The sequence below is a fragment of the Arvicola amphibius genome, chromosome 3 (genome assembly GCF_903992535.2).
Source record: "Arvicola amphibius chromosome 3, mArvAmp1.2, whole genome shotgun sequence".
Classification (NCBI taxonomy): domain Eukaryota; kingdom Metazoa; phylum Chordata; class Mammalia; order Rodentia; family Cricetidae; genus Arvicola; species Arvicola amphibius.
In genome coordinates, this window is record NC_052049.1 from 21,287,626 (window position 1) to 21,575,983 (window position 288,358).

Sequence of the window (288,358 nt, forward strand, 5' to 3'; positions counted from 1 at the left end):
TGAAGAAAATATGGTGCATATGCACAGTATTTGATTTGATTCAACTGTAATGAATAATAAATTTATAACATTTGAAAGAAAATGGATGGAACCAGAGATCATCTTATTAAGCAAAATATGACAGACTCAGATAAACAGTCGGCCTTCTGTTATATATGTACAGTCTAGGCTCAAATAACATAAAATGTGTGCACACACGGGACAATAAAGAAGGGGCACTGCGAGAAAGAGGTCTAAAGGGAGGGCTACACTTGAGGTGAGCGAGTTTCCCAGGTAGAGTGGCAGAAAGAACAAGGGAGGACTGTAAGCTGGGAGGAGTAAGAACAAAGAGCAATGTCAACGCCTGTGTGGAAAAGGGGCCACAAGACCCTTTTCACTGTACGCTCGCCAAAGAGTGAATAGAAAGCTCTGCTTGCAGCATTTGAGGGCCTACAGCTCCAAACAAACCAGCTCCTATGATTTCCATGGTCATGTTTGCCACAGCAGTGTCTCCACCCCTTGCTATTCATCTTCAGCATCGATCTGTTTGCAAAGCACTGTGACAAAATCCCCAACAGACACAACTCAGACTCAACTTATTTTGGCTCATGGATTCGGAGACTTGGATCCTTGCAGTGAGGGGAAGGTGCTGCCCAGAGCAGCTCAATCTGCGGCAGTAGGAAGACACAGTGACATCTTCATCACACGAGTAGAGAAGGCAGGTTAGGATCCAAAATCAGCTGTAGCATTTCAAAACCTTCTCATGATCTATTGCCACAAGTTAGGTGTGACATCTCAAAGGTTGCATAATCTCCCAAAATAGTGCCACCAGCTGGGTGCCATGTTTAAACCCAGGGACCTGTAGGGGACATTTCAGCTTAAGTCCTAGCATGACTACACTCTTATTACTTTAGTGTGTGCATGTTGTGTGTACACACTTGTCTATATAGATGTGCACACACATGAAGGCCAGAGGTTGATGTCTGGCTTTATCTGTCCCCATGCTATTATTCCCTTGAGACACAGGTCTCTCTCTCTGAACCTGGAGCTGTGCTGGAGAAGAGTAAGCCCAGGGACCCTCTTGGCTCTGACCTCCACTCCACCCCACCCCCAGAGCTGGGGTTGCAGGCACACTCAAACAGCCACTCACAGCTTTTCACTCAGTTCCGGGGGTTTGAACTCAGGCTCTTACGCTTGCATGGGGAAGTCTCTTAACCAAGGATTCATCTCTGCAAACCCTTACTCTTTTTCTTCTGTTCCCATCATAATAACTTTTGTTTCTAGTGTGAGATCACCCGGATCAATTCCGAATTCCTTGCACTCTTCCCATGTCTTCCAAGGCACCATCATATCCAGACACTCTTTCCCCTAAAAGAGATGTGCGTATTTTCACTTAAATTCATCTTGAGTTCAGGATCACCATGAACCTCTAAATGGCTGGCTATTGCTAAGGAAAATAAAAGCCAATCACCATCCATTACATTACATCGTGTGTGCCCATTTTATCTGCTTGTCTCACAATTATTGTTTATTAACCATTTAATTTTGTTTTCATTATCCAATTGATATATTTTGCTCAGGGAATTGAGTGCCCCGGGTGAAAACAAAATCCATTACGATTAAACAGAAATTTTCTCTCCTGCCACAAGCTTTTGTGCTTTAGCATGAGGGTTTTCAGAAAAGAGCTCAAGTTGACAGTAGGCAGTTAGGTGTGCTTGCTTTGGGAACTAAGCAGTCCATTCGGGCGGTTCACCCAGAACAAAAGAACCATCATCTTCAGAAAGGAGTTCTGACACCTCCATTGAGCTAGATGACTGCTGGCCGTTATTAAATGACAGGTTTCCCAACTCTACCCATCAAGGCTTCAAAAATCCCAGGGTTGAATTTCAACCGAAGCACCCTGTTGTAGGCATAAAATAGGTATGTGGAGTTTGATTTTGATTAAGCCTCTGTCTACATTGTCACCTGTGAATAAGCCCTCTCCTAGGCGGCCAGATGAATGGCCAGAAAGCAAAGGCCAGTTTTCAGGGGCTGCATTCTAGCAAAAGCAATCTACCCCCAAAGCTTCCCGAAGGTTGTTATTGGAAAAGCAAAATTGCACTGTGAGAGGTCAGGGGCTCCTATTCACCTCCCTGTGGCCACATGAAGAGACTTTCTCTTTGGTGGGACCATAATATAGCATGGAGCAGCGGGATCACACTTTTGGTACCACCAGTTGAAATCAATTTTAGAAAATAAATCACCAGTTCACTCTGCCCATTTTTAAGAGTCCTGCAAATACTTTCAGGAAAATGTCAGACTGAAATATTTAACTAACCCCACTAATTGCCTCTACCATCCCTAAACCAACTAGAACTTATTTGTCACCCATAATGTATATCTAACCCTCACTCACCTCTCCGGACTTTCAGAGAATGAACTCGGTAAGATGTCGAAAATGTTACTTCACACAGACAGAATGAAGCGCTAATTGGGGCAGGCCATTTATGTCACTTCCCAGAGAAGACTGCTCTTCATTTTGGTCCCATCAACCTGGGAAGATAATGAAGGCTCTTGCCCAGATTTTTTTATACAAAGGTCACCTAGACCAAAAAAAGAAAGAAAAGAGGGAAAGAACGAAAGGGAGTGGATCTCAGTGCCCTATGTTTGACAAGACCGTGAGGATTTGCTGGGCTGTTTCTTTGACCTCTGCAAAGACAAGTTCTTTGTTCTGGAAATCTTACATTCAAACAGGAGACAAGTGACTTCCGATTTCTCTCACAACTGCCTGCCTACTGTCTGTCATCCCTCTGCCAAGGAGTAGACGGGGTGTATCTCAGATAGTTCACTTCCGATGTGGTCCAAGACCCAAGAGCTAAGTGAGGAAAAGATGATGGTAAATTAGAGTTCAGTTCAAGATGAGCCTGTGTGTGTGTGTGTGTGTGTGTGTGTGTGTGTGTGTGTGTGTGTGCATGTATTGATGTATCATGTGTGTGCATGCGTGTATGTGTATGTGCTTATGTGCACACTTTCACACATGTGAATTCATATGAGTTTTAAAAATGTTCTAATAGGGCTGGAGAGATGGCACAGTGGTTAAAAGCAATTGCTGCTTTTCCTGAGGACACAGTTTCAATGCCCAGAATCCCCTTGGTGGGTCAGTTCCAGCTGCTACTGTGATCTGAGGGTACTCAAGACTTTCTTCTGGCCTCCAACGGCGCAGCATGCACATGGAGCACAAATATACATTCAGGCAAAACACCCACATATATAAAAAAATCAACTGGTTTTCTTTTGAAAGAACCATTTCTGCTACTTATGAAAAATAAACCCTTAAAGGCTAGGAAAGTTGTTCAATAGTTTTTAATCACTTTCCATGCAAACATTAGGACCAGAGTTCAGATCCCCCAAACTCCCATGGACGTTGGAAGGATGTGGTAGTCCACCTGTAATTTCAGTACTGGGGAGACAGAGAGAGGAGATTCCTACAGTTTGCTTCCAGCTGAATTGAGGGTTCCTGCCTCAGTGAGTAAGGTAGAAACGAATGAGTAGATTGCTGCCTTTAACATCAGATCTACACATGCAAATGCACACACATGTGCACTCACCCACACACTCCACCCATGCACACCCACTCACACCAAACACACACACAAAGGCACACCCCTCACACATATACTTAAGGGGGGGAAATACTAAAATTCCACTTCATCAATCCAAGTCTCCAGCTGCCGTGGACAGCCTTGCGTAGCTTCTCTCTCTAAACAGCAGATCTAAAAATCCTCTGTGTGTTAGTGTTGCATGTTGCTGTCCTGGCTTTTTGCCCCATGGCGTCTTATTTCCTATTATTTGGATCTGGGAATTCGTCCAGGGGTCTGATTGGCCATATCCTAGTGCATAGTGTTTTCAGGGGCACTTTCATCGTCAACACCTGTATTCTATTAGCATACACCACGTCAGCCCAAGCCCCAGCAAACCCAGCCAGAATGGTGATTTCTTTCCTGGTCTTACTCTTGCAGAAGTAACACAGGAACACTGAAAGAGAAACAGCCAAGACCACGAAGACCACAGTGAAAAGAAGGCTTCTCCTTCCCATCAGCGCCCTGCCTAAGAAATGACTTAACTGCTTCAGGTTTTAATTCCTATGCTTGTTACCTTTAAAATACTAAATAATTATAGCATAGGAGATTTCTGAATGTATCAAATTGATATTTAGCCTATTGTCTCCCAGAAATGAAAGATGAGGATTTAATTAACTTATTCAGCCTTTCTCTCCTCTCCACCTCTTCTTCCTTTTATTTGATGTATTATCATTTTTATTTCTTTGCTTGTTTATCTTTAATTACTTTAAATAATATACTTATGCCTCACTGTCTTATTGTAGCTGGTTCAATTTTCTTGAGCCATGTTCTTGGGAGTAAAAAGGATTAACTTCCTTTATTTTCTGTAACTAAAAGACCACATTTCATTCGCTGGCAGAAACCTTAATCATTGTCAATTCCCAGCAAACTGGATCATTTTACACTTGAACTCTGCAAAGTCAGACTTAATTCCCGCTTTTCCTATCACTTTTCCAGGACGTGCAAGGGTATTGGGGATTCACGGGCGCTGAAGCCCTAGAGTGAATGGGCTCTTGGTACGTGCCTGACCTCTGTCCTAGTTGGCATCTTCCGGTGGTCATTAGCATTTCTGGTGATGCCCACAGGGCTATTATGTCACTGTCATGAAGGCTGCCTAGCCACCCATTTGTGTAGTGGCATTTATGCTGTGCCCTGGTAAGAGACCCATTTAGGAGCTGGAGGAATGACTTGGTGGGCAGAGTGCTTGCTGCACAGGCATCGGGTCCTGAGTTCAGATCCCCAGCGTCCAAGTAAAATGCCAGGTGTGGCAGCACACTCTTGTAACTCCATTACTGGGAGGTTCCCGGTGCTCACTGCCATGCCGGTCTAGCTAATTGTTTCAAGGACAGACACTGTCTCAATAAAATTAAGATGGAAAAATATAAAGGGAAACACGTGACCCAACGTCTGCCTCCACATGTTCCCATACAGGCAAATGTACTCTTGACCACATGTAACTAACACACACACATACACAAGATCTCCTTTAAATTTACTGGACCTCCTATGACCCTGCTCTAATGCATAAACAGTTTTTCAAGTCCTTCTCTGTGGCTACAGAGGCAAAAATCTGAGCAGAACTATTTGAAGCCCTCTGTGCCTTCAGGAGCCCACAATTCCCATTTGCCACCTACGGCACTATTTTGTTGGGAGGTGAGGACATATCTGTGGGACTTGCCGTCTTGTTTTCTGCCATCCACAAAGGAGCACACTGCCTCTTAGCATGCTTCCCTTTTTCAAACCTACCCCTTCCACTTCAGGATTGGGGTGGGACAGGGACAGAGTCCAGGAAGCCTCCCAGCCACTAACTTTGCCCCTCACACCCCAGCCTCTGACTTCTCTCCTCACTTCAGACATAGCTTACCTTTGTGCACAGATACTATTTAGCTCTATGACCCATTCTTTCTTTTGCAAAGCAAAAGCCTATATGAGTTTTAAGACAATAAGTTTCAGAAGCAACATTCAGAATTTCAAAAGCCAAGAGTGTTGTTGATGTGTGTGACTATATCAGCCCTCCTTTATATTGTAAGCCCAGAATGCCTTAGCCTCACATTCTGTGTTTAAGAGAGGGAACATACGCTTAGGATTGTAAACCGCATGTGCAGGTAGGTGGGGAATTCCAAGCTATTACCTTCGGCTGATTCTAATGACAAATGTTAGTACCTCCTATTCTACTCTATCAGATGAGGCTATTAAGAATCACTTGCAATCCTTCATCCTTTACATTATTAATCAGTGACCATTAAACCTTTAAATGATGCCCTAACCAAATATAAATGTAATTAACTTAAATATTAGTAAGTCTAGAAACAGGCCACCCTGAACTGATACAATGCATAACACTGTTGAAAAGCCTACATTCCATCTCCCGATGATATCATCCTCAGCATGTGGGCTTGTGATCCCATGTTTGTAAGATGACTGGAGTTCCAAGGGTGCATCCGTTGCAAAGAACAGGAAGGGCAGAAGCCAGCTATATTTGTTTCCTTCATCAACAATGCAGGTATTTCTGTAGAGTGTCTCTCGGTCACACCCTTCTGTCTGTCTCTCACTCAGACAGAGCTGTGACAGGTAACTGTCAGGTAATGGAAAACCAGGTTGACAGGTCACAGTGACAGAGGCTGGAAACAGGCATCGAGTAAGCAAGTTAAAAATGTCTGCCAAAGTCCTCACTGTCTGTGTATACTCCTGCAACTCACCGCACTCTGTCAGCGAGAGAGACAACACACTGTCTCATTCAACTGCTGTAGCAAGCTCAAAGTCCACAGTCTCAAAGATCCAGTCTCTCTCTCTTAGGTATGCATGGTTCCTCTTAGGCTTAGAGAAAATCATCTACAGCTAAAGAAAAAGCACCTGTCTTGGTTAGGGTCACTATTGCTGTGATGAAGCACCATGGCCAAAAGCAAACTGGAGAGAAAAGGGTTTGCATTGTAGTCTGTCACTGAAGGAAGTCAGGGCAGGAGTTCAAACAGGGCAGGAACCAGGAGACAGGAGCTGATACAGAGGCCATGGAGAGGTGCTGCTTACTGGCTTTCTCACCATGACTTGTTCAACCTACTTTTGTATGGAAGCCAGGACCACCACCCCAGGGATGGCACTACCCACAATAGGCTGGGCCCTCACCCGATTGATCACAAATTAAGAAAATGCCTTACTACTGGGTCTTAAGAAGACATTTTCTCAATTGAGGTTCTCTCCTTTCAGATAACTCTGAAAGGTCAAACTGACATAAAGCTAGCCAGAACAGCATCTGACGTATAGTGGAGAAAACACAGAATAACTGGAAAGCAAAACCAGCAAAATGCAAACTAAAGCAAGAACGATACCTATTTATTTGAGAGGAGGCAGAATGCAAAGATCAGAGAGATCGCTGTTCCATGTATGAATCAAATCACACAGTAGCAAACAAAGCTGCTGGCTCTTCTATCTACATCGAGCTCTTGAGTCCTTGTGCTTCTGATTCGTTTTGCTAGAAAACTTGCTTGTGACCATGGCCTCCCATGACCCATTTCACACTGGTCAAGAGTTACCCTTCCAGAATAAGGCTGCATCGCGGATCTGAGAATTACTGCTGAGAGGTGATTCTTGAAGAGGAGCTGTTTTTCCCTAGCCCATCCCCTGGAGGACATGTGGTGATGTCTAGAGACAGTTTTTGGTGGCTGCATCAAGGTGGCTTGCCACTGGTATCTAGTGATCAGAAGCCAGGTATGCTACTATAATCAAAAGCTAATTTCCTCACAACAGAAAAGTACCTGATCTAATATGTCAGTCACAAAAGGATGAGTGATCCTGCTCTATGTTAATCTTAGTCTCATTCCCCTATGTATGTATGTGTATACACATACATACATATATACATATATGTATACATGTATAAGACATATGCATGTTATATATGTATACAGCACTCTCCTCATATAATTCTGTTATTTGACATCTGAGAAAAGGTACCACTAACATAGGATGGCAAAACAAAAAGATGAAAGCCCAATTGATATGAGCTTCCCCTTTGTATGTTATGAACACGTTTTAATATCATTGGTTAAGAAAGAAGCTACTTTGGCCAGTGGCAGAGTAGAATAGAGCTATGTGGACAAGCTAAACTGAATGCAGGGAAAAAGAAGGCAGAGTCAGGGAGAAGCCATGTAACTGCTGAAGGAGAAAAATGCCGGACTCTTACTGATAAGCCACAGCCTCGTGGTGAATCACAGATTAATAGAAATGGGTTAATTTAAGATGTAAGACATCACTAGAAAAATGACTGAACCATTGGCCAAACTGTTATGATTAATATAGTTTATTTATGGTTATTCGGGTCTGGGCATCCAGGAAACAAAAGATCAGGCTTCATTTAAAAATGGCGCTCACCATCGGGTATGCCATTTGGGCAAAAAAAAAAACTGCTCTTGTCTGGACTGCTTGAAAGTATGCTGTATGAACTGAACCTGCAAGAGCCACAAAAAATGACTGCTGGATTTGCCTAAAGAAGGTGAGATAGTTCCTGCTTCATGAAAGAGTCTGCCAGACATTATGTAAGGCACAGAAGAAAGTGACTGACAAACTGCTAATATAGGAAAATCAGCCTTTCGAATTTCCTGCTTCATGAAAAAGTCTATCCAATACTATGGGTCTATAAGTTAAAGATGGATACCCCAATGTTACAAAAGAACTTTGGGTGTCTGTTCAGGCATTGAGATGTCTCTGTCAATTCTAGAGTTTTGGAAGTTGCTTACAATGCACTTCCTGTTTAATTAGGTAATATATCCTTTTGGGGTCTTTGATGGATTTGAAGACAGATGGTTATAGTTATAGTTTTCCTTAGTTATGATAAAAGATAAAGTAGATATAAATATTGTAACTGTAATTCTTGCTTGATATCTGTTTTGTTATATGTAATTTTACTATGTAAAAGCTAAAACCTTCCTTTTATTTAGACAGAAATGGAGAGATGGTGTGGGATTCCCCTCTTACTCTATGAATACATTTTATTACTATTGATTAATAAAGAAGCTACTTTGGCCTATAGCAGGGCAGGATAGAGTTAGGCAGGAAGACTAAACTGAATGCAGTGAGAAAGAAGACAGAATTAGAGAGATACCATATAGCTGCAGAGGGAGAAAGATGCTGGAACCTTCCTGCTAAGCCACAGCCTCATAGCAATATACAAATTAATAGAAATGGGTTAATTTAACATGTAAGAGCTAGCTAGAAATATGTCTGAGCCATTGGCAAATAGTGTTGAAATTAATATAGTTCCTGTGTGATTATTCAGGTCTGGGCAACCAGGAAATGAAAAGGCAGTCTCCGATTACACCCAAGTCTTGACTAAGCCGCTCCATGCAAGAACTCTCCTATATCCAGGTGTTTCTTTCTATGAGAAAATAAACGCCCTACTTGCTCAAATCCATTTTGTTGGTATTCTCTGCTCCTTGCAGCTGAGTGTATTGTAGTTGATTCCCCTGCTCCCATTTTCTCACATGACTGACTTCTGCCCTTTGATGGAGAATTCTTCCTATTTTGTCCCATGACTTATGATGTTCTTTCATATTTAAGAGCAAAACTCAGGCCAGTAAGTGAGGTTTCCCTCTGTTGTTGTGTAGGTACCCCCAAGAGACCCTCAACTTGAGAGAATTCTGGATGGGAATGTCAACACAGTTTTGCTTTATGTTGCCTTTAGAAAACTTTAGATCCATGGTTTTTAACCTTCCTAATCCTGCAACCTTTTAATACAGTTCCTCATGTTGTGGTGACCCCCAGCCATAACATTACTTTCATTACTATTCCATCAGTGTAATTTTGCTAGTGTTATGAATCATAATGCAAATATCTGATATACAGGATATCTGAAATGCAACCCCTATGAAAGGATCATCTAACCCCCAGAGGGGTCGAGACCCACAGGTTGAGAACCACTGCTTTAGGAGAAAGTACCTATCTATGCAGTGTAGCTCTAACATGGACACCAATTCACAGCTGGAAACTTGACTGTTTTCTTTTCAGGGTTTGTATTTGTTTTGGAAAAAAGCCCTCTGTTTCTGTGAAGTGACTAAGCAAATGTGGGTCCTTTGGTTTGGCTTATAGGTAAAGACCTAAACTTGTTCAGCATACAGAGCCGTGGGACCCACTTAAACGACTCCTCTGGTTTATCTTGAATTTGTGGCCCTCGTCATAAAACCCTTGTGTGATTGTGGGGGTCTGACCTTTTTGACTTCATGTAGTCCTAACAACTTTCCAGGGCCTCACCCTCAAATACCATTAATATGAACTTGAGAACTGGGTTTCTAACATTTGTATTTTGGGGGGGGGGGTGGCACTTCCTAAGAATAGCACCTTTTGATCCCCAGTGGGTTTGTAGGAAAAAAAAGCAAATGTATACTCTACCTACCATCTTCAAAACAAAACTGTTTGTTTCTTTGTTTGAGTCCAGATCTCACAATGCTGACCAGCTGTCCTCAAACTCATAAAGGTCCAGCTGCCTTGGCCTTGCTGATACTGGGATTAAAGTCTTGCAGCACCACACCCAGCTCAAAGTGTGTACTTTTGAGAATTTATTCTGTTATACCCTGTAGCTATTTCTCGGAAAAGGCTCCACATATTAACTATCAACATTTGACTTAGGGAGAGGGATGCAAAATCAAAGATTCAGTTTAACAATGTTCTAGATGCTTGACAGTATAAATTGGGGGGGGGTGCATTTGGTGACATTTGTCTTATTTTATGGCTTTGGAAAGAATATGGAAATGGTTTTGCCAAGAAAGTTCAGATAAACTCAAAAAAGAAAACCCAAGCCATGTATCAAGAATGACCATAATATTTTAAATTAATCTCAAAAGGCTAATCCCTTGATGTAGTATGTCTTTATCTTTTAATCCAGTAATAGACTTTCACGTTCGCCTATAAAATAATACTTGAGCCTGCAGAAGAGGGGATGGAATTAAAGATGTATATGGAATTTACAAGTTCAGCCCTTCTGATTGGAGCAGAGTTTGACAAGTGGGTCCTCTGAAAGCTTTTCCTTTCGTTAGCAATGTAATTAAAGCAGCATGAGCATCGGGGCTGAGTTTCCGAAAAACTAATCTCTAAATTTGAATTCTCATGATACTCAGGGAGAGACGGAAGAACTCTCTGAATAATGACATACATTCCCAGAACTGCAATCTGTGTAGTGTCCTAGCCGCTAATCTCCTCTTCACAAACATAGCTGGGAAGGAGGTCGAGGGTTGGGTGAACATCCTGAGCACAGTGGTCAGAGAATGTCACAGGCTCGGTGGCAATACTCCATAAGCCACTACAGCAGAGAGGCAGGGTGGTACCTGGAGCTGTGTGAGTGGCTTTACTGATTGATCTAGCGAGGTACTTGAGAAGCAAACAAGGACATGCAAGGTCCAGCAGATGCCTGCCCCAGCCTCATCCTCAGTGTACAGTGAGGTCTGAGTCATCCTCTCCTGATCCAGCCTCTGGGTGAAGACTTAGGGTCCCTACTTCTTGGGGTAAGAGCCTAAAGAAGTACCTTATTCCGAATACAATAGCTGCCGGTTGCCTTACTATCCAGGGTGGCTGCCTTCTCCTCCAGAAACTCAGTATTTCTGCTCAGGGCTACGCTTCAAACCTTGCATCAAACCTGCCCAACAAAGAGTCATTTCGTGTTCACTTTCTGACTTCTCTAAAGGCCTCCACGCATTCATGGCAAGTAGAGTTTTAACAAAACTCCTGTGAGGATTCTGAAAACGCAATGCTAAGTAAAGATTGTGTTTTTGTACATAACCCCCTTCTCGGAGCGTTTCCAGTGGGAACATATTTTAAAGCTCTCCAGGCAAGAGAGCAACTGCTCATTTGCAAGGTTGTGCCGGGCACTTATTTCCCCATAGTCACTTGATGGTACATATTTATCTTATTACTCTTTAATGGATAATAAGACATATCTAAAGAGAACAGACCACATAGCGGGAAATCCTGCACACGGTTGTCACAGAGCGACCTGGGAGGAAAATAAGTGGTTATTAGTGAATGCTAAACTGGAAAATAGGCACCTAAACACCACGCTTGTCCTGTAACAGAGAACAACACTAAACCATTTCAGCCTAATCCATCTGAAACCACAAAAGTATTCAGAACAAGGACGACAATTGCTAGAGTTTGCAAGACGTTTGCCCTTAGCGAGGCGAAGTGTTTTCCATAGAGTCTTACACTTCTTGAGTTGTTTAGTTTTGTTTGTTGGGTTTTTTGTTTTGTTTTTTGTTTTTCTGTTGGTTGATTGGTTGGAAGATAAACATTGTAAATTGTTTACAACCAATGACTTTTAAAAAAAAAATTACTATGTGTCTCCATGTGTAGGTATATCTGTGCATGTGTTTCTGTCTCCTTCTATACCTGAGTTTCTTTATCTGTCTCTCTGTCTTTCTCTGTAAGTGGTGTGTGTGTGTGTGTGTGTGTGTGTGTGTGTGTGTGTGTCTGTGTGTGTCTGTGTCTGTGTGTGTGTGTGCTCTCTACAAAGAAAAGAGCAGTCTGAAGTTCATGACCCTGCTTACGCTTTGTCAAGACGCAATAGCACATTCCTGGAAGGTCTTTGCTAACTATTGCTTTGGTTGCCTTTTCACACCCGTGATTCAAACTGTTCAGTCAGCTAAAATGGATAACAAGTGACCTGGTGCAAATTACAGGAATTTGCAGGACAAGCTCCAGAAAGCACTCAGCCAAATGCCCGTGTAGTTCTATTAGATGAGCTACGGAACTCTTCTGGGAATGGGCCAGAGGCCCCTCTGACAGTGAACATTTCTGATTCAGGGCATCTTTAAGGATCGTGAGGGAAAGCGAGAGCATTACTTGAGAAGTGAGTCACTTCCAGGGCTGAAGAGTAGTTGTTTTTAATTTATCTATCGACCTTCAGTCATGATGAGTAATAATCCTAAGGAAGAACCAGTTCTCCACTAGAATGTCAATAACCGAAGCAGACTGAGTGGTTTGTGGCTTTTCTCACAGGGCTCAAGAACACCAGATTGCAAATGGCAAACTAAAACTGCCCACAGCCCTTTCGCGGTCCTGATGGTACAGACTTTGCACTTGCTCCGTTTTTTCTCTGGCAAGCACACTAAAATACAGCTCGTAGACATGTTCTTGACTTGTAAGACAAAAAGACTGAATGTCTCTGGCTGCCCTTCATCTTCCATAATTGAATTTCTGCTTCTGTTGGATACAGCAAAGGGCAGGACAAAATTGAAGTTCCCTGAACACTCAGCTGTGCCCATCTGATGGCCAAGCCTTTGCACATTTTATCACATTTAATTCATATGCCACCCTGGGAGATAGTTAGCATTATTCAATTTTATGAACAAAAACCCCCACATTTTCCAAAGTCACAATACTAATAGGTTTTGTATAATCCACCCAGCTTCAAAGACTATCCTCCTCCCATGACCTCACTTTCTTGAACTAATTCATAGCATTATCTAAACACTGAGGCATGGTGACTTTTCTTCTACACCCACCTTCAAGACAAAGCCTCCCTTGATTGTGCATTTGCAGACTACCGTGTGCTGCATTAAGCCACAAACAACAAAAAAAGAAAGAAAGACAATTTATTGCTTTGTTTCTTTGGTATTGTAGATTGAATTTAAGATGAGTTCTCCCTCTACATCTGAGATAAGTTGAAGTAATTTACAAACTGAAGCACCATGTAAAAATACGACATTTACATCGGAAATAGAACTGTGCCCATCAAAAGGACCTAACCCATTCCCTCAGTCATCAACAAATAGGTATCAGCCAGGCCCTTCTCTAGGAGGCATCACAGGACCAAGATGAACTCACTATTACACATAAATAAATCCTAAGTCATTTACAGGCAATTAGGGAAAAGCAGAAGCATGTTCTATTATGAAATTTGAATTTTCTAATCAGTTAAAGCTATAAATTTATTCAACAAAAAATCAAGTAGATTAGTCATATGGATCTTTATAGAAAGGGCATTGGGTAAAGCCTGCAGAGAAAATCAAAACTGCCATTTTGAAAGGTACAAGGCACGCTGTTCAAATGGGCGATTCTCCTATCGATCTTCCATATACTTAAGCTTTATAGGAATTAAAGTCTTGGTCATCAAACATCATGGATCAATAACTGGCACACAGAAGCTTTCCAGAGACAGTGCTACAAGTTTCCAGGCGCTACACTGCACGGGAAAAATAACTTCACGCAGGAAATTTGCTTTTCAAAAAGGAACCCGACGGAAGATGGGCTCAGTCCTGTGTTTTCTTAAAACGCTACAGCGCCCTCTCAAAAGTTAGACAGGTTAGGTTTAAAATATTCAACATGAAACACATGTACCAGATATTGTGTGGTAATTACCTAATGCCTCAGATGAGCGAGGCCTTCATCCTTCCCCCCCTCCTCCCAGCACCGTGCACTGGTTGGAACTGAAAAGGGATGGGATCTAATGAGCCGCTCCTCACCCAAGTGTAAGGAAATACTGCACCTCTAAAAGCAGTGCGGTGGTAAGTTGAGGTCTGTGGCTCCACCTGGAAAGGCCCATTTCGTGATTCTTCTCTTCTTAAAATACAGTCATCATCCTCAGACCTCCTCCACTTGATATTCTGCTCGCATTTGACATTTTGACAGCCCCGCTATTTCTTAGACTTTGTCGTCACGGCTTTTAAGGTGCAAGTGCTCTGGTGATTACCCGCTTTCCTCCGGACTCCTCCTCTCTCCCTCTCCTCTCTTGCCCTGGTTTCTCTCAGCAAGATACCTGGGCTTTTAACACACCCGTGCCCTCACTGAAAACACACATCTGACCCTGTGCTCTGCTCCGTCTCCTCTCTTCCAGGAAACAATTATTTCCACTGTCTCCACCACCACCTAAATGTCCCATGGCTCAAACCTGTCACCTGAGCTTTCCAGTGGCTTGACAGAATTTTACCATCTCCCTCGCTAGCATCTCAAACACACCCCGGCAGGACCAGAACACCTTTTTCTTGCACTGCACCTCACCTTACACCCTGTGGCCCCCGAAACAGCACCACCATCTTCCTTCCTATGCAGATGAACAATTTGCTACATGCTGTTAACTTTAAGTCACAGCTTCTTGGGAGGTATTTTAATTCTACTGCGGCTGAGAACCATTTTTTTATGGTGCCTAATTCTGAAATTTAAGTTTTTCAGTTAAATGGAAAGTGAAGCAGATGCATTTGCTTCTTCTATTTATATTCCTGCTAGTCAAATAAAAAGGGATAAAAGTATGAAATGGTTGATTAGGGAAGAGACGCCATGTGTCCAAATGGGGGAAGCAAGGTGTCTCAGGGGTTCTATTGCTGTGAAGAGATACCATGACAACAGCAACTCTTATAAAGGAAAACATTTCATTGTGGTGGCTAGCTTATGGTTCAGAGGGTTAGTCTATTATTGTTATGGCAAAAAGCAAGGCAGCATGCAGGCAGACATGGCGCTGGGGAAGGAGTTGAGAGTTCTTACACATTGACTCCCAGGCAATAGGAAGCAGCCTGTCTCACTGGGCATGGCTTGAGCATATATAAGCTCTCAAAGCCCACCTCCACAGTGACACACTTCCTCCAACAAGACCACACCTCCTAATAGTACCACTCCCTTTGGGGGCCATTTTCTTTTAAACCACCACAGAAGGGAAAGAGGCAAAGATTTGGAATGAGACTAAGGAAGTATATGCATATTGGTTAAAAAATAAAGACGACTTTAAATACATGGTTTCTTCTGTTTATTAGCCGCCACGGTTCAGCAAATGTCAACAACAAGAAAGGCCCTTGTGTTGCAGAGGAGGGGGTCTTTATTTCCGAACATACTGGGGTTATTTCTATGAACAACCATGCTTCTCCTTTGGAAATATGCAATCAGTCAGATCTATACTCCTAGCCTTTCAGCCAGCCTGCAACACCATGCAGAATCCTGGCTTGCAGGGCAAAGCATCTGCCCACTGAAGGGGACCTTGAGAAAGAAACTACCAGAAGAACTCAGGAAGAGGGTAAGGAGGGCAGAGGCACACATAAGGAGGACCATGGTGTTGTCTTTAAATGGATATCTCCCATCCAAGTACTAACCAGGCCCAACCCTGCTTAGCTTCGGAGATCACACGAGATCAGACATGTTAAGAGTGGTATGGTTGTATGAATATCTAAGAACTAACTTCGTGGTTGTCTAACACACTGCTCTATCAGCACCACTAAGCCCTGAAGCCCCTTGTTTTAAACTCATGCCCCTCTCCCAGTTAGTGTTATAAGGAGAGAGAGAAACTGTTTCCACAAAGACACAAGCTACTGTCATAAGACTTTCATATCAAGTGTCTGTTTCTCTTGGCTTCAATTAGTTCATATAAAAAATTGCTTAAAGTTTATGATTGGAGGTTAGACTTTGAAGCATCACAAATGATGACTTTGACATCTAATGCCACTAAGTTGAGAAATTCTAGTGTAAATACCATATATCAAATTCCCATTGTTTCTCACCAGGATAAAAGTGAGTTGTTCGTGGTGGTGATGTTGGTGTAGGGAAGCGTCCTTCTAGAAAGTGAAAGAGTAGAACCAGTCTCAGGCAGCCAAGAGGGAAAGTTGAAGGTATGACCCCTTCAGTCAGTGAGCAGAACGGCCCTCTGCTGATGCATCCTGGCAATGAAATGGGAACTAAGCATTGTGACTGGCATGTGCGGCACTGCGCTCACAGTTACAGCAGATGAGGAAACGCTGGCTTCTGTTGTGTTTGGGGCTACACAAGTCCCAGTTCTCCAGAAGAAAAGATCCTATACACAGTGGAGATGTTGAGTCGCCAAGATAGTGGAGTGTTCTTCTCGCTAAGGGGCTGATGGACATGGTTTGCGCTCTCTTCCGTGTGGCCCCTCCTCTTCTGAAGTGGAGAGCATTTCTATTAATCACATTGCAGGTCATGGTTGTCCTTTCGACATTCTTAGCCCAACAGCTCAGTATCTCTCACCTTCCAAAGTAGAAATACCTCTCCCTTCCACATATGAATTTTTTTGAGAGAGGGCAGGGGAGGTCAGGGTCTCACTATGTGACCAGGCTGGCCTTGAACTCACAGAGATTCTCTTGCTTCTGCCTCCCAAGCACTGGAATTAAAAGTGTGTGCCACGACGCCCAGCCCCTCTCCATACTGTCTAAGGCAAGTTTTAATGTACCTGCTCATTTAGTTGTGCGACCTCAATTTCTGATTTCTGCATCATTGTCAGATCTTGATGTAGAGCCACTGGACGAAACAAATTTTATGACCATCTTATTTAACGGCCCCTGCTATGAGGATTCTATGTGATGTGTGGCTTAGGTAGGCTGAAAGTCTGTGTTGCCAGGTATGTTGGTTTGAATGAGAATTGCCACGCTAGGCTCATATGTTTGCATTCTTGGTCACTGGTGGAACTGTTTGGAATGAATTAGGAGGCATGGCCTTGTTGGAGAAAGTTGGGTCACTTGGGTAGAGCTTTGAGGTTTCAAAACTCTGTGCCATTCCCAGTTATCTCTCTCTGCCTGAGCTCCCAATAAACTTTTCTATCAGTTGCCTTGTATCTCTTCATAGCAATAGGAAGGTAAATAAGGCAGAAGTTGGTACCAGGGAATGGGATATTGCTGTGATCAGCCTGATCATGCTGGGGTTTTGTTGTTGTTTATTTATTTTCTTAAATAATATGGAAGACTTTAGAATTCTAGAGTGGAGCTTAATGAGCCCTTCTAGTAGCCTAGAAGATAATAGTGCTAAGAGCAATGGAGGCCTTCCTTAAGAGTTTCCAGCATGGCGGGAGGGATATTAGCAATAGGGTTAGAGACTATTCTTGTGATATTTTTGACAAAGAATGTGGCTGATTTCTCTGCCTTTGACTTGTTTCCCAGTTACTGAAATTGTTTGGGAAAGATTAAAAGGTATGATTTTTTCGGAAGAGGTATGTCACTTGGGGCAGGCTTTGAGGTCTCAAAAGCGAGGCTATTCCCAATTAGCTCTCTTTGCCTAAAGCTCACATATCAGAAGCAAATTCTCTGTTACTGCTTGGGCACCATGGCTGCCTGCTGCCATGCTCCCCACAATAGTTATGGACTCTAACCTTCAGGAGCCATGAGCCCCAGATTAAAGAATTCTTTTCTAAGTTGTCTTGCCGTGGTGTTTTGTCACAGCGATGGGACAGTAACTAAGACACCAGAGTGAGGGGTGGGACAAGGTTTCCCCCTTGTCATGCCTCAACAGGATTTCTCTCCTTTCCACAGTAGTTAGCAATGAAGACTTTCTTAAATCCCTGAATAAAATCCAGGTGGTTGAGGCTGGAGGGGTGGCTGGCTCAGTAGTTAAAAGCACTTGTTGCTCTTGTAAAGGACACGGGTTCCATTCCCAGCACCTACATGGTGTCCCACAATCACCCATAACTCCAGCTCCACGGGATCCAATGTTCTCTCTGGACCCCCGTGAGTAACAGGCACCAGGCACATGTAGTGCACATACATACAAACATACATACATACACACATACATGGTGGCAAAATATTCATGCATGTAAAATAAATAAACCTAAATTAAAAACAAAAAAAACTTAAAACTATCTTGGAAATATCTTTTACCAGCTTCTCCACTGGAATAACCTAGTGGACATTCTTTCACATGAACAATGATTGCCAACGTTTAAAACTACTTATTATCCTACTCGTGGTTGTTGAACTAAGAAGGGTACCCATAGGCTCATATAGTTGAATGCTTAGTCACCAGGGAGTAGAACTCTGACAGGATTAGGCCTTGTCGGAGGAAAAGTGTCACTTGGGATGAACTTTGACATTTCAAAAGTCCAAGCCAGGGCCAATGTCACTCTCTCTTTCTCTGCCTATAGATGAGGATGTAGTTCTCAGCTATTGTTCCAATGACAGACTACAAGTCACCATGCTCCCCGCCATGATGATAATGAAGTAAACCTCTGAGACTGTAACCAAGCCCCCAATAAAATGCTTTCTTTTGTAAGAGTTGACTTGGGCATGATGTATCTTCACAGCAATAGAATTCTGACTAAGACGAGACCCGTGCTCCAAGTTTGCTTGAAACTTTGCTGTCTTCAAATACAGACTAGAAAAGTGTGGCCATGATCTGGTAATAAGCCACTCCTGAACAAAACAGGTCTACTTTGTGCAGTTAAAGTGAGGGCATGCTTACCCACAGTCTCCTGGGTCACCCAGGTAGAGCACACACTGAATTCCCCAACTGCTGGGAGGCTCCCTGCTCACGGTGTGTTTCTGGAAAGAAATGATGATCCCATTATCCCAGATGATGGCAATGTTGTTCTTGACCTTTGGGAGCAGAATGTGGGTTTGCTCCGGCACTGGCACACTCCCAGAGAAGGAACAAATCACAGAGGACTGGCTGGGGTGAAGGCTGACTGTGTCTTTCCCCTTGCTGCCTCATCTTCTCACACTGACCCTGCCTGCGAACGCCTTTGAAAATCTAATAAAGGCATGTGTCCTTGTGGGCGGGCATGAACCTTTCAGATCTCCCAGCTGTGTGCTTGGAAATAGAGCTGTGTGTTTGCACAGAGTCTGTGCTTCTAGTCGCCTGCTCCCAATAACTGCTCCAGAGAGCAGGCATGAGCAAAGGCGTTCCTAAGAGACCAGGGATTTGATGATGGGTATTCTGGCTGAAGGCTGTAGTTTGGATGTCTCCTCCCAAACTCGTGATGAAATTTAATCACCCCTGTATTTATATTAAGAGAAAGAATCTTTAGAAGACGACAAAGTCAGGATTATTGATGCCTTCATTGCAATGTTCATAGAGATTGGGCCCTGATATAAAAGATGAGTTTGGCCCAAGTCTCCTCTGCATCTTGCAAATGCTTCTTGTCCTTCTAAAACACTGTCTCACAACACAAATGCCTTTGTCTGCTGGTGTCAATTTCTTGGACTTTGCACGTCTTTAGAACCTGACAAGATAAAATTTTATTGTTTGTAAATTATCCAGTGTGTGGCGTTCTGTTATTGTAACAGAAGATTATTAAGATACTAGGAGATTCTGCAGTGGCTTTACTGAAGATCTCTCATGGACAGCATTCTCAGGGGAACCCACTAGCACCGACCCCCTTCCACCCTGCCTCCATTTCTCCCCTTCCATTCTCCTTCCTTCCATTCCTTTCTTCTCTCCTTCTATCTCTTTGAGGACACTTCTAGTCGGCTTCTCATTATCTCCTCCAGGTGGTTCCTGTAAGAAGTTTCTTTCATTTTAATCCCGTCTTGGCACTTTCCTGTTGATGGAGTTGTTACGGTTTAAGTAGTAAAGGCTCCTCATAAATGTGGGGGTTTTTACGTTTGATTCCCAGTTGGTGTTGCTGTGTTTGTAGATCACAAACCTCAAGAATCAGGGCCTATCTAGAAGTAGGTCAGTGGGAGCAGGCCCTTGGGGACAATACCCTTAACTACTTCCTGTCTGACATGATGCGAACAGCTGTCTTCTGCCACAAGCTTTCACTGCTAAGCTTTTCTGCTAAAGTGCCCAGATCCAAGCAGCCGTGGACTGACTCCTTTGAGACTGTGAGCCTAAAATGTTTTCCTTCCTTGTTTCTGCCCAGCATTTTGTCGCTATGATGCAAAATTGCCTAATTCACCAGCCGAACCTGATCCTCAGTTAAACTTACACTAGTAGCTCCCAACATTGGACATACTGGCTTCTAGACTAATACAGCTCACAGGGCCTTGCAGTAATTGCTGGCAGCATGGTAAAAACACCGCCTACATCCTGCCCTTTATTGTCCACCACCACTATCATCTTTCTTCTCACTGGGCTTTTGCTCATCCTCCACTTGGGACTTAATGCTCTTCTTATTATCTTTCTCCTTCAAAGGTCCACTCTCCAATCGAGTCCTTTATGTAGCTTCCAGAAATGCGCATTTCTTTCCTGTTTGCACCTCCAACTATTTGCCATCGTGTAAAGGTCGGACTGCTGCTCAAGGATGCTTCAGTTATGCCCAGTCCTTTTCTTTCCTAAGCTCATTCTCTTCCTCAGCCACAGGGGCTATCTTGACACACTACATGTTGCTCCCCTGTATTAATAAAAACAATTCTGCTAGCTAACGGTCATCTCCCTCTAGTGGCAGAGTGTTTTCCTAGCATGTACAAGGTGGTTTGATCCCTAGCACTGTGTTTTTTTAATGGCTGTAGCCCAGAGTAGGTTATCACTGTTAGAAACCAAAGGTAAATCTTACCATTAGCTAAACTCATGAATATAATTGCAAAACAAACAAACAAACAAAATGATTGTTTGCTAATCTATGCAAGGGATTCTTGTAGCAAAGAGGAGACTATTTGGGACACCTATAATCAGTATTTTCTCTGTGAAAGAAAATCCAAAAGGAACGTTAATTTAAAACCAGAAGAATACTTGGTGAGCATAGAAAGAAAATAATTGGATTAATTGAATCTTTAATAAGGTCATTTATTAATTCACTTATTCATCTAATTGGGTGTCTTTCCAGGTTCTCTGATGCAGGCCTCTGCCCAAGCCATGCCTTTGGCCAGGGAAAGCAGATTAATAATCAATTGTCTAAAACCCCCTCTTCTCTGATTGAACCTGATAGGGACAGCACAATCCCATTTGCTAGGAACCTAAGATTAACTAGCCTTGCTTTTCCTGATTATTTTCTTTACATGTTACATGTTTATATATTCCATCTCATTAGAGTAGTGCATCCTGGGCCAGAGGTCCAGCTCATTAATTAAGATGATCTTGCATGTCTATTCTTGACCGGCAATGCATTGGCGTATACACAAGAACTGCCCTTCCTTTCAGCTCTTACCAGACTAGAAATAGCGTCTTCTTTGCTACCCTCCATCTGCCACTTGTCTCCCTCATAGGGAGAGGTTCCATCCTAACCATCCTGCTATACTTTAACCAAGAAGACGTCCTCCTCAACTATGCCACAGTATACCTAATGCCCGCACATCTGCTTCTCTGAACTTGCTCCGTACTTTAAGAATCAAATAAGAGTCGAGTTCCTCCATGTTGTCGCGCCCAGTCGCTCCATCCCACCAGAGAATCCTGACTGTGTAGAACCCCCATCCATCGTATCCTACATTTGTCTCTTTGCCTATGCTGTCTGAGCATCTATTTAACCTTGTATTCAATGAAGACTGAGCCTCATCAGCACTTTGAAAGCGAGGGTTTTGCATTAAACATTAACAGTTGAGATAAGCATTATATACTTGCTACCTTCTCCAGTAGTCCCTTGACAGGGCCATCTATCATCGTAATCTCGCTCGTGTTAGAAGTCTCCTCCTGTGGCTCTCACTCACTGTGGGCCTTTCTGCCATAGTCCAGCAGCAAATCCGACTTGTTCACAAGCCCCCTGCCTTCTGTCTGACCCTTGTCTCCCTCACATTCTCTGATGGTCCTTAACATCGAGACTGTTCTATGGATCTTTATAACTGTATCACCATGGAGCTCCCCAACATCCAACCTAGCAACATCGACCCCAGGCTTACCACCAACCATCCCTCTAGCAATGTCTCCCCTCAAAGCAAAACTTTTGGAGTACCCGTCCCTCACATTTTCTCCTCAATCCCAGCTGGAAAGGGGTTGTCATGGAGATCCCAGAAACAAACCGATCTCATCTATTGAATCTGAAGTTACTGGAACCGCCAATAAGACAAATTATCCTGATACCCTGTCCCACCTTCCCTTTTCTATCTCTGTCTCATGTATCTTTGACCTCATATTTGCAAGATAATTAGGAATGATGACCCTGAACTTTTTACTCTCTTGCCTGGATCTCCCGAGTGCTGGGATTACAGGCCAGTGACGCCTGTTTTTGTGCACTGTTAGGGATTAAACCCAAGGCTTCCTATATTGCAGGCAAACACTCTTGTCAACTGAGCTACATCTCCAGCCCTCAGTTCCGTTTTCTTGCAGAAGTGATAACTGTGGAGAGACTTTTGAATTCTGGCTCCCAGTATCCAAGGAGCATGACAATACTATGAGAGCAAGAATCTCCTGAGGTCAAGGCCATTGAGTTCAGGTCAAGAACTTCCAGGTCACAGGTACAGAATAAAGGACACAGACAGAATCATGGCAGTTTCAAGGAATGGGTGCTCTGCCACGCAGGATGAGGAGAGACTCCCGTGGCCCTGACTGTCACACATGCACCCTCTGACAGAGGTTGGAAACTGTATCATTGGCTTTAGAAGCCCCCTGTCACTTACGTCCTGCTTCTGTTGTCTCTGGCAGCCACATCTGAGGTCGTGGGTGCTGTGGTGTGGATATGGTCTGTCCCCTAGAGACTCGCATAGAGAAGCTTGAGGCTCATTGTGATATGATGATAAGACTTTAAGAGGCGGAGCTCCCAAATGGATTGGTATTGTCTCCATGGGGTGAATCATGGCTGGTAGGAGTGAATTAGTATTTGTGAGAGCAAATTCTATCAAAAGAGTAAGCCTGGCACCTCCCTGGTTCATGCTTCCTCAACCACATGAGTGAAATCCATGGTTTTGACAGTCTGCTACTTTACTTAAAACACGACAAAATGGTTTTTTTTAAAAAAAAAAAAACAATAACAGCAACAAAATTTTCCTGGTATCGCATAGCTAGTAAGAGACAAAGTTGATGCTTTGTCATAGGTCTATGACTCTTCTGCAATACCACCTCCATAAAGGCCAATAACCTTCTTTTCTTATTTTAAGTCAGTTTTAATAAAACCTTCCAGACAAAGCACCCATTTACACAGATCTTGAAATAAAGAACAGGGAAAGTTATTGACACACACCTTCGCTCCTGCTCTTTGGTTGCTGAACAAAAGCAGTGGTTTTCTCCCAGCCACGGCTGTCATGCTTTTATCCCAACTGAATGCACACAGCTTCACAACTGAACTCCTGTCCTCCAGGCCTCTGCAAGGAGTGAAGGCAAAGAGGAGACAGAAAAACCTTAGTCTGCCTGCATTGTTTCTTTTGTTGTTGCAGTTGGTATTTATTTGAGACAAGATTTCCCTACATAGCACAGGCAGGCCTTGAACTCATGATCCGTCTGCCTTAGCCTCCCGAGGGCTGGGGTCCTAGGCACACACTGCCACATTCACTGCACCGGCTTTTTTTTCCACTGACTTGTTTCCCCAGAAACATAGACAAATACACAAAGCTTGGCGTGCAGATAGCATCTCTGGTATCCAGCCATTATCAGTGGTGCTCTGACTTCTGGGTTTGCTGGCACAAGCATGTTCTTGCATGAAAACATGAATGTGGATCCTATATTCCTTGGTTCTTTCTAGCAATCTCTTGATGGAAATCCTAGTGCCAGTGGCTTCTAGTGCACGGTGCCTAGTGCCAGTCATGTGTGCAAGCTAGACTGAGCTTCTATACTCTGTAAGAAACCAGATCTCTCTCTCTCTCTCTCTCTCTCTCTCTCTCTCTCTCTCTCTCTCTCTCTCTCTCTCTCTCTCTCTCTCTCTCTCCAGTCTGCCTTAAGAACAAACCTGCTTTTCTTCAAATGACAACATCAACTACCTGCTAAAATATTATTTGATTTTGAGCTTATAAATATACTCTGTGATCAAATTTAAAATGTACCATGTGTGCCCTAGAAAACCGTAGTTAGCCAGTTCTTGATTCAGAATTGTTATCATGAAGGTACAAAATTTGTGTTTTATAAAACAATACAGTTCCAAGTCTAGAATTTGTATAATAACTCCAGACGCCTGGCTCCAAACAACACATCTCCAGCTATCTTGAGACATTTGCTTTATTTATTTGCTTTAGCCCGTGCTTGCCATCCAAAAAGCATGGGAAACTTGACTCCAGGGCTTGTAGAAAGGCCTGGTCAGGAAGAGTCAGGATGTCTGCTACAGGAGCTCAGGGCTTTTTCTGTGCAGCGTTTCTTGAGTGGAGGGAGTGTTTGTCACTTAACTTCTGTGTCAGGGCTACATTTTGCAGAATGGAAGATATAAATGGGGTAAGAGGGGAGTTACGCTCTTTAGTGAGACCCACAACATCTCCAGGGACAAAAAGGGCTTCTGTTTACTGACAATAGCCATGACCCCCAAAAGCTACCATCTCCTTGAGACCTTTCTTTTGAAGGACACTTAGATTTCCAGTGATCTAGCGATACCTTGGCAGAACGAAAATAACACAAACGAAAAGGACAAGAACACAATGTAGAGAGCCCTGATGGCTTCACTCTGAAGGGGATTTCTGCCAGCAGCCTGGTAATGGATTGGGAAGTCTGGAGTCGCTAGACTTCCTAACGCAGCACTGTATAGTCTGCATCTGTAATGCTGGTCTGGGAAATGTCCCTTACACTTCTTTTTGCGTTTATCTTTTCTGCTTTGTGTCCATCACTGTCTCTGTCCTCAAATGCTTTCCATTCCAATTAGAGGCCAGAATTCTACTCAGGGTTCCCCAGCGAACTCTGTGGCTTCATGTCTAAAATACCATGACTGAAGTTAACGATCCTCATAACCACCCATTTGAGGCCCAAGTTCCTCAAAATTATATTCCATCATGAGCAAGCATTTCCGAGGCACAGACCCTCAGTTAATTGATTATAAGACCACACTAAAATCATTTTTGGCAGATGTTGTCCAAAATGCAATTAATTAGTATCCAATTATCTCATGAAAACATTAAAATAAATTTATTTAGAAACTAGAGTATATCTTCCAATTAATGGACACAGTCAATATAAAATTGCTTTGATCAAAACTGTGTTGTTCATGAGAATATTATCCAGGCTTTATATGATCATTGAAAGGAACTCGTAGCAACTGCTCTCATAGCTGACAGGCCCGGAGCTTCTCATCCTCTATGGTGTAAACGTTTCAAGGCTCAATCAATCATTTCTTCAAGTACTAGACAAACCTCAGCATTATTCCCTAGGGATGAGCCCAGCTTTCTGCACCTTGGCCCCATGCAGGGGTCAAATGCCTATCATTCCAGTGGGCGCTACTCACATTTTATTAAATAGAATTCAACTGCCATCAATCTGAACCCCCCCCCCCCCAGAACAAAGCTTCATGTCAATTGACATAGTCTCTCTTAAATATAAGTGTCTGTCTGTCTGAAAACCGTTAACACCAAACTGTCAATTAGCCAGTACTTGTCAAAATCTCAGATAAAAAAAAGAAAAGGTGATGTTGATGGATAACTGCTTAAAATATATGTAATATTTTAACATGTGCTCCCGTGGTGCCTAAAGCCTTTTGTTTGCTCAAACTCAACATCAGACTCACGAAGCTGGACAAATTGATGTTTGCCTCTTACCCCTGCCCCTACATTACACTGCAGGGGGTAAGGCCTTGAATTTGATCAAGAGACACTAGAAGAAAAGCCCTAAACATCGGATGACATTTATTTTTGGAACGTGGCTTGAAGGCATTGCTCTCTTGGTCACTCAATGTCTCCCTGGTGACCCTACTGTACGATGCACTTTGGAACCGATGCAAACATAATCTATTGCCATCCAGAGAGACACAAGCTGTGTTAAAATCACGGTGTCACTTATGTGGGCTGCAATAATGGGCAAGTTCCTCCAGCCCAGGTAGCCATATGATGATACCTGGTGGGGCTCCTTAACTCAGGGCTTTATGGGTCTATTAAAAAAAAGACCAGGGGGAAGAACATACTTTATACTGTGCAGTAAACAAGAACCTCTCTTCGTTATGATGCCTTGTAACTCTGAACAACAGAGCTGCAGTGTCCCTTCCCAGACCCAAGTCACTGGCCGGTGGGACCCTGGGCACAGGTTGTTTTCTTCCCCTCCTGCTAAAAAGTATGTTTCACACTGTGCTAACCCCCACTCATATCTAACTTGGAATGTTTTGGTAAACAATACTACCTGTGAAGATTCTGCTGTGTGCCTGCTCAAGTTGACTTCACAGGCGGCCTTCAGCCATGCAGCACCCCTACATGCTGACATCATTCCTAGTTGGAAGGCAATAGGCTGCCTGTCTTCCCTCAGTGGCTCTGAGTCACACCTGCCACGAAGGCCGGTTCTGCTTATCCATCTCAGAGAAAATGGCAGACTTTAATTCTGCTCCTTTTGCATTGAAAAGCAACATACTGGTCAGCACTGAGGAAGTCCCTGGCTCACTCAAGCAGTGAACAGCTCTCCTCAGGGCTTTGGCTGGAACCCTGACCTTGGCTCAGACCTCAGTGGGAGCTCAGGCATGAGAGGTAACTTTGCTGTGTTGACATCCAGAAAGAACATTAACTGTGGGAAAACCGTAGGAAAGACTCCCAAATTCTGTTTCTAGGAAGGGGAAGGGGAGGACAGGGGAGTGGAGAAGATGGCAAGACAGACATGCAGTCTTTCAATAAGAATGAAAAGCTCCGCCTCTCATTTTCCCCTTTGTCGCTCAGCACACTTGGAGATATATTTGCTATTCAGTTTGAATGGGAATGTAGACTCAATCTTCTTCCCAATAATTTTGAATGTTTGTTTCTCCTGCATCTTTTGTGCCCACCTTCACTTATTTTTGGATCCTCATTTTTATATTGTATTTATAGTTCATGATTCTGTGCAGATTTTTTTAATGTGGGTTTTGAGCTTTGCCTGAGGTTTGAAGAATGTCTCCAATCTTTTATGGAATGAGATGTGGCATGTACAAATGTGTACATTTGGAGATGCTGTCCCGAGCATTTTTATGATACAACATAACCATATAATTGTATAAAAGTTATCTCGTCTTCCTTAATAGTCCCAGTGACCCTGCGAGACATTGTGAACTCCATTCCTAAGATAAGGCAACTCAGCTTCGTGACCAGCCTTCCCCCATGGCCAGAAATGGGTGTGCATCCCTCTCTAGAATCCCAGTCCAAAGTTTTTCCTTCTCTCACTGACTTGCCTCTACAGAGTTTGCTACTGGTCTGACACCAGTGACAAATGAATATCTGTACCATCCACCTGCTGCATGGCAGGCATTTTATATGCATTATCTTATTTAGTGCTTCCCGTAAGCCAGCGATGTGGTGACTACATTAGCCTTATAAGCCATCAGCTATGCAGGGGCAAATGCCCCACAGTCACACGCCAGTCAGGGAGGACTGGAGATTTGAACCCAGATTAGTGCAACTCCGAAGTCCTTGCTCTTAGCCAGCACCCAGCAAGGGCATTGGTTCTGTCACCAAGTGACACTTCCTGAGGGTAGTGTTCAAAAACCTTTGGGTTTGTGTGATGTCACTGTGTGGCCTCGATTGAAGCCGACAGTAGCAGCAGGCTGTCCCCACTTCCCTGACCTCTTCCCAGAAGGAAAGCTACACCAGGCAGGTATCAGGATCGCCTTCGCCACTAACCTGCTGTGGTTCATTAAAGCCCGAGGCCTTTATGATTCCCTTCGGATCTGTGCAAAAAGGTCACAATCCTAGGCTTTCTCTCCCAATTCACGTCTCCCTTTATGTTCAACCTGAGCTCTGTGATTTTCTTAACATTCTCTTTGCTTTAAGACTTTGACACAGGTGAGACTAACAAAACTCACATAGAGGCACTGGCCATTTAGAAGTATCCAAAGACTGTTTGGGGAAGTCTAATTATTACCTTGAAGTCTATTCTTTTTATCTTTGAGATTTATTCGGCTTTTAGACCCTTTTACCTTAAGATATGCTTTTAGGTTACAACAAACAAGGCTGACTATTTCTGAAAATATTCAAACAAGGACTTCCATTTCTTTTTCATCTTTGTAGGTGTACCGATTCTTTTCATGTTAACAGGACCACAGGATTGCTGCTCTCTGGCCGTCTACTTTCTTGGTCAAGGCTCAGAGTCTCTTTCCCATTCTCTCTAGCTCCTGAAAGTCCTGCAGTCCCTCCCGGTGACTGACCTCAGGCAACACCACCATGACTCCCCGAAGCCTGGGTTTTATTTAGGTTCTTTTTATTCATAAAAACAAAGAAGCACATTATTCTGTCTCTTGGGTTGTTCTAAAGAATAAACAAAGCAATTTGTGTTAAAGTGCTTTGAAAACCCTATGGTGTCATGAAAACACAGGATCACCCCTGTGGTCCCTGGTGCTAACTTCAGATAAAGGCCATGGGTTTAAGGAATGTGTCCTGTAAATTACAAAGGTGTGTGGGCCTGTAGCCTAATTATCTGGAAAAACAGCAGACAATGCTTTAACTCCTCCATGTTGTCTGCCCATCAGGGATCACGGACTGATCCTGCATCAGAGACTTTGATGACTGGCATTTTTATCCACTGTCATAGCAGAACTGCAGAGATGGGAAGGAACCACAGCACCTTGTGCTTTGAATGCAGCTTGCTTTCTGGTGGTGTTCTTCAATCTCAAAGCAGAGGCCAGGAAGTTATGGCCTATGGATCAAATCCAGCCTTGCCATCTGCTCATATCCCAAGTCAAGAATGTTTTCTACCTTTTAAAGGAGTCAAAAAGGAATCAAAATGATAACTTTTAATTTGTGAAAGGTATATGGGATTCTAATGCCCATGTCTATATACTTTTAACTTCATCACTAAAAGTTGTACCTATCTGTCATTTCTAACTAGTATAAATACCAGCATAAAGTTCTGAATGTTTGCTTGTTGGGTCACAAAAACTAAAGCATTTCCTATCTGGACTTTCAGAGTCAGCTGCGTCCCATCTTAAAGCATTTGTTTAGCACCTGCTTGTGAGGTAGTCTAAGCCCTCACTGTGAGGTTGCCATGCTGCCTAAGGGACAAACTGTGTTGAGACCTTAACAGAGAGGTGATGATCTAAACAAAGAAGACTTCGCTTGGGGACTGGATAGAGCAGTGCTGTCAGTCCATCAGGGTGGGAATGACCAAAAGGGGAAACGTTATAGGGATGGGAAATACAAAATGTTACGGGTGAAGAATATAATTTCTCTTGGCACCGTGACCCGTGTATCACTAGACCTATTCCGTCGCCGTTCTCTTCATGGTCGTTCTGCCCATGGATCTCCACACTTGTCTTTATCCTTGCTGCTTGTATGATTGAGTACTCAATATTTTTCTGACTTAATCTTGGAGAGTCAGGAGGGTTACAGTGCTGTGAGGTCTGCCATTTCTGATCCCTAACCTCCAGTTAGATTTTTACTCCACCCCATACCTGTCCTTCCCCCTTGCTCCTGCCCCAGTGCTCCCAGCTCTAAGAACCAGCAGGCTCTGACTGCCCCCAGCTCTCACACCTTTCCTTTCTGAGTTCTTGGCTTCCCTCTCCTTTCTATGATTTTGCTTTGCCTAGGCCAAACTCATACCCCCACACTTTCTACTTCACTCTGCCTTGCAATTTGCCTCCTAGGAGAGAGGCGTTATAAATAATATATGAGGTTTCCCGGACCCTGCAAACATTGGGGAGTGAATTGGTGCTTTGAAAGCCTTTGTTAGTGGTTAGGGAGTATTGGCAAGTACTTCTGTCTGTTGATGGATTTCTTACCTATAAGAATGAAAGCAAGCCTGAGAAAAATAGAGAGATTCCTATGAGACATCAAAGTCAAAGAATAATTTCCCGGGCAACTGCCAGGGACCCAGTTCAAGAAGTTGACCCAGAAGTAAATGACTGTACCAGCTCGGAAAACAAAACCAAAACCAAACCCGGAGTGCTGTGCTTGTGGGTGTTTGCCCATTGAGGTTGCCCGGGCATTGTCAGGGCTTCACCTAGCCTGTAGTTTATATTTGTTGTTGCTATGGAGCATTTAGACACCAATTCGCTTCTCAGTGTGGCCGAGTTCAGTGATAAACTACTAAAGAAGTAGAAGGGTGTAGATCACCAATCTCTCTGCAGCCAATGGCCAGGATGAATTCCATGGAGCAAGGTCTTGATTTGGGTAGACACATTCTCATGGAGCCTAGAAGCGAACCAACCAGTCAGAGGAAGTGGCCAACAGCCCCAGATCGAGAGAAGCAGAGGCAGAACACCACGACGGCTCTCTGACCAGAGCCCTTTCTGGTGAAGGTTCCATTGGCAGAAAACGAAAGCTTATTTCACCACCAAGTCCTTTTTAAGCAGGGCTGACGTCTCAGCAGGTAAAATAACACTGATTGGCGCAGCACTAGAGAGAGGCCTCTGGGGTCGGATTCCGCATCCCCTTTGGACTCTGTCTGCAGGCAGTTAAGCATTCAAGAGAAAATCCCTTCTCTTTATGTGGCTTTCTTAGCTGCATCATTTGTGAGACGATTCTTAAGAGACAAATACAGCAGACTGCCACACTTGTATGCCTCTTCTCTGAGACTCTTGACATTCCCAGCTGATCGTTTCATATGGCTAATTTTTCCACATCCCCATTAAATTAAAAAATAAATAAATAAATAAACAAAAGCGGGAGGGGGGGGGAAGGTCCCTTGTGTTACTCAGCAAGACTTAGGTGATTTGTAAGTTTCTAAAAACCCTTCCAGCCCTGCTTATTTTGACAAAACTACTTAACACTTCAAGCAATGAACTACAGGGCATAAAAGTATAATCTGCAGAGAAAACCTTAATCCTCTGTAGTAACCCATTTGAATCTCCTCAAACACATTTCCATGTGGAGGCCTGGAGAATTAAGTCAATTGTTTGATCTGAGAAGAAAGGCAATTAGGGCTCTCTCTTGATCTTTCCAGCTGAATTCTAGTCAGGGGCAGCCACTGTTCTCCGCAGCTGCGTGAGACCCCTATTATTGTAATCACAGAGGTGAGCATTAGACACGCCACCACTACGTCTCGCTGCATTTTCATTAGGAGCTGTTTTATCGGAGAGTTTCAAGTCATGATGGGCCAATATGCAGCATACAAATGATTAGCTAGATGGGATTTTTAAAAAAAAACCCACTTCGTTTAAAACTTTTTTCTAATATGAAGTGAAAGCGCTTTCATGGGCTCAAGTGACGGGACAGCTGGCTTCACTCACCATGGGATTATTGGCAGAAATGGGGCGGAGGTCACCTCAAAGGGATGTCTCTGGGCCCTGGCATCTATCTGGGGTGGCCTCTAGGGAAAAATGCTCTGGGGTCTGATTTAGAATTAAACTCAGAACAGCTCCCAAAGAACTAAATGGCAGCAGTTCGGTGACAATTTAGTTAGAAATGAAAACAAATGGTGTCATAAAAGATTACATAAGATTAAATAAAGGTCACTAGTCTGTAGTGAAGCTTATTAGAAAGGGAGTTGAGGCTGGAGATAACGAGTGGTAGTGGGGAAAGCCTGTCCCCAGCCTCCAGTTAGCGCTGTCACGAAACACTAAGCCTTCATTTACTGGTTTCTGAGGCTGTTACTGTCTTAAGGCTCCCAGAGCGGACATCTGATTTGTTCACTTCCTGGGAGCTTCTGTCTTGGAAAGGAAGACAAGCCAAAGCAGACCAAAGGCACTCTCCTTCCAGCTGTATCCCACTGGGGCTCCCAGGGCTCAGTATGAGAATCCAGTTCCTGCCGGATCCAAGTGAAGGAGATCCGGAGAGGGCAGGCATGTTCCAGGGGATCCCGATGGGCCATTCTCCTCACCTCAGTCTTAAGAGGTCCTTCATGAAGATGGTGTAAAGGAAGCTACATCACTGCTGGAGGTAGCTGGGGCTTGTGGATGAAGAGCAAAGAGGAGTCCAGCTATGTTTATGCACTGAACAGAGAGGGAGTCCACTAGGAGCAGAGTGCAGGGCTAGAAGCCAGTGCTTCGAAGGTAGATTGATGGTGGCTCTGCTCATCAGGAGCTGTGGACTAGTGGGGGGAGAGGGGCAGACAAAGAGATAGTGACAGTAAAGATTTGGGCCCATCCCTTTAATCCCAGCACTGGGGCAGTTGTAGCTCTTAAATTCCAGGACATCCAAGGCTATAGTGAGATTGGGGGCAGGGGAAGAGAGGGAGGAATGGAGACAGAGAATGAATACGGACGAGAATAGAATGGACCAGGAAGAGCCTAATAATGGACTCTTCATTTGAGGTCCAGGAAATGGCTGACTGGAGCTAGTACCCAAACTGAGGCCAAAGGTAAGAAATGATTAGCAAAGAGATGGCCTACTTAGGGCCCTGGAGGGAAGGAAAGAGAGAATGCTGTAGGTTGGACCGTATATAGGCAGGGCTGTGTAAGAAGCTGATGTTTCCTGCTCGCGTCCAATTTCCATGACTGTAAGAACTTAGGCTTTATTCTAGAGGCCACAAGGGAGCCCACGAGATATCAAATTACCACAAACTTTGAAACTTACATCTGTAGGTTTTCTATCTAACATAAAATTAACCATCCCAACCATCTAGTGCCAAAAAGAAATACAGGGCACTGTTGAAATAATGATGAGGTGGGTGCTTTTAAAATACACATTGGTTAGACATTCCTAACCTTGATCTAACATCAAGGCCTCAGACCCAGCCTAGAGTCTACAGGAAAGAAGCAACTGATGCCATGGGAAACCAATGTGTTATGACCCAAAAATGTAACACTGCATATTGACCTGGTTTCTCCAAATGGTCAGAATAAAGGGTGCATAAAGGACTCCCTTAAGTCAAAAGCCACTTAAGAGTCTATAAAAAACCAAATGTACATATGTCACAAACCTTATCTGAACCAGCCAACCATGTATGTGCATGCAGACTGGTTATTACAAGTCTTAAAAATGTGTTGGCAATTTTAGGGCATCCCAATACTATTTTAGTTAAGTAAACTACATGACTTGAAAAAGTCTTTTTGTCTAGCAGGTAGAGTGGGACAGGCTATCCCTCCTAACTAGACTCAACCCCAACCTTCTGGAAGGAACAGGTAGTTCTTGCCTGGTCCTGTGTGGCACCCAACATACACTGTTATATCCTCTCCTAAACAGTGAGCCCCCTCAGGACAGGGACTAGGCTTCTAATCTTTATGCTCAAGATGTGGTATATGCTACAAACTCTAGTAAACCTTTTAATGTAGCGTGCTCTGAAGACCCCTAATTTGTAAGTTGAACTGTTTCACGGCTGTCAATCTTAACATCTCTTAATCTGTACATAGGGGAAGTTCTGAGTCATAAATAAGCATCAGCGCCAAAAGCCTGTGAGCACTGGATCAGGGCAGCTTTTGGCAATAGACGAATGAACAAGTTCTTACAGCTGGGCTGACAAACAATTGCACCTAAGTGCAGATGCATTACTCAAGGTAACATCAGGTGCAGAAATGGGAAGTCCCATATTTCAGCTATGGTACAGGTACATGTTTCTCACATATTCCCAACATTCAGCAGCTCCTGTTCAATAGCCCAGACTGATAAACTCAGAGCTAGGCGGGGAAAACTAAACTGAATGCTGGGAGAAGGAGGCAGAGTCAGAGAGAAGCCATGGAGCTGCTGCTGGAGACAGGTGTGCTCAAACTTTGCTGGTAAGCCACGATCTTGTGGTGATGTACAGATGAATAGAGATGGGTTAAATTAAGATTTAAGAATTAGCAAATAAGGCCAGGCGGTGGTGGCGCACGCCTTTAATCCCAGCACTCGGGAGGCAGAGGCAGGCGGATCTCTGTGAGTTCGAGACCAGCCTGGTCTACAAGAGCTAGTTCCAGGACAGGCTCTAAAGCTGCAGAGAAACCCTGTCTCGAAAAAACAAACAAACAAACAAACAAACAAAAAAGAATTAGCAAATAAGAAGCTAGAGCTAATGGACCAAGCAATGATTTAAATAATATAGTTTCTGTGTGATTATTTTGGGGCTGAGCAGCCAGGAACCAAGTGGCCTCCATTTAACAACTGCAGACTTTAGGCTGGCCTGTACTCCCTTCATCCCCTCCTAGTCATTCGGACTTAAGAGTCCCTTCATCTCTATATCCAGCATCATTTTAACTGTCCTTTCAACCACACCCAAATAACTTTGGGACTTACATTTAGTTGAGTTACTGCATGAACTTACCCCTCAGCAGAACTGGAGGCACGAGACTGGGTTGGGGTGGAGAGGAGGCAGTATTGGAGTCTGTGGTCACAGGAGCCAATCTGCTCTGATGCATCCAAAAGATTCTTTTTTTTTTTTCCGAGACAGGGTTTCTCTGTAGCTTTGACTCCTGTCCTGGAACTCGCTCTGTAGACCAGGATGGCCTTGAACTCCAAGACCCACCTGTCTCTGCCTCCAGAGTGCTGGAATTAAAGGCATGAACCACCACCGCCCAGCACTAGTATTTTATAGATTTCATGTCTCCCACATTCAAGAACCTTTAACATTTGGAAGCAGAAAAGGGCCAGAGGACAAACCCCAATAAAGATTCTTGACTTGCACACTGAATTTGACATTATTTTTTGACACATAAGATTCATGAAAATGCTTATTTAAAAAACAACTAAAAAAAGAACCAGATGTAAGACGACCCGAGTTCCCTCCCTGGAGCCACATGGTGGAGAGTTGCCTGACCCAAATGTGTCACATAGGATGCTACCTACACACACACACACACACACACAGACAGACACACACACACACAGACACAAACACAGACACACACACACACAGACACACACACACACACTTTTAAAGTCCCAAGTACATTCCCTTGCATTTTCTTTTCATTTATAACAACTGTCAAGGCCTCCCAGGAACCCAGCATTCTCCACTTCCTGTCCTGCTATCTACCGAATATGGAACTTAAAAACAATGCTCAGGTGTACCTGACCAATGGCATGGGAGACATGACGGAAACAACTGCTTCAAGCTGAGCCCTTCTCCCTCCCCAGTGCTGCCCTGCCATCCTGTCCTCGGCTTCCCTGGTGAGGGAGACACCAGGACAACCTTTTTGTTACATGCACAAGCCTGAGGGAGGCCACCCCTCCTCCCTGAGGGTGCAAAGCAAGACCTTGTGATATATTTTCTGCAGCCTACACATCTCTCAGCATCTTAGCTAAAGATGGCATATCCATACGGTCATTGACAATGACAGGTGTTCAACACCCCATGCCAGATAATTTGAAAAAGGCAATGGGATCTGAATATACAGCATCCCACTGACATATGTACGTGGGTCCGACAGGATTTAAAAATTCTATGGGTGGTGGACTCATGAGGGGTTAACTTTCTTGCCTGTCCTTTCTAATATTTTCAAAGGAACAATTCTATCCCTAAACTACATTTTAGAACATTCAATAATTTATTGTTATATAGATAAGAAACACTTCCAGATCCCGCAATGATTCTTTCCTATCCTCCTCATCTTAGTTCAATGATACCCTTTCGGAGAGACTGCTCTACAACCCCACCTGAAACTGCACCGACCAACCTCCCCGCTGTCCTTGTCCCTTATATATGGGGTGTTCTTGTGCTAGCACACCTGCTCCGAGGTGGGGGTGTGGTCCGTTGTGTTCAGCTGTATCCCCAGAGCCTGGAATAGGACCTGATACATAGCAGGCATTTGACATATGATGTCTACTGAAATAATAAATAAAACACATTTGTTACAAGTTTTACTTTTATTAATAAGAAACCCTTGATGTTCAGTGTAAAATAACTTTTTAAAAACTGTCTCATCTTTTTACCAGGGGACCATTAGAGAAGATGATAAAAGCCATGAAAGCTTCCCTGACTCCACACACATAAAATTAAGTACAACTTCAGGAGACCCAGACTATAAACTTCTCAAGGACTACAAACCCCAGGGCGAGCACAGCTGCTTGAAGGATCTCTCACATGGCATAGCCATTTCTCCCACTCTGACGACTCCTGTGACTCATGCGAGTCCCCCGCAGCTCCGTTAACTGCCTAGACACTGAGGGGCGTCTTCCGCACCAGACTCACTGCCTGGAATGGGTTAGCTGCAGTATTTGCGTAGGAGTGCTGGGGAAACGGCAAGATGAAAGCTGAAAAATGTGATCGGCAATGCAGACTGCAAAACTGTGAATTTGTTACCATGGTCAGTAGTGACAAACACCAAAAAATCTGGTAAAGAGATGCTCCTTGTCAGCTGGTAGTCTGATGTCACAATCTGAAAGAGAAACATCTATTCCATAGAATATGCTTTCCTGCATTTTAATCTTTCAAAAGAGAAATAAAGGGACTAATGCAACTCACTAAATAGAAATCAAATACTCTGTAATAAGGACCACCCAGCAAGAAACAGAATATTTAATCAATAAAACAACAATTGCAGTTTGACTTTGAGTTTTATTTCAAGGGGCACACTTCATTGTCTGAAGGAAACTAGGCTATGTCTCGATGGGCAGCAGTCACAGTTATTAGGCAACTAAATGCAGCAGTACTTCCGTGCTCGCCTCTACTTCTTTACGTCTTCAGCCTCATCTGGCTCTCTCTCTTGATGCTCTCTTTCCCATCTCATTTCTTTTAACTCTTGTCTGTATTTCCGCTCGATGAACCGCTTCTGATGGGCCATCTGGGGAAAGTTATCTGCACGAGGAGATAGGGTTAGTACTTAATAAAGGATAACCACAGTGCAAAGACTGGAGACACACACAGACAAACTTACACTCACCACACATACATCACTGTGTTTTATAAAACAGAGACTAAGAATGATTTTGTCTGACTCTTCTGTTATTCACAGGCACAGTAGAAGTCTGGACCACCATCTCTGATTCTAATTTCAGTATCTGACATAGAACCGAGAAAAGGCACCACAGCCCACAGCGAGGTAAAGACCTAAGATTCTGGAGTGTCTCCAAACAGGCAGGTGCTTTAAGCGGCATTCCTTACGGTGAGTGACTTCCAGGGAGACAGGAGGAGTGAAGGAATGTGGGACATTACAGTTTGGAAAAGCTCACACTAAAAGCTTCCAATGAGCAATGCTATCACACCCTTATCTACCAAGAAGGAACGCTTCTCAGAAGAGCAAAGCCATGCTGGAGGGACATGGAAGCCATGCTCCTAGTCACTGCGCTCGGAGTAAGTCTATCTTTAGTGCACCATGAAAGGAGGAAGCTCTAGTGCAAAGGTAATGTGCGTGGAAAACTCGGCTTTGATGAAAGGAGACTGGTCACTCGGGACAGTTTAGCTATCTTTAGGTCGATATCTGACCTTGTATAACACTATGAAAATTTAGACGAAGATTTAGAAATTCTCTGTCACATGCTGCCCAATGTTAGCGTGACAATGGAGTGAGACACAGTCACTGTATGTGCCTAGCCAATGAATATACAGTCACTGTATGTGCCTAGCCAATGAATACACAGTCACTGTATGTGCCTAGCCAATGAATACACAGTCACTGTGTGTGCCTAGCCAATGAATACACACTCACTGTGTGTGCCTAGCCAATGAATACACACTCACTGTGTGTGCCTAGCCAATGAATACACACTCACTGTGTGTGCCCAGCCAATGAATACACACTCACTGTGTGTGCCTAGCCAATGAATACACACTCACTGTATGTGCCTAGCCAATGAATACACACTCACTGTATGTGCCTAGCCAATGAATACACTCAGACAGAGGTCACAAGGAACACAAGCTACCCAGCAACACCATGGAAAAAAAAAATACAGCTCTGCCTGGCCAGCTAAGGGAGAGTTCTTAGAAAAGGAGTATTCTGCATTTCACACATGAGGAGTTGGAGGTGAGGGGATGCGGCTTGCCCGGGAAAACAAGTCTGTTTCCTTGTCTGCTGTAGGGCGGAGCACAGTGAAGAAATGTCTCTGTCTAGATGCAGCATGCTCCTAAATTCTCTTAGCCCTTTCTATACCAGGTCTCATCTTCACCCCAGCCTGGAGGAGACAAGGGAGAAAAGCAGTGGATCACAGAGACCTCGTGAATCTGAGAGTCAGTGATTAACAACAAAACTACCAACTCGGCACGTTAGAAATAAAACAGAAACACGATCCCATTCTAGCAGAAATACTGAGCCCTTACATAATGGATACATTTAACTTCAAATACTGTAATTTAAAAAAAATGATCAAACAAAATCCCCCAAACTCAGCGGTAAAGGCAAGTTTCTGCTGAGTAAACCCCGTTTCTTCAATATTGTGTAAATGAGTTCGTACTGTTCATATCTAACCATGAACCAGCTTTCAGAATGTACCCACAGCGCTTTGTTCCGAAAAGCTTTACTACATGTATACTGTAACATATGGAAGTGTATACTGTGTGTGTGTGTGCACACACACTAACTCCATAAACAGTGAAAATCTTTCCGCTCTCCGCCCTGAGCTGTGTGTTTATGGACACATATTTTCCTTGTATCTCTGTACCAGTCTTCAACAGCATTATTTCAATAGCTACAAAAGCATCACATTTGGATATTCAAGAACTGGAAAACTATGGCCAGCAGGCCAACTACAGCTCTCAATCGGCTCCTGTAAATAAAACACAGACATTTGACACCACCCGTATCTGTGCGCTACAATGTCAGAATTTAGTAACTGAGACGGACTGGGACCCGTGAAGCCTGAATACACGCAGCTGGACCTTTACAGAAAATGTCTGCCAGCCCTTGAGACATCATTCTGAGAAGCACTTGCTTAATGTGAGTGTGCAGTTTCATTTTATTTAAATATTTTGCTATTATAAATCAAGTTGTCATGCTTGCCATGGTATGTGAGCTACAGTTCAGAATCTAAGTACTTCCTTAGGGTGGCTCCCTAGAAATGGAATCAGGACCAAAAGGTAAGAACAAATCGTTCTTAAGGACCTGATATGATGCCAAATTACCTTCCAGCATTTAAGTAATCTATTCCTGTCACTACTTTTGGGGATGTCTGTCTCAGAATTAGTAATTTTTCCAGTACCATTTCAGAGGTGATATAAGTATCAGAAGCTGGGGTGGGTGGACTCTATTGATATAACTGGAAAATAGAATCCCACTCTACTTCAATAAATGATGATGCATTTATACAAACGATCAATGAAAACATTCTCAAAAAAAGAGTCAATGTAAAACTGAGTGTGTTCCACAGATGCTAGACCCTGGCAGCACTGGCTTCTGACCCCACTAAATAGTAAGCCATTGTCTGTTGAACCTTTCCTGGAACCTGAGAACCAGACCTTTAGTTGGTTCCTGAAGCTTTGGTATATTGTGCCCACAGGCCCTTCTGTGTGGCCCATAGACCTCAGGGGACAATGCCCTGCATTTATGCCTTCAATTTACAAGACTAGGAGCTCTCTACATGGTCAGTTAGGCAACTGAAGTTTCTTCAAAACAGGTATCCCACTAGAGACGATTTATCCCCATAACTAAATACATAATACAGACATTTATTGTAGACACTGAACACACACACACACAACACACACACACACATACACACACACACATACACATTAGCCATCAATCATGATTAAAACAGCAATAAAATACAGCGCCCCCACAGTAGGCAACTAGTATGCAACTATAAAGAAAACCTGAATTGGAGCCATTCTTTATGTTCTATGACTTACAGGGCTGCTCATGACACACTGGACAAAAGTGAGGTGTCTTATTATATACATATATCATCATGTAAATGTATGTGGAAGTATGTAGTTACCATCCAATTTAAATAAGACAATGGTTAAAAACAGAAAATAAAAATCTCCCCTCATATATGTTTATGCGTACGTAAGACTTTTTTGGTGGTGGTAGTGGTGGAGGCTGGGGGGTTCCAGACAAGATTTCTCTGTATAGACCAGGCTGGCCTTGAAATCAGAGATCCAGACTTCTGCCTCCTGAATACTGGAATTAAAGTCATGCACCAATGTGTCCATTTATATAAGACTTTTATTTCATTTGTTTTGTTTTGCTTTGCTTTGCAGCAAGGTCTCGTGTGGCTTAGCCTCACCTTGATCTCACAATACAGCTTCAGCTGACCTCAAACTCACAATCTCCTGAGTCCACCTCCTGAGAGCTGGAACTACAGGCATATGGTACCGTGCCTGGCTTATATGACTACAGTATGGAGAAATATGGTCAGAAACTCGCAGAGGTGCCTATGCTCAGAGGAGAGCTCTCGGTAGAGAAGGAAGATGAAAACCAAACCCACTTGGGATGCTCTGAAGAACGAGAGCCTGCTTTATCCACTGAATACTTCTACTGCACTCCATACGGAGGACAATTATGGGCAAAGTAAGATCACATTTTATCAGAACTTAACCATCCCTCACTTCCTCATTTCCCTTCCATAAGATGCTCACTACATTCTGAAGGTACAAGCAGAGAAAAAGAAATGGGCTTACATTTCTCAAGTGCGTCCATTGCTGCTCCCATTTCTGCCTGCTGAATACTGCGGATAAAATGGTGAGGTAGACTTTAAAGGTTTGCTTCTCCAAAAACACTGATCTTCATATGCAGTGCCTAAAACTTCTCGTGATTACTTCCATCACAAATGAACTGCGTGGCTAGGAACATACACAGGGGCATGCAGAAAAGCCTTCTGTTTGCACAAAGCCTCTTTAAGGTATTTGCTCCACACTTCTAATACTGCAACAGAATATCTTCCATTTATATTAGGTCTGAGGTATTTAGGTCTGAAAGTTCTCCATGTAAAGGAAAAAATATGATCAGAGAGAAGCAGGCAAGCCATAGATTAAAGGGCTCAAAGAAAGGAGGTAATAAATATAATTCTTTTTCTTAAAAAATGGTAAGAATGCCCAGAGCTAAAGTAGTAGGAAAGAAATGTCTAATGGCTGTGTCATCCACACCATGACACACTGTACATATTCGAAAAGGGACAGAACTGACGTGTGCGGCCACAGATGCCAAGCCCCGCATAGTGGCACGCCCTGTCCAGGGCTGATTACCCAGTATCGCAGTGGGCTTGGAGGAGACATTAGTCCTTGGATTCATTTTGCTATAATTGCAGACACTCCACATTCTAATTGTGCAATACAGACTGCAGAGTTTTGAAATACCAGGTGGGGACTTCTCTGAACACGGACATACACTCAGTGAAACAAGTGTCTCCTTCTTATACCTTGGTCCTTTCCCACAGCCTATCCTTTCTCCTTTGAAGTAAACAGCCACAGTGTAGGTTCTAGCATGGGAAGGCCCCACTGTCTGCAGAGTCCTATAAGGAAAGAACATTCATTATGACAAAATGCTCATTATTTGGTATTAGAGAGCTGACAAAATAACAAAATAAACAAAAATCTTACTCTGCCTACAGAGAGGAACATAAAAATAACAAGAAATATGGAAAAAGGAAGTGGTTCAACTTTTTGATTTGTTAACCTAATACAATATAGAGCTTTGAAAGCAGGAAATTTGAGGGAAAAATTTGCATTACAATTTTATACTTTTCTCAACTAGAACTTGTTATCTGAAGGCTCACAGTATAGTATATGATACTTTCCCCCCAATATGTAATACTTCAAAACACCTTCTAAGTATAGATATTTGAGTATCACATAATTAACCAACTTTTTTATGAAGAATTGAGGGCTTTAGTTATTTTACAGTGCTTATCACTGCTAAACACAATAAATGGGTAATAACGCCTCAAGTCACACCTGAGTGGTTTTACACGCTTTATGGAGTCTTTCTAATGCCTAGCAGTTTACCGGTGAGATCAGAAAACATATTTAATTTCTGAAACATCTGCGATCATTTCAGAGATACGCTATAATGGCAAGTATATAACACAACCACTAAAACCAAAGCTCCAGGTACTCTGGCTTTAATGACAAGGCGCAGATTTCAAATGTAAAAAAACTGATAACTCATAGAAAAGGGAAATTAAAAGTAGCCAAGAATAATGGTGGAATAAACACAGTAATCACAAAAACTATGCAAAGCAACCCCATCATCTTGATAACAAACAACAAAGTCATCCTGTCCTCTTGTGGGAAGACAGATAGGTGAGCAGAGAGCACAGCAATTTCCTGTGTGTTTACACACACTCAAGGGGTGAGCACTGTGGCTTCTCAAAGGCAGTTCTTACTAAAGTCAACTTGTCTGTGCTATAAAACCCACCAAATATTGCTACAAACAATACAGAGTCCGGTACCCCTACAAGGCATCAGATAAATAAAAAACTGTAAAGAAGAACTATTTCACCTGGGGGCTTGAGAGGTTAGCTCAGGGGTTAAGAGTACCTGCTGCTCTTGCAGAAGGTTCAGGTTCAATTCCCAGCACCCACCTGCAGCTCACAACCACCTGTAACTCTAGTTCCAGAAGATGTGATGTCCCTTTCTGACCTCTACAGGCACCAAGCACTCATATGGTGCACATACATATATCCAGACAAAGCATCCATACAAATATAAATACATTTTCAAATTCAACAACTACTACATCTTGATCTTATAGCCTTAGTACACCTTCCTGCTACGCAGCAGGTCATAGAAATTTATATATGTGAGAGAGCAGAGACAATCAAGAGACATGCACTTAGAGCTACGACAGAGCACTTCGGGGCTTGCCTAGCACGTGACATCTCTTGCCTCCACTACCCTATGCGGTCTCCATCTAAGCACATGGATGATCAGCTAAGAACACTGTGGCCGACAGCTGACACGCAGCAAGCACTTACTTGTACAAGGGGATGTCCGGCTCTTTCCCTTCTGTCCTAAGGGTCAGGCAACACTGCTGCAGCTGCGACTTGGGGTCATTCCAATCCTGATTCAAAATGAACTCCTGGAGGAATCAGCCAAAGCACTGAGTAGCGTGTTTCAGAGCCACCAGAAACAAAGCACATGGTGATGACAACGCCAAAGCTTACCTTCAGCCGTGGGAAGAAGCAGACGTTCATGAAAGTATGGACATATTCCAAGTCCTTGTCAATGTACAAGGCTGCAATAAATGCTGAAAAACAAACCGTGAAATAAGCAATTCATTCATATTCACCAGAAACAGCAAGAGCTGAACTTGTTTAATTTTTTAAAATCTTTATATTTAATTACACACGTATGTGTGCCATCACGGAGGAATAGAACAGAACTTGGGTCCTCTGCAAGAACCATATATGCTCTTAACTGCTGGGCCATCTCTTGGCCCTAAGGGCTAAACAGTATTTTCATTTCTAGACACTTATTTTTAAAAGCATAATTATTTCTTTTTCTTCAAAGAAAACTGTACCCTTTATCATTAATACCAGAAGCACCAACATAGAGGTGTGGTTAAAACGCAAAATCACAGAACACAGAGACCAAATTGCACTTAGCTAGGGGCTAAGTGAACAGTCTAAACCAGTGGCTCTCAACCTTCCTAATGCTATGACTTTTTAATACAATTCTCCATATTGTGGTGACCACAAGCCATGACATTATTTTCGTTGCTACTTCATAACTATAATTTTACTACTGTTATGAACTGTAATATAAGTATCTTGTTTTCCAATGGTCTGAAGTGACTCTATGAAAGGGTCATTCAGCACTCTGGTCCCCTGCAAAGGGTTGTGACCCACAGGTTGAGAACCACTGCTCCAGAGGCTATACCAAATGCTATATTGTAAACCAGGAATGGTGTCTGGGAACATAACCAAGTTAACACCAAAGATATCAAAATGCAAGCTGTAGATCAGACGATTTGAATAAGCACGGCTTTGGCCCAAACCTGAGACCACTCCTATGCCAGTTCCATGTAAAAGTTCATAAACTGGAAAAGAGCTGAGAAATTTCAAGCTTCCATCTGCCAGCTTTCAGAAAAACTCAACGACAACACAATAATCTATGTAACTGGATTAATAAGTGACAATTCCAAAGATGAGTTCATTTAAAAGAATTTTAACTAAGTAGACAAATGGTGCATTTATTTAAGAGACTGAAAGTACCTTTCATCGAGCTAAAATAAAAACGCCAGTGACATTGATCACTCAATTGAATTTACTTCCCTTTAGGTGTCTTGATTAGATTGCCTTTATATTTTCTAACTCAGCTGCTTTGCACAGTAGACTTCAGTATCTGCATATAATTCCAATATAAAAAGCTCTAAGGCCCAGAAAATATTCTAGCTCTTTTGAAGTAATATTAGAAATAATAAAATTATGTGTATAATCCGTTAATTAGCTATACTGAAATTATAATGCTTCCAGACCATATGAGAAAATGCAAAAGATGGGGTCTGTTCGGAGAGTTTTGTGCTCACTCAAAATAATAGTTGGTAATTTTAGTATTTAGTGAATAAATTATCCTTTCTTCTGTGTCCCTTTATAAAGGGTGCTGGGCAGCAAAAACAAAGAAACAAAACAAAACCATGACTGTAATTCACAGTAACAAATCTTCACACTGTGCTACTGCTTTACACAAAGGGATTGATGACTGAGAGTCAGGACAGTGGGAGGGGCAACCACCCCTGAATACAGACCAAACAAAAAGATGTATTATTCACATGTCTTCACATTCACATGAAAAGCAAAAATAAATAAAAAGTAAAAACAAAAGAGGTTTCTTAGCTGTGGCCAGCCATGCCTATAATACCAGCATGTGGGAGGTAGAAGCAGGAGTACCCCAGGAGATCAAGGCTACCTTTGACTACATAGGAATTTCTAAGATAACCTGGGCTATATAAAACTTTGTTTAAAAGAACTAGAAAAAAGAGAGAAAAGGGGTTCTTTAGCCAGATCATCATCATCACCATCATCATCATGAGAAGAGTAAACTCTAATCAGTTTAACTTAAACCTTGAACCTGCAAATTAAAAAGCTTCCCACTGTAGGTAGGACTCACATTCCAAAAGGTCCGCCAGCGTCTTGGTTCTCAGGGCCACGGGCCTCTTGGTTTTGTCGTTGGTGATGGCATACTCCTGCATGCCCAGCTCCTCTGCTACCTTGGCTTGAGTTCTGTTGTTCACTAGAGAACTTCGCAACAACTGGTGAGAAGGAATTGGGGCACAGTTAGACACCACTGCAGTCCTGGTCTCTCCCAGTCACCGGGACAGCAGGCCATGGAGGGTTGGCAGATGAGTAAAGATCTAGGTGGTCTATCCTTGGGGGACCACTGCATACTCCAAATGCTTCTCCTGTCTCCTCAAGGGCTCAGTCACATGCTCAGACGCTTATTTAGCAGTGGTGAGCAGGACTTTGTGAGAGAGGTACACAGCAGTATGACTAAAATACGATACCTAACAAATTCAGAGCCACCAAACCAGAAAGCACTGAAACTTTTAAAAATCGTGTTACTTAATTATAATTTACATCCAATAAGATGTCCCCTTTGTGTACAGTTAGACTAATTTTAAAAACCTTACCCACTTTTACCACCCCAAATTTTCCATACCATGAAATAATCAGCCAATGATTATAAGGGCACATCCACCAAGCAAACCTTTTTTTAAAATCTAAAAATATTTCATGGCACGGGTTCTAATTTTGATACTACATGACTTAGGGAAGAGATGTTTCAGTATTATTGAATTACCTATTTATTTATATAATTACTATTTTAAAGATCTACATTATGTACTCTGTATCTCAGTCTTTTCATACTCAGACACTTTATCTTTAGCCAAACTTAAATACAATTTTAAGATTTATTTTTAGTTATGTGCGCATACACATGTACCAAGTGCACATTTGTCTGTGGAGACCATAGGACGTTGGAATTCCTGGAGTGGACAGCTGTATGCGTCCCCACATGCACATAGGTATTAGGAACAGAACTTAGATCCTCTAGAAGAGCAGCAGGCTCTTTAAACCACTGAACCATCACTCTAGCCCCAAATTTCAAAATTATTTATATATTTTAACCTCAGGAATTCAAAACAGAACTGTCTACTAGGAATTTGGACTACTAAAAGGCCTCTTAGGATTACTCAAACAGTAATGTTAGACACTGCCTGAAAATGATCCATTCCAAGTGTCCATAAAACACATCCAATTTAAGCATTTGACACATACTAGGAGAGAGATGGGAAGGAAGACTGGGGAAAGCAGACAGACAGCAAGATGGGAACTCACTGAACTTTAAAAACATGACATAATTACCCCCAATCCCTAAGACTCGAGGGGACAACGCACCTAAACCTATAGCTTTCCTTCCCAGAAGCACTAACAGACTGCTGGCTCCTGGACACAGGGTCGGGAGGAAGCAGCAATGAGTCATGCTAGCATCAATGGTCCACAGTGCACTGTTTAATGGATGCAGACTTTATGCTCCGCGGCTCTACAGTGTCAACAAAGCTTATAAAAATCAAGATTTATTCTCAATGGTTGGTATTGAGTCCTTGACATTAGATAAATAAGGAACAATAAGTTCTTAATTTGTCTGACAATGATTCATGAAGCAGAAATACAACTTGATCTTCATAAGCCATGCCTGCTATTGAATTTTGACTCTTCGCCTGTCTCTGCTCCATTTTCCTGCCTGTTTCCCCCTTAACGACATTTTTTCTTCAGTACGCTAGCTCTTTAAAATTAATATATACATGTTATTCTGTGCAATTAATGTATACTAATAAAAAGATAAAAATTAAAACTCATGAAGGAGTTTAAAATTTAAAAGGCTAAATGTGATAAGAACAGATGGCCCCAAACAGAACCCACCAAACCAACTTACAGAGTATACGAGCGGAAAGTGCGATCCCCTTCTGTGGTTTGGATTTCATGTAGCAATAGATGCCACAGGGATAGGAAGGATATTCTGGGAAGAGAGCTATGTTGAGCAAGTTGAAGCCATGCTTTGGGTAAGGAGGGAAACTCCACAGGCTGTGTAAATGCTGTGTCCATGCTCCAGGACCAATGGCCCCCACGTGAACAAGAGCACACACAAGTGATGGTATGTCACTGGATGCAGTGGTTTGAATAGGAATGGCCCATAGGAAGGGTTACTACTAGGAGGTGTGGTCTTGTTGGAGGAGATGTGTCACTATGGAGGCGGGGCGAACTTTGAGGTCTCATTTGCTCAAGGCGGTCTCCTGGCCTGCGGATCTGGGCGTAGTGCTCTGGGCTCCTTCTCCAGCACCACGTCAGCCTGCATGCTGCCATGCTCCTCATCGGTGATGACAATGAACTAAACCACTGAAACTGTAAGCCAGCTCTAATGAAATGTTTTCCTTTACAGGAGTTGCCATGATTGTGGTGCTCTTCACAGCCACAGAAACCCTAAGACACCAGCTCTCAGGCCCAGCTGCCACCGCGTCCAGTGTCACTGACCCGCCTTCAGTACTATGTAGTAATGCTGTCTGACAGAGAAAGAAAGCAACTGTGGATGAAAACAGGGAATGCTTTCAGTTTTGCTTTAAAACAAGCGCTGGCAGGTCTTAAAATAACGAGGTAGCAAGAAGTAAGTCAGCATACAGACCAGTAGCCAATGAGAAAGGGGGACCTTATTTCTGTAGTCCACTTACACTGGAACATGAAGTAAAATGGGGTAATAAGACTTTACTCCCTAAGCATGAACAAATGGAGGTTCACTAAAGTGACTTTCTATCTTTGTCCTCAGGTGAATTCAAACTTCAGAATAAATCTGCTCTTTGGGCAAAATCGTGGTTATAGTGAGGCTCAACACCAGAGGCAAAACCTGGGAGGTTCTGAGGTTAGCATGGCAGCGCGGAGGCTGACTGTTCACCGGGTCTGCAGTGAATGCTGGAGATCCAGCAGGATCAACAGCTGGACCCGCTCCTAAGAAAGCCACACAGATTAGCCACAACAATCACCATGGTTACAGAGATGTGAGCACACAGAGCATTCTACCCAACTTCAATACTGAGGTCTAAGATGCTTCTCCGGTATTGGTACCCACATTTCTCCTGAATACTGAGGAATCAGAATTCTGAACTCTGAGCTTGGCATGCTTGTCTTTTGGAAAGAAAGTTCACGTGGAGTCTGATGAACATACAAAGGGTGATGGAAAATGGCTGGCGAGGGATTTCTAGGAAAATGAACCACAGGGGCAAAAGTGGGACCATGACACAGCAAGGTGACCACCGACAAAACTAGCATAAAAATCAGAGCCACATGAGGGAGAACTGACACGGCAAGGCTAGCAGGAGATGGAGAAAGTCTAAATGTCCCTTCAGAGGATAAGGAAGCCCAACAGGGCTAGTGCAAGGCAAGATGCTGACACCATGATTACTATTTTAGTTTTAGTGGAAATCTAGGTGCTGTCTACAGCTGCAGCAGCATTAGGTAAGGTTTGCTTGCTCTTCAGTAATAAGGAAGATTCTAGAAAGTTCTAGAATGCCTGTAGACTTTATTTTAATACAAAACCTTCTGGATACCCACTTCCTTACTGCCTTCAAGATCCTTCCCTCTACCAAATACTATTCCTACCAACATTTTTTTTTAAATTAGCCTTCCTCAAAGTTTAAGTTGAAACCAGAAACAATAAAGAGTACAGATAAGGCCTCTGTAAACCTGACAAAGGGACTGCTTATCCCTCAATGTCAAGGGCCAGTAAATATTCTAAATCTCAGATTCTGGTTATGAGAATCCAGGATATTCCTACAATCTCGGCATAGAAGTCTCTCACACTTACTTTAAACTTCGATTTCCATAAGAACAAGATTTCCTGGCTTAAAACATGAAGACTGATATTCTCCCTTTAACCTCCCTAGTCAATCCTGGTTCTAGGAGGAAACCATAGCCTGGGACATAAGCTACCCAAGAGGGCCACCTAGTGTACAGCAAGCAGACTGGGACATAGTATTCTGAGGGCTTTGCTGGGAGACAGTGGAGTGAAAGCCAAGTGTACGATTACAATTGACAGTGATTGACAGTGATATGCCACACGGTCTTTCACACCCAGAGTGGTAGCTAGGTGGCCTCCATTTCCCATGGTAACTACAGCAAAGGTACACAAATGACAGCCGGCAGAACAACGTCAGACACGAGAGCCAAACTACATCAGAGGTAGAGATACCCTGTCGGGAGCTGGGGCTCCTCCCTTTCAGAGCTCTGTGGGACAGGGTACCTCTGCCTGGATGATTTATGCTCTGCTGTGAGGAGACAGCAGGACAGGAGAGATCGCACTTCTCACGCTGTAACCCCGCTCTCTCTATTGTCCTGCCTGGCACCTCTAAATCCAAGCCAGATGATTCCCCAACTTCATCTTGCTCGTACATTCACGCACTCCCCACAGGACACAGTGCCTGGCACACAGCAGGCATGAGCCCCTGTCAGCTCAGCAGCGGAAACAGAGGCAAAGTAGGAAGGGCATGTGTATGCAACATTTGCAAATGACGTGGGACAGACATTCCGGCCTGAGTAAGGGTTTCTTTGTGGTACTTATTCACGCTGACCTTACCAGGCAGGATTACCCTAAAGAACAAACACCTGAGTGTATAAACTGACCATCTTCCCCAGAGGTCCCAATTCAAACTCGATTTAGCTAAGGCTTCATGTATATTAACTGTATATGATCTCTGTTCCTTCCCAAGCAGGCCCTTTCAGTCCTCACTCGCAGGGCAACTTGTCCTCAACAACCTGCAAAACTTGGAAGACAACTATGTTTGCTCTGTTGTCTGTATTCTTTGTAAAACAAGTGTATACCCAACTGATTTTCCAATGTGATTTATTGCCACTCTGTGCCTTTAATCATAAGAAGGACTCAATTGCTACCCTTCCAATGCAATCCCAGTAACTTGCATACACATTTAAAAGTCAGTTTCCAGTTCATTATTCGACATGTGAAGTGACACGCCGTTTCTCTGTAGAGCCACCTCCTCTGCCACTGTGGCTTCCCCTTCTGCACACTGTCCCTCTTTCACTTCTTCTCCAAGCCTGTACTGAGAACCCAGCACAGCTAAGTACTGCGGGCTAGAGAGGAAATAAAGCAAGTTCTTATAGAACTTCTGGTCCAGTGGAGTAGGCAAGCTGAAATAAGCGCTTGAATAAAAAGGAACACAGAATTTAGACTGGGTGTGTGTGGGGGGGGGGTGTCAGGGAAGTTTCTCCTACTCCCAGAAGTCAGGTCAGAACTGCCAAGTGAGAGAATATCAGGCAGAATAATGAAGTGGTATCGAATGGTTTCCAAGCAGAGGAACAGCTTGCGCAAAGGTGATGGTAGAAGAGGCCTGGGCAAAGCAGGCCAGTGCAGAATGGACAGAGCACATAACAAAGGCTGAGGGGGTAGGCAAGGCCACTGACGGTCTTCCTGGCTCTCGAGCCACAGTCCACACAGGAATCAAAGAGCATTAATCTGGGCTGTGACCATCATTCATTCAAAGACTATTTTTTTGTGTACCTACATAACAGGAATTTCCCAATGAACCAAAACTCAGTATGACAAAGATAAAACGTTTTCAGTTTATACTCTGATGAGAGAGAACTACTGCAACATATACCTTGTCCTAGGGAGTGGAGGTGAGATTCCAGTCTAAGGAAGGGAAGTTGGTATAAGAGCAGGGGCTGCTGCTTAAGCAGAGTCAGCTAAAGAGGGCTTTATTCATGAGATAGCTGAACAGAGAGAGCTAAGATGACATGGATTACCTAGAGGGGACTATCATAGATAGCACAGGCAAAGCCCCACTCTTGTATGTAGGCCAATGTCAAGCACCTGGGAGGAAACTAAACAGCATCTTCCTTTACCTTCAAGGTGGAAAGAATGAAAAGTCTGGTGCAAAGGAGACTGGTCTTGTTGCCTGGCCATACTTTCAGAATAATCTGTCTAGGGGTGCAGCTCAGCGGTAAGAGCACCTGCCTAATAATGTGCAAACCTTGGGGTTCAGTTTCCAAAAACTGAAAAAAGAAACCTACGTACTGTACTGAAGACACAGTGGAGAGGAAAGGGCCAGGCAGAGAGTAGCAGGAATAGCAGAGAGAGGCTGGAGTAGCAGAGAGTGCTGGAGTAGCAGAGTGCTGGAGTAGCATCAACAGTGGGGCTAGTGACTGAGAAGTCGACAGGTATGCTCATGTGAGGGAGGTGGAAAATGAGACCAAGATAAGGCTGGCCCAAGGCTTTTGGTAAATGAAATAAAGGAATAATTCATATTGGCATGAGAGAGAAGCAGGACTGAGAGAAAAACTGTTTTCTTTAGACATATCAGCCTGAGGAACCTGTTAGAAATCCAATTAGAGGACAGCATGTTTATATATATCTAGATATTTGAGTATCACTATATTCCATAGCTACGAGTCTCTTTTGAGGAGGAGAGAAAGGCTTTGGACATAAATTAGGAAGTGGTATACAGATGTTTTCAAAACCACAAGACAGGATGAGGTCACCTACAGAGCAGAAATCGAAGGAAGCGGGGAGGTCTGACAACCGAGAATGGGGACAATTTTGTTGCTAGCAAACTGAGGATAAATGGCTGGTTGGTGTCCTCACAGGAGAGCTGTCGTGAAAGGACTCTTCTGGCTGAAACACATCAAATGGATTGCGTTGGGGTACAAACTGATAGAAGAAAAATGACTTCCAGCCATTCTGAGATATGGGCCCCCTTAAAGATTCAGCTTTAAATTGCTCATCCCTGAAGCTGAGTACAGAAGTGCCCAAAAATACCAAGGCAAGCTTCTCAAAGAGTAGCAGATAGTCCGGAGGAAATCTGGGGACTCGGGGAACCCACTCCTCTTATAGAAGGGTGTTTTACTACCTTGAGCTTCGTATGAGTAGAACCTTAAGTTTCCCATCCTTTATAATTTCATAAATGTTATTGTTCTAACTGGGTCTCCCTGACAATCCCATTCTTCCTGTAACGTTTTGATAGCTATGAGGAACTCACTTCAGTGACCCAGGTGATCAGGACTGGTAGGGAAGCCGTGGGGGGATGGAGATCAGGAGAAGGCCACATTCCAGAATATGGAGTAACAGGACTTGGGGGGAGGCAAAATAAAGAGAGGACAGCGATGACTTCCAGGTTTCTGACGCACAGTGCTGGATAGCTGATGCTGTCATTAACCCACTGCTCAGGAAACATCAAGAAGACTGAGGTGGAAGAATATTATATTCCATCTTAGCACTGACCAGGAACAGGAGCTCAGGACAGAAGTGAGCCTGAAGAGATGGGTTGCAAGTTTTCTGCCAGCAAGGTGAAACTGCTGACACACACAGAACAGGCCTGAGCGACAATATATTAGGAGACACGGTCTCATAGTGACCTCTTAGATGCTGACATATTTACTAGCTGTAAAGAAGAAGCTGAGCATGCAAAGGAGGCAAAGACACAGCAGCTACGAAAAGAGGTACAGAGAAATCCTGAATACAGCATGACAGAAGCCAATGGAGATGCTGTTTAAGGTGGGAGCAATCACGTCGATGTTTAAATGTGCTTATGACAGGTCATCTCTGCCTTCCCATCAGTTCTGCAGGTGCTATTCACTTCTCCCAAAGCTTTCTGAAACAATACCTTATTCAACCACCATAACATAGTTTTATCATTTACTAACACCAGTCTAATAAAAACTCTCTAATTTGAAGACAGCAAGGCTAACAATCCCATTTTGTACAAAGCTACTTGTGGAGCAGGATGTGCTTGCTGGACCACACCCATAATGCCAGCATTTGGGAGACTCGGCCAAGAAAATTGCCATGAGTTTGAAATCATGAGCCTGAACTATAGAATAAAACTCAACTTAATATAACAAAATGACAATCAATTATACACTGTGGTGGTGTGAAAGAAAATGGCCCCCAAAGAGAGTTGCACTAATGGGAGGTGTGGTCTTGTTGAAGTAGGTGTGGCCTTGGTAGAGGAAGTGTCACTGTAGGGGCGGGCTTTGAGGTCTCCTATGCTCAAGATACTGCCCAGTGTCTCAGTTCACTTCCTGTTGCCTGCACAAGATGTAGAACTCCAGCTAACTCTCCAGCACCATGTCTGCCTGCATGCTGCATGTCTCACCAGGATGATGATGGACTGAACCTCTGAATTGTAAGCCACCCCAGTTAAATGTTTTCCTTTATAAGAGTTGCTGTGGTCATGGCGTCTCTTCATAGCAATAGAGACCATAACTCAGACTCTCCTAGCATTGAAGTGACTGGAGGAAGGAGCCTGAATCTGCAGCACTGCCCTGGGTTTGCTAATTGGCTCAAAGCAGGACTCAGGTCTCCTTGCACTTCAGTTCACTGTGTACTCAGTGCTGCAGCTGGTGAGCAGCAGTGCATCTGAAGAAAGATCTGTCCCCAGAAGATCCTAGAATCCAATACCAGAGGGAGGAAGATGCACATTTCAACCACAGAATCCTTAAAACAGTCACTTCAACTTATTTGGTATGGTTTGGCTATTTCCCTGACAAACAAGATACTTTTGACATCTATGAAGTTTCTTTTCTAATGGAGAAGAATGAACACACAATTTATTATTTTCGTAAGCGAGATGTGAGACACTAGCTCTCAAAAAAGGTTAATATTTTCTAAAGAATTCAATTATCAACTAAAGAAAGAAACTCTTGTCTTTCTAAAAGCAGTTAATTTTAAATGGCAATCAAGCTATTCACTGAAGACTAAAGCGGTACTATTGATTCCCGAGCACTCACCACAGTGCACAGAGCATCCAGTGAGTGCTGACTGAGAAATGCCACGGGAAGTCACAGCCAAACTCGTACTCGCTACAGCCAGTACTCAGGTCTCACATAAACTATCGACAGGGCTCACAGTTGCAAAGCTAAGATTTAAGATTCTATCCAGAGAAAACCACACAAAGCAGTTTGAAACGTATGAAAGGATTGCTACTAGCTTCAGCATGGTAGAGACTGCACTGCAAAACAGATAGTGCGCAGCTGGTTCCCTCCTAACGAGCCCCAGCTTTCCCGATGCCCAGCTCTCAAGAGGCTCCCAGAGCTTACTCTAAGGCCCTCGAGATCAGTGACTGCCAGACACGCCTTTCCACCATTGTAGGCAAATAAATATTATTTCACAGCAAAAGCTGTATGAGGCAAACAAAAGCTAATAAAGTTTAATTAAATGAACCAAGTGAAAGGGACGGTGAGCATGTTGTTTTATCTACGAACCTAACCTTGTCTCTGTACTTTTCCTGCAATGCTGCCACACAGCCACAGGAGTCCCTCTGCCTCTCTGTCCACTTTTTCCATGCATGCCTTTGTTTCTCTGGACTCCGTGTGAAGGAAGCCACTGCAGGGACTCTCACCAAATTCACAATGGTGAAATCCTACCCATATTTGAAGGGCCAACACCACCATACCCACGAAGCCTTCCCTGCGCTCTGTAACTAGGAATCTTTTCCTGACCATGTAAAAATCCAATGACTGGCCTGTGCCTCTGTAATGCCTGACATTCTACTTTGTATCAAGTTATTCCCCCCCCCTCTCTCTCTGTCTATCCTTTATGCCACCCAGGATGAACAACAAGTTACAGGCTAAGCAAGCATGTATCTGGGCCTCCCATTTCTTGCCCTCTGTTCCTACACAGTCATGAGAGGGAGCGGCTGAGGACAAACTCACTGTTAGGTGTCCTTCATGATGATCGGGGAAATGAATGAACAAGTACTCCGTGGCTACCAGCTGCATTATGGAGTCCCCTAGAAATTCCATCCTCTGGTTGTGGCCTCTGGAAAATGAGACATCATTGTAAGTAAACCAATCAGCATTGGATTAAAAAAAAAAAGTAACTTTTAAGCTTAACAACTTAAAAATTAAAGTGGGTTCATTTGGTTTTAAAGCATAAAACTAAATATAATGCCCTGACTCCCTCAACTGAGGAAAAAGTTAGAAAATGGCTATTTTTTAAAAATGTAACTTTTCTTTTAATCACATGTGTGTATAAGTATGTGCATATAAGACAGGAAGAGGGTGTTAGATCATCTGGAGCCATAGTTACCAATGGCTGTGAGCACCTGACATCCTGACATGGGCGCCAGGAACCAAGCTCAGGCCCACCGAAAGAGCAGTAACACCTTAACTACTACGCCAATCTGTCCAGCCCGAAAGTGAATATTTTTAAGAATTAAATGACTACTTAATTAAGATTAGTAAACAGCATCTGGGCAAAAGCAGAGTGGAACCAACTGAAAAATATAGTGAAATATAGAAAATACTCTTATAGGAAACAGTCCCTCAATTTTTTTCTAAAGCTACTAAATATGTAAGTTACTTATTCAAATCTGGAATTTTACAAATGTTTACAGAATCTATTGAGTCTTTAATTTTACAGTTTAAAGAGAGTTGGGAATTTTCCACTCAAGAGAAGGGAAAATACTATATTATACAACCCTGCATATGCACTAACATGTCCAATCTTGGTATTTACTTTTTTCTTTTCATTTTTTTTTTCTGTGTTGAGTACTGAACCCAGGGCTTTAATCTCTAGCAAAATTAAAATTAAATTTATTGTTAATTTCAATCGTCACAACAAATCAATTATCTAAAGTAGGAGCTGGAAAGCCATACTCAGCCACAACTTGTTTGAAAGTTTTACTAGAAAGCAGCCACATCTACTTTTTCAACCTCTGGTTGCTTCACGGTGTTATGGCAAGTGATGACAACTAAGCCACGTGGTCTGCAAAGCTGGTGACGTGTAATGCGTGCTTCCGTACGGACAAAGCTGGTGACGTGTAATGCGTGCTTCCGTACGGACAAAGCTGGTGACGTGTAATGCGTGCTTCCGTACGGACAAAGCTGGTGACGTGTAATGCGTGCTTCCGTACGGACAATGGTTTCACTCCCTTCAGATCCCATAAACTTCATGAAAACATCAAGGTGTCTGTCGACAGGACCAGAGGCTTGGGATTAGAGCACAACCCTGGTCCACGCCACTGTCCAGCTGCAGTCTGTCTTGCCACATGACTCTCCTGCAGTGTATCTGCCTTCTCAGCTCCTCTGAAGGACAGGAGGCTTGGAAACCCCTCCTCCACATGGTCAAGAGGGGCTACAGGAGTGCTCTTAACTCACAGGGTCAGGTGGTTGAATCCCACAGTTCTCAGAGTGAACGCCCTTGCCAGAAGTCGAACGTGGGTAAAAATTACTCCAATTGCCTCTTCAAACTCTGTAAGTTTCTGCAGAACTGGAGAAGTTTCAATAAGTTGTCGATCTGTATTTGGCTCTTGTAGCTACAGAAAAATAGAAATAAATTAAAAATCACATGTAGGTTTTGTTACAAGAGTAATTATCAATTCCAAGACACTGTTCTGTAAAATTCCATCTCCCGTGGGCAGAAATTTCTGAAATGCCAAATAAAAAGTGAAAGCCTCTTCCTCATCTCTTAGAATAGCAAACAGACCTAATATTTAAAGAAGGCTCAAATAATATTTTCCAATCTTCATTCAAATTTCAAGGCCAAGTTCTGTACACAGATAGTTCAAAATCCCTGGTATTAGACTAACTCTCTAAGGAAGACGCAAGCTGAAGAACAGCTGCCATATGGGTTTGTGCGTGTGCGTGCGCCCGTCTGTGTGTCTGTGTGTGTGTGTTCACACGTGCGTGCGTGCGTGCACGTGCAGGGGAAGTATGTGCCAGGGAGCAATGATTCTCAAGCTCCACTTGACCTAGCCAGAGGACAAGAAGCAATAGTTCTCAAGCTTGACCCTCATGAAGCCACTTGCAGGACTTGTCAAAGGCAGATGGCTCGGCCCGACCCTAGAGCAGCTTATCTTCCACGCTTGGATGGTCCTGGGAAGCTGCCTTTCTGACATGTTTGCAGGTGAAGGGACGCTGCTGTATATGAACTGCCCCTTTTAGAGTAACTGGACGACTGTGCAGCCACTAGAGACCAAACTGCTTGGGCAAATGAGCATCATTAAACCTGAACTCAGGCTCCAGGATATTATTCCTCCATGTAACAATGAGCCTTCAACAACTGGCAAGGAGAAAATATAAGAAGTAAAATTGACATTTTTAGCAACGTAGGGCAACCTTGCTGTGGGACAGTGGTCTTTTATTCTGTTACTTGTATTATTTTTAATAATATGCTGATTGGCCAGTTGTCAGGCAAGAAAGAGGGAAGCGCAGTCTGGAGTTGTGACCCAGTCTCAGAGGAAGCAAGATGTGACTGCCCTGCCGAGAAAGGTACCAAGCAACATGGCTAACTCAGACAAGAATTATGGGCTAATGTAAATTGTAAGAATTAGTTAATAAGAAGCCTGCTACTGGGCCAATCAGTTTATGATTAATGTAGACCTCTATGTGATTCTTTGGGACTTAATGGCTGCAGGACTGGACAGGACAGAAAACCTCGGTCAACACAACCTTATATTTTTAATAGAATATTCTTAAAGCACTCTGAGTTGCCATTTACTATTATAAAACCTCCCATGACAAGTGACCACTAGTAAGTGTTATTTATGTTAAATACATATTCATACAGAAGATGTGACTAGGTGGTGAAATACGTATACACAGGTCCTAAACTGCAACAAGGAAAGCAGAGAATAGAAACTTTGAAAGCAAACTGAGGAAAAGCTTGTCGCTGTGTGCATCTTTCAAATTCCTCAATCCTGAGCAGAAAAGCTATCATGATACTACATTTTTAATGTGCAGTGATACCATCTGAATCGACTTTAAGACCCAAATATAACTTAGCAATATTAACTGAGTAGTTGTTCTGCTTTTTAACTGTGCCTAAAATCACCTCTAACATTATTTTCCCTACAATAGCAGGCACAGGTATGCAAGAGTTAACAGTACATGTGGCATCTGTGGGGCAGAGCTAACCCTCCCCTGTCCCCCAGCAGCACTTCCTGTCTTGTGAGGAACACAACTCCCATGCTTTCCGGACCATGTGAGCACACACAACACCTGGGTACATGTTACAATTTATTTCCTAAAATTTCCTATTCTGACACCCAACACTGAGTCCTAATTCCAGGGAAGGGAAAGAAGGAAGGGAAAGCCATGGAGGTCTCAGGCTCGCAGTAGACAAGAAGGCCATACTCACTTGGAGTGGGTGGAGAGGATAATGGAGCCAGACTTCTCGTAGGTCCTGGAAAATGGAAAGATGTCTTCAATGCTCAAGGGAGTCATTTAACACACTCTAGAGTACTAAATAAAATGTCATTATTTGAAATACGGAGCTATTTCAGATGCGGACTCACCGCAGATTCAGTGGTACTGGCAAACTAATTTTTTAAAAGTATACTCTCCACTCCAGCTGCCTGAGGTGACTCTAATTAGCCTATTCAGCTGGGGAGGAAAAGAGCCTTGGAAAACTCGGTTCCACACTTGCTGAACCTAACAGGCTGGATTAAACTGGTTTACTCATGCTTCTCCACCCGCACACCCCAGGGCTGGGTGTCTGCTGCAGCTTTCATGAGACTCGGCTCACACCTCTCTTACATGCTTTAATGGCCGTGAGCTTGATGCAGAGGGAACGGGACACCCCACAACCAGTTCATGAGCCCTCATGGCTCACACGAATGTTTACCTGAAATCCGATAATAAACTTTTTGGAAAATGCTGTTATACTAGCTCATTGGCCAAGCTAAATCCAGGAGCACTTACAATTACAGTTTCCTTGGGACTGAAGGGTTTTTCCTTCAGGATGAGGAGCCTCCACCTAGATCGCTCAGGCCTTGACTTTTGCCTTTTTAAAACAAATGAGAAAAACAGCCTGCAAAGAAGCATTTTTCTGAAGTCTATCTTTGGCAGGGTACGGGAAGTTTAGGGTCCGCTGTGACACACAGGGTGGTGGAGTGAGAGAAAAGCCTGTGTGTTGGGACCAATTGAGTCCTGGCCTTCAGCTGCTCTTCCCTGTCTAGAGCCTTCTAATTGAAGTGACTAAAAGCTGTGCTTTGCCTAGAGGATCGGAGGATGGGATTTTCACCTGTTGGCCATTGACTGCAATTTAAGCCTCCATGGTACTATTAAAGAAGGGCTTTTGGTACCAGTGATTGAAGGTCTGTGTGTTTCCTCAACCTCCAGCCCCTTGCCCGAAGCTGGCGAACTGGGTTCTAGCGCATAGAGCGCAGACGGGGGGCGGTGCACAGCACCTGTGTTTCTGAACAACTCCCTTCTTAACAAAACACGGGTTCAGACTGTTTCAAGATGGGGCTTAAAGAGCAAACTCTTCTCTAAAGGTACAGGACAGGACTGTTAACCAAATCCACCACCTCTCCTTTTATTGCCCAGAGTGAATCATACTGATGGTCACCCCCTCCTCACACTTGCTGGGGTTCCCGCAATGTCTCGTTCTCTCTCCTCAACAAAAGGAACGCTTCAACATCAGTCTGTGGCTTGCCTGTCTCCTCTGGAGCATGTCACTGTTCCTACAGATCTTCATTCCAGCTTCGGTTTGGATTCTTTTGTTCTGCTACAGTGACCTCTAGTCTAAGTCACAATTTCCAATGCCTAATGGGCGCCTTTGACCTCGCATGCGCTCCAGAAGCACAGGAGCTCCTCCTTTTCAACGCTAAGCTAGCGAGTGTGGTGTCAGGAAGAGCTGCTGTTCTGGTGGGCCCCTAGGTGTAGGTCTGAGCTGCCGTTCTGGTGGGCACCTAGGTTTAGTTAGTTCCACGTGGGTAACATTCTCTCCAAGCTTCTGTTTTCTCAGGTGTGAGCAAAGATAATCCTAGTACCAAGTTCCAAGAGTTCCCTGCTATCTCAATGAGTAATGCAGTGAGAACACTAAACCCAGTGCTGGTCACAGGAAACACTACCATCAATAACAATGTATCAACAGCATTGCTAAGTCAGCTTTCTCCTCCAACCACTCCCAATTTCTCCAGAATTTGAGATTACGTACATTCTGATTCATTTTCTCCTTGCTGCTTCGTGGTTTTCTCTTTAACACACACACACACATACACACACACACACACACACACACACACACGCATGCACACACGTGCGCGTGCACACACACACACTATTTGCGATTTCTCCTTAGATGTCCCATCTTGGTGTAAATCATGCCGTCTTACACCTACATAGTTCACTCACAACCATTTCCTTTTACTTATCCCAGTGCAGTGTCAGACCCAGCAATACTTTGAATTAGCTCTAGGTCTATTGCATGCTTCTAGAAAACGTTCAAGATTGACTGGGTCATTAACACAGCATATTGATATTAAATACCTATCATGTATTAGGTTACTGAGATAAACAGGGTACAACTCTGTCCTCAAAGGGGCCTAATGAGGAAGAACAAAGGTAAATAACAGAGCTTAGGTACCTGCAGTAGGTCCCTTAATAATGAAAAATCATTTTCAACTATGCCACAGCTGCCACTTTCTCTGAGTGAATCTCAGATGAAAAGAAATGGATGAAGTTGAGACAGGCTTCATGAAGAATATCAGGCTATTACACCACGATGGGAGGAAGTGGGCACCTGAGGGAAAGCCACATCACTCTGCCTGGGGCTGTTAGAAAAATCGTCAAAGAAGACTTGAAGAAGACAAAAAAATCTAGCAAGCTAGCAGAGGGAAGAACCGAGAGCCAGCCATATACAGGCACAAAAAGAAAATGTCTAAGGAATGACATAAAGCGTGGGCAAAAAGGAAACTAAAACAGGTGGAACCTGTTTTAAAACATCAGATCTGGGCATGTGGTGCCCATCTTTAATCCCAGGACTCAGGAGGGAGGGGCAAGTGGATCTTTGTGAGTCTGAGGCCACCAGGTTTACAGAGTGAGTTCCCAGGGCTACATAGTGAGGCCCATCTAAACAACAAAACCCTGCCCAAACCGTCTATGTTATGCTTGCACAGACGAGGAATCAAATATCTTAAACCAGATTATCACTCACACACAGCACCACTTGGCATGACAAAAGACCGAGGCAAGCAGGGCTGAGGGCCTCAGAAGAACGCAGGGCAATTCGAGTGAAGCAGTCCGAGACTCACTTGAGCCAACAGTGATGACATTTTAAAACTGAATGGAGACATGGAGAAAAGAGCTTAGGGGCAGGACAGACTCTAAGCTTCCTGACTTCAAGATAAAAATAAAATCAAAATATGTTTGAGAGTAAAGGTAACGGGGCCAATACTAAATATGGGAAAGTGGCGAGTCTGTGGAGGACCCCACCAGGCTGCTCGAAACCATCTGAAGAGATGCCTTTTCCCATTTCTAGAGTGCAGGGAGAGGCCAGGTCAGAGGGAAAAGGCAGGTGAAGGTGGGGATGGTGACGTAATACCTTTCCACTGCTGGAGGAGGGCCAGTGGGGGAATCAACCCCAAGCTCCCCGCACTGGCAAACTCACTGGGTAAGCCTGTGCGGCCTCACAAACTAAAAGCAAACATTGCTGCAGAAAATAAAAATCAGTTGAGGGAGGACACACAAGACAGCTCTGCTGCTGAAAGGGCTGCAAGGAGAGCACAGACACTGCCAACGAGGGAGCCAACAGCACACACGCTCCCTTCTCATCCAGCAGCAGGACATCTCTGGAGGGCCTTCCTCCTGACAACACTGCCCTCTCACCTGCCTCACTGTACCCAACACCCCGAAAACCAACTACTGGGGACCTTCTCACCAGAGCACACCATTTCAAACTAAACCTTCTCTTAATTTGGTCTCATGCATGGCAGCCAACCAAGAACCTCAGTATTCAGCACCAGCCCGGCCTTAATGGATGCCTCTCTCCTTGCTTACACGGACACCCCCTTAGCTACACAGAGTTCATTAAGCATTAGTTGTCTGCAGTTCTTTCCTGGCTGTGGATGGCTGATTACATTTTCACAACATTACACATGCACACACGCACAAGCACACACACACATGCCAATGTTTCACCCATTCAATAACTAGTAGATTCAAGCCAATTTGGAAATGTCAATCAAGTTAAAAGGTCCAAGCTTGTATACATGAAAACTCTGAAGCCCAAAGTTATGTATTACTGGGCTGTGTTCAGTTTTACAACAGACACCAAAAAGAGTTCTGAATCAGCCACTCCATTTGTAAGATAAGGTTCGGGCTCTGCTTTTCCATTTATATACTTCTTCATTCCACCCTTTTAACAAATATTAAATGCTGGGCAGGTCAGCATTGCACTAGGCACAGGAAACACAAGATAAGCTCACTAAGTAGACAAATGGGACAGAGCAGTTTAAAGGGGAAAAAAAGTCTAAAAACAAGCAGATCCAATTAAGAAGACAAGATACAAACATGCCGGGAAGGAGCGTGGGAGTGGGTGCAGGTTAAGCCAGGACAAAGGAGCAGGGATAAACAGAGGTGAGGGAAACACTGAGAAAGGTGCAAAAAGGTTGCTGAAATTGCCAACACAAAATAAAGATTGGAACTATATTTTAAAATTTGAGAAAAAGGTCTTAAAATTTATGCTATCAGCTATAAGACACAAATCAAGACACACAGTTACTTGTGTATGTAGGATAAAATGAGGACTACAGACCATCTGCACATAATTCTATCACAAGCAAATACACAAATATAAACATCATCACATTATCTAGGCAAACAAATTCTTGGACGTCACACAGAGATCACATTTTTAAACATATTGACTTGTAACTTCACCAAGTAGTGCAGTGATGACCCCCGACAGAATGTAAGGCGCGGTGGTCTCCTGAGGACTGACCACCCTGACATCCTGTGTTCTTCCTCCTCCACAATTATGACGACATTGCTATTGGGAATACAGAGCTGCCTGTCCTTTTCAATGTTAGTGTGACTGGTTTGGGCACAGAAACCATTGAGGATGCTGCAGCACAAGCAAGAGTAACAGGGCATCTCTGCAATATCTACAGCCTAAAACACCAGCAACAGACTATTTCAGAGTCTTCAAAAATTATAATTGTTTTAGAAAGTTCTCCTAGATGATAAATTCATAGATCCACCAGAAACTCCTGTCTAAAATAAATATTCGTTTTCTAGTCTACTAATTTACAAAAAAAAAAACCCATAAACAGACTAATACCTTTAACTAAGCCTGCACAGGGTAGGAACCCATTAGTTCAAAGGTGCAAAACTAAAGAGAAACAACAAAGCACAGCCCCTCTCGCTGTATTAGTAACGCATATTTCATCTAGAAAAAACCACAAAGAAAGGTGATCCGGTGAAAGAAGAAGCCCGGGAAAAAATGCCAGCGAGCTCTCTCTTCTGCAAGAGCTGAATGAGCTGAGGTTAACGTACCTAACATCTACAGCCTAAGAGGGCTGGCATTAGGTTTCTCCTACAGTCTTTTCAAGGAACAAAACTTTCGCCCTAATATACGGCCGAGGGAAGAAGATGATTGAGTATAAATACCGGGTCATTAAAGAGTAAGCGTCCAAATAACTGTCTGGCTTCCTCCAGGCTGCCCTCCAAGTAAACGGCTCCTAGACGGGAGGAAGCGAATGCAAAAAAAAAAAAAAAAAAAAAAAAAAAAAAAAAAAAAAAAAAAAAAGGCCGCGTTAATATAATATTCAGAGAAAATTACACAGCTCTACAAAAAGCAAACAGACACGCCAAGACCAGTCAGAGAGGAAAGCCCAGGGGTAAGAAGAGTTTAAAGGACACTTCCCTGCTCTCAGCTATGCTCTGTACTAGAATCCAGACGGAAACACAAAGTTAATTCACTAAAATGTGCAAGCAGAAGAGGCTAAATATGAATTCTCGTGAACATGTGGCATATACACTATGAAGGGGACAATATTTAACCATACTAAAGAAAATCTTCAGTTCAGTTTCTGTTCTTATAGGGCATGTTTTACAACAAACATATGTATGGCTCTAAGAAAGAAAAACAAACTAGATAAAGCCAGAGTCTAGACCAAAGAAGACTTCTGAAAATAAGAACCAGGATAAGTTACACTTTTAATTTGAAATAATTAAGCAGAGCTGGAGAGATGGCTCAGAGGTTAAGAGCATTGCCTGCCCTTCCAAAGATCCTGAGTTCAATTCCCAGCAACCACATGGTGGCTCACAACCATCTGTAATGGGGTCTGGTGCCCTCTCCTGGCCTGCAGGTATGCACACAGACAGAATATTGGATGCATAATAAATAAATAAAATAAAAATAATTAAGCCTAAAAAGTATTATTACAAATGCATTTAGCATTAATCATAAACTGTTAGCATTATAGCTACATTTTAACTTGTTAGCAAAATAAAGCTGGAGTAGAAAAGTATTCTTTTCTTGAAATTGAAATCTCCTCTCTGTCTCAAGAATGGCTACCTTTCCACTGCAATGTTAAAGTGTAAGAGGCTTTTGATCAATATTACTAAGTTTCAACAGCTGTAGCAAAATGGACAGCACAGCAGCTATGGTTTCGGGACTAGCAGGAGCCAGGCTAACTACCCCACATTCCTCTTTTCCCCTTCATGGGGCAGCTCAGCAAAGTGTCCGAAGGTTGACGGGGTTCAGGCTCTTAGCTGACTGGTGGAACTCTACTCTGAACAGGACACTGCATGACTGGAATGATTCCTTCAAGACCCCCTTGAGGAAGTGACACTATCTCCATCTCTGACAGGGAAAATAAGGATCAGAGATTGGATTATTTGCCAAAGACACATATCAGACAACTTATAGAATAAGGAGCCAAATCATGTCTGCCCGCACCTGATACCAAACCGCAGCACTCTAAGTAGCATGTGTAAAAGGCACAATAATAATGCCATGTGAGAAACTCCCTGGAAACAGATTCTTCATGGAAAGCAGACACTGCTGGGCAAGAGTGGACAGCTATTAACATTCTCGTGCCAATCTCGTCAATATGAAACTGTGATAGAGGGGACTTTTGTATCCAACAAAGAAGACGGCAAAAGGAAATGCAAAGGATTCTGAGAAACAAAATGTACTTAATTGTTTACTTAAAAATCAAGAAACTGTCAATCAACTATAACATTGTATTGTAAAGTATATCTCAATTACCAGCTAATTAATTTTCCGTTCATTTCCTGTACCATATGCTGTAGTTAGAAAGCCTGGGTGAGAAGTGCCTGTATCAGTCTTGTTTTGCAAAAACAAACAGGAGTTACCCAGATCCAAGACCTAAGAATTAAAAAGGTTTTGTGTTCTTTTCACGATATTGAAATCAGAAAATCTTGTAAACAAGTTAAAACATGTTCAGAAGCCCAAATGAGAACTTATTAGCAATTTAGCTCCTGTCTCCTTGTGTGTGTACGCATGTCAAAGCTAGAAAGCAAGCCATCTCCATGCTAATTCGCTCCAATCCAGGAAATAGTAAGCATGACATCAGATGAAGAACACAGTAAGTAGAAAGCATGATTGATTCTTGGAGACGCTAAATAACTACAGCACAAGGTGGTGGGCTTTAGAACAAGTAATTCTACTGTAAGCTTCTACACTGAATTCATTCTACAATCCTACAATTCATGCACTCTCCAACAAGCTCAACACACGCGAGAAATTACCTATCAATGCTTCAAAACAATTGGCCATTGCATGCCGGAGGTCTGATTCTCTACACAGGTCCGGCCCATGGGCATACAGCATAAATCGATCCAGTTCAAGTTTCTGCAAAATCCAAAATGACAGAGAATGAGACAGTTTTGCCAACATAACTCTGCATCTCATGGGGAAGGGAGCGGCGGTAAACACTGTGACCCCCTGCAAGTTTATCGGGTGCTCAGCACCGTGCATTAGAAACCCATACACTTCAGTCCTGACCAGCTGAAGGATCCTCCAAACTCCACAGGCAGATTGGGGTCAGAAATGACTGGGAGGGATCTGACTTTTCAAATCCAAGTACAAACCTAGTATGAGACTACACTAAAAAGAAATCCTGCTACAAGAACATGGGCATCTGGGTTCACCTAGAAGATACAAACCCAACCCAAAGGTCATCTTGCCTCTTTGATTCCAGAAATACGTGACACAGATGATATCTGTACCATACAGAACGGGTGAGGACTTCAAAAATACTTTCAGCTCTAAACAGCTGACTGGGTGAGAATTCCAGGAGCTCTGTGTTTTGCACAAGAGCCCTTTCGGAGGCTCCCACTCCCATCTCGCTCAGGCTCAGATGTGCCGTGTAATCACAGGATAGTTTTAAGGGTATTGAGAATATCATCTGCACTTAACAGTATTTTCTTTTTTGGGTGTAGCCTTAGATAAAGTGTGTCCTAGGATGAGGAATAGCAGTATTAATCCATTAGTGTTTACTTCCTTTACATTGGGCTACATTTTATGGCTTTTTCATTCCTCCCCCTTAATGTGGTTTCTTTCCTTTGGGGGGGGAAGGGGTCGATAACAATTTGGAGACAGGGTCTCATTGTGTGGCTAGGCTGGCTTAGCTCTCTTCATCTTCTAATTCAGACTTTGACTTCTCCCTTTACCTTGATTTCCACATTGACTCATTTCATATCCTGATACACAATATAAGAACTTTTAGATAAAGCTAGTCCCAAACAAATGAATACTTCCTTAAAAGTTCCTGAGACTCAAGTAGTATTTTTCACAGGAGAAAGATACAAACTGTGGTGGTTTGAGTAAAAAAAGGCCCCCACAGGCCCACAGGGAGTAGCACTATTACGAGCTATGGCCTTGTTGGAGGAAGCCTGTCACAGGGGATGGACTTTGAGGTCTCAAATGCTCAAGCCATGCTCGGTGTGGCATTCTCTTCCCGCTGCCTACAGAACCAGATACAGAACTCTTGGCTCCTTCTCCAGTACCATGTCTGCCTGTAACCCACTATGCTTCCCGCCATGACAAAAATGGACAAACCTTTGAAACTGTAAGCCAGTCACAATTAAATGTTTTTTTTTAAATAAGAGTCACCATGGTCATGGTGTCTCTTCACAGCAATAGACTCCCTAAGACATAAATATTACATAAATATGTAATAAATTAGTTTTAACTTCCATAAAAAATTTAAAAATATTCACCAAACAAAAGCATGAAACATAATATGGAATAAGACACAAGATACTGAACAACCTAACACAGTTGGAATCTCATCAGTTTCTGGATCACAGACATTCAGATTATACTCACTATGTTAAGCGCCCATTTATACTGGAAACCCTACTAAGAATATAGTATAAAATATATTCAAATCAGTTTTGACTACCACAAATATAACGACAGAAAGTTCCTTTAAAAAAACAAAGCAAAATAAAAAACCCCTTGATCCCAGAGTGCCAGAGTTTACACTAAAATCTGTACACTTCATCTGTTTCGCAGCCTCATGGGGAAATACAATTGTGTGCTATGTCTGGAGTCCTGCTTGAGAGCAGACTGCAGGCTGCATGTTTATGTTAGAAACAATTACTCTGGAGTACTGAGAATTTCCAGCTTCTCATCCTCCCCACTCTCGTACCCTTGTTTCTCTACGTAGGTTCTAGCAGAACTCTTAAATGAGAGCGGGCACTAGAACCGATGGGCCTGACTCATGGCGGTGCCAGCCACCAAGGGTTTCAGGGCCACTGCTTTAGGAAAAGGTGGGACTGCCATGGCCTTTTGCTGGAGACAAACACTACCGGGAAGCCGGGTGGTGAGGGACCAATCGCCCAATTCCAGCCTGAGGACCTTTGTAAGAAAATATTCCTTTAACTTGTGTCTGCTTCTACAAAGACTAAAGTTAACTGTATTAGCGTAAGAAATAAGCAACTTCAAAAATCAAAGCAAAGGCGCCAGGCTTAGTTGTAGACACCATATTCTCAGTACTTGGAATCCGAGTCAGAGAACCCAATGAGGGTGGGTTTGGTGAAATAAGAGCACACAGAAATCCCCAGTGGGAGAATTGGCCAGCCAGTCGTCCCTCATGGCTCTGTATAGGATTCCATGTGTTACATAATGACTTGCCTTGAGGCTACAGCAATTTCTACAGCTGGTAAATTCGTCCCACTGTCATACCTCTAAGTGTTTGGGGAATAGTTGAGCAATTCCACTCTGCCCCAAACTGAAGAGAAACAAGGATGGATGGGCTGACAGTTCTTGGTTACTATACACTCCCAATCACATGAATATCCACCACCAGGAAGCACTTGACAAACCAGGTAAGCGCCAAAACAGTTTACACAGCCCTTGGACATTCCTCACTGGAAGGTTGCTAAATTCATGTTTGCTTACCTTGCTGAGTACAGTCTTCCAGCAGACATTCTGCTTCACACTCTCAAATGCCACCAACGGCGGCTGGCAGCCTACCACTGTACATTGTCAGGATGGTACTACAGTAAAACAATGCTTTTGCCAACACAAAAACCAGAGGCTAATATTTGCTCCATTTTTAATATTAGCACCCTGACAAGATGAATCAACAAGTCAGTCACAAAACTAGTCTTTTCCACTTCATATCAAAACGAAAGGGGAGGGGACACAGACTACTTAAGGCACAAGCAAAGAAAAGCTTTTCCAGTAGACGCTGGTGTCTAGGACTTAAGAGCCTCCATTCTTTCTGTTGTTGCATAAAGCAAAGGCCTACAATGTGAGAATTTAACATAAGAACAATGATAAACAATGTTAAAAGTAACTAGATGCTACAAATTTATTGACGTTTGCGTGATTTCTATGAACAAGGATCACGAAACCCACTTTAAACAGACTCATGAAAACTCATAATCTCATTTAATTCTCACAACCAGCATGCATGGTGGAAACTATAAATGGGAGAGCTGAGGTCTGGAGAGAACAACTCCTCTACCGCCACCCAGTACGTAAGAAAAGAGATGGACAGAACCCTCACAGGACAGCCAAAGCATCCATGTTCCTATTGCCTACGAGTTACTATAAGACATCACATGGAAAGATAAAGGCCAGATCAAACCAAAAGTGCAAAATCTTAGCACAAGTCTGAATTAAGTAGAGGTTCTGGCAGTCACTCAGCTAAGTCAATGAAGCAAGCAGACAGCCTAAATCCTAAATCTTAACTAATGGGATTTATGATTTTGGAGATTCTTAAAGCTCTAAAAAGTATCCCTTATGGATGTGAACTGTCTGAAGAATTCTGTTCAGAGCTTTAATTCTGCCTATTAACAAAAATTAATAACAAATGTAATATAGAAATATTCTATAAAATATACAATTGCTTTTGCATTCCTCCCATGTTAATTTCCCCCAATTGTTGAGCCTGTTCACGTACATCTGTCAATTTCTTCCTCGTCTGTTTTCAAGTTACCTCACTGTGGAGTTCATTAGCTGCTGGTGAAATCCACAAAGGTAACAGACCAAAACAAACAAACAGGCAAACCCCCACCATGGTCTGGTCCATAAAGTATGATTCCCCAATATACTCCCAAGGTGGATTCAACCTGCTGCAGAATTCTGTTGTGAGAATGTCAGGCCCAGGCAAAGGCTTCAGTGGGTCACACTACCTTCGCAAGCATGGCCAGGTGCTGGTTCTGAACAATGGCCGTCCGATAGGTTGCCAAGCCGCCTTCTTCCAGACTAGGAAACAAATAGTACAGGTGGACACTGTTGGAAAAAAAAAAAAAAAAAGAACATAATCTAGCCTGCAAATGTGCATCACAAAACAGTCTGTGGTTCTGCAACAGAGGTGACGCCATCTGCAGCAGTTAGTAGTTGCCCTGAGGTAACCTTGAAACCTTGAATAAATTATTTACAAAGGCACTAAACCCCAAACAGCAGCATCTACTCATATGTCCATATACTTTTGTTAAGAGTTCCCTGGAGGCAGATGTAGCACACATATCTGTAACCCTGGCATTCTAGAGACGAGAGAATCACAAGTTCAAAGCCAGCCTGCTGTATATGGTGAATTGTAAGCCAGTCAGGGATAGAGAGTAAGACCACAGCTCCAAAACCAAAAAAAAAAAAGAATTTCCCTGAAATTTGATAAAGATACAATCTGTCACACTGTTTGTGACTAATGGAGCAAACATCTGAAAATCCCGTGGGATTATGGGTGGACCCTGAGTACAACGCGGGAGCCCCGCGTGGCAGTGCAGCAGACACTGACACTACAGCAGGGTCTAGGCAATGGCCGTGGCCAGGGGCGGGGTCACAAGGCGCAGCTCTCTGCCCCATGGCGCACCAGCTCATCAGACCTGCTGCCCACCAGGACAGCTACGCTCATTAGTCTTGGAGGAACAGGAACCGGCTCCTTCTCTTTGTGCCTTTCTTCAGAAAACCACTGACCTAGAGAATAAGACAGTTCCAGACAGTTGCAGGGGAAGCCTGTGTCACCTCCCTAAGGGAAAGATCAGGAGCAGGGAGAGACAAAATGCACTTTCTGGTCCCTACCACCAATCAAAAACCTTAGAAGAGCCTTGGAACACTCTTGTGCAGGTCACACACACAGGCACATTCACACCCTCGTTGGCACACACCCAGCCATTAAAATTACTTGTAAGCTTTACTTCCCTCAAGATTAGAAGACAGAACAGGATCAAAGGCAAATCCTGGAAGACGAAATGACATTTTAAAATATCATCCCTCCCTTTCCAGAGGAATAAAAGCTCTGTAGCACTAGTCGAGGAGCGGCTGAAATCCTGTGGCTGTAAGCAACATTAACACATGCTTGACAGGACAGGGACACCGGCCTTTCATCTTGTAATCCACTCATTACAGCAGCAGCAAGAGCAGGTGTCAGGGCAAGAGCCACAGACATGTGGCTGTTAAGCTCTTCAGAAGAGAAAATACACAGTGCCCCAGTGCCTTGCTTGCTAATTACAAAGGAGGTAACACAGTAAGCATGCAACTTAGCAAATGTAAGTCCTGGGGAAAGACTTACTTACCTGGTCAGAAACTCAACGACAGCATCTCCCAGGAACTCCAATCTTTCGTTGTGATTAATCCTACAATGAAAATTTAAAAGATGATTTTAAAAAAAGCGCATTTAGGGCCAGTGAAATGGCTCAAAGGGTAAAGAATAATGTTGCCAGGGTGCCTGGTCACCCAGTATGAATCCTGGGGCCTACATAATAGAAGGAGAGAATGACTCCCACAAATCGTCCGCTGATCTCCATATATGTGCCATGACACAAACACATGCGTGTGCACCATACATAAATGTAATTTTTAAAAGCTTCTATTTAAAAAAATAGCATTTACTTTCTCTCCCTATCTTTTCAAAAAAAAGAAACATTAGGGTTAGTTCACTAAACACCTTACAGACTTATCTCTCTTATTCAAGAGCTATGGCTATCCTAGCTTATCCTGAGGACATCCAGGTCCCATCTAGTAGGAAAGCGTGGTGGTTTGAATGAGAATGGCCTCCACAGCTCAGATATTTGAATCCTTAGTCGCCAGGGAGTGGCGCCATTTGAAAGGATTGTAAGGATTAGGAGGTGTGGCCCTGTTGGAGGAAGTGTGTCACTAGGGTGGACTCTGAGGTTTCAAAAGCCTATGCCAGGCCCAGTCTCCCTCTCCCTACAGGTGAGGATGCAATTCTTAGCTATTGTTTCAGTACCTGCCTGCAAGCCCTTATGCTCCCCGCCATGATGGTAATGAATTAAAACTCTGAAAACTGTAAGCAAGCACCCAATTAAACACTTTCTTCCATAAGTGTTGCACTGTCTTGGTCATGGCGTCTCTTCTCAGCGACAGACCAGTAAGTGACTAAGACAGAAGGCAAGAATGGGTTTCATCCCATCATACTACATGGCTCTAACTTTCTAACCCAAGGCTTCTTTCCCCTGAAAACAAGACTAAAAAGCTCCTAGAAGCCAGGTGCTATCAAGCTGACTATGGTGTCTCCACTCTGCTACCCGTACCCGCTGAGCCTAAGAAAGAGGAATGCATTCCAGAAGAGTTCCCGAAACAGCATCTCATCACCTCACCTCCACACTCAACCAGACCTAGTCCTTGCAGACAGGCCTAACCTGTCTGTCACCTTATAACTTGCTGCTGGCTTCTCCCAGCTGTGTGCTGGCCTCCTGTTCCAAACCACTAGAGAGTCTCCGAGAGGGGCCCTCCAAAGAACAGTCAATCACTGCCCCTCTTTAAGTCAGGCTTTCTCCCTCCCAAGAACTTTCTACTCTCTGTCCCTCTGCACTCAGATACACTGAAAATCCAGTTTATCCCTCAAGGTTCAGGAAAATCTCTATGACATCCTGCCTGATGATGCCCCTCCTCAATGTAGACACTCCCCTCCCCAGTATATAGATCATACTTTGTTTCTATGATAAAACGTCTATAAAGAAGTCCCTGAAACCTCATCTCAATTGATGCCTTATATTTGCATGAACAGGATATTCAGTTAGGGTTGTAGGTCCGTGACAGAGCACCTGTCTTGAACCTGAAACCCTACATTCAATTCTCAGTAGTGTCCCCCCCACAAAAGAAAACTCCTTCAGGAGTTAATAGCCAATAATGGAAAATAAAGAATGAGAGAAAACTAAACATATATATCAATTTATGCCTATGCTGAGGATATCTTGATCTCACTGATTCTTTAAAGAGTACACACATGCATCTATTACACATATAACAAAGAATACATGAATGCATCTATTACACATACACACATATAAAGAGAATACACATGCATCTATTACACATACACACACATATAAAGTACATTCATCTATTACACATACACAGACATAGAAAGAAAACATGCATGCATCTATTACACATACACACATATAAAGAATACATGCATGTATCTATTACACATACACACACATAGAAAGTACATGCATCTATTACACATACACACATACAAAGAATACATGCATGTATCTATTAAACATACACACAAATGTAAAGCAGTCAGTCCTATAAAAGATTTCTCCGATTCTTATACACCTTGAAGAACACTTTTTGGGTTTTGTTTACATTTTTACTACTGTATTACCCCAGAGTGACTAGGAAGACTATATGGTGTTTTGTAATTGAGCCAAGCATGTTGTTGCAAGTCTGTAATCCCAGCACTCAAAACGCCATCCTGTGCTACAGAATAACACTTCATCTGTTTCTTTGTCTGCTTCCACGTATGTCTCTCTTCTTACAAAAACACATGCAAATTAAGAAAGGAATAGGAAGATTTTCAAAAGGAAAAAAAATTACACTATTGTGTTTCATAAGCCATGAAAAAAAATCTATTTTCTCTGACAGAGATTTTTCCCCTTAACAATTCTATGTATTACACAGCCAACATAACCTAATGTGAAAAAAGGGAGCCCTGTCAGGAGTTTGGGGGTAAAAGATAAACCACATCCCAACTGCAGCTTTATAGCAAATAAGATGACTCCTAGTTAAAGAATGGGAACTGACAAGTCATGTGTGATTTTAAATGACATCTTACCAGCATAACTTTTACTATAATTTCTTTTAAACTTTCATAGAGACAGTGACTATGTCTAGTATTTTAATTGCCAGAAACTGGACTGTTCAGTTTGTTAAAACTCATGATCAACAGCTCTAAAAAGGTCTGTTCAATAGCGAGTTTACCATTCATTAAAAAAAGAAAAATTAATAATAAAAAAATAACCTGCCCATATCTGGCTTTTTTCTATTTCCACATTATGACTAAACTCTGGCAAAAAAACTAAACCAAACATGGGGACTGAATTTCACTCTGGTTACTATTATGCTGGTCAGTTCCTAACCCAACAGTTTATCTAGAATATGGACAGTGTGTTATTTTGAATGAGAATGACCCCCACACTCACAAATATGAACACTTGGGGGAACGATCTGGACAGTATTAGAAGGAGTGGCCTTGTTGGAGGACATGCGTCTATGAGGGTAGGCTTTGGGGTTTCAAAAGCCCATACCACTCCCAGTGAGTTCTCTCTGCTTCCTACCTGTGGCAACACTGCAAGCTCTCAACTATAGTTCTAGCACCACCCGACTGCCATGCTTCCACCAAAATGGTTGTGAACTCACCCTGTGGAACCATGAGCCTCAAATCAAACGCTTTGCTAAACTGCCTTGGTCATGGCTATTGACACAGCAGCAGGACAGTAACTAAGACACAGACTAAGTTACCAGAGCTTACAGCAATGGCAAGCCTTCTGTCCCCTCTACTGTTCACGCTTTAATCCTCTTCTTTACCAACAAAGCGAGATCCAGCGTAGGATGTCTGCTGAGTAGTACACTGTCTGATTTTGAGAACTGAATTAACAGAGCCATTATAAAACTGGAATTGTCTGTCACATGCATACCTCAAATTTCATCTAAAAAATTCAATGTACCTTAAAAAATAAGCAATCTCTCTATACTAGCAAACTGTCTAAGGTGCCATTTATTCCAAACAAAACTGTCTTTGTATGGACCAGATTCAAGGAGCGGACACACAACTTTTCCTTTCACATTTCATGTCTCAAGTGGTGACTAGTAGGCAGACCTATAGGGGCCTTGAAAGTCAGGGGAAACTTGTACCCGACTCAGGAACATCCCTCACTGTATGTAGCTGGACTTAAGGGAGGAGAGGTCCCAGCCTCATCAGATCTTAGGCCCACTGAACTTGTATGAATCATGTGTACAGGGCTGGGTAGAGAGTAACAGAAGACACTGACTTTTGGTCTAGACACACTCATACACACACAAACACACACATAGCTGGGTAGAGAGTAACAGAAGACACTGACTTTTGGTCTAGACACACTCACACACACATACACACACACAGCTGGGTAGAGAGTAACAGAAGTAACAGAAGACACTGACTTTTGGTCTCGACACATACACACACACACACACACACACATGAATGTGCATCTGCACACATGTGTACACACACCTATACCACACAGATAGTAATTACTGTGAACAGTAATTCTTTGTTTTAATATTTATCTATTGAAGTGTCTTCTCTGTGAAAGGTTACAAAATGAAAAGGAGAGAAAAAGTAGGATCACAGGCCTTCAAAACCCTCACTATCTAATAAAGGGAATTAGTGTTGCAGCATGAGCATAATATGCAAAAGGACATGCGTCGTGTAAAAACACCAGCAGGATTTCACAAGGCCATCTGGACATTCCAGAAGCAAATATAAAATGTCACCTGGCACGTGAGGAAGTAAGAAAGCCTACTGCTCACCACATGAAGAAGACATACGTGCCTGGAAACCTAGTCCAGGGCCAGGTCAGGGGGACTGCACTGCCAGGTGGTAGCTCAGCTTTTGCTTGGTTGGTGGAAGCTTTGGAGCAGACAACACCTAAGATCTCAAACTGAGATGTCATTGGTAGGGAGATGTCTGACGCGACAGCGGCTCCAGGGAAAACAGGCAGAATGTGGCTGGTCACTCCTAATGGTTCTGCAGGGTGGGCGCAGAGGGTTCAGAACACTACAAGGGAAGTTTGATCAAGAACCTGGTGGACCAAAGTTCTAGCTCAGGGGCCTCCATTCTTCTCCCCTCAATTAGTATTAGAAACATCTCTACTTAACCCCTTGCTTGAGACCCAACCACCAACTTGTACTCTTGGGAAGTGTGCTTCAAAGTGAGCAGCTGCTTCTGAGCTGTGACAACTCCATTCCATCTATACAGCAGCTGAGGGACAACAAGGGAGAGGGCAAATAGTTTAAAGTCAACTCAATTATTCAAGTGCACAGCACAACACTGCCCTAGAATCCCGGAACAACTGCCTCATCTATCCCGAGCCCCTTGGCAGTTGGCATGATTCACTTTTGATCTTCACAAGCACTTAGCGGTCTCTCCTACATAATTCAGGTTTCTGGCATTCTCATCCTACCCCAGGCAATCGTGCCTCCCGACGAGTGGTGGGTTGTGGGACTTGATTTTGGATCTCCTAAAACACCTATAAACTGCCTCTAACTAAAAGACTCTGGACAAACGTCTGCTGAATTAAATGTGTGTGAAGTTCCTTAAGCAGGGCTCCTGCGGCTGGGGCCAGGAGGCTCTTTCAGATCACACACACAAAGTCAACGCTACATCTACAAACACCACAGCGTCATGGCAAAAGTAAAAGACGATAGCCTTCTGCCAGCTTCCCAGGTTGCGGCTGCAGTCACTCATCCATGTTTGCTATCTCAGTTTTGGATCTTAGCTGCTGTCTGCGCTGAAGCTTCAAAAGAGTCAATTCAGAAACGACATAATTCTGAGGTCATGTCATATGTAATTCTGACATCATTCTCTGTGCCATGGTTACAATCTGCCCCCCCCCCGCCCCACACACAGACACATTCTTGTTCACAATCACACACACTCACCCTCCTACACTCTCTGGGAATGGAATCCAGTGTTAGGAATGCTAGGCATGCCCTAGAGACAGGTGTATCCCACAGAATCCATCTCCTTTAATAGAAGAGGAGGAAGAGGAGGAGGACAACAAAGTCCTCTTGAGATCTGACCAATGAGTGCCATCAAAAGATGTAATTACATACCAACCACTGTGGTGGAGGATATGCCATATTTTCACCTGTTATGTGCTTTGTTAGGGAATTGTGTAGGAGTCCTCTTATAAAGAAATGGTCATGAGGGGCTGGAGAGATGACTTAGTGCCTAAGAGCAGTAGATGCTCTTCCAGAGGAGCCTGTAACTCTGTCAGGAGACCTGACACACTCTTCTGGCCTCCACAGTGATCAGCCTCGCACATGGTGCAGAGACACACATTCAGGCAAAACACCCATAACAAATTAAAACAACAAACATCTGGTTATCTCAGGCCAGTGGGATGCTGAGTAAGGGCACCAAGCTTCATGGTCTGAGCTGGATTCCCATAGTGGAAGGAAAGCGCCCACTCCTTGTTAATTCTCCTCTAACCTATACACACACACACACACACACACACACACACACACACCACAGTATATGTGCCCTGCCCCATAAACAAAAATATAATAAAATGTATAAAAGAACTGTCATCTGGATTCCATGACATAATACGATGAAACAGAACCAAGCATTGTTCTGCCATGGTTCCTACTTCAAGTTTCTGCTAGATTCCTACCCCGATTCCCTTCAATGTAGGACTAAAACTTGTAGGCTGAAACAAATCCTTTCCTCCCCCAAACTGCTTTTGGTCAGACTGTTATTATTTTGATCACAAAACTAGAACACAAAGCTTTTCAACCAATCATATCAGTACTCTTAAAAATTTTGGATTTAAGAACATTTAGATTTTAGGATTAGAGCTACTCAAAATGATAAAATCAATGCAGTAATCCAAAAATGTTTAAACAATTCAAACTCTGAACCATTCTTAAATATTTCTGGTCCCAAGCACTTCAGGTAAAGAATCCATCAAGTTGCATAAAGACAGACAGAAAATACGGCTATGGAGGAAAGCAGCCTCTGAAGCAACCGCCTTAGCTCTCATCTCCCTCCTCCACATGAACCTAGACAGAATGGCAGCCAACACGATTAAACATTTCCACTTCCCACTATGAAAAGGAAGCTTCCCTCAGGCAGTCTCCTCAACTGGCTTTCAGAATACAGTCTGTTCTACTTCACACCAAAATAATCCTCCTGCTAAACCTGGGCGCTGTGTCAGCCAGCCAGACGCCATTCTATTCCGTTTTCAAGGGGTCTACACAACACACCTGGCAAGAGGCAACCTGAGCCAAGGAGGGCACAGGACATCATGGTGTAGACGGCACACCATCAGAGGCGTAGCGTAGTTGGTCACACTGTGTCTGCTACCAGGAAGCACTGAAGGACAGGAAGCAGGCTATGAAACCTCAAGGCCTACTCATAGCGCCCATTTGCTCCAGGTAAGTCCCACTTCTTAAAGGCTGCACAATGTTCTAAACAGCACCACTGGGGACCAAGTAAGTGTTCAAACACACGGACCTATTGGGGACATTTCACATTGAAGCCATAACATGATGTGGAGCTCATATAGATCCAGACCACTTCCTCCCCCAGATTCTTCAGGGACTCAAAGCCAAACAAAAATGAAGACGTTAATAAAGTACTTGTGAAATCAAGAAATAAGAAAAATCAACCAGTGGCCAATATTACCATAATAAACAAAATAAAAAATATCATAGGGAAGAAAAACTATAGACCAATAACTCAAAACTTCCTCTGACAGTGTGGTGCTGGCACAAGGGCTGACCCAGATCATCAAAGTGAGAAGCAAGTCCCAAAACAAGCCTGCATATTTTCATCAGGGTGTCAGAGTCTCTTCAGCAAATGGTGTTGAATAACTTGATATAAAACAAAACAAAACAAACCAGAAAAACAAAAACCAAAACAAACCAAGCAAAAAAACAATGGAATGGTCCCTACATCAAACCACATCTAAACTCAACTCAAAATGGATTTTAAAACCGACACAAATGAGATAAAACTACAAACACCATTAAAGACGTGAGCATATCTTTGTTATTTTACACCTGGGAATGGTTTTCTAGGCATAACCCCAAAATCACAATCAAAACAACAAAGAATAAACTGGACTTCATTAAAATTTCTTTGTCTCCAAGGACATCAGGAGAATAAAAGGCAATCTTTAGAAAGAGGAAAGACTTTGTAAATCATGTATCTGTAAGAGACTCATCTAGAATATAGATGAATACTAAATCATTAATAAAAAAATAACTACTAAAGATATGAGAGAGATATGAACAGATATCTTTGCAATATCTCTTTGCAATGGCCATAGCACATGCGTCGATACTGACCACCATGACACAGCAGGGAGATAAGATATTTCATAGCATCTAGGGTGGCCAACCACATAAAAACACAGGAGCGGGCTGGGGCAAGGGCTCAGTGGGAAGGTAACTTGCTGTGAAAGCTCTAGGACCTGGTTCAAACTCCCAGCGCCCATGAAAAAAGCTGGCCATAACTGTGCACGCCTGACTCCAGTACTGACAGCTTTGCAACAGCGGCGAGCGTTAGCTGGAGATGCTGTCTTGATGCACCAAGACAGAAAGCAGCAAAGAAAGACCCTCGTATCCTCAGCTGGCCTCTGGTGCACACAAGCATGTGCGTGCACTATACCACACATACAGCAAAAGTTTTAAATCAAAATGCTTTTTGAAGAAGAATAGGAACACTGCTGTAATGAATATAAAACTGTGCAATCACTTGGGGGAAGATAAAATAGTTACTACATGATTTCAAAATTCCATTCTTGGGTAAATACAAAAGTCAAAGCACATGTTCATAAGCCCACCAACTACTGAGTGACTCACACATGGGGGATTACTTAACAACGAGAGAAAATAAGGAGCATTTGCTACAGACAAATCGTATGTCAAGAGAAGTAAGCCACAAAAGACGAAGCTGAGCATGAAGGTGCTCACAGGAACTGTTCAGAAAGGCATTGACTACAGGTAGTAGATGAGGGTGGCGGTTGTTTAGGGCAGGGCGGGACTACTTGTGGGCACAGGGCATTTGTTCTGACAGGCACAGTTGAAGAATTTTATGAGTAAAATCTCCATACCATCTGAAGTGTACATGCAAAGTGAGAAAATTACAGAATATGTACATTAATTCTCATAAAGCTACTTTCTAAAAATTTACCTTGAAGGAGTTGGATCATCTTGGCCAAGACGTGACATAATATTTATTAGGGTGTTAATTCCTATTAAAAAAAAAACACAGATACAAATAAATAACATAAGAACTATTTTAGGACATCATATGAGATACAGAAAGGAATTTTTCTCACCCCAATTTGACTTTTAAAAGTTGACTTTTACATGCAAGTATTTAAAATATTTGATAGAAGAAAAATTTCTAAAATATTCATCCACCTATACTAGACAGTGTTACCCAGAGTGAATGTTACTTAGTATGTGTGAGAAGCACTAGAGAGTGAGGGATTAAGGAGCCACCAGGAAACTGTTGCAAGGATGGGGACTGGATTCACGTGTTAGGAAGCCGCGCAGACTAAACGCAGTGAGAGTGCTATCTTACGGTCATCCACACCAACCTTTCTTCCGCATGTGCATGTGATGGACTTTCCTGTCTCCGTATTTGGGCTGTCGAATTCCACAGTTGGATAAAGAGTTCCTGGCATGATCAGGATTCATCCCGAAGTTTAAATGGTGACTCGGATGAGTCATGGCCAGCTAGAGTTTGAACGAAATAAGCAGTTTAAACACCAGCACAGAGGCACCACCCTCACAATACTCCAAACAGCACGTTTAAGGAACCAAGCTCCTTCAGAATCAAATTTCAGAACTGCAAGCTCTTTTGAAAATAGCCCTAAAGTGCCACCCCTTTCCAGGGAGGAGTAGAATCTGGAATCTAGAAAAAGGAGCCATAAACAAGGGAATGCCAAAATAGGTAATGACTGTTGATGGGCAGATGGTACATTAGTTCACTTTTGGAGGGACAGCCTCAAAAATGTGAGAGAAAGGGCCAGAAAGCAACCGAGGCACGGAGGGGAGAACAAGCGAGGATTCGGTCTATCTCCAAAAATCCTGGTCTTCCAAAGAGAACCCAAGGCCCCATTTACAATCTGCGGGCAAGCTGACTGTGTGACTTGGCAGAGTCGCCTCACCTGTAGCAGACAGCGGTCTTGGAAAGTGTATCCTATCAGCTTGTCCAAGTGCATCAAGCATTGATGGTATCGGATGTGATGGGTCAGAACAGGCAGCATCATGGCATGCTGGGGAAGAAATATTTCAGTATGCTTAACTCTATAAAAGCATCTTGTCTATTAAACAAAAATTAAGAACCATTTTCTCCTCCCAAATGCCATCTCATAAAGTCTTGAAGTAGTTGACAGACTATGTGGCAGCCTGGAGAACTGTCTACAGGGAACTCAGTGCCTGAGTCTCTGGAACCGAAATGCCTCTATCACTCACACACTGTGTGACTTGGAGCTTTTTTATTCTGCCTGTTTATACAGATATAAATAATTTGCATTGGTATGGATCTTGGTTTATTGGTACAAATTTAGGGTCAATTTTGTTGTGTGTTGTATACACACACACACACACATATATATTTCTGCTCTTGATTAACGTTCTGTGTGTGCAGCTCATTTTAAAATGTAATGTATAATATAGAAATACAGGTTAATAGATAGTCATCTATAATAGTCAAGCTTATAGTCATGTTAGGTTTTCTAGATGTACAGAGATATATTTCAGATGAATAGGGATTCTTCAAATCTTTCAACAACCTTCAGAATATATCATTTAAAATGTTAAGATCTTAGGACTTTCCATGACAATGAGACTCATCTGCTCCTGGGAGCACCAATCTACTTCAAGAGGACAATGGGCACCAAAGAGGTTCTTTATGGAGTTTGTTAGCCATTTGGGCAAGACACTGCTCTTGTGTGAACTGTTTGACTGAACTTGCAGGACCCATAGAGAAATGACTGCTGAAGTTGCCTAAAGGTGAAACTGTCCTTTGTGGTTCCTGTTTCATGAAAGAGTCTGCCAGACACTCTGCAGGACACAGAAGAGACTGACAAACTGTAATATAGGTGAACTGTCTTTGAAATTTCTTGCTTTATGGAAAAGTCTGCTGGATATTATGGGTGTGTAGACTGAAGACGGATGCCCCAATGGTACAGAAGAACTCTGGGTGACTGTCTAAGCAGCAAGATGTCTCTGGCAATTCTAGAGTTTGGGAAGTTGCTACATTCACTTCCTGCTTACTTAGATATCCTTCTGGAATCTTTGATGGAGTTGAAGATTAGATATAGTTTTCCTTACTCATGATTACAGATAAAATAGATATAAATACTGTAACAATTATTCTTGTTTGATAACTTTTGTTGTATGTAATCTTGCTATGTTAGTTAAAACTTTCCTTTACATTTAGACAGAAAAGGGGAAATGGTGTGGGAAGTCTTTCTGTATATGTGTTGCTTTTATTGGTTAATGCATAAAGGAACTGCTTTGGTCTATAGCAGAGCAGAACAGAGCTAGGCAAGTAAACTGAATTCTGTGAGAAAGAAGGCAGAGTCTGAGAGAAGCCATGTAGCCTTGCCAAAGACAGACACCAGACAGAACTTTACCATGTAAGCCACAGAAATGTGGTGATACACAGATTAAGGGAAATGGGTTAAGCTAAGGTATAAGAGCACCAGCTATTGGCCAAGCAGTAGTGCAACTAATAGTTTCTAAGTGATTATTTTGTGGTCTGGATAGCCAGGAATGAACAAGTGGCCTCCTACTACATCTCACCTATAAAATGAGGATATTAAATGTAGCTAACCTCAAAGGATATTTAAATGGATAAAAAGTGTAAAATTCTTTTGCTTTTTCCCTCCTTTTACATGGGTTTGTGTCTGCGTACACGCGCGCGCGCACACACGCACACACACACACACACACACACACACACGTTTGAAGGCCCGAGGTCATTTTGGGTGCTGTCCTTCTCATGATCCTCATTTTCAGACAGGTCTCTCAGGTGGTAGAGTTCACCTGGCCCTCAAGTCCCAGGAATCTGCCTGTCTGCCACCATCGCCTGGGGTTTACACGGGTGCCAGGAAACTGAACACAGGTCCTCCTGCTTATACACTATTTTGTACACTGGGCCATCTCTCCAGCCTGTATTTATTTGTTTATTTATTTATTTACTTACTTACTTATTTTTTAAAACCAAGGCTTTACTATATAGCTTAGGCTAATTTGGAATTTGCTATGTAAAAGAATGGCCTTGAATTCACAATCCTCCTGTCTCAAGCTTCTAAATGCTAGGATTATGGACATCTTATAAGGAATAGCTCTGGGCCTATCCATATTCAGGACAGCCTCAAGTAAGCCTTTCTGTGTTTCCTTGTCTCTAATTTCAAGGGAATACATGAAGGCACATTTGTATATTTTAGGGTCAAGATCTTTTTGAGCCTCAAATTAAGAAAAAAAAAACCTTCTCTAGAAAAACTTCCATATATGCAAAATTTTGTAGGCAATTTTAATGTGTTCACAAAGCCCTAAACCTCACGATTATCCGTTAAGACTATCTCAGCCCATGACCTACCAAAGCCCCTCCAGGTCTCCTGATCATGCATTCAGAGACGGCCTTTCTGAAACCACTTATGCAGTCAAGGCGCCCAAGGACTTGGAACTTAAATCTTTGCTTCAATCCCTTTTCATCTGGCTAAAGATTCCTTATTGGGAGATGATTTCATGAAAGACATCTCTTTTTCTTTTCTTTAATAATGTTGCCCAAGAACTCAAGAGAATGAAGGAATCATTCTTATTCATCAGAAGCTAGAGGATGGGCACATCCCACAGAATGATTGACATATGCTTTTCATTTGTCTCTGAAGTATTTTAAGCTGGCACTATTAAAAATACACATGAAAATGGGGCTACACGAAGCTACAGAAATTAGTCTCATGTTATTCACTTAAAAAGAAATACTAGTTCTGCCGATAGGATCTAAACAACAGAACATCTCGCTTGCCAGCGCAACTGAGTAGAGCAGCTACCGAGCACCTACGTGTGCAAGGGCTCCTGTGCCTGTGGAAGATAAAAAAGATGAACACACAGTTTTTTAACAAGGGCACAAGAGACACACCATTATGATATACATCATTGGCACTCCGTAAATTTTGTTTTTATAAATGCAGAATTTAAAAATATGACAAATTGAACACAAAGCACGCAGTCAATATACCATTTCTAGCCACTTAAAACTGCAGGAAGCTCAAGAGAGCTGGTGCGGACAGTTCAGTATAAAATTATAATCACTAGGCATCTTCACTTTCCTCTTAATCCAAGGCAAATGCTGTGTGTGTGTGGGGGGGAGTATGTGTATACGTGTGTGAGACTATATGTGTACGTGTGTGTGTGTGTGTGTGTGTGTGTGTGCGAGAGAGAGAGAGAGAGAGAGAGAGAGAGAGAGAGAGAGAGAGAGAGAGAGAGTGACAGTGTGAGAGAGAATAAGGGAAGGGAAGAAGGAGAAGAGAGAGGGAGGAGAGGAGGAAGGAAAAGAGGAAGTGGGAAAGAAAAAAGGAAGAAGAGAAGGAGGAAGAGGAAGAAAAGGAAGGAGGAAGAGAAAGAAAAGGAAGGAGGAGGAGGAGGAGGAAGAAGAAAGCCCTTTTGTAATATTGTGAGAAAACATCAATATATAATTTACAAATTCTAACTGACCTGTGATGCCCCACACCTAGAAGAGGAGCTAATGGAATGAATGGATGCTGGAGGAAGGTCATGTTTCATTGGGGGAGGGGAGCTAAGTCACTGGTGAGAGCCTAATGCCCTAGTAGGTGGTCCCACACACATACACACTAATTGGACTTAATTCACTATTAAAAAAGTAAAAGAAGCTGGGTGGTGGTGGCGCACGCCTTTAATCCCAGCACTCGGGAGGCAGAGGCAGGCGGATCTCTGTGAGTTTGAGGCCAGCCTGGTCTACAAGAGCTAATAACAGGACAGGCACCAAAGCTACAGAGGACTTGCCTCAAAAAAACAAAAAAAGAAAAAAAGAGGCATAAAGTTGGGAAGGAGGATGGGAAAGAGACTGGTGGTGGGGATGGAGAGATGGGTGGGAGACGGATATGACCATGAAACATTGTACACATGCACGAAATTTAAAAAATAAAATATAAAGGATAAAAAAAGAGACTAACAAGATCAAAGATCTCTGAACAAAAACAGCATGCAAAGACTAAGAACTATGGTGGCATCGAATCTATGTGAAAGAAAAGGGAGAGTAGCTAGATTTGATAGCTCAAAGACTGAAGAAGTCACACATTAGCAGTGTGTGTGTGTGTGTTCACAGGTAAATATGAGCAAAACCAGAGCAGGCTATACAAAGTTAATTCCTAGGCAAGGACAAGGACAGTCCGATAGTGCTGGAGAAACCATGCCCTGTGATCTCTAACCTGGCCCAGAACTATAAATAAAAAGAAAAATATTTTTAGTAAAGATGTCAATAGAAAGGTATAAACACACCTACAAACACCTGATTTTTGTCAAAGCAGCAAAAAATATAAAATGGAAGAAAGAAAGCATATTCAAGAAATGGTGCTGGCATAACTGGATATTAACATGTAGAAGAATGAAAACAGATCCATATCTATCACCATGCACAAAACTCAAGTCCAAATGGGTCAAAGACCTCAATCAATGTAAAGCCAACCACACTGAACCTCATAGAAGAGAAAGTGGGAAGTACACTTGAATGCACTGACACAGGAGACCATATCCTAAATATAACCCCAGTAGCACAGACACTGAGAGAAACAATATATGGGACCTACAGAAACTGAAAAGCTTCTGTAAAGCAAAGGACACAGTCAACAAGACAAAATGGCAGCTTACAGAATCGGAAAGGATCTTCACCAACCCCACATCAGACAGAGGGCTGATCTCCAAAATATACAAAGAAATCAAGAAACGGGTCATCAAAAGAGCAAATAATCCAATAAAAATAAAATGGAGTACAGACCTAAACAGAGGAATCTAAAATGGCGACCCGATCCGTACGACTGGACTTTGCATAAGTGTCTACACGAGTGCCATGCGGGGGGGGGGGGGGGGGGGGGGGGGGGGGGGAACACATCTGAAGGCAGACTCACCTTCACCCAGAGGCATGTTCGTCCCTACTGCACCTCCACAACACACACAGCATCGATACAGAAAATAAAACCTGAACAGCTAGAAAGAAGCCTGTGCTTGGTGCTCTGTTTCACATCAGGGTATAATCCACAGGAATTTCTCAATTAGAAATAAAGCTCATTGCCAACGCCCGTGGGAAGAGATATGTGGGCAGAACTATTTCTGAGAAGTGTCATTACCTGACAGACATCGGAACGAATGCCCGTTTTCCAGAATCCTTGGCTGCTGAGCTCCACAGTCACTTCTCGTCGCATCGTGTTCTTCTGCCGTATTTTCTGGAGCGCTTCCTGGAAAAGAGCTCAGTGTAAGTGACCCAGCGGGCGTGAAGCGATACCAGAGCCACACATCAAGCACTGAAAAACAGTCATACAATATTTGTTTACATTCAGGAACTAAACCTTCCTTATGCAAAAGAAGAATATTTTATTTGAAGTGAAGACCAAGATGGGAGATGTTCTAGGCACACAACAATCCTTCCTATTAGTCACATGACAAAACCTCTAAACTAAACCTCACTAACCCAGCATGTCTGAACATAACATGCTTTTACAAATGAGAAGCGATATATGGTTTGGGATCTGAAACCATCATGTAAAAAGTATATTTATATCAAGCCTTACATTAAGCAATTCCATTAAGAAAGACAATCAACCTGATAGTTGCCTAGTCTGCAAAACCCTTACACTCCTGATGCAGGAGAAGGGGCGGGGCAAGTGAAGCCGGCTGGCACAATGGCTCACACCAGTAGCGCTAGAACTCACAAGGCCCTGAGCACGATGACTGCAAATCTGAGCACAGCCCAGCTATAAAATGAGGCTCCATTGGAAGAGAGGAGGGGAAAGTAAAGACAACAGTCTCAAACTTCACCCATGGGACACAATCAGGAATCGTCTTCCTTTTCACTAGCCTCATGTACAAAACATTGTATTTGGATGTATGCAGTTTAATAAAAATCCCAGGAAGTCATAAAGAAAACAGTAACTATCACCACCTCCACCATCAAGTTCCTACTCTGGGCCACATACCAGGAGACGGATTTTCAATGACACAGTTCAAAAGTCCACACAAGCACCTTTTGCCGTTGGAACACAGCAGGGCCTGCAGCCAGCCCTCAGCCTTAGTGCCATGGGTACACAGTAGGGCGTGCAGCCAGCCCCTCAGCCTTAGTGCCAGTGCCGTGGGTACACAGTAGGATGTACGGCCAGCCCCTCAGCCTTAATGCCGTGGGTACACAGTAGGGTATGCGGCCAGCCCCTCAGCCTTAGTGCCATGGGTACACAGTAGGGCGTGCAGCCAGCCCCTCAGCCTTAGTGCCAGCGCCATGGGTACACAGTAGGACATACGGCCAGCCCCTCGGCCTTAATGCCGTGGGTACACAGTAGGGCATGCAGCCAGCCCCTCAGCCTTAGTGCCAGTGCCGTGGGTACACAGTAGGACGTACGGCCAGCCCCCCGGCCTTAATGCCGTGGGTACACAGTAGGGTGTGCGGCCAGCCCCTCAGCCTTAGTGCCATGGGTACACAGTAGGGCGTGCGGCCAGCCCCTCAGCCTTAGTGCCAGTGCCGTGGGTACACAGTAGGACGTACGGCCAGCCCCTCAGCCTTAGTGCCATGGGTACACAGTAGGACGTACGACCAGCCCCTCAGCCTTAGTGCTGTGGGTACACAGTAGGGCGTGCGGCCAGCTCCTCAGCCTTAGTGCTGTGGGTACACAGTAGGACGTACGACCAGCTCCTCAGCCTTAGTGCTGTGGGTACACAGTAGGACGTACGACCAGCCCCTCAGCCTTAGTACTGTGGGTACACAGTAGGACGTACGACCAGCCCCTCAGCCTTAGTGCTGTGGGTACACAGTAGGGCACGCAGCCAGCCCCTCAGCCTTAGTGCCATGGGTACACAGTAGGGCACGCAGCCAGCCCCTCAGCCTTAGTGCTGTGGGTACACAGTAGGGCGTGCGGCCAGCCCCTCAGCCTTAGTGCTGTGGGTACACAGTAGGGCGTGCGGCCAGCCCCTCAGCCTTAGTGCTGTGGGTACACAGTAGGACGTGCGGCCAGCTCCTCAGCCTTAGTGCCTTCCTTTATGAAAGATTTTGACTGGCTCAAGTCACATTAAGTGACAAAGCCCTAATTCACATCTTTTCCTAGCTTCTAAGCCTTGTACTACCCACAGCAGAATAAAACTTAACCGGAAGTTTGTGTTAATGCTAAATGTATTTTTAACATGCAAACTAAAATAGAATCATGGACTATAGACGATAATAGTATTTATTAGTAAAAAACATGGGATGTGAGATATCCAACAAAGAACTATGGGAGAATGGTCTTTTATAACCATAATACCCAAAAAAATCTACGATCCAATGTTATACAATATAAAATAAGGGATTAAGGATGGTTCATAAATTTTAACCTTTTTCTATCTACAGAAGAAGGCATAGATAAAGGCTGGGGTGTCGCTCAATAGTAGAGTGCTCACTCTGCATGCAATGCATAAATCCTTGGTGCAGTCACCAATACCAAAGCAAGTGACAGATATGTGCTTCAAAAAACAGTGATTTACTAAGAAACTGGCCTTAACGGCAAAAATGTGCTCCAGTGGATGGCCCTACACCTGTGGAAACACCAGCAGTGCCAACCAGATCCACTGGCTTAAAAAAAGGGTAAGCAGAGTTACAAGGGAGACCTGGAGAGAAGGATCTGGGAGCAGCTGGAGAGGAGGGACAAAGGTAAGCTGGATCAAAACACTGCACACATGTATGAAATTGTCAACTTGTCAAGTTAAAAAAATGCCCCCTTGAATACTAAAGTGTTTTTAAGAAGCAACCGATACACCAGAACAGGGAGAGGAGTAACTCCATCTGTTTAAAATCTCTTTCTCGTCTATCTGGAACTCCAGAGTAATGCGCAATGAACATAAACCCAGCGTGCACCGTCAACCACCAGGGGTGGGTTCAATACCTACCTCCCTCTGCGCCAGCTTCTGTTTGTCCGTTTGTTTGACTTTGGGACTATTTGCCAGGAGGTGGCGAAGTTTCACATAACTTTTCCATAATTTTTGGTACCTAGGAAAAGGGCAGACCGTCATCTTAGACAAAGAGAAGGCAAATTACAGTGAAAATAAAACCAACTGCTCTAATAAGCCTGCTCACTCATACATACATTCCTTTAAATACTTTGGTGGCAAAAGTACATCCTAAAGAAGCACAAGGTTTGAGAGTTCAGGGACTGGGTGACCAGGCGTCAGCTGGAGCCTGTGGTTACGTGACTGACAGCTCATTTAGATAAAAAAGGAGGCGCAGACTAAATGGAAACAACTCCACAGAAGACACACAAAACCACTCAGACAACAGAATCATGTTCCACTTCTCAGTGTTACCTCTTTATAAGTGAAATGTTTATTTAAATTTAAAATATATCTTTATGAAAAAAGAATCCCTTTCTTAAAATACGGATGGTCAGTTCAAGAGCACTCGAATGGAGACCCATCAGCGCTGATGCCCAAGCCACACAGGTCTATCGACTGTTCGGCTGGAGGCAGGAAAGGGTATGTACCAATTTGAATTTACCATAATAAAAATTAGCCTATCTGTTGCAGCCAAGACATGCTAAGCTGGGATCATAACAGACACCGTTACAGTGATCAATGAATGGAGAGACTACGTAGTCCTTCATCAGTGCACAGTCCTGCCACCATGAGAGTTGACGAGAGCCTAATCACATTCTACTAACATTGTTCTGACAAGAAGGTGTTTGCCAAAGGCTTCCTGCCATGTCCAAACTGCTCCTTTCCTGGCCTCACGTCTTTCTCAAGCGTTCTCAGAGAATGGAGGAAAGAAAGAAGTACTTACACAGTGCCTGGTTCACTGCTTCATACTTTTATCCAAAGAGGGAAGAAAAAGAACAAAACCCTTTAGCCTCTTCTAATATATGTCAGCCAGAACTGCAGTTACGAACTGAAAATCTCCCATGCCCTTTTCTCCCAGTATGAATCATCTTTTTAAAATTAAGTCAGGAAATTGTTTATTTGTCTAAAAAGTAGGAAATCCAAACACACCTGAAAAATATAATGGTCCTATCTATCTCCATTCCCACATATCCTCATCTTCTCCCAGAAAAATATTAATGTGCCAGTTGGAAAAGCCCACATTTGCAAAGCAATATGAATTCTAAGAGTAGGAATATATAGGTCCTACATCCCACACAACCCTTGACTCTGTATGGGATCCTATGAATACCCCCACGATAGGAACCGATATAGCGCTACTTCCCATAAAGGCACTGAGCAAACTAAAAACAAAACAAAACAAACAAATGAAAACGAGGAAATGTCATAATGACAAATAAAGGAGAAGCTCCCTCGAGTTGAAATCCATGCAGGACTCCTGCTGACAAGACTGGCGGGGGCAATCGACTGAGTAATTTATTGCAGTCAAATATGTAAAGAAACTCATTCTTCACAAGCGACCAGAACCTAATTTGCAAATCTGGAAACATAGTTTGTTTCAAGTCTTAATTTTTAAAAGGAAGATGTCCACTAAAGGCTCTCCTCTGCTAATTCAGTTGTTAGTAGAAGGTGAAATTGGCCAAGACAAACACTGAGAAATATCTTACTGTGGGTCTCCTGCATAACTCAACTGTGCAGGGCGTATCCCAAAGTGGACGATAATTGGAAAAGTAATGACATCAGGGTTGAATTGCTCACGATCCAGTTGATCAATGCGGACAGAGCTTGGTTTCTGGGGAGAAAAGAATATCAAGATCAAGTATTCCCATAAGAAATCTTGAGGCCCTGACTTTAACCTAAGCAGGAAAGGGATTATTGGACTGCTTTTCTAGGGAAGCTTTATCTCCAATCAGAAAATGGCATAGCAGCCGTACCATACAAACACTACACTATTTGAACGCTGGAATGTCATCCCTGAAAGTTTCCACCATTTGGCATAATGAACAGTGAGTCTATCTTTTTCTTTCCAGTCTACACAGAAATCTGAAAGAATGAAACTTTAGAAAGGCTGTCTGGGCAGACGTACCTTTCCCCTAACCTCTCCTAGGCACAGGGAAAGCAGTGGCATCGCAGGAAAGACCGTGCAGGCTTAGCCTGTTGTACGCTCACAGTCAAATGACTAGCGCACCACTGTTTAAGACAGATGCCTCCGTCTGAGTGTCCCACTGGTTTTCAGTGTGGGTTTATACTCCTGAAGTCCACATTTCAATGGAAAGTTACGGTGATACAAGAGACAGCTGACTCGCTAAGATTTTCTTATTTATGTATATGAGTGCTTCATACATATGCAAGTACGTGTAGCATGTGCATGAACGTCAGAATGTTCTGGATCCCCGGGAAGTGGATGCAGGACAAGGAGCTTCCTACCTGTAGGTCCCCAGCCTGCCCAGCCAGGTGACGAATACAACCAGATGACAAAGGATAGATTTGTAGAAATTCCTTCACATTGTTAAAAAAATAATGTCAGGCCGGGCGGTGGTGGCGCACGCCTTTAATCCCAGCACTCGGGAGGCAGAGGCAGGCGGATCTCTGAGTTCGAGGCCAGCCTGGACTACAAGAGCTAGCTCCAGGACAGGCTCTAGAAACTACAGGGAAACCCTGTCTCGAAAACCAAAAAAAAAAAAAAAAAAAAAAAAAAAAAAAAAAAAATAATGTCAAAACTTTTAAAAAAATGTACATCACTTAAAATTAAAATCTCACTACTAAGCTTGAGAAAACAGTCCTTGTTCACAAATGTCAAAAAAATTAGATGATTCTGATCTTAGGTAACCTAAACATAAAATGACACGAATGCCCATTAACGGTAGAAAGGCGCTGTGCGTACAAGGAATGCTAATGATTCGTCCATGTGTCGTGCTACTTCGCTGCGCCACTACCATCTACAGGGGCAGTGTGCGCCTACACTTGCAGCTCCGCCAGTGGCTGAGGTAGCAAGATCACTTGCGCCTAGCCGTTCGAGACCCACCCGAGCAACATAACATGATACCATTAAAAAACCCTCGAGTAGCCCCAGAAGCCATTGTGATTCAGAGGAACATAACCCAGCACTGGGCAGTGGAGGCAGGAAGAATCAGGAGTTTAAGGCCAGTCTGGGCTCATAAAACCTTGACTCAAAACACCAAAAAGTAGTTTTTAAAAATTAAAAATCATTTCTAAGTTATGAGGATAGTGGGTCGGGGAGTGAAGTAAATTCGAGACTTTGGCCATAGCCTACAAATCTATCATCCCATCTCTCGGTAAGAATTTAAAGCATGTTCACTAATGACCAAAGTGTTCTCAGGCAGAGGCAGAACTGTCAGGGAGGAACATTAATTACTTTAAGTCTGAAGCAAGAAAGTATTTAATGTGACCGTAATGGCTTGAAAAACTTAATAAATTTCCCAATGTCCTAGCCACTGGGCAATCTTTCAAAACGAGTCCTGTACGGGATGAAATGAGTGCCGTGCCTACTGTGCCCTGTGAGTAACAGGCACCTCCTGAAGAGTGCGCAATGGGCGCAAACTACCTGTGCATAAGCGGAAAGAAACAAGTGACTTCCTCATCGTATCCACACACCAGACACCTCCTTTCCCAACGTGGTCCTGACTATCTTCCGATATAAGCCTTTTATCCTGACAACTCTGGCTTCTTCCACTAGCTACGAAAATGAGCCTTTCACCATCTCAAGGATATACATTAATCACACCAACAGTAATACAGTTTCTTCATCCTGTGAGTTTTTGACTGCAGCATTTATGGAACACTGATCTCAGCTAAAACTAAAGATGTCAGTGTGTGGGCTGCTAACTGAACATTCACTACAGGCTGCCGCCTCATGGACGAGCTTGGCCAGCTGTGGCTCACAGTGGCTCACCAGCAGACCAGCTGCAAGATGGCGGGGACAGGTAAGTGACCTACATCGATGAGTCAAGACAAACCAGGAGAAACCAGAAGCACCTGGGACGTTTCTAAACTGTGACTTCCTGGGCCCATTGTCTGGAACACAGGCAATTATCAGCCACAGCAGTCTTAATTTTTTTCAAGAGGCTCCCAATTGGTGAGTTTCAGGGAACGTGAACTATGCCACGAAGGAAGGCCAGGATGGCGTGTTCCAGAGACCGCTACAGAACACAACACATTATGTATCCTGCCATTGCCCACATTCCAATTTAGTTATAAAATGGTCAGAAGAAATGAAAATATATGCACCCATTTAAAGAAAAGAAAGATTCACTGTCATACATAGTGCTATTTTTTTTCTTTATAAAGATACTTTATTAATTTTGTGGTGTCAGCAAGCATTTATTTTACTTTCCAAGTTTGAAATACGTTTTCAGATATATACATTTTTACTGAACAGTTTTACTTGTAATTATATTATCTGAAATATTTGTTCAGGTGCCACTTACTACCTTGCTATATAAAAAGTAGAGCCAGAGTAGACAATTTATCAATCAAGACAAACAAAAACAACAAAGCTTTGTTTAAACAATTCACTGTCTTCTTTAAATGAATTTTTGTTGTTTTGTTTACTGAGACAAGGTCACAGTATGCAGCCTTGGGCAACCATAAACTTACTACGTAGCCCAGGCTAGTCTGAAACTCAGAATCCGCCTCCCCCAATCTCCCAGTTGAGACTACATACATCATCACACCTGGTAAAATGGATGCGCGCACACACATATACATACACATTCACATACTTTCTCTGACATTCTCTCTCTCTCTCTCTCTCTCTCTCTCTCTCTCTCTCTTTCACACACACACACATTCTCATTCTCTCTCTCACACACACACACATTCTCATTCTCTCTCACACACCACACACATTCTCACTCTCTCTCTCTCTCTCTCTCTCTCTCTCTCTCTCTCTCTCTCTCTCTCTCTCTCTCACACACACACACACACACACACACACTTTACTGACTGAGCCGTCTCCTACATGGATATATTTAATTCTCCATTTCTGTAAAAATTGATCCTGACAAAATGCCAATATGTAACTGTTTTAGGAAACAAAGAAAAAATTATTCAATTCAATACAAAACAATGCTGCTTTACATAAGAGCTATTTATTTTCTAATTTTTATTTATATTTTTTTCTTTTTTGTATCTATTCTTTAAAAATTAACATTAGAAGCCTTGTGTGGTAATTTAAACCTTTTGTCTGGCACTTAGGAGATTGAAGTAGGACTGAGCTCAACAATTAGGAAGCTGACACAGGACTAAGCTCAAGCACTTAGGAGGCTGAGCTTAACACTTAGGAGGCTAAAGCAGGACTGAGCCCAAGTACTTAGGAGGTTGAAGCAGGAGGACTGAGATCGGCATTAGGAAGCTGAAGGACTGAGTTCAAGTACTTAGGAAGCTGAAGCAGGATTAAGCTCAAGCACTTAGGAGGCTGAAGCAGGACTGAGCCCAAGCACTCAGGAGGCTGTAACAACTAACAGAGCTCAGAGTCTACAGGAGCTAGGCAGTGCACTGTTCTAGGCCAGCCTGAGCTACACAGTGAGGCATCGATTGAAAAGGTAAAATCTTTATGAAGAATGATCAATAACAAAAAGATGAGTAGCAAAAAATAAAAATCAAATAATAGGTATTAACAGGCAATTTATTTAAAAAAAGTAACTGAATTGGCAAAAACCATTTAAAATATAAATTTAATAAAATAAAATATAAAACTAGGCAAAATACTATTTTCCTCCACTACCAAACTGGCAAAGGCTTTTTGTTGTTGAGCTAGTATGGGCAGTTCAAAGGAATGGGTCTTCTCATACAATCCACAGGCTCCTGGGGGAAATTTTCAGTGTACATTGGAAGTCTTGAAGGTACACGTCTCGGGCAGAACAGACATACACTAGTCAGAGGCACTAACTAAATATGCCCGAATTCTGGTATTTTAAAGAGAAACTCCCAGGAGGACGGGAAGCTACAGTACTAACACACACCCGTGCTCTGACTGCTTGTGTGGAGCAGCGGGTGACTCACAGCCCAGGCTGTGCGAGCACAGAACTTACCGTCCCAGGGTTGGTAACAATCATGCCTTTGCATTCTTCGGCATATTTCTGCCACTCAAGCTCCTCCCACTGGAGCATATTGGCGATCTCCTCCTCAGGCACCAGCGCCTTGCTACACCGGAGCAAGTAGAGAAGGATCTGGTGCATGGATAACACTTCTTTGCCGCCGTCTGGGGTGAGCACACAGGGGGTGGAGAGGAATAAAGTTGCTCAATTAACAGCACATCATCAACTCATTAAGGTAAAACAAGACAGCGGCTGCACAAGAGCACATATAAAAAAGTAATTTAAAATTTACACTGTTCAGCCAGGTGCCAAATAATACGAACGCCATTTGTCTCACTGATGAACAGTGCTCATAAACCATCTCATTTACTAAAATGGGAACAACATCATAAATGATGAAGGCTTTATTTGTGAGGTATGAATACAAAAAAGGGTGCTTGCCTAAATAAATTTAAAGTAACCTAGCATAAGAAACCACAGCTTATAATAAACATAAACACGTTATGTCTAAATATTTTATCATTCTTCCTAGGGGAACAGATGAGAGCTTTTCAGAAGTGATGTGACTGTCTTAGGGAAATTCTAAGCTTTATGAGGTATTTATAGATGTTTCCAATAAGATATCACTGCATTGTGATCTAACTTGGGGGTGCTAATGTGCTGCACCTGCCATGATGAATGGAGCTGGAGAGCCTGTGCTAATATTGTAGAAGACCCTTACGGAGTTAGCACAGGGATAAAATACCAACTGTCTGAGGTTTACAAGTACAGGGGGCTGGAAGCAACAAAAGACATAACTAAAGTAGCTAAGAAAAGAGTAACCTGTACTTCATACACCAAATACATGCAGTTCATGTGGGCCCCAAGATGGGGGCTGCGGGTTTCTGCTTCCTCTGTAGATTGAGATGGGCAACACATCGTGTGTGTGTGTGAGTGTGTGTGTGTGTGTTGTCTACCTCCACCCAAAAGGACAAAAGTTCTCCTGGGGGCTCTGAAGAAGATCATTCCTGAGAGGAAAATTTCTGCCCTCCCCTTAACATGACCTATGCTATAAGCTAGGTTCAAGCCCAACACTGAGCGGCCAAAAGAAAGCAAGAAGACCCAACTTGGGTCAGAGGAATTACAGGCATCTAGGAATCTGGTGGGTAGAAAACACAAGAGGATAAATGATGTGGGAAGTCCTTCTGTATATGTGTTGCTTTTATTGGTTAATGAATAAAGAAGCTGCTTTTGGCCAACGGCTTTACAGAATATAGCCAGTTTGGAAAAGATATATAGAGAGAATAGGCAGAGTCAAGAAGAAAACATGTAGCCGCCATAGGAGACAGACGGGCATCTCCACTGGAGACCGCAGAAACTTTGCCAGTAGACCACGACCTCATGATGATTAACGGATCAATGGAGATGGGTTAGTTTGGGACATAAGAGCTAGCTAGAAATATACTTAAGCTATTGGCCAAATAGTATTGCAAATAATATAGTTTCTGTGTAATTACTTCGGGTCTGAGTGGCCGGGAACAAACGAACAGCCTCTGACTAGAGATAAAGACTGTACAAGCTGTCGTTGGCTAAAACCCTGACAGGCCAACATACTTGAAAAAAAGAACACAGATCAAATCTCTACCTCGGGTGCTGCTCTGGAACTGAACACATCTATATACAACACACCTGTGACTGTCCACGCCTCCTCACGACACTCAGTTAGCTTTACTGAACACCTGTCACCCGGCAGGCACTGTGCGAGAGGTCATGCGAACATCACCAGTGTTCTAAAGATGACTACCCAGTGAAAAGGTAGAGATATTTAAAAGCAACTATGCAATAAGTCAGGAAAAGATAACCTATGAAGGAGAATCTACCTGGGAGAGGAAATAGAGGATCGTCGAGGAGACAGGCATGACAGCACATGCCTGTAATCTCAGCACTCAGGAGGCTAAGGCAAGACGATTGTGAATTTAAGGCCAGCCTGTGCTACATAACAAATGGTAAATATATGTGTGTGTGTGTGTGTGTGTGTGTGTGTCTGTGTGTGTACATGTCAGCACAGTGTACTCAGAGACAGTGTCTTTGAAGAGATAGACAAAATAAAAGGACTGAAGACATGCGCAGTGGCAGAGGTCTTGCTAGCATGGGTAAGGTTCTAGGTTTACCCTTCAGCACTAAAAGAAATACAAAAATGAAACTTGAAATAAGAGCCCGCTTACTGTGCAGCTACCTCAGCACGTTAATTTCTTTTCCTGTTGCCATGGTAAAATAACACGACAACAGGGGAGAAAGTGTGTGTTTAGCCACAGCTCCATAGCCTACAGTTCATTTTGGGCTAGCCACAGCTACAGGGACTTAAAACAGGTAGTCCAGAGCCACGGTCAAAAGCTGAAGGAGAACAAATGGCACACACGTTCGCACTCAGCTAACTTTCTCCTTTTCTTTTTCTTTTATTAATTTACTTACTTATTTATTATATATACAACATCCTGCCTCCATGTATGCCTGCATGCCAGAGGAGGGCGCCAGATCTCATTACAAATGGTTGGGAGCCACCATGTGGTTGCGGGGAATTGAACTCAGGACCTCTGGAAGAGCTGCCAGTGCTCTTAACCTCTGAGCCATCTCTCCAGCCCACTTTCTCCTTCTCTATATGGTCGAGGGCTCAGGAATGGCACCAGTGACTCTTAGGTTAGGTTTTCTTCACACGAATTAACATAATCAAGACAATCATGTGAAGACATATCCACAGAACAACCTAATGTGTGTGATCCCTTGAGGAACACTTTGACCAGACTGTATAATTCCAGACTGTGTAAGCTGACAATGGAAACCAGCCACCACACTGGGTAGAGGGTCTCAGCAGAACCAGCCACAGTCCAAAGACAAGCAAGATGGGCATGTTCCAGGAACTGCTAGGCTGGTGTGGAGGACACATTAATTAAACAGGAGGGCAGCAGAGGGGCAGCAGGATGGCAATGATTAAAGAGCTGTACGGCATTCGCTATGTGCCCACTCCAAACAAGATCCACAAATCTTAAGCCCTTGAGAAGTATATAAATCACAGAAGCTCTAAAAGAGATAACATTCTGAAAGCAAATCATCTTCATCAAAGACCATGAGCCTCTTAAAGATGTATCTAAATACAAAGACACCACCCAAAGACATGCTCTGTCTGACTCAAGATCACTGTTCACAGTGGTGATAGCTCTATGCCTTATAATAAGACAGCTATATTAAAGCCAATATGCATATTTGATTAGCAAACTCTCACGGGTGTTACAGACAGAAAGCTGTGTCTCTCAAAATTAGCATGTTGACACCTGTCCTGGTTTCATGTCTGCTGTGCTAAAATACACTGTTAAAACAACAACCTAAGGGGGCCGGCGACATTGCTCAGTGGGGAAAGGTGCCTGCCACTAAGCCTGCTAACCAGATTTTGACTCCTGAGACCCACATGGGGATAGGAAGAAAGCAGATCCCATAAGGAGACCTCTGACCTCTACATGCATGTCATTACACACCTGTACATGTGCTTTTGTCCTCATGCATGCCTGTACGTACACACACACACACACACACACACACACACACACACACACATACACACACAAATAAGTAAATAATTTAGAAAGAAAAAAAAGCAACTTTTTCTTAAGGGGACAAAGGGTTTATTAAAATAAATAATAGCTTACAATTCTGGGGTACAGTACTTTGTTTTGGAGACATCAAAGCTGTAAGAACTTGAAACAGCTAGTCATGTCACATCAACAGCTAAGAGCATGCAGAAATAGGGGCTGGAGAGATGGCTCAGTGGTTAAGACCACTGGCTGCTCTTCAACCACATGGCAGCTCACAACCATCTATAATAGGATCTGATACCTTCTTCTGGAATTCAGATGTGCATGCATATTATAGCACTCATATACATAAAATAAATACATCTTAAAAAGTTATTTAAAAAAGAATTGTTTCACCAGGTGGTTGTGGCACACGCCTTTAATCCCAGCACTCAGGAGGCAGAGGCACAGAGGTCAGGCAGATCTCTGTGAGTTCAAGGCTAGCCTGGTCTACAAAAGCTAGTTTCAGGACAGGTTCCAAAGCTACAGAGAAACCCTGTCTCGAAAAACCACAAAAAAGAATAGTTTCCTCTCAATAAATAAATATATGCAATTTAAAAAAAGAGAATGGCAGAAATGAATGCAAGCATGCCTGTATGTGCTCAACTCACAGTCCAGGGCCCAAACCTAGCAAATGGCAGAGCCCATTTTTAGGCTGGGACTTAGCATGTCAACTAACATAGTCAAGATAACCCTCCTCAGATGTGTCCATAGGCAACCTAAACAATCCCTCATGAAAACTTCTTCCCCGGTGACTTCTAGACTGTGTCAACTTAACGATTAAAACAAACTCTTAATCCCCAATGGGAAGGTATTAAGAGATGGTCCAGAATGACGTGACCCAGTTAGACAGGTGAATAAGGACCTCAGATTTGTGGACTGTGTCTGGAGTAGGCACGAGCACAATCCCACACTCCTACAGAAGATAACTGCCCTCCCTACCACGTCTCTCATCCTCTGCCTCGAGTGCTCCAGGACGCTGTCTCAACTTTCAAGGGGTGATGAGAAAGCTGTCTGGTGCTACACTGCTATAATCCAGTTCTTCAGAGGCAGAGGCAGGGGGATCACTGCAAGTTTGAAGCCAGCCTGGGCTACTCTGCTAACTTCTACCCTGAGCTACAGAGCGAGACTCTGTCTGGGGTGTGTGGGGGGGGGGCGGCGCACGAGTACATCTGTCTTCCTTTTTATTTTTCAGTGCATGAGGAAATGTTAGTCTCCCATCTTCCAAGGAGTCTCAGGGAACCGCAGGCAAGGGACACTGTAAAGCGAATGTGACTCTGCTTTGCATATGCCTACATACAGAACAGCAGGCAGGAGACCCGGATAACTTACGCAGTAACTGCCACACTGATGAGATTCACCAAGACTAAGGAAAGCACACGCTAGTATTTGATTTACAAATGCAAGTGCGCTGCGTTAATCTAGGAAACTGCAGGTTACAGGGATAAGGAGTAGAACGCTGTCTGCCTTAGGATCTGGAAAAGTCTCCATATTTCTATGGGGAAAGGAGCATATTTGCAAAACAGCATAAACAGCTACAGCTAAAAGCAGCAACAGCAGCTCTCGGCATGCAGCTATGCCTGCCGGCTCTACGGCACTTCGCATACAGTAAAATGGATGAGAAGTATCTAATTTAAAGTGGAGAAGTTAAAAGAGCTACTGGCAGAAGAAAATACTTGTCTACAAACCAACTGTCTCTTACAGTCTCAAGTTCTACTCAGTAAGTGGCGTGGGTACAGCCCAATTTAGGACAGGAATATCTGCAAGATAAAAAAAAAAAAAAAAAAAAAAAAAAAAAAAAAAAAAAAAGGCAAGGCCAATAAATGCTTATAAAGACGCCAAGTACCCAGTCTCCAGTTTGGCTTGGGAGCAAACCTGCTGATGAGACGGTAGTGAGTTTCAGAGCAGCATAGAAACTGGACATAATTAAACACATCAGGTGCAAAGCTGCTGCGGCTGGGAGAGAAAGTAAATCCACACTAAAAAAATCTGCAGAATAACTCACATGGCAGCTACAAAAAGATAGGTATTTAAAGCTGTGAAAAAAAGGACAGAAACTCAGGGCAGACATGCTGAGGGGAAAAGTTTATCCAGGAAGGGGACTGGGGCTCTGCTCCGTGTTTGGTACCAGGATGCAATCGCCACAGATTTGAGAAAAGGTAGACAGACAAAACCTAAGTCCTGCGGCAGCCCACAGAATACAAGCTGTAGCCCTCACAGTCCGCCTAGCAAAGAGACGCCATAATAAATATTTGTGGGATGACTTTCCAGAGCGGATTAATCATATGGCCACTTGCTCTCACACTGCCACCAAGATACCAATGCTAATGAATTGGCTCTTTAGGTTTGTCTGTTTTGCTACATGTTTATGTTGGGGATTTATGGAATTATGTCACTGAAGGCAACAAAGTAATTTTTATCTCATTGGCTAGGATAAATAGGACATGATACAAATGAGAAATTAGAGCGGGTAAGCTAAGGTTAGCAGGAATTCTGCCAGCGCTGAGGCTGGAACCGTGACAAGGGCTCATTATTCGGGAAGAACCAGAGTTTGTGTTTCAGGGGATGAATCTGGACAGTCATTAATGAACTGACAGACTGTATAAACTGTTTCTTAGAGGCCCAACTCCTCCATTTATACTGCTCGGTTATTTGAAGAGGGGAACAATTTGTTAGGGAATCTGTGTTAAATACATGGCTGCTTAAACATGCATTTATCAGTGATATAACAAACAATTCAAAGAAATATAAAAATGTCTTCCCCTTTCTTTACACTCAAATTAACTATATTACTATCTCTTTCAGATTTTCCTACCAAGATGATTTGGAATTATTTTATTTTCTCAAGTAGGTATTCATAACAAACATTTTTAAATTTCAAAGTGTAAAGTCATATTAGGAGCTAGAGATGGCTTAAAAGTTAAGAGTGCTTGCTCCTAGGCTTAGATCCCAGCACCCACATACACATAACTCTAGGTCAGGATGATCCACATACTAGTGCACATACATACAGTGAAAACACACAGAAACATAAAATTTTTAAATGTTTAAAATAAAATAATAAAATTTAAAGATGCTTTATCAATTGAAGTTCCCCAATACACTTACTTTATCCTCCTGGTCTCCTGCCAGCCACACCTGACAACTACTGCTCCAGATGGGGCCATTCCCAAAAGTCAATTTGCTACCTAAGATCTGCAAAACAGACTCAGGATTTCCCAGCTCACTCGGTGAAGGCACAGGTGGTGCACAGACTCTTACTTCCTGTTCCCATCAGCTATGGTCAGAATAAAATCTTAAAATGCATCTAGTTCCTCCCAGTTACTTTACAACCAGAGAAAGAGCAGGATACGCGAGGAACAAATGGACGAGGGTCCCTAAAATCTAAGTACAGCAGCTGCTCCACATCTCGGTTTCTGGCACACTGGCGCACACTGAGAAGCGCTGAGCTCACAATGTCACGTGGGGGCTTGTACATGTGTGTACACACTGAGCAGCGCTGAGCTCACACTATCACGCAGAGGCTTGTACATATGTGTATACACTGAGCAGCACTGAGCTCACACTATCAAGCGGGGGCTTTTACATGTGTGTACACACTGAGCAGCGCTGAGCTCACACTGTCACGTGGTGGCTTGTACACGTGTGTACATTGAGCAGGGCTGAGCTCACACAATCACGCGGGGGCTTGTACATGTGTGTATGCACTGAGCAGCGCTGAGCTCACACTATAATGCGGGGGGGCCTTGTACATGTGTGTACATATGTGTATGCACTGAGCAGCGCTGAGCTCACACTATCATGCGGGGGGCCTGTACATGTGTGTACACACTGAGCAGCGCTGAGCTCGCACTATCACACGGGGGCTTGTACATGTGTGTACACACTGAGCAGCGCTGAGCTCACACTATCACGTGGGGGCTTGTACATATGTGTACAGCAGCCAAGATAGAAGGCTTCAAATTAGAGAAATGGAGGAAAATTATGATGACTGATAACACTTTAACATGCAATTTAGTTTTATAACACATTGATATTAATAGATAGCAAATCAGGCATCTTTAATCCATTTAATCCTTTAATCCCAACACTAGGGAAGCAAAGGCAGGTGGGGTATTGAGTTTGAGACCAGACTGGTCTACAAGAGTCCCAAGCCAGCCAGAGGAACACAATGAGACCCCATCTCAACTTTTCTTGTAAAGTAGTAAATAAAAAAAGTTTAACAAAAATATAAATAGAACGAAAAAAACATGAAACACTAGTGTCTCAGAAATTCAAGAAACATGCACACACACTAACAATGGCATTATTTTTTGTATATCAGATCGACAAGACTGTAGAGGATAGATAGTAATTCTCAGTCAGCAAGTAACTTTTTCAAAAGAATACTTTCACCAAAATTCTTGGTCAGAGGGATGAACTCGAATATACTTCCTCAATAGGCAACCTGGTCACTTTTTATTATTTAAAGTGTGTGAGCTCTATTAACAAAGCAATCTTATTTCTAGAATGCTGTCTTCAGAAACACAAAATGCCAAGTGGTCAAATGCACAGTATTGCTGAAGTAGTCTATGGAACAAGTTAAAAAAAACTATTCATCACCTGAACAAGTGTCGGAAAAGTCATACCCATTTGGAATACAGAATTCTCCCCTTTGCCAGTCTTAAAAATGACACAAAACATTTACATAGACAAATGTCTGAGGTATTTTGGAGTGAAAAGGGCAAGTTATGTAGCGTGCTCAACACAATCTCATTTGAGGAGCAAGGCATAATATGCCTCACGCAGATTAAAACGTGAAGAGTGTGCTCAGTCTGCAATTTCTATCCTCTTGTACTGTTTGTGCACACTCACCAAGGCATCCTGTCAAGGGAGGATGACAAGAACACTCCAATTCTGGGAGAAAATGTCCTTAACAAATGGTTTGCAGTAATTGATATTGAAAATAAAGAGTTCCGGCCTATTGTTTTATACCAATTATAAAAGAAATCAAGATAGTTTAAAATGAAGAAGGCATGGGAAAAAATCATAACATTAGAATAGGCAAAAGTTTAACTGACATGATACAAAAAACTATAGCAGGGAGAAAAATCACAAATGTAAGCTAGAGCACAGCCTTTAGATTAGTTGTTCCTGTTCATCACAGAGCACCATGCAGATTATAAAAACGTGAATGTGTCAGCAGACAACAACCCACACAGACAGGCAGGGTGGCTTGTGCCTGTAATCCCAGCACTCCAGAAACTGAGGCAGAAGAACTAACAAAAGTTTTATGCCAGCCTGGGCTGCACAGTGAGTTTCCTGCCAGCCTGTGCTATAGTGTGAAGAGGCTATTCCAAAAGAGAAGAAAAAGGCCTGGAGAGACGCTCAGTGGCCAGAGGCACTGGCACAAAGGCTTGAAGACCTAAGTCTGATCCCCAGATTCCACAAGGTATTTCAGGCCAGAACAGAGGTTTCTATCAAGGTTCTGAACAATGAATAGGCAGGTCCAGAGCGGTTTCTCAGATACAGGTAGTCTTGATTTGGGTACACACACTTCATTAAAATAGTCACACTTCATTAAAATTTATGGAGTGCTATGCTTAGGATATACATATTGTTAATATTTTGCTACAGTTTGATTAGTTTTACTTTAGAAAAATGAGATAAAGTCTAAAGCCTTATCTCCCTGACCCAATCTGATGTGGTTTTGGAAGCTAAGCATGGTTAGGCATAGTTAGAACATGGGTGGAGAAAAAGGAAAGCCAGAACCAGTCTAGGTGACATATGTCCATAATCCTAACACTTAAGAGACTGAGGCATAACAAAAAAAAGTGAGTTTGAGGCTAGCTTGGGCTATATAGTGAGTTATGAGGCAACCTGGGCTACATAGTAAGAATGTCTTTAAAAATTTAAAAAAAAAAGATGAAAATAGGGAAGAGGCAATAGCAAATGTTTGGAAAGCACCTTGGTGAGTACCGCATCAATATTTAAGAAAGTCCCGTCTGGCTAGAGAGATGGCTGAGTACTGAAGAGCACTTGCTGTTTTCGCAGAAGGCCTGGATTCATTTCCCAGCAACCACATAATGACTCCCAACTATCTATAACTCCATTTCCAAGAAATGTGATGTCCTCTCCTGTCCTTCGTGGACACCATGTGCACACACGGTGCACATACATACATGCAGGCACTCACATATACATATGAAATTAAAAGAATAACGTACTACTATGACCCACTAAATAAGATCAGCATGCAAGCAAGCATTTATAGCACCCGATGGGTGCTAAGAATCACATTATCACTGATAGAGCACAAAGCAGATGAATTAGACCTAGCTGCACACACCTGTCAGGCCAGCATTAGGAGAGGCAGCATCACGATGTCAAGTTTCAGCCTGTCAAAGAGAGGGACAGGCAGGAAGGGAGGGACAGGCAGGAAGGGAGGGGCAGGGCTTATTCTTGGCCTCAAAGGAGCGACTGGCTGAATGTGTTACAGAGACAGGAAATAATGTAGGAAAAGAGAAGAAGGGGGAAGGACCTGCCCAGGCTCAGTATTAAAGATTAACATCTTTTTCATGGCAACATGAGATAAGAAATCTGGCACTATAGAACAGAACCCTTAAAAAAGAGCCATCTGCTCAATGAATTATTTAAAAATAGGATGTAAGCCTAATATAACTATATAAGAAAACACCTCATGCCCAGAAACATATGGAAATATAATACATCAAATGTGGCTTTTAGTTCCCTTCTTAAAATGATCTTTAATGAAGTTATATTGTGAAAGCAAGTCAACCATGTGCCGCCCAGTACAAGAAAGTGGTAAGGTCGGTAGTGTTCTGTAGCCCTCAGGTTGTTAAAATCTGTGTATTTTCAGGGGCAAGTCTAATACAAGAGCAAATCCTGTTTTAAAATAAAGCAATAGACCTTTGTATTTATGACAGCTTAAATGTTATCCTATAGTTATGAGAAGCATTTTGTACACTCGGCATCCCAGAGTAAGATTTTTCTATATGACGGTTTTAAAACTGTCTCCTTTCTTACAGATTTGTTTGGTGATAAAATGCCAAAGCAGAGAGGTGCAGAAAGGACATGCTTTTCCCACACTGTCTCACTATTTTCTAAGACGCTTGCTGTTCAGGTTCCATTATGAAGTCAAAGATCCACTCACTAGAAATGAAACTAGAAGCAACAAGGAAAAGCAGCATCCGAATGCATTTCCTAAACAAAATCAACAAGGGAAAGCAGCATCCGAATGCATTTCCTAAACAAAATCAACAAGGGAAAGCAGCATCCGAATGCATTTCCTGAACAAAACCAACAATAACAATAATATTAAAGGCACAGGTGATGCTCGCTCTCCTCACAGAAAAATAAGTCAGTATGACGGCCTTGAAAAAAGAGTAATCCTTCCTCAAATTCTCCAGGGAGCCAGCAGACTAGGGAGGAATGACAGAGGCAGAATAAACAAAACCAAACAAACCAAAACAAAGGGACAGCACCGGGAGCCCAGGCCCCGCTCCAGGAAGGGTGGAACTGCACTGCTCTGCGGGAGGCTGGCCTTGACGTCGACACCGGAAGCCTCCGGGGAATGAACAGCGTGGGGGGCATCTGACACAGGCAAAACTTGTGTAGAAACAGACTAACAACACTTGAGGAAGCCAGCATCTGTCAGGTTCCAACGCACGAGGAAGGCCAGGCAAGCCACCTCAGAACAAGAGGCGGGGCAAAGCCTGACTGCAGGGCTGGATTCCCGAGGTGACACGGAGAACCATACGGAAAAGTTACATCAAGACAAAAGCTCCAGCTCAGGTGCAGACGAATGGAAAGCTGGCTCACACTAGAAAAGGGAGGTGGGCTGGAACGACACCTTAGAGAAAACAGCAATGTGGCTGTGCCCACGAGAAGGGGTGGAGTCAGCTGAAACAAGGGGTAAGGGGATGGGGAGAAGGTGGCACCACAGTCAAACAGTGGAGCTCTGCTCCAGGAACAAACGCATTTCAGGTGTTGACACGGTGCAAGGTTTTACTCAAGGACACAGCGGCTGAGTTTAGCGACCGTTAGAGTACAAAGGGGAAAACACGCAGTTCAGAGGAGAACAACGAAGACATGTTCGTTCACTCAGCTGGCAGCAAAGCCCTGCGAGACTGCCCAGCACCGAAAAGGGCAGGTAACTGACAAGACCACCTGGATGGCAGAGGACGCCAAGAGAAAGACTGTAAATAGGCTTCCAAAAGATTTCATTAATAACAATCATTCATGATACTGAATGATAAAGGCCGTATCTTACAAGTATATTCTTAGAAAAAATAAGACAAATATTACTTTACAAACTAAATATTCATTAGCTTATATTTTATAATTGAATGGAAGAACAAATTATCATATATTCTTCTTCATTAAAAAATAATTTAAACTAACCTATCAAATAGAAAATAATTACCTATATCCTACCACCTTAATATAACGATTATTGCAGTCATTTTAACACAGCTATAACTAAATTATAAATTAAATTTTTCACTAGTAGTTTTCCAATTGACCACATGCAGAATTAAGTAATATGTATTTTTCTATTATTTTAACACTTTGCATGGCATTTTACTAAGCACATTTTCAAAGTGTATAAATCAACTCACCTATTGCTCACCAAACCTAGGAGGCACAATAAATTATGAAAGGTATAAATCAGCATGTAAAGTTTTACATTTCCAAGTTCAACCTGAGAAGTGGATAATTAACGGCACCCAACACAGAAAAGCTGCCCCTACAGACTGAAAGGAGAGGGGCAGGCTTATTTTCAGACACACGGTCACTCCAGGTCACGGACAAGTCAAAAGATTTACCTGGAAGAAATCTTACAAAACGTGGCATGAAATGAAATCTTGGACAGCAGGGAGGACTGTCTTCAAACAAAGGACCTGAGGCAAACAAGGAAAAAGAAAAGAAGAAAGAAATCAAACAACCTTAGAGAGCCAACACTGCAACTTAATTCCCAAGATTTACGGGAACCACAAAAACACCACAGAAGCAGGGACATAAAAATTGCCATTCCCCCCACCCGGCCTCAATAACTCAATCCCTCATCAGCAACTGCCGCAGCTTCCAGTGAAGACCTCAAAGAGGGGCCTGCAGCAGCTCAAAGAGACAGAAAGCCAAGGAGCCAAAGCAAATAATTTACTTTTTAAATTAAAAAAATCAGCATCTTGGTTATACTCGAACTACATACAGCATTACATAATATGTGCTTATGTATTAATTCCTTCAGTTTTTAATCAATACACTAAAGCATGCTGTTAGTTTAGGAAACCATTTTTTAAACACTTGGTTTTAAAAGATATTCATTTATTTCATTTAAAAACTAGCTTCAGGGGCTGGAGAGATGGCTCAGAGGTTAAGAGCATTGCCTGCTCTTCCAAAGGTCCTGAGTTCAATTGCCAACAACCACATCGTGGCTCACAACCATCTGTAAATGAGGTCTGCTGCCCCCTTCTGGCCTACAGACATACACACAGACAGAATATTGTATGCATAATAAATATATAAATATTAAAAAATTCTTTAAAAAAACAAAATAAAAACTAGCTTCAAAGACTTCCTTCAATACATGACTTTAAAAATAAGCAAATTTAAAAAGCTATTGGAAAATTAAGTCTGTAATCCGCACACGCATGTATGTTTTAATGAATAATTGGCTCTCGAATAAACTGTTATCTTACAAGTTTATTACAGTAATGGTCATTATATTTAAAATATAAACCACTGAGATTTTTTTCCCTAATGCACATAAATAAGGCAGTTATATTAGTAATAACTGGTACAATCTTATTGCTAATAGGCACTGACAAACTACATGGAGCAGAACCCATAAGCACATACTCCTGCCAAATGATAGCAAGAACTCCTATAGACATCACACCTTTATTTTACACCTCTTTATTTTACAAAATAAAAACATCAACCATACCCCCACAATTTTGTGAGCTTTCATAAACACTGTGACATACATCTTAGAAGACTTACTCTTTTTTTTTTAAACCCTATAATTTACCTTTAAGATTCCAGTCATACAGTTCCAAAATATCTCTGAATAGGAAAAGTGAAAACAGTTCAAGTCCTTTTACACAAAAATTCTGAAAAAAAAAGTCAAAATCAAATTACTATAGATCTGCAAATACATATGAACTGAAGTTTTAATTTGTCCTAGCCAAGCATCTCAGAGGGTTTGTTGAACTTGTACTAAAAGCATTCCCTGCACAGCTTGGCCACTGTCCTAAAACGACTTGCTGATTTCAAATTGAAATGAAGTAGACAATAGCACCATTAGGATTTCTACAAAAATGTCAACTCAGCTCTTTTCAGTGTACAAATAGAATATCTTATAGTCTTCCTTCTACCATGTTCTTCTAATCTAATTGTAAAATGTTTAAGAATCTCCTGGGAGCTTCTTGTGAATGCAGATTCCACACATACACCTGCAAGCTGACTAGCTAGCCCAACCCCATTCCCATCCCACCCTACTCCCACAGTGCAGGATTACTGTTGCCAAGTTACCAAAAAGTAGAAGTCCTTTGTACCAAAAAATTTTAAACTATTAACAGAGGCAAATAAAAGGGTTGAGAAAACAGCAGAACTCAGCCGCAACTGCTCCTGCAGACAAGCTAACAGACAACATATCTGCAAGAGAGTCTAGTCTCGTGAGGCTTCCTCCTACTCATCTTGCTCGAGGTTCATAAATCACCCAGCATAAGATCACGTCAGGAATCATAAAGTTTTACAACGATAAGTGAAGGCTTATGACCTTAGACCCGAATAAAGCAAAGCAAAAGCTAAAAACTCCCTACACACGGAAGGAAGGGCCATTTCAATGCAGGTAGAACGAAGCCGACCAGCCCGGAATGAAAGAGGCGGTAATTTAGCATGCATATCAGGCCCATCAATCGCTCCTCATTGCTCCCTGCCATCCATGACAGCGCTTCCCAGTTAAACAAATTCCAAGAGCCAAGGGCTCCAGAAATCGACCCCAACTCCAACACATCAAGCACACACGCTTGTTTGCTGTCGAGCTATTATTTCTTAGTGTGATTTCTTGACAACACTAAATTCAAGATCAGGCAATGAATCATTCTGAGACTCACATTAATCTTAGTTTGGAATTTTAAATCTCTTGCATATATTTAGATAAATCTGCTGTTTAGCATCTGCAATGAAAAACAATTAGGAAAAAATGTAAATATACGGGAAGAAAAATGAGGCAAACGCTGATCTTATCACTGAAGATAATGAGCAAGATTATTCCAACAGCTTTCAGATTCTGTTCCGCTGTTCCAGCCCTCTTTGTGAGACTGGCCAGGACCCAAACTCTGTCCCTTAAGCAAAACTGAGAACAGATGTACGGTTGACTATCAGCAGATGCAGCAGGAGCAGACATGGGTTCAGAAATAGGTCAACGAGTTTAAATTCTTGAACCATGGTACCAGAGGTACATTACAGCAACCCTTTTGACAGTGAGCATGGTAGTCAGGGGTCTCGAGTGGCAAAACGCTGGAGCTGACCAACTTCAATTGTGTTGTGTTGCTGTGTGTATGTGTGTGTTTAGGAAAAACAGATTAAGAAAGCAGAGTAAAACACATTCAGCTGCTAAGCAATCCATCTCTTACCTCAGGCATCATCTCTTCAATAAAGTGGATCGTGTAGTCTATGTTGAACCTAATCACTTTACACAGTGGAATCTGCAAAGAAAAAGAGCTGTTGACTGCAGGCTCATAATGCAGACTTTGCTATTTGACTCAGAGGACCAAATGCAGTTTCATCTTCATGTAACCTGGTAACAACCTTGGGCACAACGTTCAACTACCTTTTTTTTTTTTTTTTTTTTTTTTTGAGACAGGGTCTCATTCTGTAGCCCTGGCTGGTCTAGAACTCCTGTGTAGACAAGACGAGGCTGGCCTCAAACTCAGAGAAATTTGCAGGCCTCTGCCTCCCGAGCGCTGGTATGAAAGGCAATGTGTTACCGCACCTGGTCCCAAAATACTGCATCCTAATGATGAGAAGTAGGAGCTCTCTGACCAAGCTTCTGAGAGAGATGGGAGTAAAACTGGTGCTTCACTCAATGTGATTAGCAGAGCAACCCAAACACAAGAACACTCAACCCAAACATGTCACCGCCAGAAAGAAATAATAAAACCAGTCATGTGCTAATTTTACCTTTAATTTTTCACCCAGGTCAAGAATGGCAGCACAATAATACAACAGTTATAAACACTTAGCTCATGGATCAGTGCACAATGCAGGCTGCCTGCCTGGTTCTGGGGCAAGAGCAGCTGCAGTTGAAAGTACACAAGAATTAATTATAAAAAAAAAAAAAAAGCTGGTATTTGCTGGGCCAGGTACTGTCTAATATTTCACCGTATTTACTGATAGAACTTTCACAGGTGCCCTAAAACATAAGTTTCATCATTATGGGAGAGAGGGAAAAACGAAGAGAACCATCAGGCAGGAACCGTGGCTGAAGGGGCAGGTAGCTGGTAAAGTGAATTCTTATTCTAGACCCATCTCCTCACTGCCCATACCAGTGCACAGAGCATGTGAGAAACTGAACTAATCCACATCTGTCTTATCTTCCCAGTGCATCATCACACCAGCCTAGTATCTAGCACCAGAGTTTTCCATAAATAGATTTCTGAATGAATAAAAGAATGAGGAAGGGAGGGAAGGGAGTTACTGAACTGGCTAGCTGGGCACAGTAATTGAAACCAGAGGCCCTGGAGATGTGTTACACGGTCTTTCTGGCTTAGCAATCTGTCCATGAAACAATGTAATCACTTTTACAAACCACAGCTGTCAGAAAGAAACAGATTTTAATTCTCCCAGAAAAGGGGAGGGGGATGTAAAAAAATAGAAAAACAGTCTTACAATGCCATCTACTGGAAATGAAGTTAAATTTAGATCTTAGGTATTCTTTTTCTATTTTTTTTCTTAAATATAGTGATTGTTAACTTTACTATGGGATTCATTTTCAACTTCTGGACATTATGTCCTCAGTCCTCAGCTAACCAAAGCAATGTTATTAGTACACTATTATTTTTACAACCTACTTTAACCCCACTGACACTTAAAATACTCAGGAGTTACAAACTGGCATATGATTTAGCCTGGTTTTAAAATACCCATTCTTGGGATGGCTGGGATACAGGAAGGGTGGATATGGGAGCAGGGAAGTATATATCTTAATTAAGGGAGCCATCTTAGGATTATTAAGAGACTTGGCTCTAGAGGGGTTCCCAGGTGCCCAGGAAGATGCCCCCAGCTAGTTCCTTGGGCAGCTGAGGAGAGGGAGCCGGAAAAGGCCAGATCCTATAGTCATACTGATGAATATCTTGCATATCACCATAGAATCTTCATCTGGCGATGCATGGAAATAGAGACAGAGCCACACATTGGTGCACCAGACAGAGCACCCAAGATCCAAATGAGAAGCAGAAGGAGGAAGAACATGAGCAAGGAAGTCAGGACTGCGAGGGGTGCTCCCACCCACCGAGATAGTGGGGCTGATCTAATCGGAGCTCACCAAGGCCAGCTGGACTAGGACTGAAAAAGCGCAGGATAAAACCGGACTCCCTGAACATGGCGGACAATGAGGGCTGCTGAGAAACCAAGGACAATGGCACTGGGTTTGGCTCCAACTACACATTCTGGCTTTGGGGGGGGGGGGGGGGGCTAGCCTGATTGGATGCTCACCTTCCTAGACCTGGATGGAAGTGGGGGGGGACTTGGACTTCCCTCAGGGCAGGAAACCCTTACTGCTCTTCAGACAGGAGAGGGAAGGGGAGTAGAGGGGGGAGAGGGAGGTAAATGGGAGGCGGGAAGGAGGCGGAAATTTTTAATTATATAAAAAAATAAAGCTATCAAACATAAAAAAATAAAAATAAAAATCAAATATAAAGAAATAAAACAAAATACCCATTCTTTACTATCATCTATATAAGGTTCATACTTTAGAATAAGCCATATGCCCTGTATTAAAATGCAAGGATCTAGAGTCCAGTAAAATGGCATAATTCCTCTCAGGCAGTGGTGGCGCATGCCTTTAATCCCAGCACTCGGGAAGCAGAGGCAAATAGATCTTTGTGAGTTCAAGGCCAGCCTGATCTACAAAGCTAGTTCCAGGACAGCTAGGACTATTACACAGAGAAACCCTGTCTCAAAAAACAAAACAAACAAAAAAGATAGTGTAACTCCTATAACCCTGAAGATCCTGAGGCAGAGAGGTAGTAGGATCATGAATCCCAAGCCAGCCTAGAAAGCAAAGTGAGACCCTTTCTCAAAAACAAAAAAGAAAAAGGAAGCCAAGGATTTGGAAAAGGAATGTAAACAAACACAAAGAGAATATATGATGCTGTAGATGCAACTAAAAAGGAGCACATGAAAAAGCATGGACAGTCCAGCTAACATGTGGGTTGCTTTGCTAGACCTCACCTCTATAATGCCAGGCACACCTCACCTCTATAATGCCAGGCACACCTCACCTCTATAATGCCAGATGACTGAGGACAGCCTAGTTTAGACAATAGGTTCTAGGTCAGCCAAAGAAATGCAGCAAGAATCTGCTCAACAATATTGGGGAAGAAAAAAGCAAAAACAAGAAACATCCAGGTGAGGAGGGCAGATACTGGAACACAGAGAAAAAAGACCCGTGAAGTCATCAAGTTCTTCAGAAAGCACAGCGCACACAGAGAAGAAAGAACTGAGACCAACTACTGGGTCCCCGGGCTTGTGTCACCAGAGAGACCACAATGGCACCACAGCAAATGCAGAAATCCATAACACTGCCCCTTGAGTAACTAGACCCAACATGAGAGACGGTGAAGAAGAGTTAGGGCTCACGAAGGCTGCGTGCCTGTCCTGGCTGGTTTTATGTCAACTACAAGTTGGAGTCATTGCAGAAGAAGGTCTCTGAATTGAGAAAGCACCTCCAGAATATTTGCCCCCAGGCAAGTCTAAAGTGTAATGATGGAGGAGTGTCTATGTGTTACTTTCATTATTAATAAAGATACTGCCTTGGCCCTTTAAGAGAACAGAAAATTAAGTAGGCGGAGTAGACAGAACAGAATGCTGGGTAGCAGGAATGGGGAGACGCTTCAGGCAGTCGCCATATGCAGTTGCCATGCTTCTCCTCTCTGAGATGGACGCAGGTTAAGATCTCTCCTGGTAAGCCACCCCTTGTGGTGCTATATAAATTTTTTTGTTTTTGTTTTTGTTTTTTGTTTTTTTTTTTTTTGTTTTTCGAGACAGGGTTTCTTTGTGGCTTTAGAGCCTGTCCTGGAACTAGCTCTTGTAGACCAGGCTGGTCTCGAACTCACAGAGATCCGCGCCTGCCTCTGCCTCCTGAGTGCTGGGATTAAAGGCGTGCGCCACCACCGCCCGGCTTTGCTATATAAATTATTAAATATGGGTTAAAGCAAGATATGAGAATCAACCAATAAGAAGCTACAGATAATGGGCCAGGGGCCAGGCAGTGTTTAAATGAATACAGTTTCCATGTAATTATTTTGGGTAAAGCTAGCCGGGTGGCTGGACACAGCCCGCCGTTCCTTCAACAGTGTAATTTCTTGACTGGTTGACAAGGGAGGGCGCAGATAACTGTGGGTGGTGCTGGGTTTGGGTGGTCCTCTGAAAGGCAGGCTCCACAAGCCAGGAAGAACAACTCAATAACCAGAGATCGTCCGTGGCCTCTGCATCAGTTCCTGCCCTAGTTTCTGCTCTCCCTGACTTCTCTGAATGATGGGCTACAAGCGGTAAAGTCAAACCAACCCTATCCTACTCAACTTGGTTTTGGTCATGGTGTTTTCCACCGCAACAGAAACCCTAATTGAGGCAATGCCCAAGGGGACATACCGGGGCAGGGCAAAGCCACTCATGTCAGCTGTGAAATCTCACGATAGGGGAGCAGAAAGAAAACGGGTGGTGGTGTTGAATCCGCCGGCAAGAGTGAATGCACAGAGGAGGAAAAAATAAGAGCTCTGGGCATATATAGAAGACAACAGAGAAAGAGCAGGAGAGAGACCTTCCCTCCTCCTAGCTGTGTGGAAGGACAGCAGAATGGTGCAAACAGAACTGTCTCCACCTCCTTGCGGCAGAACTCACTTACTGTCCCGAGACTCCTCAGGACACGCTTCGGGCTTCCATCCGCACCACCGGAGGCTACTGGCTCACAGCCGTATGTCTTTCTTAGACTCGAAGAGAACTTGTCCTCTCTCACTAAGAAACCAGCACTTCAGGTCACCAGAGTAGCTTCCATCAACCCACAAACTGACACAAATGCCCAGAACTTCCTAAATCCTAAGTACACAGTGCTGCCATGCTGATACTAATCCCTAACCCATAACAGCACAACTAATTCATTAATACCCCCAAATCTGTACATTCAATCAATACTTTTTCTAATGAGTGAATGACCGGATGGGTCATCAGTGATCAGCGAAAAGGAACCCAACCAAGTTCTCGCTCAGAATGATCACGGGGCTTTCCTGGGCATGAGATTATTGTGTGACGCTGTGCAATCAATGCACCTTTTACACTGTCAAAGCCCCAAATGTCAGGTATCATAAGGAACCACAAGCATACTACACGACAGGATAAAGCCCATCCAGGAGTGCTACACACTTAGCCAACAAAGCTTTCAATCCACTTCAATTCGAGACCTTAAGATCACCTTTCAGAGCTAGCTCTGGTCAAGAGTCCACGTGACTGTCACCTCTAGGCCCTTCTTGTTGATGGGCTCGTTCTAAGAAATGAATCAGGTCAGTAATGCAGTTTAAGAACCTTATAGGAGTCTACTTTAAATTCAAGAGATCTTTGATGGCTCTAGCTCTGTGAACTTTAGAATCTTCAACTCAAAATTCAATTTCTATTGTCAACATCACTCACAAAAATGACAGGGCTCGTCATTACGAACAAAAGTTCTCAAGTTTTTTAAGAAATTCAGTATTTATGTAAAATGCATGCTGAGATCAGGGATTTTCTTGTTTGTTTTCGGTTTCATCTCTTCTAACACAACAAAACCTGACTAATTTAGTAAAACTGCCTCTCAGTGCCAAACTTAATGCTGGGAAACTTTTTAAAAATTATCTTTAAAAAAAAAATCACATTTCCTACTCACTTGTGCCATGAAACCTGCTGTAGAGAAGCAAATGTGTATTTCAAGGCCAATCTGTACCATATAATAAGATGTTTCACAGAAAAAAAAAAACAAAATAAAAATTCTATTTTTAAATCTAAGTCTGAGGCTGAAGGATGACTCAGCAGTTAATAGCACTTGCTGCTCCCAATGAAGACCTGAGATCTATTCTCAGCACCCAAGCCAGGCAGGTCACAACCTCTTGTAGCTCCGTCTTCAGGTGATCTGATGTGTCTAGTTTCCATGGGCACCTGCATTCCCATGCACACAGATACACATATACACAAAATAAAATTAAAAATACATCTTTCTTTTGAAAAAAAAAAAAAAGGTCTGACTTAAACTAAAAAAGAATCTCCAGTCCAGTGTAAATGTAAAAAAAGAAAACAGTGAAATTATTCAAACTCATCTGTCTGACATCTTTCCCAAAATGAGAGGTGCCAATATTTATTATGCACCAATTACCATGGTAAACACTTGCCATGCGCCAGTGCATTCATCCTTCACAAAAACGGGTAACCTAATGCAACTAGTACCCCATCCACAGACGACAAGACCAGTGTACGGTGGTGTCAGGCCACAGTCAGCAAGGGGACTTCACTCCAGGTCCCAAACTGGTGTCTACGAAGCCACACTGTTTGTCTTCCCTGATGCAGGTGACCCTGAAGTCAAGGTGAGAACTAGATGACCACCAGGGAATTAAGAAGTGAGGTGACAGATAGGCTGAAGTAACTTCCTGCAGCAGGACTGACATTTGCAGGTGGACGTTAGAAACTACAGAACGTCTGAAGGCCATTATAACTTCAGACTGAAATGTGGGGAGCAAAGATGACAGACACAGAAACACAGCAAAGAAATGATGGAAATTCTAACAATTTCTGGAAATTCTAACAATTTATAGTATTTTACATATGAAAGTAAAAGAGGAGAAAAGAGGGGGAAGAGGTCTAAATGGGAGAGCATCAATAAGTAAGGGTGATGGGGAGACTAAATATTGCGTATTTCCTGCTGTTAAAAATCCGGTTCAGACAGAGAGATGGAGATGTGCGTGTGGCGTGAAGGCAGGAGGCTGAGGAAGGAGACGGGAACAAACAGTGGGAGCAGAGGAGAGGGTGGCGGGGACAAATGTGAGAGTACGACAACATACGTGTATGAAAATGCCTTCATATAACCATCTCCTGAAAGAACACTCTCCAATAAAACCAGGTAAGAATGTGTATGCCTGCACCCTGTGCAGACTGAGGCAGGAGGACTCTGAGTTCAAAATCCTTGATCTATACAAGTTCCAGGCCAGCATGGGCTACCTAGTGAGTTTTTCTCTCAAAAATCCAAAAAGTTGAAAACAATTCCCTTACGGTTAGGACATAGCATAGAATAAGGAAAAGCTGTTTTAAGTTAGCATCACTACCTAGAATCACATCTACTTAGTAAAATAAAAAGGAATGACAGATAGAAGCAAGGTAAGATCAAGATTTGAAGCTCAGCCTCCAATGGAAAAATCAGTGTTCCAAGTAAACAGTACAAAGATGACTTTCCAACTGCAGACAAGAAACACGCCGAAACTCTAGCTCGCTACATCCTTCAGGACCCATGGCCCAGGCAAAGCTGCATGCTCTTCCCAGCAATGCTATAGCAGCTCACTGTTCAACCCAGAGACAAGATGAGCAGCTGGGCAACTCCAAAACAGGACGACTGTGATGCCCAGCATCCATTTGGACTGATTCCCAGAAGAGCATTCCTGATACCCACAAGTATCACTAATCCTGTGTCAGACCAAGTCATTGAACACACAGAAAGCAAGTGAGGTCGCTCCAGATTTAGTGTCCTAAACAAGTCCTGCTTCTCTTACCTTTGCTCAGAGACATACATTAGCTTCTCCTTAAAACTTCCATTTTCCTTTGAAGAACAATCAACCCAAAAATAGCTCATCACATCACTCCACAGTTTATCCTCCTTTTTCCAAGTTTCACACTCTCAAAATGTTATTCTAACACGTTTACTCACACCATTTAGTGTAGCCCAAGCCTGTGACTCATTAGCAGACTGAGAGTCCCACCTGACACTGCTGTAGCCGCCTGCAATTCACACAGGTGGGATGAAGAGTGACGGCTATGGACACAAAAATTTGGGGGAAGAAAAGATAAAGGGAAGGCAGGAAGTGCAAGGAAGGAAAAAGGAGCCAACTGGCACATACTTACATTGGTCAGGGGGGCATGTGCAAACATAGAAAATCCTTCAAAGATATACTCGTGATCATCATATTCTATAACTGTTGGCCTGTCGGTCTGAAAGTAAAGAACACAAACAGGATTTAATCATAGCATTTGCATGCGCAGGAATGCTCCCAGGCACAAACTCTCTCAAGGCAGAAACAAACGCAACTTTGTATACTCAACATATTTTCCAATACCAGGAAACAAACACTAAAAATTAATTTTAAATGGAATCCTCTGGTTTCATGAAATTCTCTAACTTCAGATGTAGTATGTATGTGTATATACATACATATACACACATATATATACTTCAGATGTAGTAAAACTTTATTTCCTAAAAATTAATTTTCTTTAATCCCATAACACAACCAGTTCTACTTTACTGAACTGTATTTCTGAACAAATAGACTGACCCCACAATAGGGAGGATTCTGAGGGCCTTGAAGTGCTGGAAGCTCAACCCCACAACTGTATCCCTACCCTGCCCTAAGAGAAGACAACCCACCAAACACTGCAGTAGAGTAGGGACCAAGCAATGTCAAAGACTTCAATACCTAAAAACAGAATCTGTAATTACATGATATAAACGTCAATCTCACCATAAGAGACTCTCTTCCTTGTACATCATTCTTAATAGCCAGCCCTTTGGATATTAAATGCCAAATGTAGAGCAAATTATAAAGATTGGTAGCTTAAAAGATACTTCTTACCTAGGTACTAAACATCATAATTTCACAGATTACGTGTGTGTGTATGGGGGGGGGGCGGACAGGGAAGAGCTAAAGATTATCCACATACACATCATTCCTTTTGTCAATATCACTGTCACTTTCTATTTGAGTGACTCAAGAAGACTAAATTAAATATAATGAGAAGATTCTGATGAAACAAGCATTAATAATGAAGGGCACGACCACTCTGAAGAATATGTCACAGGCCTACCATATAAACCAGCAATCTCAGTCTTAAGTATATACTCAAAAGATATCAAAAATACATGCATACAAATACTGTTTTGATTAAAATGAAATAAAAATATCATTATATTACTTCCCCTTCCCTGTCATCTCCCCCAAGCCCTCACACATCCAATTCTATTTTATGCACATGCTTAGTGCTCACAGAAGCTAGAAAAGGAATCAAATCCTCGTGAACTGGAGTTATAGGTTATGAGCTGCCATGTGGGTGCTGCGAACCAAACGAGGGTCTTCTGGAAGAACAGCAAGTGCCCTAAACTGCTGAGCCGTGTCTTAGGCCACACAAATACTACTGTCAGCACCATTCACAATAGCAAGCGTGGAGACAACCCAAACTCTATCAACTTAATGAATGAACAAATGAAACATGCAATAGCTATACAACACACACACGCATGCACGCACGCACGCACTTCATAGGGGGATAGTATTTGGCCATAAAAAGACTATAAAGGATGTAAGCTGCATAGCTCTGTGGCAGAGTGCCCGCCTTGTATACAAGAGACCCTGGGTTGAATAAAAGGAAGAAAAAAAGAGAAAGGGGAGTGAATGTCACAACACAGGCAAATCTTTAAACTCCAACTCTACGTAAACGAGAAAAAGACAGAAAAAGCAGCTACCATATGACCTCTAATGAAAAGTCTAGGCCAGGCAAGTCCATAGACACACACCACCTAAAGGATATGTTTCTTTTAGGATAAGAAAAATGTTCTAAAGTTAGGTGGTTTTAAGCATTTGTACTTATGCTGAACATCATGAATTACACAACTTAAATGCATAAAGTTGATGACACAGAAGTATAGCTAATAAGTTATTAAAATATGTAACTATGAATACTTCTGCAATCAAGACGTCTCAACATATGTAACCAGAATTACCAAATTTCATAATGTAAGAAGCAATGCAGCCAAGCACAGCATATAGACATGGACATTGATTCCCTGGCTTCTAAAAACCACCATACTGCTTAGTACCTGAGAACTCACTTAGCCTCATTTATGAAACATGAATTAATGTCCCAAATGGGTAGTATGGATAATATATACACAGATGTTATTATGAAAATTAAATTAGCTATGCTAACCACTTAGAATGTAGCACATGAACAGAAGTATACCATATTATCACAGTGACATATTATACACTGAATGTTCTGATTCAGTCACAGGGCAATAAGCTGCCCACCGACTTTTAAAACTTGGAAATGTCCTACTTCACGCTTCCCACTCACTGGCTCTATAAATTTGGTTATTGCACGGTACCAATACAAACACAAGACATAATAAAACGGTGAGAGAGGAAAGCTGAAATAAACATCACGATAAAGCCAAATTTTATCTACATAGTGATTTTAAAATAAAAACGACATAAGAACTGAATCAGAGGCTAGTGTGACGGCTCATGCTGTAACCCCAGCACTTTGGAAATGAGGCAGGAGAAACTTCTAAAAGTGAGAGGCCAGCCTTGGCTACACAGGTAAGAAGCTCCAGGCCATCCTAGGCTGAAGTGTGACTTCATTAGCAACTTACTAAAAAGTTGGTAGGTGGGGAGACGGTAATCCGGTAGTGGAAAAGACGTCCAGCGTTGTTAGTCATGGGACGGCAGGGCTTGATTGCCTGGGGGAACAAAATGGAATCATTTTACAAATTAAACAGAAAATAGTTTTCTTTTAAAATAGACTACACCATCAGTTTCACATCTGACACCTGCTTCTATGTGTGCCCCTCACAGACTATTCGTATGAACTAAATGAACAAAAAGATGTGGCCAATCACCGGTTCTCAACCTTCCCAAAATGCACTAGTGGAGTGAGGACCAAACTGACCTGCGATTTGGTGCTCAGTGAGACCAGAAGTGTCTGTAGGCTCTATGTCCCCCAAATACATGACCTCAGTGAATGGGTATCTGTCATCAGTTGGGTACCTGGGAGACATGGCTAGATCCCCGGGACACATAGCTGGACCTGTTATTGGTAAAATACAGTTCTATTCAATACAAGTAGATATGTAAGTGCTGTCAGCATCCAGGAGGGTTTGGGAGGACTCATGAGGCTTGCCATCCAGAAGCCAATTTGGGAGCTGCATTTGGCATAACTACTGGTAGAGACTGGTCTACTCACTGTGTAAGTGGATGCACTTCAGAAGGGTCAGAGCCTACAAAGGCCCTGAACAGCAGTACAAAGTAGATGGACTGCTAGTGTTGCATTCCTTGCCCTTTCTAGGGCAGTCAGGCCCCGAGGAGCCTACCTATCTCTAGAAGCTATGCCATCAGCTCCACGGGATCTTTAGCCCATGGTGGGGTTCCCTTTACAGATGTAAAACATCTGATCCACGTGACCTGATGAGGGTTTCCCAAGCTGCTCTTGTCCCGTGAAAATAACACTTGCAAATATCCCTTGGGACACGCCTGAAGGTCTTACTAGTCCCCTCCTTCCTCACTGCTCAATGAGAGGAGGCTCGTGCCAGAGTGCAGTATGGACCAGGCCACAACTGCCATTACAGCAGAGTACAGGAGCGTGTGTGATGCCCCGCCAGGGTAAGCCTTGTTTGACAGTACCAGCTACCGCAGAGTGTACAGAAGTGTGTGTGACGCCACGCCAGGGTAAGCCTTGTTTGACAGTAACCACATTAGTCGTCAGCTACCAACTGTTGTGCTTCTTGGCCTGGGAATTACAGACATTTTCTGGGTACAAACATAATGCTCCCATGCCAGGAGCCTACCTCTATGTGAGCTCAGTGGTGTCTGGGTGAAAGCTGACATCTGAGTCAATTACATATGTGATAGCTGCCTCCTTAACCATATCCTAAGAGGTGAATAACAACATCTCACTCAGCATGAACACTCCGCAGACCACAGAGCTCCTGATCAGTCCGGAGGAGTAATCCAACGCTGAGAGGCGCCGGGGAGACCCGAGCATTCTCTCGGTTATATCTGTACCAAAAGGATGCAGTCGGCCACACATCCTGCAAGGACATACACACATTACACGTGTGCTCAGCCGCAACAGCTGCTTGTGGCACAGGCAGTACTGCGCACCAACAGCCCCTGGCAGGCATCACAGGGGGCGGCACTCTCCACTGAATGCCATGCTCTCAGCAGGAGAGATTATGGGTGAGGTGTAGTGATCCTGTGGGCTCTAGGGTCTATCAGCAGGTGCTCATCTAGATCCTCCTGACAAACAGTACATGTACTCTCTGCGGATAAGCTTTTCCTTAGCCCTCTCAGGCAGCGGCATCATGATGCCGAGATCTTTCAGAACCAGCCACGCTCGTACACCGCAGGGACTGGGGACAAACCATCTGGCCGTCAGTTCTGCAAACTGGGAGCACACTTCCTACCCATAGCAATCAGACCACCCTCCTGTCAATCACCTGCCAAAGAGCAGGCCCAGAGTGGTCTTAAGAATCATTTTGCCATATTGTGCCTGGTAGCAATTTCCACAGCAGAAACAGGAAGTACGTGTAACAAGCTGAAGCAGGTTAAAAGGCAGCACAAAGCGACCAAACCAAGTGTGGAGCATCTCATATTTCCTAATCATATCCAGTCACTACTCACTCTCCTGATTCTCCACAGAAATTAATGCAATGGCTCACTTGCTTATAAGAATCCCACCTTAGTCTCCAGCTACCATGCTCACGACTCTAGGGCAGTCCCAGGAAATGAGCCTGAGGACTCTCGCTTCCACACCAGTTCAGTTCTTATCAGTTCAGTTCAACACTATCACAAAACACACAGCCAATGTGGGTCAGATACAGCCACGAGACAAATAACTGACTGACCAGAAGAGTCCCTACGTAAAACTGCTCTTGGAATTTGGGACATCCATCCCGTTTTCTTGTACCCGTGTTTAGCCTGAGGCAGGTACTGGGTGTTCCTTCATTAAGGCACTAGCTCTTTGAAATGACTGAGCAAAGGTTAAGAAAGCTGCAGTGGTGCTGAGGGAAACCCAGACCTGAGCAGCATTACTCCAACCCTGCACCTGAGACACCTTAGCTCTGCTTCTAGGGAACCTAAGATGCAGCAGATGGTATCAGGAGCAAACCAGCTGAGGACATAAGAACAAAGACAGCACTTTAGAGCTGAAACACTCCCACACAGCAGAGTCCCTCACTGGTGCTAAGTGCAGTACAAATGACCCCTGGCATCGGGGGCCAGACATGGGGAGGCTACCACACTGGAAGAGCTGGTACAATTCTGTTTAGGATTATAGAAGAAATGATGTCTAAAAGAGGAAGGGCCACAAATTTTACGAACAAATGGCAAAGGTTAAATACCATGTGCTCACCATGGTCTCAGTTCCCGGTCTGCCATGAACTCATCTGGAGGGCTAATGAAATCTCAGCACGCTCTCCCCCTGGCAGCTTGTGGGGCTGACAGTGTACATTCCCAACAAGCTCCAGATGAAGCTGCTACTAATCTGAGACTTCGCTGAAAGAACTGCTCTAGAGAAACATGACGGCAGAGAAGGAGAACGTGAGTGCCACAGGGCTTCTTGAAGATCCAAAGGGAACTTCTCCTCACTTGCAGTTAGACCTTAGAAAAAGCAACAAGTCAGAGCTGACCTGTGAAACAGCCATAATTCAAGGACAATTGACAGCCAACCAAGATAGGCCTGTTAGGGCAAGGTCAGGGCCCTCTGAACCTGACTCTGCAGAGATGGCACATCCCTCCCTGCTTAGAATAACCACTCACCTATACTAGAAGACAGTGGAAGATTCTGTCAGACAGCAGTGCCCACATACAGTACCCAATCAATCAGCCTCCTTGCCAACAGACCTACAATAAGAGTGTTACTTCACAGCATGACCCAGTTGGACAGGTGTCTGGAAGAAAAACTTACTTCCTAAAGGAGCTACAAGAAATGGTCAGTGAGCTGGGCAGTGGTGGCGCACGCCTTTAATCCCAGCACTTGGGAGGCAGAGGCAGGCAGATCTCTGCGAGTTCAAGGCCAGCCTGGTCTACAAAAGCTAGTTCCAGGACAGGCTCTAAAACTACAGTGAAACCCTGTCTCGAAAACCAATAAATAAATAAATAAATAAATAAATAAATAAATAAATGAATGAATGAATAAATATAAATAAAAGAAACAGTCAGCAGTTCCAGCAGGGAATCTGCAAAGGGTCAGATGGGAAGTTGACTTGGGAGAACTCGGGTGGAAAACCACCAAGAGATACTGTGTAGAAGGAAGCGGCGGGGCTGCGTCCCGCCACCCGGCTAGCTTTACCCAAAATAATTATACGGAAACTGTATTCTTTTAAAACACTGCCTGGCCCATAGTTTCAGCCTCTTATTGGCTAATTCTCACATCTTCCTTTAACCCATATTTAGTAATCTGTGTAGCACCACGAGGTGTGGCTTACCAGGAGAGATCTTAACCTGCGTCCATCTCGGAGAGGAGAAGCATGGAGACTTCCTGAAGCGTCTCCCCCCTCCTGCTACCCAGCATTCTGTTCTGTCTACTCCGCCTACCTAATTTTCTGTTCTCTTAAGGGGCCAAGGCAGTTTTCTTTATTAATTAACCAATGAAAGTAACATAGACAGATAACTCTCCTCCATCAATACTGGAGTTTCTTTCCTCCGAGGGTAGGTCTAAGTTGCAATGGTGCATCTAAGTGATGCTGAAAATCCAGATGTGCCCAACCGAATGGCGAAGAAAAGAAGAGGGCATGCTGGGATGGAAGCAGTACTCACAACTAGGAATATGCAGCTAATCCCCAAGGGACACACAAAACAAATGTGCTAGGGTGGAGTGCTGCATCACCAAGGTCAATGGTGGCCTCCTCTGACAGGACAGACCACGGGACCAGTAGTCGGAGTCTGTCAAGAACAACAGGGATGACGGAATCTGGAAACTAAGCCAATAGAAGCCCCATCCCATAATCATCATCATGACTAGTAAAGTCAGAGCACCAGCCAAGGGGGTCTGCACCATGGAGACAATTAACAGAACGTGCTGTCGCTGGGTACAAAATAATGAGCAACCAGCAAGAGTACTGCACAGCTTGTACAAGCAGAAGAATTCAATGAGTGCCAAGAGGCTAAAGGCAAACACTCCACTGAACAGTCATACTACCTCCTGACCAGTTCCAAGATTTATCAAGATTTTTGAGATTAAAATCCACTGGCTGGAAAAGCAATCAGATTCCAGAAGAAAAGATCCTGCACACTGCAAGGACTGTAACTGGTGATGAGCATGCTCTCTATCCTTCCTTAACAGGTCTCATGGCTACTTCCTTGAGAGTCTGTACAAAGTGGCAACGGGACATCCAGACAGTTCAGTGAGTATTGGACAGAATAACCAAATAATCAATACCATAGAGATGGATGTATTATCCTCGCACCCTGTAAGAGTAGACAATATGATGGAGTGCTGGCCACATCTGCTTTAGTAACTCTATCTCAGATCTACCCAGCAGTCATTTCCCTGGCTGTTGACTGCTCATTGGAACTGACATAACTTGGCATATGAAACAGTTTCCCCATGTCTGTTCCTAAGGTGGAAGAAGAGCAGAACAGCATGATCAGGCAAATTACTCAAGTACCAAAAACGATCCTGCATTACAAGACAATGGAGATCCGTGCCATCCTTAAGGCTCACCGAGGTGCTATCACTGTTGAATACGCCAGTGTAGCCCGTAAAGGATCCTGGAGGGTGACACTAGGCTACCATGTCTCTCCCAAGCAGCAGCTCTGATGGCAGCTGCTGTGCCAAGTACTGTAGCTCAATGAGACATTAACCAGACTCCATGGCAACTCATTCAGTCACCATATCTGTCTCCATCACAGTCAGAAATGAGGGTTGGAATTTCTCACAATTTCTCTCTGTATTCATAATTTCCACCCCAATATTCATAAGGGTCCCAAATGTCTAGACGTACTACAGATCAACCTCCTCTGTTATCTCTGTGAAATTATGTTACTCAAGCTAGAAACTCTAATAGAGATATATGTGCTACAGAGGATCAGAAAAAACCCACAAAGGTCCAAGGACCTACCACAGTCTAAACTATTGTCAAGTCCAGTTATCTATGGACCCCCATGACATCATCTCCAAAGTAAAGGAGTATTACACCATCCACTTCCTACAGTGAAGAAAGAAGCAGAACATCTGGAAGTTCTCTACAGGTTCTTAGGACAGCCAAAACCACCCAACAAGAGAACTCTGGCCAATTACACCGTGACTCAAAAGGCTACAGTATCACGTGGGGACACAGACACCTTAGCAAGCCTAGGCAGACAGCACTCCTGCTGTTGTGACCAACAATTCAGCAGATCCTACAGCAAGGTCGGGAAACGGTGCCAAGAGGAATTCATGGGAGACTGCACTGGAGAATCACAAGGCTGGTCCCTGGACATAGGCCAGGTCATCTTAAGTAAAGAATGACATGCCTTGGGGGGATGCGGGCAGTGGTGGTGTAAGGTAGTTAGTGTACCTGATTAGTATGGAAGGCCTAGCTTTGGGACGACACCAAATCAATATGTGTCCAGACCTGCCTGTCATAAACTGGATTCTGTCAATCCCAACAAGCAATTAGGCTGAGTGGCACAGGCAACAATCCATCCCAAAGGAAGGTGGCAAATTCAGAATCAAACACACAATAGGATCAAGGGACAGACAAGCTATCTGGCAGATGGCCCAGATCCCCACTGGCTTCAACACTGAAGCATCAGCGATGACTGAGCATAGAATGATGAAGATGGGGGAGCTCAGGCCTGGCTTACAATCTGGTTAATTTAGAAGGTGGATGCACACAAAAGCAAAGTGTACTACAGTCGTGCTCTGGGATGACTCTGAGGGACACCAATGGGGGGAACTCTCTCCAGTGAACAGTTCTAGCAATGCCCCATCAGGTACCCTCAACTCCCGGGAAAGGAAGTACCCTGATGTTGTCCACAAGGAAAAAGACCAAAAGATCAAGAATGAAAAGGTCTTGGGAGAGACTTGGAACTGGGTTAACGGGAGGGACTTAATGACGTCTTCATTAGTATGGTGACCATCAGAGAGCAGCTATATGGCACCAAACACTCAAAATGACTAGGACAATCATGTCTGTCCCCACACCATCCCAGAGTTGACAGGGTGCATACATGAGTGAAGCGACCACGGTAATAAGAGAAGGAAGCTTTACATGAACCCAACAGCACAGGCCCCACTTGACAAGAGAGAAGCCAGCTATCCTTATACTAGTGAGCATCTATCCAAATGGCTAGTCACCACTAGTACCACTCCTGGAGAAGAGCCTACCATCAGTAGCAACTGACTAGCTAGGCCCCTTGTATCTTCACAAGAGCAAACAAGTAGGATATAGGCCACAGGCATCCATCCTGGAAAAGCCTACTGCCTAGCTCTAGGGAATGCAGCCAGCATGCAGGCTACAGCTATTGGTCCACAGGCCGGCTCTTGTGAGGTCTCCCAGATATGAAGCCCCCTCTCCCATGGTTATGTGCTTACTAAAAAGGGCTGCTCTGGACATCAGGGGATATGAAGGTATAAAGGCCATTCCAGCCAAACAAAAGGTAATTCTGTCAAGCTGGCTAAATCAGGCCACAGAGCAGCTGAACCACACCCCTCTACTCTTGGTCCAGATCCTTCTTCTCAGACACTGATCCCCAGCAACAGGTCACAACACCCCGCCTGAGGGACAGGAACAGATGCCCACAGATGAAACCCTGTCAAAACTCCTCACCACACTCGCTGACCTTCGACCCAAACAGAATAGCTGAAATTATTAGGCGGTCTCATAGCTTTACTAGAGCCTCAAGCAAGTTTTACATAGAAATTAAGAACTTATATATTCCATGTGTAGGTGTAATGTGTCGAATCATAAAATAGTCTTCCTGGGATTAATGAAAATAACTTACAAAACTGAAAGCTAGTGAGGAAAAAAAATCATAGGAAACTAATCATGTTTCGTGTTCCGGGTATGGGCTGTTACTGAGTTACAGAGGGTAGTTACAAATGACTCTACAGGAAAGATGGTCTGTCCCTTCAAGCTTAGAGTGCCCCTGAGAAGCCAAGCCTGGGCTGTGTGGTCGATGGGACCTCAACAGCTGGCAGAGACCATTCTGACAAGCACTGTAGTGAAGACGAAGTCCCTGCAGGTAGATACAGGGCAGGTCCCCAGGGGAAGAGGACATGGGCCTCATGGCTGGCATAAGAACATTTGCCTGGGGCAGTCCAGAACACTAATCAAACAGGACACTAATTCTATGGAGGATCCAGTCGAGAACACGTAACAACACAGGTAACATACATGAGCCTTCCAAACTCTTTAGTTTCCTTGACAACGTTCTGTAGTCTACTCAAAGCCCAAATACCTTCCCTGTGTAACTGTCAGTAACAGAGCCTATAACCGGGAACATGAAAAGATTATTTTGACATTATTTCATTTAATGGGAAAAGAATAACAATGACATCTGTCTGCTCATGGCTCCTTGGTGCTTACACAATCATCCCCCAGCCAGTTACCTCTTCTCCAGGATAGATGCTGTGCCGGATTCCTGTGCGTCTGGCTTTGGCGCTGCATTTGCAAAGTGGTCCATCGTTCATCTGTCAGAAACAGAACACAACTCAGTTTCACTGTGGGAAAAGTCACAGGAGGCACAGTGATGCCTCAGAAACTGTGAGGTTTAATGTCGAGCGCTGAGGCCTTGACGAGGCTGTCATGGTTAGAAAATTAGGGGGAGGAAACAGCTGTTCCAAAACCAATACAGCTGCAAACTGTCTATAAAATACGATAAAAGGAAACCGTATAACAACACTGGAATCCCAAGTTATTTGTGCAGCCAAGCAGGAAATATCAGTGTCAGCACACCGTTAGCCCTCGTTGTCTCCTGCCTCTCTGGAGTACTTCCCTTTTTCTTATTTCAGGGAAAATGACTTTACACACAGAGACAAATGTACTTCATATCCTGAAGGTATGCACAGACTGCTTTGAAGATGACCTGTAGATTAAGTGTTTTAAAGACTAAAGTATGTATGAAGCGCGGGAGCGGGTGTGTCTAGCAGAATAATATAAAAAGCTTCAAGTGCCAGACAGCTTAACATACAGCCTCTTCCACCCTGCTTCACTTGACTGCACGTGAACAAGGCAGAACACCTCTCAGAACAGTAAGTACCAAGCCGAAGAGGACAAATAGCAAAGTCCATGAACTCAAGTAACATTTATTCTAGAAAGGAGAACAAATAACACACTTAGATTTTTGAAGAAAAAGAAACTCCATCTAAATGGACGTAGCACTGGAGCTGTGGTTGGTTAGGCAAGGCCTAAAGAGAAGAAATTGAAGTACTGGGCAGCACAGGAAAACAAGATGGGTATTCCACCACACACCCCTAGCATACACAAGATAAGAAGGAGACCTGTCTTACACCCAGGGACATGAAACCCCATTAAACAGAATAGCTCATGTATGTATGTGATACATATGTGTGGAGACCAAATATGAGCCAAAATCAAAATCTCAACAGACCTAACAGCCAGTGTCCAGGCTGAGATGGCTCAGTTGTTAAGGCCCTTGCCTCACAGGTGTAAAGACCGGAGTCAGAGCCCCAAAACCCATATAAACACCCAGGCAAGGCGGCACACGCCTGGAACTCTGGCAATGGTAAGCTCAAACCAGCTAGCCAGGCCAGAGAGGCAAAGTTCCAGGCCTATGAGAACTCTGCTTCAAACAATAAGCGGAAGATCCCTGATGATTACATTACCTCCACCATGCACACACAGGAACACACTTATGTGCACGCATGCTGAGCACTACACCTGGGCTTGTGTTCTAACCTACATGCACACGCAGGAACACACTTATGTGCACGCATGCTGAGGACTACACCTGGGCTTGTATTCTAACCTCCATGCACATGCAGGTACACACTTATGTGCACACATGCTGAGGATTACACCTGGGCTTGTGTTCTAACCTCCGTGTACAATGCTAGTCCCAGGAGTTACCCAGTGTAACTATAGTGAAAATAGTTTTTTCCACTCCTTAAATATAGTGTAACAACTACTGACACAGTATTCACACTGTACTAGGTATTATAAGTAACCTAGAAATTTAAAACATAAAAGAGGCATGTCACTTATATGTAAATACTGCACCATATTCATAAAAGACTCTACATATGTGGATTTTGGTATCTGCAGACCATGGAACTAAAATCTCCTTAGATACCAATGGGTGACTATATATTGATAGCTTTGTTGTTGTTTTTCAAGTTCTAAGGATTTATAATTCATTATACTCAATTAAAATATAAATGAAAATACTTCAATAAGACTTTGGCAAGAAATAGTAAAGTTAAACTCCTTTTAGTCTTTGGGGAAATCTAAACTCCTGGAGGTACAGCAGAAAAATTGCATTACCATCTGAAAAACAGTGCTAGGATGTTATCTGAGGAAACAGCTGGCCAATAAGAGGCTTTCCAACTCTCCATCAACAACCACAACACACTCCTAGAACCAGTCCTAGCTCAGGGCACAAACAGCCTCCATCTGGCCTTCCACCAGGGTCTATGCTGCCACATGGACCACTGCACAAGGCCCAAGCACACTGAGGACAGAAACCCAAGTACAATAAGCAGAACAGTAAAACAACCATGGAGCTCTAGGAGGCTGAACAGAGCAGCAACACACAGAAAGCAAGGCTCACACTTCCTGACTAAGAACAGCCACCGGTGAAAAAGACCGGGTATGGACAGAAGCTTTTAGGGCAGAAAACAATGCTTTAAAATTAGATTGTAGTGATGGTGTACACTTCTGAAAAACAAGAATGGATGCTGACTTCTGTATAAATTCTATCATATGAAAACCAACCCCTTCATCTGAATAGAAAGGAAACTGCTAAACGTGGGAGCAACTGTTAAGAATGGCAGCACTCAAGAAGCTGAGGCACAAATAGTCACAAGTTCAAGGTCAACCTGGACAATTTATAAAAATATGGTGTAAAATGCAATGAAATTTCTGCAAAAGTTTCTACTCAATTCCAGGGCATCACAAAGTACATTTTTCTAATGTAATTTCAATTATATAGCCCTTTTCAAAAAATAAAACCTGAAAGATTAAGAGGTGGCTCCATGGATAAGAACCCCAACACCCATGTGGTCGCTTATAACCATATGTAACTGCAGTGGCAGGGGATCCAATGCCCATTTCTGTCCTCCATGAGCACAAGAAACGCACCTGGTGCACAGACAGACATGCAGGCAGAATACTCATGCATTTAACATAAAACAAAACAACAATAATAATAATTTTAAAATAGCTGTTATCTAATAAGAATCAGAAAAAAATTCTAATTAATACTGAATGGTATGAACCTATTCACAAACTGTAACTGGTAAATTATTGTACTAACAGACATGTCTTACTATGCGCTACAAATTCACATTCTTAAAAGACACATTTTTATATGGACTGTGTATTTGTAAGATACAAATCTGTTTTACTGGGCAGGGGTGGCATACGCCTTTAATCTCAGCACTCAGGAGGCAGAGGCAAGTGGATCTCTGTGAGTTCAAGGACAGCCTGGTCTACAAAAGCAAGTTCCAGGACCGACTCAAAAGCTACAGAGAAACCTGGTCTCAAAAAAACCAAAACCAAAACAAAACAAAACAAACAAACAAACAAAAAAAGAGATACAAATCTGTTAAAAAGACACCACTTTTAGAACCAAGCCCTGTGGCACAGGCCTGTAACCCAGCACTCAAGAGGCAAGCCAAAAGTACATAGTGAGATCCCATCTCAATAGCAGCAAATAAATATCTAAAGACATTGTGTTTTTTATCAAATATTACTTCAAAATAAAATAAAAATCAGAAATTTTTAAATGTTTCAGCTGCTAAGTCATTAGCTCACATGCTTAACTAAGAAGAGAATATACGAAAACTTCACGACTGTTACCAACTGAAAGAAACGATATTGAAGAGAATGATTCAGTTCACCAGTTAGCAGCAAGAACCCTTCCAGGTGAGAACTGCTTCACAAAGACTCACAAGCTTTTCCCTCATCCTGCCATCCCTCTTCTTCCTCCAACTGAAGGTTTAATAACAGCACCACTACCCTGCTCCCAACAAGGAACTTACAAACGTGATTCAAGGAACCGAAAGGAAATAGCTCTGACAAACGACACACAAAAGCCCAGCGAGTGAAGTTCCATTTCTACACCAGTCAACATGCATCTTCTCGGCCCTGAGTCATAAATGTGATGTGTGGGTTTGCAAACTTCGTAGCAAAAGCATAAAAAACACTCGCACCTGGCCCGGGTCGTTGTACCAGAGTTCATCATGAAGCCGGTCAGGGTGAGCCTTTTTGCGTTTAATCTCGGCAATGACATCAAACACCTCGGAGTCTGAGCTGCTGGAGCAGGTGCTCTCCTCGTCAGACTCGCATTCAGACTCACTGGAACTCTCTAGAAGGCAGGAGAAAACAGGAGAGGTTCATGAACTTAACCAAAGGTTCTGCAAAGACTTCCAAATGCCCAAAACCTCTGAAGGTAAGGGGCATCTGGGATCACTTTACTGCTCTAGTGAACTGGAGGGGTTAGTCGACACCAAACACTGCTAAGCCATACCATGAAAAACAGACGGTTTGTAACGTTAAATCATAATCTAGGTAAGGAAACAAAGAAAATACAGATTTGTATAAAGAAAATGAGAGATAATAATAATGATTATCAAATAAAAATAACACAGTACTAGTGATTTCACACTTTAAAAAGATATTAATTCAATAAAGAGCTACTCCACTATGAGCCAAAAAGGTCAGGCAATTTCACAAAAGGGAACTTGCGACCCAGGCCCTGGACAGGAGACTGACGGGAGAGAAAGAATGAAGAGGGGCCGTGTGGTCAGGGCATGGAGACTGGGCTAGCCCCTGAGTGCAGCAGAACAATGCTGGAGGGAAGGGGGCAGAAGCCCCCAAATGCGAGACTCGAGGCTACATATGAAAGCAACACTGAAGATTTTATACTTTTTCTCTTGATAGTAGCAATTAAAGATATTACTCCTTCCTAGTGTGGTGGTTCACATTTGTATCCCCAGTACTCAAGCAGGGGCGGGAGGGTCAAGAGTTGAAGGCCATCCTCAGTCAGGTAGTGAATTTGAAGTCAGGTTAAACTAAATGAGACGCCTCAAAGAAAAGAAAGACAAGATTGTAGTCCCCCTGAAAGTAACTCTCTGCATGGAAGCAGAGAGAGAGAGTCATGTGTGAAACAAGCCACAAAAGACAGTCAAATACTACAAGATTCAAATTCAGACAGAATGTGGTGGTAGTTTGGGATGGGAGATGGTGCACTGTTGCTCAATGTGAATGTTTCAGTCTTACAGGATCAAGAGTTGCTGGCAATACACGTGTACTTAAAACACGAAACTAGATAATTCTGATGGTTAAGAGGGTAAATTTCGTGTTGTATTTTATTACAACTTGAGTATTTCAAGTTGGGACTCTGAAGGACACTTCCCAAGAGGCCAGCAGTAAGCAGTAATAAGGGAGCAGTCTCAGGCTCCTCCACTCACTCACCTAAATCTTCATCTAACTTTGTCTTCGGAGGTTCCCACGGGGGCCGAGCAGCTTTGGCCTTCTCTTGCCTGTTCCCCAACTCTTCCTCAAATTTGTCGTATAAGTCACGGAGCCTACTTGTCCCGACGACAGTGGAATCTCCCTTTTCAAAGCAAAGGAGCAATACGAGAAGCCATATTAGCAGTCACCATACTAAGAACCTTCAACCACAAAATGCCATTTTTAAAGCCCCAACACAATATTTGAAAAGAAAAATGCCACCCACTGGCAGTGAGCATCTGAGCCAAACACGACTGCTTGCCTGGCAGTTCGGGTAAATGCACTTCACCAACACTGAGCAGCACGGGAACTGTTTGCCAGTGCCCATGAGGTGTGGCATTTAAAAATACCATGACCCCTGGAGCAAAAAGAAAGTTCCCTCGCCTCCTTTCTCTGTCGCGAGCACAGGGCTTCTACATCAGAGTCCAAGAGGAAGTCCTCTGCTGCTGCTCACTCTCCTTCCAGAAAGAAAATCCCTGTAAACGCCCAGACCATTGACCTAATAACCACAACATATAAGAAGCAGACCTTTCATATATAAAAAATAAAAGGAAGGCAAATCAATGAGCTGCCACTCAGAAGAGGAAGTGCTGCTTTCTGTCTGCCCCTTCTCATTCCCATGACTATTGCTGCCTTGACAGCTGACATTCTTACCACCGTGTACGTGTGTGTAGCAGTGCCTTGGAGGTCAGAAGAGGGTGACAGACATAGACAGTTGTGAACAGCTACGTGAGTGCTGGGAATTGGACCAGGATCCTAGTAAGAGCGCGCAGTGCTTTTAACCACTAAGTCATCTCTCCAGCTCCCTTTTCTTCTGCCGTTAAAGGTGAAGCTGAGAAGACAACTTCAGTCCGGCATCTGCCTTCGAATCGTATTGTCTCTGGCAGTGACAGAGTGGTAAGAATGGCAGAGATGTCGTGGCAGAGTCTTGGAAATGAGGAGAAATACAAATACTGCCAAGAAAGCCGGGCGGTGGTGGCGCACGCCTTTAATCCCAGCACTCGGGAGGCAGAGGCAGGCGGATCTCTGAGTTCGAGGCTAGCCTGGTCTACAAAAGCTAGTTCCAGGACAGACTCTAGAAACTACAGGGGGGAAACCCTGTCTCGAAAAACCAAAATAAAAAAACAAAAAAAAAAAAACAAAAAAAAACAAAAAAAACAAAAAAACAAATACTGCCAAGAGTGAGGAACCCACAAAAGACGTTAACCAACGAAACCAGAAACTTGTCTAATGGACACAAGGAACAAAACTCGGCCAGCAATTTAATGAATGAGAAAACATTTTCTCTAGCACTCTAGAAAGGGCCCTGTTACCCTTCGGACACCTTGATTTAGGCAATGAGACCCGAGCTGAATGTCTGCCCTGGAGCTATGAAATGATAAAGGCTTGTTTCTAAAGCCACACAGCTTATATTTGCTATGGCAACAGTGGGAAACAAGCTCCATGGAGATGAGCGGCACAGCTCTGAAAAGAGATGAAAGGGGGAAGGGCTGGAGGGACGGCTCAATGTTAAGAGCACCGACTGCTCTTCCAGAGACCCAGGTTCAGTTCCCAGCGCCACATGACAGCTTACAACTGTCTGTAAGACAGATGGCGGAGGAATCTGGGCAAGGCCCATGCCCTGTGTAGCCCACACAGTACAATTCTACAACTATGGAAGCCTCTCAAGACCGTCAGAATGCTGTCCCTGAAACCATGTCTTCCCTCTGCACACCTTCTTAGAAGAAAACTAAACCTGCCTCATTCAAGTAGCAGCATTTTCGTATGGCAGCAGGCTGTACACTAACAGAACACTGACTTCCTCCCACAGATATTGAGACAATTAATTAGGACAACATTAGAAACAAGGCATAAAATGTCAGCGCCATGAAAGTGCGCAGCACACATATTCCCTTTGCTACACAACATGAACCATCTGACGTAAAAGCCTGCTCCAGTTTGTCAAGTATCATACCACTATCATGGATTCCTCAAACCCTTTTCTTCCAAAGGCAAGGAAATCTTTCAAGTTCCCCACAGATACGGGCCTCAAAAGGAGCAACTGGCAGACCAAAAGCAATACATACTCAACAGAAGCTGTATTTCAGGGCCAGCAAGATGGCCTGGCAGGTAAGACACTTGCTGCTGAGTCTGACAACCCGAGTTCCACCCCATAACCTTTGTGGTGCATAGAGGGAACCAACTCCCACAACCTGTCCCGTGATCACAGACATGCACACACACGCACACACAGAATAAATAAGTGCTTAAGAAAAGGAAACTGTACTTCAGATGTGGGGTTTTAATCTTTTCCCAAATTAACACTCTGTATGGTGCTCTCTTGAGAAGCTGGGCAGTGACTATGAGATGCTGCTCCCAGGCAGCCACGCCATTATGAAAAGACACAACCCATATTCTATTTCATACTAGGCTGCCAGGATTCCTTGGATACATATTTCAAAACTTGACATGAGCTACTCAATACGTCACTGTAAGACAGACTTTGTAGAAGATAATTTTGTCCAACTACAGAGTAGAACCTAAGTGCTCTGAGCACACCTCAGGCAAATCAGGGTTAACTATGACATTTGGAAGGTTTATTAAATGTATCTCAGACTTAAGACACTTTCAACTTATAATGAATGGTGTGACTGACATGTAGCCCTGTCCGAAGTCAAGGACCGTCTCTATTTTCACAAAATCCCAAACAGCAAACCCCCATCTTACCTAACCGCACTAAAGCTCACAAGGCCAGCGTCTTGAGCCTAAATCTATAGTACAAACTCACTCATTTAATTAATGAAGCTTGTTGCAAGTATTTGATAAGAGCCTAATTTATAATTAACAGTGTTGGCATAATCCTTACAGGGAATAAACAGAGACAAGAGAGGATGGGAGAAAATAAAGTGAGGATGAAGAAAAACGAAGGGCAGTCAGTTGTGGAGAGCTGAGTGTGCCAGGGCAATGGCGGTGCCCACAGCTGAGCTACAGGAGCTCGTCCACGTGCTGTGTCCACGGAGTCCCGGCTATGGCATGGGTAAGGCAACTAGACGGCTTCCCTTCCCCAAATCAACCAAGATGTGCTGGAAACTTCCTATGGCTACTGATCTTTGGGTCAAGGATACAGCTCAAAATGAAACCTGAATCCTTTACCTGCCGTTTGGGGGAAACACACACATAGGCACACCGCCAAACACTAGTTAGCAATAGTGACGCTCAACTTGGGGTGATTTCCCCTCATGGAATGTTGGGGTTTGAGTGAGAAATGCCCCCACCCCTGCTAGGCTCAAGCACAAACACTTGGTGCATAAGCAGTGCTGCTGTCTGGGGAAGTTCTAGAACCTTCAAGAGGAAGTATGTCTCTGCGGAGTAGGCGCTGAGTGTTTATACCCTCACCCTGCCTATAGCTCTTGCCCTTTGCTTCCTACATGCCGCTGGGGTGTGATCTCTTTCCACACCACACCATGCTGAAGGCGCCCCGATCTTGTCAGGTCTCAGAAGACAAAGCCTGCTTAGGGCTCTGACTGTCATGCTCAGCTTCTTGCTCCAGCCAGCTGCTGCAATTCCCGGGTCCCTGCCATTCTGGACTCTAACCCTCTGGAACCACAAGTCAAACTATCTTCTTTAAGTTGTTTCTGGTCATGGCATTTACCACAGCCTCAGAGAGGTAGCTGATACAGATGGTCACATCTGAAGACAGCTCTAGTTGTCACCGTTGGGAATGATGATACTAGCACCAAACGGATAGGACCTAAAGATGGCGCTTATACACTGTGTGGGCAACAACACAATACACAGGCAACGCCACAAAAAAAAAAAAAAAAAAAAAAAAAAAAAAAAAAAAAAAAAAAACCACAACAGTGCTGCGCTGGAGAAACCCTGGTCGACGTGGTCTTTGCGTCAGACCTACCACCTGATCCATGGGGTCGCTGGAGTAATAGCTCTCTGAATGTGTGCATCGAATCCACACAGGTTTAAGCAGCTCCTCCTCCTCCTCCTCATTTCTGTCAGGAAGCGCCTCCTCGGGCTCTTTTTCTTTGATGGAAGTGTAGTTCTTCTCTTTGACAGAGCTCTGGCTGTCACTCCATCTGTCTTTTTCCTCCTCCCAGCGAGCTCTCTTCTTCTCCCTGCTTGGAGAACGACTTCAAAGCAGGGGAGGGGGAGGTAGTTATTAAAAATAATCAAAGCTACCTGGTGCATTTACCATCTGCATGCCAATACCCCACACCAGCTTTCATTAGACCAGTGAATGCCAAACCGTCAATTGCCTGGTTTATTTGTTTAATAATACAAATTCCCAGGTCCTGCCCCAGGTTTACTTACTGATTGGCAGCGGTCTCTGGAGCTGGGGCCCAGGAATCTGCATTTTTTGTAATCTCCCCAGGTGATTCTGGTGTGCACCCGGCAGCTTCAGGAGCAACTGGTAAACCGTAACTCCTAGAAGAAAAAGATACTGAGAAAATATCTGCAAATCTCTACTTATGGACAATTTCATTAATGAAGATACTAGTTTTGAATCTTTCACATGCTGCTTTGCCCAAAAGAAAAAAATTTAAGCTTCCTAAAGCATGGCCTCCACTTGGCTATGGATTTAGCCTGACAACCTATCTCAGTGAAGCAGTGCTAACACACCTACCCAGGGAAAAGCAGACTTGAGTATTACTACTGAATGAATCAAAACTGGCTGATTTTGACCCTCAAAATACTAAAATCAACTTAACTAATGAAGAAGGTAAGAAATCTACTACCCTTGAATTCCTGGAGCTTAAAAACAGGAATATTAATTCTACAGGTGTACTTGGAGGGGAAAATCTGGAGTAGACTCTTAAGCCTATTAAATTTAGACCCTAAAAACCCTTCAAAAAGGCAGCGAGGAAGAACAGCCACATTATTAAGTCAGTGGTCACCCCACTGTCCACTAACTAAAGTTACTATAATCCAAAATCACAGTCAAAAATTATTTTGGGACAGGCATGGTGGCTCCTGCCTGTAATCTCAGCACTCCGCAGGCAAAGCTAGGAAGCCTTTTTCAAGTTCTAACCTCCCTGATACGCAGTCAGCTCCATGACAGCCTGGGAACGGATCTGAGACCGCCTCCGAAATTTCTGTAACTTCTAAACATGCACCATTAGTTTTGCTAACAAAAACGAAAAAGCTCTGGTCAAAATAAAACATATGAAGCCATGAACTTGTTCTAGAATACTGTTTTAACTGTGTAAATGTGTTACATTTGTTTATGGTGCAGAATATTTAACTGTGTAAAGGTGTTTTACATTTGTTTACGTTGCAGAATATTACTTGAACTGTGTAAAGGTGTGTTACATTTGTTTACGTTGCAGAATAGTTAACTGTGTAAAGGTGTGTTACATTTGTTTACGTTGCAGAATATTTAACTGTGTAAAGGTGTGTTACATTTGTTTATGTTGCAGAATATTACTTGAACTGTGTAAAGGTGTGTTACATTTGTTTAGGTTGCAGAATATTTAACTGTGTAAAGGTGTGTTACATTTGTTTACGTTGCAGAATATTACTTGAACTGTGTAAAGGTGTGTTACATTTGTTTATGTTGCAGAATAGTACATGAACTGTGTAAAGGTGTGTTACATTTGTTTATGTTGCAGAATATTTAACTGTGTAAAGGTGTGTTACATTTGTTTATGTTGCAGAATATTTAACTGTGTAAAGGTGTGTTACATTTGTTTATGTTGCAGAATATTTAACTGTGTAAAGGTGTGTTACATTTGCTTCTGCTGCCTTTGTTAATGAAGTAAGGATGTGTTACATTTGTTTAATTATGAAAAGATATGTTGTTTCATCTTGCTGGCCTAAGGCACCTGATTAGTCTAATAAAAAGCTGACCAGCCAAAAGCTAGGCAGAAGGATAGGCAGGGCTGGAGGACAGAGAGAAATAAAGAGAGAAGATGCCCAGGGACAGACAGACAACCGCTAGTTAGCAAACACAGAGGACAGAAAAAAACGTGAAAAGTCCATAGGGCAAAACATAGATGAAGAAAAACAGATCAACCACCACCTCAATTAAATGTTTTCCTTTATAAGAGCTGCCATGGTCATGGTGTCTCTTCACAGCAATAGAAAGCCTAACACACTACCTATTTCTCACATAATTATATACAGTAACCATTCATTTGGTTACTACTACTTTAGGATTAGTTCTAACAGTTTAATGTTATTATTTCAGTGGCACTTCATCAGTCAATAAGGAAAACATAACTATTCTTATTTGATGTAAAAGAATTATGGCTTAGAAAGGTTGGATAACTTCACAAGTAACAAAGATGAGGGAACTAATAATCAACCTGCAATTTGTCAGACCAGGACCCACTCTTAGTCCCCATGATCTAAGAGCACAGATTGGCTTTTAAACATAGAGGTGATGTTTTAAACTGTACCTATCACAGTCACGGGTCCATCTGCTTAAAGGGGCAAAATTGAACACATTGCTGTTTTTTCTGAAACTGGTAAGAACATAATTATGAATAAATTTCAAGGCTTTTGTCTACAACTATTTTTTTAATCTAGACTTACTAGTTCATAGTTTTTTCAAACTGTGGATGATATATACATACAGACATATGTATATTCACACTTTCTAATCTGGGGATAAGTATGAAGATTTTCCTTAAACACCAACACTGTTAGTACTGGGCTTATTTTCCCAGCCCCTGGCTGGAGCTGAAAGACACACTTGGCAGAGAGCGGCACACACACAGAAGGTGAACTGTAAGAGAGGTGTACTAGCGCTTACCTCCCGGATCTCTTATACTCTTTCTTGTAGGTCCTCTCCAGAGATGGTGATCTGCGGTTGTCCCGGTGCCTGTGTCTCTCTCGTTCCCGCTCTCTTAGAGGAAACAATACACAGAGCTGTGTTTAGCAGAAAGACTCAAAGCACCATCGCTTTGCTGAGTGTTCCTCTAAAGAAATGGCCCATGCCTAAGGAAATTCTAGGCGCTATTCCTACTACGCCTTCTTGGTTTACTACACTGTCTACAGGGGCAGTTTTCAAAGTCATATCTAGCACAAAGCGCTCAACAGAAGTCTACCGACATCTCAAGACCTAATGAGCTAACCTAAACCTACAGCAGAAGCATCCAAGGATTCTCTTTACCTACTGACTTCTAGAAAATGCAGACTAAAGCACACAGTCAAGATTAGCACAAGTCCGGGATGCTTTTCAAAACCTTTCTTTTTTAGGGTTTTGAGAAAGGGTTTCTCTGTGTAGCCCTGGCTGTCCTAGAACTTGCTTAGTAGACCAGGCTGGTCTCAAACTCAGAGATCCAGGGGCCTCTGCCTTCTGATTGCTGGGATTAAAGGAGTGCACCACCACCTGACTCACAAGTTACAACAATGTATTTGCTTCTCAGTCTCTCTTCTAAAGAGTCTAAATCATGTCCATTCTTTTTACAAATCAAAGTACATGCTGGGCGGTAGTGGTAATAATGGTTCAAGCATTTAATCCCAGCACTATAGGTACATGTCAGTAGATCTCTGTGAGTTTGAGGCCAGCCTGGTCTAGTGAATAAGTACCAGGATAGCCAGGGCTACACAAAGAAACCCTGTCTCAAAAAACAAAACAAACAAAACAACAGTTCACAACAGTTGGTTTGGAAACTGACAGAAACTGGCCACGCCTGTGTCTCCATGGCTTTATTCACGTGCTCTGCAGGCGGGTTTACCTGCTCCTTTCGTAGCTGCGGTGGCGAGAAGGCGTTCTCCCCCGGTCATACTCTGACCGGTAGCGGCTATCGGGTCTTCTCCTTTCGGGGCTGCGGCCTCGCTCTCTGCGCTCCAGGGACCGATGCCTCTCACCTCGCCCATGACTGTGATCTCGGTGTCGGTGGTCATCATAGTGCTTAAGCCTTTCTGGGGACCTTCTCTCACTCTGAGCCTTTGGGAGTGAGTACGGGGGGAGGTGTCTAAAATGAGGGCTACTGCTATTGTTAGCACTGGGTGGAAAAGAACTGGAGTTGTTCTGGAAACTGTTGAAGTTGGGAGGTGGGAAACTGTGTGAGTGGCCAGGAGGGTACTGGTAATTAACCTGCTGGGGCATGACAGGAGGGGGTGGTGGGTGGGGCATGGAAGGTGGGGGCACCATAAAGGGGAAAGAGCCTTGTCCAGGAGGTGCTCCAGAGACCGGTGGGTTATTAGGGCAAGGCATTGGAGGGGGCATGGGTGGAAAACAGGGAGGAACAGGGAAAGGGTGTCTCATCTGGTGGTTGGGGAAAGGGGGCCTAACAGGGCAGGGAGGCACAGGGCCTTGGGTTGACGGCGGCATGGGTGGAGGAAAAGGTACAAAGTCTGGTCGAGGAGGCATAAAATTGGGGGCTTGAGAGTTCGAGTACGTGCCCGAAGGTGCACTTGGAGGTTCATATTGATATTGCACAGGAGGCTGCTGCGGATGAAGAAGTCTCAGATTTTGTGGCCTGAAAGCTGGCGCTGAGGGTCTGGCTCCATGTCCTCCTCGTCCTCGGGGACACCCTCGTCCTGGGTGGAATGACATTCTGTGACTTTTTAGAGAAAAGGAAAAGAGAAATCAAAACGGGGCCTCACCAAGAAGCACATCGTAGAGAGAACAGACTCCTGCAAACTGTGTCCTGTAACCTACACACAGACACACGCACAAGACAAAGGGACAAAGAAAAAAAGGTGGGTGATGGTGGCACACGCCTTCAATCTCAGCACTCAGGAGGGAGAGGCAGCAGGATCTCTTAGTTCAAGGCCAGACTGGTCTACAGAGTGAGCTTCAAGACAGGATTACACAGAGAAACCCAGAGAGAGAGACAGAGAGAGACAGAGAGAGACACAGAGAGAGACAGAGAGAGAGAGAGAGAGAGAGAGAGAGAGAGAGAGGAAAGAGAAAAAAAACCCAAAACCTCACAGGATAGGGAGAACACAAGGAACTGAGTTTGAGCCACAGAACACATAAAAAAAAAAAAAAAAAAAAAGCCAACATGGTGGATGTGCTTGTAATCCCACAACTGGGAAGGCAGAGACAGGTGGGATCCTGAGGCTCCCTGGCCAGTCATACAGTGAGAGAGCATGTCTCAGAAAGTAAAGTGGGTGGCACCTGCGGTCATCGTCTGTCCTCTGCATGGATCTATGTGGATGCACACACATGTCACAATGTAAACAGGGTTTCCCAAATACAAGACTATCCCAATGAGCTGTTGAGAGGGTCAAATTTGAGCTAAACTAAGACCACCCCTCTTATGCCCTCTCCAAGACCCCAAGTTGAACCCCACCTTGGGTATGACTGATGACAGCCACTAATCGCATGGCTAATGACAGCTACTAACCACATGCCTCAACCATGCCTGATGTGTTTTTAACTATTTTTCTCTTCAATTCTGTACTTCCCTTCGCCATCAGGTTAAATGCCAGCTACTCCAAGACCCTCTGACAGGGCTGTGACCCTTTGTTGTTCTCCCTTGTGGTTTCCCCTATATAAACCCTAACCTGGAAATGCTCGGGGCCGCTCTCCTCCACCTGCTGCACCGGAGTGTTGGACAGTGGACCAAGCTTGAGTCTATCTGTAATCAATAAACACCTTTGTGTTGGCATCCGATATCGGCTCTGTGGTGGTCTGAATGAAAATGGCCCCCACAGACTCCCAGGGAGTGGCACTACTGGAGGTGTGGCCTTGTCAGAGTAAGTGGGTCACAGGGGGTAGACCTTGAAGGTTCAGAACAGATGCTATATCAACTTAACAAACTTCCTGCATCCAACCCCATCCCCAATTTCCTGCTCCTAGCAAAGCTTATCTCACTCCAAGCCCTTGGGGCCCCATCTCCAAACACACATTTGGAACAAGGGGACCAGCACTCTCCATCCACCATTTCCCATCTTTCCCTACCACCAGACCCTTGACATCAGCACTTGGAATGTCCAATCTATTCAACATGAAACACTTGCCATGGCCTCCAGTCCTCCCTCAACTTTGCACTCTCTCCTCTTCTTCAGTAATGCTACTATAGACTAAACATTTCTGTTTCCTCAAAATTCTTTATTCCTGTGTCGTGATACATGGAGGAAGGGCCTCAGGGAAGTAACCAGGATCAAAGAAAGTCACAGATATTATTAAAGTAAGTCATAAAAGTGTGCTCCCCACCCCAACCCCGCATGTGTTCATATTTTTGAATGCTTGGTTCCCAGTTAGTGGAACTGATTGGGAAGGATTAGGAGGTGTGGCCTTGTTAAAGGACCAGGGTCACTGAGGGTGGGCTTTGAGGTTTCAATAGCACATACCAGGCCCAGTGTCTGTCTGTCCCCCCCCCCCCCTCTCTCTCTCTCTCTCTCTCTCTCTCTCTCTCTCTTTCTCTCTCTCTCTCTCCTTGCCTGCCTACCTGCCACCATGGTTCCTACCAAAATTATCATGGACTGACCCTCTGGAACTATAAGCAAGTTCCCAATCAAATGTGTTCTCTTACAAGAATTGCCTTGTTTGCTCTCTGCCTGCTTGCCCTCACCTTGTTAGCAATTCCACTTCTTCACTGGCAATAGACCCTACTTCTTTGGGATTCCAGCATACACTGAGTACCAGCTAGACCTCCAGATTCATGCACTGAGCAACTACAAAATTCCTGGACTTCCCATTGACAGCCAGCCACTGTTGGATTAGCTGGACATCAGTCTATAAGTCATTCTAACAAATCCCTTTCTGTCTATACAGACTCATCCTATAAATTCTTTAACTCAAAAATACAAAAGAAAAAATTCTTAACTCTAGAGAACACTAATACACCTTCCTTATATTTCTTGCTCTTACAAAACTCTGTGTTGCTGCTTAGCAGGTCCATAAGCATCACAATCTACCTGCTAATCATATACTTGTACCTTCAAGGCCTATTGTAATCAAGAACTTCAAGCTCAATGGGGAGGGCTCTAGGTTGCTTCACTAACTTTCCTGGTCTGGTTCTTAGTCCTACACACAAATCTCTAATGTGTTATAACCATAGCCCATCCCCTGTATCTGCAATTTCCCACCCTCTGGCCCACTACCTACCCTCTCTCCTTTAGTCTCCCTAAACTGTCATTTCCAGCATATCACTTACCACGTATTCCCTTGCATGGTCACGTATCCTCTAGATGTGCTAGATCTTCCACTCAGAAAGTAAGTTCTACGAGACAGAGAGAATAAAATATTTAAACACATTACAAAACTGCTGATGCTATAAAGTATGTGTTTTTATTTGTTCACAATTATCTTAATTTTTTTTTTTTTTTTTTTTGGTTTTTCGAGACAGGGTTTCTCTGTAGCTTTGGAGCCTGTCCTGGAACTAGCTCTTGTAGACCAGGCTGGTCTCAAACTCAGAGATCCGCCTGTCTCTGCCTCCCAAATGCTAGGATTAAAGGCGTGCGCCACCACCGCCCGGCTTTATCTCTCAAAACTGTTTAGCCTATTAACAAAATCAGGAACATACTGAGCTATCTTCAAGTTTCCACACAAATTGCAAGCTGTGCTCATTGGCTATACTAACTCAAAACTAACTATTGCTAGATAGACCAAAAGCACAGCCACCGCCCATCTCTGGTTCAGTAAAAGACTGAAGGAAAGACTTTAAAACACACACATACACAAATATTAAATGCAAAAAGTTTACATGTGGAAACACCTTTCTAGAGGCTGGAGAATAGCTCAGCAGTTAAGAACACTTGGGGGCTCTTGCAGAGTTCAGTTCCCAGCACCCACGTTGGGTGACTCACAATTGCCAGGAGATCCAATGCCCTCTTCTGGCATCTGGAGGCACCTGCACACACATACACATATAAACATGTAGACCAGTGGTTCTCAACCTTCATAACGCAATAACCCTTTAATACAGTTCCTCGCGTTGTAGTGACCCCCAACCATAAAATGACTTCGTTGACCCAAAGGGGTCGCAACCCACAGGCTGAGAACCAAGGACGCAGACACACTCACTATGATGGCTATTCTTGGTTGTCAACGTAGCTATACAGGGTACACAACCTGTGAGGGATTAATGCTTAACTTGACACGGGAAGATCTACTTCTAACCCAGATCTTTGAAGTAGGAAGGCACACCTTTAATCCAGATCAGGAATCTAGATCTAATCTGGGCCACACCTTCTGCTGGAAGCCTAGACAAGGACACTTTCTAGGACAAGCTTTTTGCCTGCTTACTCTCATGTTGTTAAAGTCCATTCCTTCACTGGCTTTAGAGCATAATTCTTCAAGATGCCAGCATTTAATGAAGACCAGCTAAGACTATCCATCAAGGATATACTCAAGGACTGAGCAGCTACTGATTCCTGGATTTTTCCATTCATGGCCAGCCATTGTTGTCATTCTAATAAATAATAATAAATAAATAATAAATAAATAAATAATGTCATTCTAATAAATCCCCTTTCTATACAGGTAGCTCTTTAACTCTAGAGAACCCTGACTAATATGCACACATATATATGAATATATAGATACACACACATAAAAATAAAATTTTTAAAAATGCTTAATTCTTTATCAAACAAAGGAAAACACTGCAAATAATTGAGCCCTATCGATTACTGTTTAATAAGCAGCAGCTACCAAATAATATGATTAATGATTACTCCTCATTCCAATACACTCATGGTTAAACTTGGAAGCCAAAGAGCTACTACTGGCATCACGGGCTCCTCACAGCTGACAGAATTAAGAACAAACTCCATGCTTCAACCTCTCCCAGGCTTATCATCCTATTTCCTTCTCCACAAAGCCCCTCTCAGCCCAAACTCTCACCGTGCCACCGGTTAACATGCCAAGCGCTATCATGAAACTTCTTTGCTCCCATTGTCCCTAACTGTCCATCCACCAGCCTCTTACTGAACTTCATTTGTGAAGCATTCCTGATTTCCTCTGGGAACAAGATTTCACCCCTTCTAGATTGCTACTGCTTAGTCTAAACTCACTTCTTTTACCAAACTTACCAGAAATGGCCTCACATGACAGTCACCGGTGCCCATGTTGAATTCCTTCAGTAAGCTACTAGATCCTTGAAATCGTGAGTTCAGTCAGTCATTTCTGCATCCTTCAGTTTCTACACAAAATAAATGACAGGCAGGTTTGACTCTCAATGTGCACCTTTCTGTATCACTAAGTGTGCATTTCCCTTCTGCTTCTCCCCACCAACGTGCATTACTGAAACCACCCGGGAAGGAGACACTTTCACTGATTCACACATCATTTACTGAGCCAGTACACATGAGGCCCTGTCCCAAGCTCTGTAGACTCAAAGAAGACTGTGACAGGACTAAAAGATCTCAACCCCATATGCAAATGTTTAAATAATAATAATAAAATATCCCCACAAAACAAAAGGAAAACTGCAATGGGAAAAACACAAGGGAAAAAAAAGGATGAGTCCGAGATAACAAAAAGGAATACTAAATAGTAAAGCGAGAGGTGGGCAACAGCATAGTTAACACCTCTGGACAGTGTAAAAATGGAATCGAACACTCACTGCCAGACGATTCTGTACGTTTCTACAGTTAGAAAAGCTAATAAATACTGAACCACTGTAAATTCAATGTAAATGGGAAATGCCTATTCCTGGGCTGCCATTTGAAAGCAGAGAGACCCAGGGAACTATTCTGAACAGTTTACAAGTCCAGGAACGTCAATCAACACACGGAGTTGGAAGCTGCGGCGATAAGGAGACCCCGCACTTTGCCATGGTGGAACCCTGATGCCCGGCCTCTCCGCCTGGCGGATGCTCAATGGCACGTTGGCCGGTTTGCATCTCCCGCCAGCCTGCGAGGTAAGCGCGGGACTGCGGGACTCGCCTCCCCTCCGACCCCAGGCGGTCCCGGGCCTGGACCAAGACTTGCGCTCCACAAATGGGTGAACCGGACCCCATCCCGTCTCTGCGTATCTGTAGCTAGGGTCGCTCTTTCGCCCTCGGCGGCGAATCTGCAGCGAAGCTGCCAGAACCGACTCCTAGGATCATTTCGCTCAGCCCAGGACTCCATTGAAATCCCGACCGTCGATCCTGGCTCGCCAAACACCCGTCAAGCGCCCCCATTTACCTACAGAGAGTCCCCGGGTCGCAGCCGGAGCCGAGCCTGGTTACTACAACAGCCTCCACGGCAGCGGCGCCGCCCGCGCCTCCGGAACAGGAAACTCCGGGAATTAAAAAGCAAACCTGAAAAAGCCCAGCCTAGGGAGGGAAATCTCTCAGGAGCGCATCTCAGCACCTTTTGCACCGTGATTGGCGGGTCAGCGTGAGTGACGGACATCCAGACCAATCGACACTGCCTATAGCTCTAACACCCGCCCCTCCACCTTGACGTTCTCCAATCCGGAAGCGCAACCGGGTGAGCGCGGGTTTCCGCAGCGTAAGGGCATCGGTGCGCGCGGCTTGGAGAAGCCGGGCACCTCTCCGGGTGCCTCGGGGTCACGGCGGCTAGAGTCGCGCGGAGACATGAGTGACACCGGAGGGGACTGCACGCGCCTCAGGAACTACCCCCGGCTCCCGGTGTGGGTGGTGGAAGATCACCAGGAGGTGAGCGGGGCGGGCGGCAGAAGTCCCCGAGCCCTGACAGGAGGGATTCGAACCCCAGCAATCTGCAGAGCCCTGGCCAGCATCTGACGCTGGCCGCCTCCTGTCTCCTGCCGACGTTGAGAGCTGACTCCTCCAGCTGTGAAATGGGGACCATAATCGTAGATCCTTTTATAGGGCTGTTACTGAGAGGACATAAGTCTTCAGCGTTTCTGAACGTTTTATAGCAGTGCTGTAGTAACGTGGGTTCCTTACGTAGACTTCTAGTAGACTAGAGGTCCGTGGGTCTAGGAGATTTATTTAAAGGATTCATGGGGAGGAGGTCTCTGGATATAAAACAGGAGGTGTTAAGAATGAAACTCAGTGTTACTGTGCTTGACGTTGGCCTTGGGTTCAACCCCTCCCCCGGGAAAAATGGGGGAAGGGGACTTACTGTTGGAAAAAGATGAAGGAGGAAAAGAAAGTTGATTTCTGAGACACAGTCAACTTTGGGTGGGTCTGTGCTTTCCAATTTAGTAGTAAACCTGGACACATAATGTATAAGAGTGGCCTAGGGCCACCATCCTAAAGGGACAGAAGATGTCCTAAAACCTTAAGAGTACCTGGAACACAGAGTGGCTGAGCAGTTGGGTAATAAAGATGGAGATTTTCGTAAGCACCATCTACAAGAGATTTTATAGTTTTCCACTTTTGAACACCTTGATGCACTTCAGGTTTGTGCAGTTAATTATTTATTTAGAGTCCGTCTGCACTTGGCAGCATGCCATTCTTAGTGTGTGTGTCTCTGTTACAGGTTCTGCCTTTCATATACCGGGCCATAGGTTCGAAGCATCTTCCTGCAAGTAATATAAGCTTTTTACATTTTGACTCACATCCGGACCTCCTTATCCCTGTGAATATGCCAGCGGACACTGTGTTTGATAAGGAAGCACTCTTTGGGTAACACGATGCTTTTAATCATATTTCATGTGTTTGAAATATAACATGAAGCCAGATAAAAGAGCAGACTTGGCTATACTTGTGTATTTATTTTTTTGCTTTTGTGTGTTTATTTATTTGCCTTCTTTATTTTGTTTAGAACAAGTTTTTGACAAGCTAAAAGAGCCAAAATAGAGACCAGGCTTGGTGACTGATACCTATGATCCCAGCCCTTAGAGCATTGAGACAGAATTACTGCTTGAAGACAGTCAGGGATACATTGAAGCCTCGTTAGGGTTAAGTGTCCATTGTCAGTTCGTTGGCATTTAGAATTATCTGTAAAGTGGGCAGCAGGACTTGGTTGTGGGTGGATTACTTAATCCCACCTACGGTGAGTAGTGCCCTTGGCAGCTGAGGTCCTGGTCTGTATCAGTGGAGAGGGGGACCTGAACAGTACCTTGTGTATCTCTGGTTCCTGATTATGGATGTAACGTGATCAGCTGCTTCAAACTTGCCACCATGACTTCGTTGCCAAAACCTGTTACTTTGGTCAAAGTATTTTATGGTGGCAACAGAAGAAGAAACTAAGACTGTGTGTGTCTGTATGTGGTAATTTCAGTTTCCTGACATTGTATCAAGACAACTACTTGTTCCTGACTTCGTAACATGAAAAGCAGTCATGAATATTGTGGAAACAAACAGCAAGAGGTCTTTCCAATAACACTTTACAAAGAGAAACAAATTATAAGAGACAGCCACGCCAGAGTTTGATGGCCTCTAATTTAGAACTTGAAACATTAGAGAAGACTTGCGAAGTCATCTGAGTGTGGTCTCCTTCCTCTCTCTCCCCTCTTAAAGCCTGGTGGTACAAGAAAATGTGACTTCTGGAAACAATCTCATAAGCATGCAATGATACATCTTCAGTTTGCCTGTCCTTTCTGTTATTGTGTCCTTCCTTCTTCTCCTTGACCTTATTTTCAGGTCCCAAATCCTGTTGACTTTCAGTTTTGTAAAATCACAGGCGCGGGACTGGAGAGATGGCTTGGCACATAAGAGCACTTAAACTTGCAAAGGACCCAATTGTGCTTCCCAGCACCTACACCGAGAGGCTCACAACCATTTCATAACTGCTCTACAGGACCCAGCTCCATCTTATGGCCTCTGTAGGCAGCTGCTCTCTTGTGCACACACACACACACACACACACACATAATTAAAAAGTCAAATAAATCTTGAAAAATACAGTCATAGGAATAGAAATAAAATTCATAATTCATATTCCATCCTTCAGAGTTATATGTCTTCAAATAATGGCTTCTCTTCTATAATAGAGTTCCCTGAAATCCTCTCATTTATCTCATATGAAAAAGCATATGACTTTTAGTCACCTATAGATCTTTTAGTTGACTTTTTCCAGTACTCCAAATCGGGGCGCTAACTCCTAAAGAAATGTGGTAGTTCCACCGTTCCCTTACTGTGTTCCATAGTTTAGAAACTGGAAGAGAATGTTAAGCATATAGTCAGTAGTCAGACCACACAGTTCTTAAACTTTTTAGTATTCTCATTCTTTTTGTTATATAGCTATATAGCCAAGGCCTCCCTTGCACCCGTCAGTGCAGGGACTGCACGTACACGCCACCATACCTGAGTGTCTGCTTTCTTTGAAACTCTTAAAAAATTAAGCCTTGAAAACAATGTGAATTATAGTTGTGTTATTTACTTTAAAATTAAAAATAAAGTTTTCAGATGTTCATTGTAAAATGTCAAATTGTTATGTCTGTATAAACGAGTTATTTTTGTAAATAAAACACATTTTAAAACTAGAATTATTTAACATTTTTAACATCTAATTTTTGCCCCTGTAAACGATATCTGGGTTCTCTGTCTGCTTCTTCATTCAGTGTGTTGCTGTGTGTTGTTTTGGTTGAAGTATATGGTGAAAATTCTTACTCTCATAGACGTGATTGGAAAATGAGATAGTGTTTTCATTACTTATTCAGATAAGTGATGTTGTGACTGTTCTTTGATCTTCCACCAAAACTCCACAGGCTTCTGAGAGCTCAGCTGGAATGCAAAATCCGACAATCCAGCCTCGCGTCTAAATAACCACAGTTAATTGAGGTTTCAAAAAAAAATTGACTCGTTTCACAATTCAGTCCCAGATGCTTTTCCTTGAAGCAGCCTTTGTACTTCACAGTCTAGAGGAGGGGTTCCGCTGTCTTCCTCTTTTTGCTACAGAGAATATTTTAGAATATCCAGTTAGGAGCAAGAATTAATAAAACCAAGTACATTCTTCAGCAAAACTAGCTTTTGGACAGGGGCAATTGCTAGTCATGAAACTGAGAGGGGCTGTTAATCGACCTTGCATGATGAGTAGGATCCCAATCCACCATCAGTCTTGTGCAAATGTTTGCTCAGTGGAATGGAAATAGCATCTCTGTGAAAACCGTTTTAACCTCAGGGGCCATGAGACCCACTGTCTTCAAATGTTTGAGGGGAAAGCATTCACTAATGTTTCTGGTTTTTTCCAGAGAATTAAGTATTGAAAACTGGATCATGCCCGCAGTTTATGCCGGCCATTTTTCTCACATAATATGGCTTCATCCCACATGGGCTCAGCAAATCAGAGAGGGCAAACACCACTTCTTAGTAGGCAAAGACATTTCTACCACCACAATCAGGTAATTTCTTCATTTTTGGTAAGTATGAAAGGAACTGAATGCTTGTTCCTTTGAATTCTTGTAATAACTTCCTAAATGCCTCCTTGCAGAGCCGTATCTAGGCCCAGATGCTCCAAAAAGTCTTTGAATCACCAGAAACAGATTTTTAATTCTCTTGATCTCCTTCATGTACTCTTTGTATTTGTTACTAGTTAATTTATTTTGTTTTATGACGTTCTCTGGAATTCAGGTTCCATTGCTGGCTTCATCAAGTCTTTACACTACCTTATCGATGTATGCAACCAATGGTGTCTTTTGTTCCCTGCTTCTTCTGATGCAACTGTAGTGTGCTGAGTTTAACTTTTAGATTTGAGCCAGACAAGGTGAGCAGCACATATCTATAATCACAGCCCTTGGGAGGCTGAGGCGGGAGGATGCTCAAATTTGAAATCAGCCTGAACCTAAGAGCAATACCTTGTTTCAAAATGCAAAAGAAGGACTGGAGGTGTAGCTCAGTGGTAGAACATTTACCCAACATGCCTACAGTCCCGAGTTCAATTCCCATCCTGGGAGTTGTGGCACACACCTGTAATCCCAGCGAGACAGAAAGGTCTGGAGTTCAAGGTCATCCTCAGCCACATAGTGAGTCTGAGGCCAGCTGATAATTCAGTATCTGGATAAGCAGATTTTAGGTTTTAAATTTATTGTTGTGGTTTTTGGTATTCAGGCTAAGTTAAATTACTATACCCCCTGATTTGAGCTATATGTACCTCAGGGTTTTTGTATGTGGTTCTGAACCAATATCCTCCAACTTGCGTTGCTACAATGTCTGTCTTTAGCAGTAGCAGTCTAGTTCTAAATTCTCTTGGGAGAGGAAGAACTTTTAAATCAATGTACATATAATTTTATAGGCCCTGAGTGATAGTAAAAATTGTGACCCTAATTCTGTTTCCATTTTGATGACAATGTTACCTTTGGTGTTACATGCCTTTATCATTAATATGAGTAGCATCATCTTGATTTATGAAAATTTGCTATATATATATTGGTTTTTCAAGACAGGGGTTTCTCTGTAGCTTTGGAGCCTGTCCTGGAACTAGCTCTTGTAGACCAGGCTGGCCTTAAACTCATGGAGATACGCCTGCCTCTGCCTCCCAAGTGCTGGGATTAAAGGCATGTGCCCAGTTTACTATATAATTTTTAAAGTGATTAGTACTCACTTTATAACAAATATTGTACGTAATATTGGTCTACATAAAAAAGTGAATTTAGTATGTTTAGTGGGCCTAATAGAACCTGTAAAATCAAATCATTTTGTATAGGCTTGACAGATTTTTGTTGTTATTGTTCACAACAGCCCTTCCTTGATCTCCCAAATGCTGGGGTTAAAGGTGTGAGCCACTGTGCCAGCTTGATGTGGTCTGTGAGAAGAATGCTGCAGCTTGCTTGCTGGCAGGGACCTTGAAACGCCATAGAGTTGTGGCAATAAAAATGGCTACTGCCGGTATCTCTGCCATGAGGCTGGAAAGCTAAAGAATGGGCTGAATCTAGCCAGCAAAGCCACGGCTTTAATCCTACCCATATTGCTCAGTAATTTAAAGGTTCATGTGGTCAGAAAAAGAGAGATACAGTAAAGAGAGATTCAAAAACAAAGAAAACCTCTAAATGATATACAGTGTGTTAAAAATATATGCAGGTTAAAAGTTAAAGTTCTTTAAGTTAAAAAAAAAAGAAAAAAAGGAGTAGTTGGGTGTGGTAGCACATGCCTTTAATCCCAATGCCTGGGAGGCAGAGACAGAGGGATCTATTAGAGTTCAAGGACAGCCTGGTCTACAGGGTTATTACAGGACAAAGATATACAGAGTACCTGTCTCAAAAAATAAAAGTAAAAATAAACGAAATAGAGGTTAAAATAAAGCCGCACAAAGATGGAAAATATACAGAGAATCTTGATGCTGTATGCTATTATGCTCTCTTTGAATTGTTTGAATGCTGAGGAAGGAGCAACAGCTGCTAAAAGATATTTGTTTATAAATGCTGCTGAACTATTACAAGATAGATATTTTCAAAATACCTTGACTTCAATATTTGGATCTAAGGTTATGATGCTTTGGAAAAGTTCTTTTGTTTTCACAAAGGATGAGACCCTGTGGATTGCTTCTATCCCAATGTGGTATGATAGACCACGCCCTCCTGAAAGGTTGCTGTGAACACCTTCAGAAAATTACTTCACCCAACTGATGACTGAGATGAACCTGGCACACAAGTTACACCATGAAAGATCTGATTAACAGTGCCCCTATACAGCAGGAAGCAGTTTGGAGAAAAATAACTGCGCCCATGTTCCCAAATATTGTTTATAAATGTTCTTTTACATTTAAAGGGGGGAAATGATATAGATATGGATAATTTACATTGGTATAAATTTTACTCTATTGATATAAATTTAAGGTCAATTTTGTTATATGTATATGTATTTCTTATCTTTAGTAAGGTATTATGATTTTGTAGTTCATTTAAAAATGTAATGTATAATTAGGAAATATAGGTTGTTAATGAATAATCATTGGTAATAGGCTTGTAGTCATGTTAGATTTTCTAGATATACAGAGATCTATTTCAGTTAAATAGGCATTCTTCATATCTTTCAAAGACTACAGAATATGGCATTTAAATGTTTTAATAATTTAGGGCTTGTCATGACAATGAGACACATCTGCTCCTGGCAGCACCAATCTACTTCAAGAGGAAGATGAGCATCAAAGAGACTCCTTATGGAGTTTGATAGCCATTTGGGCAAGAAACTGCTCTTGCCTGGACTGTTGCATAAACTGGACACAGAGAACCCGCAGAGAGAGGACTGCTGAACTTGCCTAAAGGTGAGATGGTCTTTCGGGGTTCCTGATTCATGAAAGAGTCTACGAGACATTCTGCAAAACACATCAGATAGTAACTGAACTGTCTTTGGAATTTCCTGCTTCATGAAAATGTCTGCTGGATACTATGGGCCTGTAGGCCAAAGATGGATACCCCAACGGTACAGAGGAACTTTGGGTGACTGTCCAGGCAGCGAGATGTCTCTGTCATTTCTAGAGTTTGGAAGTTGCTTATTTCTTGTTTACTTAGGTAGTATTATATCCTTCTGAAGACTTTGATGGAGTTGAAGAATGGATAGATAGTTATAGTTTTTCTTAGTTATGATAAAAGATAACAGATAAAAAAAGATATAAAATTGTGACTATAATTATTGCTTGATAACTGTTTTGTTATATTTAATTTTACTATGTTAAAGTGAAAGTCTTTTTTGTTTAAACAGAAAATGGGGAAATGATGTGGGAGTATCATCTGTCTACCTGTTGTTTAGAAAACTGCTTGGCCCGATAGGTCAGAACATAGGTGGGGGGGAAGACAGAACAGAATGCTGGGAAGAGGCAGTGAGGCAGATGCCTCGGGCAATCGCCATGCCTCTTTTCTCTGGGACAGTCGCATGAAGCCAGCCACCAGTTCAGACATGCTGAATCCTTCCCAGTAAGATACCACCTCGTGGTGCTACACAGATTACTAAGTATGGGTTAAAGCAAGATATATGAGAATTAGTCAATAAGAGACTGAAACTAATGGGCCAGGCAGTGTTTAAATGTATACAATTTGTGTGTTGTTATTTCGGGGCATAAGTTAGCCAGTGGCCAGGAGCCAGGCGGGATGAAAAGCAGGCCTGCCCGTCTCCTCACTACATTTTACTTCATGTTCCATGATCTCTGGAGTCCTCATAGGCTGACATAACTTCCCACCTTTGTGCTCATGGCTGGTCAGCGGGATGGGAGAACACTGTTCCACACACCTATTTTCCTATCACAGTCACTGGCCAGACCCTCTGAGGTGGCCACATCTAGCTGCAAGGTGAACTATAAAAATGCAGTGGTGTGCCAGCTGAGAATGTGGAGAAAGCCGTTTCTACTGAAGCCAGAGTAATCCAAGTGTTGCAGTCCCTTGTTTTTGTCGGGTGTGTCCTATTTCTGCAGCGTCATAGTAATGTCAGCTGTTTGCTCATTCCTTGAAATATTCTTTTCCCTTTGCTCCAGGGTTACCAGTACAGATTATTACTTCCTGAGTGATGGTCTGTTTGTACCTGAAGACCAGCTGGAGAACCAAAAACCATTGCAGTTGGATGTGATCATGGTAGAACCTTACAAACTCGGTAACCATCAGGATGGCAGTGACTCCATGTCTTCTGCAAAGAGGCCCAAGCTGGCACTGGGCGGTGGAGAGAGCACTTCCTCTGCTAATGGGGACTCTTGCTCAGAAGGACTGTCAGGGGATGCAGGGACCCCAAGAAGTGACCATGCTTGTCAAGAGCCGTCACGCTCATGTTCTGGAGGCCAACAGTACCAGAGCCCAGCCAGCTCTGGGGAGATTCTGGAAATGCTGAAGGATGGAGGTGCATTTGTTTTAGATATTGACTTGGATTTTTTTTCTGTCAAAAATCCCTTCAAAGAAATGTTCACTCAGGTAAATGTCATCTTTTGGAAGCATAGACCTTGACAATTGCATGGCATTTCTCTGTATTACAGGTAGCAAGCTTTCTGCAAACATCCGGATAATTGTCTTCTGTTTAAAGGTCATGTTTTCTGCTACATATTCTTCTGTTCTTTGCCAGTCTTTTAAAGTTATATATAAGCTTATCACTAATTTTAATTAAAAATTCCAAAATCAGCTGGGTAATGGTGGCACATGCCTTTAATCCTAGCACTTAGGAGGCAGAGGCAGGAGGATCTCTATGAGTTCAAGGCCAGCCTGATCTACAGACAGAGTTCCAGGACACGTTCCAAAGCTACAAAGAAAACCTGTCTGGGAAAAAAAAAATCCAAAATCTAAAATACTCCAAAATCCAAAACTTTCTACACACCATGATGAAATGCTCCCATAAAGTCTTCAGATATTCCAAAATCTGAAAAACTCCTGGGATGTGATAGAACTTCTGCTTCAAAGCATCCATCTCAGATAAAGATATCCAACCTACATTATACTTTATAATTTAGTAGCTATATTCGTATTGTTAATTACATGAACTTATTTATTTTGGGTGATGGTGGCTCGTGCCACAGCACACATGTGGAAGTCAGAGGACAACTCTCCAAAGCCAGTTTTAAAATCGTCAGGCTTGGTGGCAGGCACCTCTACCCTCTGAGCCATCTCACCAGCCGTATTTTTAATATGAACGAAGATAACAAGGCAAAGCATAGTGGTACGTGCTTGTAAGACCAGTACTTGGAAAATAGATACAGAAGATCATGAGTTCAAATCCAGCCTGGGCTATGTGAAACCTTATCTCAGAAAAAAAAAATGATAATACGTAACTCCAGTTTGTTCCATCTATTGCTCATTAGCTGTGTCATCCTGGGAAAGGTACTTGCCTTTCTGGCACTGTAAACAATCACCCACAGCCTACTAAGTGTGTACCTCAGTAGTAGCACGCTTACCTAGCTTGCTCAGGGTTGTGGACTCGATCCCCCTCCCCCTGTGCTGCAGAATAAGCACTTAAGGAATAAATGAGCCCCAGCTCATAGTATTGTTAAGATAGCGGAGTACTGAAGACGTGCTGCGGTGTTGTGCCCCATGCTGCAGTGTTTTGCCCCATGCTGCGGTGTTGTGCCCCATGCTGCGGTGTTGTGCCCCGTGCTGCAGTGTTGTGCACAGTACTTTTTATCTCCTCCCTGCCCCTGGGCCAGATGCAGCCACTTAGAAATGGAGCTGTCTAGTTAGGTTTTTAAGGAGTCTACTCCTTTTATTTTACTTACAAAACCTAGCTGTGTTAGGCATCTTTCTCTTAACTCAGGTTCTGTGTGCCAGCATTCCTTCTGTACACCAAAGGTCTCTGTTGCCAGGGAAGTAGCTGCGTGGTACACATGGGGCATCTTCTGTCATCGTCACTGCAGACATGTGTGTCTCCCATGAACAGCTACAGTCTTTAGAGCTTGGAATATATCCATTCTCATAATGGTATAGTGTTAAAAAACACTTTTATGATCCGTTAGCCTATTCGATAATTTTTATACTCTATTCTGTCCAGCTAGATAAACTTGTCCTGGAAAATTTGATCTGCTTTGGAAATCTAAAGTATACAGTGTGCTTGATTCTCCCACACAAACGTTTGGATGTTATCTCAGATATTCTCTTGTTTATCACAGGCATATTGTTGGAAACTCCTAACCTTGGGGGTTTTGTTTTGGCTTGCAGGATGAATACAAAATTCTACAGGAACTTTACCAGTTTAAAAAGCCTGATAGTAACCTTACTGAGGTAAACCCTACACTTTATCTACCACTAACTACTACCTTACTTTTGTTTTTAGGTTGTTTATTTTAAAAGAATTTGTATAGTTCTAGCCGGCCTCCAATTCAGCTCCCTGAGTGCTGGGGTTGTAAATGTGAGCCACCTTGCCTGGCTCTAATAATAGCTTGTAGCTTATTTAAATGTTCTCAGCTCTCTGGATTCTTGTGTGCATATAGATATTCACATATACATGTGTGTTTTTTTGATGAGTGCCTCAGTACATAGAATATCTTTTTAGCTAAGTGAACTGGTATTTTCATAATTACTATTTTACTTGTTTTTTAAAGGAATAACTGTCATCTCAGTTTTTCAATGTTTTTAAAGGAAGATTTGGTAGATATTGTTGACACTCGAACTCACCAATTAGAAGACTTAGAAGCAATTTTTGCTGATTTGTGTGATGGTGATAGTGAAGAAACTGTACAGAGATGGGCTTCAAATCCTGGGTAAGACCCCCTAAATGTTTTCCTGAATTGTCCCTTCTAGCTACATTCCAAGTTTGTTGGACGGGTTGCTCTTTAAATTAGACTCAAGGGTTAGGGAGATGGCTTACTCAGGAAAGTGCTTGCCACATCACCATGATGACCGGATTTCAGATCCTGAGCATCTATTTAAAAAGCCAGGCTTGGTAGTAATAGGGAGGCGGAGACAAGAGTATCCCTGTAGCTCACTGGCCAACAAGCCTAACTGAACTGATAAGCATCCGAGTCAGTGAAAGATTCTCCCTCAGAACTAACTAAAGACGCCACCCAGTGTTGACCACTGCCTTATTGAGTATTATTGGCGTGCTCTCTGTCAAAGGATTTGGGGGTAGAGACAGGAAGATAGGAGTTGAAGGTACTCAGCTGCGTATTGAGTTACAAGCTAACCTGGGCTTTGTGAAATAAAGTTACTTTTCTAAAATACAGTAATAATAGTAGTAATTACAAGTTTTGTTAACAAGATGGCAGGTGAGATGGTGCATACCTTGAATCCCTGCACTCAGGAGGTAGAGGCAAGAGGATCCCCTTGAGTTCCAGGCCAGCCATGGCTACATAGTGAGACCCTGTTTCAAATTAAAGAAGATGGTATTAAACAACTTTATCTTTATTTCTCAACCATCATTTGAAGCATGTATCCATGTTGAAGCTCTACTTTTTAATCATTAATATTTTTTGTATAATGGTGTGAGCTAAACCCGGAGCCTTGCAGTGAGGTGTTTTTGTTTTTGTTTTTTTGTTTTGGGTTTTTTTTTGTTTGTTTTTTGCTTTTGTTTTTTGCTTTTTGTTATGTTTTTTTGGTTTTTCGAGGCAGGGTTTCCTCTGTAGCTTTGGATACTGACCTGGAACTAGCTCTTGTAAGACCAGGCTGGCTTCAAACTCACAGAGATCCGCCTGCCTCTGCCTCCCGAGTGCTGGGATTAAAGGTGTGCGTCCCGGTGCACTGAGTTATGTGCTCCCGTCCTAGTTAGGGTTGCTATTGCTATAATGAAACACCATAGCAACAGCATCGTGGGGAGGACAGGATTTATTCAGCCTATCCTTCCACATCACAGTTCTTTACCAAAGGAACTCAGACAAGAACTCAAGCAGGGTAGGAACCTGAGGGCAGGAGCTGATGCAGAGGCCACAGAGGGTGCTGCTTACTGGCTTGGTCGTCCTGCTTCCTTATAGAACCCAGGACCACCAGCCTAGGGATGGACCTACCCACAATGGGCTGGGCCCTCTCCCATTGATCACTAATTAAGAAAATTCTCTACAGGTTTGCCTACAGCCTGATCTTAGGGAGGCAATTTTCTCTGTTGAGGTTCCCTCCTCTCAGATGATTTTTAGCTTGTGTCAAGTTGACATAAAACTATCCAGCACAGCTCCTAACCCCAAAGCATGATTTTAAAAAAAAAAATGTATCTAGTATGCCATTTGTTGCTAATTCTAGTCAAGGTTATTGTGTTTAATGACTGGGGTGGCTTTTTTCCAGAATGGAATCACTAGTTCCACTTGTACGGAGTTTGAAAAAACGGATGGAAGTACCAGACTATGAAATGGTAAATATTTTATAGCATTCTAAAATTGATGCTTTATACAGGTAATTTTCCGGGTGAAATTTTTGTTAAATTGGCTGTCTGTCCATGTTACTTATTTAAAAATTAAAGAATGATTAAAATACATACTTTTCAGAAAAGATTTTTGAAAATAGTTTTCTAGGGGGGTTGGAGAGATGGTTCAGCAGTTAAGAATACTGACTGTTGTTCCAGAGAACCTGGGTTCAATTCCCAGCACCCTCATGGTAGCTCACAGCTCTCTGTGACTCCAGTTCCAGGGGGCACAACACCCATGGCAAAACACCAGTGCACATAAAATAAAGATAGATAAAATTAAAAAAATATTTTTACCTTGAAAAAGATTCTTACTTTCTCTAAGCAGCAAAGGTACTCTGAATCTTTTATTTTTTTTTACTGTGGTTTATGACAGGATCTCACAGTAGCCCCCTGACCTGTAACCTCCTAAGCTAACCCTCACCCTAACCCCTAACCCCAACACTAACCTTCTGCGTCCACCTCACAGTTTTGGTATTTCAGACACACACCACCATGCCCAGCTGTTACTACTTCTTTGGTTTTGGGTTTTTTTGTTGTTTGTTTGTTTGTTTTTATTGCTGTATTTGTCAATAGTCCAATCTTATCTCACCATCCATAATTTAGTCTCTAGTTTCATACCACTTTATTCGAGATGGTGTTTACTAACTTAATCTTCACTTAGTAAATAAATAGAAAAATAGCAGCAAAAGAATATCATGGTTAATGCTTGCTAAGCCAAAACATACTCTTTTCTGAAAATGGCATTTGTTAAAAATAACACAAATCAGAATTGGAGAGATGACTCAGCAGTTAACAGCACAGGCTGCTCTTTCAGAGGACCTGGGTTCAGTTGCTAGCACCCACATGACCACTGAGAATCATGTTACTGCAGTTCAGAGGATCTGGTAGCCCCTGTAGGCACTGCATACATGTGGTGCACATACATACATGCAGGCAAAACACCCATACACATAGAAAAAGAATGGTGGGTGCATGATGCTTGGGGCTTGAAAATGCTGATATACTCAAATGCGTGTTCAGGTAATGCCTGAAGCATTCTCTCTCTCTCTCTCTCTCTCTCTCTCTCTCTCTCTCTCTCTCTCTCTCTCTCTCTCTCTCTCTCTCTCTCTTTCTCTCTCTCATCATCATCATCATCACAGTGCTCATGTAGTGGTCAGACTCTGTAGAACTGGTTCTGTCCTGCTCTTATGTGGGTTCTTGAGATTGAAATGAGGCCCGGCTTTTCACGTCGAGCACTTTTACTGATGAGCCATCACACTGTCACCGTCGACTTTTATTTTTGAGATAAGGTCTCTCTGAATGTGAAGCTCCTTAGTTCAGCTTGGCTCAGTGGCCAATGAGCTTTAAGTATCTACCTGTCTCTTCACTGCTCACTCTCTCAAGAACCTCCCATAATCATTAAAGTGTTATTTTGAGTCTTTGTTTCCAGCGTTGGGCTTGAAGCCAGTGCTTGTGCCTGCTAGGCTACACTCTACATTGGGCTGTGTACCCAGCTCACGGTGCCATGTTAATTTCTTTTCAGGTTCACCAGGCTGGGCTAACCTGTGATTATTCAGAACTTCCTCATCACATCAGCACAGAAGAAGAAATTGAGTGCCTTATTCAGTCTGTGTATTATCTACTGAAAAGTCTTCCAAAGCCTACTCTTGTGACAATCGCAAGGTAGGTGTGACTAGCTGAATAACAGCCCATCACAGATGTCCGTGTCCTAGTCTCTGGAACCTGTAAATATGTTGCCCCTGCACAGGAGAGGGGCTTTGCAATGCAATGAATGTAGGGTTTTGAAATGATTTATCCTAAATTACCTGAGTGGAACCAGTGTTGTCACAAAACTAGTAAGAGAAGTCTAAAATAGCAGAATCAGAGAAGGAGCTAATGTGTGGAAGGGGCCGTACTGCCAGCTTTGAAGATGGAGAGTGGTCTCCTGTTCTCAGCAAGGAATGCAGGCAGCATCTGGATGCTAGTAAAGGTGAGAGGAAGAGCAGAGCTCTCCTCAAGCTGTATTCTGTGAATTTGTACACATGCTCACATTCTGTGAGTTTGTACACATGCTCACATTCTGTGAGTTTGTACACATGCGTACAGAAGAGATGGCTAAGCAGGCAAGAGCATTTGCTGTTCTTGCAGCGGACCTGAGTTCTGTCCCAGCACCCAAAATCAGGTAGCTCACAGCCACAGCTCCAGTTCTAGGGTATCTGATGCCCTATTCAGCACCCTGTGATGCGTACACATATGGGTGCACACTCACACAACACAAACACACAAAAGTAAAATTTTAAGGAAAAAAAGTTCCCTTATGTAGTGATGAGTCCAGCAGGCCTGCTTTTCATCCCGCCCAGCTCCCGCACGGCTAGCTTAGCCCCAGAAATAATAACACAAACTGTATTCATTTAGACACTGTCTGGCCTATTAGTTCTAACCTCTTATTGGCTAGCTCTTACATATTGATTCAACCCATTTCCAATAACGTGTATCACCACTTGACTATGGCTTACCAGGATGAGTCTAACCGGCGTCCGTCTTGGAGAGGAGAGCCATGGCGTCTGCCACACTTCCTTCTTTCTCTCAGCATTCTGTTCGGTCTACTTTGCCTATCTAAGTTCTGTCCTATCAAAAGGCCAAGGCAGTTTCTTTATTTAACCAATGAAAGCAACACATAGAAAGAAGACCCTCCTACACCACCCTTACCCTGAAACAACACTGTGTCACCTATTTGGGGCTTGTGAGCATTAAAGAGCATGTAGGGCATGATCTGGGGTGATGGCTCTGTGGGTAAAGTGCATGCCACTTCGTACGAGGGCCAGAGTTCAACCATGGTAGCACATGCTTGTCATACACACTTGAGAGGCAAAGGCAGAAAGGTCACGGGAAACTTGAGACCAACCTAGTTTACATAACCTGTTCAAGGCCATCACATCTGCATAGCAACATCCAGTCCCAAAGCAAAAGTACAGAAAATTGGTCATTGTACCTGTCCTACAGAATAGCTATTTAAAAATAATGATAAGGAACAATTCTTGTAAAGCACCTAAGGAAGGTAAACATCCTCCAGGTCTCAGGAACCCAAGTGTCACCTCAGTGACCGCAGCACACACGGCTGTCCCTCCACACAGAATGACTCTGTCATAATCACAGGTCCTTCCTCTTTCTCTCTTGGCTGCAGGTCAAGTCTGGATGATTACTGTCCTCCTGAACAGGTTGATAGCATTCAGGAAAAGGTCCTCGGCATGCTGAGCTCACTCTATGGGACCCTGGACACTCACCTGGTGTATTCAGAGGAGTCTCCTCCATGTTGAAGCTCACAGAGCACTAGGCTCCTGTGCAATTGGTACAGCAGCAGGGCCTTAGTTTGTGAGTCTTCCAGAGGACACTTTCATTTTTTGGCTTTTCGAGACAGGGTTTCTTTGAGAAACCTTAACTGCCTGGAATTCACTCTGTAGACCATGCTGGCTTCAAACTCACAGAGATTGTCCTGTCTCTGCCTCCCACTGCTGGGATTAAAGGTGTGCACCACCACCACCCAGCCAGAGTACACTTTTTATGCTAACTTTCAGTTGAAATCAGTCTGATATTTTGAATCGCAAGCAAATACCAGTTGTTGAATACGGCAGTTGGGGCAGAGGTAGGGGATGTTTGTTGCTTTGGTTCTATTGTTTTCATGTCAAATCTGTAAACCCCAGTTGATGGGGACTCTTGGCGGTCTTCCTTGCTTTCCATGTTGTCTTTGATTTCATGAGAGATTTTTTTCTCTTCCCCAAACAGAGTTTAGGATTAGATGAGATTTATTTATTTATTCTTTCAGCTGGTGCTTATTTAGCCAGACACTGTTAAAGACAAGATGCCCTGGCCTCCTTGGGGGACAAAGGAGAAGTAATGATGGGCTCTGGACAGTCTCAGGGAAAGAGAACAGATGCGTCTCAGGCACCCTGGCCTTACAGGAAGTAGGAGTCTCAAAAGTGATGCAGAAAGATCCTTGCCGGTCCATGAAGATACTGTACCAAGGCTGCCTGTCTAAGGATGTTGGAATTGTGCCCTCGCTTTTGCTAAATGTTCTCCAGCATTGTTTCTATGCCAGAGGTCTGGTTGAGTAAACAAAATTTCCCTTTCTGTTGTTGCTTTTAGGTTTTTTGGGTTTTGTTGTTGTTTGATTGGTTGGTTTTTGGTTTTTGGAGACAGGGTTTCTCTGTGTAGCCTTGGCTGTCCTGGAACTCTGTAGACCAGGCTGACCTCGAACTTGGAGAACTACCTGCTTCTGCCTCCTGAGTTCTGGGATTAAAAGAATGCACCACTACTGCCTGGCTGCTTGTACTTTTTGAAAATTGGAATGACTTCTGGGGGTGGGGGCTTCCTTTGGGTTGTTACTGTGGGCCTCAGCTGGCATTTAGTCACTGAGTGTCACTTAATTGCCAGTCAGGGTCAAGGGGCTAGAAAATTGCTAAGCACTTTTTGCTCTTGCGGAAAACTGGAGTTTAGTTCCCAGCACCCACATGGCACCCAGCGTCTTATAACCCCAGAGCTGGAGGCCAGCACTCTCCCCACAGCACCACACACATACGTGCATGACAACACATAAACACATAAATAAAAATAATCTTAAAAATCACAGTGGGGCCTCCCATAGGTGAGCGCAGAGCAAGACAAGAAGTGAAGAACTGTTTATTACTTGAGGCAGCCAGGAGAGCATTGGGGACATTTTCCAGAGTAATCTCTCCCCAAATAAGGAAGGGAAGGAAATTGTGTTGGGGAAACTTGTGCAAGTTTTTGCTAGAAAGACCTATCACTGCATAGAGAAGAGAATATTTTTCTGCTGTATGCATTTGGAGATCATGCTTTATGTATTTAATAAGCCAAGTTTGCCCTCGTGACCCAGAAGACTGGTAGGCTCTTCTGACTGGATTAAACTAGTTGTGGGGAGGGGGAGATGTGCTTTGAGGGACGTAGCACCCCCCCCCCACTACTGCAGACAACAGTGTTTACAGTGCTCGCTAACCTTGGGAGTTATTTCCTCAGTTTACCTTCTGCCCGCACTTGGCTTCACTTTTGTTCTCTAGTCTGTCTCTTTTCCTTTAAAGGGTGAGATGGCCTGTAAAGAAAACGGAACGCGTCCATCATTCACCAGAGCATAGCGGTTACTCCCGTTTCTGCAGGTCGCTTTCAGCCCTCATCTGCACGTGTGCCTGTAGAGCTGTGTGACCAAAATCAGTTACTTGGCTGCAGCTAGTACTCCAGGACACGTGACCATTGTCGTGCAGTAGATGGAAGCATATTCCATTTGTTTGTGTGTGTTTGTTTTTGGGGTTTTCGAGACAGGGTTTCTCTGTGGCTTTGGATTCTCTCCTGGAACTATCTCTTGTAGACCAGACTGACCTCGAACTCACAGAGATCCGAGTGCTGGGATTAAAGGCGTGTACCACTGCCACCTATCTATATTCCATTTTTATAGTGGCCATATTTTCCACTGGTGAATTCTCTTGTCATTATAAAATTTTGTAAATTTTTTGTATATATTTTGAAAATTTTCTGTTAAAGTTCTATAAATAGGCATTTTTTATGTATAAATTTTTCTGTGTTAAATGAAATTAAATGCTGTGATTGGCAGTTTTAAGGCTTCTAGGTCAAACTAGATCACTACTTGTTCTTGATGTCAGTCTGCTGGTTTCATTGGTTTTTACCTATGTTTTGTTTTGATTTGTTGTTGTTGTTGTTGGGAGAGTTGTTACTGTTTATTATGAGTCCAGTAAACTCATCATTTTTTAACTTGGGTCAGATAAAAGTGATACACACCTGTAATCTCAATATTCAAGCTGATGCGGGAAGATTCCAATGAGTTCAAGCCCAGCCTAGGCTACATAGACTTATCTCAAAGAGAGAACAAGAAGTCTATTTCCTTTATAGGCATTCTGGTGCTTAAGGTGTCCCCCTCCCCAACTCCCCCCCCCCCCACACACACACACAGCCCTGTGCTCAGTCCTACTTGTTGAATGAAGCCCAATTAGTAAAGTATGAATCCACACGATCCAGACAGGAAGCTGTTTAAGATGTCCTTCATTTGTATTCCAAATACTGGTGAAGGAATAGAGAACACAAATAGCCTTAAAGCAAGGCTCTGCACCCACCCACTGAGCCCTCTCTCCAGCCCCTGAATCCTGAGTTTCAAAGCAATGTTCTCAGACATTTTGTGAATAATGATTCTTAGCATCAGAGATTTTTATTCCAAAAGAGAGGTTTTCCCCATTAGGAAAGAAGTTAATAGAGGTTTAAATAGTTGTTCATGCTTTAGAACTTTTCTATTATGATCAGTATAAGCATCTATTAACAAACATTTTTAAAAATTTTTTTATTATTATTTTAGTGTTTTTTATGAATGGACGTTTTGCCTGTATGTATGGGGTGTAAAATCCTTGGACTGGAGTTACTGGCAGTTGTGAGCTCCCATGTGGGTTCTGGGAATCAAACCTTGGTTCTATGGAAGAGTAACCAGTGCTCTTAAGTGGTGAGCCATATTTTAATTTTTATTTAAAAAATTTTTTGTACAATGTAACCCTTCCCACATCTTCCCTACCCACTCCATGTCCTTTAAAAATAAATAGATAAATAACATGGAATTCCTTTTGTATAGGCTAACTGCTCCTGAGTAGACTTGCCCTAGAGTGGGGTTGACATACCAGTAATAACCACTGAAGGAAAATTGGTTTCCCCTTTCCCAGAAAATATCAATTGTAAATTTGTAAATATTAGCTTCTTGGTTACCTAGTGACCACTTCCTCTTGGCAGTGCTGAAATTCTGTCTGACGTCAGCCTTTGCAGGTCCTGTGCAGGCTACCCCAGTCTCTGGATCACACCTGTATCTGCCTTCTTACATCTGGAAGATGCTGTTTCCTAGGAGTCATCCACCACCTCTGGCTTCTACAGTCTTTCCGCCTCTTCTTCCACGTAGATCTCTTGAGTCCTGAGGGGAGAGATTAGATGAAGATATTCCATTTAGGGTTGAGTGCTCCAAAGTCTTTAACTCTGCACATCACCCAGTTGTGGGTCTCTGTGTTAATCACCATCTACTGAGAGAATAAGCTTCTCTGATGCAGTTGAGCAATGCTGTGATCCTTGTGTACAGCAATATGTCATTAGGAGTCATTTTATTGCTGTCTCCTTTAGCAGAATAGTAGTAGGTCTTCCCCTAGGCCTAGTATTTAATCCCAGGTATTTTGCCCCTTCAGAGGTGTCAGATATGTCTTCTATCTCGTGGAGTGATTCTTAAATCCAGTCAGAAGTGGTTGGTTACTCCCAGAACCTTTGTGGCCACTATTGCATCAGTGTATCTTGCAAGCAGATCTTTGTTGTAGGTTGTACCTGGGTGGTCCTGATGATTACTTTTCTCCTCCAGCATACAAAGCACCTTCTAGCACTATGAACACCAGTCAGCAGGGATGAAACTTCTAGTGACCAGGTTGGTTTCTCTGTGTTTGATGACATAAGACCCTTACATTCATTTCTTGACAATAGTCAATAGCCTGTGATGTTTAGGGGAATGTCTATGGAACCCCTTTGCCCAGCCCACTAACATTTTTGATCTTGTACTTACATAGTCTTAGATAGTTGGGTCTTTTGTGATCTGTCCTCTTATGAATAAGATCTGATGAGAACTGTGTTCCAAATACTGGGTAAGCATAACCTACAAATATCACAGCATGAATTTTTGCCCAAAATTTTAAAAGCTAACATTTGATGTGATTTCCCAAAAACTGCGTGTGTGAACTTTGGATCCCTACAAATAGCCTGCTTTGGGCAAGCTTTGCTGACTACCGAAGGACTGGCACTTCTTCCCCACTTCTGGCTCTTTCCTTCCACTTAGAAGTACAGCGGTAGTCTTGCTCCGCCCCTCCTTCCTGGGCCAAGGGAGTGAATGAAGGAACATCAGGAGCTTATAAAAGGGTTTGTTATGCTCTCCTCATCCACTGGTCAAGTCTTTGAAGGTAGACCACATAAGCGTGGCTCACAGTGGTGCCAGTTGATGGCCAAGTCAACCTTCCGGAGCTGTTGCTCAGAGATATAATCCTGCTCCTTGCTAGTAACTGTATCAGTGATGTTGATAATTATTTAGAAAGTTAGGAAAGAAAGCTGATGTCTTTTAGATTTCCTTAAATCCCTTTATAACATTTTTTTGTTAAATAGTTCACTAAAATCTTCTGCTTTATAAAATTGCTTGGAAAGTTTATAAAGTCAGCAGGTTTTTGAAATTCTGATAAAGAAGGAGATTATCTAAATGCAGTCTTTTAGTTGCTTCATGACATAGAGTTTTTTAAAGCTTTTTATGGTTTATTTTGCTTTTGAGTATTAATAGACTAGTAATTTGACTTTTTTTCTGGCATCATGCTGAGACAGGCAACACAGCACCTTAGGAAGATTCTCAGCTAAATAGCATGTAGTCATAAAATGTCAGCATATAGGATGTTATAATTCAAAGCAAAGTGCCCACAAATTAAATTTTATTGCAACCTACACAAATAAAACTTTACAAGCCTATTAGATAATATAAATGAAGATATGACTATAGAAATATAATATACTAGTATAAAATATTCAGGTAGCTACATATTGACATTTCTGTAATCTCAACAGTTGAAAAGTAGAGACAGACAAAACACCATGTATTTAAAGTTAGCCTGATCTATATATAGCAAGTCCACGCCAGCCAGAACTACATAACTAGACCCTGTATCAAAAACTAAAAAGATAACTGATACTGAGGGTCAAAGACAAAAATTGCATACCACTGGGGCTCTGTTCATTGCTCCAGTTCTGATATGCTGTTCCAGAGGTCTCTGCTTCCCTACGAGTGACCTGATAGGAGTTCAAGATTGGTGTTGCCTTCCAGACAGCCAGCAGGTTTGTTGGTGTGGCTAGATCAGAGGCTAACAGTTGGGAATGGTGTTTGACTTGCCAGGAACCCTTTGTCAGTTCTTCTCCTGTGCCATTCTGGGCTTCATGGTACCATCAGTGTCTCACAAACCCAGGAAAAAAGAGAAAAGGGTTGAACATTTCACCACAGTCTGAAGGTCAGTCATTAAGAAAACAAATGTTAGCAGGGCAGTGGTGGCACGTGCCTTTAATCTCAGCATTTAGCGGCTCTCTGAGGTCAAGGCCAACCTAATCTGCAAATCAAGTTCCAGTGCTGTTAAAGAGAAACCACACCTCCAAAATCAAGAAAAGAAAGAAAGATAACAAGCACCAGATACACAAGTCTGTAATCCCAGCACTTGGGAGGTGAAAGCAGGAAGATCCGGGAGTTCGCGACCAGCCTCAACTGTATAGCAGGTTTAAATCCACCTTCAGCTACATGAGATTTTGTCTACATAACAAATGCTGGCAAATGGGGTTGAAAAAAAAAAACTTTATACACCATTGGTGATAATGTAAACTAGGTCATAATATAAATAGAGCCGGATTAGAAGTCTGAAGCCTAGAAAGTGGAAGAAAGATACAATGAAAGTGTTTAGCTAGGTGTACTGAATACTGAATAAGGAAAAGAGCTCTTGACCAGGTGGGCATGGAAGGTGGCGTGTCCAGAGAGAGCATGGAAGCTGAGCATCACTCTTCCTATACCTCATCCTGTGTACCTCTTCATCCATATGCTAAAGCAGTAAACATGCATAGAATCTGGAATATTATCTTCCATAAAGTATGCAACAACCTCCAGATCATCTCTATATCTGTTTAAGTTTGATTACTCTGTGTATGTTCGTGTGTGTGTGACATGCTTGTTGTGAGTACAGATATGCACATGCCACCACGTGTGTGGAGGTCAGAGGGCAGACAAACTTAGGGAGTTGCTTCCTCAATGGGATTCAGGGATCAAACCTGGGCTTTTAGACTTTAATAACAAACCTTTCCTACTGAGCCATCTTACCGGCCCTCTGTTGCCTCATATCAAAGTGAGAAAGGAATATCAGATGTCAACTGATGGACGAGAAAAAGAGCACAAGTCTAATTCTTACAGTAGCGGAGCAAGAAGATAAAAGCCTCCTTGCTATCATATCAACATCATATACAATGTCAAACGAAAGAGAAAACCTAAGACCGGCAAACGTGATAAGATTCTAAATCCCAGCCTCCATGTTCATAAGAGGTGCCAAATACGAACACAGATTATGGAATTCTTAGAAGGTAACTTTACAAGATGAAAGAGATGACCCAGCTGCGGACCAAGTGCCTACGCTATCACTTGGAAGGTAGAGACAGGAGGATTGTATGGGGCCCAGGACCAGCCCAGACCTAAATTATTTCTTGTACCAGAGTGGAGGTGTGGGAATGAAAACACAGCTCGCTCACATGACTTTATCGGGAGGGAGTTTTCAGGGACCCTTTATGCAATCCTGAGTTCACATCCTGAAAAATCCCTGTGTTCATTCTCCAAACAGCTTTTATATCAAAACGTAAACTGAGCAGGAAGCATTATGTTTCCTAGGAAGCCGGGAGAATGACTGTGGTCACGTCCACAGCCATCTATGTCCATTTTGTCAGAGCGTCCTCTCTGTGCCTGCTCTGTCACATGACACCTCTTCCTCAGGTGACCTTGATTACAGTAGAAGGAGCAGAACATTAGCATATCCTGACTTGGGCTGTCTCACTATCAAAGGCTAAGTGACCGCCTTCTGTCTGGAGGTTGCAAGTTGTGCCTTGCCAGGTCGCTCAAAATTGACTGCCATGCAATGTAGAACTATGGGACTGTATAATCCGGCCCCTATAATCCTTTTTTTCTTATTAATAATTGCATCTGCCTTAGGCAAAGACTCCTTTGCTTAGACTAACCTGTCATCTGAAACAAGCATTTTAATCATGTGAGTTTTTGTCTTAGGCATCTGGGGAGAATCTTCAAACCTGTCTGACTGTTGACCTCCGTGAATAAAAGAGATTGAGGGCGAGAAATACCTTTGGGCTCTGTGTCTTTTTAGTTAGGAGCGATCATAATGTTTTATGAATAATCATGTTCCTAAAGACTATAGTCTCCTATTTAAAGGAGAGGAGGGTTGCCTGAGTTGAAAATGTTTTTTTATCTGGTTTTAGAGCCCACCTCTTAACAATTTTATATTGTATTAAAATCTAGAATTTTTAACACATGCATTAAATCTAAACATTTGCAGGGCATGTCAAGCTTTTTTAACATCTTACAAGCAGTTACAATATGAGGTCAATGTCATAATTTTGGAATGCGAATTAACAATAACTCCATAATATAACATATTACAATTTTTAAATCCATATTAGTCAAAAGACAAGAAAAAATTTTTTGAATGAGTGAGAGTCCAATGACATTGCTGCTATCAAATACCAGTTCCAGTCTCTGAGCAGCAGTTGAACCCTTAGGCTGCCCCCCTTTTAAGTGAAGAGGGGCTTTAGTCATTTTTTTTATTTTGGTTTTGTTGTTGTTGTTCTGCTTTTCCTGAGGGGAAAGTTTAGGACTTAGTTTTTAGGTCCAATATTTTTATGGATATGAGTTTTGTGTCCCAAAGATTAAAACAGTTAAATATTTAGTCTCCATTTTTGATTCAGCTCCAGAGCAAACAGGATTTAGGCTGTGAGCAGGTTGTTGTCATTGCAGCCATCGCAGCAGGGCCTCTGTGACTGTGTGTGTCCCAGTGTCTGGAAGCTGCTCAGCATCCCAGGGATCAGGCACTTCTCCGTGGGGGCAGGGAAGACTGGACCAGGACTCGCTTTCCTAATCCTCAGTGGGGCATTTGCAGCTACGATGTCATCATTTTTGTACATGTAGTTATCTCGCTTAGCTTTTGTGTGTGTGAGAAAAGCATAAAAACATCCTCGATCCCAAATTAATATAGGGCTGGGTCTTTTTATAATTTATTGTAAGGGCTTTTTTACGTTGCCCTAACAAAGGTCATCTTGGTGTCACCATGTCACATCTGTCTGCAGAAGATTTGTCTGCATCTTTTATCCTTTTAAGTTGTTTTTAAGGAGCCATGGCATGTTTCACAAGTTTTTTGTTATTAATCATATATGCAGTTCTTTTGTTGGAAGAGCCATTTATAAAATTTTGTATAATGTCCTTAAAGGGACCTTAAAGGATTAAGATTAGCATTATATAATTAGCATTATATACATTCGCAAAATATAATTGTGTGAATAGCACCAACAATCAGCTGGGAAAAGATTATTACTCTGGCCTTTAAATTGAACAAACATAGTTGTCCAAGAATCACTATCCTAAAATTATCAATTAATCTATTGCTTAGTTTAAGAAACATTGATCATAGTCAGTACTCAGCTAAAACATCTCCTAGATTTTATCCTGCTCTTTTGTATTAAACAAGCTACTGCTTTAAATTAAGAGTTTATTATCGTAACTAGTAAAATGGGAAGGTGCAATCATAAGAAGCAGACCGCTTTTCCATAAAACTGTTGTAGGAGTGACTTTTGTATTTAATATACATGCTCGCTAAGGCCGAATCAAAATTAATATAAAGTATTTGCTGATTATATACTCTACCTGCCTGAGTGCCTGTTTGGCAGCTTTTGTAAGCTGTCTATTGGGAACTGGCTCATTGCTCCCTCTAAGAATTTTACTTAGTGTCGCAAGATCTTCCATAAGAATATTATAATTAAGGCTTTAGCCATTGTATATCTCATTGAGAGTTTGTAAACTATCTTTCTTATAAGTTGTAAGTCTGCCTACTTTATAAGAAAATGGAAAAAAGAAAGCATATTTTACTGATGATGCTGGCATAACTGGATATTAATATGTAGAAGAATGAAAGTCGATCCATATTCATTGCTATGCACAAAACTGAAATCCAAATGAATCAAAGATCTCAACATAAAACCAACCACACTGAACCTCACAGAAGAAAAGGTTAGAAGTGCACTTGAAGGCAGTGGCACATTTCAAACACAGCCCCAGTGGCACAGACATTGAGAGAAACAATTAATAAATGAGATCTCCTGAACTGAGAAGATTCTGTAGAGCAAAGGACATGGTCAACAAGACATAATATCAGACTATAGAATGGGAAAAGATCTTTACTAATTCACTCCAAAACATACAAAAAACTCAAGAAATTGGTCATCAAAAGAACAAATAATCCAATAAAAGTATATGGTATAAACCTAAACCAAAAACTCTCAACAGATGAACTTAAAATGACTGAAAGACATTTAAAAAGTGTTCAACATCCTTAGCCATTAGAGAAATGCAAATCAAAACAGCTCTAAGATTTCATCCGATTTCTGTAAAAATGGCCAAGATTAAAAACACTGATGACAACTTATGCTGAAGAGAATGTGGGGTAAAGAAAAATTCCTCCATTGCTGGTGGGAGTGCAAACTGGCACAGCCACTTTGGGTACTAGTATGGCGATTTCTCAGAAAATTAGGCAGCAATCTGCCTTAAGACTCAGTGATACCACTTTTGGCCTATACACAAAGATGCTCAACCATGCCATAAGGACATGTGCTCAACTGTGTTTATAGCGGAATTATTTTGTCATAGCCAGAACCTGACAGCAACCCAAAATGCTCCTGTTTTACACAAATGATAAATGAGTTGAGATAAAAATCAGAGAAACATCACCCTTTACAAATAGCTACAAATATCATAAAATATCTTGGAGTAACTCTAAACAAGTGGGAAAACCTGTATGATAAGAACTTTAAATCTTTGAAGAAAGATATTAAGATATCAGAAAATGAAAAGCTCTTCTATTCCCTTGGGATGGTAGAAACAACATAGCAAAAATGACAATCTTACTGAAAGCGATCTATGAATTTAATGCAAATATCTATTAAAATTACAGCAAAATTTTTTACAGACCTCGAAAGAACAATCCTCAACAATCCTCTTTTCATAAGGAAAACAAAAACTCAGGATAGCCTAAACAATCCTGAACAATCCTGTACAAGAAAGGAACTTCGGAATGCATCATATCTGTGACTTTAAAACTTTACTACAGAGCCACAGTACTGAAAACAGCTTGATATTGGCATAAAAACAGATATGAAGACCAGAGCAGCTAAATTGAAGACCTTGGATATCAATCTACATGCCTACAAACTACAGATTTTTGACAAAGAAGCAAAAATTGTGAAATGGAAAAAAAGAAGGATATTTAACCTGCTTGCTTATTTTTTACAGACCTTTAACTGTACTGAAACTGCAGTTCCCTGAGGCTACCTTTTTTCAAACCTGCCTGTCAGCTCCTATCTGAAGCCCAGCCTGCCTTGTCAGGGGGCAGGACATGCTGCCTCCCTCTGCCAGCCTTCCTGCTGTACTAGGGAACAGGCAGTGTTGTTCCTCATTTCCCATTCTGCCTGGGGATAGGCCATGTTTTCTAAGTTTAAAAGTCCCATCCGAGGTCGGGGTTAGGGGAGGTTGGTACATTTACAGATTCTCTGCCGTCTGTCAGTGTGGCGGCTCTGAGATCTGTAGTGCGAGATCACAAGCTCAGGCGAGTCTACCTACACCGATTTTTACTATCTTTTTTTTTTTTTAATTTTAAGTTGAAACCATAAAATTAGGAGAATTTTTGAATCCTCTCCTCTGTTTTATTGGACGACTCTGGGTGCTGACTGTGGGAGGTAAAATTAGCTCTGTAAACTTTGTCTCCTGCTTGCCTCAGGCAGATTAGATTTAGCTGGCTACTGTGCACGGGTCAGCTATAGCACATGTGTGTAGAACTAACACACTATCTTAGCGGTAACCTAGGTTATCGCTAGCGAAAAGCTTTACTTTTTTCATTTTTTCTACCCGTTTAGCAGTGATAAAAGCTGCATCTCCTCAATCATAATGCCTACCAACTTTAGATATCTCTGGTTTTGTTTTTGTTTAACTTTTTTTTAGCCATCAACATACATAACTGAATACTCTTTTCTTGTCTCCTATATATAACTTATTATTTATAAATTTTTACTCCCGATTTTATTCTCCCACTTCTTATTATGCTTTTTTAAAATTTTACTCTTTATTTTTGAGTGCTCATTTTCACTTTTTTACCTACAGTGCAATTTTTTGTAGGTTTTTTATATTTTTCTCTGTACATCTGGTCATTTCTTCATGTTTTTTGAGGTTTACCAATCAGCCCCACGTTGAGTGCCATATCTCGGGGTCCAGGACCAGCCTGGACCTAAATTATTTCTCATACCAGAGTGGAGGTGGGAATGAAAACACAGCTCACATGACTTTATCAGGAGGGAGTTTTTAGGGATCCTTCATGAAATCCTGAATTCATATCCTGAAAATCCCTGTGTTTATTCTCCAAACAGCTTTTATATCAAAATGTAAACTGAGCGGGAAACATTAGCATTCTCTTTCCTAGGTAGCCGGGAGAATGACTGTGGTCACGTCCACACCTTTCTATGCTGATTTTGTCACATCTCCTATCTATGCCTGCTCTGTCATGTAGACTGAAAAACACCTCTTCCCCAGGTGACCTCCTAAATTACAGTAGGAGCAGAACAACATTAGCACATCCTGACTTGCTTTGGATGGATGGCATCAGGCTGTCTCACCATCAAAGGCTGAGCGACCACCTTCTGTGTGGAAGGTACAAATTGTGCCTTGCCAGGTTGCTCAAATTTGTGACTGCCATACAATGTAGAACTATGGGCCTGTATAATCCGGCCCCTACAGAGGATCAGCAGTCTCACCTCATCAGTACGGTGCTTGCTTGCCTTGCAGACATGAGGACCTGTGTTCAGTCCCAAGAACCCATGTGGAAATACAGGTGTGGTGACAGTTTGTAATCCCTACACTGGAGAGTTAGAGAGAAACAAATAGCCGACAAGGCCTACGTGACAAGGTCCAGACTGATGATAGGTGGATAGCACTGTCGGGGACCAGCCTCGACAAAAATAACTCTTGCCAGGGTAAAGGCATGGGGATTTAGAAATATAGTAAAGAATATGAAGACGTGAATGAAAATAATAAAACGGAAAAACATAGACTAGTATCAGGAAGGAATTCCAGTGAGTACTGAAAATTCACCTGTGTTTAATTTCCAACTGCTTAAAATACTCTTGACCCCAAAAGGTAGGAGTAAGACAAAAAACTACATTAACATGATACAAGGAAATGAACATACCAATTGAAGGTTGCGGGCCACATCATAGTTAAACATTCTGTTGTTAGAACAAAACAAGTCACATGCACAGACTAGATCAAACATTCTGTAGGCAAACCACTCCCTGGGTGGAATTCAAAGTTATCTCCATAAGGGAACTGGAACTTAGTTGGATCCAGTAGACTTTTGTTTGAGGTAAAAATATCTACTTCTCTATTTCTGAAACACAAGGTCTTGTTATTAGCCACACCTGTTGACAATAACCTTGAGAGAGCAGAGGTCTAGTCTAGGTGGGACTTTGGTTTGGGGTAGGTTCACAATAACCTTGAAGGAACTAGAGGTAAGTTCCAACTCTCTGACCTTTGGTCAACATGGAAATAGGCTCACATTTTCAAGCATCCACATAGCACCTGAGGAACAATACCTGAAGACATTTGGCTTCCACATGTATATATGTATATACACACACACACACTAAGGGTTGGTACACTCAGTGGTAGAGCACTTAACCTAGCACATGTAAGGTACAGGTGGAATCCCTAGTGATGCAAAGTACATACATACATACATACAGCTGGGAGATGATTCAGCTGGTAAAATCCTTACCACACAGACATGAGGACCCAAGTTTGGAACCCTATCATTGACATACATGACAGATGAGTGTAGCAGTCGGCCTGCAATTCCAAACCACAGGAAGGTCTGGAGCCCCCAGAGGGAGTTGACTAGCCAGACTAGCCTAAATAACAATTCTGGGTCCCATGAGAGACCCTGTCCTGCAGCTCCATGTCTGATGTCACAGGGATTACTTAGATGACTTTACTTTTCCGACTTTGCTGCCCACAACACAATTCTCTCTCCGCCTGGATCCATTCCTTCTATGCAGATATCCCACAGCTCTGGCACCTCTAGCATCTTGGGGGCTCTAATGCAATCCAGGATTCAGTTTCACAGCTTCACACAATGGCCTTCAGGACCTCCATGCAGGCATTCCCCTGCCACACACCTGGCCTCAGAGTCCGTCCTTAACCTCATGGGAAGATTCTCAACCCCTTTACTCATGTATCCTTCATGACTCTAAAGCCAGAATCACATGGACACACTGCTAAATTTGACTGCCTGCTCAGGATTACCTTTTGGAATGGCAATGTTTAGTCTATACTAGTATATGTTAGAAGTATATGGTTTGCTTTTACAGTGGGTTTACAATTAAGTCTCAAAAGAGACTTAAACTGTGTTGAGCCTGTGAAAGACTATGGGGACTTTTGAATTTGAACTAAATGCCTTTGGCATTAGGATTTGGTCATGAGCCTATGGGGGCCAGGGAGTAGAATGTGTTGGTTTGAATAAGAATGGCCCCCATTGGTTCATATATTTGAATACTTGGCCCCAGTTCGTGGAACTGTTTTGGAAGGATTGGGAGGTAGGTATGTATGGTCTTGGAGGAGGTGTGTCACTGGGATCAGATGTTGAAGTTTCAAAGACTCCTGCAATTCCCACTGTTCACTCACTCCACCCCCTCATTCATGGTTGCGGAGCGATTTCTTCACTCTGCCATCATGGACTTGACCCCTCTCAAACTATTGGCCAAAATATAAGCTTTCTTCTCTAAGTTGCCTTGTCAATGTGTTTTATCACAGCAATAGAAAAGTAACTAAGATATCTGCCTCAGTATATAAAGTAGAGACTGCCTTGCAGGGTGCAGTCCTACAATGACCAGCTGTGAATGGAAAGCCCAAGAATCTAGTAGTTGCTCAGCCGTGAGCCTGGGTGTCCGAGCTGGTCTTCTGGATGTACTGGCAAGGTGAGGGCAAGCAGGTGAAGAACACCCTCCTTCTTCCATTGTCCTTACATAGAGAAGGCGTGGCCCAGATTAAACGTGTGCCTTCCAGCCTCAAGGTCTGGATTAAAGACCTGTGTCATTTAGCCTCAAGATCCTGATCGCAGGTGTGCCCTCCATTTCTGGATTATATCACTCATTCCAGATATAGTCAAATTGACAACCAGGAATAGCCATTACAACACCCTAATGTGGGCTTTGGTTTCTCAAGGGAACATAGCATTCTTAAGGATAGCTATATATACAGTTTTTGGTGACTATCCAAGTTACATTGTTCACAGTGTTTAAAAGATTAAGAACATTTTGTTATGTTTGTATCTAAGAAACTTGTGTTTAATGAGTCATGAGATCATGATGGTTCTTAGGTATTTGGTATGGTTTCAGTCTGAAACCATAAAGGTACCTGATAACATAAAACAGGTCACTGTATTTGTGAAGTTCCAGAAACGCAGGGAAGCACTAAAGAAAACCCCAGAACTGTATCCTCTTGATTTCCCTTGGGTGTTTACTTGCATATACTGCTGACATTAGGAGAAAAAAAGGAGGGCCCTGTTTATCATCCACAACATAAAGGCCACTCAGGAACAAGTCATCAGAGTCTAGTGGTCATTTTGCCCTGGCTGACTGATGACAGTAATAAGTTAGTTGGTCTCCATCTACCACCAGTAAAGAACTGACACTAACCTGTTTTATTCCTCACTTCCTGTAGCCCCTTTAGAACTTACTCTTGCTGTAGGACAATGGTCTGTACCCTTTCACTTGTATTTTAAATAAACACTGATTGACCTAGTAGCTTGGGGCTTCTTATTAACTAATTCTTACATCCTACATCTTAATTCATTATTCTTGTTTGTGTTAGCTACATGGCTTGGTACCTTTTCTAGCAAGGCAGTCACATCTTGCTTGCTTTATGTCTGGGTGATGACTTCAGACTGAATCTCTCCTCTTTCCAGAATTCTAATGGCCCCACCTCTACTTCCTACCTGGTCACCTCACCTATACTTTCTGCCTTGCTGCTGGCCAATCAGCATTTATTTAAAATATTAGATTCAGAGTTCTTGTTTTGGGAAAAAAAGAGGGGACAGTGCTGTGGGACAATGGTCTTTTATCCTGTCACTTGTATTATTTTTAATAAAATGCTGATTGGCCAGTAGCCAGGCAGGAAATATATGTGGGGCAATGGCAACCAGACAGGAAGTAGAGGTGTGGCAATGAGAATTCTGGGAAGAGTGAAGTTTCAGTTAGCAGTTGTCACCCAGACACAGAGGAAGCCAGACACAGAGCAAGCAAGATATGACTGCCTTGCCAAAAAAGGTACCAAGCCACATGGCTAACACAATTATTATAGGCTGATATAAGTTATAAAAATTAATTAATATGAAGCCTGTGCTGATAGGCCAATCAGTTTAGTTTTTCTTTGTGTTTTTCTTTGGGACTTAACGACTATGGGATGCTGGGCAGGACAGAAACCTCAGTCAACATACTATTTTCTTAAAAAAAATTCTTACGAGCTTAATTATGACTAGTTTGTAAATAAAACCATTTACCCCGCAAACAGGACTCTCTATTCAACTTGAGAGAGAGAGAGAGAGAGGCAGAAGATAGGAGTTTAAGATGGTGTGCCTAAGCTGCACCAGACCCTATCTCAAAATCAAAACAAAACTGTATATGGTTTATATTTTATCAGGCAGCATTTGGGTTTATATGTCTGCTTTCATCAATGAGGAATATTTTAAGAGTTAATTAGCATTATTTTTATATTTACTGAGTTTTCCAACTAAGATCAATAATGTTTTGGGGGGATTTTGGGAATTCTAAACACTTAGTAAACACTTTTAGACACTAACAGAGATGTTTCTTTTTCTGTTCATTAGTTCCAAGTTATAAAAAAAAAGGGGGGGCAGAGAAAGTCTGATCAATGGCTACCATTTGACCAAAGTATAAGTAGCTTATCTGCCCCCAGAAAAAAATTTAATAGGTCATGTGGTAGGCAAAATAAGGTTGTTTGCCCCAAAGAGTAGTACATTTGTATAGTAGGCTGTGTTATATGGCTAGGGAGAATTAAAGTTGTAGTTAGGATAATGGAGATTGGTGAGTATCCCGGCTCACCGTGTTTGGATCCAGTGTAATCAGAGGGTCCTTGTGCATGCATGAGGACACAGTGTCAAAATTATGCACCCTGAGGAAGAATCGCCGCCAGTGACTGACCCTGAAAACACACGGGGACCACTGGACAATACAGTCTACCTCTACAGGTGCAGGATTCAAAGACATATTCTCTGGGTGCCTTAGAAGGCACAGAGGCCCTGCCGGTCCTTTAATTTTAGCCTGCTGAGATCTATTTCAAATGCATGATTCAAATGAAGGATTATAAAACCGCCTGTGTTGTATTTAAGCCACCAAGCATGTGATAATTTATTGCATCAGTGTGGGGGCTCAGAAAAGGACGCGAAAGCGCAGCATTTCAGCATGCTGAGCACTTTGAACTAAGGGAATTGGAAGAAGGCCTAGGAAGCTGCCCGAGAATCAAGGTCCCTGGGATGTTGTTTCCTTCCCCCACAGTGCAGGGAGAAGCTTTTCTCTGCAGTCCCCTTATCTAACTACACGCAGGAGCCAAAAAAAAAAAAAAAAAAAAAAAAAAAAAAAAAAAAAAAAAGCACAAATTCCCTGCAATCCTCTTAAGGAAATTTCATTAACCAAAGAAGATTAAATTCATCAGAGGAAGAGACTGAGAATCAAACACCACATGTAGAACCCAGTGAACTCTGACCCAAGCCATCGTGTGTTCTGTGGGCCCTTCAGTTCTCTTCTAAAAATGTTCCACCCTTCTGGATTGTCTATCCCCTCTACACCATCCCTCAGTTTTCCTTCCTATAACGCCAGATGCATAAATGTATGAATCTTATTGAGTTATTGAGTACTCTCCTTCCTGTAAAGCCCCCATACACATAAGTACACACACCCTTTCTCTAATCTGTTGCTACTGTTTCAGCCCACGGAAAAACCCAAGCCCTAGTGAAGTGGGAGAGGGACCTCTGCCCTTTAGCAGCAACTGTGAACTCACAATATTTGTTCATTATTCATTTGTGTAATTGAGGAAGTTGGACACAAGGTGGCAGTAGACTACCAGATTCGTTTGCACCTCAGCCCTCTGCAGTGTTGGTCAACTCTCAAATTCAGTCTTGATGTATTTTCTTATTTTTAAGGAACTAGCCTCTCCAGAGCTAATGGATTGAACCCAGGATTGTATGCATGCTAGGAAAGGGCTCAACCACTGAGCTGCTCCCTTAACATTTCTTTGAGGCAGGGTCTCAATGTCACCCACTCTGCTATTGACCTCTGTGACTATAGCCCAGGATTGTCATCCTTCAGTCTTGGCTTCCCTAATAGCTGGAACTACAGACCTGACACCGACGCCAGTTTGAATTCACTATGAAGCTCCAGCTGCCTCCAGCTTTAGATCCTCCAGTCTCCGCCCCCCCGAATTCTGGGATTAAGGTTTGCACCAACACACGACTAATCCTAAAGCATTTTAAAACCGATTTCTGGCAGTATTGGTTTATATCCACACGATGAACAGTGAGCGAACAAGAATATGTGTCCCAACAGTAGAATGCTCTGTTTCTAGCGCCTTGAACGCTGATGGCAGCCCATAACAGATGCCCGATAAATAATTGAATAAAAAAACATCTTGTGCCCGATTTGCATGTATAAATTGTTGGTTGAGTCTCTTTTCACATTAACCTGAATATTCTGGAACGTGAGTGAAAATCCTTTTGCCAGGATTTGCTAAAAGTAGCGCTATGCATGGAACACTTGTTTATTCAAATGCAGTTGCGGTACATTCTCTGTGTTAGAAACGACACAGCCATTTCTCGTTCTGTAGCGCCTGGCGAGGCCGGGCCCAGCTGTATCCAATTTAAACCCAGTGCCGCCGCTCCTCCCCCCCCACCCCCCAGCTTCCTAGTCACCTCTCCTCACATGTAAGTGATTTGGAGGGAGCTGTGGTCAGCCCAACAATGAGGCAGAAGCACCTGGGGACAGAGGGGACCTCTCAGTACTCCACGCCTTTCTGTCACCGGGGGTTGGGGTGGGGAGTGAGAGTAAGAGGCCAAGGGAGAAAGCATCCTCTCAGGAGACTTGCCGGTTGTTGCAGTGGGAACAGGTTTTTCCCTCTGTCTTCCATAATTAACTGGAACTCCCTATAATGAAAGAAAGGAACAAGAGAAGAGCAAGCATGTTTTTTAACCTAAATTCCTCATACCTCCTGGATGTGTGGAAGAAAACAAAGAAATCTCTAGAGTAGATCTTAAAGACCAAACAAACAAAAAACCCAAATATTTAAACATCAGGCTGAAATACTATCGGGCGTTGAAACAGTGACAAGAAAGGCCTGGAAAAGCATCCTGTAACAGAAACAAGTTGCCGTGCCTGTGGATTTTGGTCCTTGTTTCTTCGCTCTTTGTTCAGAGGATGAAGTCCAGGCCTTGCATATACTGGGTACAACACACACACACACACACACACACACACACACACTCCCCTACCCCACCTCACCCTGAAATCCCACCCTTTCTTCCTGGTGCAGAGAAGACACCTTACAAGTTGGATTTCTTTTAGAAATGTGAATTTCATGTTACTGAGGGGAGGGCCGAACCTGTGTAAGCCTTCTAGCTTCTCCACCCTCACGCTGATTTAACAATTTCCCAGTCTGGAGCTCAGCAGGGTAAGGCTTCATTTGTTTCCCAACGACATTACTGTGGGCAAGACCTCTGGACTGTGGACGAAGCTAGCAGCTGCTTAGGTTGGTTTTCTGGGACCGAAGGGCTGTTGTTTGTAAGAACCCTGACTTCACTTCAGCCTGCAGATTCTGAAGGGTCACCAGACCAGGTGAGTCTTGGCACCTCTGTCTTCATATTGCGTCCATCACTTCTGCTGCCGTCGTCTTTCCCCGGGAATCTCCACTTCTGCAGAGAGAGGTGGATGATTCGATAACCGCTTTGTTTGGAACTATAATGCATCACCAGCATAGGCTGGCCTTGTCTCTCCCTCACTGGGTTTCCTTAAAGGCTGAAGAAACCTATCAACCACCTTTTCCATAAACTCTAGACCATAAAAAGCTCCTGGAAACATGGGCCTGTTCCCAGAAAAGGCGCGAATATATTAGGCTCTTCATTATTCCTCTCCTGTCTCCGACGTCTCAGATCCCTAGAACCGAGGAACTGGTGTGTGAGCAGAACTGCCTCTTTATCCCTTAACACAAAGTAAAGCTTCTCTCTCATGCTTGTGGCTCCTGGACATTGGCTTTCTGTGGACTAACCTTCTGGACCTGGGCTTGGCAACGGGCAGCGCTATTCTTACATCGGTAGTTTCTCAAAATAGCCAGCTCTACACAATCAATATGCCAAAGATGGCATATTTGAAAGATGGCATATTCTGGCCTTATACTGGGTGGTTTTGTGTGTCCACTTGACACAAGCTTAGTCATCAGAGGAAGGAGCTTCAGCTGAGGGAATGCCTTCACGAGATCCAGCTAGAAGGCATTTTCTCATTTAGTGACCAACGCGGGAGGGCCCGGCCCATGGTGGATGGTGTCAACCCTGGGCTATTGGTCCTGGGTTCTATAAGGAGATGAGTTGAGCAAGCCATGGGAAGCAAGCCAGTAAGCAGCACCCCTCCACGGCCTCTGTATCAGCTCCCGCTTCCAGGATCCTGCTCTGTTTGAGTTCCTGTCCAGACTTCCTTCAGTGATGAACAGCCATGCTGAACTGTCAGCCAAATAAACCCTTTCCTCCCCAGCTTGCTCTTTGGCCATGGTTTTGCAGCAATACAACCCCTCACTAAGACAATAGTACATCCTACGCTCACGAGACAATAGTATATCCTGAGTCTCCAGATGCCCTATAAACGCTGCTGCTTTTCCCTCCTCCCTCTTCAAGTTGGTTCGTAGTTAGTAGTGGAAAGTGGCACAAGATCAGAACTTCCCAATGATGGTGGTGCTGCATGTCTGAAATCCAAACACTTGGTAGGGGGAGGCCGGAAGCCTAGGAAGGAGTTCAAGGCCAGCCTAGGACACAGGAGACCCTGTCTCAATAAACTGAAAGAAATAATTTCCCATAGATGGGTGTGTGTTGTCCTTTTACATCTTTGCAGGACCAAACCCATAATGGAGACAATGGGAATGTTCCTGGGAAGAGGGAAAGAAAGGAGGGTTGGGGGCTCAAACTGATACCAGAGTATGGTAGTCTGGCATGCTGCTCACTTCAGACAGGTTCCCGTCAAGGAAGGGCTTTCTCTGAAGTTCCCTTAACTTAGTAATGTTCTTCCAGAAGCCACGCTAGTCATCCATCTGTCCATCCATCCATTCCGCCCCCCACAGTCATCAGCTGAAGAACACTGACTCGCAGGAAAGGGGCCTAAATGTCTGCATTTACCGTCTGGATTTTTTTCGTTTTGTTTTGTTTTTGCTTTGTTACTGTTGTCGTTTTTTGAGATGAGATCTTGCGTATTCCAGGCTGGTCTCAAATGTGCCATATAGTCTAACTTGAAGTCTTGAATTATAAGCAATGCTGCTTCGGCCTCTTAGTCGCTCAGGCTACAGGTGTGCATCACACCTTGCTAGGCTGTCCCATCGTTGCTAAGCACTACCACCTGAGAGACTCTACGGCACAGCCTAGCAGCCTCTCTGCTCCTTGGCCATGCTTCCCCTCTCCACTGTATGGATATTCATTTCTCTGGACGTCCCAGACCTCTTTGCTGTCACCACCTCCTCTGAGAAACCCCTACTTTTTTCCTGTAGCTCAAAGCGCTATGTAAGCTTCAACCACCTGTCCCTTGGAGTCTCATATTTTGTGCGACGCCTATGTGCAAGCTCATAAACACATCTGCAGGCCTCTTTATACCCACAGACTCAGTTATCAAAGCTTTAGAGGGCAGAGGGGAAGTTCTTATCATTCCTGCAGAAGGGCGGGGCTGGCTCATCATTGGCCTCAAACTCAGAGGGGGAAATAACAGGTGTCGATTTCTCAATACCTAAATATGTATGTTTGTGTATAGTTTACCCAGAAGAAAAGAAACAAGATTATGTCCAGTTCCATAGAATTTCTGTCTGCAAGCCCTAAAATAAAAAATATGGGATCCAAAACCAATGTGTTTTTACTTTTTAAAAGATAAGGAAGGGATTTGAAGGCAACTTGCAATTTTTTCCTTCAAAAGAGAGTGATTTGCCATTCTTTAATTTGATCAAATTTTTTATGCTTCAAACACAGACTAGGGCTTTAAATATTAATACTCTTCAGAAAGTGGGAATGAAATTGTCAAGCTTTCATGAATTAATTATCACGGTTTTAAAACCCTAACTTTATACAGTATATCACAAAGTGAAAAATGGCTTTTCCAAATCCTCTCTTCCTTTTGCTGTTAATTCATGGTTAAATAATTTTTATTTGTGCTACATTGTGTGGCCATATATACTTTGAGGGTTCCTGTTTCTTGGTATTATGCAGTTGCAACTCTACATACATTTACTAACATAATTCTAATAATTAGTGAACTATTAGTGTGGCTTGTTGGTAGAGCACTTGCCCAGCAATTACAAGGCCCCGGGCTCTAGCCCCAGGACTGCACAAACAGCAATAGTAAAAAAACAACTTTTTCATTTTTATTAAAGTGGACTACTTGAACACTATGGAAGGTCAAACATGGGTAAGTGTATGCTTTGCCAACAGCCCTTTCTGTACCCTCTTGCCCCTCTCATTTACCAAGAAGACGACTTCTTTCTTCAGCTGTTTTCACTGATTGTGCTCTTATTTCTAGACAGTATCTAGAAGTTATCTATTTCTCTTTCGATATTTTTGTTTTGCTTTCATTTCATATCTTGGTTTCTTTGGGACAGAGTCTCACTTTGTAGCTGGGCTGGCTTGGAACTCACTGGTCTAGCCTCACTGGTCTAGCCTGGTTTTAAACTGAAGCAGTCTTCTTATCTCAGCTCCCCAGTGCTAGTATTAAAGGCACGAGTCTCCATGCACGGCATCGGCCCTTTGATTTGAAGGAGAAAGTGACTGAACATGGAATTCTTGATTGAAAACTCATCTTCTCATGGAAGTGTGTAGGTACAGCTTTATTATTTTCTACCTCCCATTTGAGAAATTTGATGTTATTGAGGGTTATTTTTTTTTTTTTTGGTTTGGTTTTGGTTCTTATTGCTTGGTTGCCTATAAGTGAATGTGTATGTGTGTGTGTGTGTGTGTGTGTGTGCCTGAGGAGACCAGAAGAGGGCATCAGATTCCCTGGAGCTGGAGTTAAAGACAGTTGTAAGCTACCCCATGTGGGTGCTGGCAACTGAACTGGAAAGCAACAAATGCTCTTAACTGCTAAGCCATTTCCCCAGCTATTGAATATTCATTATAAAAGTACCATCTTGTTTTGTTTTATGGATATAATATTCTCCCCTACATCTCTGAAAATAGCAATGACTATCTTTTTTTTCTGATTCTTTTTTCTCTCCATCATTGGAGTTTTCTGTGGGTTCTTTTCCTAAAGACAAACAAACAGCCACAAACCTGGTTTTGGTCTGGCTCTGCAGGAAAAGGTGCCTAAGCCTGGAGACCCAACTTGATCTCTGGGCCCCACGTGGTAAAAAAAAAAAAAAAAAAAAAAAAAAAAAAAAAAAAAAAAAAAAAGAACCAATTCCTTCAAGGTTTTCTGACCTCCATAGGCATGCATGCATGCACACACACACACACACACACACACACACACACACACATAAATGTAAAAGAAAAAATGATGTACTTACTGGGGCATCTTTTATATGCGATGGAATGTATACCCACTTAATTTTCCATCCTTTCCCTTGAACTTGATCTAAATTTCCCAAGACTCCAGCTCTGTTCTTGCAGGGTGCCATCCTAGCTTCTGGTGCTCTAGAATCAGGAGGAGCTGGGAAGCCAAGAGTTTCTGTGGTGCTGCGCACAGGCTCTCTCACCTCCCTGGTTTTCAGTAGGCGTTCACTGCTCCAACAGCCTTATGCAAGCCCATGGCCTGGAAAGCCGCGGGGTGCTATTTAGAGACAGCAAAGGAAGAACTGAGAGGAGGACTCAGTGGGGACTGGACGTCTTTTATTACTCACCCAAGCCTCTGCCTAAGCCGAGGGCCCACATGGTGCCTATAATCAGCTGGAGTATTTATACAAATGCCGAACAAAGGCAAGCGACTCCACGAGCTCAAGGCTGCACTAACTCCTAATGGTGCATTCGCTTGTCTACCTCACCTTAGCTTCCATCACTACCTTCGAAGGGGGAAAACGGCCTGCAGTCCTCCTCCCACATCTGACTGAAAATCCACAGACCACTCGAAAGGACGAGCTCATAGCACCAGCCTCAGACACCAGCATGGAAAAGTCATGGTGGCCGCCTCAGACAGCTACAGGGACAAGACATGATGGCCGCCTCAGACACTGATACTGAAAAGTCTCTCACACAGACATAATCCTACCCCACATTTTCTTCTTCCTTCCTTCCCACCCTTCCTTTCTTTTTTCTTCTTACCTTCCCCTTTTTCTTTTTCTCCCTTCCTTTCTCCCTTCTTCTCTTCCTCCTCTTTCATCATACCCTCTCATGTAGGTGAAGTCACTCTGGAACTCCAAACACATTGGCCTCCTGCAGGCCAGGTGGCAGGTGTGGGCTACCATACCAAAGTTTATTAGCGGACTGCGAAGAAATTTCTCTTTTCTGTCCAGTAGCTGAGTCTTTGGAGTTGTACAGTGTAAGGTGGGCTGGCTGCTCTCTGCTTAGTTCACTGTTTATTTGGAAATTGCTTTCTTGGGCCCGTTTGCCGCTTTCCACATCGACTTTCTTTGTTTTCCTACCAGTTCTTTTTCTGCTTACTTTTTGTTTTCTCTTTTTTTTCCTTTTTTTCTTTCTTTCTTCTTTTTTTTTTTTTTTTGACAGAGTCTCACTCTGTAGCCTAGGCTGACTTCAAACTTACGGCAATCTTCCTGCCTCAGCCGTGGTACTACAGGCATGAACCATCAGGTTGGGCTTCCAGTTTTTATCATGGGTTTCTGCTTCCCCAAGAATGTTTATTCTGGAAGCTATAGCTCAGTGATTGGGTACATGCCTAGCATGCACAGGCTTCTGGATTCTAACCCAAGAATGGCAAATATGATAATAACTTTTATTATTAGTTCCCTAATTGTCACAAATGTACCTCACTAAGGGAGAAACTTGGCGAGGGGCATATGGATGCTCTTTACTCTTTGCAACCTTTCTAAAAATATAAAATCATGATTTTGAATTTTTATTTTAAAAAATAAAACCTTGATTATATATCCTTTAGTTAATTAATATTACTTATTGTAGTTTTATGCAATAGTAACGTCAGAATCTTGGCATCTGTAAGGCTGGCGCTTGCATGCTGTCCTTCCTCAAAATAGTGCTGGTGAGTGTGAGCCCTTTGTAGTCTGCGCAGTTCTGAAGTCTATGAAACATCTTTTCACATCACCTCAATCACACCGTTGAGATTTTGGTTGACTCTGGCTTTCTAGATTTAATTGAAAGAGTCAAGATCTTTATGATATTGAACCTTCTATCTAGGAATACAGTATAACTTTATGAAATAGGTTGGGCATGACTATAGTTTCTCTGCAGCTCATTAAGGAGTCTAGACAGGTGGGTAGCAAATCCTATACGTCCAGCTCTTTGCAGGCCAGTGCAGGAAGATTGTGAATTCAAGAGTAGACTGAGCTATATCCTGAGACCCCTTTTTACAAAGAAATGAAAACCAAGAGGCAGGGCCTGTTCTCGGCCGTGGCTCTGGGCTGGCTTTGCTATTTGCTTTATGTAGCAGGATGTGACAGAAGTGAGTTTTGCAAGTCATAGAAGATGAGGTGAATCATTTCTGACTTCCTTCTTTGGGATGCTGCTGCCTGCTTTGGAATGCCATTCCAGGATCCAAACCCATACGGCAAAGAGAAGCCCAGGCTATCCTGGCAGCCCCGGTGGCTTTAGCACAGCTGAATGCATCCATGTCAATGAACCCAAGCGAAAGGCAGAGGACTCATTGGGCTATACACAGAGTTCTATAGAATGGTAAACTGTCATTGATTTGAGCTACTACTGCCTCCCATGGCGTTCTACTCTTCAGCAGGGACAGGCTGAAAGAGAAGCTGGCTTCTCATAGAGGGTGCTGCTGCAGAGAAACAGCCCGTGAAGATCTGGCTAGGTCTGGGCAGTGGATGATAGAGGACAGGAGGAGACTTGGGCGGAGCTAGAAAAGCACCGAGGAAAATACGGTAACCGTTTAGAAAACAAACAACCCATATCTTTTGGGTTTTTTTTTATTATTTTGTTTTGTTTTTCAAGACAGGGTTTCTCTGTAGCTTTGAAGCCTGTCCTGAAAGAACTAGCTCTTGTAGACCAGGCTGGCCTTGAACTCATAGAGATCCGCCTGCCTCTGCCTCCTGAGTGCTGGGATTAAAAGTGTGCACCACCACCGCCCAGCCAACCCATGTCTTAGGTGAGAAAAAAGCGGCAAAACCATCGCTTGGGGCAGGGTGGGGGTGTGTGACTAGGAAGACAATGTGGTAATTCTTATTGACTAGCCTTATAGATTAGGTCTGAAAACCTTGCCCACATGAATTAAGTGATGTCATTACTGAGGAAGTAAATTCATCATAACAGAGAGGGTTCAGTTCCTTTTCTCGCTCCTGTGCCCTCTGCTGCTTTCTGCCATGTTATGAAGCTGAATGTAGTACATGTGTTATGGCGCCACAAGAAGGCCTGTGGCAGACAGATGCTGGCACTGAACTTGGGCTTCCCAACCTCCAGACTGTGAAAAACCACCTTCTATTCCACCTAAACCATTCCACTGTGAAAAACCATCTTCCATTCAGCATAAACCATCCAGCTTCTGGTTCCTGCTGAAGCAGCACAGACTGGTCTAAGACATAAACTGCTAATCTACCTAATACAAAGCTTATGTGACAATGGAGCCATCAGAAATGAAGTCCCTACTGGGTGTGGCGGTGCATGCCTTTAATCCCAGCACTTGGGAGGCAGAGGCAGGTGGATCTTTGTGAGTTGAAGGCCAGCCTGGTCTACACAGTGAGTTCTAGGACAGCCAGGGCTGTTACATTGAGAAACCTTGTCTAGAAAAACCAAGGAAAAGAAAGGAAGGAAGGAAGGAAGGAAGGAAGGAAGGAAGGAAGGAAGGAAGGAAGGAAGAAAGGAAGGAAGGAAGGAAGGAAGTTGAATGTAAACTGGAAAATTGGTGTGTTTTTAAAGACATTTGTGCTGAAAAGCTGTTGAAGGACAATAGGTTATGATCCATGATAGCATCTGGTAGTAATTTAGCAAGACTTGATGTTCAGATTCTTGCTGTCTCTGTCTTCGTTTCTTCCCTCTAGAGATAAGGTCCGTGAGCGGAAGGGCAGCTGGGATTCATAACTTGCTGAAGGGGAGAGTGGCGAAGGCGTTCAAAGAGGCCTTCTGCTTCTGCTGTATTCTCAAATGCCACGGTGCTGTACTTTGAAATAATGTGCCCTAAGCCCCCAATTAATGTGTGAGTCAGCACCCAATTAAACTCCCCTCCCAAGCCTACCTTTTCACCTGGTTATTTCCTACTTTGCCTCTAGTAGACAGGACATGAGCAAAGGCTTGACAAATCCTTGCACACTGTGGGGCTTTCCTTTGGGATACTTCTCGGAACCAAGCTATCACGCTCTGAGGAAATCAGTAGTAATGCAGAGAAGTCTGCACCGAAAAAAAACAGTAGCCACACCCACTCCCAGTTTGAACTTCTCAGACACCCTAATATCACAGCTGTGATGGCTAATCTTCATTGTCAGCTTGATTGAATTTAGAGTCACCATGGAAACACACCTCTGGGTGCGTCTGTGAGCGTTTTTACAGAAAGGGTTGACTGAGGCAGGAGAGCATATCTTATGTGTGGATGGCTCTAGCCCAAGGCTAGAATAAAAAGGAGAGAATAAGCGAATAGGCAGTCATCTCTCTCTCTGATGCGCTGTAACCAACTGCCCCCAGCTCCATCTACCTTGACCTTCCCACCATGTTGGACTATGTGCCCTCAAACTGTGAGCCAGAGCAACTTTCCTTCTTGAATTGCTTTGGCCAGGTATAGTACCACAGCAATGAGAACAACAACTCTTTCAAGCAATACCATATACAGTGAAAGAAACATATGGCCAGCCCATAGATTGCTGGGAATGACATATGCTTGTTGCTTTGAGATAGTAGACTTGGGGGGACTTTTATATAGTAGCAGAGAGTTGAAACACTAATGAAAATGTGACTCTAACAGTTACAGACTAAACTGTATCCCCTCGAATTCATTTGTTGCAGCCCTAACCTCCAACTTGGCTGTAACCAGAGAGTAGGGTTCCTGGAAAGGCAGTATTAGAGGAATCATCAGGGTAGAACCTTTATCTGATAGTTTTGATGCCCTTTTAAGAAGAGAGACCCCAATAGTCTGTCTGTTAGTGTCTGTCCTCTGCATACGCATATGGGGACACAATGAAAAGAAAGCCATGTACAAATAAGGAAGAACCCTTGACCAACACCAACTGAACTTTGATTTTGGACTTCTCCACTTCAGAACTTTGGCAGACTAGGTCACTCAGTCCATGGGGCCATTTTAAGGTGACAGGCCAAACAAGGTAACACACTATTATTTCTAGGAAGAAACAAAGTTCGTATTTTAAGCACATGTGATGTAATATAGGAAGATTGTACTAAACAAACAGCAGTTGGCAAGCAGAATTCCAAGAAAATCTAAGTATTCCAGGACCTATTGGGTTAGAAATTGAAACTGTTTTAAGTTTCCAGTCTTCCAAACTGGCAAAAGAGTCTTAGAATAATGATACATGGCCTTAACAAAGATGAAATAAGACCCCTTTGAAGCATCTCGGGGACACTTAAATGGAACCTTAAAGAGCTGTATAAAGGTGCTCCTAATAATCCTAACAGCATGGTCCCATCGCTTCTTACATGCCTCAAAGGAGCAAGAGACTCCCTGGAGGGTGGGAACATTGTGCCTGGGCATGGTGGCTCACACTTGTAATCCAGGCACTCAGGAGACTGAGGCAGGAGGATCAAACGTTGGAGATTAAGCTGAGGGCAGTGGCTCACATCTGTGTTCCCAGGATGCGAGCGGAAGCAGGGATGTGGCCAGTCTGTGCTACAGTATGGGACCCTATCTCAATAAAACAGAAAGTGAGTTGGAGATCAGCCCAGGGTTCTATAGATTGATAGTGAGACTCTGTTTCAAAAACACAGAATAAGAAAATAAATGTCCTATTTAGGGTAAGAGGAGACCCCCATTCATAGTCATAGGATGCACACAAGATTTTTAGTGTTTTTTTTTTTTTGGTTGGTTTGTTTTTCTCATAATGGTACTGTCATGTTGGATAAAACAGAACAGATGTGGTTTGAAAAGAAAGAGGTCCCTGGAGTCCACTTCCTATAGCTGGAGTAAATACAGGCTGAGAAGGTTGTTCAGCCGCAAACAAACAAAACAAAAACAAAAAAACCAAAGGCTACTTCTTACATTATAAAAACATATTAGAGGGTAAGGGAAGCTTTCAGAGAATGGATCCATAACCCATAGGTTAGAAACCACTTTGGGAGGTCAGACACTGACCCAAGTCAAGGCAATCATTGAGCTACTGGTAATACATACCTGGGTAGATTTCCAGCCTACTCAGAATAGTGTCTGGTGTGTGCATCCTACTTCTGTCTTTTTAAATCAAAGTCTGTATTATGTTGTCCTGATACTACTCATGATATATAGAGTACCTGAAGGACAGATAACTTGTCTCTAATTGTGATTATCATGAGTAAAGGGTACCATAACAGAGGCAGCACATCTTAGGAGTTCTATCCTTGTTTGGACCAGATCAACAGATGCTAGACTTTGATTCTACTTTTAGATTTCCATTTCATCTTTCCTGTGGTTTGTTTCCCTCTGTGTTTTACTGTTCGCAGTGACTGTTCTCGGGCTTCTAGTGCTCAGTCTCTAAACATATCACAGCCTAACTTCAAATAATGCTTCCACCTAAAATGTAATTATCCTTTCATTTCCTCCCTTTTGTTCTTCATGTGACTGTTGTCAGAGTTCCACTGTCACCGACATTAGAAATTCTATGATACGTTATTGCTTCTTGTTTTACATAATCAAATAGTCTCTAAATAAAATTAAAAACAAAGGGAAAAATCTTTTATATTTGCATACTTTAAAAACCATTATTCCCATTCTTCATTTCTTTGTGCAATCCCAGGTTAACCCCTATTATCAAACTGAACCTTTTGTTATTGTTGTTACTTTAATCTTTTAATAGTAAATTTTGTTCTTTCATACATTTACACTATGTATTTTTATCCCTTTCCTCTCCCCAGTATCTCCCATTTCCCTCTTGCCTCTACCAGACTCCTGCCCCCAACATAAATCTCTTCCCTTTATTTATTAGTTTTAGTTTTGTGTGGTACACTGTGGTGTTTATTCAGGGCTGTTTGTGCAACCCTGGGTTTAGAACTAATGTTCTGAACCTGTGGTCTCCCTAGTGTGTAGACAACTTAGTACCATGCCTCCAGGGTTCCTTTCTCTGTAGCTGACTGTTAGGGAGATCCAACTTCTGTGGGCCCAGGCCAGCATGCATGGCTGTTAGGAGTTCATGGTTCTGACGTCTCTGTCCTGCTTGGAAGCTGATCCTTCTCAGATTCTCTCCCCATCCTACAGCTCTCTGCTCTCTCTGCTCCCTCTTTCACAATATTCCTCGAGCCTACAGGAGCGGCGGCGTAAACATCTTGTCTGTGATCAAGCTCTCATCTGTCCTTTATTCTCAGCATCCTCTGCAGTTGTGGGTCTTTACCCTACCTCCGTTTCCTGCCAAGATAAGTGTCTCCATTTGAAGCGGAGAGTAGCATTTGTCTGTAGGTATACACATAGGTGTGGGGTAGGTGATATGCAAATTCAGCTAAGTCTTGGGTTCTCAGGGTCTAACTCATGTGTTTTAAAAGTAGGTTTACAATACTAGGCATGGAGTCCCTCTTCTAAAGGAGGCCTCAAATTCAATTGGCATGTAGCAGTCACGACATTGTTATTATACCAACAGGCACATCTTGCCTGGCAGGTTGGTATTACAGTTCGTAGAGTTCATAGCTGGATAAGATTGTTGAAACCTGCACAGCACCATATGGCACCCTGAGAACCAGCCAAGAGGAATCTCCCAGGCCAGTCCCAAATTAATTTCTCTACAGCTTACATCCAAGGAGTGTGGTATCTGCAGCAATGGAATCTTCCTTACTCTCTAGTTCTGGCCAGTAACCAAGAAGAATGGCAAGATCCTGTATTGTTTTTTGAGGGGGCTTTGTGGTTCTTTTAGCCAACAGTTTCTACAGAGGTGTCCTGCAATTGTCACTGGAGCCTGTGTTTAATAAGCCATTGCTTATAGGACCTGGCTGTCTAGTTTTGCAGGGTATAGTACCACATAGGCTAAATGGGGGTGGAGAAAGGGTATATTGGGTATAGGAATGTCTAAACACCAATGATCTCCTTGCTTATCCTTCTTTATCTTGAGTTATTTCTGTAGTGATAATATTAAAAATGTAATCCAAACGACTATACGAAAGGCAGAAAGGCCAACCCTTCATCTGCTTCTTACATTCTTTCTGTCCCTTCTTTTCATAGCACCTTAGTGTTGTCAGAGGATTCTGTCCTGCCCAGTTCCCACAGTCGTTAAGTCCCAAAGAAATCACACAGAGGCCTACATTAATCATAAACTGATTGGCCCATTAGCTCAGGCTTCTTATTAATTCTTATAACGTACATTAGCCCATTATTCTTATCTGAGCTAGTCACATGGCTCAGTACCTTTTTCAGTGGTATAGTCACATCTTGCTTCTTCTTGGACAGGACTGCAGAGGGAACTTCCCTCTTCCCAAAATTCTCCTGTTCTCTTTGACCCACCTCTACTTCCTGTCTGGTTGTTCCACCTATACTTCCTGCCTGGCTACTGGCCAATCAGTGTTTATTTAAAACATAATTGACAGAATATAGACAATTGTCCCACACCACCTGAGTCTTACCTATGTGGCATTGGTCTAATCTAGTGGGAGGAGAACCTTAAGTTTTTCTCTTTATCCCTCTGTTCTCAGGTGTAGTTGGTAGCAAGTCTTGGTGGGTTTTTTTCCCTATAAAATACAGCTAAAGAAGAGGCCAATAATGAGAAACATAAAGATTACCAAATGAAGACTGACAACAGTGAGTGCCTGTGGTCATAAATGCAAGTTTTGGGACTCGCCTTTAGCCAAGATGTCATACCTACTTACCAGCAGCTGGTTTTCTGCTGGGCCCTATGACCTCCCTGGGTTTTCTAACTTCTCGGTACCAGCTATGAGTTTCCCCGTGTGGACTGGACCTCAAGTCCAAGCAGAAAGTTGGTTGTAACTGTAACCACTTTTGTCATTTTTGCACCACTGACACATCTTCTCTGGTACCTTCTATCACGAAGAATGAGGAATCCCCAGTTGAATAGAACTCTGGACCGTAATTCTCCCTGGAAACCTTAATAGTTCCTTCCAACATTGTAGGAGCTAGCCGACAGGAAGGGGATATGACTAGCTCAGTCCTCGACTTATTTGTCTAAGTCCTATAAACAAACCATGTGACATCTTGGGCAACAGGGTCTTACCATCTAATTCTGGAATGTAACTAACATCAACGACAATAGCTTTCTTTTGTTTTAGAGGCCTCTAGGGTCTCCCTGGCCAGCACCCAACCCCAGCACTAACTTTTTTTCACAACTTTATGGCTTTGGGGACCTTCTGTTTTTACTCTCACTGGGCATCTTGTTTATTGTTTGTGAACTGATTTTTCCATCTGTATTCCTTTATGTACACCCACATATCTCTCAAATGGGTCCCTAAATCTGTAAACACTTAAGGATTAGCCTTGTGTTATCTATATGGAACAAAATCTTTTTTACAGAGGATGGGCAGTTTACCAACTTAGAGTCCTGAGCTTCCCATCCCATAATAAATAGTGGGGTTACAGAGATAACCTTTGCGAAGAACTCTGAAAGTCTATCGTCATCTGTTCTGAGCGAGTGTCTGGTGATCCCCGAAACTGGGATGATACCAAAGTAAACCATTAGCAAGCTTTAGTGTGGCCTGAGAAGACTTGTGCATTGTATCAGCTAGCTGGCTGTCTCATCCTGGCATGCCTTTTTAAGACCTCTGTGCATTTCTCCCTGTAAACTCAGTGGCAGTTGCTCCGCCTGACTAGCCCACCTTAGGGACCATGGGGGAATATGACCCACCACTGTGGCTACTAGGCCTTTACCTCCCTCCTAAACATTGCCTGTATCTCCCTCCAGGCCATGCTGGATGGTTTTATGTCAACTTGACACCAACCATAGCCATTTGAGAAGAGGGAACCTCATTTGAGAAAATGTCTCCATAAGATTTGGCTGTACCCATCCCCCAACCCCTCCTCTTTGAGGAAGGGACAGAGAGGGAGAACAATGAAAGAGGTATCTTGATAGAGGGGGCATTATGGGGTTAGGGGAGAAACCTGGCACCAGGGAAACTCCCAGGAATCCACAAGGATGACCCCAGCTAAAACTCCTAGCAATAGTGGAGAAGGTGCCTGAACTGGCCTTCAACTGTAATCAGATTGGTGACTACCTTAATTGTCAACATAGAACCTTCACCCAGTAACTGATGGAAGCAGATGCAGAACTCCACAGCCAAGCAGCAGGCTGAGCTCCTGGAGTCCATTTGAAGAGATAGAGGAGGGATTATATGAGCAAGGGGGGAGGTCAAGATCATGATAGGGAAAACCACAGAGACAGTTGATCCAAACTTGTGGGAGCTCACAGACTCTAGAGCAAAGCCAGGGAGTCTGCATGGGACTAACCTAGGCTCTCTGCACGGGACTAACCTAGGATTTCTGCATGTAGGTGACAGTTGTATAACTAGGCCTGTTTGGGGGGGGGGGGGCTCTAGCAGTGAGACCAGGATCTGTCCCTAGTGTTTTGCTGGCTTTTTGGAACCTATTCCCCATGCTGGGATGCTTTAGTCAGTCTTAATGCAGGGGGGAGGAGCTTGGTCTTGCTTCAACTTGATATGCCATGCTTTGTTGACTCCCTTTCTGAGGAGTGGACGGGGTATAGAAAGAAAATTGGGGAGGAAACAACAGTAGAGGAGGGAGGGGAGACTGTGATTGGTATGTAAAATAAAATTTAAAAGTTAATAATAATAAAAAAATTTGGCTGTACCTGCTCCTCACATGGTATTATAACATGAGAGCTGGCTCTGCCCCTCAGGGGAGAGTTGCCCCCCACTCAGGAAAATGGCCCCACCCCTCACCACAGGCATGCACCTCACCTGTCTCGAAAAAGAAGAAAAGAGGAGACGGAGGAGAAGATGAAGAGGAAGAAGGAGGTGGAGGAAGAAGAAGAATAAGGAAGAAAGAGAAGAAGGAGAAGGAGGAAAAGAAGAAGAAAGAGGAGAAGGAAAAGGAGAAGAAGAAAAAGGAGGGGAAGGAGGAGAAGGAAGAAGGAAGAAGAAAGAAAGGAAGAAGGAAGAGGAGGAAGAGGAAGGAGAAGGAGGAGGAGGAAGAGGAGGTGGTGGTCCTGTGTTTTAATAAGCATCCCTCAAAGATGGCATTTATCTCTTTTTTTTTTTTTTTTTTTTTCGAGACAGGGTTTCTCTGCAGCTTTTTTTTTTTTTTTAGAGCCTGTCCTGGAGCTAGCTCTTGTAGACCAGGCTGGCCTCAAACTCACAGAGATCCGCCTGCCTCTGCCTCCCGAGTGCTGGGATTAAAGGCGTGCGCCACCACCGCCAGGCCAATGGCATTTATCTCAAAGGAAATCTCTACACAGCGTGGCTCAGGGGCTAAGAGTCTTTCTTTTTCAGAGGACCAGAGTTCAATTCCTAGCACCCACGTGCTAAGTAAAGCTGCGACTAGGTTAGTGAGCACTTTACTTGGTGATGTCTTACACTATAGCGTTTTCTATTTGGAGGTTATCAATTTAGCCACTATCAGGTTAGTTCTCATTTTGTGTTGGTTTGTACAGACAAGGTTTTGCTATGTAGCTCTAGCTAGGTTGGCACCACCTATATAGCTCAGACTAAACCCAAGTTCTCTGTGCTTCCCTTGCCTCAGCTTTAGTGGGTTCAGGGACTCTAGACCTGTGCTGCCTGGCACCCTTGGTTTTAAAAACCAAACCACCACCACCACCACCACCACCACCACCACCACCACCACCACCACCACCACCACTCTTTTCCCAATCATTTCTCCTTCTTCTCCCTGTTTCATAAGCCTTTACCCATTTGAAAAGAAGCATATTAGCCATGGTACCAGCAGGGAGCTGACTTCGGCACATCCCCATGAAGGGTCGCTAGTGAAGTCCCTCTTTCAGAGGGGTGGATAGGAACAAAGGGTAGTGAGAACCTAGGCTGGCAACTGAGGACAGCCATTACCATATCAAGCGCAGAAGGGACAAAGGAGGAAACAGAATACTGAGCCCGGTGAAGATTGGAAAGGTAGAGAAGGGCAGGCAGCAGTCAGTGGTTGTGGATGGATGCAGCTCCTGTCAGACTTCACACCAGCTCAGGGGAAGGAAAGGAGAAGAACCCAATTGTAATCGCTCTTTTCTCGCCCCCATCCCCTGCCTTAGCTCCACAACGACTGCTGCCAGTCAGTGGTCAGGGGACTCGGAACATCCAGTCCACCACGGTCCCCTCCTGGGCAACCGCAGCAGGGCTGAAGACCAAACGTGGGGACAAAAGGAGAGCCGTGGATGCAGGAGGATTGGAGAAAGCTCTGTTGTACGACTCAGGAGAAAGCAAGATGTGTGAAAACCTACACATATCCAATTGCATAGTGACAGAAACAGAAAGCCAAAACCAGTCTGTGAGGAAAAAAAAACTTATTTCTTTACTTTTGATGCCTGTCATGTGTAGAAATAGATAAGGAAGGAGATGCAAGCATTTCCAGTTATAAATAAGATTGTTTCATACTGCATGTTTCGTGCTTTAGAGTTATTCCTGGCTTATTGATGCACTGATGAAACCGACTGCCCCTGGAGGGGAAGAATATCCACCCTGAGTGGAACAGTCAGGTCTGAAACTGACCAGACCGAGGCATAAGCAGCCGTTGGCATGTGTGAGTGAGGGCAGTTTCAAGATCCGTCTCGGACCTGTCACAGATGTCTGTAGGGATTTGCTTAAAAATTCAGATGCCGCAGATTCATTCCATGTATGCTGTCTTCAGTCATAAGTTCTGCTGTCACGAAGATGATCCTGGAAGTACAATTGGTTCCTAGTCTTCTCCTCCTTTTCTGATAGTCCAGAAGCCTTAGCAGAGTCTCACCCAGAGCGTTGGTCTCACCCCCACCCCCCGAGCTACGATAGATGTTTGGTTCTCCCCCTCAGCATCACACATTACTCAGTGCTGTGTCTTATTTCCGGCTCTGTCTTCTTTGGCCAGGAATCAATTCATACAGCCCAGAGGACTGTGAAACTCCCAATACTCTGAGACGCCGGACTTGAATGCATCTGCCTGAGGAGATCTACTAGTCCTATAAACACATGAGATTTCTGCCCCCCCCTCACCCTCCATATCCACCACCACTATCAGGTCTTCACCCCTGGATGACCTTTGAACTTCCTAGTTCATCATTTCAGCTTCTATGTCGTTGATTCATTAGGTAATCCCAGAAAAATCTCAAGGGAGTACAGATAGGCAAGTGAGGACCAGAGCTAACTATCTGTAAATATATTGAATATAAATAAATGCTTTGGAAGGAAAACATGGGGGAAGGATGAGAGAACTAGTAGCTAGTCTGTTGTCACAACATAAAATGGGAGGTTAGGAGATAGCTTTTTGGTCAAGCGTGAGGACCTGGATTCAATCCCCAGCACCTTCGTAAGAAGCCAGGCCTGATAGTTGTACTGGTTAGCTTTAATTGTGAATTTAATTTAATTGACACCGTCTAGACTCCCCTGGAAGAGAGGATGTCCAGATGGGGTTGGCCTGTGGGCATGTCCGTGGACAATCTTGATTATGTCAGATAATGTAGGAATACCCACTCAGTGGGCATGGCGCCACTCGCTGGGCAGGGGATTCTGGATTGTTATGGGAGTGGAGGGGGGCAGCTGAGCACTGCTATGCATGCATGCATATGTTGCTCTCAGCTCTTGACTGTGAACGTAATGTGGCTCAAGTTGGAGGTGTCTCTACCTACTTGCAATGACGGACAGTAACCTGGAGTTGGGAGTCGAATAAACCCTCCTCCTTTAAGATGCTTTTGTCAGGGTATTTTAATCACAGCAGCCTATAACCACATGAAGACAGAGGTTTGCGCTTGTAGTCCCAGCTCTGTGGTAGCAGAGACAAACAGATCCCTAGAATCAGCTGGCCAGGCAGCCTAGCCTAATCAGTGAGCTCCAGGGCCCAGTGGAAGACCATGTCTCAAAAATCAACGTAGTGAGGAACAGCTGCTGAGGAACAACACCTAAATATGATTGGTCTCATGATCTGGAGACGATTCATTCTCTCAACAAGACTTTCCTCGCATCTTCCTGGGTTTCTCCATGGTGGTAGAACCACATTCTCCAGTCAGCCATGGGGTTATAGGTAATACTGATAGACTATATCGTACTCCATCCTAGAAATGGTCTACTATGTGTATATAGATAATTATTTTGGGCATGGCAAAGATTTATATAGATGGGGGCAAGGAGAAAGTCTCAAACGCAAATGCCTGTTGGGAGCGGGGTTTCACAGGTGATAGGGAAGCGGTATTAAGTAAAAGAAATTTCTCTGTGTCTGAAGGGGGCAGCCTTTACTCAAATCCACTTTTTAGATTAAAAAACCTTACAATTTGTAGAAGCTGGCGACTAATTAAAAACATTTTAAAACAGTGTGTGGGATGAACATATGTTTTGAGGGTGTATTTGGCCCAAGGGCTGTCGGTTTGGGTCTCTCTGTAAAGGAGTTGTTCCCAAGCCTGGCTGCAGATCAGAATCATCTGTGGAGCTGGAGAAACACAGATGCCCAATCTCCTCCAGAAACGCTGAGTGGAGTCTTCCAGGTGAGGCAGACACACAGCCAGGTTGGAGACTCGGGGGAGCAAGGACTGGCTGGCTGATGGTCAGTAGCCACCATCCGGTAACTTCGAAACTCGGACAGTGGGGCAGAGGATGTCAAAGCAAAGTGAGCACTATCATGACTTGTGGGAATGCCTTCAACCAACCCTCCCCATCGTCTTTTTCTGTCTCTTCAATTTGCTTTTTGAAGTGAAGGTCTTGCTGTCTATCCCTGTCTTGCCTTGAACTCACAGTCCTCCTGCCACTGCCTCCCAAGTACTGGGATTCTCCCAAGTACATGTATCACCATTACTGAATTTCTTTCCCTTTGTGCTTTCTAATATGGTAACCATTAACCATGTGGGGATACTTAAGTTTAGATAAAGGCCTAGCCACGTGCCTCTGTGCTGTCAACTTGCCGAGTATGTATGAAGTCCCTGGTTTAGTTCTTAATATTAAAAAACAGTTTCTTGGCTGTGGGACCCGTATTTCCAGTGCTAATCACCAAATATGACTAGAAGCTACTGAATTGAACAGCATGGGTATAAGGCTTCCAACAGTAAAGCCAGACTTACAGGACGTCCCAGGTATAGCAAAAATCTGTGAATGTCAAGAGCACTTTGAAGACCTTTTAAGCCATTCATGTGGAACTCTGTTATTTACAGGGAGTAGCAATAATTAATACAGGCTATAATATTTCAAAATAGGCCACATGGGCTTATGTCCACTAAGAGAGATGCTTACTTGAATGCAAATTAATTAGTAGGTAGGAAGTTTTTTTTTTTTTTTTTTTTTTTGAGTGAAAAGGTATTTGTGCAGTCATTGGGCCAGTGTTGATCTAGTATTTTCTAAATGCCAACCACTTACTCTTTGGGTTTTAAATTATTCATGTAAGACTGAAAAATCGATGTGGGCAACTTCCAAGGGTTATCTTTCCAGATATGCTGAAATGTTCTCCTTTCTAAGTCTCCGTTTCTCTTTTAATTATATGACACTATGTAACTACAATAACCATCACCAGGTTATGACATTGTTACTTAGTGTCTGTAACATAGCTGAATTGTTAAAACAGAAGAAAAGAGAAGTCGCAGTGGTTTATTGCATAGTTTTATCTCTTCCCAAAGTGTAGCTTATCTGGTGAGTCTTGTTAGAACCATGTCCAGATGTGGAACCTGACTCCACCTAGCAGAGACTGTATGACACCACCCAACCAGAGCAGCGTTCTACACTGCATTCTGCCCCAGCCCACACATAAATCTCGTTCTTGCCTGACTGCTTTCATTGGGTCAAAGGCTCCAGAAAAACAGAGAGAACCCCAGCATCAAGGACTTTGGGACTTGTGGTCAAGGGTAAACCTTTTTTTTAACAATTTAAGTCTTGAATTCATTTCCCTGGTTAGGTTTATTTCAGCTGCCTCCTCCTTCTGTATGTGGATGCTCTTTTCCTCCTTAGTGGTTGTTGCTTTGTTTGTTCTATTTTGTTTCGTTTAAGTCGAAATGTTGGAGGTTATGTGTACGCTGTGCGAAGATGTATTGATTGGTGTAATAAAAAAACTGAATGGCCAATAGCTAGGCAGGAAAGGATAGACAGGATTTCTGGGGAGACAAAGGAAGAAGAGAAGGAATCTAGGCGCGAAAGAAATGCCAGGAAGACACTGAAGAGGTCGGACATACAGTACAGAGTAGAGGTAACCAAGCAACGTGGCAAAATGTAGATTAAAAAAATATGAGTTAATTAAGTTATAAGAGCTAGTGGGACGAGCCTAAGCTAATAGTGAAGCTTTCATAATTAATAATAAGTCTCTGTGTCATTATTTAGGGGCTGGCAATCCAAACATAATCCGACAAGAAAGCTTGCTACATCAAGGTCTTATTATGTAGCCTAGGCTGACTCAGGATTCCAGGCTCATTTAGAAATAATTTCCCCTATCCTTTGGAATCTCAACACTCAATTTAACACTAAAACCAATTATTCTGTGTTTAATGATTCAGTGTGTCCTTGATAGTAAAACCAATGTTATGTTTGTTTGTTCTCTGTGTGTGTCTTTATTATGTGGTTTTTTTCCACAGTTTTGAAAGCCACAGCAAAGAGAGATGTCTCTCGTCTAATATCAACCCTGAATTCCCTCAGGCTCCCTTTAGGATCTGGTTTTCCAGTAATTTAAATAACTGCACAGAAATAGTCTGAAGCATCAGCCAGCACACTTTCTCCTGTGTCAAATACCTAGTGAAGACAACCGCCCTAGTCTAGTGAAGAATCAGAGGTGTATTCTGTTAGTTTCTGCATCCAAACTCAGGCATTTTCTAGGCAAAAGACTTAAAAACAAAATATAACAAGCTAGTGGGTTTTGACATCAGAAATGTAAAAATTCTGGCTTTTTCTATCTTACAGCCTTCAGCTCATAGTATTTATGTGCCCTGGAGCAAGTTCCTTAACTTTTCTGAACCTGAAGTACTTGGTCTTTAAAATTGGGAGTAGTATCTAAGGTTAGTCAGGGCTTAGTAAAAAGTGACAGGTTCTATTGAAAACGCATTCCTCCTCAGAACTGAAGCCAGAAGGAGCGAGCGTTATCACACTAGGATCTTGGGTTGGCAACTTTCTGTTTTTCCGTTAGAAAAGAAATTTAATTAATTTAAAAATTTTATTCTTTGAGAAACTCAAAGGTATATCCAACACATTATGACCTTCCCTGACTCTAAGCCCTCTGGACTCCACCCAGCACATCATCCTCCCAACTTCATTTCGTCTTTATTTGGTGTACGCATAGAAGCAGGACTGAGGAGGATCCACCCCTACCTCCCACCCCTACCTCCCACCCCTAGGTGAGAAGCTGTTGGCAGTTGATGGTGGCTGGGGGCGGGGGAAGAGAGTCCCATTTCTTTGGGATCATGGTCACTGGGAAGGTTACCCATGCTTCATTGGCTAGCCCTACACTTATGCACATACAAGCAGCAGTAATTGGATGCAGCAGGCTATTGAAGAAAACAAAGAAGCAAAAATCGTTCTGTAATTCTAAGTGATACAAAGAGTTTGCCTGCCATGTCCCGAGCAGCACATGGAGGGAGGAAAGGATGATGCGGTTGGCAAGCATGCACAATGCTCACAAAGGACCTCAGGGGCTTGGCTTTGCCAGCTACAAGAGGGTGCCTGAGAGCAGTACTCAGGAGTACTGCATCCGGCTCCACCGCGAGCATCTAAATTGCATACTTTTATTCTTTGAGATTTCCATCCATAAAATTTATTTTGATAATACAGCCCCTCCTCCCTCCAACTTTTCCCAGACCCATGCCCACCCCCACCTTACAACTTCATATTTTCTTTGGTTTTCCTTCCTTATAACCCACCATGCTCATTGAGTTGCCCCACGTAGGTGTAGAGCTATGGCCGTATACAAGAGGCCCCTAAAGAAAACTGGCTCTCCTTCCCCCAGAAGACCCCAGCTGCCAATAGCTCTCAGTAGAGGAAGATCCTCATGAAACGCTCCTCCATCCAGTCAGGACTGTTGCTCGTCTTGATCTTGTGTAAACGCCACAGCTGCTGTGAACTCACAAGCACAACAGCTTTTTTTTACATTTACAGAAGACACTATTTTATGACAGTCCTCCCTATTTCTGGTTCTTACGCTCTTTTTGCCCCCCCTTTTTGTGATGTTCCTAGCCTTGTGAGAAAAAGGATGATATAGATTCCTATTTGGGGCTGAGCATCCCATAGTGTACTCGACTAATGAGCCTCTGTATTAACTGCAGCTATCGCAATAAGAAGCCTCTGTGTGTGATGAGGGTAAGAACTGCGCTTCTCCATGGAGAGAAAGGATAGAAGGCAGTCTGAAGCTGTGTCCACTTAGCAAAATATCCACAGCACGTTTTCTTCTAGGACATGCAACCTCCTCACCCACTGGGTCAGATTCTTGATTGTGAGTGCCTTTCTGTAAAGCAAGCCTATATTCGAATCATACAGCAGTTGGTTATCCCCATAGCATGTATGCCACTGCTGTACAAATGGGCGCATCTTGCAAAGCTGGTCGTTATTGTAGCTTTCAGCATTGGCAGCTGCATAAGACTGCGAGAGAATTTTCTTGCCCCCATTACCCGCATAGCACCTTCTATTACTATGAAAGCTAGCCAGGTCAATACCACCTTGGCTTTTCCAAGTCCTGCGACAACAGTCGGGCCTCACCATCAGGTTCTAGTAGGTGACCAAGAGCAATGGTAGCGGCAGGTATTGGGGAGTGGAGATCTCCTCTGGGACTCCCCTGAGGAACAACTGGAAGGCAGGTATTCTATACCTGGCAGTGGGAATTCTGTTTGAGAACCTGTAGAATCTGGTAGGAGCATCCTCCAGTTCCTCCCAACACCTATATAAGGTAACTTCAATGAAACTCCTTTTAAAAATATTTTAAGGAAGTATATAAAATAATAGGTTTCATATGACAAACATCATTTGTGTTTGTTGTCCCTTCCCAACCCCGCCTATGCTGTACCACCTAAATGCCCTATTAATCCTCTTTCCTTTTTAGGTTACCTGTGTGGAAGGGGTGGTGCGAAGCAGAACAATGGTAAACTCTGTACAAAAATCTGGACCCTTGAGAAGCAGAGGATCTAAATTTAAAAAGCAGAGTTTTAGGTTTGAAAAAAAATAATACAATAATTCCAGGAAGACGTTGCTAGATGATAAGAGATGGTTAGAAAAACATGGCTGGCGGTGGTGGCGCACGCCTTTAATCCTAGCTCTCAGGAGGCAGAGGCAGGCGGATCGCTGAGTCTGAGGGCAGTCTGGGCTAGAGTCGGTTCCAGTACAGCCAACGATACACAGAAAAACTCTGTCTCGAAAAACCAAAAGAAAAGGAAAAGAACAGAGATGATTAACATGACGTAAGTTGGTGACCACCCTCCCTGCTAAGGGTTGGCAGCTGCAGGGTGAGGCGAAGTGGGAGCCTTGGGGCCTTCTCTCCTCTCTAGTCATAAGCAGTTAGTGAACCGCTGGGGACGTGAGGATTACATTTGACAATGGCCTGACAAGTTAACGGTTCTGTCTGCAGTGTATGTCTAATTGGGTATTCTGTGGTGTCGGTGTGGCTGTGAGGGTAACGGGAAAGGTGGGGACTGCTTTGGGAAAGTAGGAAGACATAGTGAGCAAACACTCTAATTCTTGGCAGTGATTGTACGTGTCTGATGGTATTAAGGAGTTCTGAATAGGGACTTTCTTGCAGGAATTTTGCTGATAGTCTGCTTTTATTTTAGAAATCTTGGTTATCTTAGTCTTAGAAATCTTAGTCTTATCTCACAGTAGGAACTAACTCCTTTATGGAAATGTCAGCCAGGTCTGTTGACTCATTATCATCACTGAATGTATTACACAAAAAATGGACTATAGTAACTTACAAAAGAGGATGTCTCTCTTATGTACACTCAGGCACACACACACACACACACACACACACACACACACACACTTGGGGGGAGATAGGTAGATAGATAGATAGATACCTCTACCAGTAATGATTCATTATGCTCCATGATGAAGCAAAAAAAAAAAAAAAAACTACAAAAACCCAAACTTAGGGCCAATGAAATGGCCCATTGCATAGAGATAGAGTACCTAGTACCTAGCCTGAAGATCTGAGTTCAATTCCTGGGTCCCATCCGGTGAAAAGAGAGAATTGACTTGACTTCTGCAAGTTCTCTGACCTCCATACCCACAGTGTAGTACACACACACACACACTCACACACTCACTCACACACAGACAAATAAATAGATAAATAATAAAATATTAGAAAATACAAATCATGTTCTTGAAGATCTTGATCATATTTCTGAAGGGACGTATAAGGACATACAAAACGTAGGGAATGTGGACACAGACAGGGTGAGACTGTGGAAAGCCACTCCCCTCTCATTACAACAAAGACAAAGAGCAATGAGGATAAAGCTCTTCCAGGTTGAGCACAATGGTGCACACCTATGATCCTGGTACTGCACAGGCAAAGGTAGGATCAGGAGTCCAAGGTCAGCCTTAGAGAGTTGCAGGCCTGAGACCTTGTCTCAAGTCCAATCATAATAACAAAGAGCATTTGGTGTTATCATATGGCGCAGGGTTGGACCTTGGCGGGTCCTAGAAGTCCCATGGCTGGTGAGAGACAGACACGCCAAGCAGACAGAACTTATGTAGGAAATTTTATTAAGAGAAAGGTGAAGCACAATTAATACAAACTAAGAGAGAGAAATTGGAGTTCAAGCTGAAGACCCAAAAAACAAAACAGCCAGCTACTAGCTCTTACCTTAACCTCAGTCTGAAATAGCGATCCTGAGTCCCAGAGTCTCAGAATGAGACTGTGTCTGAGAGTTGTCTCCCCAACCCCCATCCCATTTTATATTCCTCTCTAGGTAGGGCTAGGATTAAGGGCATGCACCATCCAATTTCTATGGCAACTAGTGTGGCTACTGGGATTAAATGTGTGTGTTACCATAACTTGGTTTGTAAGGCTGACCAGTGGGTCTGTTTTACTCTCAGATCTTCAGGCAGTATTTATTTATTAAAATACAATTGAAATGCCACTACAGAAAGGGAATGAAAAAGGGGGGAAGCGAGGAGGATACTGGCCTCTGGGGACAGGAGCAGCAGAAGAGAAGAGAGAGAAGGGGGGGCAAGACCTGCCTTTTCAGATGAGCAATGGGAAAAAAAACAGAAATGGGCTTGTCTCTTAAAGGGTACATGGCACATGCGCACAAACTACAGACTATGTAATGACACAAGACTACATAGTGACATGGCAGCCGTAGGACCATTGCCTGCCTGAATCCTAACATTTGGTGTGCTGTTATATCCAAAGCAGCAGCATTATGATTTTAATCTTGGTCACCATTCCTGTGTTGAAATGGCCCCAAATCCTCCTACCACCAGACTGAACCCAGCTGGAGGAAGAACCTCACTTGAAGGCAGACAAGAACTAAGAGTTGACTTAGAGTTACTGTTGCTGTGACGAAACTCCATGATAAAAGCAACTTGGGGAAGCTTACACTTCCACATCGTTGTTCATCATCAAAGAAAGTCAAGACAGGAACTCAAGCAGGGCAGGGACCTGGAGGCAGGAATTGTTTTAGAGGCTATAGTGCTATAAAGGGGTACTTTGTAATGGCTTGTTCCTCATGGCATGCACAGCTTGACTTCCTTCCTTCCTTCCTTCCTTCCTTCCTTCCTTCCTTCCTTCCTTCCCTCCCTCCCTCCCTCCCTCCCTCCCTCCCTCCCTCCTTCTTCTCTCTCTCTCTCTCTCTCTCTCTCTCTCTCTCTCTCTCTCTCTCATTTTTTTTGAAGTTGGGTTTCTCTGTAAAACTGTCCTGGTTGTAGCTTGCTTTAGACCAGGCTGGCCTCAAACTCACAGAGATCACTTGCCTCTGCCTCCTGAGTGCAGGGATTAAAGGCGTACACCCCTACCACCCGGCTCAGCCTGCTTTCTCATAGAACCCAGGGATGGCACCATCTTTCTTACAGAACCACCAGCCCAGGGATCCCCCATCAGTCACTAATTTAAAAAAATGCCTGGTCATCTTTTTCTTTGCATCTAATATTCACTTATGAGTGAGTACATACTCTGTCTTTCTGGGTCTGGGTTACCTCACTCAGGATGATTTTTTTTAGTTCCATCCATTTGCCTACAAGTTTCATAATGTGATTCTTTTTTACCACTGAGTAATACTTCATTGTATAAATGTACAACATTTTCTTTATCCATTCTTCAGCTGAGGAGCATTTAAGTTGTTTCCAGGTTCTGGCTATTATGAATAATGCTGTTATGAACATAGTTGAGCAAGTGTCCTTGTGCTATGATTGAGCATCTGTTGGATATATGCCCAATAGTGATATTGCTGGGTCTTGAGGTAGGTTGATTCCTAGTTTTCTGATAAACCACCATACTGATTTCCAGAGTGACTGTACGAGTTTTTACTCCCATGAGCAATGGAGGAATGTTTCCCTTACTCCACATCCTCTCCAACATAAGCTGTCATCAGTGTTTTTTGATCTTAACTATTCTGACAGGTGTAAGATCTCAGTGTCATTTTGATTTGCATTTCCCGGATGGCTAAGGATGCTGAACAATTCCTTAAATGTTTTTCAGTCATTTGAAATTCTTCTGTTGAGAATTCTCTGTTTGTATCTGAACCCCATTTTTAAATTGGATTATTTGGTAGTTTGATGTCTAGTTTCTTGAGTTCTTTATATATTTTGGAGATTAGCCCTCTGTGGTGAGTGAAGATCCACAACCTCAGAGAAGCTGGGTAAAAAGGAGGACCCTAAAGGGGACATGTATGGAGGGCCCCAGGAAGGGGAAATAGTTAAGATCTCCTGGGTAGAATGGGAGGGGGTAAAAGAGAGGGTATGCACCATGGGAACATGAGGGATCGAGATGGCCAATTTGGGGGCAGGATGGAGAGGGAGAGCAATGAAAGAGGTATCTTGATAGAGAGAGCCATTGTGGGGTTACAGGGAAACCTGGTGCTAAGGAAATTCCCATAAATCCACAAAGATGACTCCAGATAAGAATCCTTGCAATAGGGGCTGGAGAGATGGCTCAGTGGTTAAGAGCATTGCCTGCTCTTCCTAAGGTTCAATTCCCAGCAACCACATGGTGGCTCACAACCATTTGAACTGAGATCTGATGCCCTCTTCTGGCCTGCAGGCAGACACACAGAATATTGTATACATAATAAATAAATAAATAAATAAATAAATAAATAAATAAATAGTCCTTGCAATAGTGGAGAAGGTGCCTGACCTTCATCTGTAATCAGGTTAGTGACTACCCTAACCGTCATCATAGAATCTACGTCCAGAAACTGATGGAAGCAGATGCAGTGATCCACAGCCAAGCACTGGGTTGAGCTACTGAAGTTCAGCTGAAGAGAGGGAAGAGGGATCATATGAGCAAGGGGGGTTAAGATAAAGATGGGGAAGACCACAGATACTGTTGACCTGAGCTGGCACGGACTCTGGACTGACAGCTGGGAACCTGTGTAAGACCGAACTAGGCCTTCTGAATGTGGGTAACAGTTACATGGATTGATCTGTTTGTGGGGCCCCTGTCAATGGGACCAGGACTTATCCTGGGTGCATGAACTGGCTTTTTGAGGTTCATTCCCTATGGCAGGCTACCTTGCTCAGCCTTGATGCAGCAGGTAGGGGCGTGGTCCTGCCTCAACTGGATATGCTAGACTTTATTGAATCCCCAAGGGAGGCCTTATCCCCTCTAAGGAGTGGATGGAGGGTGAGATGAGAGGGAGGGAGAGAGTGGGAGAAGGGGAAGGAGGGGAAACTGAGGTTGGTATGAAAATGAAAAGGAAATTTTTTAAATAAAAAAAAAAAGAAATACCATACAGCTGTATCTTATGGAGGCATTTTTTTCAATCGAGGTTTCCTCCTTTTAGGTAACTCTAGCTTGTGTCAAGTTGACCCAAGAATAGCCAGCATAGTAGTTAATAGTTAATGAAAGAATAGATCCTCATAACCCAGAGTATGGGATCCAAACACTATATAAGTGAGTCTATTCTTTGGGGCGAGAAGGTCAGTGCTATTGGGCAATTTGGAAAAGAACTTCAGGCCAAGATCTGAAACTGTCCAGCAGACTTGTCTGTCTGTCATGAGAGCCAGCAGGGAGACATCTGGCTAAGGGTGGGAAGCAGTGATGTAGAACAGCTTCAAATGTCGTGAGATCCATTGGCTGCCACACAAATGGAATTAAAGAACTAAAAGCAAAAACATACACTTTCTATAAATTACTTTCTGACTTTATCTATGAGGGGTGGGCCTGGCCGTGGGTAAACAGTTACTGTTTTTATTGATGATATGGAGAACAGTGACATCAGCTGCAATTGTAAAATATTATTATGGGTGGGATAAATGAATCTGTAATAACTGCAAAATATCCTAAGCCCTCTAGCTGCTTTTCTTATATGGAAAGCAAGAACTGGAAACTATGTGTTCCCCGAGGGATCCAGTCTCCACCACCCCAGTTCTTCTAAGCAAATTATCTAAGATTAAGAGTTCTCACTTGATCTCTAAGTGGGTGATGCACACCTATAATATGAATGTTGATTCGGGAGCTGAGGTGGAAGTTTTTGAGGCCCATCTCAGCTCCATAGCAAGATCAAGGTCAGCTTTGAGCTACATGGTGAGACACTTCTCCCAAAGTCAAGGGCTAGAGACGATGCTCAGGAGGTCAGTGCTGGCCTAGGATACCCCAGACCTTGATTTGATTGCCCAGTACCCACCCTCAGAAAGTTCTCAAGGGTAAAACCTGCCCTTTGGGTGTTGTACGAAGCCTTTAATACTCTTAGCTGTTCAAGGCATATGGATATTTTATCTTACTTTTTTTTTTCCTGACCTGTATTCGGTCGGCAAGTCCTGAATTGCTGGGTGAATTCTGGTTGACAGCTAGTACTACCTACACACGAAGTAGTGACTGTTTTGAATGAACCCAGTTGTATTCAGAACAAGTATCCATATCTGGTGCAGACAAAATACAGTCACTGGTTCTAATGCAGTCAAATTTGCACTTTTAAGCCAACAAACTTTAAAATAGTTTTCTTGGATCAGTCCTCATCAGTACATTGAAAAAAAAACAACCTTAAGATTTTTTTCCTTTAGCTATTTCTGGAAGGAAGAGATTCATTTGGATGTATAAGTTATGGCCTGATAAGCAATTACTATTTATAATAAAGAGGAATGTATGAGATAGATCTTGGATTATTAAACTTGGGAAAGATTGTATCTGAAAACGCAACCATCTTTCTTTTGAGCGGTGCCCGCAACCCCAGAAATGAAAAAAAAAATGTTATAAATCATATTAGTTATTGAGGCATTACTATTTGTATATTAGTTATTGAGACTTTGCTGTTTTGCATCTTCAAACTGCAAAGAGTCTTAGCAACTACTAGTGACTGACAGCCACTTAACATTGTGATACTATTAAGGTGCATCTAAAAATAAGCATTAAATTATGACAAAACAATACACTGGAAGAGCTGAAAACATGTAATTTTCTATCTTGGTGCTAGCGTAGACACATTAAAAGCTGATTAGAAAGAGTAAGAAGTACTCTCGCTTGCCCTGTGAGTTCACTCGTCTTCTGGGTCGGGTGAACTGAAGCTTGAGAGCCTACGCTCACCTTGAGCTCTGGGTTAGCCAGCTCAGACCCCATTAGTAGATGAGCAAGGAGAGATATTTCAGACTCTAGAAGTGAGGCTCTCTAACCTGTCGCCCTTGGTATTTGTCTTTGTGGAAAATGCCCCAAACATGCTTGCCCAGGGACCAGCCATGAACCCAACGAGAGGCTCTGTGCGAGGATGGATTTGGGTCTGTGAGAAGCTGTTGTTGCCTCGCGCTCACAGCTTTGCTTTCCAAACTCTCTCACAGACGATCTTGGGATGTGTCCCAGGGTATCTGCAGCCTCTTTTTATAGATGGAGATTCCACAGGAGGAGGCTTAGTGATTTTACTCATCTTAACGTGCTCAGTGTGGAGCTGAGGACAGATCGGTTTCTCCCAGCCCTCGACTTCTACCTTGTTTTAGAATAGCAAAGGTTTCAAGACCAGAGAAGCCCAAACAGAGGACCAAGCATGGACACAGAAGGGTCCCATTTAGGCTCATGGGCACTTACCTCCCCTCTTACACAGTTGAGACTTTGGGTGTCCTCAGGTTTGTGGCACAGTGTTTGGCCTATGACAAGAACCCCACAGATATTTGAGCAGGAGCGTTGAAAGGCCTCCAGCATTTGAAAGAGAGAGTGAGCTGGTCCAACAGCCGGACTCCCCACAGCTGCAGGCCTGAGCTGTTAACACTCCATGGGAGACCTACCTTTTCTCATCTCAAGAAGTCTCCCTGACTAGGGAGGGAAGGAGAGTCGTTTTTCTAATTAGCCAGATGAAAGTTATTTTGATTGGTCTGCTCACTATGCAAGCACTGGCAGCCATGTGGGAAAGGAACACCAGCCATGAAGTTTTCATCCATTTGAAATTTGGCTTTGTTTAGCCAGTCCCAAGGGTCCTACTGTGGAGTTGAGATGAGACAGCAAGGCCCTCCAGGAAGTTACTTGATTTACAGCAGATGGCCTCTATGTTTAAGGTTAGGCCTGGGAGCCAGCCCTCACCAGCTGTCTTGGGAGAGAGCCCACCCTGGAGGCTTCTGCGCTGGGCTCCACTAAAGCCACTCAGTGTGGGATGTTTGTCTCATTCAAGGAAAGAGCTCATGGTCTGGTGGCAAATTCTCCCTCACAGTCCACAAGCAGCATCTCTTTACCTTGCTACTCTATACCACTACCTAGCTGCTGGGCTGCTGTCCAACTATCTCAATTAAATATGGCTGCTCCATTCATCCAGCTCTATCCAACCTTACTTACCTTCCAAATGTGGAAAAGCTACTCTGGAAGCAAGGATGACACATGGCTAGTTCCCAAGAAGCAAAAAGGGCTTTGACAGTCTTCCTCTACTTTCAAGAAAGCATTCTCACACCTCTTGTGAGGCAATGGTGACCCTTTATAAATCATGTTAGTTCCCGAGGCATTGCTATTTCTGTCTTCAACCTGCAGAGATTCCCAGGGACTTTTAGTGCTGGCAAGGACTGGTTCCATCATTCCAGCAGAGAAGGCGCTCCTCTGCCCCAGCCCCGATTGGGGCTGTGAGCTCCGTGGGCGCGGAGAGCATTGTGGAGGAGAGTGGGAAGACAAACAGGTGAGGACAGGGGAGAAACTGTGCTTTCTTCCCCCTCCTCCCATTTCTCTGTGTCATCATCTTCATCTCTAGGTCAGTAGATGTCCTTCGGGGAACTTAGAGTTTTTATTCACTAAGAAGAACGTGAGTAGGACTAGAGGGAAGTGCCGCGTGTGGAGTCCCTGGTGCCCAAGCCTGAGGACACGAGTTCAGATCTCCAGCACCTATGTAAAAGCCTGGGGCAGTGGCACGCGTCTGTAACCCCAGTGCTGGGGGTGAGGAGGGGGCTGTGAGGCAGTGGAGAGAGGCTTGGGGATCTTGAGGCTCCCTGGCCAGCCAGCCTAGTCACTAGGTGAGCTCTCAGTTCAGAGAAAAAGCCTGTCTCAGAAGATAAGGGGGAGAGCAATACAAGAAGACAACTGATTTTGCCTTCTGGCTTCCACAAGCGTGCACATGTATGTCCATACACACACAGACACATGAACACACACACATACACACACATACACACACACACACACACACACACAAAGAAAGAATAGGAAAATGTTGTCTTGGCTGATGCTCTTAGTGCATTTAGGGTCCATTCTGGAAAGATTCTATGAAAACCAGTGTTATGTAAACATCACTAGGCATCTGGCTACAAAAGTACCGAGACCTAGTGCATTGTGAAGGTCAGCCTCCCTTCCCCGTGCCACGGCCAGACCAGAATGAGTAACAAGACTTCAGTGTTGGCCTTGGCTCGGGAAGCCCACTAAACATTAGTTCTGAGGTTACTTTTCTGTCCTTCTACCAAAGGTTTGGCTTTTAGGGGGCAAGGGAGACCAAGAAAGTTGTGTGTGTGTGTGTGTGTGCGCGCGCGACTAAATAAAACTTATTCCGTAGTCTTGGCCAGGAATTGTAAGGAAGACTCCCATGAGATGTGGCAGCATGCTGTTCACGGGCACGTGACTAGAAAGGACATTGCCCTCGTCCTTGCGGATCTCCCAGGAAGAGTTCTCAACCACTAATTCCAGCGGGGGCTGTGACCTATTCTCCTGTTTTGAGCAATGACAGCCACAGTACCATGAGAAACTGTCTGTAGCTCTGTCACTCAGGTGCCATGAGAAGTTGGCACTGTGCCACGTCAGCTTATAATAAGCATTTTTTTTTTCTGAACTGGGAAGGTCTTTGCTTTAAGGGTGCCTCTGAGGAGTTTATATCTGGCAGAAATCCTAAGAGAGGGAGAAGGAAAAAGAGACTTCTCAGCACAAAGGTAGTGGCTTTGCTTTACGGAACCTGACTTGCCTGGTACTTTATTTCACTCCCACCATCTATCCATCTCCTGAGGGCCTTCCACCTTTCCCTGCCTTTTGGCTCAATGGCTGACCTTACCTCCCCTTTGTGCTCAGTGGCCTCCCTGCCTTCCTTTCTGCCCAGCAGCTTACTTAGCTCATCACCACCCCAAGTCAGTGCTTGCCCTGCCGGCCCCTCCCCTATGCTCAGCTGCTCTGACTTCTGCTCCGTTGCCTCTCCAGGTATCAGCACCTGTCTTCTCTCCTTATTCAGATGGCTAGCGTGGACCCGTGTCTTTTGACCTGCTGGACTGACAAAACTCTGCTGCCAGGTGGATGGCAGAGCTTCTTGACCAGCAACACACAATGGGAGCTGCCATAGACCATGGCCCTGAGACACTGAGTCAGGATGCTTCACCTTCTAGTAAGTAACGGAAGTATATCGCCCTTACACAGTTCTTCCCAGCCCCCACCTGGCTGTGCCAGGCCCTTTGAGAAACTGCTAGCGGAGGGTACATTAACCACCTCTTCCTCCATTTGGTTGAATGAGGTAGCTAATCACACCTGGCCACAGACGTAGCAAAATCCAGTGCATTGTGAAGGTCAGCCTCCCTACCTGGTGGTGTGGCCACACCAGACAGAAAGACACAACCACAGTGCTGACCTTGGCTCAGGATGACCGCTAAACTTTAGTTCTGGGGCTGATGGTCTACCTTCATACCAAAGGATTTTCCTTGAGAAACCAAGAAAAGTGTGTGTGTGTGTGTGTGTGTGAGAGAGAGAGAGAGAGAGAGAGAGAGAGAGAGAGAGAGAGAGAGAGAGAGAGAGAGAGGTTGGTTAGTCTTGGTAGGGAATTGTGAGGAAGACTCTCATGGGATATGGTATGCTGTTCACAGGCATGGGGCTGGCGAAGGAGACTGCACTTGCCCCTGTGACTGTCTCAGGAAGAGTTCTCGGGGGACCCTCAAAATGTTTTCCTGGGAATTGCAGACCAACATGACAAGGAATCCAGAGGCAGTGCGCTGGGAAGGGCAGGCAGAGGAGGAACACAAAGAGTGTTGAGAGAAAGAGGACCTTCTGAAAAACTAGAAAAACAGGGTGTGCTCTACGTGGAGCCCTCCAAGAAGCAAATGTAGCAAATGCCTGTCATCCAAGCTTCCAAGAGCTTGAGGCAGGAGGATTGCCATGTGTTTGAGGTCAGTATGGGCTACATATCGAGTACAACACTAGTTAGGGCTACATAGCAAGACAATATCAAGGGAGGATGAAGGGGAGGAGGAGACTCTTACATGAGGACCTGCATGCCCAGAGCTGCCCAAATCAGTCCCTGTGGGAGCAGACAGAAGAAGCAGAACTGGGCAGAGGGAGGAGCTGGTATGTGATGCCGTCTCAACAGAGGCCCCAGTCAACCTGGGGAAGATGGGCTAACTCCAGACTTGCCCTGAATCAGAGCAAGGGCTCTGGATCTTTATTTGGCTTCAGGAAGCAGGTGTGCCCTTGGGCCAGGCAGCTCTTTTTAGCTGAGGCAGTTCCCAGAATGGCGATAGCTGACTGATACCCTTGAAAGCATACTTTAGCAAGTCAGGCAACCCAGTGTTCGGTGGACGACAGAATGGGAGATATCACAGCCAGGACACTCAAATGAAGGAACGCTCCAGCAGGGCTGTGAGGAATCAGATGAGAGCTACAAGGACTGTTGGAGCCAGGCCAGGAAGAGGCCTCCGTGTCCTAGCATGGCCTCTGTTTCCATCGGTAATTGTGGAGGGAGTGATGTGGTTGACTGGAGAGGGCTCCTCCCAGGGTTTTAGCCTCCCTGGGATCAGCTTGTCTTACAACTTTCAGGGGGAAAGTGAATTTGTCAAAGAAGTTGAGATTTTACAATAAACTAATAAGACGGCCACTCCCTACTGCACTGCTTCCTGGGGTGGGCTCGGCCCCGGGGATACCAGCTTTCAAACTACCAGCTACAGCTTACTAGAAGATGGGCTGCTGTCCACTTACTGAGGGTCATTTTGGGATAAAGATGAACTCGAGTGAACCCTGGTGTAGACCAATTTTCCTGTGCCTGGGTGTGAGTGTGGGGAAAATAGCAGTGCCCTGTTCTGTTTCCCTTTCTCTTCAAAGGGTGCCAGGGCTAGACGGATAACTTATCAGAATGCATTTTAACCATCACACCAGTTGATGTAGTCCGTGCTGGCTAGTTTTTGTTGTTGTTGTCAAACTAGGATTAACTGAGAAAACGCCCCAGTAAGTCTGGCCCATAGACTAGACTGTGAGAGTATTTTCTTAGTGATTGATGTATGTTGGGAGGCCCAACCCATTACAGGTGGTGCCAGCGCTGGGCAGGCAGTCTTGGGAAATAAAGTAAGCTGAGCAACCCAGGAGGAATAAGCCCCACTCCTCTATGTCCTCTATATCAGTTCCTGTCCCTGATTTCTCAGAATTATGGGCTATAAGATGTAAAGTGAAGAGTGAAGTAAACCCTTTCCTACCCAAGTGGCTTTTAGTTACGGTGTTTCATCACAGTGATAGACACTCAACTGAGCATCTAAACTGCAATTGACTGTGTGTGTGCACGTGCAAGTCTATGCATATCACTCTGTACGGCAATGCCTGTTTCTAGATACGAGGGACTCTTACATGAGGACCTGCATGCCCAGAGCTTCCCAAATCAGTCCCTGTGGGAGCAGACAGAAGAAATATGGGACACCATGAAAAGACCAAACCTAAGAATAATAGGGGTAAAAGAAAGAGACAAAGTTCAACTTCAAAGCACAGAAAATAGATACAACAAAATCATAGAAGAAAACTTTCCCAACCTAAAGAAAGATATGCTTATGAAGATACAAGAAGCTTAGAGAACACCAAATAGACTGGATCAAAAAATAAATAAATAAGTAAGGTCCCTTACCACATAATCAAAACACTAAACATAAAGGATAAAGAAAGGATATTAAGAGCTGCAAAGGAAAAGGCCAAGTAACATATAAAGGCCGACCTACCACAATTACACCTGACTTCTCAAAGGAAACAATGAAAGCCAGAAAGAAGGTCCTGGTAAAGTGTTATACAGACATAAAGAGACCATGGATGCCAGTCCAGACTACTATACTCAGCAAAACTTTTAATCACCATAAACAGACAAAACAAGATATTCCACAACAGAACCAGATTTAACCAATACCTAGCCACAAACTCAGCCCTACACAAAGTACTTAAAGGAAAACTCCAACCCAAGGAACTTGGCTACATCCACAAAAACACAGGCAACAGATGACCTCACAGCAGCAAATTCCAAAGAAGGAAAAAACACACATAATAACATCACCACCAACAAAAGCTAAAATAACAGAGGCTAGCAATCACTGGTAATTAATATCCCTTAATATAAATGGACTCAACTCACCATGAAAAGACACAGGCTATCAGATACAAAAGCAGAATCCATCCTTCTGCTGCATATAAGAAACACACCTCAACCTCAAAGACAGACATTGCCTTAGAGTAAAGAATTGGGAAAATTTTTTCTAATCAAATGGACCTAAGAAGCAAGCTGATGTAACTACCCTAATATCTAACAAAATAGACTCCAAACTAAAGTCAATCAAAAGAGGCAAAAAAGGACATTTAATATTAGTCATAGGAAAAATCCATCAAGAGGAAATTTCAATACTGAACATCTATGCCCCAAATACAAGGGCACCCTCATATGTAAAAGACACACTTCTAAAGTTTAAATCATACATTAAACCCCACATGCTAATAGTGGGAGACTACAACACCCCACTCTCACCATTGGACAGGTCTGTATGACAGAAAATTAACAGAGAAATAAGTGAACTAACAGATGTTATGACTCAAATGAACTTTACCAACATCTATAGAAATTCCATCCAAACATAAAAGAATATACCTTCTTCTCAGCACCTCATGGAAACTTCTCAAAAATTGACCACATGCTAGACAATAAAGCAAACCTCAACAGATACAAAAATCTCAAAAACTGACCACATACTAGACAATAAAGCAAACCTCAACAGATACAAAAAGCTTGGAATAACCCCGTGTATCTTATCGGATCACCATGGCTTAAAATTAGAATTCAACAGCAACACTAATTCCAGAAAGCCCACAAACATAGAAATTAAACAATGCTCACCTAAAACACCAATGGGTCAAGAGAGAAATAAGAGAAAAAAATACTTACTAAAATTCAATGAAAATGACCATACAATATACCCACACTTATGAGACACAATGAAAGCAGTGTTAAGAAGAAAGTTCATAGCACTAAATGCCTAAATAAAGAAGCTGGGAAAGTCCCACACTAGTGAGTTAACAGAACACCTGAAAACTCTAGAACAAAAAGAAGCAAATTTATGCAGGAGGACTAGACAGTAGGAAATAATCAAATTGAGAGCTGAGATCAACAAAATAAAAACAAAGAAAACAATACAAATAATCAATGAGACAAAGAGTTGGTTCTTCGAGAAAATCAACAAAATAAACAAACCTTTATCCAAACTAACTGAAAGGCAGAGAGAAAATATCTAAATTAACAATATTAGAAATGAAAAGGGGGACATAACAGATATGGAGGAAATACAGAGAATTATCAGGTCGTATTTGGAAAACCTGTACTCCACAAAATTGGAAAACTTAAAGGAAATGGACAATTTTCTGAATAAATATCACTTACCAAAATTAAATCAAGACCAGATAAGGAAATTAAATAGACCTATAACTGCTAAAGAAATAGAAATAGTCATCAAAATTCTCTCAACCAAAAAAAGAGTCCAGGACCAGATGGTTTCAGCACAGAATTCTACAAGATTTTCAAAGAAAAACTAATACCAATAGTCCTCAAATTGTTCCACACAATAGAAACAGAAGGAGCATCACCAAACTCTTTTTATGAGGCTACAATTACCCTGATACCCAGACCACACAAAAACATTACTAATAAAGAGAATTACAGACCAATCTCACTGATGAACATTGATGCGAAAATACTGACAAACTGAATCCAAGAACACATCAGAAAAATCATTCACCATGATCAAGTCAGCTTCATCCCGGATGTAGTCCACCATATAAACAAACTAAAAATAAAATCATATGATCATCTCATTAGATGCTGAAAAAACTTTTGACAAAATCCAACATCCCTTCATGATAAAGGTCTTGGAGAGAGCATGTATACAAGGAACATATCTAAACATAATAAAGACAATATACATCAAGCCAACAAACATTAAGCTAAGTGGAGAGAAACAGCGATCCCACTGAAATCAGGAACAAGACAAGGTTGTCCACTCTCTCCATATCTATTCAATATAGTTCTTGAGGTTCTAGCTAGAGCAATAAGAAAACAAAAGATCAAGGAAATCCAAATTGGAAAAGAAGAAGTCAAACTCTCACTATTTGCTTATGATAAGATAGTTTACAGAAGTGACCCCAAAAATTTTACCAAGGAACTTCTACAACTCATAAACACTTTCAGTAATGTAGGAGGATACAAGATTAAATTGAAAAAAATCAGCAGCCCTCCTTTATACAGATGATAAATGGGATGAGAAAGAAATCAGAGAACATCACCCTTCACAATAGCCACAAATAGCATAAAATATCTCGGAGTAACTCTAACCAAACAAGTGGAAGACTTGTATGACAAGAACTTTAAATCTTTGAAGAAAGAAATTGAAGAAGACACCAGAAAATGGAAATATCTCCCATGCTCTTGGGCAGGTAGAATTAACATAGTAAAAATGGCAATCTTACCAAAAGCAATCTACAGATTCAATGCAATCCCCATCAAAACCCCAGCACAATTCTTCACAGACTTCAAAAGAACAATACTCAACTTCATATGGAAAAGCAAAAAACCCAGGATAGACAAAACAATTCTGTACAATAAAGAAACGTCTGGAGGCATCACAATCCCTGACTTCAAACTCTACTACAGAGCTACTGAAAACAGCCTGGGATTGGCATAAAAACAGACAGGAGGACCAATGGAACCAAATCCAAAACCCAGATATCAATCCACACACCTATGAACACCTGATCTTTGACAAAGAAACAAAAATATAAAATGGAAAAAAGAAAGCATATTCAACAAATGGTGCTGGCATAATTGGATATTAACATGTAGAAGAATGAAAATAGATCCATATCTATCACCATACACAAAATTTAAGTCCAAATGGATCAAAGACCTCAACATAAAGCCAACCACACTGAACCTCATAGAAGAGAAAGTGGGAAGTACACTTGAATGCATTGGCACAGGAGACTACTTCCTAAATATAATCCCAGTAGTACAGACACTGAAAGAAACAATAAATAAATGGGACCTCTTGAAACTGAGAAGCTTCTGTAGAGCAAAGGACATGGTAAACAAGACAAAATGTTAGCCTACAGAATGCGAAAATATCTTCACCAACCCCACATCAGACAGTGGGATGATCTCCAAAATATACAAAGAACTCAAAGAATTGGTCATCAAAAGAACAAGTAATCCAATTTTAAAAATGAGGTACAGACATAAATAGAGAGCTCTCAACAGAGGAATGTAAAGTAACCAAAAGGCACTTAAGGAAATGTTCAACATCCTTAGTCATCAGAGAAATGCAAATCAAAACAACTCTGAGATTCCATCTTACACCTGTAAGAATGGCCAAGATCAAAAGCACTGATGACAACTTATGCTGGAGAGAATATGGGGTAAAGGGAACAGTCCTGCATTGCTGCTAGGAGTGCAAACAGGTATATAGCTGCTTTGGATAACAGTATGGCGATTTCTTAGGAGTTAGGAAACAACCTACCTCAAGACCTAGCAATACCACTTTTAGGTATATACCCAAAGGATGCTCAATCACATAACAAGGACATGTGCTCAGCTATGTTCATAGCAGCATTATTTGTCATAGCCAAAATCTGGAAACAACCTAAATGATTAACCAAAATTAAAATGATTAACCAAAGATTAGAAAAATGTGGTACATTTACACAATGGAAAAAAATAATGACATCTTGAAATTTGCAGGCAAATGAATGGATCTAAAAAACATCATATTGAGTGAGTTAACCCAGACCAAGAAAGACAAATATATGTACTCATTCATTATTGGCTTTAGACATAAAGCAAAGAAAAACCAGCCTACAATTTACAATCCCAGAGAACCTAGACAACAAAGAGGACCCTAAGAGAGATATACATGGATCTAATCTACATGGGAAGTAGAAAAAGACAAGATCTCCTGAGTAAATTGGGAGCATGGGGACCATGTGAGAGGGTAGAGGGGGAAGGGAGAGGATGAGAGGGGAGTGGAGAAAAATATATAGCTCAATAAAAACAATAAAAAAGAAGTGGTAGATGAAGGCAAGAGAATCTGAAGTAAAGGTCATCCTCAGCTACACAGTGAGTTCAAGGATAGCCTTTGGTATATGAGACCTAAAACAAGAAGAATAAGAAAATGAATAACAATAATAATAACTTATGAATTCCTAGCAGCTTTTGGTTGCCTGTATAAGATCTATACAAGATCAAGCCGAACAACATGGAAGGGGAAGAGGATCATGTCCCTCAACACCTAACTGACAAACTATGAACAGATGATGGCTTCTTGGGGAGGGAGAGTCAGTATTCTTTAAGGGATGGTCCTGGTAAGTTGACTACATACACTCCAGTCTGTAGGAGAATGACCCAGCCTCCCAGCTAGCTTTGCCCTGGAATAACCACACAGAAACTGTATTAATTAAACCACTGCTTGGCCATTAGCTCTAGCTTCTTATTGGCTAACTCTTATATTAATTTAACCCATCTCTATTAATCTGTGTATCACCACATGGCAGTGGCTTACCGGGTAAAATTTGGCATGTCTGTCTCTGGCGGCTCCATGGTGTCTTCTGACTCTGCCCTTCTTTCTCCCAGCATTCAGTCCAGTTTCCCCCTCCTACCTAAGTTCTGCCCAATCAACGGGCCAAGGCAGTTTCTTTATTCATTAATGGTAATGACAGCACACAGAGGGGACTCCCACACCACCAGTCAATGGCCCCACACCAAGAGTACAAATTTTATTCAATGAACTAGTTAAAAATGGAAGAAAATGCAAAGTTTGGGACAGGGTAAGGAGGTGAGGGTGGACGTAAGAGTAGTAGGGGATGAATAGATTCAAAATACATAGTATGGCATTATCAGAAATTAATGTATTTATTTTATTTTATAACCCATTTCTATTAATCTGTGTATTGCCACATGGCTGTGGCTTACCAGGTAAAGTTCTATCTGGTGTTTGCCTCTGGTGGGGCTACATGGCTTCTCTTGACTCTGCCTTCTTTCTCCCAGCATTCAGTTTAGTTCCCCCCCCCCCAATAGCTAAGTTCTGCCTTGCTATAGGCAAAGCAGTTTCTTTATTCATTAGCCAATAAAAGCATCATATAGACAGAAGGACCTCCCACACCAACCCTGACAGCTGGAGGCTTCCAAGAGTCTCATTGCCCTACAGAACACAGGGCCCAAGTCCACACACTCTCCAAACCACCCCACTTCCACTTTCACCACACTAGCTACACCCTTGAATTTCCCTGCAACTTTCGTGCAGGCTTGACAGTGAGGGCGACAATGGACTTTTCTGTGTTTGAGAATGTGGTGGAATAATCTCAACTTATCTGGGAAGAGGATCTCAATGAGGGATTCTCTAGATCAGGTTGATCCTCTGGGCACATCTTGAGAGATTTTCTTGAGGGATTCAAGTGGGAACATCCACCCTGCATGTGGGTGGCGTCGTTACATTGACTGGTACTTGGACTGAATGAAAAGGAGAAAACTGAGCTCGGGCATGTATACATTAATTCATTGCTTTCTGCTCTTGGTGGTAGCTGCAATGGGACTGGTTGCTTTGAATTCCTCCTGCATTTGCTTCCCTGAATGCTGGATTGCAGCTTAAAGCTATGAGTCAAATAAATCCATTTTCCCTTAAGTCATTTTTATCTGGGCATTTTTTTTTGTCACTGTAATGGAAATGACTCCTGTGCAAAGAGCAATGCCATCTCTTATTTTGTGGGCACCGAGAAGCCACATGGAAGTCCCCTTGAAGCAGCTGATCAGCTGGTACCATGAGTGTGTTGCTGATAGTAACATCACTCCTCCAGCACCTGGTTGTTCCACCCTTGGGTATCGTATACAACAAACAAACCACTGAAAAACATACAGGAGGAGGTGAAGCAAATTCCAGCTGCTGCTGGACACTCTCTGGATGATGTGGCCATTTACAGTGGGTGAATTGGCTGATTATCACAGCTGCCTGTACCTTATTGTGGCACTGTAAACAGTTCTTAGCATCTTCTGTATGGCAGGCCTTCTTCAATACCAGCTGCTGTGCTGGTTCCTTGTCTGCATGGGAATGCCTTCAGGGAGGTGAAACTATGTGAGAAGATGGCCCAGCTTGATGCTAAGATGCATACAGAGAGCTCTACAAAGGAAAAAGCATCCACAGGAAGAGAAGTAGAGATCCAAGGCCAAGTGAAAAGCTGGGGGGAGGGGCACTTGTGCCGCAGCTCCAGAAGAAAACATGAACAAAGCAGGTACCAGCTGCTGAGCCCAAGGCCAAGGACCCTTTGCCCCGATGCCCAAGAGTACCTTCAGTTGGATCAAGGAAAACACAATTACTCCACTGGAGACAGCCTCATTGGCACTGCCGTATCTGGGGGAGTACTTTGGCAAAGATGTTTGGCTCCGATGCTGTGGTGAGTACTGCTTCCTCAAGAGTTCACCCAGCCCCTCATGAGTTACAAGCTCATCGCTGGTGTCTTCCAGCGACTAGACAAGCTGAAGAAGCACATCCTTGCCATCGTCATCCTCTCTGGACCCAGCAATGGCAGCGCCGTTTCTGAAGTTCAGGTGTTCAGATGCCGGGGTCCAGATTGGTAGAAAGACCATGAGTCACATACAAAGTGCAACATGACTCCTGACAGAGAGGAGACCCAGACCCTGGTTATAGAGTTCTTTTCCTGGGAGGGCGGTCTTCAAACACATGGGCAACTCCTTCAATCAAGGCAAGATCTTCACGTACACATCTCTTACTCTTCTCCAGTTGCCTGTACTCACCCTATAGGGAGCTGGCAGTCATTAAAGGAAGCTGAGTATTAAAAAAAAAGTCAAAGTTATAGGTCGTCCTTTGAACACACTGGTTATTTTTGAGTTATTTCATTGGCTTTAGTTGGCTTCTTAGCTAGAATGCAATGGATTTGTTAAGAGTGAATATCAGTTTCCGTGAGTCTGGGTGGGCCAGACGAAGGGAAGATATTTCACACCTGCCATGCAAGCTTGACTGATGCGCTTCCCATCCACATCTGCTTCCTTTCTTCCGGTCTTCCATTGCTTTACAGAGTTGTCCATCATCAGCAAAGCTATGAGGACCCGAGTTCAGAGCCCCAGAGCCCACAACAAAGCCTGATGCTTAGGCAGAAACAAGTAGACTCCTGGAGCTTGCCGACCAGAAAAATCTAGTAAAATTAGTGAGCGACAGGTTCAGCGAGAGACCCTTTCTCAAGAAATAAGAAGTAGAGGAAGACACTTGACATCAACCTCAGCTCTCTACAAACATACACATGTTCACATCCCTATATGTACCAGTAGGCAAACACACACAGGAATGCATACATCACATACACATACACATACACACTGCACACAATACATCCTTATTGTCACAAATTGTGTTTTCTTCTTTTTTAAAAAAAATATTTATTTATTTATTATGTATACAATATTCTGTCTGTGTGTATGCCTGAAGGCCAGAAGAGGGCACCAGACCCCATTACAGATGGTTGTGAGCCACCATGTGGTTGCTGGGAATTGAACTCAGGACCTTTGGAAGAGTAGGCAATGCTCTTAACCTCTGAGCCATCTCTCCAGCCCAAAAATTGTGTTTAAGATAATTGGAAGACATTTGATGAAGTAATGGAAACAAAGAAAGCCTCCATGTTGAGACATTCACACAGGCAGTGGTAAGGAGCTGCCCTTGAGGGTCAGATTACTTGCATTTGAGTCCTGGCTCTTCCTGTCATTGAGGATGGAACAGATTAATTACAGTCAAGCCACTGAGGATAAATTAACATTTCAGGAAAAGTTGTATTTAATGAAAGCTGAAGCTATAAATTATGAAAATTTTTATTTCATCCAATAGAGCATAGGTTATAACTCAAACTACTGCTCATTCTTGGAATGAAAAAGAATAAATCTTATGAATTGTTCTGGCATAATCTTTAAACTAAAATTCTGTGATATTGCATGATGCAGTAGTCTCCACTTTGTGTGTAGCTTTGGCAAACATATTAAAGTGTCATTCATTTCCCCAGGGTTTTTGTATAATTCATTGACATTAAGTCTTCACTTTGGAAAGCCATGTATTCTTTCCATTCCTTGTGTTTTCTTCTCCAAATGTTAACTGTTTTACTAAGTGTGGTTGTTTGAAAGAAAATGGCTTCCAAAGGGAGAGGCACTATTACGAGGTGTGGCTTTGTAGGAGTAAGTGTGTCTCTGTGGAGGTGGGCTTTGAGGTCCTATATACACTCAAAACATGTCCAGTTCCTCTTGCCTGCAAATCAAGATGGAGGACGCTTGGCTACCTCTCCAGCACCATGTCTGCCTGAATGCCACCGTGTTGTACCATGATGATCATGGACTAAACCTCTAAAAATGTAAGCAACCCCAATTAAATATTTTTCCCAGTAGAAAAGTTGCCTTGGTCACGGTGTCTCTTCACAGTAATAGAAGCCTTAACTAAGATTCCCGGGTTGTGATACTTGCTCATATGCATCCAGTAATATCTCATTACTTTCACCAACTTCATTGACTCTTTCATCCTTTGAACTAATTTCACAGGTGCTTTGCAGTCAGTTTGCTTCCCCCCCCCCCACTTGTAATGGACCTTTAATAGCCAAACCATTTCTCCAACTCTCATTTTTCTTTTTCATTCTTCTTTTCTTTTTTTTTTTGTTTTTTGTTTTTTTTTTGTTTTTTTGTTTTTCAAGACAGGGTTTCTCTGCAGCTTTTTTTAGAGCCTGTCCTGGACCTAGCTCTTGTAGACGAGGCTGGCCTCGAACTCACAGAGATCCGCCTGCCTCTGCCTCCCGAGTGCTGGGATTAAAGGCGTGCACCACCACCGCCCGGCTCTTCTTTTCTTTTTGAAAAAGATTTACTTTTAAGTGTGTGTGTGTGTGTGTGTGTGTGTGTGTGGTGTGTGTACAGGTGTCTGAGGAGGCAGCAGAAGGTGTGAGATTCCTCACAGCTGGAATACTGGTAGTTATGAGTCGCCTGACATGGATGCTGGGAACTGAACTCAGGTCCCTTGCAGCACTCTAAACCACGGAGCCACACGACACCCTCCCCCACCTCCCCCAAACACTGTACTCATAATATAAAATAAGAGCAAATCATATAAAAACAAAACAGAAGAGAAGAGATGTGGTAGATGGCATAGTGATTAAGGCACTTGCCACCATACCTGACAACCTGGTTTAATCTTACACACACAGACACAAATATAATTTTAAGAAAACATTCAGAGCCCCCAATACCCTTCACCAAGACACCCCAAATTTTAAACACTTACATATCAAGAGAACAATGCTCAGAATCAGAAAATCAATGCTAGAGCATAATTTTCAAATTAATTTGTTGGTTAACTAATTAATTTTGTGGTGTTAAGGACTAACATCCCTGGGGCATCCTTTCCCTGATGATAGTGAGGGCACAGGCCACATCACATTCCCTTGATCTAACAACTGGGTTAGCCGAGTTTCTTAGGACCTGTTAGCTCACCCTAGAAGTTATTTTACCTACATGAAAACATCAACAACGATTGTCAGCAAACTGTGAATGATCAACATTCTAAATACGTCTATCTCCCTAAACATACACAGATAATTATTGAAATGCTCATTTTTCTCAAATCCTTACCACACACTGGGCATTGCTCAAGGTAATTTCCTCAGTATGACTCATATAATCTCTATGTAAACCCTATGAGGTGGTGTCTTAAGGTTTCTATTGTCATGATGGAATGTCATGACCAAAGCAACTTGTGGGGGGGGGGGAATTTTATTTGACTTACACTTCAGCATTGCTGTTCATCACCGAAGAAAATCAGAACAGGAACTCAAACAGGGCAGGAACCTGGAGGCAGGAGCTGAAGCAGAGGCCATGGAGGGGTGCTGCTTACTGACTTGCTCCTCATGGCCTGCTCAGCCTGCTTTCTCATAGCACCCTGAACCACAATCCTGGAGATGACACCCACCATGGGCTGTTCCCTCTCCCGTCAATCATTAATTAAGAAAATTCCCTGTAGACTTGCCTACAGCTTGGTCTTAAGGAGGTTATTGTCTCATTTGAGGTTCCCTCTTCTCAGATGACTACAGTTTGTGTCAAGGTGACCTGAAACTAGCAAGCACAGGTAAACTCAATCACCATCCCATTTCACAGCCAAGAAAGCGAAGGTACATTTGCCTTGAAGATGTTCTAGCTGTGCTGTAACAGAGCTGGAATTCAGGCCGGGCAGTCTGACTCTGCAGCCTGTCCTGTCTCTCTGTGGGAGATGCTCGCTGCCCTAAGCCACCACTAGTTTTGCATTTGAGCTAAATAAATTAAGACTTACACAGAGGTGGTTATTTTTGCTTATTTCATTTTATTTTTATTACTGTGTTTGTGTGTATGCCATGTATACATGGGGCAGGTGCACATCAGAGGATGTTTTCTTCTTCTTTGAGGGCTCAGGAACCATGCTCAGGTTCTCAGAATTGCACAAAAGGTGTTCATATCCACTAATTAATACCCAGCACATTTTTTTCAGCTTACTCTAACGGGTGATTGCTTCTCTTTTTACCAATGGGTAGAACCTTACTTTTCTGAGAAAAAAAGTTGGGATGTAAAATGGAATATTGGTACATTATTAGACCCCCTTGGGGAGTCATTTTCAGGGCAGTTGACTCATTAAGAGAATAGGACTTTGTACCCTGGCTCTAAAGAGGGAATTATTTTAGCTGGTCCTTTGACCATGGGTGTTTTGTCGGTTGTCACTTGCTAAAGATATGACAATGTGCTCTTAGCTTGGATTTGCAGCTAGGAGACCTGTGTGTGTGTGTTCCCACCTACCTCAGGAATGCAGCCAGAAAAGACAGTGGCATCCTGGAGCCATCTGGGAATGCTTCCTGAACATGCTCTAAACTGGGGCACAGAGCCAGCTGCACACTCACCAGCTTCAGAGTTTACCTGGATTAGACTCACTGCAGAGGATTTATTGCCACAGAAGATTTATCTGGGATGCCAGCTGTCTGGCCTTTGATGAGCGGTTCCCAGGGTGGGAAGCAGCTGGGGGGGCAGCTATCAGTTTAGCAGGTGAGGCTTGGAGCTGAGGGGCTCTGTGACTCTGCCAGTGTCAACCACTAGAAATCTGGGTACATCCCTCACTTTGATTGCTTCCAGATGCCGGTTGCCTACTGGAGAAATGGGAATAATGGGTCCCTGTGCTCAAAAGACACCAACCCAACTTTCTGGCTGCTTAGAGGAAGCAGAGAGCCATAGGAGAACCACTTCATATTTGTTTAGGCAATGGAATTGGACCAGTTGGGGGCTCCTGTCATAGAGCAAAAGCACAGCCAAGGGAGAATAACTAAAGAGAGTGCAGCTGACAGAAAAGTTAAGGGAAAGCAAGAGGGATGAAGTATGCCAGAGGTAGCAAGAGCAGGGAGCTGTGCTCCCTTAGGGCAGAATATGCATGAGGAAGGAATCTGTACAGAGACAGGGCCTGTAAGTAGCCAAGTGGGCCTACTAATTCACACCTGCAATACTCACACTCCAAATAAGGAAGAGGAAGGTGGAAATTTGTTTACAACCTAGGCTAGATAGCCAGACTATCTCAAAACACAAAAGAAAAGTAACAAGAGAGAGTGCAGGACAGATTAGAAAAGTTCTGATCGGAACTATGACCTTAGAGAGAAAACCAGATCATACTACCAAATTATGACCCAGAGGAGAAGTTGGAGTGGGGGAAGGAGTCAGCTGCCTTCTCCTTGATTTCCTACCTCTAATCTTTGACTAATGGTATCTACTGCTCGAACCCAGAGGGAAAGCAGAGAGCAAAGGAGCAGAAGGTGAGGTTCAATGGTGCCTCCAGGATCTGGAGCTGAGAGAATGGCAGAGTCAATGGGGGGGGGGACAGGGATAGTAGAGCCCAGGAGCCACACATTAGTGTGATTTTAGGCTTCTAGGTTTTGATGTACTGGCTTTTAAAAGGTCTCACCTTATATATGGACAACTAAATATGCTTGCTACAGACTGCTAAGCAGAAGAAATCAACCACAGAACAATTCAGGTCACATATGACAAGAGCAAAATGCTGTTGAGGCAGTTATTTAAAAAAGAGCACAATAATTATTTTTTAATGTTATCTAACTTTTACAAGCACCAGGCAATTAACTAAATAGTATGTGTATTTTTCCTCCTATTACCCTATCACAGCCTTATGAGATTATTGCTAATCACCAGTTTCTTCAACAAATATTTTCTAAGTAGCCACCATGTGCCAGTCACTAGAAGTCACTTCTCTAAACCAGTTCAATACAATATTTCCTATCATGAAACTTGCTCTCTGCCTGAAAAGAAAAGTAAATAGTAAGTGGGCAATTTCACCAGGAATTAAGAGCAGTTGAATAAGAGTTCTAATATAAAAGCGTTGTCATGGAGTAGGGCATCTAGCCTAACCTGGGAAAAGCAGCTTTCCTGGAGGAGGCAAGGGTTAGTCAGAGTCCTGGAGGAGAAGAAGGAACTAGAGAAAGGGCAGGAAAACATCGCTCATGGCAAAGGAAACAAAAACCCCTAAGTTCTGGGGAATGAAGCAGCGTCATGGTCCATTAGAAGAATGGAGAGACAACACTTCTGCATTGGGAATTTGGGGCCAGAGTGCGTAAGATCTAGTGGTTTGGATGAGAATGACCCCCAGTAGAGTCACATTTTTGAATACTCAGCCCCCAGTTGGTAGACCTGTCTGAGAAGGACTAGGAGGTGTGGCCTTGTTGGAGGAGGTGTGTCACTGAGGGCTATCTTTGAGGTTTCAAAAGATTCAGTGCCATTTCCAGTGTGCTCTGCCTCCTGTTCATGGTTCAAGAGGTGAGCTCTCAAGTGTTGGTGTCACCATGCCTACAGTCTGCCATCATGCACTCTAATCCTCTGAACCCAGTTAAATACTTTATTTTCCGTTTTTGTTTTGTTTGTTTGTTTGTTTTGGTTTTCAAGGCAGGATTTCTCTGTGTATCTCTGGTTGTCCTGGAACTCACTTTGTAGACCAGGCTGGCCTCAAACTCAGAGATTTGCCTGCCTCTGCCCCCTCTCCCCACACCCCCTCCCCCAAGTGCTGGAATTAAAAGCAAAACCCACCACCACCTGCTTATACTTTCTTTTCTTAATTGTTTTGGTCATGATGTTTTATCACAGCGATAGCTAAACAGCTAAGACATAACAGTGAGAGTGAGAGCAGGCTAGAAACACGGTTCTCACTTTCAGGGGTGCTCACAGGGCTGGGAAGCTTTTAAAAAGATGGTCAGTTGTATTGTAGAGAATGACTCTGGGAAGCCTTAGTGTAGGACTTGTTGAGGAGATTCCTGCAATAGTATAGATCTAGGGCGGAATGGACAAAACTTCCTTGTCAACGGAAGAGCAAATATTTTATCTTTATGGCTCTATCATATCCAATATTCATGCTCAATTGTGCCCTTAGAGTGCATGCAGACACAGCCATGGTCTAGGACATTTTCTTTCAGAACCTCTAGGATATAGGACAGAATGGTCAAGACTCAGACTCTAAGGACTCGAGGAAGAATTGAGAGGACATAGTTTTGAGATTTGAGAGGCAAAGGCCTTTGAGAGTTTTGGTTTAGATAACTGTGTTCTACTTCCTGGGGTAGCCAATAATAGAGAAGTTTTCAGAGAAGAGATAATGAATTCACTTTGTAGTTAAGGAGCCGGAGGAACCCAAGGGCCTTGTAAGTAAAGAGACGCCTCCTTCATGAGGAAGAGAGAGGTAGGTCTCGTTCGAAGTCCTGGAGAACTTCCTGGAGTATTAAGAAGGAAGGTTGTTTTTAGATAAGACAAAGAAGTCAGAAATCTGACCTTCATTGAGAAAATAATGAATAAATAATTAAGTGGGTAGAACATAAAAGCAAACATTAGATATTGTCACAAACCACTTAAGACAGACAACTGAAAATTCACCGCCTACCGAGGTTTCTGTATTCCTCCCATGAGCATTCCAACCAACAGCACAAGCTCGGGGCAGGGCAGCTTTCGTGCCCGATTGGAGTTTTCATCACAGTTGCCACCCAGGAACAAGAGTGTTTAGATAAGCAAGTGGTAGAAGTAACAGGACATAAAGTTCCCCACACTGCTCCTGACAGTGAGCTATGAGCTTACCCATGTTGTGATCAAATAAACAGACTCCACTAGAGACAGCTGCTGGGGAGCCTGGGCTGTCAGTGCAAGTCTGGCTAGCAAAGGAATGTTAAGAAGAGCGGCTGAGGACACGGGGACACTTGTTGGCAGTGGGGGGTAGGACGCCAGTCAGCTCAGAGGTTGGGGAACATAGAATAGGAAACCACATCAGGGTCTGGACAGGGCATTTCCGTGACCAGTCCGTGGTAAAGGGGAATAACCAAAGGCTTGCAGGGGGCACAGGCCCATGGAAAAGTGTCGGCGTGAGCATTTAAATTTCCCATGCCTCCCACCAGCTGCTGAGCCCTCAAGCATCAGAATTCAGCTGATGTGCAGAAAATAGAAAGCACGGATATGATGGAGACTGTCTGCCAAGTGTTGACAAGTGTGCTCTCAGGATGCGTGTGGTCATTCAGCAGGGAGGGAGGGAGGGTGTGGGCAAGAGCAGAAGAGTTGCATCATTGAATTGCGTCTGGACCCAGCTCCCCCAAGGTCACCCCAGACTCACTAAAAATCCTAAACTTGTCCCCAGCTTGTGTCATTAATTATGACCACTGAACTTCTCCCTGCTTGGTGTCCAAGCTTTTCAGCCTTCTGCGTTCAGGCTTCTGCATCCTACAGTTCTGTAGGAGAACCGGAATCAAAACTGGGGTCAAGAAAAGGAGACATCTGGAACATTCTTATCATCCTGTCTCTGTTCTTAGGGCTGTGCCCCATCCAGACAGCTTCTGGTTTCGGGTACCTGGTTGCTTCACCCTAGTTCCCACCAAGTTAGGTCTTTCTATCTTTGGGACTATTTGCTTTGGATTTGAATAAAGATTTGCCAATTGACTGGGCAGTGGTGCTGGTGTGCGCCTTTAATCCCAGCACTCAGAAGGCAGAGGCAGGCAGATCTCTGTGAGTTCGAGGTCAGCCTGATCTACAGAGCGAGTTCTAAGACAGGCTCCAAAGCTACATAGAAACCCTGTCTTGGGGGAAAAACAGCAAAAAAATCCAAAAAAAGATTTGCCAATTAACAATTCCATGAAAAAATAGGTTTGCTTTTGGAATAGATTGTCAGCCTTTGCTAGTAGAAAAAAAATTGTACACACCTACAGTAAAGCAAGTTTGGGAAACTTTGCTTTGTGACCAGGCAGTCATATCTGTTAAACCGTTTGATCTCTAAAAGCACTTTTTTTTTCATTTTGCAGTTTCGTGCTGGAGATACAATATTGATAAGCTGCATGACATTCTGACTGATAGCTGAGATTTCAAAAGACTGTAATAAGAAAAGCCACATTCTTGGAGGGGCATTTGGGATTTATCATAAGGAATTAATTTATAAGTGTGCTGCCCTCGTTGGAGATTACTTTGTCTCCTCTGGGGCGTGGAACAGAGGTACCCGTCTGTGGGAGGAAACGTGAATAACCTTAGTTTTCGAAGCTGGCCCACGGTGTGGGACGTGGATGAAGTCCTAAGTAAATGTGTGTCGTCGACCAGAGTGACCAGAGCGTGGCTATGTCTGGGGCCTCAATGCCTCAAGCCAATAGGAATGGCAAAAGCCTTCCCCAGTCAGGCTCAGGGAAAGGGCAAAGCCTGGTGTGATGGTTGATGGGGTATTCAGAAAGTGTGGACTGCAGCTTCCTCCTCCAGGATGTTTTCAGCCTGAGACTACTCCCCTGTAAGAGGTAGACTTACAGAGATTAGCTAAACCCGTCTCCTCATTTAGCTGTGTTCAATAAAACCAACTTCTTCATCAGCAGTATGTAGTAAACCGGATGAGTTTCTAGCTGCTGCTGCATCTCAGAGCACATGGCCGCCTGATACAAGTTTTCAGTACGTGTGTCCGTCCTTTCTTCATCGCCCCAGTCAGGTTTCCAAGGTCCAGCCATACAAGTCACAGCAACTTGGTAGTACTCAACACTCCAGTGCACCGGAGGCTGCGGCAGAAAGACTGAGAATGTCTAGTCGGGGTTGCCAATCAAGGTTAAGGCCATCCATCCTGGATAGGAGAGAGAGAGAGAGAGAGAGAGAGAGAGAGAGAGAGAGAGAGAGAGAGAGAGAGAGAGAGAGAGAGAGAGACAGAGACAGAGACAGAGAAAGAGACAGAGAAGAGGACTTCTTCCTAGGTAATTAACAAACCATACTGAAGAGGTCTCCTTTGGGAAGACCAGAGAGATAGCTGGGCCGTTTAAGAACACTTGCTGCTCTTCCTAGAGGACCTGGGTTCAGTTCCCAGGACCAACATTAAGTAGCTCACAACTGTCTATAATTCCAATTCCAAGGGATCCAATTCCCTTGGGCACTGGATGCACACGTAGAACATGTACACATATGTGCAAGCGTTCACATGGATCAGGGGCTACTGAGTACCAGACTCAGCGTTCCCTCAGGGTTCAGAACTGGACTTCTACACGCGAAAACTAGCTCGTGAATGGGACTGAGGGGTAGAGTAAACTAACTGACTCAGGCGTGTTTCTTCCTTGAGGGAAGATGAGCAGAAGGGCATCAGGCATAAGGCTAAGGGCAAGGGATGCGATAGAAGGGAGAAAAGCCATGATTTCACAAGATTACTAAAGAATCAACAGTGACTTCTCCAAAGGACAGATGTTCCCATAGCTCTGCAGAAACGGGTTACTCCAAGTGGAGTGTACATACACACTTCCCGTGGATAGCCCAATAGATCTGTCAGCTGTAATTCACTGTATAACACTTGTGGGCTCACCACACACATGCACACATGAAATAAAAATAAATAAATTTTTAAAAATAAAGGAGGCCTCTTCTGGGCTCTAGAATTCCGGGATCTTTTTGCTTTTTTAACACCTGCTTGGCTTTTTAAAAAAGTTGTTTAGTAATTCTTTGAGAACGTCATACAATACATTTTGGTCACATGCATTCCCTTACTACTCTCTGTAACTCCTCCTAGTTTCCCAAATCCCTAACCCCCATCTTCATATTTTTTTAATCAATTCCAATTTGAACTGTCTGTATACTTCTAGGTATGAGAACACCAACTGGAGAGTGGTCAGTTTACTAGGTGCCTGTGCTTTTTTTTTCCTTTTGGTTTTTTCCAAGACAGGGTTTCTCTGTAGATCTGAAACCTGTCCTGGAACTTGTTCTGTAGACCAGGATAGCCTCCAACTCACAGAGAACCACCTGTCTCTGCTTCCTGAGTGCTGGGATTAAAGGCAGGCACCAGCAGCACCCAGGGGGGACTATGCCCTTAAAACAGGCTTTCCCTCACCCCCAAGCCATCAACTGTCCACTGCTATTCAGTAGGTATGGAGGCTCATTTCCCACTTCATGCTAACCTGATCTTGTGTGCTGTGTATTCATGAGTGCAGACACTCATTCTATCATGTCTAGATAACACCTTTTGCTTTGGTCCTCCCCAACCCCTGGCTCTCAATATTTCTATTCCCTCTTTTGAAATGGTCTATGAGCCTTAGAGATGTGTGTGTGTGTGTGTGTGTGTGTGTGTGTGTGTGTGTGTGTGTGACATAGGTGTCCCGTTTGGGCTTGAGTAGTTATAGTGAGACATTCTCTGTACTCACCAATTGTGAGTTTCTGCATTAACCACCATCCACTGCAAAAAGAAACTTCTCTGATGAGAGCTGTGATGTGGGAGAGTCTTCTGTTTGTGTTGATTTTATTCATTAATAAAGAAACTGCCTTGGCCCATTTAATAGGCCAGCCCTTAGGTGGGTGGAGTAGACAGAACAGGAGGAAGGGAGTGATGTAGATGGCTCAGACAGATGCCATGCCTCTCCTCTCCCAGACGGACGGAGGTTAAGATCTCTCCTGGTAAGACACCCCTCGTGGTGCTACACAGATTATTAGAAATGGGGTAAGCAAGATGTGAGAAGTTATCCAGTAAGAGGCTAGAGCTAATGGGCCATGCAGTGTTTAAATGAATACAGTTTGTGTGTTGTTATTTTGGGGTATAAGCTAGCCAGGCGGCTGGGAGCCGGGCGGCCTGCAGCTCATCACTACAGAGCTGTACTAATCTGTATGGGTAGAGAGATGAGAGTTACGCTATATCCACTCACCAGGATGATAGCAACAGGTTCTCCTCAATCATGAGTTCTCAACCAGGTTTTCAGTATCCTGCATTTGCTTCCTCCTGTGGAGTGGGCCATAAATCCAAGCAGAAAGTGGTTGGTTGCTTCCAGGACACTGGTCCCACTGCTGCACCCATAGGTCTACCTTGCCATGCCCTTCATTATTGCGGTTCACAGCGGAGTCAGATGTTGCTATGGCCTCTCCTCCAGCCGTCTGAATAGCAACTTCCAGGCCCATGAAAGCCATTGGTTTTCAGTCTCTGGGTTTCTTCCCACGTTATTTCCATGTGATCTAATCAGACAGACCACAGCAAGTTATTTATTTGAAGATAGTCTAAACCATGTGTGGTGACACACACTTGTAATCTTGCCCCTAGGGGAGACAGAGATGGACGAATCACCACACATTTGAGGTCTGTGATGATGACTCTTTGTTACCAGTTTGACAGGATTTAGAATCACCATGGAAACACATACCCAGGTCTGTTGATGAAGGTGTTTGTAAAAAGATTAGATTAGAAGGCAAAACCCATCCTGACTGTCTGTGACACAATTCTGTAGGCTGGGTCCCCAACTGAATAGAAAGGACAAAGTGAGCTGCTCGCCAGCCCTCCATCTGGATCTGTCTCCTGCTGTTAACAAGGCCACCTTCCCCGTGCTCTCACTGGCACGCTGGCTGTGCCACAACGGACTGCCACCTTCACCCATAAGCCCAAATAATCCCTCCCTCCTTTAAGTTTCTTTGGTCAGATGTTTTGTCACAGCAATGAAAACTTAGCTAACACAAGGTGGTGAAGGGGACCCCCAAACAGTGGGGGTTTCCTCCTAGTCCCGGATTAGGCACAAACCACACCCAAACACCTGTTTTCACAGAGAGATCCTTTATTAAGGGGGGGGGGGGGGGGGACTAAAGTGACTGTAGCCAATGACCTCGCAGAAGAGAATGACCTCTAAAGAAGAGAAAAAAAGCCGGGCGGCGGTGGCGCACGCCTTTAATCCCAGCACTCGGGAGGCAGAGGCAGGCGGATCTCTGTGAGTTCGAGACCAGCCTGGTCTACAAGAGTTAGTTCCAGGACAGGCTCTAAAGCTACAGAGAAACCCTGTCTCGAAAAACCAAAAAAAAAAAAAAAAAGAAAAAGAAAAAAAAAAAAGAAGAGAAAAAAAAAGTGAAAAATCCATGTTAGAATGGACTAGAATGTGGTTGTGAAGGAGATAGAGGATGAGCGAGAAGGGGAAGGGGACAAGGGAAAGGAGCAGGGATGTTTGTCCCAGAGAGACAAAGGACTGCCTCTCCATAGAACAGACCTGGCACATGGGCTAATGACAGTTTATAAAGACAAAGGGGGACCCTGTGACAGGATGAGGTGTTTCATTTGAATTGGGCATGTTAATTAGGTGAACCAAAGGGGGCTTCTGATAGCTGGACCTTGGTAGTCAGCCTCAGGAGGAGGAAGTGGCCAAATAAGGAAATAAACCTTGGTGTCTGGCTTTAGGAATGTAATCTAACAGTTTTTAGCAAGGTGGAGGGAATGGGGAGAAGGGTAAGGCCTGCCAGAGCCATGTGTTCAAGTGGGCGAGTGTCCCTGTCACAAGGTCAATCCAGTTTACACAGGGAGTCTTAGGACAGGTAGAACCCCGTGGTGAGATTTTTGTCTCAGAGAAACAAAAAATAAAAAGTAAAATAAAGCTAGTTTAAATTATTTGCTTTTATTGATACACACATCATAATAAGGAGATGAAAAAGATGAGTCATTTCCCCCAGAGTCACGAGAATTTTAACATTAAAGAATTTGTATGTCCTCCTACTGGCCAGAATGAGATAAATGCCTTGAGTTAAATAAAATCCAGCCAAGACCATGACCATCTGGGCTCCATCAAGAAGCCGTCGAGAGGAAGACTACTCTGATGGGCAACTGGCCTTTGTTTTTGCTACAGGTAACCTTTCAAGTTCACCTTAGCGTTTAAACCAAGGTTCTAATTTCTGTGGGTTTCATTGACTGATGATGCCCTTGCAGACAGCCAAGATGCAGAATGCATTTTTAATATCTCACTAATTGATACACCATGTGGAGAGGATGCCGACAATGACTTATCAAGTGTTCCTGGTGATGTCCTTTGCTACTGAGAAAAATGTAAGGCACCTTGTCTGTACACACTTCTTGACAAACGGAAACCGGCATCCCAGTGGCTGCTGCTCACACATGCTTCTCATTTGGACGGAAATTGAATTTCCTTCAAAGTGCTACTGTATCTATGTTCTCTTTAGGGACCCGAGATCCTAATGAAGACCTTTAGTGGTGAGGAACCTTGTCATCATTTTAGGGAAACTTACCCCGCATTAGGCCCAAGCCTCCTCGTGTTGCGATCGGTCTCAGAACACAATGCTCACTCTCTGTTGTCTTCCCAGATGAATTGTCCCTTCTGTCTTCACGTTCCGAGGACCAGTAAAGACAGATGCTGAGACTGGCAGAAGAGATAAGGATGAAGAAGTAATTTTTTTTTTTTTAAAAAAAAAGGAAACAGCACACATGAGTGATATCCTTTTTTGTGTGATTACCTTTTTTAGATGATTCAGTGAAGCTACTTAGAGGTAAAAATAGCATGTGACTGACTTAAAAGTGACGCCTTTCCCCCCTGAGCTGTGCAGAACAGAACAAGGATGATCAGCAGGGGAGCCAGGTCGGGATTGATGATGTGCTGTGCACAAAATCAAAGGCATCGCGAGCGGCTTACCTAAGGAGTCACGTCTGGATACGCAGTGATTTGACTGAATTCTCCCCAGGCTTGCGGAGTACATCTGCACTAGTGCAGCAGAAGCCTCAAGCCAGAGAAGACGCGATGCCAAGTCCCATTTCTGGTTTACAAAATAAAGACCAATTATAAGAAAACATAACACAATCACAACAACAACAAACCCTCTGTGCCCGTGTGACTATTAGAGCCACTTCTCCTAGAGATGCTGACTGCTAAAGACAGGTTATCCTAGTCAAAGCTGAACCTCCCCTCTCTCCTTCCTTCCAAGTTTTAGTAGATCAGTGTTGCTGGTGTCCTAATCCTGAGGATCAAGTAAGCTAAAAAAAAAAAAAAAAAAAAAAAAAAAAAAAAAAAAAAAAAAAAAAAAAAAAAAAACAAGCCGAATGTTGTCACCCACAGGAACCTGCTGGACTGGGCTCAGGGAGTAACTCCATTTAAAGTGCTTCCCTAGCATAAATGAGGTCCTGGATTTGAACTCTAGAACTCTCTGGAGCTGGCTATGTGTCACATACCTATAACCCAGTATTCAAGAGGAAGAGGCAGGAAGATGAGGAAATCAAGGTTAGCATCTGCGACATGACATTTCTGTTTTGAATTTCCATACTACATTCTGGAACCCTTTTACAAAAAAAACACTGAGTCTCATAATAAATAATAAGTGAGGGGCTGAAGATATGACTCAGAAAGTAAGAGCACTGGCTGCTCTTCTAGAGGACCTAGGTTCAATTCCCAGCCCCCACATGGCAGTTCAAAACTATCTGTAACTCAGTTCCATGGGATCTGACACCCTCATACACACATACATGCAAACAGAACATAAATGCTATAAAAAAAGAATAAAAAATACTTAAAAGAATAGTAAGTGAACTGTACTGGCTGGTGTAGAATTGATTTTTCCTACCAGAATATATGAAAGTGCAGTAATCAATGTTTTCTTATAAGTGGAGAGCTGAGAATCACAGTAAAAAAATAGATTAGTTTGGTTGTCTTAATAAATCACAGTGTGTTTTATTTCTATGGCAAGCCCACTCATGAGCCAGTCTGTATATGCGGAACTATTAGACAGCTCTGAAAAGACAAAGCACATCTGTCCAGGTCCCGACATCTGGCTCACGCCCTCTTATGGAACATCATTCTCATTATGCATAAGAGAGAAAGAGCCAAATCCTTCCCGGGACACATCTTTCAAAGAGCATTCATCAACTGTAGGTCCATTTTCTATACTGGCTAATAAAAGAGTTGGCTTGAACCCAATACCTATTACAAAGTTCCCATCAAGGTTTAAACTAAAATCTATCATTGCTGTGATCAGCTATTGGAATGTGAGCCTGGACTGCTTCCTGCTTCGAGTGTAGCTATTTGACTCCAGTGCCTCTCATTGTGGTTCATCCAAATAGCAGCCACTGGGTTCTGGGTTAAGAATGAAAGATACAAGCTCCCCATTCCCAACACCAGCTTCCACATACCAGAGCAAGATGATCTCGGGGGAGAGGAGACCAAGGATAGAATTTTTCTATCTCTTAATAATCCTTAAACATAATTTGTTTTGGAATCCAGCAGTTACTTTTCTCTTTAAGCTCTTCCTTGGGCAGGGGATGGCCCATTCCAGGTTGAAGTCATGAAATGGAGGTTTTAGGGGATCAGCGATTTGCAGAAGAAAGAAAGGGAAGCAGTTAGCCGAGTAAACAGGAAGTTAGGTAAAATGAACAGGCTTGGGGATAAAATGAACCAACAGACGCAGAGCAGAGAGGGACCCCAGCAAGCAGCTGATGAAGGCTCCTTTTGCCCCCTGGAAAATGAACTTGGAAGAGCAGTGGAGGAGGAGCAACAGAAAGTATGGAAACTTTGAGCGGGTCTTCCAGAAATACGTGAAGAGGCGATCTGGTGGGCAGATTCTGCTTCCTAAGAAGAAAGCTCAGAGGGGCACCAAATGTCAGCGCAGTATGAGGATGGCACCTAATGACACTGCATCCTTTAGAATCCTCCACCAGTATGGAATGACTGAGATGATATGCTTCTTTTTCTGTTCACCAATTTTACCTTCTGTCTTTGTTATGGTTACCATTGCTATGATGAAACACCATGGCCAAAGCAACTTGGGGAGGAAAGGGTTTATTTGACTCACACTTCCACATCACTGTCCGTCCCTGAAGGAAATCAGGACGGGAACTCAAAACCAGGCAGGAACCTGGAGGCAGGAGCTGATGCAGAGACTTTGGAGGAATACAGCTTACTGGCTTGCTCCTCATGGCTTGCTCAGTTTGCTTTCTTACAGAACCCAGGGACATCAGCCTAGGGGTACCACCACCCATAATAGACTGGTCCTTCTTCATCAATCACTAATTAAGAAAATGCCTTCCAGCCTGATCTCATGAAGGCATTTTTTTTTTAAATTGAGGTTCCCACCTTTCAAATAACTCTAGCTAGATTCAAGTTGACATAAAACCAGGCAGCACACCTTTCCTTCCTCGTCTTAGTGTTTCTGCGCCTACTTCCTCCTTCACACCAAGCATGCCTTTGAACAGTAAACTAAAGTGACTACTTAGATGTGCTCATCTGTGACTAACTACTTGACAAGAGGGCAGAAAGGACTTACACTCTGATCTTCAAACAAAGGAAACCAAATGACTTCGGCTGCCAGCTTTCAAATCAACAAGACTGCAAAGGCAAAATGAAATTTCCACGCATTTGATTGGCCTCTTGCGTGCTGAGCTATTATCGACGAGCAAGAACGCATGAAAACATATGTGAAAAATAGCAGATGAAAGCTTATTGGAACCAGAGGCATTTTAAGCATGTCTGAATGAGGCAGATAATAAAAGCACTTACTTGCATAGATTTATGCGTAGTATGAATCACACATCACATATGCATATACTTAATAATAACTCAGTTATCTTTGTGCATTTGTGTGTGTGTGTGTGTGTGTGTGTGTGTGTGTGTGTGTGTGTATGAACGTGCTGCTGCTTGCATGTGTAGGCCAGAAGGCAACCTAGGGTGTTAGTTTTCCCCTTCCACCTTCTCTACAACCTGTCTCTCTTTGACTGTTGCTGTTTACAGTTTTGTATGCTAGGATGCCCCCCTCCCCAAGTTTCTTAGGACCCCCCTAGATCTGTTTCTCAGCTCCTCGAAGGAACCCTGGGATTAATGATGTACTACCACGCCTGGCTTTTCTACTTGGGTTCTGGAAATTCAAACTCAGGTCTACATGAATGCAGGGTAAGCCATTTACCCTGCACCCGAAGAACTGATTTAACTGGGAAATACTTTTTGAGTGGCTGGTATTGGGTTGAACTCTGCACTGCACTGCACTTTAGAAACACCGTAAGCTCTGTTTATTTCTTTGGTTTTGTTTTGTTTTTTTTTGTTTTGTTTTTCTAATTTCCAGGAGCTCACAAGGTAGAAATATGCGAGACAAATGCTACCAGCTCCATGGTTTAGTCCACCCGAGAAGGGCTCAGTTATCGGTATGAACCAGGAATTAAGGAGGATGAGGGCACCTGATGCTGGTGCCGCGCGATGAGAAGCCCTCCCGGGAGACATACTACTTAACTCTGGAATCTCAGCAGACCCTGAAGAGTGAGAATGCCATTCTGGCAAAAGAAACAGAATTTCCAGGTTGGAGCACAGGTCGATAAGAAAGAACAGTGAGAATGTTTGGAGCGATGGCCATTTGCAATTTCAGTTGATTGCCGAGGTAGCAGGGTTGTGCCAGGTGCTGGGTACAGAGGCACAGAAGACACAGGTGGCCTCTTCATGGCTCCTGAGATTGTAAGAGGGGTGGCAGCAGATGAGCCTGGGACCTCTGAACAAGCAGATGGCACTGCATAATTGTGGAAGGATTTTTAGTGGCGTCCTAATGACACCTTTCTAAACAACGGTGTTTATTTCATTGAACACCTCCTAAGTGCTACACAGAGCAACTTACCGCTGCTCCTTACTCCGTTCTGCCTGGTAAGTGTTTCTCTATTTATAGACAGGAAAAGACGCTCCAGGTGCCAAAGACTGTGCAGTTTGTGATACAGGAGGCCTGGATCTGTACAGGCATTGATCGCTGTGGCTTGGGAATCATAAAGACTGAGGAAGAACTAGATCCAAGAATGTCTTCAGCTCAGCCCCTGCTGAAAATACTATCTAGAAATGCCTTGGGACTACTCCGGTCTTGATGCTAAGGGACAGCTCTGCGGGGTCTGCAAATGACGCATGCCTATCTGCTCTTCCAAGAGATGGCAGCTTATTGCCTTGCTGGGCAAATCTAGAGCCCAGGCATGCCTTACCCTACCCCCATCTCCCTCAAAGCAAAGATTTCCCATTACTGTTCTACAGAAAATGTCAAAAGCATTATTCAACAACTCAGGATCCCGAGGTTTGTAATTTTTCGTATGTTTTTGCCCTTATCTGCCAGCTCTTGAAAAAGACCAGCTCTTTCCTCTCCGGAGAGCTTAATTTGCAGAGCTGTGCAGTCTCCCTATTATGCGCTTATCGTCCTCTCCCTGTGGTAGGCAGAATGAGGAGGATGACAAAAAAATATTCGAAGGCTTCCTGAAAATCTATAGATTGAAACATCTGAAAAGCCGAAGGCTCCCATTCCCCCAGTGACCTGGAACAAGGCGAAGGGCGGTTGGCCTTAGCGCTTGAGGTCTACTCAGCAGGAGCCCCTGACTAGAGCTCACAAGGTCCAAATCCTTCATCCTGGGGCCCATGGAATTTCCTCTAGCGCCTTAATTGAAGGATTAACAGCTCTGAGGTTCTTAAAGCGCAAAGAGAATCTCTCCGGAGGAATACCCACACCAATGCTATATTAAGTTTTGGTATCCTAAGGACAGGGTAGCTTGGATAGCTTGGCCAGGGTAGGTTGACTCTTCTTCGGTCTGTCTTGCCCACCCATTCTCTGATAAGGCAATTGACGTTTTTCTCGGGCGCTGTGTTAAGTGCTATACAAAAGCAAGTTCAAGTCTCCTAGCTCTCATTCTTTCACCTAGATGGCGCCCCATACCCTGCCTGCATTTCAATTCTGAGCCGCAGTCTCCCTAGATCGGTTCCTCCCAGGATCCCCAGGAAGCGGGCGCACAGGACTGCTGGTTCCCGGGGAGAGCCGCCCTGCCCGCCCAGGGGCTTACTCCGGGGGAATCCCCGCCCACCTTGTCATTCCTGCAGGGGAATCCCCGCCCCCTGGGCCTGTCACTCCGGGAAGGTAGTTCCCGCCCCTCGACTCCTTCGGAGGGAAGGAATCCCCGCCCATCCTGGAGGCTCGGAGCATCCCCTGCGCGGCACAGCGAGCAGCTCACTCCCAGTGCCAGTGCGTGCTGGCGGCGGGTGGTGGAACGCGGCGAGGCGGCTGGTGCCGGCGCCTCCCGAGCGCCGGGGCCGATCTGAAGACCCTCGGGATCGCGCCTCCCGCCGCAACCGGCGAACCCCTGCGGCGCGGCAGCCCCCCGCAGGCGCAGCGGCGGCACCGGTGTGGCAGGGGCGGCGGTAGCTACGCGGGCACCGCCGGGCGGCGCCTGGGTCTGGACGCGCCAGGAGCGGCTCGAGCCTCCGCCGATTCACAAGCAGGTGAAGCGAGCGGGTGCTGCGGCCGCGACGGGGGTGGGGTGGAGGCTTCGGGTGGGCTCTCGTGGGAGCGGAGCCGGGTAACCCCAAGACGGTGTGCGCCGGAGAAAGTTCAGTGTCAATCGGGTACGGGGATCCCGGTCCAAGCAAAGGGGTGAGTGAGGGCACCCAAGTGGGTACCCACGTTAGGTGGCGCAAAGTCCTCTTCCATCTGGTGGGAGGTAAGCGGGGCACAGTGGAGGAGAGGGATGGGCCGAGAGGGACGGAGGCAGCGGGATAACCACAGGCGCACTGCTTGGGACACCTAAAACCGGTCAAGAGCCCTAATCCCACTGTGTTGGCTGGTCTCTCTACTCTAATCCTTTACTGTCTGAAGGGCCATCGTCCCGCGCTTTATCTCTTGCTCCCCTCACCCCCTTATCCCCCCTCCCCCCGTCACCTCCATGGCCCACTAAGCGGCGCGAGAAAGAGTAGGCATGAAGAGCAAGGACATCTTTGGGGTGATAACGGCATCTGCCAGAGAGATGAGGGATGTTTCAGTAGGCAAAGTATTTCCCTCCGAAGTCTCTCCCCCAACACACACACCATGAAGCACATGAGTGAATTGGGGGGAGGAAGTGAATTGAGGGGCGCGAGGGGGGGGGGGAGGATCAAGGACCGCGGACAGAGTTTGCCAGAAGCCTGCCCTCAGCATGCCCTGCTCTGTGCATAGTTCTTGATAAGGAACACTGGAGTCACACCAGGTCTGAAATGTGTGTGGAAAGAGACACCCAGACACCGGAGCATGCCAGAGGTTGGGCATTGTCGGAGGCTTGAGCTGGGTCTTGCCTCTTCCATGTGTTTTGCTTGACAAGTCACGATGAAGCTCCGGAATAGGTAAGTGTGTTGAGTGGCCGAAGAAGGTGAGCTTCTATTGCAGACACACCCCTGGATCTTCAGGGCGCCTTCCGAGGAGGGAGTGTCCTCCCATCTTCATCTCGGCTCCTGGCTTGGGCTTTAGGCCCCCACTGTTCCCACTGGGTCAGCCTTTTCTGGGCTGTGACTTCTGGGTGGGAGCCAGGTAGGTAGAGGCTGGCAGGTGCGGTGTGGGAGGGCTGCTTGTGCAGGCGGAATAAAATGTCTCAGAGCACACCCCTGGCTGTGGGTGGCTGTGCTGGCTACATGAGTTTCTTCTTCCATTGGGATGGGCCAGGAACTGCTGCTGCTGCTGCTGCTGCTGCTGCTGCTACTATAAAAGTCACACCATGGTGTGAGCTCGGGTGGCGTGTGATGGGGTAGAAGAAGCGGGGTGGTAGGTGTTGGGAAAAGAATCAAAACCGTGTGAAGTGTATAGGTGCATCTCCCTTGACATAGTTAATAAGCGCCTGGAAAAAATATCGAATCACGCTTTAAATCTATCATTGAAATTGATTTTGGATGCGCTTATAGCAGTTTACTATTTAAGGAAGCGTAGGATAATTCCTCTGTTCATTTCTATCATTTTGGAGCACCTGTGGTTTGCTGGGCCCAGAGTTTCCAGGAGATGTGTGCAGAGGAATGAGGGTCGCTCTATCCCCGCTGTGAACATTTTGGTGTAGCAGGAGACAAATACCTCAACAGTGATGGGCAGTAATGATGCAAGCTAGTGCCCTTCTGCTCTGTAGTAAGTCCCCTATGTTTAGTGGGTGACGGATCGAAAGGATAATTGCATGAATAATTCAAGTGTGTTCCAAATGAAACATCTCAGGGATCCGGAGGAGAAAAAGGCCCCCTTTGCCCCCATGGGGATCTGCAAGCCTCGTGGAGGGCCACCTAGGCCACCTAGGTGTGTCCCGAAAGGTTGACCCTGTCTCCAGATTCTGCCATAGCAGAAGAGGCTGAGCTCCGCCCCACGGGAATCTAGTTTTCCAGACAGTTGGGGAATGTTTGGGATTTTTGAGCAAGGCTCTGCCCTGATCAGGTGTGTGCTCTTGGGCAAGCTCTTGCAGAAAGAACTGAGCTGGGGAGAGAGGAGAGGCGGCAAGTCTGATGGGGAGGGAGATCTTGCTGTGAGGTGGTGGGGGAGGCAGCGAGGGCCTGAGCTGGTGGATGGAAGCTTGTGAGGAAGGAAGGAGAGTCATCAGCTGCAGGCTTGAAGTGCGGGCTTGGGTGGGATTTAGCAAGCAGAAACAAAGGCCTCCTGCAGGTTCTAAGAGCAAGAAGGGGAGCTAAATGAGGGAGTTTGGGTTTTTACCATCCAACAAGGCAGCAATCTGAAGAAATCCTCCCAGACTTTGTGTCCGTGTCCGTGTGCATGTGTGCATGCGTGTGTGTGTGTGTGTGTGTGTGCGTGCATGCGTGTGTGTGTGTGTGTGTGTAGATACGTGTAGGTGAGCGTCTGTGGGTGTGTGGCATGGCTCATGTGAGGAAGTGAGAGGACAATTTTGTGGAGACTGTTCTCTCCTTTCACTTTGGGTCCCAGGGTCTAGGTAGACAGACTTGCATAGCAACCAACCGAACTGCCCAGCCCGCCCCCAGCCTTCTTTTTCTCAGTATTTGTTGCAAAACTTGTCAAGGCCCTGGGGACCTATGGGATAAATAGTTCAAACCTTAGTTGTCTGCCTAGATTTCTCTCTTGCCACATTACCCTGCACACATGCATGCATACACACACACACACACACATGACAGACAGATACAAACATACGTCACACACACGCAACACATACAGTGACATAAGACAGACACGCACACACATGTTCAAGAGTCAAGGAATAGTCTTCCTTAACACCTATGGTCTTTGCCTTACAAAGCCATTTCCCCTGGATGGTGAATTCTAGATTAATATTCTTTCCTCTCTGGTGGTCCTGACAAACTTCCTCTTCATCAAGATCCAGTTACGCAGCCACCTCTGTGACTCTGCAACCATTCTCCCAGGAGACCTTTTGGTGCTTTCTTTGCTGCCCACTCTAAAGAGCCTGAGGACCTGCCCATCAGGCTGCCCTGTCTCTCTAGGGCAGTGGTTCTCAACCCACAGGGGTCAGATATCAGACATCCTGGAATCAGATATTTACATTACAATTCATAAGAGTAGAAAAATTACGGTTATGAAATAGGAGCAAAATAATTTTATGGTTTGGGTCACCACAACATGAGGTCCTATATTAAAAGTTCTCAGCATTAGGAAGGTTGAGAACCACTGCTCTAGGACCTTATTATATACGTATGCCCACATGAGCCTTGGGACAGTAGCCTCAGTCTAGACAAAAAGAGTCAAGGGGGAACTGCCCCAGGCCGATGGCACTCTGGGGCCTCTAAACCCCGAGAGGGAGCTTCTAGTGGGATGGCAAGGGAATAATTCTATTAACCTAGATCACATGAAGCTAGTGCGTCATACCTTGTGGAGGAGGCATCGTCATCCAAAGGTAGCCCTAGGCCTGGGTACATCAACCACAAGGGGAAAAGCTATGTCAAAGAAGAACTGTACCCCCTGTCCCCCACCCACTGGCCCCAAAGGTCACAGCCAAACTCAAGAGGAGGCTGAACCTCTGGGAGCCTTTCTTCTGTCTTCAGGAGTGTCCCCTGAGTGCCCAGTAGGAGACTGAACACAGCATGACGTAGGAAGAGCTAGGTTGGCCCTCAGGGGTGGGGGTGGGGCAGAGACAGGCAGTGAAGCTGGTGCCCAGAGAAATGAAGAGGTAAGGCCACTGGAAGAGACTGAGAGCAATCTAAAGCAGAGGCTCTCAACATGTAGGTCGTGACCCCTTTGCGGGGTCAAATGACCCTTTCACAGGGGTCTCCAAAAACCATTGGAAAACAGATATTTGCATTGCAACTCATAACGGTAACAAGGTTACCGTTATGAGGCAGCAACAAAAATAATTTTATGGTTGGGGTTCACCACAACACAAGAAACTGTATTAAAGGGTCACAGCATTAGGAAGGTTGAGAACCACTGCTCCAAAGGATGGTCACTGGGCCAGCATGCAAAAGAAGAGCATGATTGAAAAGAGCGGAAACGGGCCTCCCAAGCGCCAGCTATGCTGTGGAGTGTTTGGAGAAGGTAACGGACCTGAAGGAAAATGTTCTGAGGAATGAGTCCCACTTTCCCCTCCCCAGACCTGTTTGGCAAGCAACAGAAAAGTGGGAGAAAACAGAAAATCCAAAGAAGGGGTGTCTGAGAGGGATGAGGTTGGGGACAATCAAGAACACGTACAGGGAAAAAAAAGGCTGCTGTCTGCCTTCTCATAAGAAGGAAGGCAGAGGTTGGGAGCACACTGAAGAGAGGAGCCTACAGTGCCACACCCAGGGGGATCACAGACTCAAGTCTTCTTGGTAATCTGGGAGTGCTCTGCTGAGGGGCTTGGAAGGAAGACCCTGCAGGGTCACTGCTCTCCCCGAGTGGTGAGCTTGGTTCTCTATGAGGTTGCTAAAGGGAGAAGAAGGATTCCTGGACTGGAGAAGGAGACTTGGCTGGAATTTAGGCAACGGGGAGAATTTCTTGATGACCGGGTCGTTGGAATTTCCGAGTAGCTACTTCACCGCTGTTTTTAAGAGATATACAAAGAGGTGCTGAGGTGTGGACGTTCCCAGATGACTGCCTCCGGTGTGCAGTAGGCCCTTGAAACTGCTTGACCAGAAGGGAATACATCTCTTACCTTCCCGTTCCCATTGAGTATAGTTGGGGGAACGTTAGAGAAGGTTTGACCAGGCAGGCTCTCCTTCAGTGTTGGAGGAAGAGCCTTGGACTGCTCTGCTCCGCCTGCCCTTGCTGTTCTTACGTGAAAACCTTTGGGTTTTATCTATTGGCCTACAGCAGTGGCTCCACCTTCATCTGACGTCCCTCTTAGGCAAAGGTCCAGTTTCTGGGCTCATCAGGATGATCTGCCCTGTCCCCCTGTGATCTGGAAAAGGACCATATCTCATCCCTTCCAGGTCCTGTCTTTGAGATAGTTGAAGCCTGGGAAAGAGAGAGCAGTGACTCCATCTCTCAGCTAGAGTTAGAACTGCAGCAGACTCTTGCTTTATCCTAAGACTCTTGTCAAATTCAAAGCAATTGAGTCTGATGAGGTAGGTGAGCATTGTACCCACTCGGTTTTATTAATGGAACTTTGATAGCACACAGAAAAATGAAGGAAATAGTCGTACTTATTAGTGAAGAAGAGGAGAAATGGAGCACCTCACTTTATTTCCTGAACACGCAATGGATATATGCTGAGCTAAATTAACTTGGGGAGAAATAAAAGTCTAGAATGCGGTTCTCCCATTCTTCATTTTCCAAGTGGCTAGTTCATGCCTGAATCATGCTGTCCTTTGGGCTTATGCATTGGTTGCATGTAAAAAGATAGATGCCGGGGGCTGGAGAGATGGCTCAGAGGTTAAGAGCACTGACTGCTCTTCCAGAGGTCCTGAGTTCAATTCCCAGCAACCACGTGGTGGCTCAGGGCCATCTATAATGAGATCTGGTGCCCTCTTCTGGCATGCAAACATACATGGAAGGAATGTTGTATACATAATAAATAAATAAATCTTAAAAAAAGATATATGCCTTAAGACATTTAAAACTTGAAAATCCTTTATATTGGCGAAATGGGGAAGGGGTATAGTTTATCTCTGGATAGATAGACTCTGGGCTCATCAGGATGACCTGCCCTGTCCCTCTGTGATCTGGAGAGGGACCATATCTCATCCCTTCCAGGTAGGTCATGTGATTCAGCCTGACCGTGAACTGAAGGGTTCTATATTCTGTTGACAAATGTGTTTGACAGAATACCATGTGTTTACAGCCTGACCCTACTGAATGGTTGCAGCCGCCCCTTGTGCTGTGACAAGGCCAAGGAACTAGTTTGCTAAGGGGCAGGTGTGGGGACAAGACACCTGTATTTGCTCAGTCTCTGTCACTCTGGGAAGAGACCAACCTGGGGGCCATCTCTCTCTCAGATGTCAGATGACACCCTCTCCACCTGACTTGGTTCCTGTCACATCTGGTCCTGGCTGTTCCATGCTTTTCCTACCTATTTGAATACATTGTGAGCAAGTGACTGGCTAGAAATTTACAGAGAACAAAAACCTTAAGGTTCTTAACTCTTTCTGACACAATCTAATGAAACCAGACAGCAACAAACATCTGGCCCATGTTCAAATCATCATTAGGGGATTTTTTTTCCTCCTGTGACTCAAAAGTACTCTTAGAACTTGGCGGTTTGGGGGAAGCAGGGATGGGGAACCTCTGTGTACAATCTGGATTTATTTTGCACAGAGGATTATTTTAAATTTTGGATGAAATAATAGTAAGAAAGTGGAAAGCGTTGTCAGAAGCAGCTAGGTCCCTCCAGGAGGATAAGAAGGAATCAAAAACTGGGCAAATCCTAGGAACAGGGTAATCTACTCCTATGCCTGCAGGTTGAAGTCAGTTGAGGCCTTACCCAATAGGATCTGTGCTGGTTTGACAGTTTCTGGGCAGAGAGACTGCTGTGGCTTATTTGTCCTTTGCAGAATGATGCCCCAGACAGGGTTCTCCGAGGTGTTTTGCAGGAGTGGAAATGGATTTGAGCAGCTCTGTTCCTGGGCTCACTCTTATCAGCACTTGGGCACCTCTAGTACTTGACTTTGTAAGGACTAGTTTCACTCTGTTATCTCAACCGAATCATCCACACTAAAGCATGCAGCCCCTGTTGTCCTGGCCTCAGAAGAGTGCTTGTCCTGCCTGGCTAAAAATAAAGATGGCATTCAGATCATGCCCCAGGGGATTCCTACTGTGAGCAGGGGCATACTCAGTGCTGTGTAAACCCAAAGTCAGTTCCTGGCTGGCACCTGCCGGCTAAGGCAGTGGGAGTTGAGCTGGGAGGAGGGGTGAGCAAGAGGGCAATTTTGGATGCTGTTGTTCTCAGTAGGGGAAGGAAGTCAGGGATCTGGCTTCTGTGCAGGGGTGGTTTCTGGGCACCAGGAGGAAGCTGGTGGGATGGGTCAGGGAGCCTAGGATCTTTGGCTTCCTGGGAGCACGCCTGGCTACAGTTGCCCCAGGAGACGTAGGCATTCCTCAACAGGGAGACAGAATAAACAGCAACTCCCCACTCTTCACCAAAGGCCAGCCAGGCTCATCCTGTTTAAATACGCTAGGTTATTACTGCAATTCTGATATTCTATACCCCACTCTTCCTGGAGAGAGTTATAGTGTCTTTTAACTGGAATGATTTTGATTGACATATACGTGTTTGAACACCCAATAATGCTGTCTCCCTTGAGGAGTTCCAGTGATGTGGCCCCCAGAAGTGTCGTCACAACCTGACCCCTCTGTATAGGGAGCAGTAGGAGGTTCATCATATGACTCAGGTTTACACATGGGTGAACCCAGGCAGTCTCAAACTCTTCCCAAGTGTCCCGGTATTGTTCTTTCTACACCCAAGATGATATTTCTACACCCAAGACGATAAAACTGGAGCCAAGGTTAATGAAATAAGATGACAATAAACTGTGTGTGTGTGTGTGTGTGTGTGTGTGTGTGTGTGTGTGTCGGCCAATAGACACTTATAAAATGTTGGATTTCAGCTGTGTGTCAGTCCATTCCCGAAACCCCGTTGCCTGCCCTATTTGGCACAGTGTATTTTATAGAGATTTGGGTAAAACTAGATTGTGCTATATGGGTCTCCTGGTGAGGAAATTAACTTCCAAGGCTAAAGCAGCCATGCAGATACTATTACAAATCACTCCGTGTATCAAATTGGCATGGCTCCCTCCCACAGTTTCCCCTAACCCACTCTCCACTCCCACGCTGCCCTGGTCATTGTTATTCCCAATATCATTAGGCTAAAAGAAGAGACAGCTGTGCCCAGAAAATAAGCTCCGAGTGTCCTCATCAGAAAGGGTTCTCATGAGAGCTGGCCGTGAGAGGCGTGAAGAGAGGAATGTTCCGGAAAGGACTGGCTTTGCCCTCTCTCTGAGTCTAGTGCTGATCCTGGAAACCCTAAGCAGGTGTAGAACTGATTGACTGCTGGATTGGTGACAGGGTGCAGCAATATCGGGCACCAGGGAGGTACCCTTGGTACCTGAAACGCTTGTCCACCGTCTGGTCCCTCACCTGCCCAGTTTCCTGAGCACTGTCCTTACCTTAAGCACGAGCCTATCTTAAGATGAGCTGTCATTGTCCCTTGCTCTTCAGGATTCAGCACAATGGTGAGTGTGTGGTAAAAATTAAGATGCTTCTAATGTTCACTCTTTGGCAAGCACTATTCTAAACACTTGACACATTTCAACTCATTCAAGTCATAATAATCCAGTGAGGTGTAGCCTTTTATTGGTCTTAGGGGTGCCAAAACAAATTAACACAAGCCCGGTGGCTGAAAGCAACAGAGATGCATTTTCTCCTGGTTCTGGGAGTCAGAAGTCTGAGGTCAAGCTCTTTGGCAGGGCCGTGTTCTCTCCAAATGGTTCAGAGGGGAAAACATGGCTCACCTCCTCCAGCTTCTGGTGTCTGTTGACATTCCTTATGGCTGTGCCACTTTGCTCTCTGCCGCTGTCATCACATGACTGTCTCTTCACGTGTGTGCGCGCGCGCATGTGTGTATGAGTGCGCGCGCATGTGTGTATGTGTGTGTCCTCTCACGATGGCATGATTCCACTTTGTGTCTTTTTTAAGGACATTTGAGATTAAATTTGGTGGCAAGCAGGTTGTCTTAGTTGGGATTCTTTAGAGGAACTGCACTGATGGGATGAAAATCTATTGAAAGGGTGTTTATTAGACTGGCTTACACACCACCACAGTCTAGTAGTCCAGCGATGGTGTCTTTACGTTGGAGAGGTTATTGAGAACCAGTGACTACTCAGTCCAAAACATGTAGACAAAACACTCACATACATAAAATAATAAAATTTAGAAAGATAATCTTTAAAACACAGTTCGAGTCATGTCACTTCCTAAGTTTAGACTTAAGATTTACTCAGTGTGATTTGAACATGATGTGTGTCCCTTGGGCAGACCCATATCTCCTGTGACTGTTACCACCTATTGTCCTTCCTCTGTGCCTGACACACTGTCCTTTCAGTTCTACAACCCACCACGTCCCATCATGCACAGGGGCTCTTCCACTTTTCAGAACACTTCCCCCAAGAGCATCACAAACTGGTCATATAAAATGGAACCTTCTGGGGCTCCATAACATGATTAACATGATTCCTGTTTGAAATAGAGCCTTGATTTATTTGCTTATTTTCTGTATCACCTCTTGGAATATGATCCTTAAAGCAAAGACCGTGTTTTGTTGATGTATCTTAAGTGCCCAGCACAGTCCTGCTATGCAGTAGTTTCTGCTAGTTGGAGCTGTCTCTCCACCTCTAGCACATTGGCGACTGTGGAACACGTTGCACACTTCACTGTTCTCCGTTGTCCCTATTTCACAGACAGTATCAGGGGATACAGTCTCAGAAAGGTTAAAAGACAGGAGGTCTCCTGCCCTCTTCATTTGAATCCGGATCTCTGTGCCTCCTAAACCAGGGCCCTCAGCCATATTCTACAAGGAATCTCCGAGAAGCAGGAATGGCCCAGGATCCTGGCAGTCCCTACAGACTTCTGAGTCTTCTAAAAGTTCATTTCCTTCTCACAGATGGTTAATACATCGGGAAGAAATCTCAGTCTCAGAATCTCAGTTTCTCAGAGAAGTTGGCTTAGAACTGAAGCCTGAGGCGCCAAGAAGTTAATTTTTCTTTCTCTCCCCTTTGGGCTTAAGACTTTCTCTGATTGATCTTGAGATTTGATGGGTTAAATGGTCTTCCTTGAAGCCTCACAGGGAAGGTAGAGATGACCAGGTCCAGGTCCAATCCTTATAACCAACAGTGTTGAGCATCCATGTCCTGAGTTCCTGAGTAGGGAAGGAACTAGAAAACTCAGAGTGTGTGAGGAGCATTGGCATCTGGGCTATTCCTGTTTCTCAGAGGCTCTGTGTAGAACATGACTGAGAACTTGGGCTTAGGAGATAGAACTGATTTGGAAGAATCCCAGAGGTCTTCATTAGTCTGGTTTTCCTTACGTGTGAGCACTTTTCTGTAGTTTTTGGGTTTTGTTGCTCCTCCATCTCTTTCACAATGATACAGTCCTTGGGTGACTACATAGACTTTGTCTGTAGGTTGGTAGACAACCTACTTCATTGAGTCTTGCTAAAAGGCTGGTTCCTCTGTCATCAGCTTTGGGCAAATCATGGGAGAAGCCAAGAACAAGGTCTTGCCAGGAAAGAAAGCAGCTACCTGCACCCCTTTGTTGTTGACTCAATCTTCGTTTCTTTGTTTTCTTTCTTTTTTCCCTTCCTTCTCCCTCCTCTCTTCACTCCCCCCTCCCCTCTTTTTTAGAATCTTGCCATACTGGCCAAGCTGGTCTTGAACTCTTAGGTTCAAGTGATCTTTGCCTCAGCCTTCTGAGTAGTTAGGACGACAGGCCTGACCCACTGTGCTCAGTTTAGACATCTTTAAAAAATAAGGCCAACCTTGAAAATTACATCAGCATGCTCGTAAGTAAACATCCAGATTTGGGGGAGGAAAAAAACCCACTCTTTCAGGCCAATAGCAATTGTAATTGTGAGCATGTCCAAGACCCACAAGTGTTGGTTGGCCTTCCCTCATGGAGAGGGCTACCGCAGCTGATCAGCACTGCTGGCAGACGTAGCTGCTTTCCTGCAGGAAGGCAGAACCCTGGCTATTTGATACATCATGCACTCCACCTCTGCGGTCGTGAGTGAGGTTTGCTATGGTAACCAGAACTTGCCTGAGGGTTGTGCATGTGAAGTGCCACTCATTGGTAGTACCCTTTATTTTTAGCAGCTACCAAAGAGGAGCTGCTGCTCATTGTTCCTGGTAACAGGCAGGTGGGTAGTCACAATGGAGCCAGGATGAATTTTATGTGCTGTTCTTGTGTGGAACGTTACCACCCACCACCGTTCTCAGTTATTGGATCATGGTGTGCTCCTGGGATTCCATTGGTTCAGATCCTCGCCGGAACCTGCACGCGAAGACAGTTGGATGTATTATTTTTTAATAACACGTTCTCAGCTGCTGTTCCCCAATCTTCGTCTTGGCACAGCATGCCCACGTTCTAACAGTGGTGGTCCTGTAGCTAGGAGGTGGGTAGATGCCCATAAAAATCACGGCGAGCTGAAAGCACAGCAAACATTTGGAGGAGGTGGTATTTTGCCTCTCAACAGGATGCTCAGTTTTCTCTTAGGGCTTACACTCTGCCCTTGATGCCCTCAAACTTGTTCTCCTTTTTTTTTTCCCACTCAGCTAATATTTATTTAACACATGCCACAAAAAGAAGTGATACACATGCCTCCCATTCTGTCTATGGGGCAAAAAAAAATCAATGAAATTCCGATTTCTTTGAATTACCGACCCTATCAAAGTGCTCAACATTCTCAGAAGATTGACAGGAGAGATGGGGCTGCTTGACTGTACTTTCAGCCTGTACTCACTCCATGGACCATCACTTCATCTGATCCTTTACTAGAACCACCAGCTTCCTGTGTCTTCTCCTGCCCTTGTCCCCCAAACTTTCTATGTCAAGTCAGCTCAGCCTCCTCTGTTTTTCTGCCCTTGCATGCTGCTGGGTCTAGGGAGAGAAGAATTGAGAAAACACTGCTTTGGGAACATTGTAGACCTGCAAACCTATATGCCCAGCACTTGGGAGAAGGAGGCAGGAAAATGAGGGGTTCGCGGTTATCCTTAGCTACTGAGTTGAGTTTGAGGCTGACCTTCATTGCATGAGACCCTGTCTTAAAAAACCCAAAGACTACAGTGAGCCCTGAAACCCCATTTTCTGGGGACTTGAAGCTGGTTGGGATCCTTCTGGGTAGGGGCTGTGAAGATGACTCAGTGGGTAAAGTGTTTGCTATGCAAATAAGAGAGCATTAGTTCAAACTCTCAGGGCCCATATTAAGACCAAGTGTAACTGTGAGTGCCGTAACCCCAACACTGTCTGAGCAGAGACAGAAGGGTCCCTGGGGCTTACTGGCCATCCAGTTTAGCAAAAATGATGGTTTCCAAGTTCAGTAGAGACCTTCTCTCAAAAAATAAGGTTCAGATCGATAAAGAATTTCTCATGTGTACCCACGCTCCCCACGCGGATCCTCCTTGGCATCCTGTTTTACATATCTAGAGCTCAGTGGATCCACGTGGTTTGGCTGGAGTGTAAACTGTAGCCTACAGTGGAGACAGTCTTGGTGTCCACACTGGTCAAAGAGTAGAGTGGAAGGCTCATCGAAACCTTGACTGTAGGGCCAGTGAGATGGGTTAGCAAGCAAAGGCACTTGCCACCAAGCCTCACAGCCTGAGTTTGGTTCCCAGAACCCACAGGATGAAAAGAGAGAACTGAGCCCTACAGACCATGCTCTGGTTTCCACAGGCGTGCCGTGGCACACCGATGGCTACGCATTCACACGCATGTGCACACATACATGCACACTCTAAATGAAATTAAGAAAACAAATCCCTAAACTATTTGCATGGTGTTGCTGAGACTCAAGCGCTCGCCGATCCTGGGCTGTAATAACATTCTTCATGAAGCTTCTCTATAAAGGAATGAAATTAGTGTTTCATGTCTAGGGCGGAAGAGAAGAAACGGGACATAGCTCACACCTGAGCCAGGGAGATGCTATAGCCATCAGATAGTTCACTTTGGCTGACGAACCTTCTGATGAAACCTGAAGAGTCATGCTGTTACTAACCATTCCTTTTCAAGTGGGAAGATTCCCATTTTGCATACAATTTTAGATGGTTTCCTGAATACGTGATGTAATACGTGCAAAATTCTGCTTATTTGGTCAATAAACCAAGTATCTATTTGGGACCTACTGAGTGCGAGTCCCGTCGGTTACAGTAAGGCAAACATCCATAAACTGAGTCCAGATGAGCTTGTATTCTCTCCTTGATCCACATTTCCAGCTGCTTATAATCTTCTCTTCTGAAGGTTGCCAGTGATGCCACATTTGCTAACTCCTAAGGTAACTTCTGACCCTGCCCTGGATTCCTCAAAACATTTGACATTATCAGTCTATTCTCTGCTCTCCTTGAGGTACGTCTTGGTTCTTCATGGCACATTTTGTAGGCATTCCTCTTCGATCCCCACATCAGCATTCTTTCTCATTTTCAAGGCTGCCTCCTTACTCCACCCCTATCCCTCTTACAATGCTGATGAGCCCAAGATGGAGCATTTGGATTTTCTGTCTTTCTGTCATGTCTTTCATTCTGTGGCTCCAAATGCCAGCCAGAAGTCAAGAGTGCTCACCAGTATACCTCCATGTTGTACTGCTCCCATATGTTAACTACTTACCTGATCCATATGATCCATCCCTTTCTCCCTCTCTTTTCCCTCCTCTTCACTCCCCTTTCCTTTCTCCCTCTCTTTTTGTCTTTCTCCAGGTGGTCTCATGTAACCTAGGCTGGCCTGATTTTGAACTATTGGTCCTCCTATTTCTACCTTCCCAGGACTAGGATTATAGGTGTGTGCCACTATGTCTGTTTATGTGGCGCTAGGAGCATTGTGTATCCTAAAAGCACTCTGCCAACTGAGCTGTATTCCCAGCCCTCTCTCTCTCTCTCTCTCTCTCTCTCTCTCTCTCTCTCTCTCTCTCTCTCTCTCTCTCTTTCTCTCTTTCTTTCTCCTTCCTTCCTTCCTTCCTTCCTTCCTTCCTTCCTTCCTTCCTTCCGTCCTCTTGACATATAGCCCTGGCTGGCCTCAAATTCATGATTCTCCTGCCTCATCCTGAAGTTACAGATATGTCACCATACTCAGCTCAGGTGATACTTCTCTGCTTCGTCCTTTGTAATATATCCAGAACCCAACCATTTCTCGGCACTTCTCTCACCCAAGCTTTCCTTATCTCCCCACCGGGTATTTTAGGAGATTCCTAATGGCTCCTTTCCCCATTTCCCCCTTGTAGTTTATTCTCAATGGAACATCCAGAATTATTCTAGTAAAATACTGTCACTTCTGTATACAGATCTTCCCAGTAAATTCCCATCAAACTCAGATTAAAAAACTGCTCATTGCATAGCTACTGGGCCCTTGCTCGTGCTCCCCCGCCCTGGTCCTCCCCTCTCTGACTTACCTGCCAACTCTTCCTGCTGGCTCTAGCCACCTTTGAAGTATTCTGCCTTGGGACTGTGATGCCATTCCCTCCAGAATGTCAGAATGTTCTTCCATCTTACTTTCTCCAGGTCTTGATTCAAATGCCCTCTATTCCATCCTGAGGTTTCCCAGTCCCCACTTCTCAGCTTTGTGTGTGTGTGTGTGTGTGTGTGTGTGTGTGTGTGTAGTGCTGACTTAATTTCCTTTCTGCCTGCTGATGGTAATATCAGACTGATGATGTTATATTTCTGGAGGGGGGATTTCTATTTGGCCCACTGCTATATCACCAACCTTTAGGAAAAATGCTTGTCCAGTAGTAGGTACTCAGGGAATATTAGTTGAGAGAATGAATTAGAATCCGTGGCATTTTAAATTTAAATACTGGTGCTCCGGGACCTGTGATTTAATTGGCACAAGGTACAACCCAAGCGCGGGTATTTCTTGAAGGCTCCCAGGGGGATTATAATGTGAGCTAGGGTTGCCAACCACTGCTTTCTGATCCGAACTCTGTGTTATTTTTTGCTTTCTTGGAGTTTTATGTCTGTGGCATATGCTGTTATATTCTTAGAAAATCCATTCATTTCAAAGCCTAAATTGCAGTGAGCAGTGCTAATAAAGCTAGTGCTGCATAGGGTAGCAGATTAGGGTTTTAATTGGAGCATTCTATTGGAGCAAATGTTCTGGACATTCATCCCTGTATAGCCTTGGCTGAAGCTGGATCGGGAGGAAGAGGCCCCATATTACAGTGTTCTCTGTGAGCTTCCCAGATTAACCTTAGACTTTTAAAAATAAGGGAGGACTTGCCTGTGGCTGTTTCTAAACTCTGTGTGCCTGAGTGAGCCACACACATTTTCAGCCCCTATCCCATGCCCACCTGCCCGCTGTCGAAATTCTGTCATCTCTTGAGGCTCAGGCGACAACTCGTCTTCCTTTCTTCCCTGACTGGCAGCTCCTTCCAGGACGCTTGGCACAGTCACTTGGCATCCAGCCCATGCTGTCGAGCAGGTGAGCCTGCTGCCGGGGGCATCTTGAGTCTTGTTACTTTCCATTATCCCCTCTCAGGCTAGACTAAACTTTGTCTAGGGACACCTGGTCACGATTTCGGCCTCTCTTGAGTCCCTAGCAGTAGGTGGTAAGTAGATGCTGATGGGGGGCTTGAACTGTTCCCGCTGGCAGTATGGACAGCATCGTCTAAGGAAGGCTGTCTGGACGAAGGCTGGCACATCCTTCATAATGAACACCCCAGCATTTTCCACTCGGGTTTATCATTGATCTATATCATTCTCATTTGATGACTTTTTTTAAAGCAACTGAACACGTGCCTTATGAGGTTTAAAATTCCAGGATTTCAGAACCCTCACTGAAAATGTCCTCGAGGAAGCCCAGACATGGTGACATTTGGCCTTTCCAAAGGGATAGACTTGTAATTGCAACCTAAGAGGACTTGGGCAAATAGGTCAGTGAAGGGATTTTTAGGGTCTCTCTGCTTAATCCAAGGAGTTACTTTTCTTCTTTTTCTTTAAGAAAAAGTGTATATTTTGCTTTTTTAAAATTTATTTATTTAATGTATACAGGTGTTTCATCTGCAAGTATGCCTACACTCCAGAAGAGGGCGCTGGATCTCATGGAACTGTAGTTGGAGGTGGTTATGAGCCACCGTGTGGGTGCTAGGAATCGCACCCAAGCCCTCTGAAAGAGCAGCCAGTGCTCTTAACCACAGAACCATCTTTCTAGCCTCTGGAGTTATTTTCCGACTAGAGTCCCATTATCTTGGTGACATTCTCCATTTCAATAGCCTTGGAGAGCAGGTAACCTGATATCCTAGAATTGGAGAAAGGCCTGAAACCCAGCCCTTAACACCTTTACGTCCTCCTGAGGCTTAAGGGAAAATGATAGCACAGTGAGTCAGGAAATGTCACGGAGTTATAAAATGCCAGAAAGCAATCTTCATATGGCTGGAGGTGAATAAGAAACCACAAACAAGAGTTTATTGTGTTCTCCCATGAAGGGGTAAGGTTATCAGAGCAGCTCTCCAGAGGGGTACTGTTGATCTAGACTTTACAGCTAGGGTTTGAATGGTTGATAAGACTCTCTTTTCATTGCTTTGTCTAAGACAGGATTTTGCTGTGTACCCTAGATAAGTCTCAAATTTGCCGTCCCCCTGCCTCTCCCAATAGAGTGCTTGGATCACTAGCATGTGTCATTGAACCCGGCCTTTGTGATATCATCACAGGCAGAATGGCCTGGCCAGCAGTGACCACAGCTTCGGGCGGGGGGAGGTCTTTAGGTGGCCAGCTGTGTACCCAAAGAGGTAGATGGATTGGTGTCCCCTCACCCGGAGAGTGGGTTCCAGAGAGCGAGAGTCAGGCACAGCTCTGCCACCGGCATTAGCCTGTTCCCGTTCTAACGTTTTTTTACCAACAACCTGGATAAAGGCGTGGGTGACATGTTTCTCCTATTTGCTCATGACCCAGATCTGGGAAGCATAGTGACCTCATTTCACTCCAGGAACCAGAATGGAAACCACGGCCACGCCTTGCATAAGTCAGCCAAGGGCTCAAGTAGAAGAATCTGCACTCAGGTCTGAAAAAGCCAACCGTGTTTATTACGGGATGGCCAAGAGCCGGTCTTAGCAGTAACCTTCGTGGAAAGGATTCAGTGTGGTGTGCCCCAGGTGTGTGGGGCCAGAAACACAGCACCCAGTTCTGCCCTAGTGCCCCGCATCTAGCCTGCACTGCTTGGCAGAACGTGAGGTGTAAGACAGCATCTCCAAAAGAAGGGCCCAAGTAGGAGTCGGTGGGAGAGTCCGGGAAAGAGACTTGTCTTCCAGGCTCTTCCACCTGCTAGCCAGTACCTGTGTGGAGCATCATTTTATCAGCTCTTTGGCTGCTGTCTCCAGCTTCCCACCCCCTCCCCACACCCTCCAATGTTTCCACACTAAGTCCATCCACCTGCATTTTCTGCTCTTCTGTTCTGACTGCTAAGCTTTGCTATTGAAAATCAAACAAACAAAAAAAAAAAAACCACCCAATTTGGGTGTTGGGGTGTATGCCCCAAATCCTAGCACTTGGGAAGCAGAGGCAGGGGGATCCCAAGTTCCAGACCAGCTGGGTCTTGTTTGGGGAGGCTGCTAGTTCATTTCCTGACTACCCTGATTCGAAATAATCACACAGAAACTATATTATTTGCAATACTGTTTGGCCAATAGCTTAAGTGTGTTTCTGACCAACTCTTATATCTTAAATTAACCTATTTCTATTAATCTGTGTATCGCCATGTGGCTGTGGCTTATCAGCAAGTTTCCAGTGGGCTCTGGCGGAGGTGTATGTCTCTGCGGGTGGCTACATGGCCACTCTCTCATTCTGCCTACTCTATCTCTTTCAGCCTGGCTTTACTGTGAAGCCGGCTGAAACCAACTTCTTTATTAATCAGTGGTAATAAAACATATTTACAGCATACATCACCTCCCACATCAGGGTCTCCAGACACAAAATTCCAGACAACAGCCAGATCCACCCAGTGACTTGCAGTGGTGTAGCTGCTGTAGCGTTAATCTCTAAAGCCATTAGATGTGGGCCCTGGACCACGTTGCTTACCATCCCAGCATCTACCCTAACTCTTGCCTTCCCTTTGGCACCTACCACGGCCTTCTCCTTCCCTCTTAGGAAAGAGCCTTAGTTGGTGTTCAGAGAGAGAAGCAGTAGAAACTACCCCCCTCATGTTCCCTCTCATTACAGACTACCCATTTCCACACCCTACCTGCATGCCTTCCTTCCCATTTCCGGTCACCAGACAGTTTATGGCTCTGGGGGACCATCCTCTCTGGCTCTACTCAGGATCACACCCGACGAGGAGTCTCTCTCTAGCTTTCTGCATCTACTCCTTAATTAAGACTGCTTTGCCCTACATCCATAATCACCAAGTCTCTTGAAAAATGGGTCCCTCTTGACTGTTCCTGCTTCTCAGATCTCTCACTAATTCCTCAGTCTGCTCTGAGGTCTGATTTCCAGCACAGACTCTAGTGAAATGCCTTTGCTGTATCTACCAACACCTAATCCACTAGGGGCTTCTCAACACCACCATCAGCTATGAGTCTCCGTTTTCCAGGATTCTCTGATGCCATTTTCTTTGTAGATTTCCTTCCACCCCCTCCATCTTCTGCCTGAACTCTTTTCCAAGGAAGTTCTCAGTGAATTTTTGGAGCAACCTTTAGAACCCCAGTGCATTTTTGGAGATAGGGTCTTATGTAGTCCAAGCTAGCCTCAAACTCATGATCCTCTTGATTCAACCTCCTGAGCTCTGAGATTATAGGCATGTGCCTCCTTTCCTTATTTTTATTGGATTTTGGGCTTTGCTTTATAGCCATCATTTTTTGTGTGTGTATGTCCATACTCTGCCCTCCCCCCATAACCCCAGCAATCTGAGGCCTATCTTCAAACTGTATTATTTATGGACCAATTGATTACTCCTACATTTGTACTATCAACACAGTCTTCTCCTGAGCTCTGTTGTCTCCATCTGGGCAACCATGGCTCCTCTAAAGCCACATGTCCCAAACTATAATTATCACATTCCACCTACAAACCTGCTCCTCTTCCTTGGCCCCCTAGGTTGGCCAGTACCCCATCCCACAGCACCCCTTTAAACGAGGAGTTTAGACTAATCCCTTATCTCTTTGGTCGTCTCTGTAGTTTGACTTGACAGGTTTGAAGCTATAATCCATTGTGGGACCAGCTAAAGTATTCCAGTGGCTTTATTGCATACGACTTATTTTTGGTTTAAAAGACAGGACAAGGGTCAAAGCATTGTAGCCGGTGACTAGAGAAGCAGTCCCATGTTGGGAATTTTCTTCTCCCTGTATTGTCTTCCAAAATAAATGTGGCAAGCTTGTCAGCTGCCTTTTCCTACAGGTGTCAAGTAGGGACTGGAGGACCCATGTCCCAAGATTAGACTTTGCAGCATCTAATGGCTCTTCTAACTTGCCACTCACTCCAGCACCGAATTGTCCCCTCTGTCTATTTGATCTACTTTACCCTAAACGCTTGCTAGGCTCTTAAGAGCTAAGGAGCCATGATCCCAGAAACAAGTACTTTTTCTAAGGCAATCCAGCTGAGTAGCTAGGCTTCCATTGCAGACCTGCTGTTCCCAAGGCCCCCTCCTCTCAGCACACCGCTGTCTTCCTTTTGGTATTAGAGAGAAACTCTTCAATTGAATGCAGCCAGTTGTGCTTCCTCATCGGTACAATTAAACCTTTGAGGATAATAGAAAGACGCAGTTCTGTGATTTGCAGCTTAAATTGGAGCCTAAGTTTTTCTTAAAGCGATCTCTGTGCTTACTATATGTTACTCTTCCTCCATTTCTACAGCACACAGGGCAGCACATCTGTTTTCCAGAGACACTGGAGAAACACACGAGGAATGGTTGGTTAACTCTTTGCTTTGCCTAGAAAGGGTTTTAATTAAATGTGGGTCCTAGCCTCAGAGGATCCTGGCTGTGGCTAAACAGTTTGCGATGATTTTGAAGAGGTTTATCATGGGTCTTCCTTTATAAGCTGGCAAAAAAGAAAATGAGAACTTATATGGGAAAGACATCAAGCCCAGAAAGGAGACTCTCTATATAATATATGTATATATATATATATATATATATATATAAAATACACACATATGCATATGTATATGCATACAAATATTTACCTCCGTTTCATTTTTTGCCCTAGACATTTTTTGCCAGACATTGTACTGGTGGGACTCAGAAGCCCGACTTAAACAGCATATAAGCAGCAATCTTGGAGACAATGTAGGACAGTAACCAGGAGAAAAGGACAAGGGGCAAGGTTGAGTCTGGATCAGAAACCGAGGCTGTCAAGGCTGGACTCAAGGGTCAGCTGTGAACAGCTACTTTGATAACACTCGTTAGTGGCCGTCCTCAGCAGTCAAGGAGAGCTCATCTCTCCACAGCGTCTGAGTATGCAATTGCTCTCTCCTTCCTTCATCTGATCCCAATGTTATTGTTGCAGCGTACCGAGCACTCGCTCGACCTGTGGGCCTGAGGGACTGCCGAGGCCCGAGTAATTAAAGTCTGCAATCATTTCTTACCCTAAAGATAGGTGGAAATAACCAGCTCCTCCAGCCAGCCTTTCCTCAGGGGCCCAGGTGAAAAGCGTTGGAGTTGGGGTGGGCAGGCAGACCGGAGTGGTGGAGGAATCGGGTGGGAACAGGGACAGAAATCTGGAGTGATCAGCAAATGCTCTGTTCTCTCATCTAGACTCTCTGTCTCTCTGTCTGTGTCTGTCTGTCTGTCTCTCTCTCTCATACTTTCTTCACTCACAGAGGGAAGCGATGATTATTAGTAATTCCCCCAAACCTCTTTTCTCAATAAAGTACAACAGCTGGATGAGGTAGCACACTTAGGCATGAGAAGAACCAGAGGTTCAAGGTTATCCTTGGCTACAAAGTGAGTCTGAGTTTGAGGCTGGCCTGGGTGACATGATCTCTTGTTGCAAAGCTAAACTAAGAGAAGAAAATGTCTGTGCCCAGGAGTGGTGCCACACACACACCTGTAATAACATCATCATGTGAGAGGCTCAGGCAGGAGTTCAAGGCCTGCACAGTGAGACCCTGTGTCCGAACAACAGCAAAACTAAAATAAACCGGCCGTGGTGGTCTGTCCATACCTGTCAACTCAGCACTTGAGAGGACGCTGAGGGATCAGATGTTCAAGACCAGCTTCACTTACGTAAGGGGTTTGGGGCGAGTCCAAATTACCCCGTCTCAAACAACAGCAGAAGAAAACATTCTAACTCAGAGATGTCGTTTTGTTTGTTCATTTGTTTGTTTTGCTGTAACCGCACCACCCACCTTAGACCTTCTTGCTTCTCTGTAAGAGGTACTATAAAAGACATGGCTTGTCAACAACGCGGATATGTATTTTTTGCTGTGCTGGGCCCCAGACGTCCAAATGAAGTTGCCACGAGACAGGGGCCGTGCTGGTTCGTGGACGGAGGTGTTCTTGTACTTGTCCTCGGAAGGGACGAGGGGTTGAAGTGCTTCTTGGGTCTTTGAGAGCAGATCTGTGATTGTCGTCAGTGTTCACCTCCAGAAAGGCCCACTCCTGTGAGCACCATGGGACTAAGTTCCCCAGAAGGACTCAGGGGAGAGCCACAGGCATTCAGACCTTTGTGCTGGCCATTGAGAGTAGCCCTCCTTTCCTGTCTCATGACTAAAGACCCAGTCACATGGGTAGTGGCTTGGATTTCACCAGGCCTGGATGAATAAATTCCTCTACACTAAGCTGCTCGTGAAAATAGCCCATTTGTGTTAGGAATAGTTTCTATGGGTAGTAAAAGATTTACAAAGGTGTAAAAAAAAAATTAGTTTCTTTCCCTAAAACTTTGTCCTCAGACCTTAGAGATCATCTCTTCTAATTTTACATTTTCTAAGTGAACACATCCAGAAAGGCGAGACGGCTTTCTACGGGTCACACAGCAAAGACTCCTGCCCCAAATGGCAAGATACTTGGCACTCGACGCTTAAGAGAAAATTACAGTTGCATTTCCAAGAGGGCTATTTTTAAACAAGAGATTCATTCACCTTGGAATTTTTTTAAGGAGGAAAAGAAAATAAACAAGTGCTCCAGATTTGTCCTTTTAAGCCGGTTTAAAAAGTGTGCCTTCGCTGTTGAAGCTGGCAGGCTGGCATCCTGCAGACACGCCATTCTGGTCGGCTCGCTTAGCTGTTATCCCGAACGCCAATCTGACTCACGGGTGAGATCATGAGAAATCTGGACTATTTTTCTTGATGACTTTTTCTTTCCTATTCCAATTTTCTTTTTTGGTTTTTGGCTCTGTAAGACATCCATGCTGGGCAGCAGGCAGCAGAGCCTTGAAGATTGTTCCGAGGTTGGTTGCTGCTGTCCTGTGAACCAGAGATAGCCAGAGTAGGCTTGGCTACTTGGCCCTATGTGGTTTTGGTGCAGAAATGTGTGTGTGTGTGTGTGGTGATGACTTTCTGGAAACTTCTTTTTTATGGTATTTGAGTTCTAATAAAATGGGTCATTCTCATTTAACAAATGCTTTTTGAAGGGCTGGTGAGATACCTGTGTGTGTGCCATGCTTACTGTGCAAGCATGAGGACTTGAATTGATAGCCCAGGAGTACTATAAAGCTCAGTGTCACAGTGCACATCTGTAATCCCAATGCTGAGAGCAGAGACAGGGATGCCAAGGGCCCGTTAGCCAGCCAGCCTAGCTGAACAAGGTCAATGAGAGGTCCTGTCTCAAAAAATAGGGTGGAGAGTGGGTGAGGAAGATACCCAGTGTCATCTTTTGGCCTCCACATGCATGCAAACATGCATACGCATGCAGATTCCCACCACGCCAGTGCTTACTTAATAAATCACCTCTCAATGTTGACACATCTTGGGAGCTTCTACCTAAGTGAATCAGTAAACAGGACCTATTCTGTTGTATTAGGATGATGATAAGTGGGGGGACCATTCAGCCACCAAGTTTTAGTGTCGCTTATGTTAATTTAACATAACAAATTATTTCTCAGCCAGGCATTAGTGGCACACACCTTTAATCCCAGCACTTGGGAGGCAGAAGCAGGAGGATCTCTGTGAGTTTGAGGCCACCCTGGGCTACAAAACAAGTTCCAGGACAGCCAGCACTGTTACACAGAGAAACCCTGTCTCAAAAAGAACAAACAAAAAATGATTTCTTTTCACACAATAACTTTGTGAAGAAGCTCCTTTCAGCAGGGGTCTCCCCTTCATGGAAATTAAAAAACAAAGGTCTTTTTTTTTCTGTCTTCCATAGTTTCTCAGATTTGCAGATATTTTGGCTCTAGCTGGTAGGAGGAACAAGAGATAGTGGGGGAAGAGTCACATCTGTCTCTGACTTGGAGATGATACCCAGGACATGGCCCTGCTCTGATGTAAGAGGGACAGGAAATGCCATCTGTGATGGTTTTGTCTGAGCAGTCTAAAAGGGAACATCTGGAACTTCTGGAACACATGGGATTTGGGCTCCTGGTTCTGCTGTTGGGCCCTTGGGGATATACTTGGGACACAACCCAGTCATGGAAAGAGGAACCTAACGTGGATCTGCAGGGGAGTTATCCCTTGGCCTCTGGTGACCTTGGCCCCAGTTCTCCATGCTGCCTCTCTGTGTCCTTCTATTGCACTGCCCACTCTGGTCTTTGACTTTCCTCCCACCCCATCTTGTCCATCCTCTGCAAATCCAGTTCATGTACGTGTGTGTGTGTGTGTGTCCTGAAGACAAATTCTAATTTCCTGGAATCTGAGGGCCACAGGAGGAACTTGTACTTATTGCACAGAAATGTTATGTCATAAACTTCAGCACTCAGAATAAAGAGGCAAGAAAGCCTTGAGATAATGGAGAAGAATGGACCTTGAACTTTCACGCCATTGGGAAGGGTAGCGGTCAGGCTATTTGGGTTCGTGAGCTTCTAGTCCTGGGTTCATGAGTCAGTTGAGAAGGCCTGCTTCTAGAGAATAACTCTGTACCTGGCTTTCTTGGACTACCAGACACCGCCCACCCCCAATCATGACAGGCAGACTTATTACTAATTATGAATGTTCAGCCTTAGCTTATTTCTCACTTGTTTCTAAGTAGTTTTTTTTTTCTAACTTAAACCCATTTCTATTAATCTGTGTGCTACCCTGAGGTTTGTTTACCTCATCTGTGAACTATTCATCCTGCTTTTCTGCTTCCTCTTTGTCTGTCTGGGTTCCAGCCGCCCCTCCCCCTTTCTCTCTGTCCACCAACCCCACCTATCCCTCCTCTGCCTAGCTATTGGCCGTTTAGCTTTTTATTAGACCAATCAGGAACCTTAGGCAAAGTAAACAAAAGCAACACACCTTTACATGGTTAAATACAGCATAAACAAAAGCAACACACCTTTACATGGTTAAATACAGCATAAACAAAAGCAACACACCTTTACATAGTTAAATACAGCATAAACAAAAGTAACACACCTTTACATAGTTAAACAAACGCAGCATAAACAAAAGCAACACACCTTTACATAGTTAAACAAACGCAGCATAAACAAAAGCAACACACCTTTACATGGTTAAATACAGCATAAACAAAAGCAACACACCTTTACATGGTTAAATACAGCATAAACAAAAGTAACACACCTTTACATAGTTAAACGCAGCATAAACAAAAGCAACACACCTTTACATGGTTAAATACAGCATAAACAAAAGCAACACACCTTTACATAGTTAAACAAATGCAGCATAAACAAAAGCAACACACCTTTACATAGTTAAACAAATGCAGCATAAACAAAAGCAACACACCTTTACATAGTTAAACAAACGCAGCATAAACAAAAGCAACACACCTTTACATAGTTAAACAAACGCAGCATAAACAAAAGCAACACACCTTTACATGGTTAAATACAGCATAAACAAAAGCAACATACCTTTACATAGTTAAACAGTTATTCAATTTCACAACATAACTCGGGAGCTGTTGTGCATGCTGGCTAAAGAATGCAGTGTTTCCATGGGGCAGAGGTGCTGTTCTGGTATTGTCTGCTCAGCCTAGAGACCAGGAGGAGTTATTTACCCAGTCCTGCACTGAAGTTGAAGGATGAAGTGCGGAATCCTCCCAGACTGAGGTAATCTTGGAATGTATGTATCTTCATGTTCCAGTGGTCCTTGATCTTACCAAGGGACCGTACAAAGGTTTTAACGTGGGACATTGGAACAGAGCACGATTCTGCAGCCGAACTTATCGCCTTGCTCAAAGAGTATTTTCTTCTAATTATTTTTAATGATCTCCAGGAAAAGTGCTCTTTTGCAGTTACGTTGACAAGTTCATACGTGCAAGTGCCTGCTGGTCCTACATTTACAAGGTGATGGCTGTTTTTACTGGCTAGGTTACCACTCATGTTACCTAAAAATAGACCAGTGAACTGTGCTAAAACACTTGGCGGACTCCATTAGGAAAGGGGACAGGAGAATGCCCCTGGCTCTCTGCAGTCTGACTGCTTGGCTTTCTGAAGCCACTGTCTGGTTATACCAGGAGAGATCAGTCTTGCTATGAGGACATGGCAGATGCCATTAAGAGCAAAGTATCAGAGGTATGAGGTACAATTTTAAGGTTGGGCACATTGAACCTTTCTTGGTTAGCATTATTTGCAAACCCTCAGTCTCTTGACCACCCAGACAGTCCAAGCTTAGACTTTATTCGTGCACTAAATATTGACAGAGCTTCTACTGTGAACCTGGGGAGTTGGGCTGCAAGCTTCTGGGCCCAAGTGGCAGCCACAAAGCCAATGAAAGCATAGGCAGTGAAACCAAGGCAACTGAAAGCTTCTTAAAGAAAATCAAAGCAGGTTAAGGACTATGGAGCATGGAGGGGTTGCTGTGAGGGCCGACTACTGTGAGAACAGGGCGTTTGGCTCAGAGGCTGGGACAAAGACAAGTTAGACACTGATCACTGGAAAGGGAGAGCCGAAGAGAAAAGGACAAAAACTTAAGGACTAGGACTAGGGGAAAGAGTAGAATACGCCTTCACACAAGCTTCAGTTGTCCTCCCACGCATAGCAGCAGGCCTTTTTATCACCAGAGCAGTGCTCTCCATCACCACAGTGGTCTTCCCCCAAACTCCATCACTCTTCCTCATTACTGCAGAAGTCTATGCTATGCCATCATTACGTCACGCCTCCCTATCACGACAGCTGTCCTCCCTGTCACTACAGCTGTCCTTCCTATCATTTCTTCCAACTTCCCACTCACTTCATGTGTCCTCCCAATCTCCATGATCTTCTGATTCACAAAGTGAGTCCTCCCCATCACCACAGCAGTCTTCCCTGACATTACATCCTTCTTCCCGCTCATTTCATGAGTCCTCCCAATCTCCATAGTCTTCCCATTCACCACTGCAGTCCTCCCCATCACCACAGCCATTCTTCCTGCCAGTCCATCTATCTTCCCGTTCCCTTCATGAGTCCTCCCAATCTCTAGGGTCTTCCCATTCATCACTGGAGTCCTCTCTATCACCATAGCTGTCCTCCTATCACTCTGTTGGGCCTGCCCTGCCACATATACAAGAATGTGCTCATTCTTAAAGGGCAAATAAGGGGCAGGAGCTGTGGGCTAATATCCTTACATGGCACTGCCTCGGTTTGGAAGGTAAAAAGGAAGTCTGTGGAATGATCAGCATTCTCTAGCAAATTAAGGTTCTCGTTGTTCTACCATGTGAAGCTCTGGGGCGGGGAGGGGGGGGGTCTGCTGTCTGGTCTTTACAGGAGTTTTTGATATAGAGGAGAAATGATGAGCTCGACCAACCTTGAACACCTGTTTACAGACGACTCTTCGGATGCTGGCAGAGCATCAGACGGTCCTCTGTTCCTCCAAACCCCAGTGCTGCCCACTCCAGGCATGCTCGGGCTTGTGTGGGTGCTCTGACTCTCCTCAGATCACTTGGGGGTTCACATCCCATTGTGCAACTACCTTGACCATTGCCTGGCGAAGCCGTCTGATCTTTCTAGTTAAGAGCAGCATTCTTGTTAATAAACCCCTTGAAGTTGTTTGCCTTTGCAGGGGTTTTATGACACATCTGTATGTCAGGATCATCTAGTGTTGGAGTTTGGAGCTCCCGCTGTTTATGCTGTCGTAAATAGATGGTGATGGCTGTGGCGAGGGTTATGTTCTGGAGTTGTGCGTAGATGAGCTTTGAAAACATCAATCCTATTTGCCGGCTAATGATAGGCTAGGGAAAACAAAATAACCCTACTGCAGCAAATGCCTGGTTGTTTCCTAAGCCCTGCTCCTAAATGAGGTATAGTAGGGAATGAAGGATGAGCGAGAAAGGCAAGAGCTAGCTACAAAAAAGGGGAGACATGGCTAAGAGTCTTAATATTCTTGTTATTGCCAGCCTAATAAAAACAAGATCAGGTCAACCAAGGCAAAGGAGAAGTACTGATTCCCCCTGACATGGGCCTGGGGCTGGCTCACAGGGCCTGCCCCTGTCTCTGGGTCAATCAATTCTCTACCACTGGAACTCTCCACTTCACTGGTTTCACCCCAGGGGACATTTGTCAATGTCTGGAGACATCAGCACTGGCCGTGCTGGGATAGCTTTGAGTATAGGCCAAATATGCTACTGGCTGTATGACAGTATACAAGATGGCTCCCTTGAGCCCCAAACAACCCATCCTTTGTCGGCATTGGAGAGGCTGAGAACTGCCCATCACAGCTGAAAGATTTCGGTGCTAGTGACCCTGGCGGGTGTCGAGGCAGGTGAGAAAGACGTGTAGAAAACAGAATATACCATGCAGAGAGAGCTTGGGTGTGGAGAGTTTATTTAGTGGGTATTGGGAGGAGATAAGAGGGTGGGGAGAGTGTGGGGGTGGGGAAGAGAGAAAGAGAAATAAACACAGAGAGAGAGAGGGGGGAGAGAGGGAGAGAGAGGGGGAGAGAGGGGGAGGGAGGGGGGAGGGAGAGGGGGAGGGAGGGAGGGAGAGAGGGGGGGAGGGGGGAGGGGGGGGGGGGAGGGACGGGGGGAGGGGGGAGAGGGGGAGGGGGGGAGAGGTAGGGAGGGAAGGAGGGAGGGAGGGAAGGAGGGAGGGAGGGAGGGAGAAGAAGAAAATGGGGAGAGACAGAAAGCTGCCTCTTAAGAACAGCAGGCAGAGAGAAAGGGAAGCTTTTTAGTCACAGCGTAGGCTGAATGGACTGGAAAAGACACAGGTGATCACTTTTGCCAAAGGGAGAGGGGATCTGAGGAGCAGGCTCCCTTGGCATAGTGTTTGTAGCACAAGCCTAAGAACCCAAGTTTAAACTCAGAATCTACATGAAAAGCTGGTTGTGGTGTGTGATCCCAGTGATGGAGAGGTAGAGATAGCCATGTCCCTTGCTGGCCAGCCAACCTAGCTTACGGGATAAGTGCCAGGCCAATGAGAGGCTGTCTCCAAAAGCAAGACGGACAGTTCCTAAGAACCAGCACTACAAGTTGGTATCTGATCTCCTCATGGACATGCACACACATGCATACATTCACGGTGAGGCACGAGGCGCTTTGCACCCTACTTTTAGATAATCCCATCATTCATGTAACTGGGTGTTCTGTGTCTTTCATGTAGCTGCCAACTCTGTACCCACCAATCCCCTAATAAACTTGGATATTGCCTCATATGGGCAATGAAATAATAGTAATAATAATGAAATAATAGTAATAATAATGTTAAAAAATTGTTGAAGATCTATTCTTGGCCAGGACTGGATCAAACCCCCTAATAAGTCTTGCATCATGAAACTCTCCCCAGAACCCTGATGGCACAGTTTAGCAGGTGACAAATCAGGAGGACACCAGGCTAGCCATCATGCCTTGGCCAACTGGGCTGCAGAGCGGGCACCCCTAGCCACTGAGCTCTTCTGTGTGACAATTAGAAATTGAATCCTTAGTGTGGAGAAAAGACTGGGTTGTTTTCAATGTGTTTTGATAAAAAATAAAAGACATACAGATGTGTTCTTCTGTTTAAACCCAAATGGGAATTCAATAGGCCCCCAAGTCTATTGCTGCTGATCCCTACAGTGCGGGTTGGTTGGTTCGCGCTCTCAGGAAGAGAGGCCCCCACTATTGAGTGTATGTCTTTGGCATGACTCAAGGCTCAAAGGTGTCTGTGGAAAAAATGGTACTTTGTTTAGTCCCCCTGCTTCCTTCCAGTTTCCCCAGATAAGGACTTCTGAGACAGGTCCTTCCCATCCCCCACTGGCCTGCCTCCTGCTGGGTGCCTCTCCTTCTTGTCCTAGGAGGGGGACACTTTCCTCTTGGGGTGACAGTAGGTCTGGTTTCCTTTGATACCAGTGAGGACCTTCTCCATCTCCAGAAAGCCCTGTTTGCTCTTTTGAGTCTTACTTTTTATTTTAAGGGGTGGACTATAGGAAGGAGCTTCCCTGGGGAAGCTGAGAAGCACAGGTGTGTTGGCCTGAACTCTGGGGAGGTCTAGAGAGTCTCTGGGACAGAGGAGAACATTCGAAGTTCCGGAAGAGCAGCCACAATTATGCAAAGGAATGGGGAAGGCTTGAAGCAGATGGGACTGGAGGGGAGGGCCCCTTTTACATACCACTGAACCCCAGGAATTCTGCTAATGAAACTCTTTTCAGCCTTCGAGAAATGCTGTCACTTTGCCCATTGTTATTTTTAGCCATTGTCTGTTTCCTATTGTTAGGAACAGTGAGAATTCTTAGGAGACTTTTTCTGTGTGCTTTAGTGAGAAGGTTAGAGATACTGTGGGGATGGGGGTGGGGGTGAGAAGTGGCTATTGTCCTGCTAAAGTCCCCTCAAGAAATCACTGTGTGGGGAGCGAAGTCCCTACCTGGGACTATACTTTTACCTGTGGTCACTGCTTCTGAAGGGCAGCACAGTAGGCAATGGCAGATGGAGGGAGCTTCCTTCTTACAGTCTCTCTGGGACAATGTATTCCAAAGTCTAAACCGCAAACTGGTGTGTTGAGGACTTCCATTGGCGGGCTAGGGGACACTATCTTATGAGCCCTACACACAAAAAGAATATGATCCCTCAGTTGCCCATTACATATAGGTGCAGAAGTGGGGTTCTAGGTGCAGAAGGCCAGTTCTAGGCACGGAAGGCAAGTTCTCGGTACGTTTGAGTGGGATGGGCAGGATGAAGATTTGTCAATGCTGAGAACTGAACACTTGTTTCCTGTGTTGTAACCCTAATCCCCACGTGAAGGCATGTAGAGAGAAGGTCTTTGGGAGGGGCTGAGGACATGAGGGTGGAACCCACCCAGGCATCATTGATCACATAAGGAAAGACACGAGGAAGTCTGTCTCCTATGAGATTGATGAGGCAGGTTTTTACCAGGTCTGTCGGCCCTTTGATCTTGGACCTCTAGACTCCAGACCTGGAGGAGCTGACTGTTGCTCTTCAACCACCCAGTCTGTGGGGCTGCTTTGTGATCACAGCTTCTGTGGATGAAGACAGGCAGGAAGATGACAGGTCACCAGGCTTCTAAATGCCATCTATGTAAAGACGGGTTCTGGTCAGAGCGCGAGTGTTCATCTGTTGAGAAACAAGGGGAATAAAATTGATACAGTGACGTTTTTCCTAATGCCACACAATTGCTTTAAAGAGCAGTGCTGTGAGCTGCGGTGTGGTTTTCCTGCTTGGAGGAGATTAAACTATGGAAGAGTGATAATACTCAGTTGTGTTTATTTAGTATCTTTATTGCAAAAAAATTAAAATAGTTTTGTTCCAACAATAATTTATAAAAAGGCTTTATTGTCTTGCAAAATCCAGATGTGTAGAAATCATAGAATTGGGACATTAGAAAAATGGAAGGGGACATGATGAGAATATGGATTTGGGTGTTATCGACGGGAAGGAAGGGTCTGGTGGGGGTGGGGCGGGGCGGGGGTTGTCAGGCTCTTTGTGGGTGCCTCTGAATATGGGCAACCCAGTAGTGACAGGAACTCCTAGGACACGTAGAAGCTGTGGAAGGAATGGATCTGGCCACAGATGGAGCATTTGGGAACCATAACCATAAAAGCATTAATAGCTGCTGTCTGAGGATACGATGCAATGAGCTTCAAGTCTAAGGTTTCATTTCATCAGTGCGACAGCCCTTTGAGGTCAGGGCTGTTGCTATCTCGGGGTTACGAATAAGGCCAGAAAGAAATCGGGTAGCAGTGTTCTCTCCTGAGTGAGGCAGATGGAAAGCGGGTTCAAATACGGGACTCTGGGAGCATACAATTCTGTCATTCTGTTATGCCACTATCTGTGGGAGAACGTGATTCTGGGCTTGGGTGAGATCTGTCTGATGAGAGGAATGGAAAGAGGGGATAGGGCAGAGACTAAAAAAATTTAGTTAGGGCCTTCAGAACCCCCCAGATCCTGTCACCTCCCAGTCTCCTGAAAGGGAAAATCACAGAGATCATTCACTGGTCAGCATTGGTCTGTGTAGGCTCCATATCCCATTGGGCAGCCTGGGATCAGCATCAACATACACACACACACACACACACACACACACACACACACAAAATGTGTAGGAAGGTGCTCTGCTTGGGGCAAATAACCAAAATAAAGTGATCCTGAGAATCACCCAGGTGGATGGCATGACTCATAAGAGCTAAAAGCTTAAAAGTTCCCAGTGCAGTTAAGGGCCGTGTTACCATCAAGCCCAGGGTTGCTTGTACCCAATAGGAGATGGGGATGTCCTGCCATCCCTGGTCTTGTGTTGGGCGTCAGAGAGGTCCTGGAAAAAAAGCGTGAGGAGACATGGCCATAGGATGGAATAGTTCTCAGCAATAAAGAGAAACGAGCGAGGGATAGATGAGACAGTATGGACCAAGCTCAGAACAGTAGTCCTGAGTCAAAGAAGCCAAACAGAATGGGTCCTTTCAGTGTATATTCATTTGTTTTAAGTTCTAAAACATCCAGGCTCGGGCCTGCAAGATGGTGCTCCAGGTAATGACGCTTGCCATCAATCCTGACAACCTAAGTCAGATCCTGGAAGCAAGGAATTGGCTCATCCAAGTTGTCATCTGACTCCCACAGGCACACCTTGGCACCCTCTCCTGCAAATAAGTAAATGCTTAAAAAGTGCCAACTAATCTTTGGGAGCAGGGAAAAGGCAAGCATTTTCTGGGCGATGGGGCTGGGAGAATGGCACTGGAGGGAGAGGGAAAAGAAGCATAGGGAACTTTCGAGGCGGGGATGGTCAATAGGCTTGTTCATTGTCTTCGTGACAGGTGCATTGGTCTGTACGTACACTAAAAGCTAGACATTGGATCGCAGTGGTGCCTACCTCTCTGTCATCCCAATTCTTTGGAAGGTTGAGAAAGGACGATTGCAGGTTCAAGGCCAACGAGGGCAACTCAGTGAGACTCTGAAAGAAATTAAAAGAAAGAGCCAGGCGGTGGTGGCTCACGCCTTTAATCCCAGCACTCGGGAGGCAGAGGCAGGCGGATCTCTGTGAGTTCGAGGCCAACCTGGTCTACAAGAGCTAGTTCCAGGACAGGCTCTAAAAAAGCTGCAGAGAAACCCTGTCTCGAAAAACCAAAAAAAAAAAAAAAAAAAAAAAAAAAAAAAAGGAAAGGAAGAAGCTGTCCAAGTTAGGGTTTCTTTCGATAAAACACCATGACCAAAAAGCAGCTTGGAGAAGGAAGAATTTATTTTGCTTAAGCGTCTGTATCACCATCCATCATAGAAGGAAGTCAAGGCAGGAGCTGAGGCAGAGGCCATGGAGGAATGATCTCAATGATCTCTATTGGCTTACTCCTCATGACTTAGCCTATTTGCTTACACCATCCAGGACTACCTGCTTAGGGGTGGCACCACACACAGTGGACTGGACCCTCCCATGCCAATGAGTAACTGATAAAATGTACCATAGGCTTGCCCACAGGTCATTCTGGTGTAGTATTTTCTCAGTTGAAGCCCTTCTAAAATGGCTCTAGCCTATGTCAAGCTGACACACAAACCAGCCAGGCCAGAAACCGAGGGGAGAGTTCAGTAGTAGAGTACTTGGCCTAGCATGCACATGGCCTTTTTTTCAATCCCCATTAACGCAAAAGGGAAAGAAAAATAAAACACACCAGATTGTGTGGTTTAAGCTCACTTTATTACACACCAACGACACATCTGTAGAGCTCTTTATAAACCCCCAAGTCTGCCAGGAAGATGGCCAGCAGACATCCCTCAAGACCTGTTGTGTGTTAATGGTTGGATGCTGAGGGCTGAAGCTTGCAGAGCCTGGGAGGTGGGAGCAGAGGCTAGGCAGAGTGACAAGCTGGACCGCAATACAGCAGAAACCCCCTGGGATCTCTGGGCTAGGACAGCCCTTAAGATCTGTCTTGTGTTGTGGTCTGGAGCCTGACATTTATCCTCCCACACTGGATGCAGCTACTGAGGACTGTTCTCTGAGAGACTGTGACCAAGGGTTGTGTGTGGAAGTGCTTTTGGGCTTGACTATCAGTTGGTATGCCCTCTGAGCGGGTCTTCACCTGGAGTTCAGACACTTTAACCTGTATTTCTTATGTCTGGATTTTGTTTGTTTTTGCTTTATCAGAGGAAGAATTAGCTGTGGTTCATTCCCACTTGGTGGGTCTCACAACACCCTTTAAGTCACTTGGTGACATCCAAAATCACTGCTCTACCAGACTATCTGCAAAAGGTGGCAGGGAAAGGTGGTTGTGTTAGCTTCTGAGCCAGCCTTCATTAGGCTAGCCAAGGAGGACTTTATTGTTTGGGGTGTGTGTGTGTGTGTGTGTTGGGGCAGTCATGGTAAAGGAGGTACCCCTTTAGCAAGTTTTATCTTCTGTGATTTCAGTTAATCCCAGTCAACTTCTTGCTGAACATGTTAGTGTTTGTCTTGACTCTTGGGGTGGGTAGGAAGGGAGGGAAGAGGGGGACGAGAGAGAGAGAGAGAGAAAGAGAGAGAGAGCACATCCACATAGCTATTACTGTGCCCAATACACATTCTCTGTCAGAGGTTTTGTGTGTGTGTGTGTGTGTGTGTGTGTATGTATATGTATGGAAGTATATTAACTGGTACCATCTCCGTGGAATCAGTGATCTGTAGATTTGAGAGATCCCTGCGTTCCTCACAGTGCTGTTAAGATGGCAGGTACTTCTCCTCTTTCTTAGCTGAAAGTCCATGACGGAGTGGCACAGATTCCAGATTTTCTGGGGAAAAGCAAAGTATTTGTTTTCGTTTCTGCAAAGCAGCTTATGTTTAAAGACATTTCCAGCAGTGCGTGGCTTCGGAAGTTTCCCTCTCAGAAACGGGGTTTTTAAGAAAGTAGGTTAAAGCAGTTTGTCTTTCACCCATGAGACGTTGTCACTAAGAACCACACCCGGGAAGCTCTCCAGAGTCTTGTGGGGTGCTGTGACCTTAAAAGATACTTACCACTGCACCGTCTTGCCCGGCATCCAGTTGTATTCTTACATATCAAGCAGTCAAGTTTTGATTACCATGTGACACACACAGTTTCCTGTGTCTCAAACATATTAGCCCATTTAACTTTTTCCAGCAAGCTTGTGCAATAAAAGTCTAACTTTCGGACTATGAATTTGGAGAGTCCCCTGCTTATGCCCACTTAGCCATTTGAAATCTACCTTCAGGAATGAAGATCAGAATTTTGAAGGTTCCCTTCTGATTGTCTCAGCTCCTGTAATACCAAACCTGCATAAACTAAGGATCAATAAATTTACCCCCATGGTGTCTGGGAGTATACAGACATACATCCAGACAGAATACTTAAACTTATATAATATTTGTCCAGTTTTTTTTTGTCAAGTCTTTGAATACCAGGGTTTCAGACATTTTAAGTGTATTTTCTTTTCCCTCTTGCTTGGGTACTAGATGTAGGATCACTGTGTGTCTATAGTGTCCTCTGTGTTCACGAAGTGATAGAGAAGACTTCGGAAGTCCCCATTCTTCTGCTCAGTCTTCCGTTTGCCTAGAATGAGAGTAGCTGTCCCTGAAACACTTCTGGAGGTGGTCAGGCAAGAACGGGACCCCAAGATGGCTACCCATGACAGTCTGTTTTCTGTCAGGATGATGGAATAACCAAAGCTGGGATTTCCACAGCAAAGAGCTTTATTCAGCCCAAATTTTTAAAAATTCAAGGGTATAACAGTGGCACTGGCTCTGCTCTCGTATGAACCTTATGGCATTATGACAGTGCTTCCAAGAGGCAGTGATTGAGTGGAAAGAGGAAGCCAGGCATGACTAAGGAGCCAGTTTTTACTCTTTTATAACAACTTATGTTAAGAAGAACTAACCCAGGGAACCTCGAACCCCCTAGGTATTACCTTAGTCCCATCCAATGAATGGTCTCTGTGCCCTAAACTCCTCCCAACAGTCTCCTCTTCTTAACACCACCAGGCTGAGAACCAAGCTTCCAATGTGCCTTTGAGGGACAAAGTACATTTGGGCCATAGCACTCTCCATCAGCAGGATTGTAGGGGGCCAGTCTGATGTGCCATTGGCTTCTCTTTCCGGGAAAGGCTCTTGTCAGATAGGAAAATAGAGAAGTGTGTGTGTGGGGGGGGAATGGGAAACATTTGTCTTGGATTGTCTTGGAGATACTGCAAGGGAAAGACCTCTACCCGTCCTTCAGATCAGAGAAGAAATAATTATGGGCCTAACTAGGCAAGTCCTAAGTCCTCTAAATCATTTTATGAGCATGAAGTGTACCCTAGATACACAGTGATCTTACATCTGGTACCCAAGCAAGAGTGAAAAGAAAATACACTTAAAATGTCTGGAGCTGAACATTTGGAGAGACACATAGTAGTCAAAGACTTGAACAAAAAAATGTACAAATTCAGTGCTTTTATGTATGTCTAGGTATTTGGGTCCAAATTAAATCCCTGAGACCCATTGCTCCTGAGCGGTGAGACTGACCTGGGTGTGGGATTTAGTCACCTGTGAGCTTGGGAAAAACTGCATTTGTAAGGTCTTCTTTTTAGAGACAAACCAGTCTTCAGAAGCTAAGTCTCCCTGCTCTCTAGAGAGGGGCTGGAACCAACCTGCATGCAGCTTGTTGCGTGTGGCCAGACCCTGGTGGTGAACACATGCCAGCCAGGAACAAGTCCACAGCTCCTCAGCCTTGCCTGCCAGCCTTCTGCCTGGTCCTGTGAGCTTAATTACTCTGCCGCTCTCTGGAAGCCGTGCTGGCTTGACCTTGAAATCTCTGAGCAGGCGCCAGGCCCTGCTGGGTTTATAAATGCCTCCTGTTGTGGGTACAGTTTCAGCAGTGCCCAATTGGGCAGCTTGTCTCCTGCCGCTCTAAGAGATACCCCATAGCCTTTCACCAGCCTGGGCTTCTCAGATGATTGACTGCTGATGCCTCTTTGGGGGGATTGACCAAATCTGCATTTCTTTCTCTGGTTCCCCAAGCCTTCTTAGCCTCAAGGTCGACACCTGTAAAATAATTACCACCACCCACGGATGCAAATGGCTTTGCTTTTTCCATGAATGGAGGCTGCTGCGGTATTATTGATGAATGGAGCTGCTCCTTGGGCGGGAAATCACTTCTGTTTCCTTCACCATGTGATAAGCATTAAGAGCTTACAGATGTTGGTTTACCGATGCCCGATGACAGCTGTTTTGTCATGAAATTTTTTATTGTGAAATTACTTTAGATGCACAGAAAGCTCACAGGGATGGTAGGAGTTGATTCTGGCCCTGTTCTCTTTAGTTATTTATTTGCTTATTTTGAGGTCCTGGGGATCAAACCCAGGGCTTTGTCGTGGTAGACTTAACGTTGTGCCCTGAAGCGTACCTCCAGTGTGAGCTTCCACTGTCGTTAATGCATCGCACAGCTGTGGCAAAGTCTGTCAGAGCTGAAGACTGACGGGCATGGTGCATTTTCCTACACTCAATTCCATACTTCATGCAGATCGCATGACTGTCCTTCATCTGTTCTAGGACCCAATCCAGGATCCCACAGAGCTCTTTCTAGTTTTACAGCTTAATCTCGGAGCATCTCACCTCAGCGCACTCAGAAGACAATAAAGACCGAGTATAGGAGGATTGGGGCTTCTCTTGCAGAGAGTACATCTTTACAGTAGCAATTAAACACCAATTAAAACTTGACTGCCAGCTGTCAACCTTGAGTTGCCGTAGAGTTTTCTATTAGACTAATTGTTCAACTTGGGTTTGATTCAGTCACCTCTGTTTATTAATTTTTTAAATAATTTATTTTTTGTGTGTATATTAATGTTTTGCCAGCATGTGTATCTGTTTGCCACATGTGTGCCTGGCACCCCTAGAGGTTGGAAGAGGGCATCAGATCCCGTGGAACTGGAGTTATAGGTGGTTGGGAGCCACCATGTGGGTGCAGGGAATCGAACCTTGGTCCTCTGCAAGAGCAGCTAGTGCTCTTAACCCCTGAACCATCTCTCCAGTCTCTGTTTACTAATTTTATGCCCTCAAAAACTAAAACTGAGTTTTGCTTCTCCCATAGTGTATTAGTGCATATATTCTTCATATGTGAACATTTCATGTTTGTGATATACATGCATACATGTCTATGTGTGCCCGAGTCTCCACACCTGTTCACACTTGCCTTTCCTGCCATGTTGAATTTCGAAATGCCATGTGGGTTCTCAGACATGTAGAACTCACCCTTAATGAGTTTATCGCTGTAATAAAAGGTTTACCTTTAGAAAAACCAGATTAGACGTCATTTCATACTTGTAAGCTGATTTTAGCAACTGTTATTAGTACCAGTGTTGTCGGGTCATGGTTTTGAGGAATATGGAAATATTTATGTAAGAACCTCATCTTGCCCCAGCTTGTTTCTCTAAAGAAAAGTGCATTTAAGAAAGCGCAGTAGAGAGGTGTTCGCACCAACTAAATATATTGTAGTAATATAGTTTAGACTCCTTAGCCAGATGTAGAAAATGCTTAATATAGGACCAAAAGAAGGGTATAATTTTTTTTCGAATCACCATATTCTTTTTTCTCTCTAAAGCCCACAGAGATAATTATATGATTGGAAAATTATTCCCAGGAGGCAAGTTTAAAGAAACCAAGATAGGCTTCACCAGAGGGTGAGATATAATGGCCTTCCTGTTGCTGTAGATCAGTGGTTCTCAACCTTCCTAATCCTGTGACCCTTTAATCCAATTCTTCATGTTGTGGTGACCCCCCCCTCCCCACCATAAAACTAGTTTATTGCTACTTCATAACTGTAATTTGCTGCTGTTATGAATCATAGCATAAACATTTGATATGCAGGATATCTGATATGCGACCACCAAATAGGTTGCATCCCACAGCCTGAGAACAGCTTCCTGTAGAGGAAGAGGCAGGGAGAGGTACGGTCAGTATCTTGGGCAGTCCTGAGTATGGCAGAGGCCAGCGTTTGTCTGAAAAGCTTAGCTCTGTGATCGGGTTTAAGCTTTAGTATGCAAGGCCAATAATAATAATTTGATTTGTTCCAATGCACTATGTCTAGAGTTAGGAAAAATGCACCCAGGGAAGATATTAGCCCTTCACTATAAGCTTGTGTTTCCAAGAAGCCTTGCTGCCCATAAAAGTTAGTTCATTAGGAGAAGTGGAACGACACACTCTTGCTTCCAATTAAAAGCAAAGCTTTATTACAGCAAATGACGCTGGCAATAACTGGTACTAATAACTTTGTAGTTAAAGAAGGCATAAACTTTTAAAGACTTCTTAGAAAGTACAAATAAGGGCTAATTGGGTGCCTCTCTTTCCCATTTAAAACCCTTGGCAACAGCTTAGTTGAATTTTGTTTGTCTCCCGAGTTAAATAAAACCAGCTCACTCTCAATCTTTAGGCTGTGTTTGTGTGCCCGTGTGTGTTTGCCCATTGTGTGTGTGTGTGTATCTGTGCCTGTGTGTAAGTGTTCATGATTCACCACCCATTTTGAGATTTGAAACATTGAAAGTCTACAGATGAATTTCCCCGTTGGGCCAAGCAATCCATTTTCCGCCACAAACTGCTCTATTCCTCTTCTTTCCCTGGCTTCCCAGTCTTCTTTCCCTACTCCTTCAGTTGTACATGGGCCAGCTGCACGAACCCCAGGACATCTCCCCACCCCCAATCAGATGGGCCTGACCAAGGCTCTGACTTTATCTCTTCAAGGGTTCTCCTACCTGACCCCTGCCATCTGGTGTTTACCAGCTTATTTGCATTCGGTCCTTAAGTTTTGCTCATTAAACACCCTAGTTGGCAGCCGTGTGGTTCCCCTGCAACCTTTACAGCTTGGCCTTGGGTACTGGCTGCTTCCGATGGAGCCTGAAGGTACAAAATCTCAGAATATTAAACACACACACACACACACAAAACTCCAGAAAGAAGGCCATCCAATTTTCCTCTGGTTTAAAAGGAACTGTGCACAGTTGAATGGGGTAGGACCATATTCTTTTTTTGAACTTTTCCTTCCTTCTTGTCTTTTAATAGTACTTATGAGGATGTTTTCCAAAACTGTGCAGGGCTAGAGTGACCTGGTGGTTAAGAGCATTTAATGTGTAACCGTGAGCATGGGTTTGGGTCCCAGCACCTGCGTCAGCTGAGTGTGGCCTTGTGTGCACCTGTAACCCAGCACTGCGGGAGGTGGAAAGGAAAGGAGGAGCACTGGAGCTTGGGGGGGGGGGGTACAAAGGGGGCTATCACGTGTCTTCTATCACGCTCGACTTCATTCCTTTGATGCAGTGAGCTTGTAATTTTTTTAAATTTCCTAATGAAACAAAATAGTCTTTTGTTTTCATTTATTTCTAAAGCAATCTTTTCTCATTCTACATACCAATCCCAGTTCCCTCTCCCTCCCCTCCTCCTGCTCCCCACTTTCCACCCACCCCACCCCACATCCACTCCTCAGAGAGGGTAAGGCTTCCCATGGGGAGTCAATAAGGTCTGGCATACACTTGAGGCAGGACCAAGGCCCTACCCACTATATCTAGGCTGAGCAGGGTATCCCTCCAAAGAGAATGGGCTCCAAAGTCATTTCAGTTACTAGGGATAAATCCTGGTCCCATTGCCAGTGGCCCACAGACTGCCCAAGCCACACAACTGTCGCCCACATGCAGAGGGCCCAGTTTGAGCCTATGCAGGTTCCCCTGCTGTCAGTCCAGAGTCAGTGAACTCCCACTAGCTCAGGTCAGCTGTTTCTGTGGGTATTCCCATCATGGCTTTGACCCCTTTGCTCAAATTATCATTTCCCCCTGTTTTTGACTGGACTCTGGGAGCTTGGTCCAGTGCTAGCTGTGGATCTCTGCATCTGCTTCCATAAGTTCTGGATAAAGTTTCTATGATGACAATTAAGGTAGTCATCAATCAAGGCCAGTTCAGGTACCTTCTCCACTATGGCTTAGGGTCTCTGCTGGGGTCGCCCTTATGAATTCCTGGGGATTTCTCTAGTGCCAGGTTTTTCACTAGCCCCATAATGGCTCCTTCAATCAAGATCTCTTTCCTTGCTCTCCCTCTGTCCTTCTCTCCATCTCGGCCATCCCCTTTCCTCATGTTCTCCTCCCCTCTTTCCTTCTCCCCCTCCTCCTCCCCTCCCTTCCCCCAATTTTCTTAGGAGATCTTGGCTATTTCCGCTTCCCAGGGGGATCTATGTATGTCTCGCTTAGGGTTCTCCTTCTTACCTAGCTTCTCTGGGTGGTGGACTATAGGCTGTTTCTTCTTTGCTTTATGTCTAATATTCACTTATGAGTGAGTACATACCATGTTTGTTTTTCTGGGTCTTGGTTACCTCATTCAGGATGGTTTTTTTTTCTAGTTCCATCCATTTGCCTGCAAATTTCAAGATGTCATTGTTTTTCACCACTGAGTTGTGTAAATGTACTATATTTTCTTTGATTGAGGAGCATCTAGGTTGTGTCTACATTCTGACTATTGCAAATAGTGCTATGATCAGATATGAGCAAATGTCCTTGTGGTATGAGTGTACATCATTTGGGTATATGCCCAAGAGTGGTATTGCTGGGTCTTTTTTTTTTTTTTTTTTTTTTTTTTTTTTGGTTTTTCGAGACAGGGTTTCTCTGTGGCTTTGGAGCCTGTCCTGGAACTAGCTCTTGTAGACCAGGCTGGTCTCGAACTCACAGAGATCCACCTGCCTCTGCCTCCCGAGTGCTGGGATTAAAGGCGTGCGCCACCACCGCCCGGCTTTGCTGGGTCTTAAGGTATATTGATTCCCAGTTTTCTGAAAAATTGTCATATCAATTTCCAAAGTGACTGTACAAATTGCACTCCAATAAGCAATGGAGGAGTGTTCCCCTTACTCTGAATCCTCTCCAGCATAAGCTATCATCAGGTGTTTTTGATCTTATTCATTTTGACTGGTTTAAGATGGTATCTCAGAGTTGTTTTGATTTCCATTTCCCTAATGGCTAAGGATGTTGAATAATTCCTTAAGTGTCTTTCAGCCATTTTTAATTCTTCTGTTGAGAATTATCTGTTTAGATCTGTACCCCATTTTTAAAATGAATTATTTGGTATTTTGATGTCTAGTTTCTTAAGTTCTTTATGTATTTTGGAGATCACTCCTCTGATGTGGGGTTGGTGAAGATCTTTTCCCATTCAGTTGGCTGACATTTTGTCTTATTGACTGTGTCCTTTGCTTTACAGAAAGTTCTCAGTTTTAGTAGGTCCCATTTATTTGTTGCTCTCCATGTCTGTGCTACTGGTGTTATATTTAGGATGTGGTCTCCTGTGCCCATCATTGAAGGCTACTTCCCACTTTCTCTTCTATAAGGTTCAGTGTGACTGGCTTTATGTTGAGCTCTTTGATCCATTTGGACTTGAGTTTTGTACATGGTGATAGATATGGCTCTATTCTCATTCTTCTACATGTTGATATCCAGTTATGCCAGCTTGTTGAAGATGCTTTCTTTTTTCTATTGTAAAATGTTGGCTTCTTTGTCAAAAACCAGGTGTTCATAGATGTGTATATTAATATCCAGGTCTTTGATTTGATTCCATTGGTCAACCTGTCTGTTTTTATACCAATACCAGCCTGTTTTCATTACTGTAGCTCTATAATAGCACTTGATGGCAGGGATGGTGGTGCCTCTGGAAGTTCCTTTAATGTACAGGATTGTTTTGGCTATCCTGAGTTTTTGTTTTTCCATGTGAGTTGAGTATTGTTCTTTCCAAGTCTATGAAGAATTGTGTTGAGGTTTTGATGGAGATTGCATTGATGTAGATTGCTTTTGGTAAGATCGCCATTTTCATTATGTTGATCCTACCTATTGAAGAGCATGGGAGATCTTTCTATTTTCTGATATTGTTTTCAATTTTTTTCTTCAAAGACTTAAAGTTTTTGTCATACAGGTCTTCCACTTCTTTGGTTAGTGTTACCCCCAAGAAATTTTGTTGTTACTATTGTAAAGGGTGATGTTTCTCTGATTTCGTTCTCAGCCCTTTTATCATTTGTATATAGGAGGGCTACTGATTTTTTTGAGTTGTTCTTGTATCCTGCCATGTTATTGATTCCAAAGCTACAGAGAAAATCTGTCTTGAAAACCACAAAAAAAGAAAAGAAAAAGAAAATAGAAAAGGAAAGGAAATTCTTTACTGGGGTGCCTGGCAGTTTGGGTTTTAGTTAATTCTAGATGCAGTCAAATTGATGATCAAGATTAGCCATCCCAAAGCCCAAACTGTTACAAAAGAATTGAATGTTCATAGTAACATCAGGTTGGTGGCAAAGGCTTCCTGGAGGTGATGTCCAAGTCTGGTAGAGAAAGACCAGAGCCTGAACTCAGTCAGATTCTTGGCTCCTCTATGAAGATTGTCTTTCCTTCACTTTCCAGTGTTGTGTCCCTCCTGTGCATCTGAGACCTGTTCAGAATAATCTGTTTGGTCTGTAATTGTTACTTTTCTGTCCCTGTAGTAGAACACCATGACTAAGGCAATTAATAGAGTTTAATTGGGCTTATGGTTTCAGATGGTTAGAGTTCATGGTGGTGTGACTGTAGGAACAGCTGAGAGTTCAGGTCTGCCAAGCAAAAGGCAAAAGTATACCAGCTAGAACATGAGTCTCTTGAAACCTCAAGCCTGTCCCAAATGACACACTGCCTTCAACAAGGCCATACTTCCTAATCCTTCCCAAACAGTTCCACCAACTGGGGACCAAGTATTCAAATATGTGAGCCTATGGGGGCCATTCTCATTCAGTCTACCACAGTAGCCATATTTGACCAAACATTCTATTCACACCAACCAGTCTGTGCTTTTTCTAACTAGCATTGCTCGGAGTTCTAGAGGCTAGAAACCTGTCATCAGGGCACTGGCATGACTGATTCTAGTGAGGGCTGCCTTCTTGGTCTGCTGAGTCCTCTCTGCTTTCTCAGATGGCCAAGTGGGACAGGGAGGAAGTGAAGGTTGGGAGAAGTTGGGAGTCTGTTCCTTAAAAGTCCCTTCTTTGTCTGTGTGTGCTCACCTGTGTGTGTTCCCATGTGGAATCCAGTGAAGGACCCTGTCTCTCACCTGTGTGTTCACCTGTGGGATCCAGTGAAGGACCCTCTATCTCTCTTCCCCTTATTTTTTGAGATGGGGTTTCTCACTGAACATAGAACTTGCCATTTTGTCTAAACCAGCTGGCCAGTGGGCTCCAGGGATCTTCCCATGTTCCCTACCCCCAGCACTGGGGTTATAGAAGTGGGTGGCCCCCTAAGTTCCCTGTCTTACTATAGTCACATGGTAGTTGTCAGGGGGTGGGTATTGGGATTCAGCATATGAACATGGTGTTGGAAATGTTTTAATCATTTATTCTTGGAATGGCCCATTCATGTTTTTTTTTTTTTTATTGGCAATCCTTGGGGCCAGATGTGGTTTAGAGCTCAGCCTTTGAGGGAGTCTTAGGAAGATCACATAATGGCTGTACTGTATCAGGAAGTACTTCCGGGCGGGGTTTGGGGTTGCACCTTGTTTCCAAGTGAATTACTATTGCAGCATCCCAATGTAAGGTGACCCTAAGGACCAGGTAAAGAGAGGTGAAGTGGTCCAGCATCCCAATGTAAGGTGACCCTAAGGACCAGGTAAAGAGAGGTGAAGTGGTCCAGCAGTTCAGCAAATTGGACAGAGCTTTGCTGCCACATGCCTCATGAAGCTAGCTCACAGTCCAAAGCTATTTGGATTGGGGATTTGTGCACCTGCCTCAGCAAAGGCTTTGGTGATTCTCCTAGAGGGGTGTGTGTGTGTGTAGGGGGGGTGGGGATGATCAAGCAGGACTGTGCCCCTTTTCTCCCCCTGGGATTTGCTAACCCCTCAGATCCCAGGCCTTGAGGCTCTCCACCAAGAAAATCCCAGCACCTTGCACTGAACATCAACCCATGTTCCTTGCTCCTCCTCCCACTTTTTGCAGCAGACTCTGGCGAGTCTCTTGCTGAGCCTCTTTTCTACTTGTCCTTCTATGCTCCCAGGTGACCCAGGGCAAAGAGCTGGCTACACTTGAGACCACACAGGCAGAGTGCTCTTGGGGTGGGAGGTGGTGGCTCAACAGGCAATCTTCCCTAGCAAGCTGAAGAAAAGCACTTCAAGGGACCTCCTAGGGCCCTACCCTCTGTTTTCCCCTCCGTGGAGATTGAATGAATACATGGCAGCGTTGACTGAATGTTTGCTCTGCTTGAGAGAATTGGGTTTCT

General features: G+C 43.8%; 2 protein-coding genes across 5 annotated transcripts; one reads left to right on the forward strand and one right to left on the reverse strand.

The window, feature by feature from the left end:
- Positions 1-36,531: 36,531 nt before the first annotated feature.
- On the reverse strand, positions 36,532-146,987 carry Drosha (drosha ribonuclease III). 4 transcript variants are annotated; one of them, XM_038323524.2, is made up of 36 exons: positions 146,861-146,987; positions 145,763-145,872; positions 143,884-143,949; positions 142,289-142,362; positions 140,509-141,339; positions 139,581-139,673; positions 137,138-137,251; positions 136,725-136,956; positions 132,797-132,938; positions 131,533-131,687; positions 127,750-127,830; positions 119,810-119,896; positions 117,286-117,372; positions 109,569-109,640; positions 107,960-108,041; positions 106,755-106,829; positions 94,316-94,485; positions 89,930-90,054; positions 88,281-88,380; positions 85,502-85,609; positions 80,294-80,401; positions 79,721-79,859; positions 79,309-79,369; positions 70,661-70,720; positions 69,278-69,377; positions 65,378-65,480; positions 63,269-63,339; positions 58,014-58,058; positions 56,033-56,190; positions 54,587-54,692; positions 44,982-45,123; positions 43,037-43,119; positions 42,848-42,951; positions 41,291-41,383; positions 40,554-40,600; positions 36,532-36,791 (listed from the first exon to the last, which is right to left on the reverse strand). In XM_038323524.2, exons 5-36 carry the CDS (start codon positions 141,330-141,332, stop codon positions 36,661-36,663), a joined length of 4,098 nt encoding a protein of 1,365 aa, XP_038179452.1. In that variant the 5' UTR covers positions 141,333-141,339; positions 142,289-142,362; positions 143,884-143,949; positions 145,763-145,872; positions 146,861-146,987; the 3' UTR covers positions 36,532-36,660. The 4 variants fall into 4 exon arrangements, with proteins under 4 accessions (XP_038179452.1, XP_038179453.1, XP_038179451.1 ...); XM_038323525.2 differs by lacking the exon at positions 142,289-142,362 and having other exon boundaries at positions 140,509-141,316; XM_038323523.1 differs by lacking the exon at positions 142,289-142,362.
- Positions 146,988-147,163: 176 nt separating this feature from the next.
- C3H5orf22 (chromosome 3 C5orf22 homolog) lies at positions 147,164-165,252 on the forward strand. Its single transcript, XM_038324333.1, has 9 exons — positions 147,164-147,336; positions 148,127-148,272; positions 150,783-150,932; positions 154,994-155,420; positions 157,149-157,211; positions 157,569-157,690; positions 159,201-159,267; positions 160,844-160,983; positions 162,485-165,252. Exons 1-9 carry the CDS (start codon positions 147,256-147,258, stop codon positions 162,615-162,617), a joined length of 1,329 nt encoding a protein of 442 aa, XP_038180261.1. The 5' UTR covers positions 147,164-147,255; the 3' UTR covers positions 162,618-165,252.
- Positions 165,253-288,358: the final 123,106 nt, after the last annotated feature.

What these genes read in the sequence shown, in the direction of transcription:
- Drosha (XM_038323523.1), bottom strand. An exon ending in AAAGTTAGATGAAGATTTAG is followed by an intron (nt 131,688 to 132,796) that starts GTGAGTGAGTGG and finishes CCTGCCTTCTAG; the next exon opens with AGAGTTCCAGTGAGTCTGAA. An exon ending in TTGTTTTGAAGCATTGATAG is followed by an intron (nt 63,340 to 65,377) that starts GTAATTTCTCGC and finishes CCTCCCGTCTAG; the next exon opens with GAGCCGTTTACTTGGAGGGC.
- C3H5orf22 (XM_038324333.1), top strand. Translation starts at nt 147,256, where the DNA reads ATGAGTGACACCGGAGGGGACTGCACGCGCCTCAGGAACTACCCCCGG. An exon ending in TGGTGGAAGATCACCAGGAG is followed by an intron (nt 147,337 to 148,126) that starts GTGAGCGGGGCG and finishes TCTCTGTTACAG; the next exon opens with GTTCTGCCTTTCATATACCG. An exon ending in ACTCTTGTGACAATCGCAAG is followed by an intron (nt 160,984 to 162,484) that starts GTAGGTGTGACT and finishes TCTTGGCTGCAG; the next exon opens with GTCAAGTCTGGATGATTACT.